This window comes from Theropithecus gelada, chromosome 2 (assembly GCF_003255815.1).
Source record: "Theropithecus gelada isolate Dixy chromosome 2, Tgel_1.0, whole genome shotgun sequence".
Lineage (NCBI taxonomy): Eukaryota > Metazoa > Chordata > Mammalia > Primates > Cercopithecidae > Theropithecus > Theropithecus gelada.
The window spans coordinates 182,137,716-182,426,073 of record NC_037669.1 but is presented as its reverse complement, the minus strand read 5'-3'; the positions used below and the strand labels follow the sequence as shown (position 1 = coordinate 182,426,073).

The 288,358-nt window shown below is 36.5% G+C and overlaps 2 protein-coding genes across 12 annotated transcripts; one reads left to right on the top strand and one right to left on the bottom strand.

The window, feature by feature from the left end:
• Positions 1-62,698: 62,698 nt before the first annotated feature.
• Positions 62,699-220,614, bottom strand: ARPP21 (cAMP regulated phosphoprotein 21). Of its 9 annotated transcripts, XM_025375233.1 has the most exons (22): positions 219,387-219,589; positions 178,800-178,973; positions 177,846-177,938; positions 176,904-177,070; positions 175,891-175,932; positions 175,024-175,113; positions 170,950-171,094; positions 169,459-169,537; positions 168,719-168,778; positions 167,868-168,008; positions 151,139-151,247; positions 149,136-149,237; positions 142,744-142,781; positions 140,876-140,935; positions 136,637-136,866; positions 127,690-127,923; positions 119,721-119,905; positions 118,766-118,870; positions 117,524-117,784; positions 113,125-113,251; positions 64,660-64,808; positions 62,699-63,495 (listed from the first exon to the last, which is right to left on the bottom strand). In XM_025375233.1, the coding sequence occupies exons 4-22, from the start codon at positions 177,030-177,032 to the stop codon at positions 63,238-63,240; spliced, it is 2,544 nt and encodes an 847-aa protein (XP_025231018.1). In that variant the 5' UTR covers positions 177,033-177,070; positions 177,846-177,938; positions 178,800-178,973; positions 219,387-219,589; the 3' UTR covers positions 62,699-63,237. The 9 variants fall into 9 exon arrangements, with proteins under 9 accessions (XP_025231018.1, XP_025231019.1, XP_025231023.1 ...); XM_025375234.1 differs by lacking the exons at positions 118,766-118,870; positions 177,846-177,938; positions 219,387-219,589 and adding an exon at positions 217,393-217,631; XM_025375238.1 differs by lacking the exons at positions 62,699-63,495; positions 64,660-64,808; positions 113,125-113,251; ... (12 more) ...; positions 170,950-171,094; positions 177,846-177,938 and adding an exon at positions 172,949-174,818 and having other exon boundaries at positions 219,387-220,614.
• LOC112618306 (heterogeneous nuclear ribonucleoprotein A3-like) lies at positions 131,944-133,208 on the top strand. Of its 3 annotated transcripts, none has more exons than XM_025375244.1 (2): positions 131,944-132,638; positions 132,693-133,208. In XM_025375244.1, the coding sequence occupies exons 1-2, from the start codon at positions 132,002-132,004 to the stop codon at positions 133,070-133,072; spliced, it is 1,017 nt and encodes a 338-aa protein (XP_025231029.1). In that variant the 5' UTR covers positions 131,944-132,001; the 3' UTR covers positions 133,073-133,208. The 3 variants fall into 3 exon arrangements, with proteins under 3 accessions (XP_025231029.1, XP_025231030.1, XP_025231028.1); XM_025375245.1 differs by having other exon boundaries at positions 131,944-132,755; positions 132,885-133,208; XM_025375243.1 differs by having other exon boundaries at positions 131,944-133,208.
• Positions 220,615-288,358: the final 67,744 nt, after the last annotated feature.

Below are 288,358 nucleotides of genomic sequence, written 5' to 3'. Positions count from 1 at the left end.
AATCTGTATATCAAAGGGATACCTGCACTTGCATGTTCATCTCTTCAAACTATTTATAATAACAAAGATATGAAATCAACTAAAGTGTTTATTGGATGGATGAACAGATAAAGAAAATGTGGTATATGTACACAATGAAATACTATTCAGCATGAAGAAAATAAAATCATGTCATTTGTAGCAACATGAATAGAACTGTAGGTCATTATGTTAAGGGAGATAAGCCAGGCACAGAAAAATAGATACTACATGTTCTCAATCACATGTGGGAGCTAAAATATTGATCTCATGGAGATAGAGAAGAGAATAATAGATATCAGAGGCCATGGAGGTTGTGTGGATGGGAGCAAAATATAAATATAAGTTTACTGGTGGATATAAAGAAATAGTTTGATAGAAGAGATAAGCCCCAATATTTCATAGCAGAGTAGGGTGATATAGTCACCAAAAATGTACTGCATATTTCAAAGCAGCTAGAAGAGAGTATTTGAAATATGATGTACACATAGAAAGAATAAATACTCAAAGTGATAGATTCCCCAAATACCCTGACTTGATCATTACACACTTTGTGCATGTAAAAAATATTAACTTATACCAATTAAGTATGAAAAATATGTTATATCAATTTAAAAAAACCAAAGTGGAAAGCTAGCAGAAGAAAGCAAGGAAAAGATAGAAAATAGAAAACAATTTTGTTTCTATAAAATATAGAGGGAAAACATAGAAAATAGAAAACAATTTTAAAAGATCAAAGAAACTGAACTGTTTTTCCAAAAATATTAACAAATTTGAAAAACATTTAGCTAGACTAGGAAAAGGAGAAGACTCAAAATCTAAAACGAAATAAAAATGATGTTACAATTGATGCCACAGAAATAATATTGATCATAAGAGACTACTGTGAACAATTATATGCCAACAAACAAAATAACCTTGGAGAAATGGATATGTTTCTAGAAACATTACAACAGACCAAGGCTGAATCAGAAATATAAATTCTTTTTTTTTTTTTTTTTTTTTTTCTGGGCCGGGTTCTCACTCCATTGTCCAGGCTGGAGTGCAGTGGTGCCATCTCCACTCACTACAACCTCTGCCTTCTGGGTTCAAGCTATTCTGCCTCAGCCTCCAAAGTAGCTGGGATTACAGGTGAACACCACCACATTCGGCTAAGTTTTGTATTTTTAGTAGAGACAATGTTTCACCATGTTGACCAGGCTGGTCAAACTCCTGACCCCAGGTGATCCACCCACCTTGGCCTCCCAAAGTGCTGGGATTACAGGCGTGAACCACTGTGCCTGACCAAGAAATAGTAATTCTAAACAGACCAATGATTAGTAATAAAATTGAATCTGTAAGCAAAACTTAGGAACAAAGTTAAGTCCAGGACCAGATGGTTTCATGAGTGAATGCTAGCAAACATTTAATGAAGGATTAACATCAATCCTTTTCACACTCTTCCAAAGAAATGAAAAAGAAACAGTTTCAAAATTATTTTATGAGGCCAGCATCACTTGACACTAAAGCCAGACAAAGGCAGTATAATAAAAGAATACTATAAAACAATATTTCTGGTGAACATAGATGTAAAAATTCTCAACAGAATTTTTAGTATTCCATACTAGTAAATGGAATCCAACAGCACATTAAAAAAATCATACATCATGACCAAGTAATTTTTCCCTGGAATGCAAGGATAGTTTAACATAAGAAAATCAATCAATGTGATGTACCACATTAACAGATGGAAGAATAAAAATCAAATGGTTATTTTAATAGATGCTGAAAAACATTTGACAAAATTTAATATCCTTTCACAATATAAATTCTAAATCAACTAGATATAGAAGAAATTATTAAAATAATAAAGTCCATATATGAACAGCTCACAACTGACACCATACTAAATGGAGAAAAACAAAGAACTTTTCCTCTAAGATCAGGAAGAGGGCAAGGATGCTCACACTCTCCATTTCTATTCAACATAATGTTGGCCTCCTAGTCAGATAAATTAGGCAAACTAACAATAGTAATATAAAATAAAATACATTCAAATTGCTAAGGAAGAAATAAAATTGTCTCTGTTTTCAGTGTGCATAATCTAATAATAGAAAACCCTAAAGACTAGTTTAAAAAAACTGTTAGAACTAAAAAATGAATTCAATCAATTTGCAGAATACAGAGCCTACATACAAAAATTTACTTTTTTTTCTTAGGAAAACAATGGACCATCTAAAAAAGAAATTAAGAAAAAATTCCCATTCATGAAACAAAAAAATATGTATATACTAAGGAATAAACTTAACCAAAGATAAAACTTAAATAAAATAATAAAAAGCTTGTACACTGCAAGTGAGAAAGCATTGATGAAGAAAATTAAAGAAGACAAAAATAAGTGGAAAGATATTCTATGTTCATAGATTGGAAGATATCATATTGTTAAAATGTTCATACTACCCAAAGCAATCTACAGATTCAATGCAATTTCTATAAAAATCCAAATGGCATTATTTATAGAAAAATAAAAAAAAATCTAAAATAAATATGGAACCACAAAAGACCCCAATAGCCTAAGAAATTTAAGCAATAGAACAAAGTTGAAGTCATTACACTACTTGATTTCAAAATATTCTACAAAGTTATAGTAATCAAAATCAGCATGGTATTAGTGTAAAAACTAACATATAGACCAATAAAACAGAATAGAGCCCAGAAATAAATTCTCACATAAATGGCCAATAGATCTTTGACAAAGATGCTAAGCACACATTCTGAGGAGATGATAATATTATTCATTTGTATGTGTAAATCAAACATTTTTAACACTAATAAATAATGTGAATAAATTGAATAAAATTAGACTCTTATCTCACACCATGTTAAGAAATCAACTGAAAATGGATTAAAGTAATAAACATAAGACCTGAAGCTGTAAAAGTACTTGAAGAAAGCATAAAGGAAAAGATTCTTGATGTTGGTCTGGGAAATGATTTTTTATGACACAAAAAATACAGACAAAAAAGTGAAATGAACAAATGGGATTACAACAAACTGTAAAGCTCTGTGAACAAAACACACACAAAAAATCCAACAAACAACAGCAAAAACCAAAACAACAAACAAACAAATGAAACCAATGAACAGAGTAAAGTGTTAACCTACAGAACAGAAGAAAATAGCTACAAACCACAAATTTGATATGCAGTTAATATTCTCAATATAGAAGAAACTCCTACAACTCAACAACAATGAAAGAAATAGCCTGATTAATAAATGGGCAAAGTTTTTAAATAGAATTTTCTCAAAAGAAGACAAGGGATAGTATATTTTTTTCTTAGTTATGGTTTTGGTTCTTCCCTTTACTTCTTTAAAACATACTATACAGATTTTGCTTATAAAACAAGTGTAAAATTTTTTTTGCATCGTATAATTTTAGTAGCTTTTTCACTTGTGTCTGTTTCTGTTGCTTGTTTCTTCTGCTGACTTTAATTCTTAGAGACTTTTTTCCTATTTCTTTTTTACTGTAATGTCACCTTTGTTGCAAGTTATTCTGTAGGGTTATTTTATGATTCATTGAATGTGCTATTTATTACAAAAAATTGTTATTTTTTATTGTGGTAAGAACACAACGTGAGATCTACTTTCTTGATGTATATTAAGTTCATAATAAATTACTGTTAATAATAGGTACACTGTTATACAGAAAATTTCTAGAGCTTATTTTTCTTGGATAACTGAAACTTTATACATGTTGAATACCAATTCCCCATTTCTCTCTTCCCACAGTCCCTGGTAATCATCATTTTATTCTCTGTTTCTGTGAGTTTTACTATTTTCAATTACTTATATAAATGGAATTGTGCAGTGTTAGTTCTGTAACTGTGTCATTTCAGTTAGCATAACATCCTTCAGGTTCAACTATGGTGGCAAATAAAGTTTTCTTCTTTTAAAGAAAGTAAAACTAAATAACATTTCATTGTAGTCTATATCCATTCTCTGTTGATGAACATTTGTTGTTTTCAAATTTTTACCATTGCTTATAATGCTGCATATAAGCAATAATGCTTCACATAAGAATGCAGATATGTCTTCAAGATCTTCATTTCAATTCTTTTGGATAAATAGCCAAAAGTTGGATTGCTGGATCATATGAAAATTCTGTTTTTTTTGAGGAAACTTCATACTGCTATTCGCAGTATAAAATGCACCATTTTATGCTCCCACCAATAGTAAACAGTATACAAGTGTTCCATTTCTCCACATCGTTGTCAATACTTGTTATCTTTTGGGTTTTGTTTTATAGTAATTATTTTAATAAGTGTAAGCTGATATCTCATGGTTTTAATTGACATTTCCCTGATGATTATGGTCATTGATCACATTTTATATACAGCTGTTGGCCATTCGTATGTCTTCTTTTGAGTAAAATCTATTTAAAAACTTTGCCCATTTATTAATCAGATTATTTATTTCATTGTTGTTGAGCTGTAGGAATTTCTTCTATGTTGAGGATGTTAACCCTGTGTCAGTTAAGTGGTTTGCAATTATTTTCTTCTATTCTGTAGGCTAACACCTTACTCTGTTTAACTCTTCCTTTGTATTACTTCAAAAAATACATTTTTAATCTCTGGAAGTACCATTTTTGGTCACATATACTTTGACAAGGGATATTTGACCAAAAATGCTACTTCCAGAGATTAGAGATACATTTTTTGAAGTAATGCAAAGGAGGAGTTAACAGATTGAACACAGTTTAAGGACAAAGAGAAAATGGGAAGAAGAATCTGAGGAAATTATACAGATTGCAATAGTTAGAAACTATAAACAAGAAAGAAGTTAAGAGATATTGGAGATAAACTAGAAGACCCAAAATATATCTCTAATCAGACTATTATGGAAATAATGGGCAAGGCATGATATAAAAAGAGAGTAGTAAAGATTGTTCAGGAATTTAAGTCATAAAACCTCAAATTTAAAAAGCACAAGAAATCTCCACCATGATGAAGAAAAATATATTAACAACAAAGCATATAATAGTAAAACTGCATGAAACCAAATAAAAAAATTCTCCATAGCAAGTGAAAAAGTTGATTGTCTAAAAATAGAAATAAGACAGCTGATTTCTCAGCAGTGACAAAAGAACTCCAAAAATGTCAGTAGTAACATAAAAGTGGCTGAAATAAACCTGAAGTTGTTTAAAGAGGATAAAGATATGCCAGAAAAACGAAAATGAATTTTCTATCCAGAGAGCTTCAAAATAAAATAAAAATAATCCCCAAACTACTCTGCAATGTAACAGGAATTGTGAACAAAGAAAATCATAGGTAAATGTTAGCAAGCACTGACAGCATAGGATAATGTTTTTAATGTCTAATTTACAGGGTTACAAAAATACCAAAAGTACATATCTTTTAACATCTAAATCATAGGTACCAAAAATGCCACAAGCTAAAAAAGTTGAAGGCAATGTATGGGGTCTAAACTGTGTAAGATTATTGTATTGTTTGAGAGGATTATAACCATTATTAATTTGATTTTTAAAAAGGTATGTACATTATAATTTCAAAAGTAACTACTAAAGAAATGTACGTAAATTTAAAATGTTTAAACCTGTGAAGAGGGAAGGAAAATAGAAGAAAAGAACCCACAATATATTAAAAGGAAGAAAAAATATGAAAAACTGAAGGAAAAAAGATAGAAAAATGCAAATGTTGCTATTGTTACAATAATAAAACTGCATTAAAATCGCCAATTAAGGGAACCCGGGAGGCGGAGCTTGCAGTGAGCTGAGATCTGGCCACTGCACTCCAGCCTGGGTGACAGAGCGAGACTCCGTCTCAAAAAAAAAAAAAAAAAAAAAAAAAAAAAAAAAATCGCTAATTAAAAGACATGTTTGTAAGATTAGATACCAAATAATTATTGCTATATGAAGTATATAGAGACATATGTAAAACATAAGGACAAACAGAAGGATCCATAGTAAAAGAAAGGAAAAAATGTGTATAGAAGTGTTAATGAGCTAAGTAATTTCTACACACCATCACAGAAAGAATGATTCAAAACCCTGTAGCACTTTGTGGGTTCTGACCTGTAGTACTTCTGACTTCTGGCATGATGAGGTGAAAAGTTTAAAAAGTCACTTCCCCAAAATACAGCTATGAAGCTGGACAAAATGGCCCAAAACAACTGTTTTAATGCTCCAGAATATATCCAAAAGCATACAACAAACTGATTAAGTGGTTACTCATAAAAACTACTGAACTTGGGTATAAAGAATATAGGTACATGCTATTATTTCCTGGGGCTGCCTCCATCTTCCACCAAGCAGTCAGTACGGTTTTTCTATTGTTGGGGGTGAACTATAAAACAATAAGCTTCGCTGTCATTGCCAGATGGAAATGCATTTGAATTGAAGCATTATCAGTCTAAGTGATCATCCCAGAGACAAGTGAGAAAGATGGTCAATTGCTGTTCCTTGGGGTAAAAAACACAGATCATCGGACTTGCCAGGGATTTAACAAAGAATTCCTGAATGTGAGACAGCCCTATGGGAGACCTAATACACTCACTATATCTCCTAAAATGACTGGAGAAAGTGTCAGAACCCAGGTCACTCATATTTTCCTGACTGACAGAGCCTGCACTTGTGCTTCTTAAACATAAAAGGCCAGCACAGACCAGAAGCCAGGGAAGGCTTGAAAATAATCTGAACTTTGAGTGCACTTCCCAACCTACAAACAAACCCATCAGTAGAGAATGGAAGCCTTAGTGACTTGAGATATTTGAGTGCAATTCCTGACCAACCTTTTGCAGAACACTAAGTCTTACTGTCACAAGGACAACCACTAGGAAAGCAGTCTTAAAGATAAAAACAAGGTGTTTTTAAAAAATGAGCAAGGACACTAGCAGCCAGATATCATAAGGTAGACAGTCATCACACATTCTGTTCACACAAGTTATTAAACAAACAACAACTTTAGCAAAAACAACATCAATCCTTGTGGGGGGTGGGAAGAAAGAATGCAGAATCTCTACAATATATTATCTAAAATGTCAAGTATTGGCAGGACACAGTGGCTCACACCTGTAATTCCAGCACTTTGGGAGGCCGAGATGGGCAGAACATTTGAGGTCAGAAGTTCGAGACCAACCTGACCAACATGCTGAAACCCTGTCTCTACTAAAAATAGACGAATTAGCTGGTTGTGGTGGTGTGCACCTGTAATCCCAGCTACTTGGGAGGCTGAGGCACGAGAGTTGCTTGAACCCGAGAGGTGGAGGTTGCACTGAGCCAAGATCGTACCACTGCACTCCAGCCTGGGCGAAAGAGTGAGACTGTATCTCAAAATAAAAAACAAAGAAACAAACAAACAAATAAATAAATATAAAATGTCAAGTAGTTAATAAAATACTGCAAGGCACTCAAAGAAATAAGCATAATCTATACTCAGTAAAAACCAAAAAACAAATCCAAGAGTCAACAGAAACCACCTCTGAGTGTTTTCAGATAGTGGGTTTTGCAGACAAATAATTCAAATCGGATATTATAAATATGGTAATGAAAAAAGGAAATCACTTGTAAAAGAAAGTATAGTGACAATGCATCAACAAATAGAAAATCTTAAAAAGAAGTTAAAATTAAAAGACAGAAACTAAGGACTTGAAAAAGGTAATAACTGAAAAGAAAAATTACTATAGTGGCTTAACAGCAGATTTGAAATATCAGGAGAATTAATATATTATAAAACAGATTAACAAAAACTATCCAATATGAAAAATACATAAGAAAAATATTGAAGAACAATAGAGACTCAAAGACTGGTGGGATACAATCAAGCATACCAACATATACGTAATATGAATACCAGAAATAAAGAGAGAGAAAAAGGAACAAAAAATAAATATATAAAAAAATTACTCAGAACCTTTCCAATTTTATGAAAATCAATAATCCATACTACTAAGAAGCTCGGTGAACTCCAAGAAGAATGAACTAAGTAATTACACTTAGACAGATCATAGTCAAACTGTCGAAAACCATGACCTTGAAAGCAGCAAGAGAAAAACGACTCAATGCAGTCATAAAAAGACTATTGAGGGCTGACTTTGTCAGAAAAAATGCAGTTCATAAAGCAGTTGAATGACATACTCGAAGTTCTGAAAGATTTAAAAAAAAAAACCACCAAAAATTCTATAAATAGCAAAACTATGCTTCAATAATGAAGACAAACTATAGATTTTTCCAGATAAACAAAGATGGAAACAATTGTTGCTAGTACACTTGTTTTAAAAATAATGGAAGGAAAAGCTCATTGGTTTAAAGGAAGTGACTCTAGATGATAACTTGTATCCACGGGAAATAATGAAGACAGATGAAAAACAAAAAATATGTAAATAACTTTTTAAAACTCTACAAATACATTTTCTTACATATTTATACCTTGTTTAAAATACATAAAATGATATAAAGCAATAATTATAACACTGCATTGTTGGTGCATAACATATAAATATTGAAGGCAGTGACAGTGAAAGCACAAAGTATAGGAAAGGAAAGGAGATATATTGGAGAAAAAATTCTCTATTTTATCTGATTTGTTGCTAGTATTCTGAAGTCAATTGTAATAAATTAAGATATATATTTTATTTTCTAGACCAACCAATAAGAAAATAGCTCAAAAACATGGTAAAACTCAACAGAAATAAAAGTGGTACACTAAAAAATGTATTTAATGCAAAACAGGAGATAAGTTAGAAAGAGAGAGACTCAAAAAAACAAGAGCTAAATAGAAATCACATACCAAAATGGCAGGTATAAATTCAACCACAGTAGTAAAATGAGCCTTAAACTGAACTTCATATCTTACACAAAAATGCACTCAAAATAGATCCCATTAAATGTAAAATGTAACTTTATACTAACTAAAACTTTTGGAAAAATACACAGGAGTAAATCTTCAGAGCCCAGGAAAGATTTCTTACATTTGACATGAAAAACAAGTTCTGAGAAAAAGAAAAATTGGTAACATTTTACTTTATCAAAATTTAAAACTTTTGTTCTGTAAAAGACTCCATGAAGAGGTTACAATGACAAGCTATTAACAATGAGAAAATACTTGCAAACCACATATCCAACAAAGAACTAATGTCTAGAATACATAAAGAATTATAAAAACTCAACCCGATAAGAAATGAACAAAATACAGTAACAGACATTTCACTGAACTATATACAGATGACAAGTAATCATGTGAAAAGATGTTCAATATTATTAGACATTCAAGAAATAAAAAATTAAAACCACAATATCTCGGCAAAATTACAAAATTAAACAGTGATAACATGGCATTTTGGTGAGTGTTTGGAGAAACCGGATCACTCAAACATTGCTATTTGACATGGAAAATGGTACAGACACTCTGGGAAAGAATATGACAGTTTCTTACCCATTAAATATGCTTCTTAAACCTGAACATGTGCTTACCACAAACACTCAGCAATTGCTCTTGGATATTGATCTCAGGAAAATAAAAACTTATATTCCTGCCAAAACATGCACTGAGTGTTTATAGCAGCTTTATTTGTAATAGCTCAAAACTATAAACGACCCAATGTCCTTTAAGAGGTGAATGGTCAAAAATATTGTGATATACGCATAGTGTGGATACTGTTCATCAATAAAAGGAACAAACTATTGATACACACACCTACTTGGATGGATCTCAATGTCATTGTGCTAAGTAAAAAAGCAGATCTCAAAAAGCTACTGTTATGGGCTGAACTGTGACCCTCCCATATGTATATGATAAAGTCCCAAGACCCAGTTCCTCAAAATGTGAGCCTGTTGGGAGATAAGGTCTTAAAGAGGTGATTAAGTTAAAATGTCACCATTAGGGTGGGACTCTAATCCCATATGACTAGTGTCTTTAGAAGAAAAGGAAGAGACATTAGGGGTGCACGTGCACAGAGGAATGACGAGATGAGAACGCAGTTAGAAGGTAGCAATCTTCAAGCAAAGAAGATAGGCTTCAGGAGAATTCAAACCTGCCAAGACTTTGGTCCTGGACTTGTAGCCTCCAGAACTGTCAGCTAATAAATTTATTTTGTTTAAGCTACCCAGTCTGGGGTATTTTGTCATGACAGCCCTGAAAACCTAATACAGTTACATACTATATGACCCCACCCACATCATCTTTTCAAATGACAAAATTATAGAGATGGAGAACAATTAATGGTTGCCAGGGAGTAAGGAGGAGTCAGGAAGTAAGGTGGTTGTGCCTATAGGAGGATGGTATGAGAAATCCTTTTGATGGAACTTTTCTGTATCTTGACTATGGCAGTGGTCACATGTAATTGCACATGTGATAATATTATAATGACACACATGATAAATGAACACATGCACAATGAGTGCATGTAAAACTGTTGATGTCTAAATAAGTGAGTGGATTGTAACATTGTCAATTTCCTGGTTATGATATTGTACTATAATCATACAAGATGTTACCATCGGGGGAAACCGTGAAGACTATATGGCATTCTCTGTATTATTTCTTAACACTGCATGCGAAAATAAATTATCTCAAAATAAGTCATTAAAAATATAGAAATACATTGTGATATTGCATCATATCTTCCTCTAGATATGATTTGAATTTATATCTGGAAAGTGCTTAGATTAACAATAATCATGATCACTTTAGTCTAATTTCAGGGATTGATATGAATTGAAGCTGAGATGTAGTCTGTGTAAAACCACTTCTATTTCCAGTTATCCCTTCCTAGGTTATACTTCTTTGTTGGGAAGAAGCCCTACGGCCTGGCATTGCAATAAAGTGTTATTGTGACACAGGCACACACGTTTATTAATCATCTGCAGCTAATTTCATGTTACGATAACAAAATTGAGTAGTTGCAACAGAAATGGTATGGCCTGCAAAGGCAAAAATTTTTGCTACCTGATTCTTTATAGACAAAGTTTGTCTACCTTTATTCTAGTCCAAAATGTGAAATGTTATGCTTGGCAAGTTGGTAATCCAATTTTTATTCCTGCCCCCACCTCCCCCCGAAACCCATGAGGTTGTCAGATGTACTGCTCACCTTCTCAGTTTCTCTGTCCTCTAAATTCTACAGAGGACTTTAGAAGAAAAGCAACCTTAAATGGCCATCTGACCTCTCTGGGCTTCATGTTTTTCTAGGTCTTTTTTTCCTGGGAATTCTTCATAGCCTTGCTATCAATCCGGTATCTTTAAACAGGCTTCATTTCCAGTGATTCTAATTGTCCTCAGCAATATGGTTGGTCTAATTTTCTTAGATTGCCATCACCAGAAGCAAAAGTCACTAATCTCCCCAGTTTCAGTCTCCATGGTATCTAATAAAAGAGCAATTTCCCCATTAACCATAGGAGCATGACTTTTCAAGCTTAAAGCATTCACATCAGATCCATCTAAAACATCCGAATTGTAACTCTCACCATTTATTTGAATTTTTAGTCATCTTCATGATGACTCCCCAAGGACCTCATGATACTGACTGCCCATGTGAATAATTTGAGAATCATTAAGCTAGATATAGTCATTGGAATATCTGTTATCTACAGGCGCCACTTTAGAGTAACCAGAATGACCAAGGTCAGGGACTTTTGGATTTAGAGGCTACTTAAGGGAAAGCCTAAAAAGACTGTGAGAGAAGTGGCTTTAATAAACTTCAAAGAGGTACTTGAAAGAAATGGGAAGCATGCTGAATGGATGGGTGAACAAAGGTTTCATGGTCATGAAGGGCAGCAGAGAGAAAATCAGGAATATGGAACTCCAGCAGAGAGGCATGAGTAAAAGGATAAAATACATCCAATGGGATACATAGAATATATTTTCTATATATATAACTTTTTTTCCATTGGCTGGTGGTGGTCAAACACTGACCCCTTTATAATGTCACCTCCAGATGTTTTGTACTATTTTGGTGCCTTTAGTCTCAGAATATGTTGCCATGAGAACATGAATTCAGACAGACTTAGGCACGCTTTTTTTTTTTTTTAACAATAAGATGAAATAATTTTTTTTTTTTTTTCATTCAGGGCATGATGTGATAAAGCCCTCACCATTCTCCCACTGTGAAGTTCCAAGCCATGATTCATTTATAGTCTCTAAATAGTAGCAAAGATATTAGAGATACACAGAGAACAGACTTAACAGTGTGACATTGTTGTTATTATTAATAATAATTAGGAGAAATGTGATGGGATGTAGAGTAACATGCTTCATTCAGCCTCTTTAATTCTATTTTTTTTTTCAGCCCTATCCATTTAGTTACACCTGAAAACTTGTAGATAGCCAAAAGGCAAATGTATTTTTATGCATACTTAGAATGTTTTCTTTTAAAAAGCTAATCTAGGGTAAACTGCAGTACTGACTGTACTCCTTCATTCAGAAACTGTAGTCAGGGTCCACAGGTAGGCACCCAAACCAGCTGTGGTCACCCCTAGCCTACAAGGCAATTTTGTGGGAATTTGGAATAACACTCCCTCCATTTGGTGGGACACAGCTGCATCGACGTGTGGCTTGAGGGAACAGACACTGAAAAAGGAACAATGAAACTGTAGAAAAGGAACTATGGACTTGGGGAAATTGGAGTAGATTTCAGCTGCAATTCGTCCTCTTTGCCAGATGTTCTTGTGAAGTTAACTAGGTCTGTGATATCCCTAAAAGTAATCTGGAATAGATTTTGGGAGTTGTGGATGTCGCTGATCTGGCATGCAGCTCTGGAGAAATCACGTCTTCACTGTTACAGAGCCTCATATTAGTGCCCAATATGGACTAGAAGATGATATTACAGAGGATTTATAGTTTTTACTATAAATGGGAAATATTAAATATGAGTATTACACTCAGGTTTGGATGTCTATTACTAATACACATGCTACTATTATTACTACCACATTGATTTGCAATAATTCATCAGAACAGAGTAGAAAGCACATTAATGAATGGATATTGCAGGCAAAATATGACAACTTAATAGAAGACTGTTTTCCCTAGTTAAAATAGTCTGAAAAAAGATGTTGTCTATATATTTTTGCTGTAATTATTGCTGAATAAATGAATTTTGCTGAATAAATGAATTAATTAATGAGCAGCAGTTAGAGCAGGACAAGTGCCTCTGCTACATACTCATAAAAATAACTCGTTATCACTGATGGAATTGCAGAAATCAAAACTGCTTTAAAATCAGACAAATTTGTATGTGAAACCTGTATATACAATATATTAACTGATGACTTCAGGGAAGTAATCAGTCTTGCTAAACTTTAGTTTAACTGTAAAATTGGGATATAATCCATCCCCCACAGGGATATTGTGAGGATTAAATGAAAGTAACTATGTAAAAGACTTTACCCATTGTCTGGCACCCAAAATCATTTGATATATGGTAACTATTATTTTTAGGTTTTTAAAAATAAACCAGTTCCTCTCTCTCTCTCTCTCTCTCTCTCTCTCTCTCTCTCTCTCTCCCCTCTTCTCTCTATTGGTGGTATAATTGTCCACTCATTATTACAGGCCAGAAATCTAGAATTCATTCTCATACTGCTCTTTTTGCCAACGATCCACAGTCAAATTCAAGTCAAACCCCTCGCCAAATATATATCCAATTCACCCTTCCATACCATCCCCAATGCCTCTGCCTTGGGTCAGACCTTCAACATCTCTTGGCTTGATTGTTGTCAGAGGCACGCATCTGATCTCCTGGCTTCCGCTTTCAATCCTTTCCAAGCAGGTATTTTATATGGAGCAACATAGTCATTTTTCTTAATTCTATCCTAACCATGCCACTGTTTTACTTTAGTTTTTAAGCTACTCTCCACCCATCCATTTGCTACAAATTAATTATAAACCTTTAAAACTAACATTCAAGGCCATTAGCAATCTGTTATTTCCTATTTCTTTAGACTAAGCTCTGCCTTTCTCTCATCCCTGTACCAGTCTTAAGCTAAGCTAGCTTTCGTCTAGCTTTAAATTTGTAGACTTCATTATGAAAAATAATGGCCACATTAAGTGAGATTTGGGGCATAATCCCTTAGTGATACCCCACATAACCTCGCTTTTATTGAGATTCTCTTTCAATAGGTTTTAATTTTCCAATATGCTTTCCCCTATGAATGCAACTAGTTAGATCATCATAAAGCATACTCATTACTATCATAGGATGTTATCTTAATCTGGACACCCACAGTAGAGTCTTGGTTCTAAGGACCTGGGAAATACATAATTTGGAAATTCAGATTGGTTAGCTTACCCTAGCTGCAATACAGTGCTTATGAGAGCAAGATTACTGTCCCTTTTATATGTGGGTTGAATCTGAACATCCGGTGCATCTGGTACCACTTAGACTGAATGGGATACCTACCCAAGACTGTACTGAGTCTCTTCAGACATTCCACAGCTATATTTGTAACTTTGCACTTCTAGAAAAAAAGTTTTTCAAAAGGAGTAGCATATTATACCTGTCAGAGGATGTGAACATTTAGACAGGTTTAACGAGCCAAGTCTGGGACGCCTCAGTCTATCATTCTGGCATTGCAGAGAAACTGTCAATAGCAAGGATATGTTTGAGTTCTGAGTTGCTTTAGTCCCACCCAACCCATGAACACCTTTCTAAATGTGTTAGCTCTGCATATTTCTCTGCCTCCTGGTCATACTGGATTCTGTTAGGTATAATGTCAATGTGGGGATAAAGAATAGATGTTGTGTAACTTCTTGGGCCTACAGAACACATTTCAGGACAATACTGATTAGTCTGTAACTCCTTCAAATAAAAAATATCTGGAAGAAAAAGAGTTGCACACATAGCAGCTGATCATCCTAACCTATGAATATGTTCCCTTCTCACATTCTTATTTGAACTCTCACCTCATCTGTATAGCCCATAAATTGAGAAAACTGCCTTTCCCACTGATCAAACTATAATGCGAAAACATACATTTATGGTGACTCTTGCCTGCCGGGAATCCCAATAAAGCTTTGTGTTAGGTGGTGAACAAATATTCTTGCATCATTATTTTTTCAATCACAACCCAGAGACCTGGAATTAGTGGCATCAGAAAGGCATCCATTAAAGTGCTGGTTTGGGCATCTGAATGTATTTCCTCTCTATACGAAGACCTGACTAAAATGTTAGTGAAGTATTTTATCTGCTCCATTGCGACAAGATGGACAACTCCAAAAACCTGGTTCAGATATTGACACTGACGGCACCACACACACACTAAGAGAGTATGAAAAGCCTTTTTACTTACATAATGAGACTTTCAGAGGAGATCAAGGTGGCTCCCAAGTGATCTGAAAGTGGCTTAAGAGATGAGAAAAAGGAGACTGGCTTGGAGTTTTTATTGTTTAAGAGTGAGAGTGAGGTTAGGGTACCTGCACATGGTTTGGACTTCACCTCAGTGGCAAAGAAGGGAACACCCAGGCTTTCTTACCATATTGTCCAGATGTGGGGCAGAAGGCAAAGAGAAATGAGGCTTAAAAGCTGTCCTCAAAAATTCAAACAAACAAACAAACAAACAAACAAACAAAACCCTTAGACTTTTTATTACATAAAGGAGTGTAAAAAGTATCAACCTGTAAATCTAAACTAATCTGAATTGGAACATCATGAATAAGAAATTTCAATAAGATGTGGAAAAATAAAAGCAGTGGAGGATTTGGCAAGGAGGATAAAAACACAAGCTAAAATGTATGCAAAATTGGACAAAGGTGTGAAGAGATTCAGTTCACCCTGCAGACTCTCAGAGTGTCAAGGCACCTAATACTATAATCTTTGAGTGTAAGTGTTCCGCAGGGAAGTTTCTCAGTGGAGAAATTTCTCAGTGGTCCCTTTTGCTTGGACCACTTCAAGTACTCTCATGACTTCCAGCATCACTGATATTCTTGATATTGACAGGATACGTTGATAACTCACCCATAGCTCCATTTACACCTTTCCCTTGACCTACAGACCTAAACACCTACCTGACTGCTGAAGATCCTTCTCTGTATAACCAAAAGCAACTTCAACTCCACTGCCCAAAGCAGAATTCATCATCTTTTACTTTAGCTTACTCAAGATTTGTATTTCTTACTCCCATGAATGACTTTGCAATACATCTAGTCATCTCTCAAGATTCATCTCATGTTGCCTCACCTGAGAAAGCTTTTCTTCCTCACCTGTCTCCAGCTTACTCCATAGCTCTTTGGACTGACCCCTGTTTTATTAGTGACCCAATAGGTCAATACTGCAATTGATGATTCATCTTCCACTACAATGTAAACTCCTTTAGTGAAGGGAACATCTAATTTATAGCATTACTCTCATAAATCTGCTTGGATGCAAAATAAATGCTGTAACTGCTATAAATTTTACTTCACATCTCAGTTGTGAAAAATGTCACAGTCCTTTATTTTATTAACTCACATAAAGCAGGTAAGATATCCCAAATGGATCAGTGAGTGGAAAATTCAATCACAGAAGTGAGCTATAGAATCTCTTCCCCTATTCAAGAATATTCAAATTTTATGGGCTCTGCATTCAAGAACGCACAAGGAAGGGGCATCCATCTTCATTCCATATTTGACAGCAATGATCTACTCAAAATTCCAGTATTTATAATTTCATATAGAGAGAAGTTCAGCTGTTTTTAGGCTGATCTCAACTATGGAGAATTTTTACCCCAGGTCCCAGGGACTTGGCCATTTCTGGTGACTCCACTTCTTCTCTCTATACTTGGGGTTACTTTGTCATCCCATAAATGGTCCTGTACCTTGAAGAAGCACTGCAGTGGACTTGGTCTTGTGCCTCCCATTCACAGAAAACCCATCAAACTTGTTTCTTTCTCAATCTTACAGAAACCATCAAAAATGTTCTCCTGCCATAGTTGGCTCACCTTTGTGTTCCATATCCGAGGATCTCTTTCTTCCCTTTCCCTTGCAACTAAAGCCTCCATGAATTGCTACATTTGGCATGCCTGGCAGTGACTGCTTTGGGTCTTAAATATACATTATGAGCTGCTTTTATAGTGAGAAGTCAAAAGCTCTTCCAGAAAGTTCAGAGGGATTTGAGAGAGATGATACTGTTATTTTTCACCTACTATAATAATGAAAACAAAATATAAATAAGTACCTCAATAGATTATCCTTCTGTTTATAGAGTAAATGATAGATTCTGATTATGATTCCCAAAGGAAAATGTTATTAAAGTCAACAAAATATTTACTAATATTATTTTACATTGTCTACAGATTTATATTGCCTGAGATAAGACAAATGCCTTTTAAATCTCTCGATCAACTGCCCTAAAGCTGACTCATTTTACTCAATGAGCATTAAGGAGCAGCAAACAACTTGATGCATTTGTTTTGTTGCAGTCTAGACCCTTTCAAATAAATCTCTTTCTGAGGCCTCAAAATCAGGCAGCTATTGTTACAAAAATGGTACGTATTTTCATGATATGAAATTCTCTTTAATGTGATTAATCTTCATCTTTTACCTCCCTGCACCTCTTTCTGTCTCTCTCCCATACACACACACACACACACACACATACACACACCCACACACACACACCCCACAGTTATCATTAAGGGCTGTTTTTATTTCCAAAATTATACCCTGTGCTACAGTGTTTTTCCCCTCGTTAAATAGCTGAATTTTTTTTTTTTTAATGACAGGAATTTGACAACATCTGGAAAAGAACAAGAGTTGACATTAATTCATGAAACATTTGTACTGTGCAAAGATCAAACTGGTAAATGTTCGTGTGGTATATTCTACCTTCTATGCGATGCTCACATTGAACAAACAAATGGCGATATTCTTGGATTAAATGTGTTGTGTTTTTTCACCCTGTGCCCCGGTAAAGGTAAAGAAAAAATGTTTCTTTGCAGAACATTTTCCTGCCATGTTGGTGTAATCATTGTTGGTTTTGGTTTTCTGCCACAGTGAAATTATAGGTGGGTATGTTTATGTGTATACACAACTAAACAGATATAAGCATAGGCACAAATATTGATCCTAAGCCTCTCCTTTCTATATTATTTCTTTGCTCTTTAATCTCTGTTTCTTTTTTTCTCTCCTCCCCATACATACACATACACACAGACACACACACACACAGACACACACACACAGATGTAAATAAATGTGTGTGTGTGTATATGTATATATAAAATAGGCGTATCTCCCTTTATTGTACTTTGCAGATATTGCAGTTTTTGTAAATTCAAGGTTTGTGGCAACCCCGAGTTAAGTCTATTGGTGCCATTTTTCCTGCAGCATGTGATCATTTAGTATCTCTCTGTCATATTTTGGTAATTCTCACAATATATCAAATGTGTTCATTATTATATCTGTGGTCATCTGTCATCAGTGATTTTGATGTTACTAGTGTAGCTGTCTTGGGGTGCCACAAACTGCACTCATTTAAGACAGGGACTTTAGTCAATTAATGTTGTGTGTATCCTAACTACTCCACCAGCCTGCCATTTTCTTGTCTGTCTTCCTCTCCTTGGGCCTCCCTATTCCCTGAGACACACAATTTTGACATCAGGCTAATAAATAATCCTACAGTGGTCTCTAGGTGTTCAGGTGAATACAAGAGTTACATGTCTCTTACTTTAAATCCAAAGCTGGAAATAATTAAGCATAGTGAGGAAAGCATGTCTAAAGCCAAGATGGGGTGAAAGCTAAGTGTTTTGTGCCAACCAGCTGGGTAAGTTGTGAATATAAATAAAAAATTCTTGAAGAACATTAAAAGTGCTACTCCAGTGAACACACAAGTAAGTAAAACAGCCTTATTACTGATATGGAGAAAATTTTAGTGTTCTGGATAGAAGCTCAAACCAGCTACAATATTCCTTTAAGCCCAAGCCTAATCCAGAGCAAGATCCCAACTCTTTTTAAATCTATGAAGGCTGTCAGGGGTGGGAAAGCTGCAGAAGAAAAGTTTGAAGCTAGCAGAGATTGGTTTACAAACTTTAAAGAAAGAAACCATAATATGAAAGTGCAAGATGAAGTAGCAAGCTGTGCAGCAAGCTATGTAAAAGATTTAGCTAAGATCATTGATGAGGGTGGCTACACTAAACAACATATTTTTAATAAAGACAAAGCAGTTTTATACTGTATTGGAAGAAGATGCCATCTAGGACTCTCCTAGCTAGAGAGACATCAATAACTGGTTTCACAGCTTCAAAAGACAGGCTGACTCTTGTTAGGGGATAAAGCAGCTGGGTGGCTTTAAGTTGAAGCTAATGCTTGCTTACCATTCTGAAAATCTAGAACGCTGGTAAATTACGTTAATTCTACTCTGCCTGTGCTCTATAAATGGAACAAAAAAGCTGGACGACAGCACATCTGTATAGAGCATAGTTTACTGAATATTTTAAGCCCACTATTGAGACCTTCTACTCAAAAAAGATTCCTTTCAAAATATTACTGCTCATAGTCACTCAAGAACTCTGATGGAGATTTACAAGGAGACTGATGTTATTTCCACACCTACTAACACAGCATCCATTCTGAAGCCCATGGATAAAAGTGCAATTTTGACTTTCAAATCTTCTTTTTTTAAAATTTTTTATTATACTTTATGTTCTAGGGTACATGTGCACAACGTGCAGGTTTGTTACATATGTATACATGTGCCATATTGATGTGCTGCACCCATTAACTCGTCATTTACATTAGGTATATCTCCTAATACTATCCCTCCCCTCTACCCCCACCCCATAACAGGCCCCGGTGTGTGATGTTCCCCTTCCTGTGTCCAAGTGTTCTCATTGTTTAATTCCCACCTGTGAGTTAGAACATGCAGTGTTTGGTTTTTTGTCCTTGTGATAGTTTGCTGAGAATGATGGTTTTCAGCAGCATCCATGTCCCTGCAAAAGACATTAACACATTCTTTTTTATGCCTGCAAAGTATTCCATGGTGGATATGTGCCACATTTTCTTAATCCAGTCTGTCATTGATGGACATTTGGGTTGGTTCCAAGTCTTTGCCATTGTGAATAGTGCCACAATAAACATACATGTGCATGTGTCTTTATAGCAGCATGATTTATAATCCTCTGGGTATATCCCCAGAAATGGGGTGGCTGGGTCAAATGGTATTTCTAGTTCTAGATCCTTGAAGAATTGCCACACTGTCTTCCACAATGGTTGAACTAGTTTACAGTCCCATCAACAGTGTAAAAATGTTCCTATTTCTCCATGTCCTCTCCAGCATTTGTTGTTTCCTGACTTTTTAATGATTGTCATTCTAACTGGTGTGAGATGCTATCTCATTGTGGTTTTGATTTGCATTTCTCTGATGGCCAGTGATGATGAGCATTTCTTCATGTGTCTGTTGGCTGCATAAATGTCTTCTTTTGAGAAGTGTCCATTCATATCCTTTGCCCACTTTTTGATGGGGTTGTTTGTTTTCTTCTTGTAAATTTGTTTGAGTTATTTGTAGTTTCTGGATATTAGCCCTTTGCCAGATGAGTAGATTGGAAAAATTTTCTCCCATTCTGTAGGTTGCCTGTTCACTCTGATGGTAGTTTCTTTTGCTGTGCAGAAGCTCTTTAGTTTAATTAGATCCCATTTGTCAATTTTGGCTTTTGTTGTGGTTGCTTTTGGTGTTTTAGACATGAAGTCCTTCCCCAGGCCTATGTCCTGAATGGTATTGCCTAGATTTTCTTCTAAGGTTTTTATGGTTTTAGGTCTAACATTTAAGTCTTTAATCCATCTTGAATTAATTTTTGTATAAAGTGTAAGGAAGGGATCCATTTTCCCACACCTGGCTTGGAGGGTCCCATGCCCACGGAATCTCCCTCATTGCTAGCATGGCAGTCTGAGATCTAACTTCAAGGCAGCAGTGAGGCTGGGGGAGGGGCACCCACCATTGCTGAGGTTTAAGTAGGTAAACAAAGAGGCCAGGAAGCTCAAGCTGGGTGGAGCCCACCGCAGCTCAAGGAGGCCTGCCTGCCTGCCTCTGTAGACTCCACCTCTGGGGACAGGGCACAGCCCAACAAAAGGCAGCAGAAACCTCTGCAGATGTAAAGGTCCCTGTCTGACAGCTTTGAAGAGAGCAGTGGTTCTCCCAGCATGGAGTTTGAGATCTGAGAATGGACAGACTGCCTGCTCAAGTGGGTCCCTGACCCCCGCCTAACCTAACTGGGAGACATCCCCCACTAGGGGCAGACTGACACCTCAAATCTTCTTATTTAATAAGTACATTTTCTAAGGCCAAAGCTGCCATAGTTGATGATTCCTCTAATGCATCTGAGTGAAGTAACTTGAAAATATTCTAGAAATGATTCATCATTCTAAATGCTGTTGACAATATCCATGATTCATGGAAGGAGAACAAAATATCAATATTGAAAGGAGTTTGGTGGAAACTGTTTTCAGTCTTCATAGATGACTGTGAGGCATTCAGTATTTCAGTGGAGTAAGTGCAGATGTGGCAGAAATAGCCTGAGAACTAAAATTAGAAGTGGAACTTGAAGATGTGACTGAACTGCTACAATATTATGATAAAGTTGAATGGAGGAGGAATTGTTTTATTGTGGGTGAACAAAGAAAGTGATTTCTTGAGATGGAAACTACTCCTGGTGAAGGTGCTGGAAACATGATTGAAATGAGAAGAAAGGATTGAGACTATTATATAGACTTAGTTTATAAAGCAGTGGCAGGGTTTTAAGGGATTTACTCCAATTTTGAAAGAAGTTCTACTATGGGTAAAATGCTTTCCAGCAGCAGCATGACATGCTACAAAGAAATCTTTTACGAAAGAGTAAATTGATGAGGTAAACTCCATTATTTTTTTATTTTAAAAATTTGCTATGACCATCTCAACATTTAGCATCCACCACTCTAATCAATCGGCAACTGTCAATATCAAGACAAAACCCTCCACCAGCAAGAAGATTACAATGATGCTCCAATGCTCATTAGAATTTTAGAAGTAATGTATTTTTAAATTAAGGTAAGTATATATTTTTAGACAGAATGATATTTCACACTTAATAGTGTACAATATAGTGTAAATATAACCTTTATATGCACTGGGAAACAAAAAAAATGTGTATGACTTGTGTTATTATGATGTTTGCTTTATTGGGGTGATCTAAAACCAAATATATCTGAGGTATGCCTGTTTGCACACATATGCACACAGACATACACACAGTCAAATGTATCAGACAAGTAAGCTAACTGGAGTGAGGTTGACACAGAATTCTTTGTTTCCAAGTCTAGGTAAACTTATACCTGGGTAGAATATTGTTACCTCACTTTGTGGTAGAGAACAATAAGGTTAAAAGAGAGTGTCCATGATGACTTAAGTGGTATTGAGGTCACAGCACTCAATGCATTCTATTATGTGATATGGAGGAAAACATTAGAAATAGCAAGAATTCTTGACTTTCAAAATAAAGCCATGGTATTAGACTATAATATATCTCAGAGATATTGGGGCAAAATGGGAATACTGTAGCTTCTATTTAATAGGAGAATAGTAAATTTCATCATTAGTCGCCCTCATAAAATGTAATGGAGCTGGATGGGTTAACATGCATTTTTTTTTTCTTGCCTGTAACTCACTGTCCTTTGTTCACCCTGAGAAGCAATAAGCCCAATGAAAATATTCTTTTCTCTTTGATCTGTCTTGACAAATCAATTCGGGATTTCTAAAGCACAGGAGGATATGAAACGAGAGAAGAGTCAAGTCTTAAAAGTACATTTAATTTTTACCGCTAAGACTGCAACAGTTAAAACTACCTTGCGTGTTTATATTTTTCAAGCTTTAAATGGACTTAAGATCCTCTTTGAAAAACCTTATTTCAGTTAAACCAGGCATCAGTATTAGAAGAAGGATAAATAAAGAGGAGGAGGCCAGGCGCGGTGGCTCAAGCCTGTAATCCCAGCACTTTGGGAGGCCGAGACGGGCGGATCACGAGGTCGGGAGATCGAGACCATCCTGGCTAACACGGTGAAACCCCATCTCTACTAAAAATTACAAAAAACTAGCCGGGCGAGGTGGCGGGCGCCTGTAGTCCCAGCTACTCGGGAGGCTGAGGCCGGAGAATGGCGTGAACCCGGGAGGCGGAGCTTGCAGTGAGCTGAGATCTGGCCACTGCACTCCAGCCTGGGCGACAGAGCGAGACTCCGTCTCAAAAAAAAAGATAAAAAAAAAAAATAAAAAAAAAAAAATAAAGAGGAGGAGGAGGAGGAAGAGGAGGAGGAGGAAAAGAAGGAGGAGGAGGATAATGAAAGAAAGCCACTGACATCTTGAAGAACCTGTTTTTATAAGATGCGCAGGTTGATTATTCTGCTAGCCTGTATCATCTAGGAATTGTTATTCTTTTTAGCAAAAAGGAAGGAGTAGGAAGATACAATGGGAGAGTTTCTCTCAAATGATCCAGTCCAGGATACAGACTGGAAAGAGTTGTTCTTCCCAGAACCCCACTTTTTTTTGGTCCACTCTTGGCTTCTGATTCCACCTCCAGAGAATGTTTGAGGGTAATGAACCAAATATATACAAAGATTCTCAGTTAAATATGTTAATGAAAACCAATACATTTGCCTCGCTTCCTCTAAACTCCACTAAAATGCTGGTACTATAAAGAGGTAGATACGGTAAAGGAAGAAAGCAGGAAATCTGAGAATTAGTGAGGAGATAACAGCCAATTTAAAATGTTAATTTAATTAATTTCAGATGCTGGAAACAATATGGGCAAGTGGTAACTGACCCAGTATATCTGACAAAGCTGAAAGTGTGCAATGAGATAACCTTTAAGGAGCAAGTTGATGCATGCCACAGAATCCAGGAAAGGATGAAAAAATGAACTGCTGCATTCCAGGGTTAATTCCAGCCCACTTTAGATAATCCTAGCCTTGAGTTCCTGTGACACTAGAATTCACAACTATAGAAGATTTGTGACTGCCTTAAGTACATAAAGAACACATGTGAAATTGAATATCAGAGCCAAATGCAGTGGCGGTACATGGTTCACTCTTCAATGGTCTTTAACCAAACAGGTGTGAACTCTTCAACCAAACAGGTGTGAACTCTTCAACCAAACAGGTGTGAACAGAGCTGAGACTCAATCGGCAGGTCTCATAGATAGGTCCCCAGGATCCCTGACACCAGAATGAAATGCAGACAAGATTCAGCAGCTGTTAGAGTTTCTGGTGCTTGAGGCTGCATTCCATGACTTTTCACTGCTTGGTAGGTCTCTTTGGGTCACCTTAGCATTTTGATACCCTGTGGCATTGTTCCATATCCCTTATCTTATGAGTGCTTTTTGATGATTAACTGGTTAAACTTTAGAAAAGTAGCATGGAGCAGACAAGAACAAGCAGCGGTAACTTCCTCTTAGCTAGAGATAAAGAAGTACTCAAGTATCGGGATGTTAGATGACTCATACAAGATTGCAATGCCACAGATTCTGATACCAGATCATATGTTCACTTATTAATTCACATTATTGAGCAATTTTATGTGCTAGCAACCAAGTTAAATACTGAGCTGAGAGGAATAAGAAAGACAAAGACTGCCATTGTGGTGTTCCAACACTTATAAGGAACACACATAGACACTTAAAAAACTGCAGGAATGAGGCATGTAAAAAGCACAATAAAAATAGCTGGGAGATTGCAAGAGAGGCTTCAAGGAGGCAACATCTGCCTTTAGTTTTCAAAGACGAGTGTGAATTTGCCTTAATGGTTGCCACATACGCTTGTATGGAATAGAAGGGGATGGGGAGAAGCAACTTCTAGTGTTTTGAATAATTAGGAAGCATTGTGCAAAGAAGCACAAACACACGAAATAGGACGTTGCTCAAGTCGGCATATTCTTTAGGCTAAAATGAGACTGTGTAGCTAGTGCAATATACCAGTTTAATGCATATTAATTCACTTTTATCATACCACAAGCTTTGATTCAATTATTATTATTATCCTTGTTTTGGAGAATGAGAAAACTGTGATTTGTTTGAGATAAGTGGTGGAATTAGGTGGGTTTGGCTTCCACCACACCCTTAACTGCTGCACTCTACTGTCATTTCAATCTGCCTAGCACAACCAGGTAATTGTGGACTGAGAGGGAAAACCATGGCATAAACAAGGGCGGCAACTGAATTTCCCTTTCTTGTGGGTCAGAGGGTATTTGGGGCTTTGCAGTCAATGAAGTGTAGCGCAGTTAAGGAACACTATCTCATATGTTGGCATCTGATTGTCTTGTCCTCTGAGAGTTGCTCCAGGAGATAATGAAGAAAGCCTGCCTTTCAAACCCCTTGCCCCCTGCCCTTGGAAGGTGATTGTGCTGATAACTGCTGTCTGGGTAGAGATTTAAGAAAGCCCCTTATCATAAAAGACATAGGAACATTAGCCTAGACATTGGGGTCTTTAGTTCTGTAATAACTTATGCACTTTTATGTATTAAATATCTTTGTTAAGGCACATTAAAATAATCTGGCCTTAACTGTTATTTATTTGAGCCTCTTTTCTTTTGGACTGTGCTTGAAGTCAAAGACTGGGTCAGATTCATTATCCTTTGTTTAGTGCATATCCATACCTTGCATTTAGTAGAAATCAATATTCGTTGATTGAATTTCATTTAGCAACTTCAGTGTGTCTTTTCCTCTCCACCTTACATGTGTTCTTGCTCCTTTATTCAGTGCAGAAAGTGCCATTGCAGTGGTCCCCTAAAGTTAGCCCCATTCTCATTCTTATATTGCCTACAAAAAATATATATAAAGACATATTCTATATATAAATACATATCTTATATTTACGCTATATAAACTATATATATATATATATATATATATATATATATATATATATATCTCCTAGTCTTAGCAGTAAGAACTTCTCCTTTTAAGGGTTCTGAGCGGTGGCATAGCAAGTCCTTAGGATAACAATTCAGTAGGCTTGGGATTGAATACAGGATCTGACATTTCCAAGTTGTGTGCTCTATGTAAACACCTGAAGTCCCTCATTGCCAAATAAAAATAATAATTGCTATTGCAGAGGATGACTGAAAAGATTAAATTGAATACTATATATCAAATGCTTAGCACCATGCTTGATACATAATAATTGCCAAATAAATGATATATAGTGTTACTACAATTACTACTACTACTATTTCAATATATGGAATACAGTTCTGAAGATTGAGTCTTGACCTACAATTGCTGCCTCAGTAACTTAAGGCATGTTAGAGGATGGTCTTGCTCATAAACAACGGCTATATGCCACTAGAAACAATAATGACAATGCACATTTCAGATTAGCTCTGACCGAAGGACAAGGGAAGTAGAAATCATAGTTTTACAAACATAAAGATATAAAGTTAGTTAACTCAGATTCCCAAAGAACCCTAGTGTTATTTTATTTGGTTTCAGGTGTGCAATTAGCTTGTCAAGGCACATCTTATTATCATTGTTCATTTTTATTTGGACTGAGAAAGTAGAGAGAGAGGGGTAGGGGGAAGAGGGGGAGGAGGGAACAAGGGAGGTGGGGAGAGAGGGATGGCTGGGGAGAGAGAAAGAGAGAGAGAGAGACAGAGAGAGAGAGAGAGAGAAAGCATGCCATACAGGCTGCAGATGTGCAAATACAGCAATAGCTACATTGCCTTGCATCTTGCTGTGCACCAAACACATCAGGATCATTGTAGACCTTTGGTAAATGCACATCCATGTACATGTGCACACTTGTGCACACACCACACACACACACACTCAAACACTTCATCTTATTTAACACAAGGGAGAAAAAAGAGAAGTGTCTTGAGATTCAGTGACATGGACAGCTTTATCTCAGAACTCAGGGATAAAATGAAAATTTCAATTTTTGGTGAGCGACTTATTTGTTCAGCCTCACAAAGTCCATTTTTCTCCCTGACTGATTCCATTTTCAGATAGAATCATCATATGTCCAAATGCAATTGCCTAAATTGAATATGTGGGACTCACAGCCATGTTTACATAGTATTCTTTCAACTCCAGAGATAAAGCTACTGATTTTGTCATCATCACACAGACTCAGTCTCTTCCATCAAACATCCAGAACTCATTTGTTCTCATTAAGTAATAAAATTACTGACCACCTGTGCCACTGACAGGTATGACATGTATGACTATGGAAAAAGTACAAAACCTGCAGAGAGTTGAGGAAAATAGCTTGCAGTCTAACAAAAGTAATGCTTTCTGAGCCTTACCAACCTGAACTATATTCCCTTTTACTTCTTTATCTTAAGCCTACTTTGCGTACCTATATCAGAGTAATTTTCCCAAAGCATAATTCAGATTCAACACTCCCCAGGCCAAAAGTCATCTCTAGTATTTTGATTCTCAATAAGTCATTTGTGGAGAAGATAATATTTGAACTGATTCCTATAGGAAGAGTAGGATTTCTGTAGGAGAGAGCGAGGGTGGATATAACCAAAGGGAAGGAAAACAGTATGAGCAGAGGAGGCAGAATTAGTTTGGAGAATAGCAAATAATTCTATATTGTTGAAGCATAAAGTTTCTCTAGTCAAGGTAATGTTGCAAAGCTAACAGATTTACCTTTGCAGATCCTTGAATTTGATCAGATTAGATTAGATTAAATAGATAAATGATGATAGATAGACAGAACAAGGTTTAAAGAAGGAGGGGAGAAAAAGAGGACAGAAGGAAGACAAAATAGAGACCAACAGAGAGTCAGGGAGAGAGACAAAGAAACTGCGTATAAACAAGTCCAAGAGCATGAAGAAATCTCAGATTACTTGGATGCATATTGCTTTGTAGTTTAATCTGCCCCTCTACAGGTGAGGGAGGTATTCAGGGTTATTAGAAAATCTGGTTTATGTTGGAAAGTAAGAAAATCTTTGAATTATTTTCTTTTTTTTTTTTTTTTTTTGAGACGGAGTCTCGCTCTGTCGCCCAGGCTGGAGTGCAGTGGCCGGATCTCAGCTCACTGCAAGCTCCGCCTCCCGGGTTCACGCCATTCTCCTGCCTCAGCCTCCCGAGTAGCTGGGACTACAGGCGCCCGCCACCTCGCCCGGCTAGTTTTTTTTTTGTGTGTGTATTTCTTAATAGAGACGGGGTTTCACCGTGTTAGCCAGGATAGTCTCGATCTCCTGACCTCGTGATCCGCCCGTCTCGGCCTCCCAAAGTGCTGGGATTACAGGCTTGAGCCACCGCGCCCGGCCTGAATTATTTTCTTTCATGTTTTCTAGCCTACTTTTACAATTACTGCAAAGAAAGAAAGAGTGGGAAACAATGTGAACACAGTAGCAAAAAATTATGTTGTATGTGAATTTCAACCACTATTAGGGTGCCTGCAGAGGTTCTGTCAAACAAGTGTCCAGGGTGACTCTGAGGCTACCTCTCTCTAAAACTCAGCCTACAATCCTTTCCCAACAGCATCTACATGTTCTAATCCCTGCCTAGTGATCAAACATCATCCAACTTCATCTCCTACAGCTTTAACCCAGCTTGCTCAGCAATAACCACATTGGTTTTCTTGGGATTACCAAAATAAAGCAAGCTCAACCCTGCTCAGAGCCCTTCACTCTTCAGTGTCTTCATTGGCAATCTATGTTCTTGAACTTGACAGCACTAGCTATTTCTCTTCATTCGGTTCTCCCACATGAAGCTCCTAAGGAAGTTTTCCATTATCACACTTGCAAAATTAGCCCCCATCACTCTTTATCACTATCCATTACCTCCACTATTTGAAATTGCCTTATTTATTATTTTATCTTATTTTATCTACTCGCTTATTTCTGTCTTGTTTTTTCCCTTACCCTGTTCCCCTGTATCACAGGCAAAGTTATTAAGATATCTTCACGTAAACTTACTACACTCTTGAAACTAAGGAATTCTACTGCTTATATTTTTAATATTTTTGTTATATTTTAAGTTCTGGGATACGTGTGCAGTACGTGCAGGTTTGTTACATAGGTATACATGTGCCATAATGGTTTGCTGCACCCATCAACCCATCATCTACATTAGGCATTTCTCCTAATGCTATCCCCAAGCCCCCCACACCCCCAGCAGGCCCTGGTGTGTGATGTTCCCTTCCCTGTGTCCATGTGTTCTCATTGTTCAACTTCTGCTTGTGAGTGAGAACACGCAGTGTTTGGTTTTCTGTTCCTGTGTTAGTTTGCTGAGAATGACAGTTTCCAGTTTCATTCATGTCCCTGCAAAGGACAAGAACTCATCCTTTTTTTGTGGCTGTATAGTAGTCCATGGTGTATATGTGCCTTTCTCAATGTAATGTAAGCTCATTGAGGCGTTAGTCACTGTGAAACCCTCAATACCTAAATAATACTTGGCAGATACTAACTACTTAATTAAAAAATTAAAAGAACTGAGACGTTTTCAGTTTAATTTCAGCACGGAAATAACTTGGAAGCTATCTCTCCTGTCCTTACAACAATGAAAACTGGACAAAGTGAAATCAATGATTTGTTTTTGATCCATCAAATAAATGAAGTTTCAGGGCAAATGGTCAACTGTACATCTAGAAAAACAGGCATACCCAGAGAGTCACAGCTGACGTCTGCTTATATGGAGCAGATGCTGTTAAAGCTGTAAACTGGTCAGAATATTTTTCAATATCCAACACCAATTCATGTTAAAGCTGTAAACTGGTCAGAATAGCCAAATGGTAAGTTTGATGAGTTTAATGATATGTGGTTGGGTTTGATAAAACAAGAGCAGTTTATACCTAAAACAAGCAAAGAAATGAAATAATAAAAATCAGACTACTTATAAAATAAAATTGAAACAGGAAAACAATAGGAAAATCCAAGAAACAAAAATCTAGGTTTTTTTTTTAACATAGATAAATAAAATTGATAAACTTCTAGATAGACTAACCAAGAAAAAGAGAGAAGATACAATTTACCAATGTAATAAAAGTGGTCATCACTACAAATTCCACTGACATTAAAACAATAATTCCTTTAGGAATACTGTTAATAAATATATGCCCACAATATAATAACTTAGGTGCAATGGATCAATTTCTCAAAAGACACATGGTTCAAAAACTTGCATAGGAGCATAATATAATTTTTATAGGCCTGTGTTAGTTTCCAATGGCCACCATAACAAATTACCACCAACTTGGTGGCTAACAACATAAAAATTCATTTTCTGTAATTTCTAGTCCAGATGTCTAAAATCAAGATGTTGGCAGGACCACCCACCCCAGGAATTTCTTGATTTGTGGACACATTAAGCTTCTTAATTTGTAGATACATCACTCCAGTCTCTGCCTCTGTCTTCATATCATTTTCTTTGTTTCTCACGTGTCCTTTTCTCATAAAGATACTCTCACGGGATTTAGGTCATATACTAATCTAATATGTCACTATCTTATTCTTTATATTAGTTACATATACAAAGATCCTATTTTCAAATATTAGTAAGGTCACATTTTGAGATTCTGGATGGACATGAATTTTGGAGGGGATCATTCAATTACTACAGACTTATATCTATTCAAAAGGTTAAAGCAGTACTTGACAACTTTCCAAAAAATAGAAAGAATCAAGCCCAATTATTTTAATTCTGAATTATACCAAATAATTACGAAAACAAGTATGCCAATTATTCACAATTTCTTTCAGAAAATAGAAGCAGAGATAATACTTCCTAACTGATTCTATGAGGTTAACATTACCTCAGTACCAAAACCAGATGAAGACATTAAAGAAAGAAAGCTACAGACCAGTAATCCTCATAAGCACACATGCAAATATTCTCAACAAAATATTAGCAAATGAAATACAACAATGTATAAAAATAATTATACACCACAACTGAATAGTATTTATTATAGGTATGCAAGACTGATTCAGCATTTGAAAATCAATCACTTTAATCCATCACATCAACAACCTGAAGAAGACAAATCATATGATCGTATTAACTGATGCAGAAAAATATTTTTCAATATTCAACACCAATTCATGATAAAAACTCTCAACAAACCAGGATTAGATAGAGCCTTCTTAAATTTTGAAAAGAACTTCTACAAAAGCACATATAGCTAACATTATTTTTAATGGTGAGAAACTCAAAACTGTCCCCCTAAGATCAGGAACAAGACAAGGACATACCTTTCTCCAGCCCCAGTCAAACAGTGTATGCAATATGCTAGTTACTGCAATATAATAAGAAAAGGAAATAAAAGGTATGTAGACTGGAAATTGTTATATAAAACCATTTCTATGTGCAGACAACATGATTGCTTATGTAGAAGATCCAAAAGAATCAATGAAAAGCATTCCCATTTCTAATATGCGAACATAGCAATATTATAGGATATAAGGTTAATGATCAGAATCCATTTGCTTTCTATATAATAGAATGAACAACTGAAATTTGAAATAAAAAAATGCTTTTTACAATGGCACCACAAAAATTGAAATATTAGATATTAATAAATATAATTCATACAGAATTTATGTGCTTTAAACTACAAAGCACTGTTAAAAGCAAGGAAGATCTATTAATAAATAAATGGAGAAATATTCTGTGTTAATTGATTGGAAGAATCAATAATGCTAAAATGTTAATTATTTCAAACTTGATGCACAGATTTAATGAAATTCCAATTAAAATTCAGTAAAATAATGTTTTGTAGATAATGACAACCTGATTCTAAAGTTAAATAGAAAGGCAAAGGACCTAAGCATCAAAACACTGAGGAACAAAGATGGAAGACTTATCACCAATAGTAAGACTTACTATAAGTTTATAGATATCAAGACAGCATAGCATTTTTAATAGAATATCTGTTCTATAGACCAATATAACAGAATACTGAGCCCAGAAATAGTCTCACACAAATATAATCAACTGTAGATACTCAGCCCTTAATGTGGAACATATAAGGTGGAACTTCCCCACTCATGGAGTATGAATGGTACCTAGTAACTTTCCTCCAAGAGTATAGAAATGTGGAAAAAAAAAAGAATAACTTTACAGTGGAGTAACATGACATAAAATATCAGCCAGGTGATTAAGGTTAATATTAATATCAACAGTCTTAAGTCATATTGACATGATGTACCCTTGATATGATGTGATGAAAATCGTACTTTACCTTGTCATGTCCCCCCGAGACCCACAACCCCAGCCTAATCACGAAGAAAACATCAGGTAAATCCTATTTGAAGGACATTCTACAAAATACCTGAGTATCAACCTTAAAAGCTATTAAAGTCTTCAACAGCAAGGAAAGTCTGAGAGACCGTCACAATTAAGAGAAGCCTCAGCAGACAACGCTACTAAATTTAATGTGGTATCCTTGATGAAACCCTAGAACAACAAAAAAAAAATGGATAGGTGAAAACTAATGAAATCTGAAAAACATACAGGCTTTGATTAATAAGAATGTAACAATACTACTTTACAAATTATGACAAATGTATCATGCTAATGTGAGATATTAACAATAGTGGAAACTGACTGTGGCATATATGAGAATTGTCTGTGTTATTTTCACAATAATTCTATAAATCTAAAACTGTTCTAAAAATGTATTTTTAAAAAATAGCAAACTCTGTAGTGTCTTCATTTTTGGAATCAATATGAGCATAAGAATGTTTATAGCTTTAAAACATTCTCTAAAAATTAATACATAAACCAATATACAGACAATTGAAAGCATTAGAACCAACTAGGGATTAGAGCTTTCCCACTTTTGCATTTTTGCCCTCCACTTATCTTTCACATTAGCCTGCTAATTTTCTCTCAGAGTTAATACATGCTCATTCTTCTCTGCCTCCACATCTTTATCCAGGTTGCTTTTTATACCTAGAAAAACCTTCCCATTAACAATAAAAAGTCAACCTCGACCAATCTCTTAAAACTGAGCAAGAAGGCTGGATCATCTTCTATCAACTGTTTCTTAATCTTCCCTTTCAATCTTCCCCAAAAGGAATAAAGCTCCTGGATTCACAATAACTGTAAACATTTTTCATAGTATCCTTCACATGACATCACTTTTTACCTCATTTTTGTCCATGTCTTATCCATCTATAAAATACTTTTTATAGTATTTATACTTAAACTAGGTTGCCCATGCCCAAGGCTTTCTTCTTTGTATTCTTTTACAGCCTTTTGCACTAAGCAGCGGATTGCTCAGTGGTAGGTATTTGATAAATTACCTGCTTCATTTATAAAGGAAAAAAATAGTTCAATTTTACTAGATTATATAGACATTCTCAATTGTGTCTTAATTTCTAATCATACAGGATAAATAGACTCTGTGATATTAATGTTACATGAACGAGGCAATTGATGTCAAAGGAGAAAAAAAATCAACATGGACTTCACTTCTGATTTTGACACATGTATTTTCTTGGGCCTCTGGGCATCAAAGCTTCCCTGCAAGCTTTGATGCATCACTTCATGACTAATGAAGATCTTCAAACTCTTCTTGTTCACACATCCAGCTTCCCTTGAAAGATCTGAACAAATGTCAATTGCTTTCTGTTCCAGTTCATCACTCAAGATGCCTGACAGCATTTGATTTTAATGAATGCCACCAGAATGCCTGGTCCCTGTAACGCAGCTCTCTTCCCTTCTTGGCTCATGGCCCACACTAACACTGCTATTATGATGTGGATACAACAAAATCTGTAGAAGAGATGTAATCACAAGCTACCCTCTATTTAGCAGTCAATCAATTTAACTGACACCGTGTCCTTTTGGCTAGGTGTTTATATACTTGTAACTGTTCTTGACTGCCTGTAAAATTCTTAATCAGATTGATCTGCTTTTCTAAACATATGCAGTGGTTATGTTCCTTTATCCACCACACAAGAATTTAAAAATGCCATATTAGGCTGTGCATTGTGGCTCATGCCTGTAATCCCAGTATTTGCGGGGGCTAAGGTTGGAGGATTGCTGAGACCAGAAGTTCAAGACCAGCCTGGGCAACACAGTGAAACCCTATCTACACACACACACACACACACACACACACACACACACACATTATGTAAATCAAAGTAAATTTAATTCTGAGTCTGTACTCGTCTGTGACAAAAAAATTCAAGCTCAATCTTGTTTGAGGACTCTCTTTTCTGGGGCAGCAGAAAATTATTGAGACTTAGGTGACATTAAGTGACACTCAAATGTGATGGGGGAATGGGGAGTATGGAGGTGTGGGGTAAGATGGTCTTAGAGATAAGATCATAATGATAACATTTTACGTATTTATTATCTGAACCCAGGAATCACCTCTCAAAGATGGATGACTTCCGTCTGCTTCTTTTCAAATGGGGATCTTTTGAGGTAACTTTCACTGGTACTCAGGAACAGCTACCTAATTTGTAGAGCTCAGGGCAAAATGAAAACGCAAGACTCTTTGTTCAAATTTATTAAGAATGTCTAGATGGCAACAGCAAATCTTTAAACCAAGTGCTGGGCCTTCTGAGCATAGGTTTCTGTGTTACTGCACAGGTCCTGTGTTCTTGAAGCCTGACCTGATACCACTATTCTTTATGGCAGAACCGGAGTCATCTTTAGTTAACTTACCAGCTTCTTGTTCCCTGTGTGGTTGGCTCTCAGTGGAAACAGATCCCTACTAATTACAGGAGCTCTTTTACAGGCCTAGGAATCTTGCCTTAATACTGGACAATTCTTCCTATGCACTGCCCAAACAGTAATCTACCGTCCTTCTGGACTATTTCTTGAACTTTAGGTTTTGAAAAAAAGCCTCTTAAATGTTGCCCTGGAGCTCAGGGAGTTTGCAGTTCTTTAGGATTTTGCAACTCAGTGTGGGATTTACACAGCAAAGACATCACCTGGGAGCTTGTTAGAAATGCAGAATCTCATCCTATTTACAATAGCAAAGATTTGGAACCCAAATGCCCATCAGTGATAGACCGGATAAAGAAAATGTGGCACATATACACCATGGAATACTATGCAGCCATGAAAAAGAATGAGTTCATGTCATTTGCTGGGACACGGATGAAGCTGGAAACCATCACTCTCAGCAAACTAACACAGGAACAGAAAAGCAAACACCCCATGTTCTCACTCATGAGTGGGAGTTGAACAATAGGATCTCATGGACACAGGGCGGGAACATCACATACCAAGGCCTATCGGGGGTGGGGAGCAAGGGGAGGGATAGCATTAGGATAAACACCTAATGCATGCAGGGATTAAAACCTAGATGACAGATTGATGGGTGCAGCAAACCACCATGGCACATGTATACCTATGTAACAAACCCCCATGTTTTGCACATGTATCCCAGAGCTTAAAGTATATAAACAAAAAAGGAAATGCAGAATCTCAAGTTCCAACCAGACCCACTGAGTCTGAATTAGCATTACTACAAGATCTTTAATGCAATGCATTGCTAATTCTTATTGAGATAGAGGGCAGAGAATGGGGAAAATATAACTTGTTCTCATGTTTCATTCTTCTACACTAAGAAAAATACATTAATTATCCTGCCTAATATTGATAATTAATAACTTAATTAACAAGAGATGTGAGTATATAGTATAGAGCAAGGGGTTACAAACTCAAATGCTTCTAAAGGCTAGGAAGGTAACCTTAAAAAGGGAAGCTGGTAACGTAAAGGAGGCATGCTGAGGCTGCGTAAAACATTATCTTATGTATTAATAGCTGATGAAGCAGCATGATCTCAATGCTCTGGAGCTTCTATTTCTCAAGAGAAGATTAGAATTTGGACTTTACTTGAAATCTTTAGCAACTAGTGCAAAACTGAAAATGTTCTAATAACCAAGTGAAGCATATGTTAAGACATGTGTGGCTAGAAGTGTGATCACACATCTAGAATTTTGTAATGAATGTTTTGAGACAGGCATTTGGAAGGCAGTGTATTATAAAAGATTGAAGTCTCTACCACTCCTTTTAATTTTAAATTTACATGACATTCTTTTCTGTTAATTTTTCTCATTTCATAAAACATAGCCCAAACTATTATCATGAAATAGAAGGAATGGCGTGTGTGTACAAAGAGCTCTGAGTTTCCTGGATTACATTAGTAAATTGTTCGCAAAATTGTCTGCAATTATTCCCCTCCCCTTATCCACACTCCTAAAAGTGTAGCTTTGCAGCTCATTCCATCAAGAACTAAGACTATTTTTCCACATTTTGAATGTAGTCTGGTCCTGTGTTTGGCTGTGGCTAATAGAATGTGGTGGAAGTGACATTGTGTTAATTGTCAGCCTTCTTCCTCTCTTGGAACCCTGCCTTGCTACCATAGGAATAAGCGAGATAGCTTACTGGAAGACAGACGACCATGTAGAGCAGATACAATCCGTCCTAGCTTAGGTCATGCTTGCACCATCCAGCCGTCAGTCAACTTGGCAGTTTATCATGAATGCAGATCCGTGAATGACCCCAGCCGGTATCAAATAAACTGCCTAACTGTGTTCCACCCAAATAGACTACGTAATTGTATAATTTTCTTTGTATTAATCTTGTTTAGTGGTTTTTTTTTTTTTTGAGCTTCTTGAATCTGTGTTTTGATAACTTTTAGCATGTTAGAAAACACCTTGACCATTTGCTCTTTAGTCATTGCTTTGTCCTCCTTTTCTGGGTCTACAATCACATGTATGTTAGACCATCTGCAGCCTACATATTTCCTATGCTGTTTTGCCCTTTCCATCATGTTTGTGCCTCTGTCTTTCAGTTTTGATATTTTCTCATCTGTTTTTGAGTTCACATTAATCCTACCTTCTGCTAAATGTCTCTTTTCATCCCTCCAGTAAGTCTCGGTTACAGTATTACATATATTTTTTTTTCAGTTCGAGAATGCCCATTTAATTTGTTTTTATAGATTCCAAATTTTAATTAAAATTGTTATTTCAACCATTTAAAAAATCTGTTTTCTTTAACTTATTTATTATGGTCGTGTAAAATGTGTTCACTAACTCCTGTATCTTATTTTATTTATTTGTTTATTTTTTGAGACAGTCTTACTCTGCTGCCCAGGCTGGAGTGCAGTGGCTCAATCTCGGCTCACTGCAACCTCTGCCTCCTGGGCTCAAGGGATTCTTGTGCCTCAGCCTCCCAAGCAGCTGGGACTACAAGTGCACACCACCATGCCTAGCTGTTTTTTGTATTTTTAGTAGAGACTGAGTTTTGCCATTTGGCTAGGCTGGTCTTGAACTCCTGTCCTCAAGTGATCTGCACACCTCAGCCTCAGAAAGTGCTGGGATTAGAGGTGTGAGTCACTGTGCTGGGCCACTCCTATGTCTTAGTTGTCTTTGAGTTTGCTTCTATTATTTGATTTTTTTTCTTTCTTGAGAATCTTATATGTATATATATATATAATTTTACTGGGGCATTGTGAATAAAAAATATAGAGACTAATGATAATGTGTTATTTTCCCTGTGAGAGGAGAATAATGGAGTAAATTCACTTCAGAATGAATGCATACTAAGACAGAAAGCAGGACATCTGAATTCTAATTCTGACACTTTCACTATGAGCTCTCAAGATTTACTCTAAGGGGCCTCAGCTAACATTAAATGCTGTCTACAGTTTTGTTAGTTGCAAAAGTTTACAGTTCAATAATTTCCTACTGCTACAGTGTGGTACAAAATTTTTTGTAAAGGAGAAAAATAAATTATGTTGAAGCTTAATAATAACCTTCTGAGATGAGAAAATCCAAGCCCGAAACGTTTACTGTTTTGCCTCAAATTGCAGAAGTTACTCAGGGCTCCCAAGCAGCTTCACTATTGGATATTGGTAGTTATTAAAAGAGTAATCAGGGCCCTGATGCATATGCATTTTCAAAAAATCCTAAATGTAGTTAATCCAATTGTCTTTGATCTGTAGCCTTTACTATGATCTGTTTCATTTAGACTGCGGTGTTGGTATTCAATATCTAGTAAATACTATTTGCAACAATAATAAAAATAGATATGAAGTGTTATTTCAAATCAACTAAACTTAAAAGTATCAATGATACCCAAATGCCCCAGGAAGTTATGATAAATATAATTTTACTCAGCAAATAAATGAGACCCTGAGGTGAACACACACACACACACACACACACACACACACTTCTTTCTTTCATAAATATTGCTTTCCCTCTACTTTCTCTGCTAAGAAAGTTTTATGCCTATCTAGCTAGTATTCAGATGACTACGTGAGGCGACATTTCTCCTAAGACGGGGGAAGGAATGCTGGCAGTGCTCCTGGACCAACTATCAAGTCTCCACACAGTTATCTCTTTAATAAGTTATAATGTTTATAAGAAGAAATGTAGGATATTTCTCAATAACGAAGATTCACCAGTACTTAAGTGAAGACTCAGAGGTGAAGAAATAAAACTAAAACAAACAACACAGCATACTTTGTTCTACGTATCTTAAAATAATGTTTATTTTGAAATGTCAAAGTTTCAGGGAAATATAGAGAATAAATTTTGCGAACAATCAGGTATTTAACCATCTATTTTTGTGAAATCATCTTTTTTTACATGAAATCATGTATTTCATATCTATTTGAAACTTCTTGTGTAAATATACCCATTCCATTCTTTACCCTTGTCTCCCCAGAATTAACTCCTAGCTTGAATATAGTGGTAATTATTAACATATATGTTTTATTACATGTTTTTAATTATGCTGTATTTACTCATATTTATAAATCATATATAGTATTATTTCTTCTTTCAAATTGATGTATCTTATTTATCTTCTATTTGTATATTTTATCACAAATATATGTTTTTGAGATTTTTCTGTACTATGTACAACTGTAGCTCACTCATATTACTGTTGTATCATATTTTATGTTATTAATGCAATAATTTGTCCGTTCTACTCTTTTTGGGTCATTTGAGTCATTTGGGTGACTCAAAGTTTCCTTTTTTAAAAACACTGGCCATTAAATATTCTCATGAACTAGAATATTATTTACCTGTGCAAGTAAAAACACTGCCCATTAAATATTCTCATGAATGAGAATATTATTTGCCTGTGCAAGGGGGTATTCTTAGGTGTCCTTCCATAAGTAAAATTTTAAGTGCTGAAGTATAGAATTTGCAAAGAATTAACAAAGCTGTTGCTCACACATAATAGGATTGCTTATGTAGAAGAACCAAATGACTATAAAGAAAAAAAATCATAATGTATACAATAAAAATGTTATACTACCAAAACATAACATGTAACGTAACATATAGTGCGATTAAGAGTAAAATAGTATAAGAATTTTAAAATTGTCATTTCCATGATCATTTGTGAGATTGAGTTTTTATTTCAATATTTATTCACCATCAAGTTTACTATTTTATAAATTGGTTGTTCAATTCTGTTCTGTATCTTTCTATTGGATTGTATGTCTTTTTCTTATTGATTTACAAGTGTTCTTTTTATATTTTGAATACACACCCACAATCTTTTGGAGTTAATAGTGTTTCTTTTCACCTTGCAATGGTAAAATTTTGTAGAGAAGTTTTACATTTTATGGTAATCAAAATGTATTAATAACTTTGCTTTATTGTGATTTTGTGTCCTCTCTAAACAAATCTGTAATAACCTGAGGCTATAAAGACATTTTGCTTTAGTTTCTCCTAACATTTTATGACTTTGCTATTTTTTAAAGAATTTTAATTTACCTCAAGGTTATTTGTGTGCCTCTTGTGAAATAAGAATCTAATTTTATTTTTATAGAGATTAAAAACTGTCTGCTTTGTGGTATTAGGTGAAATATTATTTTCCCACAGTTGGCATTGCATTATTTTCATATATAAATGTGTCTGTTTCTGGGTCCTTTATTTTATCCCTATGAATACATTAATTTATTGTTGTCTTAACATGTATATGAAATTGAGTTATCAGTGAAATATACATCTTGAACATAATGTATGCTTCATTTATTTAGGTCTTTTATATATGCTTCAAAACTTTTACTGTTTTTGATTGAAAAGTTCTTTTGTATCATTGATACAGATGTAATATATTTTAGTCTTGTAAGTTACATACACTTATTATTTACATCTTCTCTATTTTTACATGTTTGCTGCATATGTTTTACTCTAATTAATAAAGTACATATTTTAATCTGTTATATGTTGTGTTTTGGTTATATGAGATTTTTATTTTATAAATTATGATATTTTATCTTTATAGTTAGGTGGTTCTTCTATATATGCAATCTTATTATGTGGGAAGGACAGCTTTATTCAATCTTTGCAAATCTTTATATCCCTTATTGCTTCTCCATACTTTATTGCATTGGTTTACATCACCAGTATGATAATCCATAAATATGATTGTTAACAAGCATCCTTGAGAGTCCTTCGTTTTAAAAAGAATTCATCTAGTGTGTCATTTGTAATATGTTTTCTCTAAGTTTGGGTTAAATACATTTTTTTCTTCAATTAAAACATTTCCTGTTTTAACCTAGTGAGCTCGATAGAGATATTTTGTTGTTTTTAATCAATGGCATGTTGGACTCTATCAAATAGTTGTTTTTCAGCATCTATTGAAATAACTTTATATTTTAATCTGTTAATATAGCAAATTATATTAATTAATTTTACCAATTTTAAATCTTCCTACATTCCTGGGATAAAACCAACTTGGTTAGGATATACACATAAATGCATGTGATCTGCAATGCAATATATATAGACATAGTTGAGTTCCATTTGTTAATATTTTATTCTGAATTTTTGCAACTATTTTCATAAATGAACAGGCCTGTAATTTGACTTTTTTCTTTTTGTTTTGTTTTGATTTCATGGTTTTAGTAGATTCAGATATTTTTGCGGGGACTGCCTTTTAAAAACATCTCTGGAAGAATGTACGTAAGATTGCTTAGTAAAATTTTTGGGATGGTATTTGGAAGTTGGAATATCTTTAGTTAATTATAATATGTATTTTTAAAAATTTTCATGTTTTCCAGATTTTGTATTTACTTATCAGCAATTTGATAATTAATATTTTTCAAATACTTTTTCTCTTTTTCAATTGTATTGGCATAGAAATGTTCAGAGTATTGACTTATTTTTTATTTATACTGTATTCGTAGGTATGCTCCAGTTGTTTTTTGTAATATTTTTTCTCTTTTTTTGTTATCAATCCCATCAAAATTATAACATTTTATTAGACTTTTAATTTTAGCTTTATTGATTCTTAGTGATAGAAAAGACTCACTTTCCAGCAAAGGTTTGGGTTTCTATTTCCGTATTGTGGGGGTCTTGCTGTTAAGTGGCCCTCTAACCAGGATATTTCCCAGACTCTACTTTCAGTGAAGTGCAGCTATGAGACTGAGCAGACTGACTCTTAGAGTGCTGGAAAAATCGATGGTCAGCCCTGAAGAAGAAAGAAAGCCTAAGCTTTCCTGAGAGATGGTAGAGGGAAGAATAAGAAGGGTGAGGAAATGGGCTTGGTGGAATAGATATACCATAAAAAGTCAGAGAACCCACCAGTTATCTTTCACAGGAGGCCCCGAGGAGATCATGACAGCATGACAATTCATCAAGATCAACAGGGGCTGTGGTGGTGAGAAGGAAACTAGTATTTTTAAGATCAGTGGTGACCTTCTCTGCAGGTCAGGCTGATGCTAGGAGAGAGAGGAGGTTATAGAGCTAGGTGTGTTAATATCCACAGAAATGATGGTACCCCAGACTAATCGTGTCAGGTGGCTATACTTAGCTATTGGAAGCTACGGGCCACTGTTGCTGCAATGACAGATCAATTTGGAAAGGCAGCCCAGAATATTTGCCCTGAAGGGAGTTGTAGAGATGGTTGACACAGTATGCTGGTCCTTGGAACAAAATAGGCAGACAATATCTACCACCAAAAAAAGCAAAAGTGGAGGAGAAGAAGGTTGAAAGTGATTGATCCAACAAAAAGCTACAATCTCTTGCTCAGTTCCCACATTTGAACCAGTTTTCACATCCAGAACTTATTCACTGAATACACAGAAGGATCCTGCAGCACTGTGGCAAGCATATACTGTGATGACTTTTCTCAGGCCTTCCTCAAAGGGACTTATGGCCATTGCATTAGTCACGGTTTGCTGAAGAAACAGAATGAATAGGATATAAATACAGTTCACGTGTTGCTTAACGAAGAGGATACATTCTGAGAAATGTGTCATTAGGCAATTGCACCATTGTGAAAACATCGTAGAATGTACTTACACAAATCTACATGGTATAGCCTACTGCACACCTAGGCTGTATAATATAGTTTTTACAAACCTGTGCAGCATATTACTGTACTGAATGCTGTAGGCAACTGCAACACAGTGGTAAGTATTTGTGTATCTAAACATATGTAAACATAGAAAAGAAACAGTAGAAATAAGGTATTATAATGTTTGGGGACCACCATTACTTATGTAGTCTATTATTGACTGAAAGATTGCTATGTGGCACAGGACTGTATATATGTGTGTATATATATATATGATACAGTGTTGGCTTACATTATTATGGAGGCTGAAATGCTCCACAATATGCATTCTGTGAGCTGGAGACCCTGGAAAGCCAGTGTTATGGCTCAAAGTCCCAAGAGCCAGACAGCTAATGGTGTAGATGTCAGTCTGAGTCTGAAAACCTGATAACCAGGATCACCAAGGTCAAAAAGAGACTGATGTTCTAGGTCAAACAGTCAGGCAGAGACAGCGTGAAGCCTCCATTCCATCCCCTTTTTGATCTATTCAAGTCCTCAATGGATTGGATGATGTACACCCACATTAGGGAGGGAAGCACATTTTGCTAAGTCTATAGATTCAAATGCTAATCTCTTCCAAAAACACCTTCATAGTCACATCCTGAAATTATGTTTAACCGCGTATCTGGGCATCCTGTTATCCAGTCAAGTTGATACATGAAATTAACTATCACAGCCATTTACTAGACTATATTCTGGAGACGGAACATATCCAGACATCTCAAGGATTATTGGACACAGAGTCAACATTCATGTTGATAGGCATCTGGATGCCTAAAATGTCATCACAGGTCCTGTCAGAATAGGGTTTACATGGTCCAGGCAATAAAAAGAAACCTGGCTACTTTGGGCTCGTAGTGCACCTGCTGGGCATAGCATCCCCTGTTGTAGTGATTTCTCCAGTTCCTAAATGTGTAATGAAAATTGTCATACCTGGCAGTTGGAGTAGCCTCTACACAGAATCCTTGACCTGCACATGAGACCATCAGAGTGGGGAAGGCCAAGAGGAAACCTCTGAAACTGTCCCTCATCCCTGGTCAGGACAAAAAAAAAAAAAAATCAAAATAGTATCCTAATTGTGAGCCAGGTGGTTGGCAGAGTGTTGTATCACCATTAAAGACCCAAAGGGTGCAGGGATGATTGTCACCATCATAGGTCCTCTATTTTTTTTTTTTTTTTTGAGATGGAGTTTTGCTATTGTTTCCGAGGCTAGAGTGCAATGGCACAACCTCAGCTCACTGCAACTGTCAACTCCCGGGTCCAAGTTATTCTCCTTACTCAGCCTCTCAAGTAGCTGGGATTACAGGTTCTGGCCATCATGCCCAGTTAATTTGTTTGTTTGTTTTTTGTATTTTTAGTAGGGACGGAATTTCACCATGTTGGTCAGGCCGGTCTCGAACTCCTGACCTCAGGTGATCCACCCCCCCCCCACCTTGGCCTCCCAAAGTGCTGGGATTATAGGCATGAGCCACTGTACCTGGCCCATAGCTCCTTTTGTTCTCCAGTATGCCCTGCAGAAATGAAATAATGGATGAGTCTCAACAAACCAAGTTCAACCACGCTCAAACAAGGTCTGAGCACAACTACTGATCAGGCCATGATATGGGTCTTAATACCAACAACACAGAAGGTAGAATTAACTCCAACCTATGAGACACCTGTAACATAAGTGAGTAATAAATTCTGCTTTGTAGGCCTGTAAGTACTTGGGCTTTTTGTTGCTGCAGCATTATCCATGTAAAGCTGATTGATACAGAAGGGAAGAACTTCTTCTGAATGATAAAAAACAAATCCTTTCAAAATCTCTTCTCTTTCATACACCGATGTCATTGTTCTCAAATTTTAAAAGTTGAAAACATGATTCCTAGAACAAGATGTCAGAGAGAAGGCAGTGGGTCCTCCAATTTTCACACAGGGCTGGAGGGAGATGCTTCCATCTTTCAAGCGAAAGGATCCAATTGAGGGTGAGAGGGACCATCTCGTACACACTGAATACATTTTCTGTCACAACAGGGACTTATCACAACCCCAATTCTATTGGAACCAGGACTCCAGGCAGTTCTAAGAAATTCTAAAAAGTGGTGTGGATCTTCTATAATCAATGATTTCAAGAGACAGCCATGATCAATGTAGTTAAAATCACAACACTGGGTAATCCACAGAGATAATTACTAATTTCTAAGATTTCTTAAGTTTGCCTTCCATACTTGAACAAGAAACCAACCAACACATACAAAAACACCCTTAAAAAAGGTGAAAAGTAGAAAGTACTTTAAATCAACCCCCTTCTCATTAAAACATATTCTACCAGATGAAAATGTTATTTTAAAATACTTATATCCAGAACACTTCTTATCATTTTGTTAAGAAGATGAAAAAGTGAGAATATTTTATAATTGAAAGGGGTTGGTAGGGGTTATTTCCCAGAGAGAACAAATTAATCATTCAATAATTTGAAAGTACAACAGACATACAGAAACGTGAGCAAAAAAAGAAGGAGGGGGGAAGATTGATGAATTTCTATAAACTGAGCAAACCTGAATAACCAACACACAGATAAAAAATATATAAGACTATCAGCACCCTCTTGTCACCCTTGTATAGCTCTTGAAAGGTAAAAACTATACTGGTTTTCCAGCATAGATTACTTGAGCTTTATGTGAGAGAATCATACAATATGCTACAATATGCACTCTTTTTTTTTTTTTTTTTTGATGAGAATTCAATGTTTTATTTTTTATTTTTTTTAATTTATTTATTATTATTATACTTTAAGTTGTAGGGTACATGTGCTTAACGTGCAGGTTTGTTACATATGTATACTTGTGCCATGTTGGTCTACTGCACCCATCAACTCGTCATTTACATCAGGTATAACTCCCAATGCAATCCCTCCCCCCTCCCCCCTCCCCATGATAGGCCCCGGTGTGTGATGTTCCCCTTCCTGAGTCCAAGTGATCTCATTGTTCAGTTCCCACCTATGAGTGAGAACATGCGGTGTTTGGTTTTCTGTTCTTGTGATAGTTTGCTAAGAATGATGGTTTCCAGCTGCAACCATGTCCCTACAAAGGACGCAAACTCATCCTTTTTTATGGCTGCATAGTATTCCATGGTGTATATGTGCCACATTTTCTTAATCCAATCTGTCACTGATGGACATTTGGGTTGATTCCAAGTCTTTGCTATTGTGAATAGTGCTGCAATAAACATACGTGTGCATGTGTCTTTATAGCAGCATAATTTATAATCCTTTGGGTATATCCCCAGTAATGGGATGGCTGGGTCATATGGTACATCTAGTTCTAGATCCTTGAGGAATCGCCATACTGTTTTCCATAATGGTTGAACTAGTTTACAATCCCACCAACAGTGTAAAAGTGTTCCTATTTCTCCACATCCTCTCCAGCACCTGTTGTTTCCTGACTTTTTAATGATCGCCATTCTAACTGGTGTGAGATGGTATCTCATTGTGGTTTTGATTTGCATTTCTCTGATGGCCAGTGATGATGAGCATTTTTTCATATGTCTGTTGGCTGTATGAATGTCTTCTTTTGAGAAATGTCTGTTCATATCCTTTGCCCACTTTTTGATGGGGTTGTTTGTTTTTTTCTTGTAAATTTGTTGGAGTTCTTTGTAGGTTCTGGATATTAGCCCTTTGTCAGATGAGTAGATTGCAAAAATTTTCTCCCATTCTGTAGGTTGCCTGTTCACTCTGATGGTAGTTTCTTTTGCTGTGCAGAAGCTCTTTAGTTTAATGAGATCCCATTTGTCAATTTTGGCTTTTGCTGCCGTTGCTTTTGGTGTTTTAGACATGAAGTCTTTGCCCATGCCTATGTCCTGAATGGTACTACCTAGGTTTTCCTCTAGGATTTTTATGGTATTAGGTCTAACATTTAAGTCTCTAATCCATCTTGAATTAATTTTCGTATAAGGAGTAAGGAAAGGATCCAGTTTCAGCTTTCTACTTATGGCTAGCCAATTTTCCCAGCACCATTTATTAAATAGGGAATCCTTTCCCCATTTCTTGTTTTTCTCAGGTTTGTCAAAGATCAGATGGCTGTAGATGTGTGGTATTATTTCTGAGGACTCTGTTCTGTTCCATTGGTCTATATCTCTGTTTTGGTACCAGTACCATGCTGTTTTGGTTACTGTAGCCTTGTAGTATAGTTTGAAGTCAGGTAGCGTGATGCCTCCAGCTTTGTTCTTTTGACTTAGGATTGTCTTGGAGATGCGGGCTCTTTTTTGGTTCCATATGAACTTTAAAGCAGTTTTTTCCAATTCTGTGAAGAAACTCATTGGTAGCTTGATGGGGATGGCATTGAATCTATAAATTACCTTGGGCAGTATGGCCATTTTCACAATATTGATTCTTCCTATCCATGAGCATGGTATGTTCTTCCATTTGTTTGTGTCCTCTTTTATTTCACTGAGCAGTGGTTTGTAGTTCTCCTTGAAGAGGTCCTTTACATCCCTTGTAAGTTGGATTCCTAGGTATTTTATTCTCTTTGAAGCAATTGTGAATGGAAGTTCATTCATGATTTGGCTCTCTGTTTGTCTGTTATTGGTGTATAAGAATGCTTGTGATTTTTGCACATTAATTTTGTACCCTGAGACTTTGCTGAAGTTGCTTATCAGCTTAAGGAGATTTTGGGCTGAGACAATGGGGTTTTCTAAATATACAATCATGTCATCTGCAAACAGGGACAATTTGACTTCTTCTTTTTCTAACTGAATACCCCTGATTTCTTTCTCTTGCCTAATTGCCCTAGCCAGAACTTCCAACACTATGTTGAATAGGAGTGGTGAGAGAGGGCATCCCTGTCTTGTGCCAGTTTTCAAAGGGAATTTTTCCAGTTTTTGCCCATTCAGTATGATATTGGCTGTGGGTTTGTCATAAATAGCTCTTATGATTTTGAGGTACGTTCCATCAATACCGAATTTATTGAGCGTTTTTAGCATGAAGGGCTGTTGAATTTTGTCAAAAGCCTTTTCTGCATCTATTGAGATAATCATGTGGTTCTTGTCTTTGGTTCTGTTTATATGCTGGATTATGTTTATTGATTTGCGAATGTTGAACCAGCCTTGCATCCCAGGGATGAAGCCCACTTGATCATGGTGGATACGCTTTTTGATGTGTTGTTGAATCCGGTTTGCCAGTATTTTATTGAGGATTTTTGCATCGATGTTCATCAGGGATATTGGTCTAAAATTCTCTTTTTTTGTTGTGTCTCTGCCAGGCTTTGGTATCAGGATGATGTTGGCCTCATAAAATGAGTTAGGGAGGATTCCCTCTTTTTCTATTGATTGGAATAGTTTCAGAAGGAATGGTACCAACTCCTCCTTATACCTCTGGTAGAATTCAGCTGTGAATCCATCTGGTCCTGGACTTTTTTTGGTTGGTAGGCTATTAATTATTGCCTCAATTTCAGAGCCTACTATTGGTCTATTCAGGGATTCAACTTCTTCCTGGTTTAGTCTTGGAAGAGTGTAAGTGTCCAGGAAATTATCCATTTCTTCTAGGTTTTCCAGTTTATTTGCATAGAGGTGTGTATAGTATTCTCTGATGGTAGTTTGTATTTCTGTGGGGTCGGTGGTGATATCCCCTTTATCATTTTTAATTGCGTCGATTTGATTCTTCTCTCTTTTCTTCTTTATTAGTCTTGCTAGTGGTCTGTCAATTTTGTTGATCTTTTCAAAAAACCAACTCCTGGATTCATTGATTTTTTGGAGGGTTTTTTGTGTCTCTATCTCCTTCAGTTCTGCTCTGATCTTAGTTATTTCTTGCCTTCTGCTAGCTTTCGAATGTGTTTGCTCTTGCTTCTCTAGTTCTTTTAATTGCGATGTTAGAGTGTCAATTTTTGATCTTTCCTGCTTTCTCTTGTGGGCATTTAGTGCTATAAATTTCCCTCTACACACTGCTTTAAATGTGTCCCAGAGATTCTGGTATGTTGTATCTTTGTTCTCATTGGTTTCAAAGAACATCTTTATTTCTGCCTTCATTTCGTGATGTACCCAGTAGTCATTTAGGAGCAGATTGTTCAGTTTCCATGTAGTTGAGCGGTTTTGATTGAGTTTCTTAGTCCTGAGTTCTAGTTTGATTGCACTGTGGTCTGAGAGACAGTTTGTTATAATTTCTGTTCTTGTACATTTGCTGAGGAGTGCTTTACTTCCAATTATATGGTCAATTTTGGAGTAAGTACGATGTGGTGCTGAGAAGAATGTATATTCTGTTGATTTGGGGTGGAGAGTTCTATAGATGTCTATTAGGTCTGCTTGCTGCAGAGATGAGTTCAATTCCTGGATATCCTTGTTAACTTTCTGTCTTGTTGATCTGTCTAATGTTGACAGTGGAGTGTTGAAGTCTCCCATTATTATTGTATGGGAGTCTAAGTCTCTTTGTAAGTCTCTAAGGACTTGCTTTATGAATCTGGGTGCTCCTGTATTGGGTGCATATATATTTAGGATAGTTAGTTCTTCCTGTTGAATTGATCCCTTTACCATTATGTAATGGCCTTCTTTGTCTCTTTTGATCTTTGATGGTTTAAAGTCTGTTTTATCAGAGACTAGGATTGCAACCCCCGCTTTTTTTTGTTCTCCATTTGCTTGGTAAATCTTCCTCCATCCCTTTATTTTGAGCCTATGTATGTCTCTGCGTGTGAGATGGGTCTCCTGAATACAGCAGACTGATGGGTCTTGACTCTTTATCCAGTTTGCCAGTCTGTGTCTTTTCATTGGAGCATTTAGTCCATTTACATTTAAGGTTAAGATTGTTATGTGTGAACTTGATCCTGCCATTATGATATTAACTGGTTATTTTGCTCGTTAGTTGATGCAGTTTCTTCCTAGCCTCGATGGTCTTTACATTTTGGCATGTTTTTGCAGTGGCTGGTACCAGTTGTTCCTTTCCATGTTGAGTGCTTCCTTCAGGGTCTCTTGTAAGGCAGGCCTAGTGGTGACAAAATCTCTAAGCATTTGCTTATCTGTAAAGGATTTTATTTCTCCTTCACTTATGAAACTTAGTTTGGCTGGATATGAAATTCTGGGTTGAAAATTCTTTTCTTTAAGAATGTTGAATATTGGCCCCCACTCTCTTCTGGCTTGGAGAGTTTCTGCCGAGAGATCTGCTGTGAGTCTGATGGGCTTCCCTTTGTGGGTAACCCGACCTTTCTCTCTGGCTGCCCTTAAGATTTTTTCCTTCATTTCAACTTTGGTGAATCTGGCAATTATGTGTCTTGGAGTTGCTCTTCTCGAGGAGTATCTTTGTGGCGTTCTCTGTATTTCCTGGATTTGAATGTTGGCCTGCCCTACTAGGTGGGGAAGTTCTCCTGGATGATATCCTGAAGAGTGTTTTCCAACTTGGTTCCATTTTCCCCCTCACTTTCAGGCACCCCAATCAGACGTAGATTTGGTCTTTTTACATAATCCCATACTTCTTGCAGGCTTTGTTCATTTCTTTTTCTTCTTTTTTCTTTTGGTTTCTCTTCTCGCTTCATCTCATTCATTTGATCCTCAATCGCTGATACTCTTTCTTCCAGTTGATCGAGTCGGTTACTGAAGCTTGTGCATTTGTCACGTATTTCTCGTGTCATGGTTTTCATCTCTTTCATTTCGTTTATGACCTTCTCTGCATTAATTACTCTAGCCGTCAATTCTTCCACTTTTTTTTCAAGATTTTTAGTTTCTTTGCGCTGGGTACGTAATTCCTCCTTTAGCTCTGAGAAATTTGATGGACTGAAGCCTTCTTCTCTCATCTCGTCAAAGTCATTCTCCGTCCAGCTTTGATCCGTTGCTGGCGATGAGCTGCGCTCCTTTGCCGGGGGAGATGCGCTCTTGTTTTTTGAATTTCCAGCTTTTCTGCCCTGCTTTTTCCCCATCTTTGTGGTTTTATCTGCCTCTGGTCTTTGATGATGGTGATGTACTGATGGGGTTTTGGTGTAGGTATCCTTCCTGTTTGATAGTTTTCCTTCTAACAGTCAGGACCCTCAGCTGTAGGTCTGTTGGAGATTGCTTGAGGTCCACTCCAGACCCTGTTTGCCTGGGTATCAGCAGCAGAGGCTGCAGAAGATAGAATATTGCTGAACAGCGAGTGTACCTGTCTGATTCTTGCTTTGGAAGCTTCCTCTCAGGGGTGTACTCCACCCTGTGAGGTGTGGGGTGTCAGACTGCCCCTACTGGGGGATGTCTCCCAGTTAGGCTACTCAGGGGTCAGGGACCCACTTGAGCAGGCAGTCTGTCCCTTCTCAGATCTCAACCTCCGTGTTGGGAGATCCACTGCTCTCTTCAAAGCTGTCAGACAGAGTCGTTTGCGTCTGCAGAGCTTTCTGCTGCTTTTTTGTTGTTGTTGTGTAGCTGTGCCCTGTCCCCAGAGGTGGAGTCTACAGAGACAGGCAGGTTTCCTTGAGCTGCTGTGAGCTCCACCCAGTTGGAGCTTCCCAGCAGCTTTGTTTACCTACTTAAGCCTCAGCAATGGCGGGCGCCCCTCCCCCAGCCTCGCTGCTGCCTTGCCGGTAGATCACAGACTGCTGTGCTAGCAATGAGGGAGGCTCCGTGGGCGTGGGACCCTCCCGGCCAGGTGTGGGATATGATCTCCTGGTGTGCCTGTTTGCTTAAAGCGCAATATTGGGGTGGGAGTTACCCGATTTTCCAGGTGTTGTGTGTCTCAGTTCCCCTGGCTAGGAAAAGGGATTCCCTTCCCCCTTGCGCTTCCCAGGTGAGGCGATGCCTCGCCCTGCTTCAGCTCTCGCTGGTCGGGCTGCAGCAGCTGACCAGCACTGATCGTCCGGCACTCCCCAGTGAGATGAACCCAGTACCTCAGGTGAAAATGCAGAAATCACCGGTCTTCTGTGTCGCTCGCGCTGGGAGTTGGAGACTGGAGCTGTTCCTATTATCTATGCACTCTTTTATAACTTTATACTCTCTTGTTGTTGCAGGTAGTGCCAACTGATTTATCCTCATTGATATATAATTTTCTAGTGTATAATTTATGGAATTTGTGATATTTCAATAAATACCACAAGGTATGTATCCATTCTATTGTTAATGAACTTTTCAGTCATTTCTTTTTTTTTTTTTTTTTTTTTTGCTGTTAAACATGGTGCTGCTGTAAACATTCTTGGACACATATTTTATTTAGTGTATGCATTATTTTTGTTGACTATACAAAAAGGGGGTTATGCCTACATTTAATTTTAATGGATACTACCATACAGTTTTCCAAAATGACTACCAATTTTTACTCCCATCAGCAATGCACGAGAGTTTTCAGCGTTCCATCCCCTTCTCGCACTTGGTATTTTCTTTTTTTTTCAAGTTAGCTATTTTGGTGGCTAGATAGTAATATTTCATATGGTTTTAATTTGCATTTCCTTAATAGATAATTAAGTTGCACATCTTTTTCCATACGTATTGTAAAGTTTTATTTTTTTTGAAGTACATATTCAACTTTTATTGCTCATTATTTTATTGACTTTACTGCTTTATTCTTATGGGTTTTAGAAATATTTGTATTTTCTATATGTCATATACCAGTGACTTGCAATTTACTTGGATTATACATAGATTATCTTATTTTGTGCCTTCTTTATCAGTATTTTATTAGTGGACTTTTGATGACAAGAAATTCTTCATGTTAAAAAGTTTAAGTTTTCACCTTCTCCTTTATCATTAGCCTTTTTTTTCTCTTTAAGAAACCATTGATTACTTCAAGGCGATAAAAATAAGATTCTGTTTTATTCTAAAGGCTTTATAGCATCAACATTTACAAGTACATTTACAATACATCTATCATTTAATTCTGTGTATAGTATGAGATAAAGATTGATTGATTTAATAAATATCTTCACTTATACCTAAAAAGTTTATGAAGTATATCGTACTAAATAAAACTTCTTAGTAAGAATAGAAACAATATATACCATAAGGAAAAGATACCCTCATTAGCAACAGTGGAACAAAAGCTAAACTATGTTAACATTTTATTGATGAGGAAAGCTTTAATGAGCAAAAATTTGCTACAAGCTTCCTAGCAGCCAGGGTGAAAAGGTAAAAATAATGAATTTCAAAGATATTATTGTCTATTAGAGAAAATAATGCTATTTCCTAGGGGAAAATAAATTATTCCTGTGTTTTGCTCTGAGAGTAATTTTCTATGAAGACAGGCAGAAAGGCATTAATTGCAGAACCATTTGTTTAATTTCAGAAATAGGAAAGATGAATTACAGCCACAGGCAAACATTGAAACACAACTGTTTTCCTGCCTATTCAATAAATATAGAGATATTATATTTTTTCAGAGAAACAGAAAACACAGAAAAATTCAGATTTAGATTCTGAAACGTAAGAAAGGCTCCCTAGAGACCACAACAAAATTAATTTGTATAACATGAACACATATTTAATAAATACATCAAGAAGCCTTAATTTTAAAATAGCAAAATAATTCAGAAAAAAATAGAACATAAAAATTATTTCCCCTTATCTTCTGCCATTGACTTCATCTCCAAGGACGCAATGCCCAGGAAAAACATGCACTGGACAAGAAGGGCTGGTCACTGCTGGCAGCCTAGACCAAAGCAGGCTTTCTGCCTAGTTTGCCTTTAATTAAAACATCCATGCATATCACACTCACCTTTATGTTTGTTGCATCACCCTCTGAAGCACAATTACTACTATACAAATATGGTTATTCCTTGTAGTATAAGGCCTGGAAGTGGACAGTAATATTAATTTTTTAAATAAATTCTATAAAAGAGGACTAAATTTTTGCAGACCTCTCCAAATTCTGTCTGTCCCCAAAAACTTTGTACCTCTTAAAAGAAAAAAAAAAAATCCCCATAGCCTTGAGTATCCTTTATTACACTCAGAAAATTACCCTAAACACATTTATTGCCCTGAATAACCTAGATAAATTGGACTTTTCGTATAATGACATAGAAATATTCTATATAAGTCATTAGTGTCTCTTAGAGCTGTCATGGATCTCAAAGGTCATCTAGCCCTAATCTAACTGATCATCAGAGACACCTATAGGTCTTCCTAAATACATGAAATCATAAAGTCTCATTCCCTACCACCCATCCCATTTACTGGACATGAATCACCCAAATTTCACAATTGATCAGAGCATTTAGGGACATGGTACTGCACTGGAAACTCCAGGGATGGATGTTTAGACAGAGCTTCCTATCTGAAATCTCACTTTGTTCCTAAAGTTATTAAGTGATGGAGAAGTCATTCTCTCTACTTTGGAGATTAGTGAATAATGACTCAAAGACTGAATAACCTGTCTAAAGAAAGAAGATGGATGCCACAGTCAGGAAGATGGGGTTTTGAATGCAGTTAGGTGAAAAGGAAGTGGTGAGAACCGACGGAGGCTGAGTGAGGGTCAGGCATGCCCCTTCTCCTGAATGAGTTGGGTAACAGCCTGTTCTGGACAGAAGTCTCTAAACATGGATTCCTTTGTGAAAGCTCTTTAAGACAGCATAAGAGAAAACTCAAAATATTCACTAAAAATGTATAGGTTTCCAGGAAGTACATTAATAGTAAGAATTTCAGGGAATCTTTCAGGTCAGTATGTCAGCCTTTTGGTTCATTTAGAACAGTATAGCAAAGTATAATAAAAATCGACTTAACCTCTATAAATGAACACTCCTTAGCCAATACGGCATTTTTCTTTTCCCTTCACAAATGCAGAATGTGAAATTCCAGAAGTTTAAGGAGCTTGCACAAATTCCACAGTGTGTATATGGTGGTGGGGGGGTATGGTATTCAAATTCAGAACTTCTTACATCAGCTAAAGGATGCTTTTTATCTCCCATGTTGCAGGTACAGCAATATGGCAGTGTGGAGGAATCCACATCATATCCTTATTATGTATGCATCCCCAAGCCCAGGAATACAGACTGATGAAGAGCCACCAATTTGAAAAAAAACAAACCATCAATTAATTTCTTGAAGAAAGTTTCAATAAGATTTAATAAGATATAGATATATACTCAACAGAATTAGACATTAGATAGAAATACATGTGTGTTTGTGTGTATAGATGTGTCTGTGTGTGCATATGCATGTGTATGCAAAAAATAACCCTAGGGCACTAACGCAACGTAGATTTTTCACAACACTAGCTCCCTACATTCTACTTGCCTGTTTCACCAAATTCATTTAGAGCTTTACATTTTGCATAAAGAAAAATAGAATACAACATCCTAGTCCTCTGGTACAATATGAGTCTTGCTGGCATGTAAAGGAAGCTAACCGAGTCAGGTAAATCTCCAGTGAGAAAGACGTATAGGCACAGTAAGACAATAAATCATAAAATGATCTTTCAGCAGATTCAGCTGCAAGTGTTTTTTATCTATGTTCCTTTAAACAGCTCTTTTAATGGCATCTCACTGTTTCTCCCTTAGGAATTTATTTCATTGTACAATTGGCCCTGCTTTAAGTGAAATTTTCTTAATGTCCAATTTAAATTGCTGCTTTTTTCAGTCTCAGGCCATTGCTCTCTGTTACATTACTATTAAGCACCTTAACTAATTCCTTTCTCTTTGGAAAGGATGAAATTGGCTTGCACATTTCATTTGAAAATGTAGCTCTATTCTTCTGACTCAAAAATTTAAAACACTTGAAAATGACAGATGTGCATCCTGTTTTTTGAGAAAGCAGGTGATTTTCCTGTTTCTGAGATTTCCACAGATGGCAGCAGCAGCCCACCTGGAGTGGTAGCTGTGAAGATCCAAGCTGCAGCGGGGAAGGTGCCACCAGAGCTGCATACTCCCCAGACATTGTGGGATCACCACCTAAGCCTTCTGAGTTTGTGGAGTGAGTGCCCCATCCTCCTGGGCACAGCTGCAGCCACCCAGCCATGACTGCAAACACTGGCATTCCTGCCAGGCTGTCCTTCATATTCCCATGGAGTCCAGGGCTCCAAGTGAGAACTTATGGTGCTTTGACTGGGCTTGCCCATGGCCACCCATAGACCAATTAGCACAGACTTCCTCCCTTCTGAAGCCCATAAAAATCCCCGGAAATGTGCAAGTCAGACTCAGGTAGAGTCAGGCAGCCTGCCTGCAGACAGGAGCTACCCACTCTGGGTCTCCTCTCCACTGAGGGCTGCAGACATTGGGATGACCTGCCTGTGGAAAGGGGGTACCCACTCTGGGTCTCCTGAGGGCTGTACTGAGGTGCTCAATAAAACACCTCTTCACCTTGCTCAGCCTCTAGTTGTCTGCATACCTCATTCTTCCTAGACATGGGACAAGAACTCAGCACCTGCTAAATGGTGGAACTGAAAGACCTGTATGTAACACAAACAGGGCTGAAACATGCCCAACACTCCCCACCCCTGTTGCTTGTACTTGCCACGTTGCAAGGGACAAGAAGAGAAGAGCTCTGGCCTTTCAGGGAGGCCAGACCTAAGGGCTCCTTAAGCCGGGGTGTAACACCCTCTTTGGGGCTCTGTGGTTCCTGGTGTCTCCAAGCATCCAAGCACCAATGCATTCCACACTACCCACAGTGGAAGCTGTTTGTCACACCTGGTCCAACTGCAACCTTGTGCAGAGCTGGTGCTTGTGCTGGTGCCTAGAGCTTCCTACTCTCCCACAGCAACTGGTGTGTCCTGCTGTGCACAGTGACTGGACCCCATGCTGTCTCGTTCACACACCCCTTGCTGCTCTGCACCCTTGGCAGTGTGGCATCTGGGCTGGTAGCATGAGCCAAGTGCAGCCTGACAGGATGAGTGGGCAGAATGAGCCCAGCAGGCCCAAGCAAAACTTGGGCAAAAGCGGCAATAGCCACAGAAACTTCCAGCTGGAGAAGTGACACCCTAGGGATCCTATGACACCACTAGCTTAGAAATAATTAATGGGACTGAGACAAGTGACCAAGAATGTACTATGTACATAGAGTTTCTCTAAGTGATCCTGTAATGGAAAGGCAAACATACTGCTATTTCTTCAAAAAATGTGAACGTTATACTAGTTGAGGTTCACTAATCTTTTACACAAAGGGGAGAAACACATTTGCAGAGAGAGAGGTGCCTACTGACTGACTTTCTCAATAACGTGGGAGAAACAACTGCAAATATCATGTTAAAAAATAGAACTGCAAGGAGGTAGAGAGTCTTATGGTATCATCATGATAACACAAACTTTGGTGGTTTCAAACTATTAGTGCGGTAAAAACCTTGGGGATACAGGGTGAGTGATATGGCCATAAGTATCACCTACATTTAACCATCAGATCTATTTTATTAGGCTGTTCTGACAGAGGCTCTGGATCTTTTACCTAGAAACATGATTCAGTGCTTCACAATAAACTTCCCTACTTTTAATTCCAGGACCTTTATACATATATGCCTTACCTTCTTCCTCCCTGGCCTCCTCCCCATCCCTAATCCCTACATGCCCTCTCATCTCCTATATACACCAGACGCTAAAGTTGAGAAGCCTGGAGTATTTAAAAAGTTGAGCTCTTCCCCAGTGGGATGGTATCTAGACAAATTGAACTGGGCCTGTGGGTCATCTGCCCACACATCTTCAAGAATACTTGCTGAGTTTGTTCATTGACTATCGATCAAATTCAGATTGAGCCTCATTCCTATTCAGATTTATTCAGATGTCTCCTGTTTGCTCAGTATCTGACCTCTTCTCTCTCCCATTCAAACACTGAGGGTAAAATGGAATAAAGCACTAAAACAAAACAAATTAAATAACAAACACAAATGTCAAAGTATTCCCTGAGCTTCTGCTGTCAGGGAGATATTTAATATTGTCTTAGAGGAAGCATCATCATGCCCAATAGAAGAATCAGTTTTCTGTTAACATATCAATAAGGTATGATTTTCCTCTACAGAAGAAGAGTATCAGCTGCCTCTCATTCCTACGACGTACACATTATTGAGAGCAGCAGAGGACCCAGCTCAACGAATGAAAAGCTCTTGCCACTGATGACACAAAACAGTGGCAAATCTTTTTGTAGAAAATATTGGAGGTTGCAAAACCCTGCTGAAATCAGGTGATAAAGATTTGAACTTGAAACAAAAACTAAAGCAGAGAACTAGGAAATAATGCCAAAAACTCTAAAGAGAACAACCTTTCTTGGTAAAAGGTGAACAGAATAACATGGGAAGAAGCAAAGATTTCTAATCTTGTGTGGAAGAAGTGGTATTCAAAACAGTCCAGAAAAAAATATTCTGAGCCATAATGAGAAAACATTGTCACCATTTTTTTTATACAAGGGGGAATAGGGAGCTGACATCAGATTTCACTGCATATTGTGCATCGATACTGAATATATTGTGATGGAGACTTGGCAGCCCTCCCAATGCTGCTTCCAATTCCAGCTTAGTCTCTATTTGATTTTCCCTGACAGATTATAGTGACTGTGCCTTGTGATGCAGCTTAAGACAGGGCACTTATGTGCCCTGATGCAGAAGGTTATGTCCAAGAGGGAAAAATGAGACATATATCTCTCAAGCATTGCTGTGCATCCAGCAGAATTGCTCAGTGTTAAGAATTGAGAGCTAGAAATCATTTTTGAATTTTCCCAACCATGCTAATGGTAGCTGTAGCTCAGTGGCAAATTTTAATTATTGTTGCATTCATCTCCACTTTCTGAACGAAGAGTAATCTATCCTCTTTTTGAGACCTATACCTCTTTATAAACCATGCTGAGGTCATATCACCTTGCAATAAAAAATCTGCAGGAGTCGATGGGTGCCTGTTAACTCTGTGCCTGGCATTCAAAGTCATGCCAAACAGGTCCATTATGAATTTCCCTGTACTCCTCCTCTTTTTGTTCTAGCTGTTCACTTCCTACTCTAAGCAACCTAAATTATACTGCATACTTTCCCATGTTTCTTTCTTTTCCATGTAGGCATTTATCTTGGTTGGGGTTATAACTCACCCATCCTACCTCTGTGTTCACATTTCATCTAGAAATTTATCCAATAGAATCCAAGACAAAAGCTTCATAAAACCACAGCCAGAAGCCATCGTTTCTTTCTCTAAGACCTTTATACATCATTTTTCACATGAGTTCTATAGTTAATTTCCTATATTTTTATTTACTTTCATACTTATATAATGTCTTTCAAAAATTCATAATCTTCTTAAAGGTAGGAGCTCCATAGACTGTGGCTCGAGGTCTTGAAATTAGTAAGTGTGAAACAAAATCTTGCTGAATAAATGAATGTGTAATCACTCTTGTTCTCTTTTACAATCACATAAAGGTGTAAAGGATCAGTAGAGACAAGTATGTCTATATGACTATAATAATTATAGGAGTATAAATATAGATATCAAACCCTTCAACATTAAGAATTAAAAATAAAGATCCAGAAAGTCTGACATTATGGCATGACCTTCCAGATTCACATATTCACAGAAGAAATAGTTCAATAGTTCACACTACAGCAGTTACCAAAATATGTCATAATTGGAAGTAGGGTTACGATATTACATTTTGATGCAGAACACTGTTTCTACAGAATTAAAAGAGATCTATTCGTGCTCTTATTTTGGGATTCTATAACACAATTAAAAAAAACCAAATGGTTCTTGCAATATTAGTCTTTTGATATATTCCATGAACAAAAGATACTGCGTTCAAATATGTTGGAGAAACTATGCAAATTATGCCTTCTTCTTACAAGTTTGTAATATAAAGTGATATATTAAAGGTTTCCAAAAATTAGATAGCTTTTAGAAAGATTGTCTAACCTTGTTTTACCCTGTCTCTCAATTATGATCGTCCTTGCAACAGTCTGTTTCATAAAACTATATATATTCCAAGGAAAGAGTCTTCTATGGAATTTTTAAAAATTTCTTCATTTAATATTTATACAAAATACTTACTTTTATATGTAAGATATTACTTGACTTCAAAACCCAAAAGATCTGTTTTAATGCCACCATGAGGGTTAAGCATTTATAATACTTTACTTTTTGTTTATAAATGATCAAGCTGCTGTGACGTGAGTGCCAAGGCACAGGTAAGAGGTAGGCCTGCAGCTTTGCCCACTGTTTGTACCTGTATATATGTGATACGGTTAGGCTGTGTCCCCACCCAAATCTCATTTCTAATTGTAATCCCCATGTGTTGGGGAAACAACTGGTGGGAGGTGATTGGATCATGGGTTTGGTTTCTTCCATGCTGTTCTTGTGATAGTGAGTAAGTTCTCATGAGATCTGATGGTTTAAAAGTGTGGGACAGTTCCCCATCGCTCACTCTCTCCTGTCATCATGTGAGACATGCCTGGCTTTCTCTTCAACTTCTGCCATGATTGTAAGTTTCCTGAGGCCTACCTAGCCATGAAGAACTATGAGTCAATTAAATCTGTGTTCTTCATAAATTACCCAGTCTCTGATAGTTCTTTATAGCAGTGTAAGAATGCACTAATACAATGTGGAACACAAGTAATAGGAGAATGGGAGTATGAAAGTGTCCCCTTGCACTTTAGCTGTTAGCAAAAGTGGAAGCAGGGTCTAAATATGCATTTATTAAATCTCAAAATCCATTTCTGCTGCAGCATTTTTTCCCTTGATTATATTTGCTTCATTCTTCAATTCTTTCTTGAAAAACTGCTCTGGTTCATATATACTCCACTTGTTTTTTATGATGATTTACAATTCTGTTCTAAGTCTTCCAAATATATTTATTATAAATTACATAATTGCATTTCCATAATGTTGTATAACACACTTTGCTGCCTCATCTCATACCCTGTAGAACTATATTAAGTCAATAACATGATTATGGCTTAAATTTTTTAGTGTTCTAGTTACAACATTTAGTTACAACTATCAAACAATAACAAAATGTATGATAACATTTACAAGATAAATTTAAGTGCTTTAAATTTATATGTACTCTTGTTTTGAGTGGTGCCACATAATTAGAATATAATCCAATATGCAATAAAATTTTGCTGAAAAAAATGAATGCATAAGTCATTCTTGTTCTCTTTTACATTCACATAGAGGTATAGAGAATTATTAGGAATAACTATAGCAATATATCAATATATTTAAATATCCATGTTTTCCTATATGCTGATATATTTATAAACTGAATAATCTGTACTTACAAAATGTGATTGTAATAAGATTAATAACTAAAATGAAAAATGAAGGGTCCTCCTGATAATAAATTTTGAAAATTCTTCACTAATAAAACCATCTTTCTACACAGCCATCCCGAAAATTCTAATGCAACAAAATAGTAAGCATAGTCTAAGATTTGGAATACCATAATGCTGGTACTATGGTTTGGATGTGCTTTGCCCCCACAAAAACTCACGTTAAAATTTGATCCCCGGTTGGGTACAGTGGCTCATGCTTGTAATCCCAGCAGTTTGGGAGGCTGAGGTGGGCGGATCGTCTGAGATCGGGAGTTCGAGATCAGCCTGACCAACATGGAGAAACCACGTCTCTACTAAAAATACAAAAAATTAGTTGGGCATGGTGGTGTGTGCCTGCAATTCCAGCTACTCAGGAGGCCGAGGCAGGAGAATCGCTTGAACTCAGGAGGCAGAGGTTGCGATGATCTGAGATCATGCCACTGCACTCCAGTCATTGCACTCTTGTTCCAACAACAGTGAAACTCCATCTTGAAAAAAAAAATTTTTTTTTTGATCCCCAATGTATCAGGGTTGGGAGGTGGGGCCCAGTGAAAAGTGTCTGGGTCATGGGGGCAGATCCCTCATAAACAAGTTAATGCCCTTCTGTGGGGTTGAGTTCTCACTCTTCTTGGTTTCTCTTTCTTGCTTCCTTCCTCACCATGTAGTCTCGTTGCACATACCTGCTCTTCTGCTTCATGCCATGAGTTGAAGCAGCTTGAGGCTCTCACCAGATGCAGCTGCCCAGTCTTGGACTTTCCAGCCATCAGCACCTTGAGCCAAGTAAACTTTTTTTTTTTTTTTTTGTAAATTACCTAGCTTTGGGTATTCTGTTACAGATACAAAAATGGACTAAGACAGATATATAGGAATATGTTGTGAAAGTAGGAAAGAAGGTTTGGTCTGCAGCAATATCCAAATGGATTTATACAATAAATATCAAATGTCTAAACATGAAATACTGCTACACCTTTGGATAAAAGTGGCCAAATGAAATTTCTTTAGGTGTAAAGCCCTGTCTTTACCACTAACATACCATATATTTCAAATCCATAGAAAAGAAGGCTCAGTAATTCTGAAGATCTTGAAAGAAAATGTCAAAAGTTTGCAGAGTTTTATGGAAAAAATAAATAATCAGGCTCATATTTGGATTCTTAAATTTAGGGACACTCCCAACATCAGAAAGCTAAATGGAGAATATTTGCCAACCCCATCTTTCCATTAGGGGAAGGTATTAATTAAACAAACACATTGCTCTTTTTCAGAGTGGCTAATGGCTCAATAAGAAAAAAATGCAACATCCTCTTGTTATTACACTTTTCATGGTCAGGGCAGACCATGGAAATATTAGTAGACTGAAACTTGGAAAAATGGAACAGACTTCATAAGGAATAAAGCCAATTAGAGTATATGTAAGAGTTCCCTTTCAAAGGGAAAAGAAAACAATAGTATAGAATGAAGTGATGGTAATCTGCTAGATAAGAGTTTTTAACTGGCGCTTAACTCTACCCACAGCTGCACAACATAAAAACAGCAAATCTAACAGAGAATGTGATAATATAAAAACAATAGAAATGATCCAGATATACTCCTTATATTCCTCTCACTGGTAATAATGGTTTTTACGCTGAAAGTATAAAATACAAAACTATTAGTCATTGTACTATGATATTAAAGTGAAAACAAAGGGGTTTTATTTCCCCATTAATATCTTCCAGAAGGGCCGAACCTCAGAGTTCACAGTTGTTATTTCCCAAAGAGACATTAGGTAGACATAGGCTTCATCTAAATGGAATTGCCAATGTTCTAGATCTTTGCAATTAAATCGTTGCTATATTTACTTTGTTTTAAATTACTGGGACAAACATTAGCACTTTTGAATTACTGACTCACTGTCAATACTAGTGGCACTTTCTATTGTATGACCCAATATAACAGGCAGGATTAGACTATGCCTCTTTTGATTTTCCTCTAAACAAAGATACCTTGTTTTTGGGTACATAATGAAACTCGCATGAAGGTAGAACAGGGTTTGGTATAGGACTGTTGTTAACGAAGATACACAGGTTTTCCTAGTTAGTGAAGTGTAACTACATGCTTTTAATAGTCCTATAATTAATAGGAAGGTATGTACTTTAAAATTGCAAACCTCATGAATGAATGAAATGGATGCCATCTTATTTTCAGGACCCTTTAGTATTACGACAATAAACTACAGTTGGTTAAGTCTTTGCTATGGCATATCCCCATGTGATGGCAGTTTACTTATAAATACTTGAAAAACCTTTTCCATGCAGTATTCATGAGATAGTGTTTGAAAGGAATACAGTGACACATGAGAAAACACACATTGGAAGACATAGTGAACCAAACTGGTGGTAAAAACATGACCTTCCTCCATAAGGTCAAATAGTTTTATTATGATTAAACACTACAATACAGTATATATCCATTAAAAAAGAAAACTCTATAATGTATATAAATTATTCCTTCAATTCATCAGTTCTTCTTTTCTTTTCCATTACAGCTTTGGTACAATGTGATTTAGTATATAATTTTTAAATACTTTTAGCATCACAAACTCAACACAAAGTACAAAACTAATCCAAATTAGGGATATTATAATCTACACAGTGGTATTCAGTGGTAGGAGAAAATCTTACCTTGATGAATTCATGTCACTAGCTAAGCTATAAAGGCATACCTAGCAGACATGACAGAAATATGCACCATTAACCAGCTAACGTGTATATTAGTCTTTGTTTATTTTTTTACAGAATACCAGCAGCAATCATTTGAGTGTTGAGTGAATACTTAAGTCCTCAGCCAGTTTTCCCACCTTGTTCCTCTTCCATCAAAGGCCATGAGAAATAGCTGAAGAAATGTACCACAACCAGAGCTCTCAGAATTTGACCTGCCAACCGGCATTGCTCATACTCGCACAGTTTGTCCTGCAGCTAGCCGACATCACCGGGACAGTGCTGGAGGGGCAGTGTGGGCCAATCAACCTAAGGTTGTTCTGAGGGGTGGGCGGTGTGACATTACAGTAAACAGGCATTCCAGTGGCTGGGAGTGACCCTTGACCTGCCTGGTTAGGTAGCATGATTGGCTGTTGGTATGACTGCTGGGGCAGTCCTTGAGAACCCTGGGTCATTGGCACCTGTAAAAAGACACAAGCAAGAACCCTGTATGAAGAGGCTACTTTTGGTCTGTACAATAAACAACATGGTGTCATGAAAAATATTCAAGCTTTTGAGTTAGACCTAACAGGTCATCAATTCCAACTCTGCCATTTATCGGTTGTTTCACATTTGGAAAGTCACTTAGCCCCTCTGATTCCCTAGTCCATTGCGATAATGACATACATGCTTCAAAGTGCCATTGAAAGGATTGAAGGGATGGTGTACAGGGCCTGGCACACTGCCTGGAATGCAGCAGATGCTCAGAAGGTGTTAGTTCTGACTTCCCTTCTCTCTCCATGACCTCTAGAAACTATAGTCTAGACCTTCCACTCTGCGTTTCTCTCAGTTTGAAAAGCCATGCACCCTTTCCGATTTTATGCAAAGTGTCCTGGAGCCCTCCATAGTACAAAGGGCTTTTGTCCTGGGCACCCACTATACTCTCAACCTGCAACTTTAGAGAACACTTATTGTGGAACTACAGGTAGAAGTCGATGCAACATGAATCAGAATAGTAGGGTAGGGGTCCTAGGATAGGTCCTTTAGGGTCAGAAGCACCTGGTACAGTTAAATTTAATTATTATACCATTTCACTAACTCTTTATTTCTACTTCTGGGGTATTTCATAATATACAGCACAAAAGGATACATAACACTTTTAAAATGCTTAACTTGGGTTTAGTCCAGAGAATGCAGTTGTTAGGCTCCAAAAATGCCCTTTAAATGAATCTGAGATGCCATATTAAAATCTCTTATAACTTAAATTTATGGAAAAATGAAGTTTATTTGGATGTGTACAAAAATGAATGGGAATTTGTCATGAAGACTTTCTACCAATAAGCAAAATGCAATAAAATTTCCAAAGATCTTTATGAATAAAACTGTAGACTAATGCATTTTCTTCCATGAATATGAAGTTATATGGAAATAAATTTAGCAGAGCATTCAAAAGCCACAGTAGTGATAGAAGCGTATCTTTTGCATTTTCTACTTTTCTATTATAATCTTGATTCAAAGTAAATTATCAACAGTTATGGGCCAAGAACCCACTACCCAGCCAGCCACCCAAACCAGGGACATATCCACAGCTTCCACTTTGACAAATGCTACTTTATAACACAATTTTCCAAGCTGTTTATGAGCACCTGATAAGAAGACATGGTTGGGTAGGAAACCATCACGCTTTGCACCGGAGTTCCTTGTTGGTTATTCATCACGTTCTGACTCTGAGGTGGCTGCTGCACTCCTATTAGGCCTTGGAATCCCTGTTGACCAGACAAGACTGGCTGGTAACCTGTGAAGAAAAGAGATCTTTTGAACTGGTTGCGCCAGAAAGAACACAGAGGTGTTTCATGGGGTAAAAGTACTAGTTCAAAAGGCAGCCTTCAGACATCTCAATCTCCACATTCAGAATGTGTTATCAGATGTTTATTCCATAAGAATGCATTTTTTCTTTCTTTCTTTCTTTCTTTTTTTTTTTTTTTTTTTTACTTCTAAGAGTGAACAAGATTATGGCTTTAAAAATTAACTGAAATTTCTATTGTTATGCAGAATGGTCTATTAAACACATATGACAATGATAAATTTTTCATGACACAAAAACAGAAGACTCTACTTATACCAAATGACTACTATAAATTACACCTTTCATATTTGGCTTTTTCTTTGGTTTTGAGGATATTTGGAGAATTAACAGATTATCAAGTTATTTTAAAATTAAATTGACTCATTCCTTTACTATCCTCTTTTCCCAGACAATCGCATTTGACAAATAGAGACCATCAAACAGCCCATTAACTTTGGATGAATTCTACTTTTTCATGTCCTAGTGAACCAAATGATTCGCTACCCTGAGGAATTCACAATAACCACTGCCTTAGACAAAAAGGCAACAGCAAGCGGAACGCATGTCATACTTTTATTCTGTTTCGCCACTAGCTTCTGAGAGAATCTTTTGGTAAAACACTCCAATATGTGACCAAGTATTAATACATATAATAGATAATACAGAATACAATATTCAAAAATTTATCTGTTCGTGTCTTTCTGGGTGGGTCAGTTTGTTAGCTTTCATTTTTTTTTTTTTTAAGTAGGCCAGAATTGATTTATTCCGGTTATTTAAATCCTCACTTCAATGAGTGGTTTCAAATGCATCCTTATAAAGGAAGCCTGTGGATTGCTCTTGTAAATGCTGGGTAGAAAGTTATGATTTAGGTGAAAATGACACAATGGTGGAGAAATGAAAGAGATTCACTTTATGCTGTATAATAAGTTCCTTCCAGAGCTCACATTATTAACCCTGTAGAGTACCTGATAGTAAGTGGAACTGCTATCGTAATACAGTTCTCTGACAGAAAAGAATCTTTAAGATCCTAGATTTTCTTAACACAAATATGAACTAACTTTCACAATAGGATTTTGAAAATTGAAGCCGAAAGTTAAAAACTAGCTAATCAATATGCATTGTTAATAATCTATATATTGAGTGCCTCTGAGAGTCTTTATATTAAAGGACCACATTATATTATAGTCTTTATAGAAGACAACACTTAACTATCCTTGGATATACAAAATGTATCTTCATTCATTTCAGAAATATTATGAAAATTTGGCTTGCAAATAGTCACTGAATGAGGAGATTGGCTCAGTTCATCAAATGAGATAGAAGCAAGGCATCCTCGGTTTGGAGAACCGGAGAGCAAGCTTGGGAAAAGGCCAATTTGGGAGGTCTGACCTATGCCTACAATTGGCGAGCGGAACCAGTGTGTAATCTAAAAAGCTACCCTTTGACCTTCCTTATGTGTCCCATTGTTTTACATTCTTATTACTCACCGTAAATCATCTTCATAATGGTTTCAATTTACTGAATTATTTTAAATTATTGTAAATACACCACATATTATGAATATAATTAAGGGTAGTGACCACATTTCCTTGAGCTACATTCTGTCCACAGTAGACAGTCAGAACCTTCCTTTAATATGCTTGGCAGGTCCATTTAAGACTAATAAGATCAGCTCAGAGTTCTGCATAGCTACAGTGTTTGAAATCTATACAATAAGGAAAACCCATCAGATCTGGGAACAAGAAATGCGATTAATCCCACATTACAATTTTCACTACTTCTACTTCTCTGTTCTCATTTGCAGAGAGACGTGAGAGACAATTCTTTTGACATTAATTGTAGAAAATTGTTTTCGATTGTTTTCCATTGTCTAGGTCTCCCATTGTGATTCATACATCCAATTGCCCTGAACAATTCCAAGGCTATTTTACCATTTTATTATGACATTATTCCAAACCACATCAAGCTCTTTGTAGCATGAATTATTATATACATAAGAAAATAACTTGGGACGATCATAGAAAACTTATAACCAACAGACTTCCTTCTGATTTAGTTCTATAGCAAAGGGCAGGCAATGTACACTCATTCTCAAGTCCATATAATTGTGAATATAATAGGGCCTTACTTCTGGCTGAAGATTGAAAGCACAAGTTGAAAATGAGAGGAGTGCCATTTAGTACTTTGGATTATATTTGTTTATACACTGAAAAGCCAATTGGCCTCAATGGATCTTCACAGAATACAGTTACAATGTAAACAAACAACAACAACAACAACAACAACAAAATGGAGAGGAAGGGAGGGAAGGAGAAGAAGAAAGTGGGGGAAAGAGGAGAGGGCTGCTTAGTGTCTGAAGATTATTTATGTATTTCCTTATTGAATCCTTCCATCCTTTCACAGCAGCATTTGTTTCAAAATAAATTAGGTGGCCTATGAGATTCATTTAACACACCACCTTCTAAACCAAAACTGGGTGAAGGGAAAATAATAGAGCTGTTAAGACATTCAGAAAGCAGGATGTCTTGGTTGGAAGAGGAAGCAATCCTTAATATCAAATAATATTTAAGGAGAGAAAAAGAGTGGGCAGGTTGGGTGGCCCCAACCCAGTAAAGGTGCAGAGCCTGTGACAGCAGGATTCATCTTTGCTGCCAGCCCAGATGCAGCTGCCCTGCCGCAGCATCTCCTTCTCCAGGCCTCCTCTGCCTGATGATTTGTAAACTTTAATATTCAGTTATGCATAGCAATGGGCTACCAGCTCTACATTGGGGTTCCCATGGTAAACACACTTAAGGCAAATGCAGATTTATGTGGGGAGTGAATACTTTACCATTTCAAAATGAAAACTTGAGTGTAAGGAGAGCCCAATTTGTATTCATGAATCCCATTTATTTCTCAATTCTCTCTCCAGGCAAGAAATTTACACCTGCAATGGTTTAATTGGGATTACTCATTTCTTTAAATTATGTCACAGAAGGTAGATCGCAGAATGATCTTTAAGACAGGCAGCTGTCTGGATGAAAATCTGAGTTCTGGTCCAGAAACAGACAAATAGAAATAAAACAGCAGTGACCTACGAATGAACCGACAGTGCCTGCCTGGAACACAACACACCCGAAGGCAGAGATGGCAGCACTGGTGGGAACTGCTTATCTTGTCTATTCAAATGAGAAATGTGTTCCAGTTTGTCAATTCTTAGCTGTGAAATGATCACTTTTTCATATTTATTGAGGATTAGCAAGATATAATGCATCTTACAAAACTGAAGCAGCAACAGTATCTGCCCTGTAGGCTTGTTAGAGATGACAAAGACATTAGCTACTTTTATTATTTCTTTTTCAGTCAAGATCGATTCAATTTTCAAGTCACATGTGTCATCTATTTTCTGGAGGTAAAAAGGTTAGGAATGGACAAATGCCTCCTAGCAAATAAAACATCGCACTTGGCAAAGATCGAGGAGTTTATAAGATTTAAAATGTCTGCATTGTATCAATCTGAAAATGGAATAGGTTTTCTACTAAAATACAACAGTTGCATAATATTTGTAGTTTGAGGGCATTTTGTTAATATTCAGTCAAGAAAACATTTATCTTCATGTAGCACAATTATGAACAATTAGAATGTAAATTGATTAGGGATTGTAGATTGGCATGGTTGTGACTGATATGATTTTAACTCTTACTTGAGTAGTTTTTTACAGTTTCAATATTTTGGAAATGAATGAAATGACAGACACAATAGTAGTGTCTATCTCTGCATTTCTATTATGTCTACTGTTAGTTATGGAGGTTGAAACAGGAAAGGGAGTATAGTGAAGAGGGCAAATTTCTATACCAAGCACATTTCTTCAGAAGCTGGCCAATTCTCACAGCCTCTCCTAATCCACCCAAGAAGCGTGATATACATGTGTTTATTAAACGAAGTAATCTTAATATGGTAGAATGCCTTTTCAAATGATTCGACTTAGCAAGCTGCTTCATATAAAAATTACTTCTCTTGAAGACAAGATATGAATATTTCTCCAAATTTCAAAGGAACCAGCAAGAGCCTTGACTCTGAATCAAACTCTGCTCTTTGTACATGGTGTGAGGTAGAATTACAGTAGCTTAGCTTAATGGTATAGCTGGTGAAGAATATGAAGAAGAAAACTGCTTATCCAGAAAAGCCCTGTCCTTCAGCTGCGGTTTTACAGTTTGTGCATTTGGCCACTTTATAATATCTGCCTGGGGCTGTTTTCTTGGCTTCATGTCAATTCTTCCGCACTTCATCTTCTTTGAGGATTTTCCATTATAAACTAGCTATATTTGTTGATCACTTACTCTAAGCCAAACAGCGAATTAAGCCCTTATTACGACAATCCTAGAAGGCAGTCAATATTACTAAACTCCATTTGCAGAAGAGAAAACTGTGACTTAGGAGGATATAGTAACTTGCCAAGGTCACACAGCTATTACGAGGAATTGTAGCTAAAATTTAAATGGCGGTTTTCTGACTTTGGCATCCTTGCTTTTCTGTGCTAAATTGTAGTACCATTTATTTATACATTCTGCTAGTTCACATAGCCCTCACATCATCCCTTTTATGTGGTAAGTATTCACTGACTGCTTATTACATTGCTTTCTCAACATTTAAAACAATTAAGTAAAAAAGATAAGAATTATGCTCCACAGTTTGGTGAACAAGATTTTATTAATATCAAATAAAGAAAAACAAGATAAATTAAAGGTAAAACATGATTACCTGTCAGAATTAACTCATATCACTCAATAACAGGTTGAAGGCTTGTTACTTAGAGAGCGAAACACAAGGTAGACAGTTGAGGGGTGAGGTATGGGTGGGGCTATTCAAACAGACTCTTGTCCCTTCATTTACTTCATTTCCAGTCAGTGATACTATAGTTTTTAATTACTAGGACCATTTCAAATAATGGCTTTCCTCACAATCTTTGAAGAGACTATATTTATTCTGGCTTGTTTTCTTGAAATAATCTTAAAATCTTGAAATATGCAAATAGCTTAATTCCACATTAAATATATGATCAATTCAATGATTTGACTGTTCCAGGCTAGTGACTGCCTCTGGGAAAGTAACTTGGCCTTTAAAAACAAGAATAGTATTTATATTATTTGAAAGATAAAAACAGGTTAAAAAAAAGAAGATACACAGGGACTCTGCCTAACAACCTGGGATATCAGATGAAGGCTTGGAGAAATAAAGACCCCTCAGGCCACTTGGAGATGGCTGTACTTTTGGAATTCATAGACTACTATCAGTCTACTTTCTAATTCTGTGAACGCTATGGATTTTTTTCCTGTCTCATTTCATTACTGGGGCACATCACCTTTAAGACAGAAATATTTTCTAGCTTCATCTATTGATAACCTTGTGGTGTTCATGGTAGCCTTAGGTGGAGAAAACAGATACACAGCTTGATATTTTAGTATTGCTACAGTTTTGTGAAAGAGGAATCATTGCCTTGCCTCAGAAAGGTGAATTTTGGGGTTATGGGTGTTCCTGCCTGCAACTTCTCCCTCATGTAAAGCCGAAGAGAGCCTCCATAGTTTCACTCACAATGAAGCCTGTCAGAGCCAGGGGTCCTTGGGCACAAGGAAGGCATCAATTTTACTGGCCTTTATAGACTCTATCTTACTCTAATTCAAACCCCAGGAGATAAATCCAAGGAATTACAATGTAGACCAAGTGGTCTGGCAAAGCATTTGGTTTGTCACAGTTTGTTAATTTTGACAAATAAGGTGTGACTCTCTCTTTTGCCTATATGCCAAACTCCTCCCAATTTACGTAATCTAAAACCCTAAGTGGAACCTTTTTTTTTTTTTTTTTTTTTTTTTTTGAGATGGAGTCTCACTCTGTCGCACAGCTGGAGTGCAGTGGCACGATCTCAGTTCACTGCAACCTCTGCCTCCCGGGTTCGAATGATTTTCCTGCTTCTGCCTCAGCCTCCCAAGTAGCTGGGAAAACAGGCACGCACCACCACACCCAGCTAATTTTTGTATTTTTAGTAGAGACGGAGTTTCACCATGTTGGCCAGGATGGTCTCAATCTCTTGAATTCATGATCTGCCTGCCTTGGCCTCCCAAAGTGCTGGGATTATAGGTGTGAGCCACCGCAACTGGCCAAGTAAAACCTTTAAAATAAGAAAGCAATACAGACTAGACTGGAAGACATTATTTTTAAATATGTTTAAAAATTAAGATACGGTTAAAATATATACTCTTAAAATCATAATTAGGTACTGTTCTGTTCATATACATGAAGTAAAATAGCATAATGTGGTCCTGAAATATTTTTTAAAGACAATGTACAAGAAATTGCTTTTTTCTCTTTGTCTTTCTTTTTTGCTGAAGTTCATTATGACTTCTTTAATCTTTGACATAAATGTCTTTTTTTACCTTATTTATTGGCAGTTGCTGTATCCATCCTCTTTCTTTTCCTCACCATTTATTGTCCACTGGTTTTAATTCCTTAGGAACTTGGTACAGGATGACCTGCAGGGAGTGTGCATGGACATGGGGGTAATGCAGTAGCCATCCTAGTAATGACCAGTCTATCCAAATGAATTTGAGGGGAGCTGTGACAGGCCCTAAGTGGAACTATGCTTCCTGAAGCAGTAGTTTTTCTCCATACTTCCTCTTTTGCTCATTAGCTTTCATACTACACAGAATGTAATTCTTAAAAGCCTCTTTACTGTCCCCTGAGAACATTCATGCATGGGTCATTTTCTAATGGCAGTACACATCAGATGAACCATCCTATTACTGCAGGCTCGGGGGCCTCTTCACTGCAATTATACTATCCTGATCCATGTTATCACAAATACAAAGCTGGTTTTCTTTCTTTCTTTCTTTTTTATAAATCAGGGCAAACATGAGACACATTGTTAAATGACTAGAGGAATGGATCATGCACGGAATTTCAATGAATGCCTCCAAGGGAAGCCAGCATTGAATTCCATTTTAAATGGAAGAGGCTGTCATATTATTGAAGTAATTCTCTGAACTTTCGTGGCCCATAGTGCTGTGCTGACATCCAGAGAGCTTCAACAACCCAGAGGGAGAAAGACTGCATGAAAGACTCACAAACGTTTTACTTTCTTAATGAGGTTGCGTGGCTTAGAAGAAAATGTGGCATTCTTGCACCTCTACCCGTCGTGTTAATTATGGATATACTGAAAACCAGGCTGAGAGGCAGCAAACTACTGCTGAGGCAACATTAAGAAGCTTTTTCCCCAGACCAAGCTTGGGGCAAAGTCAAAATGGAGATGACTCTAATAATTGTCCCCATGATAATATTCCTCCTGGTAGATATTTTCATTGATGAAGTGCTGTTGGCCAGCTGACCATAGCAAGGTAATTATGAAGTCAAAAGTCATGAGGTCAACATCATTGTGATCAAATTACTGTCATTGTTGCATGGTTACAGGATGTAATCTAGCCTTGGCCAATTATCTTGAAGTAAGTACTATGGCCACAGATTCAATCTGTAGAAATCCACCTGTCATTACAACTGAAAAAAAAAAAAGAAATTATTTCATAAGCAACTGATGATAAATTAAAAATGCCCTCTTTATATAATAAAGCATTATACATTATTATTCCCAAGGAGTCAATGATAACTATCTTCTTCAATTACAGACTGGCAGGACTCTTGCTCAAAGATTGTTCTAGTGGTAGGTTTAATAATAATATTGTTCTAGTGGTAGCATCTACTGGGAGGCAACAGTAGTTTTCTAGGGCAAAGACAATGAAGACATGAACTAAGGGAGAGGGTATAGGAATGGAAAGAAGAGGTGCAGAGAGTTATTTAGGATATGAACTGTCAGAAACAGGAATCTATGATTTCTGGTGGTATCACATGGTTGATGGACATGAGCATGAATTAATTTACTGCATTGTAATCATGAATATCAGTAGTCTACTGGAAAACTGTGTCCCTGTAAAACAAAAGCCCTAATTTGCAGTGCTTGCTGATTTCCCTAGTGTAAATATTCCCATCATGCCTACTTTCAAGCCTCAAAGGGCTTAGCAACCAGTTGGCAAAATTCCTGATTTTTAAACAGTTGGCTCTTGTGAGCCAGCGTGAGATAGCTCTGGCATGCTAATGACCTAATATTCAATGTCAGGCAATCATATTTTCAGTTCACATAAATTTTTGTCCCTTTGATTCTTTTTTCCACAATGTTATTGACTATTTCCTCTTGCCATTTGGTGTAAGAATGACCATAAAAGCCATTTACAGAGCTTATACAAATGGTGGAGATAGGCCATAAACAGAATCTTGCAGTACACTTGGATAGGCACCTGTCTTCAACTCTAGAATCACTGAAGAAAGAGTATTTACTTCTATTGTGTGTAGGGATAAGAGAAGCATGCAGTAGAAAGCTTCCAAGAGGTCATATTGAACCTAGCATTAGAAGATGAGCAGATATATGCTAATGGGGTAGGGCAATGTGGAAATAATCAGCACAAAAGAGGCATAAACATAAGGACCAGCATGTGCAAAGAGCAAAGGTACAAAAAATATGTTCGAGAATTGTAAATATACAGGCATAGCAATAGGTTAGAAACAGGCAGAGGAAGTAGAGGATAGAAATGGAGCTAGGCTCAAATCCTAGAGTCTTGAAAAGCATGCTATAAAACTGGAATTTAATGCTGAAAGACTTAAGGTGCCATGTAAGGTTTACAAGCAGAGCAATGAAATGATGAACAGCCATTTCATAAAACTTCTCCATGAGACAACATGGGGTTGTATAACTGGCAGTAGAAAGTCTACTGGAAAGCAAAAGCAATAATCTAGGGCAAGGATGATGAACACATGAAGTTAAGACAAGGGTGGCAGCAACAGAGAAAAGAGACATATCAGAGAGAGAGAGAAAGAGAGAGAGATGTAGATGTGAAGTGTCAGAAACTGGCATCTATGAGCTGCAAGGAGGGGGTGACAGAAATTTAAAAAAAAAAAAAAAAAAAAAAAGAATAAATTCCAGGTTCTAGTTTGGGTAAGGAAGTGGAATGCAGTGCCTTAGCTATAAATACAGAAAGAACAAGTATATAGAGATGATCAGTAAACACATGAACAAAATGTCTGGGGTTTGGAGCTCAGGCAAGCAGCCTGTTTTAGAGGCATAGATTTGGAAGTCATCAGGACATAGTTGCTCTTAAGGACAATATATTTATGAGTGGGTACCAATTGAGAAGACTATCAAAATGGAGTTGTAAGGCACAATCATATTCAAATACTGGACTGAGAAAATAAAATCTGGATAGGGGAATGAGGAGTAGTAGGAAAATGAGAAGAACTAGAAGAGAATGGTATCAAGGAAGAAGAAGTAGGGGAGTGTTTCAGGAAAGAAAAATGTGACAATGACCACAGTTGCAGAACTGCCAAGGAAGAAAAGAAAACAGACCCTACTTAAAAACAAAACAAAACAACAACAACAACAAAAACAAACAAAAAAAACCAGTGACCTCAATAAAAGCAAGGCTAGCGATGGGTACATCAGCCAGACAGGAAGAAAAAGAATCCTTTGAGAAGCTTGAGAAGCCTGGCAGTGAAGCACCATCCTGGGCAGAGAAAGGAGCAGAGAGCCAGAGGGAGGCATAGGGTTGATGGGATTTTATAGTTTTGTTTTTCTTCCTCTTTTAACGTGTGATAGATGTCAGAATTAGTATATTTTAAAAGAAGAGATTAAAAAAATGAAAAACCTGGGAAAGAGTAGGAAAATCTATGAACATGTCATAATTCACAGCGCATTCAACATCAACGGTTGCATACAACCAAGAACGCTGGGATTTGGGTGACAGAGAGTTGAGCTTTCTCTTTGAATCATCTAGTAGCTCTCTATTTCACCTACTCCTACTATATACCCTATTTGATCCAGCAGCAAAGTGTCCTGGATTTTTTCCTCTTGAGGACACAAGACAGCTCAGAGAGCTTATTAGGAGTCATAACCAAATGCTATAACATAATTCTGGGAAGACAACAGAAGCTACCCAAGATAACTTCTGAGAAGAACCTGAAGGAAATATGTGCTTATTTATTTGATGAACATGATTAGTGTTTTTTAAACCACATGGAATTGCAATAACCCAGGGAAGATTTGGTTAAAGATCAATCAGAAGTCCATGGTCCCACAAACTCTCCACTGCAAATTAATTGACAGGATCAGTTGATAGGAATAACATGCTCTATATTATTTACTAAAATGGACAATCAGCTGAAATTTCCATGAAGAGAGTGAAACAGGCTTCAGTAAGATATTTTCTACCATACTATGGATACATACTATTTGAGCATATGTACGTACAAAATGCTAAGTGCTAATGTTTTCAGGATCAAGTTTCCTCTGATTTTTCCTTAAGGTTCAGGTAGATATAATCAGTCAGTTTTAAATTTCAGAATGCCATTAAAAAAAGGCCCACTTGTTTACATTTCATTACAACCCAACAGCAATTGATTAGTTCTAGGTTATCTAATGTATAGCTCATTGAAAACAACAACACAACTAAGTTTGATATAAATGTATGTATTTTACCTGTAACCAATGTTTTCCAAGGAGAATTTGGGACTAAACATTTTTAAAGTTTTCATTCTAGTTAGAGTTGGGGAACATGACCTCTGACTCTCCATTATTTTGTAATTTCATCAATATCACAGCAATAATTTACCCAAAGTAAAGAGTGTGGGCACCAGATGGGTCACAACCCCAAGCAATAGCCAAGAGATACTTTCTATTCATCTACATAATCAACTAGATCATGATTTTCCTTGGTAACAGCAAGAAGAAATATCTTTAATCTCACCTTATGAGGAACTGTTATTTAAAAGGGTTGTTTTATCTGGCTTGAGACAACAATCAGAAGTCTGCAGACTTGTCCACACAAATACAAATGTGCTTATCTTTTCGGCTGGCTGGAACTGGAGGCTATGGTCAACACTCAAATCAGATTTTATAATAATTAAAGTGAAAATAAAACTAAAGGACAAATGCCTGTCCTAAAGACTCTTTCAATCATCCCTCTGGGGCAGGCTGTTTCCATTTTGACTAGAAGTTTCATTCTTTTAATGGCTTGCTCCAGGGTAAGAAGAGAAATGATTCAAATCATTCACTCATTAACTTTCCCTTTCCACTCAAGGCATTCAAAGACAATACTTGCATTTCATCATGATTAAAAGTGCTTTACAAGCACCTAAATGAAGCCATGAGTATTTTTAAGTGGTCATAAACCTCTTTTCTCAAGTTCCCTTGAGGCTGCAGAGGAGCTCCCTCACAAGGGACAACCAGCTATCTAAATTCTCAGGCAGAGGGATCCCTGTCTTCGGAGTAATGAGATAGCAGGAACACTTGGTCTAAGAAAGCCTGGAATAGTCCTCACATTTTATCCTCAGCAGGACACCAGGCTACTCACTGAGGGGTGCTATAGCAGGCCCATTCACACCCAACCAGGTCTGCAGGCTGCCATTTCAGAGCTTTGGATTCTCACTGCTTGCCACTCAACCCAGCCTCACCATCTCACCTGTCTCTAATTGCCTGCTTCCCCATCCAGCTGAAATACACTGTTCCTGGGTCAATGGTTCTCAACTTTAACCTGCCTCCAAATAACCTCTGGGGCCTATTAAAACACGAATTGCTAAGCCTTAATGCCCAGATGCTTAGATTCTGATTGAGCAGGTTTGGGTTGGGGCTCAAACATATGCATTTCTGACAGGTTCCCAGGTGATGCTGATGCTGCTGGTCTGGGTACCACACTTTGAGAATCTCTGCTGGGCCCTGGCTCTCAAACACACTGACTTGAATTCCTATTGTTTAGCCCACTCATGATTTTTTTTCCCTCACACTGGATCTGGCAAATTACATTGTGTTGGGGGCCATCTCTACTCTCTTAGTTCATTGTTCTTATCTGTAAAATTGGCACAATATTTTCATCAAAAGCTGTGAGGATAGGCTAAGATCTCTCTTGTAGGACATACAAGAGGCTCACCAGTGGTTGAGCCTCTGTCAATAACCAATATATGCTACTGCCCATGCCTCATTCTTTGCACTCCCCACTTTATGACCTTGAATCACATTTTATTACTTACTTAGCTCCTGCTTCTTAGGTAGGTTGCAATCCTCTGGGAAAAGAAGCATATCTTATACATGTTTGCTTAGCCCTGTATTTCACATTCAGCGCCTCAAGAACATTCATTAATGATGCTAATTTAAAAAACTGTCCTATTCCAGCCACTCCACAAGTATCTTGCAATGGCACGTAAGTAGAAAATAAGCTAGCAAATAAAATCTTGAAGAAAATGAATGAAGAAGCGATGTATACAGAACACAGAGTCCAAAGCCTTGCCAGTGCAGAGGGAAATGATTTATCATTATCACAATAGTATTAAAAGAAATCTGGACAGACAGTAACTACTTTCTCTTATTCCCTTTGCCTCTGGGCAGGGGGATGGGAAAGAGGTTCCTTCTAACAGCACAGTTTTTAAATTCTACTTCTTGATGGTGGGATGGGGCAATGACAGGTCCAGAAAGGGAAAGGAGGAGGGAATACAGAAAGGGACTAAAAAGAGGAGTGAGAAAAGGGAGGGAAAAAGCCATCTGAAACAGATTATGTTTGGCATTCTCAAACTGGATGAGGCATTTGGAAAACAAGATGAGATTCTTGTAGCCTGATGTTTTTTAGGATGTAAATGTGAGTTTGCTCCTTTATGAATATGCCTTAACATTTCACCTAAAAGAAAAGCAAACAAGAGACTGCATCTCACCTACTCCTCCTTGAGGCGGTATTTCTTGCTTTTCTAACCACAGCACCCCATTTTCTTTTGACCCTCACTAAGCCTACATTCATTTATCTTGAGTATGAACAATGGATGTGGCGATACCCTGGCACAAGAAACTCTGGATGCTGCTGCTGAGGTTTACGGGACTAAGACAGCTACTTGTTCAGGATCATACACAGAATTTCTCATAATCAGGGACAAAATCCCAGTTTTTGGTAACTAACTTCCCCAACATACATGCCACGATGCTTCCTCCAAATGTCACTGACTAGGTTACAAGAAATAGCTTTGCTTCCTGACTGCTCACACTGAGGAACTGTATTCTGTTTTGTTGGTAATAGTCCACAAGTGCTTCATAATTGGGAGAAAAAGCCATTTTCTTCCCCTACATGTGCCAGTTCTGCTGCTATTGTGTCCTTACTAGGAACCTGGAGAATACATCTTTTATAAGTGAATTGGACTTACCTAATTTGCCCCCAGGAGCTACCAACAAACTTTTCTAAGATAACACAGAGTAAGCCATTAGGGAGAAAGACAATATAAGTTTTGGAGGTTCAAGTAATGTATGAGTTGCAAAAAATGGAATCAAACCATCTCTTTTAAAAATATCAGCTCAATTCTATCATTCTATCCCAAAATTTAGAAATACATATTAGTAGTTAATTACCAATAGGCGACATTTCAAGGAGGTCATATAGTGGATTAGTATAGACCACACTTACACTAACTCAAAGAGGAAAGCAAGCAGTCTCCTTTCTTTATTCAAACTAATATAGTCACACTTCCTGGTTCACCCTATTGTACTCACAGGGCGCAGTGCTTTGTGAAGTGGGTATCATTATTATTCTCACTTTACAGAAGATAAAAGTGAAGCTTGAGGAACTGTGTAGATCATTTAAGACCATACGGTTTAAAAGTGCCAGAATTAGGACACAGGTATTTTAGTGACTTTTCCCCCATCTCCTCAGAGTCCTGTCAAGCAATGGAATTCCATTGAAATGATTCAATTGATGAGGTTTTAACAAAGGGAGTACTGCCAAATGAGTAGGTAAGCTGAGGGATCAACAAGTGAGGAAGACATCAGAGCCTAATAACAGTAGGGAACTGTTTTCTCCCCTTGTCTGTAGGTCTTAGGGGAGAAACCAGTGTTAGGAGCAGTTAGCAAGAGCAGAGAGGAGGGGCTGCCTGCCAGAACCAGCTGCATCCCAAGGTGAAAAGGGAATGGTGAGAAGACTACTCGCTGGCTGTCCCTCTACCTGCTCTCTCTCCCTCTGACCTTTGATCTCTGGCAGCTGATGCTTTCCATTAGCAAAACCCAGGTGGAAGCCAGGGGGCAAAGGAACCTGACGGATGCAGCTTATGGGGTCAGGAGAGATGGATAGAGAATGGCTATGTGTTGGGAGGAAACAGAGAATAACCAGCACTCCCCTTCCCTTCAAAGATTACAGAAATATGTTTCTATGTCAGGGACCATTTCCCAAACTACTGAGGCAATCTATTTAACTGAAGATTTTTTAAAAGAGATGAATAATGCTTTTAGTGGAATACTGTCTCTTGGTTTTAGAGACTTTTTTCCCCTCAGAAATTACCCTTTTAAACACCTGGTAATATGTCAGACGATGCACTTAGCATGACTGCTTCAGCAATTAAAGTAAATGTTAACTCTCAAATTTATATGTCATTAGATATTAGGGTAGAGTGTTTGACTCATGGTCCTAATGCTTGCCTTTCCATTTGGAGGAAATGGCAACGTTTGTAGGGAATTGATAATAACTTAGAAAGTATTATTAAGCAATGTTACTGTTTAAATATCTTGTAGAGCCAAAAAAAAAAAAAAGTTAAATTATGATTCAACTCAAGCAGTACTACTCATTTTGTTGAATTTGACATTTTCCTTCTCTGGCTGCAGAACCAGATGACTGAGATCAAATAGATAACAATGGGTGAAGACTATTTCAGGGAAATGAAAAAGAAAAAAGGAGGATCTAGTTTATTTCTACAATGACCTTAACTGGTCCTTACAATTCTGACAACACATTTGGTTTAGAAAATTCTATACTAGAAATTAGTCTCAAGTTTAGTACATTTAGCCATAATTTGTTCAAATATTTAAAGCAATCACCTTCAAGGTGAATAGTATGAAGTGATATTTAAATGAGACTAAAAGTTTTCTGGTTTAAATCTAAGGAATTTTTGCTTTCTAATGGGAAACTCACAAGCTCCATGCTAGTTCTTCTGACCACTGACTCTGTGACTCTGGGAAGTTGCCTGATATCTTTGAGCTTCACTTTTCCTGCTTATTAACTGGGAGTAAGTTAATTGCCACCTTCCCAGGGCTTTTGTGAAGGTCAGGTAGATGTCACATAATGTGACTTGCTCAGCACATGGCATTTACTGTGTAGTAGTTAGCATTAGTTTCCACTAAATGGTGCTCAGTAAATAGGGGTATTTTCACTCTCTCCAGGATTATACCATAGATGTAGAACAAACTGGGTGTTGGTAGTACCAAGACAGATCTGTAAAAACAAACGCACACACACACTATTCCTGGAACTGCTCCTTCCAGGGCTTCCATACTCTAAATCTCCACAAGAGCCAAGGTACACTCATTATGTGCTAGCCACATGGAAGAGACCATGGGTCAGGCAATGAATGCTCTTTTCGGCCTTTGGATTATAGAGAAATTTTAATCCCTAGTAGCAAAAGTGGCAGAAGCAGCTGTGAAAATGATGGTAGGCCAACCTCTCCATACAGCAGAGAGTGGAAGGTCAAGCTGGTTGTAACTGGGGAGCAGATATCCAGACAGGAACCACCTAGAAAGGCACTTGGGCCCAGACTCCCATTCCTGGTAGAGCAGTGATTTCTGGGTTGTAATTTCAGGACAGCCAGGCTGCTGTATTCCTTAGTTAGAAGCTCTACTCCATGCGTGTCACCAAGTATTCAGAGAAAATTGAGGTCTCCTTCTTGTTCTCATATAAGGAATAAGCCCAGTTCCACTGTGTCTTTTGTCTCCTAATCAAAGCTATGCTTACACTTCCTACAATAGGCTACATTTTCTCGCCATCAAAGGAGAGCTCCCTTTCACCCAAAGCCATCCTAGAGCAAAAGGGTGCTGAGTGCAGTCTGGATTCATGCAGGTACCTTTCCATCTTTTTTCCGGTGACTTAATAAGTGCAGCTCCGCGTCATTGCATCAAAGATAAGAGACAAAATGTTGCCCACCCTTCCTCTGCTTTCCCTGGCCAGCTGTTCTCATGAAGGCTTGTCTTCTAACTTGTTAGACTATTACAGTGCTTCTCAATCCCTAACACATCTGAGTCCCTTGCAGAGGAATAGAGAAACTTCCACTTTCCCAGTGTTTCTAATGTAACCATTTTATAATTTTTTTGTGCAATAAAAGATTGAGCAAGTGATTTTTTAAAGAAAGCATAATATTTCAATTAACATATTATTAATAATATTCTAATATTCTTTAAAATGCAATGTTTAATAATATTCTCAACACACATGGAACAATTTTACTATTCCCTATTTAATAAATGATAAATGAGGTTTAATTTATTTTCTACTTATCTATGTAAAACTATGATTTATAAACAGACTTTTTTTGAAATGTTGGGCTTTAGGGACTGAATAAATAGTAAAATGGACATTAAATTAAAGACATGTTAAAGTACCAAAATAGACAAAACATCCAAACAATGTCTGAAAATATTACACTTTATGCATTTATAAAGTCAACTGGCTGGTTTTGATCTTTGTGTTTTGTTTCTAATTGATCAACAAGACAAAAGCACTTATGCTGCTCACTGCAAGCACTAACCATAGAAAAACAAATTACAGAATATAGATAGCCTTTATTCTTTCAAAAACAAGCAAATGAGATATAAATGTCACTATTTTCTCTCTATATATTTTGGAATTCATTTGCTTATTTATTTTTAATCAGTAGCTTATATTTAATATACATTGTAACATATATTGCATAAAATGAAGATTAAAATCCAATCCAACTTTCTGACGCCTATCTTTTTTTAATAAAAGGCAAATTTTCCAGTTTTATATGGGACGACCAGATATGTCTGTTAATGGTTGTAGCTCTAGTTTATTTTTTAATAGCCCTCTTTTTCCCTCTCAAATGTGTATGGGTTCAGATGGTAAATTGTACAGTAAATACATACATACACACACATATGTATTACACTCACATGCATATACATATTTACATTTACACACATATGCACATACACTGTATTTTCATGTGTATGTATATGATACACACTTTTATAAACATAGTGAAGGTTTTGTTGAAATGAACTTAGAAAAATGGGATTCATTCTGCGCTCTTGATAAATTGCATTGCAGCATTTGTTTCTTGTTTTCTTTGTCTTTAACCAATGGTTCACTATGCATGTAAGTTAAACAATGTAAAGCAAGGAATTAAAACTATTTAAAACAGCTTGGCATCTAATTAGGTTCAAAACAGTGCCTATAGAAATGAATGAATGTTGTGGCATGCTCCCTCATCAAATTTCCACCACCAGTCACTCAGAGAGCATCTCCAAAATTCTTTCTTTGGGGAGTGGGGTGGGTGGGATAGAATGGTTATATTAATTTGTATTAATCTTATTTAAATTGACATATTTTACTTACTATCTTTAACAGCAGAAATTCCCAGAAAACTTGAGTCCTCAGTTTAGGAACTACTGCTTAGTTTCCTCACTAGTCTTCGAAACGGGAAGAACGGGGCACTACTAAGAAAAATTATTGATCAAGGGTACTGACATCTAATATTTATAAAGAAATATGGATCACATCAAAGATTTAATAAAAGTATTGAGCTCCTTTTCTAGTTAACTGTACCCAGGCACATACAAAAGTTATTTTGCATAAAATTTCTCTTTTCTACTTAATTGTACCCAGGCACATACGAAAGCAATTTTCATAAAATTTCTCTGGTTTCTTCTGGAAGCCCAGAAACCCAGTCACAAAAATCCAGAATTGAAAACTCTTAATTCAGGAGGAGAGATGAGTAACTCTCATTCTTTATCATCCAAGTATAACACAATTCAAATGGAGCCTGGTTATCAATACACTCCTCCAGAAGGATTCTAAGTATTTAAAAGGTGGTAGAAGAGGGACGGAGGGCTTGAAGAATTCACAAGGAATGCATATCCATTGATAAAGAGCAATTCAATGTCACTTAGACAAGTTCAGGCATCTAAGACTGATCCAAGAGGGACAACCCACAGCTTGGAGGGGTCTTTGTAAATTTAATGTAGAAGCAAAGTTTTCCTGATATGACATCCCAAAGTACAAATTTTCTCTCACATGGTAATATTTTCAGCCATATTTTAAAAACATTTCTTATCACATAGGAAATTTTCTTACAAGCGTCTTGCTATATTCCCCAGGCTGGCATCAAACTTCTAGGCCCAAGCAATCCTCCTGTCTCAGCCTCCTGAGTAGCTGGGACTATAGGTGCACACCACTGCACCTGATAGGAAATCATTTTTAAGCTGTTATCAAGTCAGTAAGCACATTTTTGTAAATGATCTCTATCTTACCATAGCTACACTTTAAGGAACACTTAACTGAGCAGTGAAGCTTTAGTACCTCACCATCAATATGACTTGCAGCAAAAGCGGGACACAGACACTGCCTTACAAATGTGTCTGATTAAAATGTGTCCCCAATACCTCCTGATAGAAACATCAGCTTAGTTGATGTTGCCTTGGTAATGATGCCGGAGAACACAAAGCTACGAGTACTCATATTAAAATAGATGTAGCCTAAGATGCAGCACAATAATTAGTTTTATTATTAACTAACTAAAAAAACACATATGGCTGTTACTTTTGAGGATAAAATTTTAATTAAAGAAAGTTGGTACTTCAGCAGGTGAGGGCCCTTGGAAAGCTTACATGATGAAATTTCATGAACTATAACTCCTTAGCGGCCTGGCATTATTAACAAGATCATGATGAAGGACATAGTTGAGTAGCTTAAAAATAAATGATTACAACCACTTTACCTAGGGGTGAGAGAGCTGCCATTTGATACCTATTATCTATGACTACACATCTAATGATGTCTCAGTGGATGCAAACATTCTAGCACTGGTAAAAACCATTTTGAGGGAGGAAGTAAATATAATTATTGTTTGATTTTGTAGGCCTAATCATCAAGTCATGAGAGGCAATATATTATGGTAAAGACATGGTCTTTAAGACAGACTCCTTGTATATCCTAGGGTAGTTACTTCCCCTGCCAAATTTCTACTTCCAGCATCTGTAAAATAGGGAAGGTGACACAATTAATGATATCATTATCATTTGGTAAAGGAGAGGATTAAGTGATGTATACCCTTAAGCAAACTGGTAGACAGAAGGCACTCAAGTTGCTCATAATTATAATTCAAAAAACTATTTGAAGTTAGAAATTCACTTCCTGCTAACAGTACGCCACTTCCAGGGTTCACCAAAAAGGCATTATATTGTAACAATATGTTTTATTCTCAAGATGATACACTTTCTACTCATTTTCAAGGCCCTGCTTGAGTCCTATGAATGATAAGAAATTCCATGCTTATGCTCAAGATATGGCCAAAATAGCAGCTTTTCAAGCACAAAATCCTTTTTATCTCACTTTAATAAAAAGTAAAATGGCTATGAAGAATAGCCAGCTGTAGGCAAAAATAATTGCAACCTAATAATGCCAGGCTGTGTTACAGGAGTGCAATTCTGGAAGAGCAGCTGATCCAGACTCTGGCACACACCCTGAGCTCGGAGGCTGACATCAATGCATCAACCCCGGCAAGCCTGTGCAGCTGTTTTCAGGCATCCAAAGCTCTTTCATTTATTTGCAACTAATAAATCTGTGATTGCCACACAGATGACTGCCCAAAATAAAGTAGAATAAAAAGAGAGGAGGACTATATCTTGTAGAGTAAGCTCACTGAACCAGAAGAAAAACATGCTGGTGTTGAAAAAGGCATAATGGAAATGTGGTAGAGAATCTGATATTTTGAGGTCCACCAGGAGGATGCTGACTCATCTCTGAACGCAGAAAACATAGCTGACTGCTGAACCAAGGAGTGCTGAACTAATCACCAACCAATTGTTCAGCGAAATGAATATCAGCTCACAACGTCTTACTGAGTAGTAAGGCTCTGAAGAGATTATTTAACTTCTTTGGGCCGCAGTTTCCTTATCATGAATCTGACTGTAAAGCTAGGGGCCTGGGCTAAATTGGACCTGTTTTAAGATTTCTTCTGAGTCTAACATTCTAAAATGTAAACCAAACTGTTTTACTGGGACAATTTGGTAAATATTATTATGACACAACTTTTTTAAGCTCTGGAAGATGTTTCCCATTTAAATACTCTTTCTTTTCATTCCATTTCCAAGAATAACTGATACTGATACTTCATACTTCAGCAGATGCCCACAAATGCTTCAAATGAAACTTATCAAATTCATCAGTTTTACATTTCTGACTGGGTGCAATAACCAGCTGCAGTCAAATTTAGTATTTTAATGGCTTCAAATAACAGCTACATTTGCTACTTACAAAGATAATATGAAGCCTGAACCAAATCTGGTATTAAGTTGTTAAAAAAAAATAAATCTTGCCTGATGTGATTTAGATTTTCTTAGGGTCTTTAAAGTCAGTCTACATTAACATGATTAAGAATAAACAAACAAAAAACAAAAACAAAATAAAACTCTTGATCTGCACATAATATGGTCGAAAAGCCTTTAAAAATACTTTGAGTTACATGATTACGCCATGATTTTCAGTCACTTTTCCTCTCCTTCTTGACTATAATTCCCTTAAGAGACTACTTCTATATTATTTATCTTTGTCTCATTGTTCGTACTTTGCTTACGCTGCACATTCTATGCAGTGTGATGCCTGCACACAATAGATGCCTAATAAATGTATTGTATTATTGTTGAATAAATGTTGATAGATAAAATATCATTACCTCCTGTCCAGGTGCGGTGGCTCATGCCTGTAATCCCAGCACTTTAGGAGGCCAAGGCAGGCAGATCACCAGAGGTCAGGAATTGAAGACCACGCTGGCCAACATGCTGAAACCCCGCCTCTACTAAAAATACAAAAATTAGCCAGGGATGATGGTGGGCGCCTGTTCCCAGCTACCCAGGAAGCCGGGGCAGGAGAATCGCCTGAACCCAGGAGGTGGAGGTTGCAGTGAGCTGAGATCGCGCCACCGCACTCCAGCCTGGGCGACAGAGTGAGACTCCAGCTTAAAAAAAAAAAAAAGAGAAAAAATCATTATCTTCTGATGTTATGTAACACTTCACATCTCTAGAGAGTGGAACCTTGTCTGTAGAGAGTGGAACCTGCAGGCAACAAGTCTGAGGCAATGGTCACCAATGTGCCCAGAGGTTAGGAAACTGATGGAAACGCCAGCCTGGAAAGAACCGTGGCCATCAACACTCTGACTTCCCATGCTGGCCAAGTGGGACTCTAGGTCCTAGGGAGAGATAGTACTCGACAAAAGAGAAAGAAAAAATTATTTCTTTTTTTCTTTTTTTTGAGTCGGAGTCTCGCTGTGTCCCCCAGGCTGGAGTGCAGTGGTACGATCTCCGCTCACTGCAAGCTCCGCCTCCCGGGTTCACACCGTTCTCCTGCCTCAGCCTCCCAAGTAGCTGGGACTATAGGCGCCCGCCACCACGCCTGGCTAATTTTTTTTTTGTATTTTTAGTAGAGAAGGGGTTTCACTGTGTTAGCCAGGATAGTCTCCATCTCCTGACCTCACGATCTGCCCGCCTCGACCTCCCAAGAAATTATTTCTAAGTGGAGCCCCAGGGCACTAGCAGATGAGCTCTGTAGCTTTGAGCAAGGTGCATATCCAATTATACCTCAGTTTCTTCAGGTTAAAAATGAGAGTACTGGATGACCCTTCCAGCTCCATCAATTCATGTCCTTAATGTTTACCCAATATTGATGAGCATTGTCTTGCTTTACGTTGAAAATCCTGGATCCTCCTTATTGACTAGTAATTCATTCTGTTTGTCACACCAAACAGCCATCTACTAATCAAAATGATGTATTACTGCAGTGATTCTCAACATAGCCTCTCATTATAGAATAAATCATAAATGACACAAACTGTCCATTGGGGCATAAAGAATTGTGGCATAGGATACATTCAGCAGGCTACTGTTTACAATTTAAGCACTTTACGTTTAATTCTTCTGGCAGGCTATCTACCAAGCTCAAAAATAGTGCTCAGCAATTGTGAAATCCACACAAGGTGGCAAAATCACTGACCACCAATGAAAACTCATAGTCAAGTGCATTCACATTTCTAAAGGCTGGGTGTGTCTCCAGACCATTCTTAAAGAGTCTTCTAAATATGTGGCAGCAACTGTTTGACTACAAACAGTAAATTCTGCTTGTGGTGAAAAGAACCATATGTTATTCTAGAATGCTCAGTTTCCAGATCATTGAAATGAAAGGCCACATTTCGAAGATTACAGGCAGCCTGAGCTATAAAAGCATCAAACTGTTCCAAGGCTAAGAATGTTGAACCATTTTACTAATCTTGCCAATATATATCCTGAAAGAAACTACCTTTGGTAACACCAACCCACTCTTTCCTAGGACAAGTTGATGAAGAAAAAGAAATGAATAAAAGCAGGAATTTTAGACATCCAAGGAACTAAAATGTTCTTTCTATAAGATAATTTAGAAGCATAGTTTGGGGCTATGCTGGGAAGCAGAGCCTCATATAAAATAGATTTGGATTTCATCCCAGGGAATATAAAAAATTTTTTTTGAATGAGTATTTGGTACTAGTTTCTAGTTTAGGTTTCTTTTAGATTTGCGCTAATGCAGTGTATTCTGTTAACTGTACCAACATGGCAACTTTAAGTAGGGAGTCAGCTGGATTGTGAAACTTCTTCATGGGCTACATACTCCCACACTCCCACAAGAGTTGTACACTTCTTACTTTGGTAGTTAGCAATAAATTGTTTGTACATTATCACGCCAAACCACCATATGCCCTTCTAAGCAATGATTCTACTACCACTGTTTCCATATCAAATGGCCTTTTCTGTTTCTTAGCAAGATAGTATGGGTTTAGCTACTGGAATGTGTTTTTTTCTATGCAGGGAACAAAGAAAGTTTGTTCCAAATTATCATGAAGAGGGTTTGGAAGGATAGATAGAGATAGTGTTAGCCTAGTGAACCTAAGATAACCAAGATCAAAACTGTAGGCTGACAATTTATTATTCTTTGCAATGAGGCAGGCAGTAAAGCAGAGGAGCCACAGGGTATCTCAGCAACAAAAGATAGCAAACTCAGGGCCATTAAATGATTTTCAAATGAAGCAGTGTTTTGACAGACTTAAAGCAAAGCAAGACTGTGTCAAGCAATCATCATCCTGTCTAGACTGCATAGCAGACTCAGGATCCTATTTCCTTTGGAACCACAAATCTAAGATAGATGTGGAATCCTGTGAGCAGAAATGTCTGTCTGAAGCGCCGCCCTTGGGTTGTAAATTGAGGCAGCTACTTTATGTTATAATGGCATAGGTCTTCCAGGCAAGAGTGGAGAGGGCAGTAGTCACTCAAATAAAAGGGCTATTATGATACCCTACGACTGCAATGCCTCTTAGCAGGCATGTTGTTTCCTGTTAATTTTTCTCCTGGAAGAATCTGTGTCTGATATTGCAGCCTGATGAAAGGCTGTGCAGCTTTCTACTTTCTCGGTCTCAGATGATTTTTATTTTCTCAAGATATAGGTATATAATCATAGGGATATATAATCATATATATACACATACACATACAGATACACATATGTGTAGAGAGAGAGTGAGAAAGAGAGGAAGAGAGAGAAAAAAATTTCTTCAAGGATTATTGATAATCATTTCCCATTACCTCCCACTTAGGCTTAACATAGGTTGACATCCAAAGAAGAAATTCTCATATACTAGCCTTTTCTAATATCTGTAACATATAACATTTCTGATTCTTTAGTAAACTATGCCTGTAAAGTGAATTTAGGATTTAAAAATGCTATGCTAGTGTTTAAAGGATACTCTTCCAACATGACAATAAATAGCAAGCAGTTAATGATAAAATGATTATAGTAATAACACTATATTATGGTAATGATTTAGAAAAGGGTGCAGGTGGCCTTTCAGTGATAAGACAAATTAGAGTGAGTCATGCTTAATTAAGCACTTAAAAATGTAAAACTCAACATGCTAAAGTGGGATTTTTAGTAAATAGCAAATTTTTGAATGGGATTCCTTATAGAAGCAAACAATCACACATGAAGTAATGCTCTTTTTATTGTATCTTTCTTTTCTTGAAAGACACACTGCTATTGAAATTAGTGATGCTAAAATAAATCAAATATGTTATTTTTATTTTATTAAATGAATAATTATAAAATAGTGATAGTCTCATATAATTGGTTTTCTAGAAAAGAATTTAGACTCTGTATGTCAGTGTTAGCCAATGTTCCATATTTCTAAAAATGAGTAAATCTTCCAAATGATAGGCCTCCTTCCACTTACTGTTTGGAGTAGAATTTGCCAACTGAATCTATCCTGGAGAACAGGAAACCACTTCCCTTTCATGGATTAAAAGAGAAAAGGGAATGAGGTGAGGGTCTGGGGAAAAGAGGAAATGGGAAGGGGAAAGGCAAAATTCTATCTACTTAAAACAGTGGAGAATCTGAATCCTCATCTCAAGCCTATCCTCTCCATCCTTCATTCATCATGCAACACACAGACACACACACACACACACACAGAAAAGCATGGGGCACGGGCCATGGTATGAGCCTGGAGCTGGATGGGTTTATTGAGTTAGGCCTCAGACAAGCAAGGAAGTTGTTGATAGAGCCAGAAACTGTGTAAGTGTGAGTGATGAGGTGAAAATCATGGGTGCAGCTGAATGATGGGGATGAGGGCAGAGTTCACATGCTGATTTGAATAATAATGTTTAAGGACTGGTGGGCCGTGAGTTTTGTTTGTTCAAGGGTTTTATGATGGCACCACCACCTAGATGTTTGGAAACATTGGGTTAGAGATCCTGTAGTCAGGCATGAAGAGGAGGTTTATGAAGTTCTTAGTAATGGCTATCGAGTAGTGTAATACAAAAATAAACAACCATTGCAAACTGACAGAGCTACATGGAAAAGTCTGAAATTTCATGATGGGACATATAAGTCCCTTCTTGATAATAAATGTAGAAAGAATTAAAGCTAATTCAAATATTGCCATGTACATAGGAAAACACTTGGCTTTGAAACAAATAAATTAGTTTCTAATTATAAAACTTAGCATTTTTATAGACATTTTTTTCTCTGCTTGGAGTGAACTATTGAGGCAATCACAAACAAAATTATTTTCTTATGTAAGAACTGATGGCAAATTAATTTATAAATATCAAGCAGTTTTTCAGTCAAGCCAACAGAAAAGAGCACACTTTATTGTCCATCATGGTAAATAGAGTACTGAAACAGTATTAAAGTTAGATTATGTTTGCCTTATTAGAAACTTAAGATATGATATCTTCATATAATACATTTACATCCTCAGGAGTCTAAAGGATTTAAATCAGGTGCATTCTGACTTGTGGTTTGGTCATTGTGAAATAAAGAAGAAATTGAAAGTAAGTCCCAGAGATCACTATGGGCAAAAATTTGATTCTACAGCATGATTTATTGAAATGACTGTCTGCAGAGTTATCAATAGAGGAGGACAATATGTTAAAACATCAGGTTTCTCCATCTCATGCGTGGCAGGCCTAACAGGAATGATTTGTGCTTAGTTCTGTTTTTTTACAGAGTGGTTTCATTGAGACACTGGAGCAGTAAAGAGCTAAATGAAGTTTAACCCCAATTCCAAGCATTTAATGCTCACACCATTATAGTAACTGCTGTTATAAAATAAGCAGGATAAAAAGTGCCCCGTTTCTTGGTCAGCTCACACCATTTCCTTGGACTACTTCCTTGCACCTTAAAATATGTTTATATATACACACACACATATACACATACACACACACATACACACACATATATATGTATAATATGAGTTTCTTAATTGCATTTTAAGAAATAGGTGATGGTGTATTACAATTTACACAAATAAAAGTCTTGGAAAGCATTGCATCTATAAGGCAAGATGATAACTTATTGTTCTGGCAAATGATAAAACTGCTTACAGTGGCAGCTGTGATTTATTGAAGCAATTCAAATACACTTGGAAAGTATATTAGCTTTGCCTCTGCCCATAAAGGGCGCATTTGAGCAGGGTAGGACACTCCAGTGATAAATTACAGACTACAACCAAGTGAAGGCAATTGGCACATCAAATGCCTAAAGGCTCAAAATTCGAGAAAGAATGTATTTTCTATGATAATCCCTCACATACCGTGGCATCTAGGGCAGGCAAAGAAACAAATTAGTACCTGATTGTTTCATTCTGTGAGTTTTAAGTAGCAAAGCTTCTCTTGTTTACATGAATAAAGAGATTGGCACCTCCATACTGCATTCAACATTACCTTAAGTATGTGTGCCATTACTACTCTAACTTGTGAAGATTTACAAATAAGTTTCAGAATGGAACTTGGAAGAGCCATGTGCCTGTATTTAACCAAATGAATAGAATTCAAAATGCCCATTTTTTTTTCAAAGAATAAAAACCTGACTCTAGTTGCATGTGAGTAGCATTTAACATCCAGAGAGTTAAAGTTCCATGGAAAATCACTGAATGCATTGGTTACTGGATACTCCACATAAATAATAGAGGGGGGTACTTAGAATAGTCTTCAGAATCAGTGCTCATTTCTTGTACAGGCTCTATGTGGTACCCAGAGCTACATTATTAATCAGTCATTGCTCTCTATGTGTCAAACACTAAATACCCCTCACTTGCATTACCGTATTTAATCCTTGATGAACTAGTCCTCAGATCATCTTTATTTTACATATGAGAACGCTGAGGCACAAAGTGGTTACTTTGTTTAAAGTCATGCAGATATAAAAGGCAGAAATTTAAACTCAGGAAATCAAATTCCTTAGTTCTTATGCTTAACCATTCCATTATGTAGAATAAATTATTTATATGTAGTAGTTATTCTGGCTAATCTGTTTTAAAAGACTTATTTTTGTCTTTTCTATCTTTCTCATTTTATATCTCAGTAGGAAGAAACTACTTACATTTCAATTTATTTTAAGAAGCATTGAAAGCACTCTGTCTTCATTTACATTTACATGTCACCTCTTTGTTTGGAATGGTGGAGTTTTGTTCCTTGGCAAGATAGCGTATGCAAAATTATATCCCAGCTATCCTCAAGTGATAAGAAAGCTTGCTGACTGATTTCAGTATACTGATGCTTCACTTACGCAATAAACTGAAGGACTCAGTGTGAAAGAGGGGATCCAGTTAACGACACATCACAGCGTTTCCCTGCTACCCCACTCCCTTGGTTTCTGTTCTTAGCTAAGCTTCTTAACTATCTCTCAGAATCAATCTCAGACATGTTCTAACAAGCTTTGCTATCACTCTCTCAACCCAAATTACCATAGAAGAGAAAAGATGAGGGCAAGGCAATCCTGCTTAGAATTTGACATTTTGACAGATATAAACCTTGAAAAAGAAGGATAGGCTCAGGATATTTAAGGTAACAACAAACAATAATATAATCAGTGTATATATTGTTTAGTAATATGTGAAAAATGAAATAATTTCTGCAAAAATTCTATATAAATTTAAGTTCAATTACTTAAAAGATAATTTTGATTTAAAATACTTAACCTAAGTAGAATTTTCTTTGTCCTTTAGCAATAGTAGGTACATGAGAACATAACGTATTGCTTATGATTTTAGTTCTGATGTTGTAACTTCATATTTAATGAACAGAATATAGAGCATTAAATCAGATCCTGTGAAGTGAAAAGGCTTTAGGAATAATGAATGTTAAACTCCTTGCCACACTCAGTAAAAATTTAAAATTTCTCTGTATTCCTCTATGCATATGTATTTCTATGATATACAAATGACAGAACTATAATTTTTTAGTAAAAGTGGTGTCCTTACATTTACCTCTCCAGAACCAGTTAGAAAAACAAAATGTATACGTATATGCAAACAGAAAACTAAAACCCCACAAAACATTACCTAGGGTTCCCTTTTGGCTCTGTATTCTGAGTCCTTAGTAATCTCCTTTGTGACCAAAGACAACGATGCTTAAGAAGGTCACCTGAAGTATGGTATGCAGGTGTGTCACTTTCTGAGGTCAATCCCTGAATCTCCAGTCACTATCACAAATCAGTATCTCACCTCAGGGAAAGCACATAAGAATCCAAATTTAACTCAGAAGCCCAGGAGCATACATCAGCCATTGAAGAGAACAAAATAAAATACTCGGAGGAAAAAAACCTCATAAAATCTTTTGCCACACACTTTATGTAGTTGACAACTTTTAAATGTTTTAGTGCAAGCTGTCAGCATTTAAAATCAAAGCCATGATATAAAAGTAAACATTTCTAAAAATGCTACTATTTATCATGCAAAAGCATCCATATTATACTGTTATAATTCTTCTTGACCAAGATATGTGTCTCTAAGAGATTTCTTAGGGGTTAAAATTAAATGTTATTTTTCATCAACCTCATATTTTTAGGTTACCAAAAAAGTGAAAACTTCTGCCATAATCTTCTGTGAGGCAGGAACAGATACTAATATTTAATTTCATTTCATAAAGCAGATTATTCTTTCTAAATGTACTTTTTTTTCATTTATTATATTTCTTTTGTTTGTTTGTTCGTTTGTTTGGAGATATGGAGATTTCCCTATGTTGCCCAGGCGTCTCAAACTCCTGGGCTCAAGTGATCCTCCCACCTTGGCCTCCCAAAGTACTGGGATTACAGGCATGAGCTACCATGCCCGGCCTGAAAATCATATTTGAGTTACAAAGTAGTCATCAGCCAAATTTTACTGTTGATGAAGATTTTTCTGAATAGTTCTACAAATACTCAAAGGTGATGAAAACTTTGGAAATAATACAATTTAACACATGGTTTCTATACTGGTACTGTAGGAAGGGCCTACCCAGACATCTAAACTGCCACTAAAGTCAGTTATGCCTTCAAAGTCAAGATCAATGCACCAGATTCACTTCTGTAATATCTATTCAATTTTATGATAGCCGCTAAAGGATTCTCAGGGGTTTTGTTCCATTCTGGTGACTGTTCAAGCTCCATGTGGTTCCATGGGATTAGATAATAGCTCTTGTCCATAACAGTGTAACTGCATGGTGACAAGCATGGCAGAGGGTCAGCCTGTACTCAACTCCACACCTTGGTGATGCACGTCAATGAGAGACAGTTGAATGTTAGACACATATCAAGACTTTTAAATAACTTTATCAGATGCACAAACTGCAGTTCCAAGCAGTCTTCACAGGACTTCAATTCCCAATATGACATTAACTTTCTAATGTGTCACCTTAAGGCCATGTAAAAATTCCACCTTCTATCAACAGCCCAGTTGTAAGGGAGATACCCAAGAGAGGCAGAAATGAGGGAAGTGAGAGAACTATTAATCAAAACCAATGGTGTTTTAATGCACCCAAAGAGTGTCATTTAAATTACATCAGAGACTTCTGAAGGATTTTCTCAACCCTAGCTGTGTAATTAGATTTTTAAAAAGACACACAGAACTATTAATATTAGACCTCTGTCTAGGAGTTCCCCATGTTTAACTGTCAGATAGTATATTTATGTACCCCATTGTAGCCTCTGACTCAATTCTCCAGATGTTATTTTAAAAGTCCAAAATATTCTTCTAACACTCAGAAGACCTGGTGTGTCTGGGCATCAGAATCAGTAATGTTTAGTGAAAGAAGGCATTGAGGACAGCAGAGAAATGGACCCTCCTAACTAGAACTGAATAATCTCAGAGTGTGATCATGTCTTAACGTTTTCTTAGTTCTAGTGTCTGAGTCTGGTTTTAAACTTCTAGCCATTAAAACATTGCTAAATTAGGGTTTTATAAAACCTCAATATATGCCTGTCTTCAAATTAAGAATAAACTGGAACCATCCTCTTAGAACTCTCCTTTTAGAACCATTTTTACTAATAGTTAGTGTTATTTTAGGAAAGTGTGTCATTTGCTTGTTCAAGAAATATTGACTGCATGTCTGCTATGTGAGGTCTATATTGACACAACTGGTATCAAATGGTTGTAAGTAGTCACGAATGTTTTCCTTTCCCAGCCTTTTAGCCTCTATGAATCCAATATTTATCAGAAATAAGCAGATAATTATAATAAAAGAAAATATATGAGGACCTGAGAGTTTCATATTGAGGGGCCAATATACTAGTATCCTGAATAGTATCACACCTGCATATATAGGCAATGCTAGTTGTCAATTTTATTGATTCTATGTAGAAAGCAAATAAGTAAAAACTGAGAAATAATATCAGCACTTCTCTGATATTAATCACAAATATCATTTTAACATGTTCAATCTTGTTTACTAGCACAAAAGAGAATATTTTTACAACAGAATATCTCTGCAATTTTAATTGAAAATATTTGAAGAATAACAATTGACTCTTGATAAAAGAAAATTTTACGTGTAAGAATAATGATATATATTCCATATGCATATGTGTGTGTGTGTGTGTGTGTGTGTGTGTGTGTGTGAGAGAGAGAGAGAGAGAGAGAGGCTGTGTAGTTATTATAAAGTTTTTGACCTTGATGTTGAGGGATCTGTGTTTGGAAAAAACTCTTTGTTATTTAAACGTGTTGTAAAAATCACAGCAAGTCTGAATGGACTCATGGATGGATGACGTCAATGGTTTCAGTGTGGAATGACGCCAGGTCTGTGTCTTCAGATATCATTGAACGTCTGCTGTCCTAGTAGGGGCTCAATAAACACTTGCTGAAATGAATAAATAATTTGTCTGGCCACAAAGTTGGCATTTTGCTTTTACTTAGAAATTAAATCTGTAGAAACAAAACTCACGACATAAACTTTTTTGCTCACAGCTTTAAGATGACTGGTGGCTGAGGTGCTAATCCTTCCAGTCTCCATATACTGGGAACCCATCTTAGCTTTCATTTTTCACCATTGAATAATAAAGAATCTCACTGGAGCTTAATTCCACTCAGATCATTTTTCCCTCTGTGAATATTGAAATATGCCCTTTAAAACCAGAGGTTTTTGTTTTGTTTTGTTTTTGTTTGTTTGTTTTTTTAGCAACAGAGCAAAGCACAAACTTTGCTGACAACAGGTCACCTCCATAGACATTAAGGCACAAGACAGAGGTGGTGCAGGAGAACTGTTCCCAAATGAACAGCCCTGTCTTCCTGTGTGTGGGGTTACCGTATAAAGAAGATGCCCTCTTGAAGACACAGAGGTCTTATGAGGAGCTTTGTGTTAAAAGCAGCCAAAAACTGCTAGCCAGATGTCAAATTTTTCATATACCTTGCCTACATCTAAATTTTGCCTACCCACCCACCTTGTAGTTTTAATCATCTCCAAATGCATCTCTAAATATAGAGAAAGTAAACATGTGCTGTATCAGACAGTGTTCCTGACTACCTAGATGCCTTTGAAAATGTGGAAGAAAATTTGCCCTCAATTTGAACTCAGTGGCATACTTGCCAACTTGGATTCCTTTGAACATAGAGAAGAAAATAAAACTCAGAAGAATTCTCAAAGTAGATTAGCTTTAGGCCAGTGGTTCTTAAATATTAACGGCATATTAATTGCTTGAGAATGCATTTTAGAAAAGCGGATCTGCCTGAGCATTAGTATCTGTTACAGTCAGGGACAAAAAGTTTTTTTTGAAAGAGACTGGAGAAATGCACTCTTCCCACAAGAACTGAGTAGTCTTTTGGGGAAAGTGGTGCCCAGCCCTCAGAAATTCAGGAAGATTCATTTATCTGCATTTTTTATAAGACCCTCAACACCCTGCCAATCCTAATGTGGGTGGGACATCTCTCCAGAACCCATGATTTAGGAACCATGAAAATGCATTTTTTCCCATGGCAAATTTACATCACATTCACACATTTCCTTAGGAAAGTCTAGTATCCACAGTGCCATGATGGGCTGTTTAATTTCCAAATCTGTAAAGTTTCAGTTTGGTTTCACAATCCCTCCAAATTCTTCCATGTACATAATATAGTCCTGATCAATCAATGCAGTTCATCTTAAATTCTTTTAAGAGCAGCAGCTATCAAATTCTCAGCTGATTTTTTTTTTTTTTGCCTCCTCCTTCTACTTCTGTGCCTGTTAGCTTCCTCAAATAAAGCCATCTGTGGTGATTTCAAAGAGGTTCTTCCTTCCCTGGAGAATCTCGAATCCCCCAAACTCAACCGAAGCTTCTGCTACATATCTAGCAGAAAGAGCCAGATGGCAGTTGTCATCGTACAAGTGCTGGCTGTCACCACTAGGCAAATGGACAGAATTCAAGTATCCAATCTTCAAGACAATGCCACAGACCCTGAGGGCCACCAGTGTGAGCAGAGACAGGAAGACAGCTCCCTGGGATCCTGAGAGCCGGCATTACTGACTCACATCATTGACAGTCAGATGCTGTCTCCACAAACCAAAAACCACAACAAGGGGGAAAAAGGAAAGCTTTTGGATGTCATTTTAGCATTTTTACAGCCTCTTGAATAAACCCTGGCATGTCATTTTTAGGGTTTTAAGATTCATTTATAAATACACATGAAGATACAATGTAATGCTTTATATATGTCATCTAGTTCTTAAAGGTATACTGTAACTCTTACAACAGCCCAGTGGCTCCACACGGGAAGAACACAGGATCACTGTTTCTATTTTGGTTAATGATAGCTGGTGGTAAAATAATCCAAAGTATTATTCTTTATTGGCCACGTTATAAGAACACTTTGGCATAGCACATCGGTTTTCCACAATTAATATTTTTCTTAAATTCTTCAGTTTAAAAAGAATGGGCAGACATTGGCAAATCAATGAGAGAGACTTCAGAAGAAATCAAATCTGCCAATGCTTTAATTATGAACTTTTAGCCTCCACAACTGTGGGAAAATAAATTTCAGTTGTTTAAGTCATACACACACACACACACACACACACACACACACACACACACGGAAAAGGAAAAGAAAAAAATGTAAATAAAAAAAAGAAAGGAGAAAAATGGCAGATACTAATTCTTTTGTTTTTTTCTACTTATGTTGAAAACTTCTTCCTGAATAAGATACAGTAAATATATTGGCAAACTCATAGATTCCTAAAGTTCTAAGCTGAACAGGTGGCTCAATTACCCAGAAAAAAAAAAAAAAAAAAAAGTCTGCAACACACTAAACATTCTTCAATAGCTGACAAGCTCAGCAGTAGAATAATTTAGAAATCAACAACTATATATGCATGTTATGTCATTGTTCTGAGGAAGGAAAAGATACACGAAAGAGGGATAAATTGTATTGGGAAAAGGTTATGCTTTGGACCCCAAATGATGTGGGTTTATTGGCTTCCTAGGCATAGTGAGCATTTAGGACTTAAAATCGTATCTATTGATCTCCATATTGCTGAATGATGTCCCTGGATTTAGACCTCAGTTAGATTCTTCTGTCTGTAAGTTCATATACCTATGTTTGTCTTGCCAATTTTTAATATATAGAGAAAACCACATTAAGCTCATGGGGGCTTATTCAGAAGCACACTTAATAAGTGTGACATAAGTACTGCCAAATTAATACATTACTTTTCATAGAGGTCCCTAAACATGTCATTGCCTCCTGCCAGCTTTTAAAATACACCTTATATGCAAATTTGAGAGACTGGAAATAAATGTAAAAATAAATGCTGTCAGTCACTTAAAATCCACTATCTGGACAATCACATTCATACACCCACCCACCACACACACACATACACTTTTTAAAACCCAATTTCCCTTTCTCTACTTTACTTAAATATATAGAAAAGATCAGCTAAAGGCAGTAATGAGAAAATGACCATTCCACAGCTGAACTGGTTTCATTAATTAAAAAATAGAGCAAATGGTTTGTAAAGGGACTTATAGACAATCGTTAAACTAATCAGGAGCTGAATTCTTGTCAAAAGTGTAGTTTCTGTAATTTCTGAGCCTGGCAAACAGCACGGCTGAAGGGCGCTGGGGAAGAAGTCAGGGAGCAAATATTTCCATGTTTTTTTTTTTCCTCATCACATTCCTGTTGCTAAGGAAACCATCTCCTTTGTGTAGCATATTCAGAGAGGCACTTGAGGTAGACTCCAACTCAAAGAGTGTGAGCTCCTTGAATTGTGTCATTTTCAACAATGGGAAATTAAAAAGACAAAAGCCCTTGACAGAAGGTGGAAAAATACTCTGAAACGTCTATGGCATTGTCCTTGTTTGGGGAGGAAAGCAGCAAAACCAAAGTTTATTGTGAAATATTTGTTGAATATGGAAGCTAAAGAAGATACATGAGAGATTTGAAAGCTTTAGTTCCACGTCCCCTTCCCCGCCCAAGTATATGCTTCTTTATTGATGAGGGAATCAGGAAAGCAAGGACTGCATAGAGAAATACTTCAAGTTGTAATTGTTGTTTCTCTACAAGATACTGCTTTGTGTCTAGGGCTCAAGGAGTGGTTCTCAGATGAATGAGGCAATGATCTAATCCTCCCTGGGCCACAAGGTCAGGAATGTTGTGATTAATTATTATTACTATTAAAATTGTGTTGCTATTATAAATACAATTTTTAAATTTTCTATTTGTTTTCCAAAAGTATTTAAAAATACAGTTGATTCCTGTATATTATCTCTCTATTCTGCAACATTGTTAAATTAACTTATTAGTTCTACTAGTTGTTTTGTGGATTGCTCTGAATTTTTATGCAAAACATGTGAAATCTGAAAATACAGTTTTACTTCTTTAAAAAATTGTCACAGAAATCAGGATCAAGTGTAAAATAATGAATTTTGAATAAATATAATACCAAACAAATAAGAAATTGCGATACTGTATGATCACAATACATGTTTGTATCTTCAACATGCATATATACATAGGCTCAAAGTCAGAAAAAGAAGAGTCAAAACTAAAAATTCATTGTTGTGTTAGCATGAAGTTTTGATGTCTTTTTAAAAAGCCTTCTTTATGTGCTGCATTGTTTTCACAATTTTTAAAAGGTTCTATATATAAAAAGAAAATATAACAAACATAAAAAAACCACCACTTGGATTGTCTTCTCTTTCTCCTAATTCTTGCTACAATTTTCAGCTAGGCTGGAGTTTTTTCTCGGATTTATTTTTTTGTCATTGGATTGCTCTCTTTGACTCTTCTCAGTTCCACGGGTCCAGGTCAGCAAAAACTGAGCCTTTCCTAGCAGGTAGACCTAGTAGGTCTCAACTTGAGAAAATTGAATTATTCATCAAGATTCATTGAAGGGATCTGGGTGTGCTGGTTCACTCCTGTAACCCCAACATTCTGGCAGACCAGGGCCGAAGAGCAATTGAACTCAGGAGTTTGAGACCAGCCTGGGCAACATAACAAGACCGTATCTCTACATTTTTTTTTTTTTTTTTAATTAGCCAGATGTGGTGGCGGGTGCCTGTAATCCCAGCTAGTCAGGCTAAGGCAGGAGGCTCATTTGAGCCCAGCAGTTCAAGGCTGCAGTTCTCATGCCACTGCACTCTAGCCTGGGTGACAGAGAAAGACCCTGCCTGAAAAAAAAAAAAAATCACTAAAAGGCACTTCAAACCCTCTGAACTCTGTATCATAATACCACACCACTAGTCACTTAACACTGCCCATGCATCAATGGGTAATGAAAGTGATATTTGTTTATAAGTTGTTTTCCTTAGGAAACAAAAATTAATGCAAATCTACTTGGAGCTAGCTTGACAGATTTTACTGCATATTCCTGTAATACTCAAAATGTGTGTTCCACTGCAATATCCTGCATTCTGCAAGGTGTGCTTTTGGTTTTAATCTGGACCTTCTTTCTGCCATTTATTTTTTATTCTCAGAACAAATATGGCACACAGTGGCTTGTAAAGGGTGCAATTGCGCTGGACCTATTACAACAACAACAACAACAACAAAACAATCCCCAAGGCAGTAAGAGCTTCTGGGAGAATTGCAAGTCTCTAGGTACCTTCAGAAAACAGTGTGGGAATCATGATGTTGGCTGACATCTTCCCATGATTAAGCATCTTCCTCATGATTAGGGATTGGTGGGAGTCACTGAAGGGCCATCAAAATTATCACTGCCACCAGGAAGGATTGGCTGACAACTGTGAATAGCACCTAAATGAAAGCAGGGGGAAGGTCTCTAGTGGTTTGGTGGCTTTGGACAGGAGTGTAAATGTGAAGGCTACTGCACGTTGGTAACGTACTCTCCCAATGAACGGATGTGCAAATATGCCTTAGCCATGGAATCATACTATAACAACTGAACCAACTAGTGAACCCACTTATAAGAGTGTCACTCGCATAAACTCTAAACAGAGGGCCTACGCCACAGTCTTTCTTTTAGAATTATACTAATTCAATGAGTTATAGACAGTATTGTAGCCTTCTTGGGTCACAGTGACTGTTGCTGTGGGACCATTACATTTATGTGCCACTCATCTGGACAGAAGGGCTCATGGTATTTCAGAGCTGGAAGGGGTGATTAACACTGTGATCTTCTGCTGATGGTCTGGGGAATAGACAAACTCGGACGTAATGAGTTAAATGAGCCCATGCTGATTGGTTTTGCTGAATTTGCATTTGTGTCCCTGTAGTAAGCAGTCATGTCTAAAGACTGTAGAATGAAGAGAGTTTTAAAAAGCAGCATCTTTCAGGGGTACTTATTTCTGAGATAGTGTCTTATAAGTTCAGCAATTTGCAAACTGCTTTCTATTCAAAGTTGGAATACCACTAAAGTTTTTAAGCAAACGTGTAGTTCTTGGAAATGAAAAATTTAAACACCATCCAAAAGCCTTGCCATTTTCCCATGGGTACCACTGTATCTCTGAATTTGGAAAGCAAGATAAAAAGAACACTACTCAAGATGCTCTTCACTCTTTTATCACAACTAATTGCTAAGTGAAGTCACAAATCCTGTGGGCCAAATTTACATTGGTTCTAGGGATACCAAGGTGAACAAAAATAGCATGGTATTCTTTGTGGTCTCTTACTAGAAAAGGAGAAAAATCCCAGAAATTCTTGTTCATTGTTTGACTGTTAGATTGAGACTGTCTCTGGAATAATGAAGTGTCCTATTTCATAATGGAGAGACATGTGCAGAATCGAAAGAAAAAGAACTGATAAATAGAAAAATGCAGACAACTAAAACATAACATAAGCAGCATCCTGAGTTTGAAGTGCAAATTTTATTTAATATAAGAACAAAGAAAGAGTATAAAGAGAGTTGCAGAGAACTTGTGTAGAGTCAAGCGTTAAAGATAGAAAATACAATGAGAAAACAGACAGGGTTGGGAAGGTGGTGGAGACAATGAAAAAGGTCTGTTTGTTCGTTTGTTTTAAATGTGCTTCAGAATAAAAGTGGGACTGAAAAACAGGGTAGTTCACAGATCTAGGTGACAACTGAGAACAGAAACTTCTCTCAAAAAATTAACAAGAAACAAAAGGAGGAGAAAAGAAAAAGGGAGGGCCAAGATTTCATTCAGTTAAATAATCAGGTAAATCACATTCTTGGGAAAGTAGTTTGAAAATTTTAGGGTTATTTTGTTTTTTATTTAGTTTCTCTCCTAGAAAAACTGCAAAGAAATGCTAGAGCTTTCAATAACGTATATGTGTATGCTTTACTTGCCACCTTTCTTTTCTTACCATCTTTAATCCAAATATCCTTTTTCTTTCTGTTTTTGCCAAACGACTGCTTTCCATTTTCTTTTGTGCAGTAAAGAAAACAGATAATGCTATAATTTGACTTATTTTCCATCTTTACAGAAAAGCAGAAATTCTAATAATACTGGTGGTACTTAACTGCATAACAAATGTAAATTTAAAAACCAAAAATCACATAAAATACAAAGTGCTAACGCAATTACTGCAAATATGCATAACAAATTCCTTTTACTATAACTTTCTAAGGGACAGAGAGAACCTGACCATCTATACCATTTTGGGGAATGTGTAAGATTTTTAGGTCTAAAAATAGCACGATTCTTATTATTGCTCTTAATAATGTTAATTTTTCTCTTAATCCCAGTGTTATATTTCTCATTCTCATTTTTGTAAATGGAATAATTAGACCAATTAATGAAAGAAACACATAAACATTTCCATAGAAACCTTCTTCAAACTAATATTTTCAGAACAGCGTGTTCCACAAGGATTTATCCATGTGACTCCTCCCACTGATGTTAACAGACATCAATTAAATCCTTGTGTCACTCTTTAATAACTCACCTCTCTGCTTTTGGAAATATAATAATGCAGACACTCAAATTATAAATCATGTCCTTAGAGCTGTCAATTGTAACAACTTTTGCATTGCTTCTTAGTGTTATTAGTTATACCTATTTTCTCAAATAAAAAAATAAAATGATTAATGGACCCTAAATGTTAAAATATATGTAAATTTTTAGGAAAATACATCTTTTTTAAGAATAATCAACTCTTAGAGAAGGGAAATTAAGGTATAAAGACAAAATCCTACTGTTCATAAATTAATGTATCTATTGGTCATACCAGTATTCCACATTCTTTCTTTAGCTTTGATGCTCCTTCTCCCCATCTCCAGCCAACCTCAAGGAGCAAAAAATCAAGGTGAAGAATAGCAGAAGCACAAAGAATGAGAAAAGAGATATTTGGGGGGGAAAAAAAAACCCCTTCTCAATTGTATTGACAATTACATTAATCAGTCAAGCGAAAAATACTGGATTCACTGTCAAACTTACTCAACTGCTTTGGTTAAATAAATTTGTAGATTCCATTAAGGTACATTTTGCCCCATCCCAAATGTGCTTCAGAACAACATTAAAGAGGCAATAACCTTATTTCTTACTTAGAGTTGTTAATACTAACAGCTCGCTGTTATGTCAGAAACATTACTTCTGAAAGGAGAAACAAAAAAGCTAAACACGCTGCTATTTATTGAATTTCTATGGAGAACTATCAGAAAAGAAATTGTGGCTTTGGTCTCTTCTCAAATATACATGTTCCACAGATAATCATATCTTCCTGCCAGCCATGCCACTAAGTCCATTCCACTACTATTCATTCAAGAGTAAACTAAAATGATTGAAGGAAAGAGCTGCCAGGAGCAAAGGGTGATAGGGATACATTTTCACAGTCCAGTTATTTCCTGCCATGTGAACAATTGAAATGAGTTTTGATGGGAGTATTATTATTTTAAATTTGTTGAAATTCCCAAATCAATAGGCATACCAAAATTGAAACATACTATACCCTTGAAAGTGTCCTAAAAGATCTGAGACATATTCCTTGGGTATTTGAACTTTGAAACACAAAATGTGTATATTCATATGTTGACATGAATTGATTTGTCGGGCTGTCATTCTATTTGATTTCATAATATTTAACCATGGTTTTGCTCTTATTTATACTTGAATTAGATGGTTGAGAGATTTCTGTTTTAGACTTTTAAGTATTCACACAACTTTACCTGAAGCACCATATTTTCCACAAGGGAAAAATAAACCACCAAGAGATCTGGCTAAAATGAAAATTCTTTCTTTCTCTCTCTCTCTCTCTCTTACACACACACACATATTCACCTCCTGCCATACCAAAGTGAAAATAGGTACACACATTATTCATTCATTTATGAGTGTCCACTATGCCATGGAAGCACATTATATTCATATGGTTTCTTAAAATTTGGATTTGTAAACATTAGCATATTAATTCTAAATACTAGCTGTAATTCACAAGATTAGATATGTTGACTATGAAATATTAGAATTGTGCCTAATACAAATAATGTAAAATGAAATAATGAACTTAGGTAGGTCCCCTCCCTTTGCAACAGCTTGTATATGAACTGGCCATGAATAAAAATGTACTATGTATTGCATTGCTTTCAAAACAGTAGACCAGAAGCACCAGCATCACCTGGGAGTTTGCTAAAAATGTAGAATCTCAAGACACTCCAGAACTTCTGCATTGAAATGCATTTTAACAAGATCTGGGTTTCCATGCACATTAAAGTTTGAGGAGCCTGGTTGTAGTAACCTTCTTATCTCCCATGAGAGGGCTTGGGGATAGCATTTGCAAGATGTTTTTACAAATGTTCAGAGGCTTAGAGTTGATTTGTGTACAGAAGTGCTAGAGGGAATTGAATAACTATAACTAAAGAGTTGAAAGGCATTTTGAATTTTTGCTCCAGAGGGAAACAAAAACTGGCCTATTTTAAAGTTTGTATTTCTGACAGGCTGACCCCCTCCAACTTCACAATTCTTCACCAAAGAACTCTTTAAACACATATAGTTTCCTCAGATGTAGAACACAGGATTGATTCAATGGCATCTAGATCCAAAAGGTCAGAGTGCTGCCTGCAGATTCCTGATTGATACCGTTATCACAGTCAGTCAGCAAAATAAAACAAATAGGACCTGACCTGACCAGGTTTCCTCTTCCCTCACCATTCTTTCCTATGTCTTTTATTTGCATGTATTTTTAGTTCATTGCAACCTGATTTATCTGCATCCATCATTAGCTTCCCCGATTAGTTGAACAAACAAGAGGGCTGTTGTAAAGGCTCATTTCCACCTGCTCTCTCTGGGAAGAAAAAGATCATACTCTGAGAGTTGGAGAATCTCTACTTCTTTTCTTATGAGTGGGGATAGGTAATAACATATTTCCAAATTACTGAGTTATTGTTTTCTCTTGTTTGTGTGCTCTCTTTTCAAGTTGCAGGTATTAGATGCTTTTGAGTTCACATAGGCAGAGTAGACTCTGACAAGTCAGACTTTGTCAGACTGTGAATAAGCTTGCTGAGTTTCTGAAATCTGTATCTGTCATTAAATCTGTAAGTGCTAAAGTAGCAGAAGCCCCTCTCTGGCTCGGACAAGAGAGACTGCATTGGACAGGAGACTGGCCTTCTAGTGTCAATTTCCTCATTTAGAAAAATTAAGTATTTAAACTCCATTTATATTCATAGTAGTCATATCTCATTCTGGCTGTTGAGCAGACTGTAAGGGAAAGTCCACAGAGAGGTTTATCTTAAATGTAAGTGAAAAGAGTGAGTAAAGACATTCCAAAAAATTTCAAAGACTTCCACTATTGTCTTCCATGAGAAATTCCAACTCTACTACTGCAAGAATTGGAGCATCACTTACTTACTCACACAGAACAGAGGTACATTCAATCACCATAAGAAGGCCCCATAAGAGCTGCATGGGGTTTTGCAATACTATGCATTTTTAGGATTTCTTTTTTCATGGCTTCCTCCTGAACTGTAATTTCAAAAGTAAAACATTTTAATGGAAAATGCTCTATGAAACTGTTTTTTACCCAAAATGAATCATTCAGTAGATAGTTGGGAGTAGGGGAGGGTAGAAGAGAAAAGGCCTTTTCTAAAGCAGAGGTGAGACACATCTCTACAGTTTCAAAATTCATACCAAATGATTTGCTGCAGTTATAGTTTAATTTAACTTAAGGTTCCCTCATGATCTTTTTCACCCTTTTTACTCTGCTATGTAGCTGTCTTGATTTCGTACTGTTCTATCTTCACGGCATTCAAGAATAGAGACCCTCCTGGTTTCTTAGGAAGGCAGAATTGTTGAACTGTCCTTTGTAAACGGTCATCTTCATAACTCTTCTACCTAGACCTAAAGTAACATTACTGGCATTAAACCACAAGGCTGAAAGCCTGGCAAGCGAGAGATGCAGGCAGCAGCTTATAGGAGCAACTCAAACTCACCCAAAGCCCACTCACTGTTCACAGGACTTTTACCTTCCAGACTATTTTTACGAAATCTTAACATTTTTTTAGGTGATGAAATATTTCTTATTCAATTGCAAAAGGAACTAAAAGATAGCATCGTCTGAAAAACTAAATCCCTCCTCTGTCCTTGCATGTCAGGGACACTGGAGGCAACTTTTGCCTTGAAATTCATTCCAGGGCTTTAGAAAGTTTTATGGTGGGGTTGTGAATGTCCCCCTCTCAGCAACTGATGGAACTGTAAACATAAAAACAGAAAAAATATGGAAGACCTGAACAACAAAAGAAACCAACCTGATCTGGCTGATATATATAGAATATTCCACCCAACAACTACGGAATACCCAGTGTTTTCAAGTGCTTATGGAACATTCCCCTAAATAGGCTATTTCCTAGGTCATAAAACCACCTGAAAAATTTTATAAGAACTGAAATCATACAGAATATGTTATTTAACTGTAATAGAATCAATCAAGAATCAATAACAGGAAGACAAAAGGAAAATCCCTAAACACTGGGGCATTAAGCAACACACCTCTAAATAATCCACCGGTCAAAGATGAGGTTTCAAAGAAAATTTAAAAATATACAAATGAATGAAAATGAAAATACAGCATATCAAAATCTGTGGGACACAGCTAAAGCGAGACTGAAAGGGAAATTTATAGCATTAAATATTTACATTAAAAAAGAAAAAATCTCAAATAAAAAATCTTCTTATCTTAAGAAATCACCAAAAAAAGCAAAATAAACCTAAAATTAACAGAAGGAAGAAAATAATAAAATAATAAGGATAAGTCAGTAATCAGTGAAATTGAAGCTAAAACAATAGAGAAAAATCAATGAAACAGAGAGCTAGTTCTTGGAAAAGATCAATAAAATTGATAAATCTAGCAAGACTGACAAAAATGAAAAGAGAGAAGTTAAAAACTATCTGTATCAGGAATGAAACAGGATATCACAACATATCCTGAAGCTATGAAAAGATAGTAAAGAAATAAAACTATCAATTTTATACTCCTAAATTTAGCAACTTAGAAGAAATGGGCCAAGACCTTAATGATCACAAACTACCCAAACTAAACAAAGATGAAATACATAATCTGAATACTATAATCATAAAAAATTAACTCATAATTTAAAATCTCCAGAGACTATCTTAAAAAACAAGGTTAAAAAATGTTTCTGAAAATCTCCAGGGTCAAATGGTTTTATTGGAGAATTCTAACAAACATTTAAAGATTTAGCACCAATTTTATACAATCTCTTTCGAAAAGTAGAAAGGGAAGGAACACTTTCCTATTCATTTTATGAGGCTAGTGTTACTCTGATACGAAACCAAAATTCTTCCCCCAATTCCCATTTAAGAACACACACAGGACTTCATAAGTTCTTTTTTTTTTTTTTTTTTCCCTTTAGGAATGACCAAGATTTTGGAGAACTGAGAATGAAGCTAAGTATATTTCTTTTTAAGTCAAACTTCAAAGGAAATTTGGAGTTGGAAACCATCTAAGAGAAACTCTTTTTTGTTTTCTTTTCCTTTCTAATGTGTGATTTGAATGTAAATGTCTCAGCTGCTCTCTGCCATTTGTTGTTATTGACCAGCTCTGCAAAGTAATATGGAACCCCAAGCTCAGTAGGGAGGCAGAAGACAAAGGCTCTTACATTTTCTGCTTTTAGGTCAACCTGTGTACTTGAACAATTAACTTAATATTACCTGCCTCTATAACATGGGCATGCTGGTTTATTTCCCATATGCCAGTTTTTATACGATCATCCATGTTAGCATATAAAGGCAAAACTGGTAACTATGTTTAAGGTGTTCCAATAAAACGCTTACCACATGGGCTTAAAACCAGTCATGTCTGGGGGTGCTTTTCCCTACACAGTTAACCTTGAGACCCAGGATAATTTATTTTACTTCACTGAGGAATAGTTTCACCTATCTGTAAAGAAGGAACGCTATATTTCCCTTGTAAACTTGTGGTAGTGATTAAACTAGCCCATTAGACATCCCGAATCAATGGGAGATGTGATAATTGCCAATATTTTTTGGCCTTAAATATGTTTCTCAACAAGAATAAAACTATAGCAACACAGGTACTAACTAAAAAATGTCATGATAGCTAACTACTGAAATAAACTTAAAACATTAAGGAATGAAACATTTGTTCATCAGCACTTCATTTCAATATCTGAACATTGAGAAACTCTGTTTTCAGTTAAGATATTCTCACTTCCAAGTCTTTCAAAGATAGAATGATTTTAAAACTATAGTCCTTTTATAAACAAGTCATAACCTGATAACTGATTTTCTTTCCTCTTTCTTTCTTCCTTTCTCTCTCTCTCTTCCTTCCTTCCCTTTTTTCTTCCTTCCTTTCTCTTCCTTCCTTCCTTCCTTCTTTCTTTACTTTCTTTCTGTCTCTCTTCTTCCTCCCTCCTTCCCTTTCTTTCTTTCTTTCTTTCTCCTTCCTTCCTTCCTTCCTTCCTTCCTTCCTTCCTTCCTTCCTTCCTTCCTTCCTTCCTTCCTTCCTTCTTTCCCTCCCTCCCTTCCTCCTTCCCTCCTTCCCTCCCCCCTCTTTCTTTCATTCTTTCGTTCTTTTTCTTTTTTGATAGGACCTTGCTCTGTCATCTAGGCTGGGGTGCAATGGCATGATCATGGCTCACTGCAGTCTCAACCTCCAAGGCTCAAGCAATCCTCTCACCTCAGGACTTAAAACTCTACACAATGAATTTTTATAATGTGAACTGGACACTATACTATTGATTAAATAGGACATCTGAGTTCCCCTGAGGCAGAGGAGGGAGACATAAGTTCTTTATCCCGGTGATGTTGTAGTCCTCCAAGTTTCTGGGACTACTGGAAAGTACCACCATGCCTGGCTGATGAGGCAGTGCACCTGTCCTGATAACTGCTCTTCTACACAGACTTGGGCTATCAATAATTCCCTCAGAAAGAAAACTGTCTCCCCACTATTGGAGGTATCTGATAATGCCAGATTGGCAATAAACAAATTCTTCTGTTGGAGATGTTTATAAATGGAAGGTTTTTCTTTTTCTCACAAATACAGCTACGAATTCCAAATATCATTTTGCAACTCTACCATTTGATTTCTCTAAACTTTCTCAACATTAGTGTTCCTTTTTTTTTTTTTTTTTTTTGATGGAGTCTTGCTCTGTTGCCCAGGCTGGATTTGGAGTGCAACGGCGTGATCTCGGCTCACTGTCACCTCCGCCTCCCAGGTTCAAGCGATTCTCCTGCCTCAGCCTCCCCAAGTAGTTGGGATTATGGCACCCGCCACCACGCCCGGCTAATTTTTGTATTTTTTTTTTAGTAGAGATGGGGTTTCACCATGTTGGTCAGGCTGGTCTCGAGCTCCTGACCTCAGGTGTTCCACCTGTCTCAGCCTCCCAAAGTGCTGAGATTACAGGTGTAAGCCACTACACCTGGCCCCAACATTAGTACTCTTTATTTATAATCACCACCAACATAGGCTTCCTCTTCCACATGTTTAGAGCCTTTTACCATGTGCTGATCGGATGAAGAGTACAAAATCACCAGGATAAAGAACTTATGTCTCCCTACTGTGCCACAGGGGAACTCAGGGGTCCTATTTAATCAACAGTGTAGTGTCCAGTTCACTTTACAAAAATTCACTGTGTAGAGTTTTAAGTCCTAGGAAAGATGTAGTAACTGACAGAGATTGCAATTCTGGCAAGAATGTAGGAGAAGGAAGAGAGGCTTTTTACTGCAATTAAATAAGGGTTAAGAACAGTGCCAAGAAGCAAATTCAGATTAAAATCTCATTTAGCTTTAACTGACATAATTCTGTCTCACTCTAATATTTAACCACATGATACCTGAGGATGTTATGACACAATCTGGTGTCAGTATCAGATGAGATGGAAGAGGGTCAGATCCCAAGACACACAGCTGCAGGAGGCAGGAGGAAGAACAAGCCAAAACATCACTGTGGGAGGGTGACATGCTGATAGTAGCCCATAGTTTGACTTAAAGATGGAGAAGGCTTATCTTCTAGTTCCTCCAGAAAATATAACTTGTGTAGTTATCTGAAGAGGCTCTTTCCTCTATGAGATAGTCCATCCACGTAGAGTTGCTCTCACAAATGACTGCCATGTCCATTTGGAAAGTTTCTATTAGCCTCCCTAGGCTCAACAAAAGGCCTCCCAGCTGTAGGACTCAGAGTCTCTGGGCACTCTCAAAGAGCCACTGTGTGGACTGGTTACTTGGATTTTATTAGCAGAAGCGATTCTGTGTAAGGTCAGGGAACACCATCTGCTTTCCCAAATAGTGGGTACATTCATCACTGTGGTGGAAACTGTGTTGGGATTTTAGACCAGGTATCCAGTGTGGTGGTCACAAAAACTAAGAGCCCAAAGGTCTCAGTCTGCATGTGTATACTAATGCCATCATTTCTGGGGACAATACTGTATATGATCATTTCACTTTTCTCACCTCCTCACCCTGTACAGGCCACATTACCTGGCACTCACTTCCTTGACACCCTAGGCACTGCCTTGCTTCTCTATTGAGTTTGATGCTGCTCTAGAGTGCACTCTTCTCATTACAGTGTCATTATCTCGCCTTGGGGGTGCCATTTTTGTGGTGATGTGGGAGAATGTGACCAACCAAAGCCACCAGGTTGCCATGGAATGTAGTTGGAGCCAGTTAGGTCTCTAACTGAATGGGGGAGGGTGTTTCCACATCCCTAAATTCTCCCATCGTGTTTTATTAAAGAGTAAAAAATGTCTCATATATTGTCTCTTGTTTTGACATCGCTAATGAAGTTAGTGAAGAGGAGAAAAAGCAATGTAGAAGTCAGTAGGGGAGACCTAAACTCTTTTGAAATCTAACTCTGTTGCCCAGTTATCATATTCATCTAACTTTCTCATCCCCTCCCATAGATCTAGAGTTTATGGGTTTAGTGGATTCCAGCACATTTTGTAACTGCATTTCTTTGCATGATGACACTCTACCACAAGACTGAAATAATCTCTTTTAAAGTTGCCACACAATGACACCAAACTTAATAAAAATCATTATAATTAGATATCTGCATCTTTCTTCTTCTAAAGGCATTGGAAACCAAGAAGAAAACTTCCCCATAGCCTCTACACCAGGATACTCAAGATGGTAAATTAACTCTTTAATTAACATTAGCATAAAATAAGATAGTCCAGAATGCAAGCAGCACATTTCTACAGCAGGTATCTAAACTGATAGCACAGTTACCACCAAAATGATAAAGATAATAACATTTTCCCCAAATCAGAGAAAATATTGCCAAGTGATTTTCTTAAAATAAATAGTTATTTGAAACCCTTTAGTGTCCTCAAGACACTGTAAAAGTCTAAAATCAATTCAGAGGTCAAATATATTCTTCCCCAAACTAATACAGTGCTGAAACAAGACAAAATCTGGCTGGAAGATACAGGTTTCTCTAATTCTTCTCCCACAGACTTTAATTAGGCCATGAGATAAACCAAAGAACATGCAGCCATCCACAATACAGGGGAATTTAATTCTTTCTCCAATCAGACAGGCTGCTAGCAGTGTCAGCATTAGTATTCTTCGGGTGTCCGTGATTGGTGCTAATCCTTGGCAAGAACTGCACTTTTTTCATAGCTTATAAAAATGGTACACATTGTGTATATATTACATACATGGATCTGTATACATTCCATATGCATAACATAGATTCAGTGCAGAAATCAGATCACGGAGCAGGCATCTCTGAGCAGCAGCAAGGAGCACGTGCTCTTTACATGACCTACTTACGGAAGGCAGAGTCTCCCCATCAGGCGGTCTTCAGCATGACAATTAGCAGTTTTTCTTGCAGTTTGGCCAGCAGGAATGACACAAACCTCTCCCTAGCACAAGTCACTCAGCCCTGTCGGGTTCCTGCTGCTCTCTGGGTAACGGCATTCCATTAGGAGTGTGACACAGTAGGGAAAGAGACCGGTTCACTGTGAGACCTGCTACTCACTCTCGTACAGTGTATCGGCCCCCCTTCCCACTGCACAGTGGCTGCCGGGCTCTGGGCAGGAGGCATGTGGCCATCATGAAAGTGAACCATGGAGTCAGAGTTCCACTGAGACACGCTGCATTGTCAGTAGCCTTCTTCTATAAGGCAGTATCTTTTAGCACGATATTGAAACAACCTAATTTGGTTCCCTAGCCTTAAGAACAGGGGAAGCACTCTCTTCAAATTGAAAAGAAAAAAAAAATTAAAAGAAAGTATGAACTAGAAAGGTACGGATGTGGTTGACTTTCTGCTTTGACAGAAGAAGGATCAAAAAATAATTTATGGAGGCTGTTTAGCATGCATGCCAGGGATGCTAGTCTGACATATGCTTCACCTTCTTGCACCTACTACTTTTCCACATAGAGTCAATCAAATGCTTTGTTATCTTCTCTGGGTAGAGGAAATGTGCTGATTTAAATTGCCAAGTTTGGACACTCATCCAAAGAGTACAAGATTCACCAGCAAAAATAACTGGGTTGAGAAGAAAATGGAAACAGATTCCGAGTACCTGTTTGCTGTGCTGCCTGTGGCATCTGCTGACTCCTCTGAGCATTGTACTGAACCGAGGCCATGGGCCGGTACTGTTGCGTGGTTGAGGTAGGGTACTGACCAGATGGATAATAATATACAGGCATCTGTGGAAGAAAGGAGGAAGAAAGCAGAGAATGAGAATGTAGATAATGTAAATTTTTAAACATAAAATATGTTTTCATCTTATAATTGTGGTAGGTTGTGAAGATGGCCACCACAAACTTCTCCTATGCCTATGTGTATGGGCCTGCTACTTCTCCCGTAAAGAGGCAAAATCCATTTCCCAAACCTTAAATCTGAGCTGGTTCTGTGACTTTCTTTTACCAATGCCACGAGGCAGAAATGACGTCTGAGACTTTCAAGTCTGATCCTAAAGAAGACTTGCAGCTTCCACATCTGCAGGCAGGGACCCCAGCCAAAAGACAAAGAAGTTCAGACTATTCTGCTGCAGAAAGAGGCCATGTGGGGAACACAGGTACCCCCAATTGACTGGTTACCCTCCAGTTCCAGGCATATGAGTGTAGCCCTAGTCAAGTCACCCCAGCCATATGGAGCAGAGATGAGCCATCTGTGATAAATCCTGCTCAATTGCTGACCTAGTCGTGATCCTGCAATGGTTGTTTTAAAACAAGACTTTTGTGTTTTTTAGATGAAACAAGAGTGAAACAGTTATGATCAAAAACAAAAAACTACATTTAAAATATTATATCTAACTTGAGTTGCTTTTCTAATGGAAACAGGGGTGAAACATGAAAACTGCTGATCTGTAGCCTAAAAGGAGCAGGGAATGCAATTATGAAATATAGCAGTCTCTCAAAGCACATTGCAGAATGATTGGTACATACCACTATTCAAAAAAGTCTGTTCAATCTAAAAGGGGAAATATTATTTAAAAAATATGGTTTATGCTACTTTCTTAACTTTCTTATGACTGAGAAGGAATGAAAGTATTCTGACTATTTAATCATGATCCAAATGAAATGTTTCCTGATCTGATAGACTTCTTTGCCTGGCTCAGTTCATTTATATTAAGGTCACTTTCTTATTAATCTTGTTAATTATTTTCCATCTCTGCGCTTCCGAGATTTTGCCTATCATATTCTCTAAAACGACAACTGAGGTATCCCGGTAGACCGCCGACAAACGTAATATACATAGAATAAAATTACAAGCCAATTATTTGAGAACTGTGATTTTCACGGTTATTTTGTTTTCTGATTTGCTCAGATCAAATAGGAAACACTTTTCTATTTCAATATTGCTGTTGAAACGTATGTACCATATTTTACTGCCTGAGGATAAAGTGGGAACAAAATATAACTTAATCTGTATGAACCTGTAGCTCTGTAATTTCATGGAATCATGATGAATTATAACTGTGGCTACATAACATATGGATATTCAAGGGCAAGAGGCTGGATGATTCTAAAGTAATCTTGGGTCAGTATCTGGTAACTAAGTTATTGTACACATTGCTTATAGTGATTCGCTCTTACTACTTCTCTTTTTTTGTCAGGCAGCTTATAACAATAAAAAACAAATAATTCTGGAGTAATAATGGCATTTAGCTATGCTCCGGCAAATTCTGGTGCTGTTAAAGATGACTAGCAAAATACATCAGATGCCTACCCATATTAAAAATAAAAACAACTATCATCTAATTTATTTGTCAGCATTTATATTTATGTGTTTTTTAGGAAATAGCAATTTGCTCCTTTAGAAAAGACCGTGTCTTGATTAAATGTAAGCTCCTGAATGTGATAGCTATTCCTTGATCTCCTTTCTTATGTTCGATATGAAACATAAAATATCCTCAGGGATGAAGGAATTTATACTTACGCATGTTTGTGATGAGCACTAATGGTTACAATAAAAGTACAACTGCATGGAAAAAATTTTAAGCCCAACTTGTGTTGTTGTTTGTTTTGTTATTGTTCTTTTTCCAGACATAGCTTCTGTGATACCTTTGCTAGCTGTGCTAGAGATTTGGCTACTTGTATCCAGCACCACTCCAAGGTGGCACTTTGGTCAGCTCTTAGGAATGATGTTCCCCAACCGGATGAAGCAAATAAGCTCTTGGTTTATCCTTAACCTCTCTCAGAGAGGATGGAAAGAAAGCCAGGTTAATGGCAGTCTTTTAAAAGATCAGTATGAAAGGTTTGAAAGGAGAGAGGTGAAGGGAGAAAGGAGTAAGAATAGCCCCAAAGGATGAAAATGTGTATTTTCAACCAATCATGTTAAAATATGGAGAATCCAAAAATGAGTGGATTCGAAGAGAAAAGAAAGAAGAAACTATAAAAAATATGCACTTCTCCCATTTCCCTTCTTCAAATCCCTCTTTGTCTCGTCCATGTGCTTTTCACTTCACCTTTCCAGCGGGCATTTAGAAAGCATACATGATGAGTCAGATGAAATCGAACTTTACATTTATTAAATAGATTCATTTTCTGCAGAAATTTAACATATTTCCACATATTGTTGTGGGCTGAATCTGAAGTAAGTTATTTTCATTGTTCCATAGTTGGGTAATCAGATTTTAAAATCTTTACTAAATTGAAAGTTACAATGGGTTATAGCCTATACCTTTATCTGTGATTCTTCAAAAAGAATTTCCTAAATGTCTAGACTGATTATGAACCATGGACACCTGTTTTGTCTCCCTCTCTTTCTATCTTTCATAAAACTCATTAAAGAAGGAATGAAAGTATCTCTGTCACAGACACAACAGGGGTTATGAATTGCTTTTGTTTCTGCAGCGGATTAATATTGAAATCCCTTCCGTGAAGAAAGACTTTCCTATTAAAATATTTATTTATTTACTTATTTATTTATTTATTCATTTATTTCATTTCTTGAGATAGGGTCCTGCATTGTTTCGTAGGCTGGAGTGCGGAGACATCATCACGGCTCATTGCAGCCTTGACATCCCAGGCTCAAGCGATTCTCCCACCTCAGCCTCCTAAATAGGTGGGACCACAAGAATGTGCCACCACACCCAGCTATATTTTTAAAATTTTTTTGCAGAGATGAAGTCTCCCTGTACTGTCCAGGCTGGTCTCAAACTCCCAGGCTCAAGTAGTTCTTTTGCTTTAGCCCCCCAAAGTGCTGGAGTTAAAGGTCTGAGCCACCAAGCCTGGCTAAATTTTATTTATTTATTTATTTCTTTAAAGATCTTTAATTAAACATTCTGCTTACATTTTGTTTGACAGCAGAAATTAGTAAGGACACTTAAATACTTTTTAGGCCAAAAGAGCTAAATTATTTTTTCCCAATAATTAAGTTTGAAGTTATTAATTTATTGGTAAAAGTATGAATACGTTAATGAAGCCCTTCCTCCTGTAACTTAAACTTATTTTACACATCTTTTAAGATCCCACTTGTGAAGAAATATTACAGAGAAGGCAACTGAAGAGGAACTATTAATTAATCACTCAAAATAAAATGAACAATTTAGTGACAATTATTTCATGGTAGAGGGTTTTGTGTGGCTTGAAAAGAAAATAATTTATTCAAGATGTTAAGGCAGTGAAACAAATGATACGAAGGTGACACTGCACTTTAAACAGCTCTTCCCATGCAATACTTCATAATTAGGATGGAATTTTCTTGGGATCTGTGTGCCTTGAAAATGGACCAGAAAATGCCTCTGTGCATTTTATATCTTGACAGTAATCACTTCTAATATTCTGCAAGGGATACCCAAGAGAGCACCAGAGATGTTTGGTGGTGAACAGTAACACATAATCAGTCTTTGAGAAGACAGTAAAAATCAGTGATCTGTGGTGTCTTACATGCTCAAGTCAATTAAATATGATTAATGGCTACCTGTGAGAGACGTGTGAGCTGTGCTTCCCCTTAGGGAGAGAAAAGGACCATGGATATCAGCTTACCTTCCTCCTTTATATTCATAGAGGAGCTCCTGCCTGGAGCAGCAGATTAGCCCCAGAAAATGCTTGTGAATTGATAAGAAAGGAAAGCACACAGTTTTGGAGCAGCAGCAAGACAGTGTTGAAAGTCCCCCAGGTGCAGACCTTTCCCTTCCCCATGGCTTTTCCTTCCCGGGCAATCCCCTGAGCAGGATATCACATGGGAGAGAATGCTTTCTTATGGTCCCTGTACCAGCAGCCTGGAAAATGGGATATTCCCCTGTGGTTTTCATGGGCACTTGGATCAGTTTCATTCAACTCACTTTCTGAGCCCTATAACTTCAAACAACTGATGCATGAAAAAATACACTACTTCCTGTTGGTGAGGAATATTAATATAGACTAGAAAGGGAGGAGGGATTGAAACTGGTTATATTCTACATAGAAAGATAAAGGTCAAAATGCATGAGAAATCAGCTGTAGGTCACAGGCATGAGGAAGCACACCTACCTGTGCAGGCGGAGGCTGTTGCACAAATCCCTGTGGTGAGGCAGGGGGCTGGAGGACCTGCTGGGAGATGGGAGGGCCAGAGCCTGAAAATCCTCCTGTAGGAAGCTGCTGGCCTGTAGAAGCGATGACATAGCTGTGCTGCTGGGCCGGCTGTGGCATAAGGGAGGATGGGTAGACAGGACCTGATGGGGGTTCAGGAGTCTCCCCCGAGGACTGCCGGCTCAGGGTCATCTGGCCAAACTGTGTTGCCACGTCATCTCGCTGCAAGTCATGGAAACGAATGAGGGAATTTGCAGGATCAGCTTGGTAATAAAAGAGGCACTCTGAGGCAGACACACAGGACATATTCTTGGAGTTGTGGGAGAGACAGGAAGTACAATTTGGAAAAAATAAAATGAAATAATTCTTCAGCCAAAACATAACAAGAGAACTCAACATGACAAATCAGGTTTTAATCATCCCAAGAGTCAGAGATGGCAACAATTTTGATCCAAATATTTCTCTTGCAATGGAAACAAATTATTATTTTTCCACTGAAGGCACAGGCTCCACAGGATGGTGTTGCACACAAGGAGGGCTTGATGTTCTGTCCTGAAGGGTCAGCTTGTCTTCCCAGCAGAAACCACAGAATTTGCCTCTCCAGAACACCCCTAAGGCAGAACCAACCATACTCATCACCCCCAGTGCTGCTGCAAAGATGGAGCCAGGACCAGTATCGCCAATAGGCTGGGTGGGATTACATTTGTTCACCGGCCTGATCTGAAATTTAGGAGCAATGCTCATCCTTTAATCTGTTGTTCAAAGTGACCTAGTGACTTGAGGGAAACATGAAAGAAAATTGGGAGATTGGAATCCCAGGGACACCTACATCAGGAGCATAGGGTGATAATGGTTCCCATCCCAACACCAGCTTTGAGATCTTTCCCAAACCATCATGCAAAGTTCCTGTATCTTTCTGTTCCTGATTTCTAACTCTGAAGGCATTCAGTTCCTGCTTAGCTGGTATATTCTTAAGAGGGTACCAGACCACAGAAGCACCCAGCATGGGACAGAAAGATGACAGAAAGGAAACCATTGTTTTGCAGAGATGGGCTGTAATATTCAGAAATGAGACATTCACACATACCCCCTCACAGTCAGCCCAGGCACCCACTCAGTGTCAGCCAGTGGCACACAAAAAGGTACTAAAATCAGTGACTATGCTCTCCTAGGGGAAAATGTCATATACACATAATACAGTACCATGGGAAAGTGCTGCGTTGGAGACACAGGCAGGAGGTGCTGGGGAGGAAAAGAGACTGCCGGATATTGCACTGACTGGGAGGAAGCCTGCAGTCCCTGGACAGACTGGGGGAAAGAAAAAATCGATCAGGTGACAGAAAAGCACTGGGGTTGAAATCTCACAAGATGTACACCACTGTCCTTCAGAGGCTGTCGAGGTTCAGTGTGCTCCAGAGGGGACAACTAGCCACCAAAGAAAAGTCAAGGTTCTGAAAGACCAGAGCCAGACATACTTGAGAGAGGCTCATTTGCACTTAGTGATTATTTCTTTAAGAAATTACTGATGTACGTTTGATATTGTTGGTTAGATCCTCTGGGTCTGAAAATATTGCCCCAAAACAAATAAGTAACATCAAAAATTTAAAATGAATTTCACTCTAGCAGTCTACCTGAGATACTTTGGGTTTCTGTGGACACATCTATGTGTCTTCCTAGCAAAGGAGGGTGACTCCGCAACTCTCTAAGAGGAGTATGTAGGAACAGCCAGTCCTCCTTGAAATTGACTGATTTCTGTTCTTCCCATTGATGAAGAATTCAATATTGACTCTTTGCAGACATGAGCATTTGATTTGTGATGGGAATGGGGGAGGAAGATGATGCAAAGACCTAGAGTTCAGTCTCTGACAGAGGCTTCTCCATACATTTAAAAAAGGACATTTAGACCTAAGAAAAAATCATTTATTCTCCCTACTTTCCTGCCTTCAACTTGCAAGTTACTGGATGGGGCGCTCGCCTCTATCTAAACTTAAGGATCCAGATAAAATCCTGTCAATCTGCAAGGAACTCTGTGCTGTCAGGTTTTATTTGAGACTTGAGTGTAAAATATATCCTTCTCCCTGATTCAGTGCTGCTCTGAGGACTATGCAGCCTTCATCTCAGGGTGCTTCCCTTCCCGGCCTTCCAATCAGCCCCTTACCTGAGTGACCAGAGGGCCTGCCATCTGTGGCTGTGGTGGCTGGACCTGCTGCTGGGGCTGCGGGGAGGGCTGCTGCTGTGGCGGCTGCTGCTGGGACTGCCCCACCATGGTGCTTCGCAGGGGCTGCTGACTGCTGGGTGGGTTGTATATTGCAGGAGTTCCATCGGGATTCACAAAGGGCTGGCCTGCAATGGAATCAGAGCTTAGTCCAGGTAAGCTACTCAATCTCTCCTTTGACATAAAGAATCACTCTGTTAGACACTCAAAAAGTAACCTAAAGTAAAGGGGCAGGGCAGTGGACATGTAAGACCCTAAAACCTTCACCAGTGTGAAGGCCTTACTGTTTGTGACCCATAGCTTAAGCTAGGTGACAGTGGGAGCCCATAGCCATTTAAGAAGCGACAAATAAATCGACAACCTTCAGGGAGCTTTGCCAAAGCTAAATGTATCTGTGGATGGAGGTACCCAGTGGAGAGGCCTGTGGAGAAGCAATCTTTACAAAGCTAGATGTTTTGCTGCGCTGCACCTCACAGCCATTAGTGAGATAACATACACTGAAGGGTAACGACTGCTTTCTAGTTACACACCTCCGGCTGCATTCAGTCACAAGTTATTTACCAATACATTTATTTTGCCGCTACTAAGCCTTGTCACCAATTCAGAATCATTATCAGTTCTTCCAATAAATATACAATGTAACATAACACATCCATTCACTCATTTCTTGAAATAGACATAAGCAAGGATACCCGGGGTTTTAGATTCTAAACGTAGTACATCACAGAATCATCTTGTAATGGAAAAGCTAATATACATTCTTTTCCTTATAAAATGATGGCATGGTTTGCTATTATTAATACTGCTATTCATCATAGTATTGCTTTGTCTTTGAGGAGTATTTTGCAGTGTACAAAACAGCGTCATCTGAGCCTCATTACAATTCCTGTGAGGAAGAAAGGTATCATTTCTCTGCTTTTCAGAAGAGAAAATGAAGTCCCATTCCTGGAAAAATTATGGGAATACAAAGCTGAAAGGAGAAGAGTAAAGTGCAGTAAAGGAGGGGGTGTGGGAGTGTAAAGGAGAGAACAAACTGATTTTCCATGTGGCAAGCACAGTAACAGGCACCTTACGTGTATGATCTTAGCTCTCCTAACAACCTGCAGATGCGTATTCTCATTTCCACCTTAAAGAAAATTAGGACTCAGGGGGACCAAGCAACTTATTCAGAAATATAAAAAACAGTAAATGAGAGAACTAGAAAATGACCCTGGTCAGTAAGACTTCAAAGTCTATTCACTTTCCATTATGCCAAATAACTGAAGTGAATTATCCAATTTTACATAATGAGTACATGGAACAACTGGATAATGATGAAAAAAAAAACGTGTCGTAACTGAAAATTATTAATCAATGAATGAGAAGTCAGATGAGGTGAAGGATGTGTTTCAAGGTGAAGTAACACCCAGTACTGACAGATAAATAATGAGAAGCATCAGAACATGGGGAAATGGATTGGCAAACTGTTCATAGAACTACTTGTGAGTCTTCTCTTCCCTTTTCAGTAAATCCTGTAACCTTATTGGAAAAGGAACAGTAGGAATATTTGTTTACAAGTTGAAGTCACAGAAATATTCTCTAGGAACCTGAGCAAAATACCTAGAGAGAATGGGGCTCCCAGGATGGGGTCGATAGTTCAGTGGAAGGTCCTCCTTATCTTGGCATAAGGGAGATAGTGGAGGCAGCATGCTGAGCTCTGCCCTAGCACATATTCTAAAGCATCTCAATCCATGCATTGTTCTGATACACAAGGCTTGCATAAGTATTCTTATCCAGGGTAAGAAGCGTGTGATGGCAGAGAAAAGAACAACAGCCTTATTCGTCAACAATATAAATAAAGAACAACCAAGGATCTTCAGTCACATGAGAAAAATTTGCAACAAAAGGGAGCAAGGACCAGGCATGGTGGCTCATGCCTATGATCCCAGCACTTTGGGAGGCCAAAGTGGGTAGATTATTTGAGCTCAGGAGTTCAAGACTAGCCTGGGCAACAGGATGAAACTCTTGTCTCTAAAAAAAAATACAAAAAATTAGCTGGACATGCACACCTGTGGTTCCACAGGAGGCTGAGGTGGGAGGATCACTGGAGCCCAGGAGGGAGGTTGCAGTGAGCCAAGATCATGCCACTGCACTCCAGCCTGGGTGACAGAGTGAGACCCTGTCAAAAAAAAAAAAAAAAAAAAAAGGAAGACAGGTAAAGAATTTAAAAACTGACCCAGAGAAAATGAAATATTCTAGTGAAAAAAAGTACATATGATATTCATACAAGAGCAGACTGTTATAACATGGGAACTAAGCTAATTAACTAAGTGAATATTGTAAATAAAGGAAATCAGTCACAAAAGGGCATCTACTGTGAAATCTCATTTATTACCTACAAGATCAGGGAAAACTAATCAACAGTAACAGAAGTCAGAATAGTAGTACCTCTGGGAGAGACTGAGGAAACCGAAAGGAAGAATAGATATACTCTGGGTCTTATTCTGAGTGAAGTTTACACTAATTTTCACGTATGCAAAAATTTATTAAGGTCTGGACTTCAGATGTGTGCAGGTCATGCACTTCCCCTATATATTGTATAGTTCAATAAATTAAGAAAGTAAAATGGAGCAAGTTGGGGAGGAAAATGCTGAGATTGTGGTAAGGCCAAACAACATGCTCACTGGTAGAGAGCAAAAGCCTTGACTTCAGATCACTTAGGAACAGTAACCAGAGGTTAGTATTCCCCATTATTAGCACAAAATTTGAGTACAAATATATTTGTGTGTTTGTAACAAGAAAGTTTAAATGTTGCATATTCAGAAACATATCTAAATCCTGATCAGTTTCATAACCAACAATAATGTGCTGTGATGGGGAAGCAAACGTGCCGGAATTATATTTGCAAAACAGTGACAAAATCAACTGTTTGGTCTTGCTCTCTCTTTTTTTATGTTCTTCATTTTCCAGGCACTTGCTTTCCTATCACATAGATGCATTTTATTGTTTTAAATGAATATTCTTTTTGAAAACTAGCTCTCCTCTAGCTTCAAAACTGTAACCCATTTTTCCTCCCAAATCAGCAATTTGAAAAATGAATTTTAAAAGCTCAATATTACAAAATCTACCAGCCCATTTAGTGTTCTAATCTTTAATTTTCCTGTGTTTCATTTGTCCTATATTTTAAAAAGATAAGACAAAAATTCTAGGTACTTAACTTTAAAAAAAAAAATCACAAAGACAGGCATACAACTCCATCTGGAATTATTTCAAAATAAGTCTCATGCTGTGCACACACACACACACACACGCGCACACACACATACACATGTACATGCACAATGGAAAGGAAAAAGAAAGGATTTTTACTATTTTTTTTACTATATTTCTGTATGGTTTTGATTTACCCCAATGAAAACTAAGGAAGTATGAAAAACTGATCATAACTAGAATTTTCAAACATAATCCCAAAACATTCATGTGTCTTTTGATAAATTCTAGATGCTCCATTTGAAATATGATTAATATGCAGTGGGCTAGAAGAAGGAGCTGTTTCTAAATAATTGCACATAAAAAGCACTAAGGATTCACTTAAGTAGAGAGAGATGGCAGGTTCTTCTGGAAAGAGAAGGGAGTACAAAAGATCGATTTTTATGCTCACCAAGGAGAGATGGCAAGAACTGAGAAACATGAAAGAAGATGGATGCTAGAGAACAGAACAAAGCAATTTCCTAAGGGACTCGGGATAGGTGACGATTGGTTTTCAATTCAGGCAATGACAGCCTCTCTATATTCTAGGATTTCTACCAATCCAGATGCAATTACACTGAATACAAGCAATTAGTTTGAATGACAGCTGCTGAAGACTAAAGAGGAAAAAAGGACTGGCTGGCCCTCGGCCTAGTTAGCCTAGAGGAGGTTTTCACGTCAGAAACTGCACAAGCACGCTCAGCAGGCCTTGGCATGGGTGCTGGCATAGGTGAAGAGAGTGCAATGACAGAAATAAGCCAGGGCACAGAATGCAGAGCAGTCACAGAGAAAAGGATTAAATGCAGAATGCTCATTCCTCTTCAATATACGACATTAGGTGAAAAACTGCTCTACTATCCACATCAACATGAATAATGGGTAGTAGATATTATTTCAATAATAACGTAATTATTGATCACCTGCACTGTGCCTAAGACCTTGCTATCAATTTCAGGAAAGCAAAAAAAAAAAAAAAAAAAAAAAAAAAAAAAAAAAAAGCAAATAAAAAATAACTAAGCCTGGACCCTCCTCACACGAAGCTTCTACATGTATTGGTAACAAGAAAATGGACTAAGGGCAATTCACACAAGAAGTGAAGAAATCACATGCTCTTGGTTTTTAATACAAAAGTATTTCTGAATTTACCCTTCCGTCAAGAAGGGTAACTATTTAAAAAGAGAGAGAAGGCGTGAGAGAAAGAGATTTTCTTTTCCTAGTCTTTAGAAGGTGATAGTCAAATTACAAGGGAGCTACTGATTACGGGTAGACAAGGATTAACTTAGACCTTGCAAAGATACATTTATAGACAGAACACAAAATTCATGATTCATCTAATAAAAAAAGTGTAAGAAGTTTGGATTAATAGATGCTAGAAGTCCTGATAAAAATAAAAGTATAGAGTTATGGAAGTCCATCAGAAGCATTTGAAAGACAACAGCTCTAAAAGGCTCCCCAAAGTGAAGTCCCTGCAAATGACATGACCTTACATAACACAGTCTTGAACTTGCACCAGATAACGGCCAAGCAAAATATCAAAATAACATATATGAACATTAACAAGTTTTTGAGGGATGCCAATGCCTGTTGGCATTTCTGGATTGCACTGAGTTGAAGTAAAATAGCCCATAAAGCTGAGCTTTCTGCTAAAAATTTCCAAAAGGAGGCTGGGTCCAAGACAACCAGAGGAAGACCAAACCCAAGATTCCAGGCTTGCCTTGCAAGAATGAAAATGTTATACAGGGAAAATTTTGAAAAACAGCCTCTGTGACACCTCACTCATCCAGATGCCTGAAAAGCAAAGAAAGAACAGGCAAGAGGTCCTAAGTTAGAAATGAGCCTGTTGAAAGTTGAGTCTGAGGCCAGACAAAATGAAAAGTTATGGTTATATTGGGGAAACTGCAAGGGTATCTGTGAGGGGGTTGATTTCAGTGTGCCAACTATTTAGTACTTAGTAAGAGCCAAGTCAATTGTGCTGACAGAGGAAGTTTCATTTTCATTTCATTTAGTAGGCACATGATTGGCAGATACCTTAGTATTTTTAAATTATTACTTGTCTTATTCTTGTTTAAAACAGATGTTTTATCAATTATAATTTTGCACATGAACCACATTCCAAATATATGATATTAGCTGAAAACCTGCTCCGTTATCCATCCCACATATATAATGGGTAGGAGATATTCCTGCAATAATGATGTAATTATTGAGCACCGGCACAGTGTCTGAGACTTTTTTATCCATTCTGGGCAAGCGACAAATAAAATAAAATAACTAAGTATGGCTCCTCTGCACAGGAACTTGAAAGTGTGGTGGTAACAAGGAAATGAGCCCAAGAGCAGTTCAAATGAGAAGCAAAATAGTCGTATGATCTTGGTTCCTAACACCCAAGTGTTTCTGTTGTGTACTTGGCAGAAAGGTACTTTAAAAAGGGTGAGAGGTGTAGTTTCTAGATTCACAGCAATGACAGAAAAAGGAGATGAGTTCCCGCCCAGAGGAGGCTAACCTTTAGTTTCAACAGTAAAAGTCATATAAGAAATTGGATAGGTAGATACATGTACATACACACACATACATATACTACAGATACACCTATACATATAACATGCATTATATATAATACATATATGTACATACACATACATGTGCATATTTTCAATTTACAGAATAAATATATTCTAGAAAAGAGGAAATACAATTCACCTTGCATCTCACTACTCAAAAATAGTATACAATATATGCATACATTTCCTTTTGGTTTAGGATATTTTAAATCTAGCATTTGTTGGATCAGAAAAATATGTATGGAGAAGCTGTTCAACAGTGTTATTAAATCCTTTTGCTTAGTTGGGATCCTTTTACAAAAGAGATATTTTGATAACAGCTCTAAACGACTCGGTCCAATGAATAAGAATTGGGACTTGGCATCAAACAATATTCTGTTTCTTTTTTCTGTAAACAAGATTATAGATGATAATATACACATACACATGCACAACTATGCTATCATTAGAAATAATATTCCTGCATTGTACCCTAAAAATACTCTGTTGAGCTTTTACAAAACACTCTGTAATTTTGCTTAAAACAAACCACTCAAAACAAGTGGTTACACTGTTTTCTTTTCTGCAAGCCCTCTATCTCAATTAAAAGTGAAAGAATTTCAGCCAACAAAGTCAGACAGTACTTTGATTTGTGTCCAAAGTAAAGAATATGATCCTGGTTTTCTTTTAATTTTCTTTATAGTGCTTACAATAATCCAGATAAAATACAAGCAATCTAAAAATCCTCCTTAGAAGTATCTAATCTGAAGCTTTCAAACGGTTTTCAATGAAATGATTATGCCTTTCTTCCCTCAAGCTTATAGCATTTTCAATATGTCTCAATCAAACACCATGACTTGGGAATGTGCCATATGTTTTATGAAAATGTGGCAATTATTCAAGTAACTATTTTACTACAGTTCTCATGTTTCTCTGAATTTCCTAATTACTAGTAGCACTACATTTGTGAGAAGATTGAGTCAGATCATTTTTATGAGATACTTACCCAGTTTTGCATTTTCGAGTTTAGCTAATTGAAGAAATAGTCTGGAATGATCTAAACCAAACTTCAGATCTCTTTCAAGACAACTCCATTTATTGCCGGTCCCTAATAAAGACGTCCTAAGAAGTGACTAGTCAATGTCAAGCTTTGTAAGCCATGGATTTTCAGCCATGGTACCACCGACATTTTGTTCCAGATAATCTTCTGCTGTGGAAGTCTGTCCTAGGCGTTGGGGGCTGTTTAGCAGCATTTCTGTACTCTACCTACTGGGTGCCAATAGCAGCCCTGTCCTCCCCAGATCATGATAATCAAAATGTCTCCAGATAATGCCAAATGGCTTTGGCGACAGAGACAAAAATGCCCCAGGTTGAGAAGTTTTCCCCGCATATAAGCAGATGTTCCCGAGTTCTTTTGCTGATGTGAGAATCTCAAAGCCCTCAGTCTTTTGAAATCAATGTGGAAGTTAACTGACCCACTAGAAAAATGCAAAATTAAAGAACCAATGGCCATTCATCGTGGAAGAAACTATAATCATGAACAATTTTCTAAAACCCAACAAAATCAGTGTAAGCCTGACATTTCTAAAATACACAAGAATTTTCTCTCTGTATTCTCTTCACCACCACTGTTTCTTATTCCTTTCATAGGAGCTGGCTGAAGTTCTAAGGTTAAAAAGCAACTTCTAGAGTTAATGGTCACTATATATCTCAATTGATACTTCAATTCCAGAAATATCCTTGGATGCAAAAACCCTTTTGACATAATACAAGCTAATTGGGGATTTATACTGAGAAACACAAAGTTTTAATTACTATATCCCAACTCATCACACCATTCTCTCTCATCTTAGCTCTTAAGCATGCATGAGAGACATCGTAGTAAAAGAAAAAAGAAAAGTGGATGCTTCTGGAAGTATCTATATCTACAAATCAATATAAATATTGATAGGAAGATATAAATATGGAGGTATAGATACTGCTATAAATCTGCTCTTTCTAAACAAAAATGCTTCATAACAGTTCATGTAACTAGCTTTCCTGTTCAGGAATTTTCAGAATACCTGCTAGCAAATTCGTGAGATCAAACGTAAGAACAAACTTCTGAAAGCCTTGTATCCCTGATAAAGCAGGTAGTAACTCACCTGTGTGTGGATTAAGAAGGATGCTTCCAGGCGGGATGCCTGTTGCAGCTTCAAGTGGAAGGAGGATGTAGCTGGTGCTGCTGGGAGCAACCTGGCCCCCTATTCCATTCTCTGGATAAGGCACACAGCCTGGAGAGCCAGCTGCCACGCCTGAGACTAGAGGTGTGCTCTGGAGAGGTGGATGGGTGCGGGACAGCGATCCTGAGGAGCCTGCACTGCTGGAAGACTCAGAACCTGGCATAGGGATACAATCAAGAAATCATTCAACATACAGAGATGAGAGAAAGCACCAATCTGAGTCTAACTGCTCACTTTTCTGTGACGTATTATTAAAGAATTCGAGACTCATGCTGTAGGACGAGATTAACTAATGCCCCTCCCATATTTTGGCCTCATATTTTACTGAAATATTTGCTACATATTTTTCAGATGTGTCAATTTTCTGGGAAAAGAAGAATTAAGAATGAGAACTTTCTCTCTCAGCCTTTTCACAAACTACTAGGGTGATAAACTGGTAAAGGGTACCCTAAAGCTCTGAACTCAGTACCTGAAAACTCCGTCGTATATCCCCAAGTAATTAGTACCATGGAAATGTCTTACTAAGCTGAAATAATATGAATAGAATGACTGGGATGGAGGTTAAAGATACTGCACCTTAAGGAAGAGCCTTGAGATATGAAGTTTGTGTGCATGGTTCTGAAGTACTGGTTCTCTGACACCTACACAGCTGAAGTCTGAAGGGGCCTAGTCATAAATAATATGTTACCTTCATGTGTGAGTAGAAGACCTGGGAGCATAGTGTATAAGAGCAAACACATTTCAAAATCAAATAGGATCTCTTTTAAGGAGTGGCATGCTTTAGGAGAATGTGATTGAGTGTCAGGCAGAGACAGATGAATCAGGACTCTGACTTTTTCTAACCATCTGACCAGGGGCAACTTTAAACCATTGAATGTTATTGTTTTTGTGTGTAAAGCTGAAACTTCAGATATTAACGATTTAAACAAACAACCAAAAAAGACGGGCCAGGCGCGGTGGCTCACGCCTGTAATCCCAGCACTTTGGGAGGCTGAGGCGGGTGGATCACAAGGGCAGGAGATCGAGACCCGCCTGGCCAACATGGCGAAACCCCATCTCTACTAAAAACACAAAAAATTAGCCAGGCGTGGTAGCATGCGCCTGTAGTCCCAGCTACTCAGGAGGCTGAGGCAAGAGAGTCGCTTGAACCTGGGAGGCGGGGGTTGCAGTGAGCTGAGATGGTGCCACTTCACTCCAGCCTGGGTGACAGAGCAAGACTCCGTCAAAAAGAAAGAAAGAAAGAGAGAGAGAAAGAGAGAAAGTGAGAAGGAGAGAAGGAGAGAAAGAGAGAAAGAAAGAAAAGCAAGGAATCAAATAGATGGTGGGTATTATTATTAATGTAATATATTTAAGTGTTAATGATATTGTACTGAATTTTACGTATTTGAAGAAGTCTTATTAATATGGCTAAAAGGTGGACCAAAGAGGGCTTGGCCTTATAATGACTGAATATCCTTTAGATGACACAGAATAGTAAAATAATTGTGATGTTTATGGATTCCGAATTTTCAAATGCATGGGTAACAGGAACAGTGTGCAGAAGCCCCTAAGGTGAATCTAACAATCTCTTCTGTCTCACCATTATGGACAAAAGTAGAAACATATCCCAATATATCCACTGGGCACTCACTGGCATTTCACTACAGCAAGAGACAAGCAGCCCTAGTATCCTTAACCACAGCTCTCCTGGGCACTAGGTATTAACCAGAGCAGCCAAGAGAAAATGCACTAAGTAAAATTTATATTACTGCAAATTCAAACTAATAGATTACTTGGGTAATATCATAGGTTGCAAGAATGTAGTACACGAAGTTGATTAAATCATCAGCCTACACCATTAATTATGTTATTAAAAATATGTTCTTATGTATCGTTAAAGTCAAAATATATAATCCATCACTAACACACTTTTCAAGATTCTAAAATATGCCCTTAAATTAAACTGGAGTTCTTTTAAAATAAGTGATAGGAACATAATATGTAAGTGCAGAGAAGAGGGGCAGTTGGAGAGCATGATAATTTTTAGGAGAACGATAATATTTATTGACAACTTAGTATGTGTAAGCACTTGAATAAACACTTAAATAATAACTAATACTGTCTCTACAGATAAGGAAACTGACGCATAAGGAAGTTAGGTAACTCAGGTCAGCTCATATAGCTAGATAATGGCAGAGCTGGAATTTGATCTATGCAGACTGATCTGTAGCTCAAGCTTTAACCACGACCCCACATTACCTCTTGAAATTGTACATATGCATATACCATGACCTGTCACAAGTGTTCTCAGTTGGGCATCTTCTCTGCTTTCCCCATGACTTGCTTATTACTAACGATAGCTTTATGTCAATTCAGGATGCTCCATTGAAGTGGTTTAGAGTGCTGATGGGGCTCTGAATAAGGCATGGGGAGAAAAAGTAAAAAATGTAAAAACAATATTGAAAATGCTAATAATAGTTTTGAGGCTGTATCACTGAAATTATGACTCTGTGGTCATATTCCCAATGCAGACTGTAGTGTGTGTTTATGGACCTGCTATGTATAATTTGATGCTACATTACACATTTGACACTAGAGTCAACAGCAACAACATAAATAATTCAACAAAACCTCCTGTACCCAGGGATTTAATGTTATACAAACATGAGTCAGCTCATCTCCAGATTGAGGGGCTAGGCACCGAAAAATAGTTGGGGCCAAGGGAGCACGTCCTAACTCAGATTTGAACTGTAAGCTAGTGATGGCATGGGTGTGTGTGTTAGGAAGGATGGGTTGATGCAGACAGACTGAAGTGTCACAATCCAATCCAAAGAGTAATTTAATTTTGGCTTTAGAAGAATGGCCATTAATCACTGATTTACAATAGTATACCCTTCCCTTACCTGGGGGAAAAGAAACAGCGTCAACAGGAGAAATGAGAAGACTATGTAAATGATTTCACAGGTGAAAGGAAGGAAACCTAAATTTGGCTTAAATTCTCTGCATGTGCAAAGATGAAAATAAAGTCAAACGTCTTCAAAAGGATGACTCAGCAATCAACATACAGCCAGGATTTAGTAACTAGCCATTCTGATTGGCTTTGAATATCAATCACCAAGGCCAGGGAGAGTCATATTCCACACATAGCCGGTGTTGTTCTGTGATAAAACACAAATGCTAGTAAAAGGCACAGGATTAGAAGTGTTCAAAGATTTTTAAAAAAATGAAATTGACATTTGAGAACTTTTAAGATTTAGAATGCCTGAGAGTGAAAAGTATTTCTGGTTTCCTTTTTTCAGAGGTTTAATGATAACCATGATAAATATTTATACAGTATGCCTATGTGACAAGCACTGTGCTACTTTCTCTACATGAGTTGTCTAAGCTAATTTTTACAGCAGCCTCACTTTGAAGATGAGAACTGATCTTCAGATATGTTAAATAAATTTCCCAAAGCTCAGTGTGTGGTAGAATCTGCGCTCAAACCCAGGCAACTTGACTCCACAGATGGTTCTCTAAGCCTATAGGTCATGTTCATCTTCTTATCATTTAAGCAAGGCCCAGAGGGGGGCCAGGGCCCTGACCAAGCCTGTGCGAAGTTCTAGGAGATACTAGATGAAAATTCCATGCTACTCACAGTGGAAAGCTCAGAAACTGAAGCTGAACCCTAATGGGTAGACACAGGGAGGAGAAAAAAGAAGATATCCGAGTGGCTGGGTGAGAGACTCAGGTGAACTCTCAAGAGAAAAACAGAAACTGGGAAACATGACAAAAGATAGAAAAGGAGATCACAAGGCAAAACAAAATGAAAAACCAGGAAAGGACAGGGCAGAAGGGGAAGCACATAGGCAGATTCCCTTGGAGCAGAGGAAACATTCCCATGGAGGAAGGATACTGGGTTTTAATTCCAGTTCTGCCACTTACTAGCTGTGCTTTCTTCAGGAAGTGGCTAATTTAGACCTCAACATACCCTTTTGTAAAATATAAGGTACCAGACTAAATGGTGAGCAATGGTAAGGAAGATGACCTTAATGTTCCCCTCAGCTTGACCAAACTTTTCATTGGTTTCTTCTAGACTAGAGGCTCCTCACCTCCCTATCCTTACAGCATGTATGCCCCTTTGAGATGTAAATCTCCTAGCCTCTAGCCACTTTTACAATCCATGAAGGTCCTTCTTAAGTACCTGGGAGCCATCCGTTTGAAATCTAATCGTCGATATTGAACTCGAGTTGGAAGAGGCGAGTCCGGTCTCAAAATGGAGGGCCATGATCCAAAGGAACCAGAGCAGTTGAGAAAACTGTTTATTGGTGGTCTGAGCTTTGAAACTACAGATGATAGTTTAAGAGAACATTTTGAGAAATGGGGCACACTCACAGATTGTGTGGTAATGAGAGACCCCCAAACAAAACGTTCCAGGGGCTTTGGTTTTGTGACTTATTCTTGTGTTGAAGAGGTGGATGCAGCAATGTGTGCTCGACCACACAAGGTTGATGGGCGTGTAGTGGAACCAAAGAGAGCTGTTTCTAGAGAGGATTCTGTAAAGCCTGGTGCCCATCTAACAGTGAAGAAAATTTTTGTTGGTGGTATTAAAGAAGATACAGAAGAATATAATTTGAGAGACTACTTCGAAAAGTATGGCAAAATTGAAACCATAGAAGTTATGGAAGACAGGCAGAGTGGAAAAAAGAGAGGATTTGCTTTTGTAACTTTTGATGATCATGATACAGTTGATAAAATTGTTGTTCAGAAATACCACACTATTAATGGGCATAATTGTGAAGTGAAAAAGGCCCTTTCTAAACAAGAGATGCAGTCTGCTGGATCACAGAGAGGTCGTGGAGGTGGATCTGGCAATTTTATGGGTCGTGGAGGAAACTTTGGAGGTGGTGGAGGTAATTTTGGCCGTGGTGGAAACTTTGGTGGAAGAGGAGGCTATGGTGGTGGAGGTGGTGGTAGCAGAGGTAGTTATGGAGGAGGTGATGGTGGATATAATGGATTTGGAGGTGATGGTGGCAACTATGGCGGTGGTCCTGGTTATAGTAGTAGAGGGGGCTATGGTGGTGGTGGACCAGGATATGGAAACCAAGGTGGTGGATATGGTGGCGGTGGTGGAGGATATGATGGTTACAATGAAGGAGGAAATTTTGGCGGTAACTATGGTGGTGGTGGGAACTATAATGATTTTGGAAATTATAGTGGACAACAGCAGTCAAATTATGGACCCATGAAAGGGGGCAGTTTTGGTGGAAGAAGCTCGGGCAGTCCCTATGGTGGTGGTTATGGATCTGGTGGTGGAAGTGGTGGATATGGTAGCAGAAGGTTCTAAAAACAGCAGAAAAGGGTTGAATGAGAACCCTACTTGCCTAAATGAGGAATGTCTTTCCTACCATCTAAAATACGAAGGTTTCTGGCTGGGTAAGGTTTGTAGTTGACAGTAAAACCTGATGACACCAAAAAAAAAAAAAAAAAAAAAAAAAAGAAATCTAATCGTCATGAAAAATAGAGCCCCTATCTCTCAATTTCTGTGGGAGGATAGGAGCCTAACTTCCACAGCACCAATTAGCAAGCACATATAGCCTAATCACATCCCCCGATTTCCTCTATAATGTCCTCCAAAATTTTGCCACTAGCTCACCCCAGTGCTTGAAGACTCTCCTGCTTTTTGATTCAGTGGGGCTCAGTTCTCTCTCTAAAGAGAAAGATCATAGTCTTGATCCCTGTTGCAATAATAATGAATAAATTCTCTTTTGCCTGCAATATCTTCTGCATTTTTTCTTTTACGAGGACCACAAATCATACAAGTTTTATTTCTGAATTATATAATTCAAGAAAATATTTCCAGATTCAGGGGGTCAGTGTTCAGTAGAATAATCTAAAGCTTCCAAAATTACAAGAAGGAAGAGAATGTCCAGGATGTATTAATGTAGTAATAAAGATAAAGACAAAGAAAAGGAAGTGGTAGAAACACGGGGTGTCTTGCATTGGATCAAAAAATACTCCAGGATGTAGGCAAGGAATGTGACAATAGCAGGAATAGCCCTGCATCCAGAAAACAACAAGCCAGACCACCTAAAATCATTAAAACAAACAAAAAAAGAACATTTCATTTCTCTAGAGCAGTTGTTTTTGAAGTGTGGTTCCCAGGCAAGCAGCATTGGCATCAACTGGGAACTTGTTGGAAATGCAAATTCTCAGGCCCCATCCTAGACCTTCAGGCTCAGAAACTCTGTGGGTGAGTGTTGCAATCTGGGATTTAACCAATCCTTTGGGTGATTCTGATGGAGCTAAAGTTGAGAAACCCTGCTTTGAAGATCCAGATTGGGGAACAATAGTGACAGTATAGCTAGGCCAATGTGGTAAGCAACAGATGTCATACTCTTATTTCTCAACCACATTGCTGTTAACAAAAAACAGCTGAGGTTGCCGCGCAGGTATCATTCAAGTGCTTTCGGTAAGGAGGATACAATCACATCATCTGCCTCCAGAAATGTATGCTGGGCATCTGGTGGACAGCTCAGGCCTCAAGAGAATGTGCTTGTACATTCATACTTCGGTAATATGCTTCCTTCCAAAATGTAGGAAAACGTGTTTCCAACATGGAAAAAGTCTCATTATTTTCTATTTAAAGCTAGAATCTATGTTCTCAGAAGAGGAGAAGAGTAACTTAAATGTCACAACTCCAGACTTGGTTTCTAAAAGGTCATAAAAAAGTTTGCAATTCCACTGTGAACAATTAGGTAGAAAACTGAAAACTGGTGCTCTTCTGAAGCTCCATGACAGCAAAACTGACAGCTTTGCTTCATAAATCCATCTTGGGAAATTGTAAGTTTGTTTTGACATCCTACCTTGATCTTCTTTAAGTTTTTATTCCCTTTCCATGCCTGCACTTTGACAAGTTTTCAAATGGAGACACTTAGATTAAAAGAACAAAAAATCTGAAGCACTTACAATCTCTAATCATTCTTCAAAGAACATGGCATTTTAACATTTTTGAAGTGTTTTAAATGTTTCCAAAGAGCTTTGCTTTGGAAGTGATTGGGGGTTGGTGCATGGAGAATGACTATTAATTTAAAAATTTTAAGAGCTCTCTTGGTGTGCTGGAATTTTTAAGTGCACCATTTAAAGTACTTGGTTTTCGCATCTTAAGGAAATTTAAAACTATTAAACCTATCTTAGTTTACAAGAGCTCAAGTGTACCACAGTGGATTTTCTTTACTTCAGTTGCTACAATAGTGGAATATGAGAGCAATTAATTAGAGTAAGAAATCAAGAACTCACCAATTAGTGAATAAAAATTGCAGAGAGGCAGTGTGAACCCATCTGAATCTTTCTGAGAATCAGGGTGTGTGTATTATGTAGTGACTGTAACTAAATGCTGTTATCTTTCTCCTTATATAGAAAAATGTGCGATAATTTTTAGGAGGAATTTGTCAACAACCTAATTATGTCAAACCATCAGCAAATGAACCCAGATTTTGCATGGAGGTGGGGAACCCCTAGGACCTAACATAAGTGTAAAGTTTAATTGGGAAAATATCCACAGTCCAGGGCAGCCCGTGTCTAAACTCTAACTGGGGTTCTCCATTCTTCATCCCACTCCTGCCTTGGCCTCCCACTCACCTGTCACTTCAGGATCCTGAATGCTCCACCTGTACAATCTGTCACCCAGAGCATACGACGGAATCACAACTCTCAACCCCCCCACCCAAGAGAGTGTCAGGGTATTTGATTTTCTAGGACAGAACCAAAACAAAGCAAAAACAATTACATACTAAAATCACAAACTTCAGCTCATGGAGTGCCAGTGAACGGTCATTTGTCACCTTCCTGAGATTTTAGGAAGTATTTTAATTGTGAACATTTGAAAATAATTCAAAAACAATAGAGAATAATCTTTGGGAGACAGAAGAGCTAGAAGTGGCAGACCATGAGGGCATTTTGCAGACTCATGTAAGCATTGTGGTGTATGTTTCCATCAGTTTAAAGTTGTTTCAAGTTAATGGCTCTCCTAGATCTCTCATTATCACTCACCTTCCAAAGACTGTTCATGCAAACTTGAACAACCTACTTCAGAATCACGTTATTTGCTTCGCTTGGAAAAAAAGATACAAGCACCTGGTAACTTGGAAATTCTAAACCTTTCTGACACTCACCTGTCTTATCTGCAAAGCAGGGGTGCAAATATTAAATGGCAATAATAAAAATGAATAAGGATAGAGTTTATTGGGAGCTTATAACTTGTCAGACATTATTCAAGTTGCCTTGTGTATACTGACTCTTTTAGTCTTCATAATATTTCTACAATATAGGTACTATTATTATTTCTATTTATCAAGTGAAGAAAACAGAAGCACAGGATGGTTAAAAAAAATAGGCCCAGGATCGTACTAACAGCCTTCCAATGCAAGAACAAAAGCTATTAATATTATAATTATTGTACAGTGTGTTTTTAAGGAATAATTAATATTATTAAATTTAAAAGCAATAGCAAACTTTTGCTAGGTAGTTACTGTAATGCAGGTGCCACGGTAATCATTTTTATATAAATAATGCAATTTAAACTTAAGTTTACTGAGTAAATTTAAATTAGGTAAGTAAACTTAAGTACTTAAATACACAAACACTAAGTCTACTGAGCTGGGTTTGAATAGCATTACATAACCTACATTTTATAGATGAGAAAACTGAAGCTTGGAGAGGTTAATAACTTGACCTAGGCACATAACTGGAAAGAGGCAGTAGCCTATTTAAATTGTACCTTCTTTCCAGCTATCCCTGTGATTAATATCATCATTATCAGTCAACTGAAAGTCAGAGGGAATGGTGACCATATGGCTTGTGTAGAATCCAAAAAATACCACAGGACATAAACACATTCAGTACTAACTACCTGCTTTGGACAGCTTCCCGGTACTCCTGGTACTGGAAGTGCTGTCACCCCTGGTCAGCACCGTGATGCCCCCAAAACTCGCCGTCTTGGTCATGGCGGGCTTTAGATTGCGGTTGGAACTGTCGGAGTCTGTGCTGCTCCAGGCCCTTTGGTGGTCAGACCACTTGAGTTCATTTTCTGAGCTGCTCTGTCGACTCCCGGATGTTCTCCCCGAGCCATCTCTGTTGCCCCTGGAGTATGACCACCAGAAAGATGCACAGGGACAGGATTACCTTACGTGAATGGTGTGGGTAGGCACAGAGCAAGGCTTTCCTTGGAAGGTCATCCACACAAGACCCTTCCTACCAACCCTTTTCATTAAACCAGTTGCCTCCCAGTGTTACAAATACTTTGATGATGTATAGACAGATAACATCACACATAACACACAGGTTGCTAACAGAAAAACCAAACCTAGAAATGTCACATGATCCCTCTGTCGGTGAAGGAGAAACAACTAGAAAGACATGGTATAAAATGTAATTGTTAATTTTTCTTGCAAAGAGAGTAGGGGGATAAGTTCTCCTGACTCAAATCAATAATTAATTAATGTTCAGAAGTAATTGTGATCTTCAATGATTCTAAAAGTAACTCCCACCAAAGGAGACTTTTTCTCTCTCTTTAGCACAAAATAATTGTCAATGGAAAAATGCACACAGATCCAGAGAAGCTGTTAATTCATATTCCAGCTTTATGAGATACACACCTGAAATCACCAAGGCTTTGACAGATAGTGTAGAAATCACGGAAATTACTCTATTAACCTATGATACGAATTTTGCCCAGAGTTTAACCTTCATGGTCAGAGGAAAGAACCCTTTAATTCTTTTCATGTAGAAAAACTTTTGAAAATAACAACAGTGTAAACACTATACACTGACACAAAACTTTCCAAGGGGAACAATGGAAATAACAAAAAAAGCTCCTCAGGTGAAAGAACACAATTGTTCAAACTTCAAATAGAAAAAGGAAGAGATCCAATAGTCAGAAGTGAAGTTTGAAGACTTTAGAGTATCTCTCAGAAATATGCAAAATTACATGTGCTTTATAGAGAAAATTGATGAAATTTGCACTTTCATTGGTTTCCAATCTGTCTAAAGCATAACTTTGTTAATAAATTCAAAGATTTCTTTGAAGATAAAAATAATGCATCAGTAAAATACCTTAAGATTTTAATGGATTATAAATAAGTAAAGGGAATATAAATCTCGATCAGTAAATATAACACCTAATTCATATTCGCAATGTGGCATATTTAAGCCTTGATTCAAATCTCTCAGATGTCATTGGTAGCTTCATTGAAAAATATTTTAAAGACAATAATGTGCTGTTGAGATGTTTGAAGTGCACACATGTGATTGAAATACTCACTGACAAAATTGTACAGACTACAAAGAAAAATTTAAGGGTTGCTTTAAATTTACTCACTCAACTTTTTCTTTTATTTCAGCCAAACATAAGAAGGTAAATGGATCCAAGAAATAAAAATGAAATAATTGATTTGTGACAGGAACTTTGTAAAGCAAAGGGAGGAAGAGGTACAGAATTTTCACAAAACAAAAAGCACTTTCGAGTGGAAGGTTAGATGAAAATACTCAGTGCCCTGCCGTCCTCTATTAGTATTTTACAAACATTCTCTCTGTTCTCAGTACCACAGGGATGACTGGTTTTAGAAATAAGAACCACTTGATGAAAACCAAGTTGTAGGTATGAACGACCAGACCTTCACCAATGACCAGGTGGCTTTACCTCTTAAACTCCTTTGAAATTCAAGAAAGCCATGCGAGATAGAGCGGAGAAATGAATAGCCTTTTCAATGGCTTGGTGTTCCATTTCTGATTGTCTTCTCTTTAAATCTCCAAATTCAACTTCATTCTTCTCCCATAATCATGATTATGTCAAACTGTCTTTTACAAACTCTAGCAAAATCATTATTTAGCAACTGTGAATGCACCAGAAATGTGACAATAATCTCATTTGCAGCTAATTTAAAATATTTATTATAGGAAAACACTGGCTTGATGATTTGGGAGTGGTGCTTAGCCTCAGAGTACAAGATGCATGAGATGGAAGCTCTCCATATGAGGGTGATCCCTTGTTCTCATTACTAATTCTGCTTCAATTATCTCTTTAGCCATGAACTCTGCACTTCCATGGCAGGAATCCAGACTTCCTGTAAATACCCGTGTGATTGAGCCTTTTGGGTAAAGAAGGCAGTCACCACTATTTCTGGGTTCAAGTTAGTGTGTTTTAGTCTATACCCTTCTCCCTTGTAGAGCTTTTTTTTAGAGCTATGAGAAGCTCCTTTAGACTTATGCCACATAGCCTGCTCAATAAGGCAACCTAAGATTTCTTTAACTTCTCTGCCTGTACCTCACTAGCTCAAATCACTGTCCTAAGCCATAATCTGTGCATTTAAAAATGAAAATTTAAGTTGCTCCTTTAGGGAGTTAGCATTAATGAGATTCAAAAATAATGTTTAATTCTAATTTATGATTCCTAGGTATTTATACATTAAAATATATTTTGTACGTCTCTATTTTATACTGCACTTTCATCTTAACAGCGGTGAAGTGAGATCCCGTATTGAATTCCAAATCTGTTTGGGTGTGGGATCATAGGCATTGTAGAAAACCACATGCACAGGTGTCTTCCCTTCTCTCCTAAGCCCAGTCTTGGTCCTCGCCTACTGGAATCCAGGAAGACGGTAGTAATGAGATATCTGGTCATTGGAGCTGGCCCTCTTGTAAGTAACTAGAATTTCATCCCAAGGTAGTTATAAAGCATATCTTTTAAGCTCTGCTTCTGTGCTGATTAACACAACTGAAAATATTTATTTTTCATGTCTAAATGTATCTTTTTTGCACAGGTTAAGGATGATGTACATCTTGAATTGCTTTTACAATTGTGTGAATGACTTTGTGCTAAGTTACCTTTCTGAGTTTCTGTGCTTGGTGATTTGGATGAGTGATGAAATCCATATTTGGGATGGCTAACCTGAGTATATGGTAGATCTAGCTTGGGGACAGATTTGGGATTATGTAAAACTAATTGGCCTTTAGGGGACAAGAACCCATGTTTTATCTATATTGGCCTAAACAAACTAGGTCAAAGTGTGTGAGCACAGGAGTAATGGTAAATTTTAGCTTTTCTCTGAGTTTTCAAAAGAAGTGCAAAGTTATTTTCTTAAATCTTCAAGTGTGAAAAAGAAAATTCATTGTCTAATGATACATAAGGAAGATTTCATAAACTTCATAGTTCAATCTAGAAAAGTGAGGGAAGTCCAAAAAGAAGCTTCTGTTTTTTGTTTCAATCGAAGTATAGGATAAATTAACTTTACTCATAATGAGTTCTAAAGTCCAGACTTATTGCAAAAACGCACTCTTTCAACATTCATCTACTTTTCTTAGTATTTTCTTTCAAGCGGGTAAGAGTTTTTGTTGTTGTTGTTCTTGTAATAATTCCTACAATGGAGGTAAATCCTAACATTCGTAAACACATTAACACATTAAATATATATAGTGGATACTGAGTATACTTATAGTATTGTGTACACTTTGCTCTACAATGGATGTCAATGTCAGATATACATTGAATAGAGCAGTGAGAAAATGGGTATGGTCCCTCTGCTTTCATAGAGCTTCTAGTCTAGTATAGAACTTAAAAAAAATTATCATCCTTTCCCCTTAGCCCACAGAGATTTTAATTTAAGTAGATCATTATAATTGGAAGGAACCTCATATCTTTCTTTAGAAATAAAATTCACTCTTGAAAACATGCTGTTTGAAATATTATAACAGATAAAATTAAAAGTTAGTTACCCAAATAGGGCTATCATTGATTTATTTTCCAGTGTTGAGAATGTACGTACAATTGCAATCTGTTAGGGAAAATTTAACTCAGAGTAATTTACTAAAGTGAATTTGGGGAAATTAAAACAGTGTGCTACCAAAGTTAGCCCCGGAAAAGCAGAAAACTAGAAGAACCCTAATGAATTGCAGACAAAGTGATAGATTGCCAGTCGCATATCTCATACTACTCAGTATGACTTCCCTACTAGCTATGTAATAAGATTTACAAAGAAATAACTGGACTTTTAAAAATAAACAGATATATTTTACACAAGTACACTAATATTTAACATTGATTCTACCACATAATCTGAAAAAAACACAGTTTAAGAAAGTAAACCATACCAACCGAAAGAGCTGTCTTTTCTTATAGGTCTCATTGCATATGTTACTGTCTTCCAAGAGCCTACTGGAAATGAAAAACATGATTTTTATGATATAAAACCTAAGGGTACTAAATGCCTTGTGTTAAATGGATGTGTACTCTACTATAGCACAAATCAATCCCATACAAAGATTTATTTACACAATATTGAATTTTGCCATAATAAATTAATGGCAGTTTGATAGGATTAAGATCTCTACCCTAGGATTAAGACATTGATGCTAGGCAGGGGAAAGGAAGGAAAGAGGAAGTAGAGGGAATAGAAAAGGAGATAAGAGATTGATATAGATATTTAATTACATATATTAGTAGTGTTTTTTAGAGTAATATATTAAAACTATTCTTTATATTTTGGGATAATGAAATACTGGCATTCCAGAGGTCGGTATCCAAGAAATGTATTTATTTTTGGAGGGAAGTCACTTAATTCGATTTTTGGTTTCCAGGACCATCAAGACCTGTTAACATATGCAATACATATATATGTGACCAATTATTGTAACGTTGAATATAATCCAATATAATATAAGGGATACTCAAATGTAAATGGATAAGATTAGGGAGGAAGATAGTGAAAATCATTGGCTAGGAGACTAGAGGATAAGGTTTCCCATGAATCTGAATTGTAAATGCTCACTTAATCTTTTTGGCAAAGATAGAGTATTTTTGGAATCCTTTAGAATCACCGGCAAGATGTCAATGCTTATAGATGATTGGTTTTAATGTAAACAGGGAATATTTGTCTAAATATATATGGACTTTGAAGTTTTCTGTGAATCCCTTTTATGTGTTTCTCAATTTTATCTCCTCTTCTAAAAGAGATTATTCTATTAAGGGGTTTAGTCACCTTACTTGAAGATTTCCAACTGCAAATATGAATGATGGAATTTTTTAAGCCAATCATCTTTAATGCCCAGTTTAAATTTCTCTGAGTACTGGCATTTAATCAGTATCCATTTAATCAATGGTATAGGAATACCCATTAAGCAAACCCCTGAAATAAAATTAACCACCACTTTATTTATAGACACCATATTTTCCAATCAAGTTGCCCATTTTGATGCCTCTTAAATGTGATTAGTGCAGTTAATGTGGATTCCTTAATTTGCCCTGAGTATCTGCAATTAAATCAATGGGATATTTTAATATATATGTCAATTTAGAATGATTTTTGAAGCGTATATATTAAGTTTGAAAAATTTTGCTCTTATCTCCAAGATTTTCTTTAAATGTTATAACCCATTTATTTTACAACTACCTCCCCCTACTAACTCCTATGCCAGGTACACTGCTAAATCTAGGCCAGTTTAGATAAGATTTTCAAGGTCAAGTCTTTTATGAAGATGAATAGATTGTTTAGAATAAAAAAACTGGAAAGAATATTATTCCTATTGTTACTTGTATAGCTATAAATAGGGCACAGGAAGTGGCCAACAATACCAAATATATGCATGCTTCCAGTGGACTGCTAAATAAGCCAATGAAACTGCAAGTTCCTGTGATGTCTCAATATTTATTATTCTTAATGCCTGGTGAAGGTAATAGGAAGTTTACCTTTGCAAGGACCAGAAATTGAGACTTTAAATGAGAAAAATTTTTACAATTCTGTTTGGAATTAACTGAGGGAAAATTTTTTCCAAATTAGATAATTTTTAGATGTGTTAAATAACATACACGTGTGAATATATATGTGTGTACGCATAGATATATGTATTTGCTAATACATATATTCAAGCACACACTTATATATGGGATATATATTTATGAATATACAGAACACACATGACAGACGTTGTTCCTCTAAAGACATGGAAAAGTAAATTTTACTTTACCTGTTTTCCACAAAAAGGCTTTCCTGGGAGCAAACTGACTGAAAAATAAAAAAAGGCATTGGATCAGACGTTCTGGATATGCTGAGGGATCCCAAATACTTGCCTGATTTTAAAACTAATTTGCCCCTCATAGGGGAAAAGAATTAAGAAAAATAGGTACAAAAGATAGAAATAAAAAAGGAAAAAGGTAGGTTAGGATTAGAAAAGTAAGCAATTCTCATGCCGCATAGGGTATTTTTCCTTCAGGGCGTCTCCGGATTTTAGGTTTAGTCTGTTCGGCATGGAGGTCGGAAGAAGAGAGATGTGAATGAAACCGCTGGAGAAACGTGTGGCCGTCGGATTCTGAGCTAGTGGTTTCTTCTGGAGCTGCAGAGTTGCAGCCACCAACCAACAAAAGCCAAGGGAAAGGGTTCAAATCAAAGCAGAGCATGCAAACTCCATACGATCCACCTAAGAATGGGAGAGCCATAAAGCTACAATCCTGAAATTATTACCTGGTAATGATAAACTCTCACGAAATAAAGAGATTGACTGCAAGACTCTCATAATTGAAGAAATGCCATCAATTATTAATCTTAAGTAAGAGGGGAAGGCCAGAAGACAAGCTAATTAAAAAAAATCAAGCTCCATCTAATATTTCCCAGTTTTTCACATAGAAAATCAATGACTTTCTTCTTAGCTTCTATTCACCGAACATTCATTTCTCTTCTATTTTGTGTTTATGCACAATGTAGGGAGGATAAAATTCCATTACTATTACATGCTGAGGAAAGGTGGATCAAATTAAATTTAAACAAATAGAAAAGAGAAGTCTAGACAAGATATGGTGGTGTGATCCTATAATAGGGTGACTGTATTTAGGAAGTAACACAAAACCATTTCCAAAGTACTTGAGTTTCTAAACATAAATAAATACACATCCTGCTATATATGTAGATTTTCCAAATGATGAATAAATGACCTGTTAAAGGGATAAACAGAAACTTAACAGGTCAATTTTAAGATAAAATAAAGCTAAAGAAGTAATAATAACCTTTCAATAACCAATTATTGACTTAAAAGATTCTGCTAATGTAACCACTTCTGAGAGGCAAGCAGAATATTGGTTTCTATTTTCATTTTGCTAGAGAAATAATTTCCTTCCATTAAGTCAAAGGGCTAGATTTAGACATGGGGTTTCCTGAGTGTTATGAGCATTTCAGTGAAGGTGTCTCTAGAATAGTTTATGCTTTAACCTTTCTGCGCTTAACATGCATCCTGAATTTCAAGTGTGCAAAAACCTCATTTAAGAAAAAGCAAAAAGAGACAATTAAAAGATAAAGCTTTTTGGAAAATATCTTTTTAAAAATCTTGACGTTTATATATGAAAGGGAAACAAGGAAAAATGATGTGCCATTGGCATTCCTATGAAGGGCTCTTTACAGTACACTAAATGTCCTGACTTCTTTTATTTCCTTTAATTTGGTTTTACTATTGGCTGGAGTCAAGTAAGGTATGTAAAAGAAAGTGAGGTTAGCTCAGATATACATTATGAGTTTATACGTTGCCACTTTTCAGCTCTCATAATTGGAAACCAGTTGATTGTGTTTATAATGTTTTGTCTGGATATTGGAATTATTGAGACTCTATTTCTCTGAAGGAGTTAATTAAAGACATAGTGACCTCTTCAGACTCAATGTAATAGCATCAGGGGAAAAGTTAAGAACCCCAAACTCTGTATTAAAAAGTAAGATACAAGTAAGTCAAAGATACCTTGCCCATGCCAAAGTGGTGGCTCACACTTATAATCTCAGCACTTTGGGAGGCCAAGGCAGGCAGATCGCCTGAGCTCAGGCGTTCGAGACCAACCTGGGCAACATGGCGAAACCCTGTCTTTACAAAAAATACAAAAATTAGCAGGGCATGGTGGTGCACACCTGTGGTTCCAGCTATTGGTAGACTGAGGTGAGAGAATCACTTGAGCCCAGGAGCTAGAGGTTGCAGTGAGCCGAGATCATGCCACTGTACTCCAAGCAACAGAGACCCTGTCTCAAAATTTTTTTTTTTAAATAAAAAATACCTTGCCCAATAACATCTCCAGTATTTTTCTGATTTCTTTGGAAAGTTTCTTAAAAATTATCTCATTATCCCCTCAACTACATTTTCATAAATAAGATAGATATGGTTATGGGCTGTGATTCAGTAGCTGATGAAAATAAACTTTTTTAAAAGTAGTATTAATAACTTGCAAATTTTAATAGCAGAGAAAGATAAAATTGTCACAGTAATTAAGTGCAACATTCAAAGCTGTCACTTATATGCATTTTTGGATATAAAAGGCTTGCTTCTTTTTAAAAGAAGAAAAATGATTTTGCTTAATGGGTTATAGAGTTCTCTCCCACATCCCACCCTCAACTCTGGTGGCACCACATGCCCTTATCACCCATTCCCACTGAAGAGGAGTCCCAGCATATGCTAGGAGGACCACAGATGAACTCTTCACTGAATCCCTATTTATACACAAATATCCTTCAGAAATTAGCCTCCAGGCAAAACATACCTTCTCAAGTGTATTACTTTATCAATTTAACCTTTCCAAAGTCAGTTACATTGCATAGAATTAACCATAAAATAAGCCTAAATATAAAGTTTTGCCAAAGGAATAAAGAACATTTCAAATATACTGACTACAAAAAATACATTTATTATTTGGGTACTAAATTCTAAATTGTTGTTTTGACTTACAACTATTTAGTTCTCAAATAATGAAGAAATGTGTCTTATCTCAAGATGTCAAAATTCTCAAAGTGGATTTGAATTTGTTTCTGGAAAATCCCCAAAGCAACTCACATATTTTATGTGCCTGCATACAAAAGTACTCTCTCTCTCTCTCTGTCTCAATCACTCTCTGTCACACACATACACACACACCACGCACGCAAACACACGCCCCTTAGACACCAAGATATATTTGGACATTATTCAAGAATGTCTCTGATATTAGAATAAATTTGACTGTTGCTAAATTGTAAATACTAGGAAGTATTTCTGAACTCTCTACTTTTACTTCAAGTAGCAAAACAATACATTTAAGCAATATTTGAACCTGTTTGAATAACTCCACTACTTAAATAATAATTGCCAAGGAGAGCTGCTTTGTTAGCTCTGTTTTCAAATTATGAAGAAACTAAACTAAAGACCAGCTATGAAAAAGATTAGAGTTCTGTAACATAGTTTCCTTATGCTGGATTCTTTGCATTTGTTCTCTAATTGATTTAATATACTGTAATTATCATCTTATGAAAGAATGATCTTGTGCCTCAGCCATTTGGGCACTGGTAATGATCATTTGGGGATCTGGAAGTACTAGATGAAGGTCCCCTAAAGTGTGCTGGCTTTATGTTTGTGTCAATAGAGGATATAGTAATAGTTTCTTTAAACAGAGTCACCCCCAATGATCCCTGCCATTTGATATTCACAACCTTGTGTGGTACTTCCCACATTGTTCCAAGGTGGATCTGAGTGTCCAAGACAACATAGCTGGGGAGACATATCATTTCCAAGATTAGGTTATAAAAGGCTGTGGCTTCCATCTTGGGCTCTCTCTCTCTTTCTCTCTTAAATCACTTTCCTCAGGGGAAGCTAGTTGCCATGTCATGAAGACACCAAACAGCCTATCGAAGCCTACATTGTAAGGAACTGAGATCTCCAGCCTATAGCCAGTGAAGAATTGAGGCCTTCCAATAATCATGTAAGAGAGTTTGAAAGCAGATAACCACTTGATCAATCCTTCAGGTGACTGCAGCCTCAGTTGACAGCTTAACTGCAACCTCAGTAAGACTTTGAGCTAGAATCGCCCAGCTAAACCACTCCCAGACTCCTGACCCATAAAAACTGTGAGTGTTTTTTGTTTGTTTTCAGCTGCCAAATTTTGGAATTTTTTGTTATAAGACAATAAATCGCTAACACATAGAAAATACCAGTGGTATGAATACATATCTCTAGCAGAACTATACAGATAGAGAGAAAGACACTGGTTGTTTCTTGCCCTCTAAGAGAAAGGGTCTTAACCTTTTAAGGGTTATGGAAACTTGTAAGAATATGATATATAATAGGGACCATTTCTTTAAAAAATGCACACATGTTCATGAACATGATTTGCAAATGATGTCTGGGATTTCATTGAATCCTTCAAGCCCTTCTATAAGTATAGTCTGGGTATCTGATGCCAATTTAAACCCCTGCCCTACGATATCAAGTTAAAAGGCATGCTAGAAACAGGCTGGTCCTCCACTCAAATTAGTAAAGCCAGAAAAGCTGGCCACTAGAGAGGCTACCAAAGGGGCTCACACCTCCATTCCTACAGAGAGAAGAAGCCACAGCATTTTAAAGAAGGTTGCCAAATGATTTCATGGATTAAAAAAGCTATGGCAATAGCTTGACATTTAAGCTTTCTCACATTTACATGTGCTTTTATTTTTTAAAAACTGTTGATACAGCATGTGGGCACAGATGCTTCAAATAGCAACACTTGCCTAAAATGTTCAACCCAGATCCCCAGCTGTTAATCTCGTTAACAAGGTTGTAGGGAAATGCAATGTATAAAGAAAGTCATGCAGACCCTGTCTCCCTGTGACCTCTCTTTGGACCTGAGAGTTGGCAAATGAAATAAGCAGCACAGGCGTCATCTTCATCACAGACAGGCATCAGTGACAGACTTTCTGTCACCTAGCTGTCAAGTGTCTAGCAATGTGACACAACTTTAAAAAGAGCATAATATTGTTTGTGCATTTTAGGTGGGGTTTGTATTTTCTTTTCAACATAACTCATTCATAAATTACTTGACCTGCCAGGACCAGAGGGTGAGGGAAAATGTATGTGTGTGTGTGTGTGTGTGTGTGTGTGTGTGTGTTCGTGCGTGTGTGTGTGTGTTTGAGGAGAAAGAGCAGGAGAGAGAGAATAAGAATAAAAAATGAATTAGCTTTCAAAAAAAAATTATCTCTATGAAGCTCTATGAAGGTCTTCAGACAGGCAAATGCTACTTCCCAGGCCACTGTAGGCATCCTTATCCTATTATGACTGGAATAGATCCTCTCATAACTTCATTCTTGTATCCACCAAACACAATTAAAGGCCCACCATATGTCAGGCTGTGTTTTGCATTATCTAAAATTCTGACCATAATAAAAGTCTAAGTAGCCTACCCATATGCAGAGTCTTCCAAAATTGCATCCAGACCTCCAACTATGGTAACTTCCATCTCCCTCACTCTCTCACTCTCCTAATTTCAGAGCTCTTAGCTGGATTATCCAATCATCAAAATTCTATTTCAGTGTGTTCAGGAAAGGTGGCGGGGGTTGTGGCGGGGTGGGATATAAACGTGAAAGAAGTGCAGTGGTGGAGGAGGTTGAATCTCCCCTGCACTTTCATATTAAAGGAACCAGCACCAGCTGGAAGATCAGAGAAACTGGCTTTGGCCTGAAACTTTTCAGGACAACAGTCTTCCTCCAAGTCAAGCACTGAAGCCTACTTCTCTGGGCTGGCTTTGTGTGGCCTCCAGAAGCAGATCATAGCAGGAGATCAGATATTCCACCAGACTCAGCAAAGCTTGCAGCGTTGGCCACGGAGTCTTACCAAGGAGCTCACACTTCTACTTAGGCAGGGTGAAGAACCCACATCATTTGAGGAGGTTGCTAAATGATTGCATGGAATGAAAACGCTATGGCAGTTGCTTGCCCTTTTCCTTGCGTTTAAATCCAGCCTCTATTTTTTTTTTTTTTTACCTTTTAATGTTTAATTAATTGCATTTTATCTTGACCATAGCGGGTAAAGATAAAAAATTCCAACCTTTTTTATTGTTGTTGGGATTTGTTTTATGATTATTCCCTTGACAAACTGATCACAGATCTGATTTGGAATTGAGGAGAAACAATCTAACTTTAGTGTAATGAAATGTCCATATTTGCTAAGAACCCAGAAAACACTCGTTGTATATGGATGTGTGTGTGAGATCAACAGATTCTTTCTTCTTTGTAATTCTTTCCCCTGTACAATGTTGTTATTAAAAAGAAAACAACCCTAGGTAGGTAATCTGTTGGCTAATGTGGAGGTGAAGGCATTTCTTCAAATCTGACAACCGCTCTCTGTACTTAAGGTCTGTATCACTGACCAAAATCATACCTCTCTATGTGTCCCCACCAGTCATGTCCTAAGAACATGCCCAAACCCTTGGCTAGGTTTCTATCACTTCCCTGAACCAGATCCTTTTCCAAAATCACCTCTAGTTTTCTTCGGTTTGATTTGTTCTTTGGCTCCAGGCTTTTTATTCCTGCCACCTCGCTGTCTGGGGAATGAGGAAGCCTTACTGCTGATGGAAGGAGTGCACTAAAGAGGCAATTAAAACAACTACTCACATCGTGTGCAAATATTCTCTCCCTCACTCTCTGATATTCCTCTTCTCTCTCTTCAATTGATTTACTTCGTCTGTCATCTCTAAATGGATGCATTCTGTTTTGCTGAACAGAAAAAAGAAATCAGGAGGGTTATCCAAGTTGCGTTGTTAGAAATCTGTGGTTAAGCAACTGTCAGCTAAGAATAATAAATGTTCACTTAAACAAATGGAGCCTGAAAAGTCTCATTCTCTCTGTTCCCTGAGGAGGCTGTGTTGGGTGCATGTACCAAGTGTGTGCATGACATGCAGTAGTGAGAGGTGTTTGCTGCTGCTGGTTGGTTCTTCACTGGATGCAATAGCACAGGTGTTTCCAAAATGAGTTCACCTCACTGTGCCTCAGGTATTCAGCCAATTCACATACATGGTGGCTCATCACTGATGGACTCTGTCTCTCTTGCTTACCTGTGTGGTTCTGACACCTCAGAAGGAGGCAGAATGCCGGTGAAAAAAGAGGAAGTGGCTAGTTCAAAGTGGCTGAGGGAAGAAATCATTTTGAAAGCTTGGGGACTGGAGAAAAAGCAAGTGAGCAAAGAAAGTAATGAAGAGAAAGGAAGATGTGGACACTATCACTTCACATTCTATTTTGTGTTATTCATTCAGTGACTGATCCTACGAATTGCATTTAGCATAGAATGAATGACCCCAGGTTTACAGGCTAAAATTTAAAAACCTGTTTGTTGACAAGAGTCAATACCAAGAACTCTAAAGTAATGCTTCAAAGAACCCAGCATGAGGACTGTTCTTTATCCTATTTTCTGAACTACTTCCTGAATCTTAAGTCTCCTTCCATCTATTCTTTCCATTCCTCACAAACTGCTCTGCACTAACCACATCCATCCATCCACTCAACAGACACCCACTAAACATGACACAGGCACGTGTTTCATAGTCAACAGGAGCCATGGTGGAGCTTGGTGGTAGTGGGAGGAAACGAGATACAAATGATGAACAAGTTTTCAAAAAGTGCGTCAGAGATGCACATACTGGCTGAATGACTCACTGAGAGTGATTAAAATGGTAACTTGAGATGCACATTGTCTTACCTTTAAAAATTCTAAAGCAAAGTCATTTTCAAAAAAATCTATTTTGATTGTCAGAGACACAAAGTATAATTGTAATGGCATTTATATGACTTTCTATTGTTACTATCATTTAAAAATTTGTGGGATTTTTTTTTTTTTTTTTTTTTGCCATTTACTTAGCTTTCTTCTAGTCACCCTGGATCCCACAGCCCCCATCTAAAGAAGAGATTTAGTAAAGCCTCTTTACTCCTGTCCAGGTACCACAAATAAGGCTACTCTAGAACAACATAATGTTTTGTCACAAGCAAAATACACGAGGATCAAGTTCTGCTACACTTCATGCAAAACAAGCAGACAATTTACATGGACCATAAAACATGGGAAGGAGAGGGGATAAAAGACTAAAACATGAACTCAATTCTTTTCTGTGAAGACTTATTTTAGGATAGTTGCAAAATCCACCTGTCCTCACCATAACAAGGTTTGTTCTTTACAGCTACACCGGTTGATCATCGGTCCGTATTGATAATCCAGCTCAATTTGTGCACAACTGAAGGACAAAGCTGTAGGGAGTGGAACGACTGCCATAGTTACACAGACATCTGGAAATGCGACTGACAAAGCTTTACTCCACAGCTCGGAGCCTGTGGCATCCCGACCCCCCCAGACATGCAGCAGAAACTGCGCCAAGCACCACCCATGCAGCCCAACACAGAGCCATTGCTAAAGCAACCAGGACATTTTTTTTTTTTTTTTTTTTTTTGCTACCCATTGAATGCCAAAGGGGGAGGCAAGGAGGAGAAGGAGGTTGGAGATAGGACAGTGGTATCAGAGGCAGGGGAGGATTGCAGGGAAGGCAGGGACAACAGAGGGACGACAAGAACATCAGTCAGCCCACCTTCAAAAACAACAATGTCAGCCACTCTCAAACTTGAGAACCAACCTGATTGTCTTCTTTATCAATACTAGAGTTATCTCGCTTCAAGATAAACCGCTTCTGGGATTCTTCACCTTTTTCATCTTTTAAATGTTCACAAAACCTTTGCTCTGGTCTGCCAGCAAAGTAAAACATATCAATAAAAAAGTTTTTTCCCCTTGTTTAAAGTTATTTCTTAGTGTTGTTCTTCCCCCACAGTGTCATTTAACTTAAAAGTTTACAAGTGGTTTTGATATTAGAGTTGCTGGCAATATACAGGTAGGTAATGATATGTCACTTCACATGTTGTTAGAATACTTTTTGTTGTTTTGAATTTGGGGTCTTGTTTGCTACATGCTGCTCATCATGGCTGAAATTGAGAAAAAAATTTAAAGGCCTTCCTGTATATATTGTATAGATGTTTTCTTTAGTTCTTTTGACTTCTATTATTCCTGAATTCAAATAACTTCCTGACCATATTCTCAAACAAATATACATGTTTAGAACTTGACAGTAACACATTAATTCACCAATGTCTGGAAACCGACAGAATGTCTTCTATCACACCTTCCCTTTTAAGAGTCTTTGGACCGTACAGCAAGAGAGGATCACTTAAAAACTATTTTCTGTCTCCTCCAATAACAAACGCTCTGGAATCTGACTCCAGTAAACTCTGACACTCTTGACCATGTCTTGTAAATCAGTTCAGTAATTGGAGAAACTGGAGGTATTTAGTTTAAACAACTTAATGGCTGATTAGCATGGGGAAAATGCTTCAAGCAGTTACACACTATTGATTAGTCAATTGATTTTTTTTAGGTCCTCTTAATCATTTGGTATTATTAAAGGAAAGGGCTCCATTTCCTTGTTAATTTCCCACAGTTGTCATTGCAGACCACAGAACTCAGTGAATGATCTGGACTTGGGTTCATCCACAGAGGAAGTGCTAAAACGTTTGCTTCTGACTTAGACTGTTAAAATTTATGACTCTCATTAAAGGGTCTCTGTCATATCTGATGTATTACTTCTGAAGCCTAGAAGGTTTTCTGTCACTGCTGGGTTCATTATGCTTTGAGTCATTAGGAAGCCACTCACAGAGTCTGTTGTGTAATGTGAGTGACCAGTAATTAAGAGAAACTTATCATTTACTCCTAGCTCCAAAATAAGCAAATAGCACTTTGAAAATAAAGAAGTTTAAATGTATAATTCAAATCTTGATGAGAAGCATTCTTTCTTTCCTTAAATATGTGTACATAAATTGTAATAATATTGATGAGCAGACAATAGCAAAAAACTGGAATAGTATCCGTTAGAGTTTTGTAAACTGAGTATAATTTTTGGAACATGGTGTCAATATCTTATTCAATCCTTACAATAAAAGTTCGGTGCAGAAGCAAATATTTTTTGCCTCTTTTAAAGACAAGGAAACCATCCCTCCATGCTTCTTTTGATTTCACGTTTATGCATTTGCCCAGTAAGCCACAGGCATCACACAGCCTGGTCACATCCTTCCAGGGACTCAGTTTTGTTCCTCTGTATTGTACACAGTGGGCTGAAGACCCTCAAACTCAAAAATAAAGAACCAAAATCCTCCAACAAATTATCCTAGTTTTCAATGTAAATGTTTTCCACCAAACTTAAAATGTAACCAAAAACCTGAAAGTGCTAATACGACATATTGAAATTACTATTCTAGAGAAGTAAACTTGTACTTTACAATGAAAAGGCCATTTACAGTAGATAAATTAAACATGTTTCAGTGTAGCATAGTCAAAAGACACTTCAATTTCTTATTACACTGTAAAGATATTACAGTGTAGACTTGCAGGTCCCTGTAAACACTAGCAATTCTCTAGATTTTTTTAAAGCATTCCAACATTTTCAACCAATACTTATATGTTGTTACACATTTTTTTTCCCATAGTAAGTGAAATTAGGATGCTGACTTAAATACAGATGTTGATTGTATCAATACTATTTTGGTGTCTTCTAATATCCCTAAGCTCTGTAATCTGATAAACTCCAGCTAAGTGAAATGATTTACTAACTTCTAAATTTACAGAAATTTTGTTTGTATTTGTTTATAATAGTCTGTAATTGTCCATTTACAAATAAAATGATCTCAGAATGTGAACTTTCTGATTCATGAGCATAAAGTGAATTTGTTATAGATTGACTTATTGAGGTTGAAAAGCATTAAAGTGAGATTTCAGCATACTAACCAGAATCAGAATTTAAGTTTCATCTCAGTACAGACCTTGTCTTTTTTAAATACTTAAGTCTTAGTGCCTAGAACCATGCCTGGTACCTGAGAGGCATTTGGCTGAATAAATAAATTAACCAATGTATAAACAAATGAACATTTACCACAGCTATTCATAAATCACTATAATTCAGGGACAGACAAAAAAGTCACTTAATAAGATATAAAATTTTAAATCCTATAATTATACATCAGAAGAGAATTTGGTTAGTAGGAGTATACATTCAAATTTAGAACATTAGTAAGATCTTTAAAGATCAGATTTATGTTTCTATTTATATTGACCAAAATTAATCACGTTACAAAAACAAATGTTTTTGTTTGTTTTAAATCAGAGAGTGTCTCTTGGGAAGACATGAAAGTGAAAATGAAAATTTTGGCTTTCTTAGTTTGGGAACTTCTCAGTTTCAAGTGTCATTGTAACTTTAAAACAGCTATTTAAACATTATTTTAAAAATATCATTTCCATTTCTTTGTGGTAGTCATTTATTTGCTTTTTATATATTTAGAAAAAAATGCATCTACAACATAACTAAAAAGTAATCAAAAGGCTTATTCTAATTAATAATGTAAATATTATTTAGAGCAAAAATATTTCCCACTGACACAAATTATGCAAGATGCATCCTTAATAACTGCATTTCAAACCCCTTAGGATTTTTTCAAATATTGAAATGTAATAGTTCAAATTATTAATCCTTTTATATTTTTCCAGAAATATTTAATGATCATAGAGTAACTATTAGAAATTTGCTTAAAAAATCAAGTGAATCTAATAAAATTTTTCTAGGTTGATTTGATAGAGAATTGTTTATGATTATAGCACTAAAGAGCAAATTTGCAGTTTAAACTTATGCAAACTGAGGCATATACCTGAAGTATTGCAAGTGATTAGACTAAAAATTACTGGTAATGTACCATTATATTGTAGCTTTGAAAACTCAACTCCCTTTCACAGTTAATTTACCACCATAGCAATATTATTTCTAAGCAATAAAATGAATAGAACTAAAACAATGTATTGTAGACCTTTATTTAAAATGGTAATGGGTAACTTTTAATGTATTAATATGTGAATGTAATTAGATGAAAACATTCTCAAAACTGCAAAAGGTTGTGGTATTTATCAAATCAATGATGACTAGACTTTACTATATATTTTACAGCCCGGCATCATTCATGCCTAACTTCTTTTTCTGGTAGATTTTAGTACATATGGTATTATTTCTATCTTTCTCTATATTATCATCAAAAAAGCATGGAAAATAAATGTAATGCTCATTCTAGGTGAAAAATACTTTCTTCTACTGAAGGTAAAATATGTTTTTCCACAATTTGTAGCACATAACTACTGTGAAACTTATTGTTCATGTGTAGTGAATAGCACTGGCATTTCTGGTCAATTTCTTGGCAACTCCAATGAAACCTTTGAAAAGTCAGAATTAATTATTCATTGTTCCTTAATTAGGCACAGTTCATGAATTGAGAAACAGTGTGGCTGAGTGAAGATAATCAAACTCTTGTCTTCTAGTCATTCAGTTCCAATTTTAGTTTTTTTTCCCCTCGAAGCTTGAAATAGATGAGTACCTATTATTATTATTGTTTTTAATCTTTCTTATCTTGAAGTATTTTAATAATTTACCTTACTGCCAGGTTCTTAAGACCGGATTTATTACTTTTCTTCCAAATAGTTAACCTTAATCCTTCCCTTATTTTCCAAATATAAATGAAGAATTTAATTCTACTGAATATGTAGAGTCATAGAGAGAAGTCTTGAATTTCACCCTAAGTAACTGAAAGGTGGTTATCAGTATGCATGCATATCTCAACAAATAAAAGTTTCTATGCACAACAGTATAAACTATGTTTATGGTGTAAGACACCTATCAAAAGCATTTTAATAATCAAACAAATTAGAGAAATCTAATGACACTGTTCCCTTAATATTTCAAACATTTTCAATTAAAATATGTACATTTTGGATGTATTTTATTGAACATAGGAAAGTCTTATGCTCTTCTTTTTAAATAAGTGTATCTCACAATTTGCATTATCAGTTTGTCATTTCATACCACTTCGTTTTCTTTTAAATGAGACTATTATACCTTATAAACTTAATATGTGCAGTGCTAAGTAGCCAATGTTCTTTATTAGCATATTTCAAACTCTTGTTCCAAATTTTGTAACACCCTTGGAAAATTCATTTTATTCTTCTCTGCTTCTATAGTGTACTGTATATATAAGCAGAGGCATGCAAACCAACTCTTTAACTCTCCTTTAACATAAGACTTTTGACGAACAACAACATTAAGCACAACATTTAAAAACAACATGCATTTGTAAGACATCTCTTACACTGGCACCTCTGCTCTGACAAACAATTTGGCTATGTGGATTTGGAGACTTAAACATTTTTAAATATTTTGTCTTGACAAAGTGGTTCCATTTTAAATAATGAATCCAAAGAAAATAATAAATGAATGCAGAGTTCTATCATTCACAACAGCAAAATAGCGAAAATCTATAGTAGATTAGGTAAGCAATTTAAGGTATGTAATGTATGATATGTGACTCTTTAAAATTATATCCAATAATATTGAGTAACACAGAAAAGCAATTAAAAATGTAGATATGATTTGATCATATTTATGTTGAAACTATAATATATAAGAATAATAATGCTAGGAGTAAGTATGTCTCATGGTGGGATAACAAGAAATTTTACTTTAAACCTTTTATATACTTGTGATTATGAAAATAATAATTATTTTATAACAACAAAATGATGAAAATTATTAGCTTAAAAAGATAGAAAAACAATTCAACAACTTAGTAGTGGTTTGCGCCCAATTACTGGATAATAGATAATTAAAATATTCACATACTTTGGATATTTAGAAAATATTCTTTCATAGCACATATTATTACAATCACCTAAAATAGGCATTAGATATTTTGTTTTGTCAAACCAATTCTCAATTGTTCCACTGCACTGCTACTTTTAAAAATACCAGATTTTTTTTTTTTTTTTTTTTTTTTTTTTTTTTGAGACGGAGTCTCTCTCTATCGCCCAGGCTGGAGTGCAGTGGCGCAATCTCGGCTCACTGCAAGCTCCGCCTCCCGGGTTCACGCCATTCTCCTGCCTCAGCCTCCCGAGTAGCTGGGACTACAGGCACCCGCCACCGCGCCCGGCTAATTTTTTGTATTTTTAGTAGAGACGGGGTTTCACCGTGTTGACCAGGATGGTCTCGATCTCCTCACCTCGTGATCCTCCCACCTCGGCCTCCCAAAGTGCTGGGATTACAGGCGTGAGCCACAGCGCCCGGCCAAAAATACCAGATTTAATTACGCTTCCTGCTTCTAAGGCCTTCTAGTATATGTAAACCACTCCTACCCTGCCACTCACTCTTTTTATTACTATGTCCTTTTGGATCTGTACGTATAAAAACATCCATTTACTACTAATAATATAAGGATAATAACTAAATAATGCTGTCCACTCTGAAGATCTCTTTTTTCTTATCTATAGGAGAAGACTAAATAATGATATTATAGAAAAAGATTATAAGGATAAGAAAAAAAGGGGAAAACATGAAGTTTTAAAAAGGGAAAGTAATCACATGCAATTAAGACCTGGTATATTATATACTAGGTTTGTGAGCTTGATTATCTATATTAAGCGTGGTGTTGGCAACAGCACATAAGAGTCACACACGTCAGATAGATATACTTAGCTTAGCAAAACAGACTTATTTCTTCAAATTTACCTATACATTTAGAATTTCCACAAACGAAAAATTATGTCTACAATAGAAAAATTACTTTATAGAATGCCAATTCTTCTAAATGATATGTGGATGATCTTATATGAATTATCTATGAAATACTGTGCACATATATTTTAAAATATGAGGATAACATCAAATATATGCCTAGGTTCTTGAACTTATCAAAACATTTCAAGTTTTACATGGGGATCATTTTACAGATTGGCCACTATGTAAAACTTGAAATGTTGAAATGTTTTGGATTAGCCTAAAATTGATGATTCCACCAAATAGCAACCATTGATTGATTCATCATCAATCTCAATCATGATTAAGATTTAGGATTAGCCTAGGACAATTTTAGGCTACTTAAATTTTCAAAAACTCTAGGGTACATGTACACAGCATGCAGGTTTGTTACATAGGTATACATGTGCCATGTTGGCTTGCTGCACCCATCAACTCATCATTTATATTAGGTATTTTTCCTAATGCTCTTCCTCTCCCAGCCCTCCACCCCTAGACATGTACCCTAGAACTTAAAGTATAATAAAAAAATAAAATAAAATTTTCAAAAACTCCAGTGGTATCTTCTAAGTAAACCTATAAACAAATAATCTAATGTTAATCTACAAATGTGATATTTGGTTCAATATATTTGATCATGTACTTCTCTCTGGTGCTACTTTGACAGAAGAGCACAACACTTTGCATGCTGAATTCACTTCCAACACTGAATTGATGATGAGTGATTTCTTCTTCGGCTCCAGGATACTAATTTCTTGAAAGTTTTCTAATCTCAGGCTTTTCTTATCAGTGGTAATAAACTGAATAAAGTCAGGGCTAGATTATTGGTGTACCTTTTTTTTTCTTTAAATTCTCCACCCTTCCATTTCAGTGCTATAATAACACTGAATGATAGTAGCATTAACACATACAATGGCTCAAAGTTCCACTCCCTGAAAACAACCATTGAATTTTAATACATAACCTAATTTCTTTATATGAAATGGACATGAACTAGCATACTGTATTTGAAATAGCAATAGTTTCAATAACTAAAATAGTTTCAAGAATACAGACATAACACTGAGAAGCAAGCCTAAAAACGGTTATGTCTGTTCAGCTCTGCAGCTCACTGTGCGACTTTTCACAACATACTTAACCTCCCGGAGGGAGAGCACTGTTGTTTGGTTTCTTGTAAAAACAATAGAAAATATAACACTTAACTTGCTTGGGAGGATTACATAGATGCACAATAATGCAAGTAAGCTACCAAGCCCAGTGCTAGGCACTAGTAATGCACTTAATGAATTTTATAAACTATTGTTACACTGTTCATATTTTTTTGAGTAGAAAAAATCTAAAGGCAAAACAATGATTATTGATTCAAAATTTTCCTTAGCGTTAACCTTAAGTAGGATTGATATAATCTGTATTATAATACTCAAATAATGGATTGATCTGTGTTTTTCCAAATATGGTAGTCATATTTTTCTGGAAGTGATGTTTTCTTTGGAAACTGTTCAATATAATTGTTGTTGTTGTTTTTTGAGACAAAAGGCTTTTCGTTTATATGTTGTGATGTTGTATAAAAAAGTATTCCATTGAAGCCCATATGCAAATACAGTATTTCAATCCCAGTGAAGGCACAGTTACTAGTGTAGTTTACTTGATAGGGAATTGCCAAATATTTTTGGTATGTGTAAATAAAAGCTATATGTATATATTTTTCATTTTCCTGGCTTGAAGTCCAGAAGGCGGGAAGTAAAGATTGGGAAGTTAAAGGCTAAGCTCCTCTGAGAATTCTGTGGTACCTGAAGGACTGTACATTGGAAGAAGTCAGGTTGTGGGATAAAATGTGTTACATAAATGTGCTCTGCTCTTGATAGATTCCAATTTATTGTTTGAAGAGTTGTACTGAACATTAAAACATATTATTATTATTATTATATTCATTCTACGTAACCAGACTCTCACCTACAAGTATTCTCTAAGACTTCCAAAACTATAAGTGCAAAAATGACTGTCAGCCCTACAGGAGGATTTATAAGAAACAAGGAAACCCTCAGGTACTGGGCATAATTCTGCTGCCTATAGCAAGCAAAGATGCAGATTGAGGAAACTGAGTCACAATAATCTTGATTCTTCCAAAACTATTATACATTTAGGACAATACTATATGCAGTAGGTATGTATATGATGAACTTTTAACTTCTAAACTGTATGATACACAATATGTATTTACACACACAGACACTCTTGTAGTTACACACTATTGTATTCACACACATACACACACACAGTTTTGATCAAAATTGTCATGGCTCCTCAAATAAACCATGAAAAGAATTAACATGTGCTATAGCCTATACTTCTTATGTTCAAAGCACAGTACTGAACACTTGAGAAATTATTTTCATCTGACATAATTTAAGAACATGAAACAGAGTTTTGTGTCACTTCTAAGTATGCCAAGGCAATTATGAATCCAGTGTGTCTGGTGATTCTGGAGACTTTTTTTTTTTTTGGCATCATGATTTTGTCATCTGTCTTAGTACTGATGTTGTTTAATTTGGTTCTCTGCTCAATTTTAAAGGCAATAAAATGCAAATTTGAATTTTTATAAGTGAATCAATAGGTACGAGTTAAAGAACAGTACTTGGTTTACTTCTCTTTACTTTTCATCATTGTTTGAGAGTATTAAGCCTATTAATGCTAATTCCTCTTTCCCTAACTTTAGGACAGGAGTCATGGCTGAGTGACAGTAGCACTGAATTTTGATCTTGGTCTTCTGTGAATTGACTAGATAAGATCAGAGATGGATCTCAGTTTTCTCTCCTGTAAAATGGCTTAGCTTTATCTACCTAGGATGTCATGAGCAAAATAGATAAATAAATAAATAAAATTATTAAACATATCATGACTCCACAGATAATCTCTATAAAAATGTTATATGAAGTACACTATGTTATAGAATATATATACATGTTTCATTTCCAAAATAGTTAATTATACATTCACACACAAAGGCCCATAAATAATTTCAAATAGGGAAAGTAATACCACAAACTTATGTTCCTTCTTATGGTATATTTCTGGTATTTACCTATGTCATATACAGAATCTTATATTCTCTGAGGTATTTGAGAATAATAATTTGGAGAAAATATAATATTTGAAGAAAATGACATGGAGTTTGACCAGTGTGAACAAATAAGTCTCATTTTGAGCCTGAGTATAGATTAAAAAACGAAGTGTCTTGCTCAGCAAGTAGTTTCATAGTTTTCCTGAGAACAATGTGATTCTTAGGTTTTCTGATCTTTGGCAACTAGTCAGATGATTTTTCACTGTCATTCCTGTAAAAACTGCAGAGTAAATTTACCATGTTTAGAAATGACAGGATGCCAACCAACCACTCATAGATTTTTAAGAGGCACTTAAATAAATTGATGCTTGGTCTTCTTCAGGGATGATTAAGGGAGCATCCACATCAGGATGCTGCTCAGTTTATTCAGAGCCACGCACATTCCCAGCCAAAGGAAGATAAATATAATAAACATGGAAGGAAAAGCATGTTTTGCTTTATTTTGTTTTGTTATAAATGTACTTAATCACCTGCAGGGAGTGAAATGCTTAAGGGCCAAACACCAAGGGTTCTCATTTTCAGCTTTAGCCTCTTCAGAAAACTAAGCACAGTAGACGTTCTGTGACCTTGGCATACTGCTATCCACTGTTGTCTGGGTCTACCCACTGAGAAAGTGGAAAGTCCCATGATCCTTCTTGCTGATGTAGTAATAACTATCCATCACTTCAGGGGTTCTTAATAAAATCAATTGGTCTCCATTGCTCTATCTATAGAGAAGCTTTATTTAGTTCTAGAATGAGTTTCATGGCTTTTATGATTTACTAAACAGCCAACTCAGTTAGTCATCCTTTCTGGAACATACAACAAACGAACTGCCATGGTCACTACCCACCACTCACCACTCGAGGCAAAATACCCAGGCTCACACTTCTCAGGATCACTGGCTATGTCCTTGGGCACTTAAGGTATAGCCTCAAACCAATGCCTTTGGGTCACTATTTTTGTTTCATAGTTTCTAGGGCCTGTATCCACTCTCTTTCAGTGGATTTGCTGTTTCCTTTCTTTGCTCTGCACTGTCAGAGCAGGGGATTTGAGGCAATGACAGTGGGTGGATGTGAAAGACAAGAGAAAAAATGTTCAAGAGATGACAATCTTTTAACATGAAAATTATCTGGGATGAGTTAAACAGTTCCTCTGACATATGCAAAAACATTCAGATATACATGGGATTCTCATTGCCTGTGGCTGATCTTGGCTTTTTGGAAAACACTTGTGCAAGAGGATGGTTTCTAATCTCCAATGGCACTCTCTAAGTGTGCATCCTTTCTCTGGGATGAAGAGGAAGGTTAAAAATATATCTAACAGAACAACAATAAACTGCTTTTTGCCAAACACAGAAAATGAGTAAAAGAGAGAGAAACTGAAGATCAGAAAGTGAGAGAAAAAGAAGGGTAAAATTTCTTACATAGAAAGACACATATATTTGTGGCATTTAAAATATTTTGATAAGATCACTATTCATATTTTTAGCGTAAATCCTAAATATAAAAAATGTAACATTATGTGGAGTAAATACATTATAATTATAATTTATAATATCAAAATAACATGGACCCTAATACCTTCACCCTAGCAAGGGTCTCATTCATCATCATCACCTAACCTGACAGCTGACAAAAAATTCCATCAAAAAATAAAAAGTGTCAGGGCAAAACATATTTCTGGCAATCTACAATGGGATAGAAGACAGGAACTAACTAAAGGTGAAGGAACTAACTAAAGGTGAAGGAACACAACATGGAGGGCCTCTCAGCTCAGAGACTCCATATGTTAGAGGAGTCCCAGCTGTTAAGACCCAATTTGTAGACCAAAAGGTGTGGTTGGAGGCTACTGGTCACATACACAAATCTGTTCTTACTCTGGTTAGCTCTGAGCAACAACAAAAATGCAGTGCTGTGGAGGAAAGGTGACTTCCTTTACTAATTCTCTAAAGTGCATCAGTTTGCTCAGGTGACAGTACCACCTTGAACTGTTTCCCAAATGAACACAAATATTACTTCCTACTTCTCATAAATGTTATTCTTAACTCCAGCCCCATGCCTTGGTGACAGCAGCACTCACCCAAGTCTTTATACTCTTGGTCATTTCCTCTTGAATATATCCCATTAGTCAATACCAGACCTGCCTTTCGAAAGTATCATGTTATGCACATCAAGTCTCATGTTCTAAAGCTCTAAGAGCTGCCCGCCTTCAAGATTCTATTCAATCTTATGTAGCCTTCCACTGTCATTGACAATATCATTGTCTCCATATTTGCCTCCAGCCAGTACAGCAATATTTTAAAGTCTCCTGGATTTGAGGCCAAATATCCTGAATTAGCATCCTGCTGCCACTGTGCAGCAGTGTGACTTTAGACAATTCACTAATTTTCCTTCGGTACGTATTTCTTCAGTAAAGTTAGAAAAATAATTTTAAAAAATCCTTTTCATTAGGTGGCTGTGAGAACCTAACACAACCGTCTCAACAAAATGTCCAGCTCTTAGTAAATGCTCCAAAAATGTAGATATTATTATCTCATGTTCGTTTATAGCCCATACTCCAGTTTGCCATGTATCCCCCTCCTCACGACGTTTGTTTAAGTCTTACCCTTTCTAAAAGTCTTCCTAAATGCCTATTTGAACCATGAAATGGATGGGCAGGTAGTCCCCAGTGAATCTGCTATATACGTTCTGCTGGATATTTGATACAGTGTTCCTTCAATTGTGGAGCGATTCTCTAGATACCTGTTACGTGTCTACTTTGGATCTACAAAGAGTTGCACTACATGTTTCAAGTTTTAGGAAGACTGAGATTCTGAAGTTCTTCCTCCATCTATAACCATAGCGTAAAACGTTTGAGGACAAGAATCCTATCTCGTAATTTTTTGTGTGATCACCGACACTGAAGTCTGTTGTTGGTGAGTTGTAGTTGCTGGAAGTGTTTTCAGTATCTGGAAAGTTTTGTCTGTGTATATTACATGACTGCAAAAACATAACATCTCTGCTCTTATCAGGTAAGATTTACAGAAACCTGGAACGTATTAATGTAAAATCTCTATAGACAGTTGACTTTACTTCAACTATCTTTCCATCTTGTCTCATTGCTTCTCACTGCACCTAATGCTCTTGTAGATGTGGCACAAATCCATGGAGTTGAACAATCAGATTGCTGTGGCAGTAATTTTGTAATAACAAAATAAATAGGTTCACCCCCTTACGAACATAATTAATAAATGTAGCTTTTTCATTCTTAGAATAAAAGCGTGAAATGGAGTAAAGCTTAAATTTTTATATTTATTTAAACTTTATGTTTATTTAAACTTTATATATTACATAAATATATATCATATTATGCATATCTAAATATATATTTAGATATAATTAATATATATATGAATTCCTTCGAAAAATCACATCTTGTGGCAGTAATCAGCACAGCAAATCTAGCAAGACCTATCAAGTTGTAGGGAGGTTCCGTTACTTAATGATACCACTGAGTTAATCTTCAAAAATATCTTATCTATCAATCACTGTTTTCTATCAGACAACAAAGGACTTAAAAGGATTACAATTTTCAACCAATCCAGGGACTCTTCTTGAGGACTCTGCTCAATATTTTCTGGGTATTTTTGTTTTAAGAGAATAAGATTATTTAAAAACATCTTTTTGATATTAGACACATTGGTTTAGGTCCCAGTCATGCTAACCATTGCTTCTCTGTAAGCCCCAAACTAAAACCTAGTTTGTGCCTAATTTTCTTCTTCTGTAAAATGAAGTTTTAATTATTATATTGTAAAGGTTTTTTTTGTATTAAATGTAATAATATACATTTACCTCATGTAACGTATATTATTACAAGACGTAAAGTGGTGAAATGAATAAGCAGTAGGCAATGTTAGTATAAGTAAGGGATGATATTTAACAAACAGAAGTATATCCCGAGATAAGTTTTTTCATCGTAAAAGAGCAGATAGATTATATCTGGGTATATTATTGAAAATACTAGAAGTCAGTGCAGTACACACACATATGTAATCCTCACAGAGTATATTGTTATGATCTTAATATTTTGAACTTCATGTGAAATTCTTTCTTCTCCATGAAAAACCTAACCTTCTCAAGTCACATTCTATAGTTACTTCAACTGCCTATTACCTAGAAAATCAGAATTCTGGGAAATAAATTCTAACCAATAAGGAGCTGAAATAGTTACAATTATTTAAACATCAATGTCAGGGTAGTATTGAAGTGTCACTGAAGAAGAAAAACGTCAGAGTAGTATTGAAGTGTCACTAAAGAAGAAAAATATAAAAGGAAGTTTTTTTTACCTCTACCTTTTAGTAAACAAAAATACCCTCAATCCACATTTTTCTGCATTTCTCTCAGGCTACAGTGTCATTAAAATATGCATTTCATGTGTTTACATTGGAGTAGCATTAAAACTCTAGACATTGAGAAAGTATTCCCCAAACACAAAACTCACATGGAACTCTCATCTCAGTATTCTCTCCTTTAAATAAATGAAGACATTTCAATCCAGAAATAGTTTGAAATTAATATGGTTCTCCTGACCAACACATGTTGATTGCCCTGATAAGACAATTCTGAAATTTTTCACAACACCAAAAAACCAAGACACCTAGAACTTGAATAGAATGTTTTGGGTATAATGTCCGATTTTGAACTTCAACCCCAAAGAGCATGGCAACAGACTTTTAAAATCGAACATAATTTTCCACAAAACAACACTTCTTTTGACTAAAATTGATGACAATGACTCAGGTTCTGAAAACTGTGATTTGTTCCTATTTGGATACAGAAATTTAATTCATCCTCTTTTTCCGTGTGCTAAAATACATCAGTTATCCACCCCCGCCTCAAGAACTACTCAAATAGAGGATGAGCCACCACCATCCCTCAAGAGCCACTCAAATAGAGGATGGTCAGTGTAGTTAGAATAGAACAGTAGAACTTGACAGCTATGAATTGAACATTGTTGAGCTCAATACTTCAGTAAATACCTTAAAAGTCCATGACATACAGTTACTTGCGTTTTTTATTTAGGCATGATTTGCTTTGACTCATGAAGGGGTGTCTAAATGGTAGTGTATAAGAGTAAGGAGTTAGCCAGAGGCTGAGTCCTGGTCTTCCTGTTGTAGCAACTGTACCTTCAAGAGGGTGTTCTCTGCACACACTTATTTCTAACTCTTCCTAAAGGTGTAAACATATGGAGTCTATTTTTAAATGGCCATTAATAATAATAATAATAAAAAAGCTGGCACTCTTCCAGAAGTGAAAAATTCTAGTAATATGATACCTACTACCTAGAAAATAAAAGTTTTAAAGGAGAAATCGGCCGGGCGCGGTGGCTCAAGCCTGTAATCCCAGCACTTTGGGAGGCCGAGACGGGCGGATCACGAGGTCAGGAGATCGAGACCATCCTGGCTAACATGGTGAAATCCCGTCTCTACTAAAAAATACAAAAAACTAGCCGGGCGCAGTGGCGGGCGCTTGTAGTCCCAGCTACTCGGGAAGGCTGAGGCAGGAGAATGGCGTAAACCCGGGAGGCGGAGCTTGCAGTGAGCTGAGATCCGGCCACTGCACTCCAGCCTGGGCTACAGAGCGAGACTCCGTCTCAAAAAAAAAAAAAAAAAAAAAAAGGAGAAATTATGTTCTCCAGTGGTATTTGGAACTTGCAGGAAACACAAAGATTTAAAAAGAGCTGATCAATAGAAAGTTCTAAAATCATATCAGTGTTCCACATCTGCTCTATCCAATAGCTGCTTGAAATATGGCTCACCTGATAGAGGAACTGAATTTTAAAGTTTAAATTTTATATAAATTTAATAAATGTGAATCGAAATGTAAATAGCCATATTTGGCTACCATACTGGGCAGATCAGGTTTAGAACCAGCGCTCAAAGTTGACCAGGAGTCTTGATATAATGCTTTTTTCTCAAAGCCATTCTCCAAGGGAACATGTCTAAAACATATGGACTAGTATTTATGACTATGTGATTGCAAAATTGGTGTGAATTAAAAATAAATCTACTATCCACCAGTTGAAACTGTATCATATTGAATATACTTGAACTATGGAGTTTGCCGTGTTTGCTCTGACTTTATAGACAAAGAAGAAGGAAAAAATCAAAAGGAAGTAGTCAACTGCTTTTCTATTTTGCAATCAGCATGTCCCTGCATTATGATATCTAAAAGCCATTTAAAAAATGAAGAATAAGAAACAACAACACAACTATAACAACAACAAAGAGTATTTGATGGAGAGGGAAGATATAAAGGATTTTAAAAGTTATCTTTAATTTTTACTACTATTCAAATATGAGGCACATGTGTAAACAATCAGGTAAAATAGGAAGCTGATAACTTTTAAAATGTGTTTTGCTAACACAGTAGAATGCAACTACAGGACTGAATGGTTCTGAAACTTCAAGGACCCTTAAACATGATTCTGTTCAAACTATCCTGCAGATATATAAGTAATTTGAAGCCCACAGAAGTGGAGTGCTCACTGTCCCTGAGATAATAATAATAGCCATGCTTGGTCCCAGATCACCCAGTTTGTGCTCTCTTCACTATGACTTTCCCCTGACCTCTGCTGAGCACAAACTGATGCTTGAATTGAGAAAGAGCCTCATCTCCATCCCCACTTGTCCCAAACTCTGGTGAGCAGAAAATATAGAGTATTGTAACCATGATACTCTGCTTGACACAAAAGCTCCCTTCACTAACATTCCTAAAGAGCACGCAATTTACAGTTTACCAAGCACATTGTGAAAAAAGAAAATTATAAAAATGGATGCTTTCTGTGGGCCGTTTTTTTAGTTTAATATGCCTTTTGTTATAGAAGTGGCTTGTACTGTACTCAACAGATATATAGGTTCAAGAAAAACAGCTCCAAGCTTCAAAGCAAATGACTACTCATGTTATTATGCTTCTGGTGACTCAAAGAAACAATGAATAGGTATTAAGATAAAAACAAACAATTACTTTAAAGGGAAAAAACTTGTCATTCTCTTTTTAGAATTAAGTCTTAGATGTTTCATGTAGCTCAAAACTCTCATTTTACAGGTGAAAAAATGGAGATGGCAGATGTTAAATGACTTGCTCCAAGTCACACAACTAGTAAGTAGAATTGGGTTTTAGAGGCAGGACTTCTGCCTCTAGGTTAGATAGATGTCTAAAAAGCAGAAGAAAGAAGAAAGAAAATAACAATTATTCTGTGTATGTCATGGTCATTTAAAAATATCTGTTGTTTTTAATTTAAGTTATATTTTGACATAAAATTTTTCACAGCTTTGTTTGTAATTTCACAGAGTACTGATGGAAGAAAGAGAATTATGTTTCAGGAACTATGTAAAAGAGCAGGAAATAAATCCACTTTATTTTCTGAATTTTATAAACTTTCTTGGTTCTCAGATAATCATCTACAGATAAATGCCACACTACTTCTGATAAGAGCAAGAGATAAATAACATTGCACATTTTAAATGTCATGTACTGTGAATTTTATACTGTGATCTTATAAATGAATCCATAGGAGAAGAAGAAAACGCTAAATAAGTACAGTGATGGGGCTTACATTCTGGTGCTGCTGGTCTTGTTGATGATAACAGATTTTCCTGTTTGATCCACATTGTGATCCAATCCAAAATAAGCTGCCACTCGATGGACAAGCATCCTCTGATACGATGACATCTGAGGGAACTTTTTATAATGATTACTGGAATATAATTCAAGAAAAAGTGGAATCAGCATTTTCATTTTTTGCCCATAGTACATTTTACAAGTATACACACAAAACTATCTCTCTTCTATCTAAACCACTAAGCCTATTGCATTTCTGGCATCACTTAAGGTCCTAATTTCCAGAAAAAGTTTCTACTTATTACAGATTTATTGATTATGCTATAAGAAGCATCTTTGTTTCATTGTTGCACATTTCTCTTGCCAAATAGAATGTCATGTCTGTTGGACAGTATTGCATTTTAGTCCATGATACCTTATCACAGGACAAATGATGTGACATAATACATGATCGCAGATGTCTATATGGAGATGTGTCATTACACGGTTTACACTGAAGCAGCACAATTATTTTCAGGCATAACTGACTGCAGCCAGCTGGAGCCCATTAAAAAACTATAATAAAAATGAAAAGGGTCTCTTCTTGTTACAGCTACTCTATGCTAATCAGTGGCCCACTGTTTATAGCCATTTTGTCAGGAATTTAACAAGCAGAAGCACACAGGGTCCAAGCAACAATTCTCATCAGCATATAGTTCCTAACTCCAATAAAGTCTCCATTAACAAATCAAGGAACATATTAAACAATGTTTTATCTATCCCTACGTCTTTCCAGAGTGGATAATTTAACTCCAGTACCAAACTAGGATACATCATCAAATTAACCAGCATTGCAGTTTAACGTACTTGTTGTCAGCAATGAAATCGATAATTTCCTGCTCCATTTTCAAAAGTATCATCCTGTCCCTGCAAAATAAATGTTAAATGTAAAAGGTTTTATGTATGTCCGATTTCCAAAAACCTAAAGAATTCATTAAATGTATGGAAAAGATTAATGTATGATGCTACAAACTTATACCTAATTCTTCTTCGGAATATGCTGACCATTTACATATTATTCCATTTCATTCATTACAAATTATTTCATTATTTAAGAGTATTCCTTTGTGAAGTATATTGAAATATCTAAATTTTGTAGTCTTAATGTTAATTATGACATGCAAAGTACTAGGATCAAAAAACACATCAAATAAGTAGTATATTTCAAATAAATAGGAAACTGGAACAAATCAAAGCCCAAGTATTGACTGTAAATGAATACACAGCTGCATTAAAACATAATTGGCTTATTTGACAACAATAATTTTTTTTCACTATTTTTCCCCCAGCCAGTATCTCTTTGTGATCCCAAAAGCAGAACTGTTAAACTACAATTTATTAATTGGGTAACTACCCAGTTACTAAGACTCTCCATAAAAAGTAAACATGCAAACCATTAGCAGAAAAAAAATGCAGGACATAGTTTAAGACATCAGGGAAGGTATCTGCATTTTACAATGGCTTTCTTAGAAGTGTTGGATTAATAACTTTGATTGTAATATTCTATTTGATCCTTCTAAAAATAAGAGGCTTATTTAATAATTTACCTGGAATTATTCTTTAATGTGTTAATCAGAAACTCGTGTAAGTCTATGCCTGTAGAATCCGTGTATTCTTGGCTGCAATCTGAAACAAATAGCAGGACAGAGTTGTCGGGAATGATGGTGGAAAGGTGGGGTGGAAAAGGTTTCCCCAACCTATCCTGCTTCCCCCCTGCTCAGATAAATTTTAGGTGAAGCTGTTGGTATAAAAATACATGTTTCAAAACTAGCAACCTGGCAATATAACATCAGGATGAAAATTAGATTCAGGGATTGAAAACACCCAAATAAATCCTGACTATGGGAAGATCCAAAAGTCATACAAGGGGAAGTGGGCACAGTCTGGGTATGGGGGAGAGGTGGAGTCAAATATCATGTGTTCATCCTGCATTGTAAATTGCAAGGGCACAAACCCCACATGACAGAACTCCTACCTAAGAGAGAGCTCTCAAGATTTGAGATCCCATGGAACCCTTTTTCTCTTAAAGAAAGCGGAAAAAAAAAAAAAAAAAGAATGTTCTCTAATGAGACTACCTATTAATCAGTACAAAATACAGGACACTAAATATTCCCAAGACTTTTACATATCCTAATGCTGTCCAAAGCTTAATTTCTAAAACTGTTTTAGAAACCTGAACTTCTTGACTGTCATATACACCTTGGATTTTAGATATTCCTCAGCAGAAAAAACAATTATAAGTAGATGTATGGTTATAGAACACATAACTGTTAGAGGCGGTTGTCATTCCTCAGTTGACCAGATGTTCTATTATTTCCCAGCTGCCCAGTTTGTTTGTTTGTTTGTTTAAGTCTACGGCAAGACTGTTTACTCATGGTAATCTTCATTTCAACTTAGTTTTGTTTTTGTACAATGGTATGGCAAAAATTTGGACCGTTTGGATTGTAGGTTTTCAGTTTGTAAAGGTATGACTTTTTCGGACAGTGATTTATTGAAGTAGAAGTGCGTATTTCTTAAATAAACATTATGTGATAGTAGATGCGTGCAGAGACTAAATTCTGTGCCAGATAAAATGTGAATCATGTATTACACTGACGTATACTTCTGTACTTTGGGGACCATATCACTTATGAACTGAGAATTGCTAATCCACTCTCTGCCTTTTAAGATAAACATGAGAGTATCAAACTGGGTATCATTACTGTTCACCAATCCAAGTTAATCGATCCAAGAAACCTAAATTTAGGGAAGATTTATATTTATTCCTTGTACAAGCTTGTCACTGAAAACAGAAGATTAAAATGTGAATCCAAAGAAATATGTGATCCTAAAAATAACCTGTCTAGCAACACAAGTAATGACACTATAAACAGAAAGAAAATCAAGTTCACATTTTTTACACACACACAGATACGTACACGTATAGAATTATATGCAGGGTTTGGTGGGAGGTGAATATGCATTTGAAATCTAGAATATGTTCTGTGATTACGTGTGTGCCCAAATTGAGTAAGTTAAGGAAACATTTTCACATTCACCTTTTGATAACATTCTGATCTTGGGTTTTTCAGAGGTTTTATCTTTGTTTTTATCCTTTTCTTTTTCTCTTTCAGAGTCATCTTTCCTAGATTTATCCTCCTCTTGCAGGCTGGAAAAACTGGAAAGCTGTAAATGAATTGATTCCTGTTGGGGAAAAAATATAATAATTTAGGGCCAGGTTTAATAATCTCTGTCTGGCTCCCATTTTGCATAGAGGTTATGAAGTATAGAAAAATGAAAACCAGGTGCAGATTTTTTTTCTTAAATGGTAAAAATCAAACCTGTCAGAAAATTAATTGCCCTTTAAAATGACTTAATCTTCAGGAGTCAATGGGAGGTCATAAGGAACATCTAGTACTAAAACTTTGCCTCATGAATATTAACCTTAACCAAGCTGAATTCCTATAGATCACAATACTTATTTTTTTTCTACGGGTTTATTTTTAAACACCTAGAAAAAATTTCTTTATTGGTAAGCTCGCATCACAGCCATTGTATTTAAAAAAAAAAAAAAAAGAAGGACTCTGTAGTTCTATTCTATAATTCCTTATAAGGGGAAATTGGCACAAAGACAGACATATACTAGGAATCATAATTACAAATAGAACAGACATAAAGAAAGCCTCTATTACCGAATTTGCAATAAAAACTCGATTCTAGACCCAGGTCAACAATGATTTCTACTACAATGAAAAGCAGACTACATAATTGCAGGAATTCTAGGCATAAACTTATTATAATTGTTTATAAATACCATTAATAAATCATTATAATGTATAGTTACAATAAGCATTGCCTTTTAGAAAAGGTAGGAAGTAAAATCGTATTTTTCATAAATAATATATATTTAATATTATTTTATTTTAACATCAGTTAGTCCTTTCCAAAATATAATATTCTCTTGAAATGATGTTTGATATAAGATTGACCATTTATAGCATTGGGACTGGATCCATTTTTATTCTTATCTATTTTGCACTGAAAATAGATTATTTTGCATTAACTCACATGTATCAGCCATTTGATTGATAGTACGTTCACCGTTTTGAAGAAGAATGAGCCAAATCATGTTTTTCAGTTTTATGAAAAACCTATGCTATGATTAAAACTATGACAAATTAACCAACGTTAAGCCCACTTATTCTTATGTAAGAGATCATTTGATGGCAAAGCTTTCTTCCACTAGTGACATTAAAATTTATGATGTAGGAAAAAAATAATCCCAATGACTAATAATGTCTCTCACTGAAAATTAAACTAATGCTCACATGACATGTGACTAAATTGATGCTTGTACCCTCATAATTTGGGATTCTTAATGGTTCTCAGTAAACCTAGCCAAGCTAACAAACATAAAGAAAAGTTCTCCAAAGCTAAGATTCTTTTTTGGAAGGGGCTCCATTGTGAACTCCCTGTTTCACTATGCTTATAAAGTCACACAATATAAATGATGAAATAAAACATACTTTCATCATAGATATCTTAGCTGAGTTTTCCAACTTCAACATGTTTTCCCTGGGGATGTAAATATATAAATTTTGTAAAAACTGAGTGTAATTTGATTATAGAGTCATTTATTGCAGTTTGGGACAGAAATGTCTTCATATGCAAAGGTTCAGGAAGGTTCTAGGGATAGGATTTGCTTCTACTTGCTAAAGAAATCACTGGGACATTTCTGGTCCAGAAGACATGGCTGGGGTGGGGAAGATTCAGTTTGACAGTTAATCTTCAAGGGAAACTAAGGGCTCCCAGGCCATGAAGGTGATCTCATCGCTTCTTCAAAACTGACTGAAACATCCAGCCTCTGTATGTATGAATCTAAAATCATAGAGGGTTGGACATATATTATAAATGCATGAGCAGAGGCTAAAGAATATCCACCATAAAAAAATGTACAAATTGATGGCATGTGTTGACAAATGCTATACTCAGGAAAAAAATTATCTTTTCTATGCATATACGTTACGGTGTTGAAAGAACACACAAAAGTGCTATAGAGTTGGTAAAAAACAATCTGTTATTTTTTAATATTTTTATTGATATGCTCAATAATAAAATACAAGTGTTAATAAATACATTGGTACAGGATAAGTTTATATCCAACAACAGTAAAAGAGTGATTCAAGTTGCAGTAATACACTGATAGGTAAATAGTATAACATTAGAAAAGCAAAATTCCTTTAACTTAAGGACAGACTGAACCATCAGATATGGGTCTGAGATCAAGTAATACAGGTAGCAAGAGTTTTTCCCACACTGGAAAATGAAGGCAGTTTTCCAAATACTGTGGATTTACAAACATTGGGGAAGCGATACAATCCATACACTGTATACTTCTGCCAGTGTTCTCTGGGATTCAGTCCGCACATTTTGTAAGTGCCGGTGGTACCTAATGAAGGCATTGCATATAAACTCAAAAGTCTGTTTCTTTATTCTCTAAAAAGGTAGCACGGCCACTTGCTTATATGTGTGTGTCTGGATGTTTTCTATCAGCCCCCTGCTCCCACCACTCCTCAGCCAATCCAAAGAGAAGCTTGCAGGCTCTCATTCTCTCCTACAAAGCTAGTCTTGGTTTCTGAGCTTGGAACCAGCAGGAACAAAGCACCATTTACACCTTATTTCTCTGCACCAATTGTATGGAGACACTAGACTTAGGTCCAGAGTGGGCACTATGATACAGATGATCCCTTAAAAAATTTCCTCCTGGTACCTTTTCAAATGGGACAAAAAGCAGATTAAGTCTATAAAGGCTGTCCTTCTCTGCCTGGCATTAGGAGTGGGGGACAACTGGGGCATTACTTCTTACAGGGTCTGTCATTCTGCAGAGTTAACATATATTGTGTGCGGTACATTACAAGCCATCAATCAACATTTAATAATATAAGCCATGATATTCACATTATTCTCCCTTTTCAATCTCCATTAAAAATAGAAGCACAAATAAAATGCTGAAAGAAAGCCACACGTTTCTCAGAGCCCAAGTAAAATAAAGCATGTGTACGAAACACAGTAATGGCCACTGAAAGATAGCCTGTCCATGCCTTATGACATGAGTGGCGTGTTGAGAAAATGATGCTAGAAAAAAAAAAACACACATTCTTAGGACAAAATCTATTAGGAATTTATTTTTGGTCCTTTTAAAGAAAGTGCTCTCAATGCTCTCTGTTTCCATGAGGGGAATTCAGAGTATTTCAATTAAAGTAAAAAGAAAAAAGCAAAACCAAACCAAACAAAAATAATGATATCTTAATCAATTTTTCCCTCCCCTGGGCTCAGGTAAACCATTTTACTTTTGTCTTGACTGCTCCCAGCCTCTGATAAAATAAGTACAATTTCAGCAGCAAGACCATTTTTTATAAAAGCTAATATGATGCCTAAAAGGCAAACAAAAATAAGTGTGATGTGAAGTTTCCCATTTTGTCACGAAATAATTTTGTTGAAATTTAAATTTTTATAACCTACTAATCTTGCTGTAAGGAGCAAAAATAAGGGTAAAAATATGCAGTGATAGATTAATAATATTAAAGTCACCATCAGCTCAGATTCATTTCTGGACAACTTTTGCAGTATTGAGAAATCTCCACCAAAGGCCATAAAAGTATTTCTCCAAAGTTCAATGCACCTTATTCACTATTTCCTAAGTTTCATATGAACCAACAATTGTATTTCTTATAGGCAAGTGCATTTTGGGGAGCTGAGAGGTAAGACATCTCCAACAAGGAAGGAGAGAGGATACTTGGGATTATATTTGGTTCAGCCTTATCAAAAGAGAGCCTTTGAGGAAATTCAGCACTACTGTGCCTACTTTTTATTTAACTTTTAATCTAAATTCTTTTGAATTCCTTTCCATTTGCAGTTTTCAGAGAGTCTGGAAAAAAACAAATGTAATACTCTGTGACAAACCATTAAACTATTTTAGAATGTTGAATAAGCAAGGGATGAAGCCAAAAAATGAATTATTTTCTTCAATTATATTTTTCTCCCCCAAAACACTGTTTAACACCAAATTAAGAGTCATGCACACAAAGGTGGATCCCGTTCATGCAATTAATGATAATGACAAGGGGATATACCTGATCCTGAAGACTTTCACCTCCTGGTCTGGCAGAAGATTCCTCACAGACAGCAAGACTGCGAGTCAGTTTACCTTTTCCTGCTCCTGACTAGGAGGGGGGAAAGAAAAGGGAAGGAAAGGAAAATAAAGGAAACAAACAGGAAACATTCTCATACTGCCAAATCATCTCCACATTTACATGACTTCCCCAAATGAGATTTTTAAAACCAAACTTCAAGTCTGCCAATCAGTACTGTCTACACTGGCTCTAAGCATCATACCTCTATATTGATGGGGATGGAAGTAAAGAGGAATGTGAACAGATAAATTAAAAAAATACTTTTAGTAAATTGTGTGCGTCACATTGGGAACATATGAAGAATGAATTGCTGCCATTTCCTGAAAATATCAGGAGGAAAAAATGACAAAATTAATTTCTACTAAAACTAAGTTTGCAGGAGATTTGACTGAGAAGATAGTTAAAAGGATGAAGAGTATGTACTAAACAGCAGTATCTGTTTACTTCAAGGCAGAAATCAAGTAGTGAGAATAAAACATCTACTCTAAATTTTGTTTAAAATAAAAACAAAACAAGTGGTCGTTTGTTTTGTAAAGTACTGTCAAATCTCTACGTGCGAAAACAGGATCAAATACATACATTTACAGGTATTTGAACACTACATCCTCTAATTAAAATATACAGTGCCAGAAAGTAAGACATGCATAAACCCAATCCCATCAGAAACAGCCAGCACCAGTACAACCAGGATCCCCCACAATATCTGGACACAATCATCTGAACTGCTGGCAAATCTTTTAACTCTGATATAAAATATGCAATTTATACCCATGATATCAGGTCTACTTAGAATATTAAGGAGCCTACCTTGGATTTTCTTCTTTCTTGATTCTGAGCCTCCAGCCGCCTCTGTATGTTGTATGTTGGAAAGAAAATAAAACAAAATAAAATAAAACAAACAAAAACAAACAGTAAACCAACAACCAAGAGAGAGAGAAAGAAAGAGAGAAAAATGTCACTACTGGCTACAGTAGAGAAGTCAATAATAATAGCAACAGAACATCACAAACATTAGGGAGGACTCCTCCTTCCCTAGCTTTAAAAATCTTTTGACTAACTTTTAGCTCTTTTCTCTTTATAGCAACTATTGGAAAGGGGAAAAGGAAAAGCCAGTTTTGAAGTCTTTTGGCCATCATGCAGTTATCTGCCTTTGTTAACTGTTGGTATATAAAGAGTTAACACTTCTGTAGTTTAGTTAAAAGAAAATCAGTACTTACAAGCTTTTTGTAAGTGCAGTTTGCTTTCCTTCTACCAAATCTCTTTCCCTTGTAAACCATGATGTGTTTCACAACACTTTTTCATTTCCTTTAATCACTCCCAGTCTTTCTTCCTCCTTCTAGTATTCTCTCTTTGGCTGGGAATTCTAGGGTTTAGCTTGTTTGCTAATAAGATTTGAGCCTTAGCATGCCCACAAAAGTCAAAGGAACACCTGCCTTTGATTTTTCTTAGTTTACCATAAATTGAGTCTTCATCCTTCCAAAGAATAGCAAATTCATTTTTAAAACTCAGCTAGTCTAAAGCTGCCTTGGGAGAAGCCCTCCATGTACACCTTGAGGTGTTCTGGAAATTGGTAAGGGGATGCTGTGTGCAAATTCAGAAAATAAATACTTTCCTATGACTTTTTCCCCACAAAACACATTTTAGAGCATGGTTGGGTTAGGACAAAAAGTGACAAAAATCAAAAAAGTAGGAGACTAGCATTTCCTAATGATACAACTAGTGAAACTCTTTAAAAAATAAATCTTTAAAGTATTCTGAAAATAAAAGAAGGGATCTGCACACAGTTGTATGAGAGTCAGGGTCTCTTCATGCTCACTCACCTGAAGTTCCAGTTTCTCCTCTTCATCCAGACTTTCTGATTTAACAATGCCGTTCTCTGGAGTAGCCGTCTCCTGCTCAGTCCCTCCTTCCTCTGCTATCGCCTGATTCAGGTCTCCTTGCTCAGACATTCTCCCAGGTGCAAATTAAAATAACAAGATTTTATGCCCTAGAAGGTTAAGATATCAGAAAATAAAGTCAGTGTAAGGTATTTACTATCATTCTTTAGATATTTCATTTCTCCTTTCATATTCAAATCCAAATGAGCAATTTTGAGAATTTTATACAAAAGGGGGAAAAAATAAGGTGAAATCAAGTACCCAAGGCATGCACAAGAGGCAGATACAGTTGTCCCATCCACACCCCCTTTCTACACACTTGTGAATACACCTTGCCATCAAAATGGGTCAACAAATCTTAGAGACACCTAACTCCCACACAACTACCAGTCCCCGATTCTCCACTAGAATAGAAGCAACAAAAGAGGATATTTCTCCAACTTTTGAAAAAATGACCCTCGACTTCTGACTCAAGATGTGGTATTGATGTTCTGCAGCATCTCTAAGATGACTGAAAAATTATTTGCAGGTTCCAAACATAGACATGCTTCCCTAGATATAAGGAATACGGTAGTCTGCAAGGGCAAAAAATCTATTGAAAAGGTAACAATTCAACATAAATATGGTATCTAATTTTGGCAATAAACCTTTCAGGGTCAACATTTCCAGGTTTCGAACTGACAGCTACGTTATTAAAAACGTAAGCCCTCTCCCAAGCTCCTGTCCGTTGCTGGTGCGACAAGATCCTGTGGAAGGGAGTCTTTGGCAGGCAGCTCTAATGAAGCTATCCCAACTAAACTCTACTTCTCCATGCTCACAATAGACTACAGACACTGGAAATGGCTTTTCAGAGTTAAAATCTGTTATTATTTTGTTTCTCCCTACCTTTATAAAACCCCTGACACTTCCCCTTCTGATGTGCTGTCAAATGAGGCTCATGAATAATTTAGCATTTACTTCCTCCTCACTTTTTTTAAGCTGTGAGAAAAATAGAAAGAAAAAAAAAAGAAGAAAGAGAAGGAGGGAGGAGGAGGAGGAAGGAGGAGGAGGAAAGAGAGAAGAAGAAGAAAGAAAAGAGAAAGAAGGAGGAGAGAGAGGCGCTGTAGCTTAGAAAGTTAGTTTTTTAACAAAAAATTCCCAAGCAATGACTGTCCCATTCCCAGTCATTACAATGGTAATTATTATTGGACAAATAAGAGTTTTAATATGTTCCTTTGAGAGTGTTCAATTACCATTTACTAATTCAGTAACTTTATTTCCAACTAAAAATAGGAAGCGTGAGAAAAATCTAAACCACAGAAATTTCGCTAAAATCTACCATGACAAAACAGATGGTATCTAATGATATCTTTAAAATACACAGGCTTATTCGGCAAAGGATTGTGGGAATGTAAAAGGAAGTTTTCCAACAGGATGGTAGCTTGAGTCTGTAAAGTGACTAGTAAGCAATGCATTCAGGTTTTGGGAGGTTTTAGGATATTTCATCCAGTGCATTCTGACGGATTTCTTATATTTCAGTGACACTCAGTATGTGTGGTTAATGAAATAAAAAGTTCCATTTTCCACTGGCAAACAGCTTGTTTCTCAGTGCATTGGGTAGGGGACTTCTGTTGTCCTAACTCATTTTTCAGAGCATTTAAGTAAAAAACAGACCGTGACCAGATTTAAAATGGAGTGAACAAATTGAGCTCTAATTCTCCAAACTACAAGCCAAATGAGTCTCTGATACAGATCCTGTCATGGTCACATTCAGTGAACTGCTGGATACAAGCAGGCACATTTATATAATAATAAATCTAAAATACAGATGAGATGACAGCCAGACAACAAGACCTTTACCTTTCGTGCAGAATTCCTGCTGTAGGTCTTGGCGACTTACTAGCGGCTTCTGTCGTTCTACGCCAGGAAAATCCACACAAGTGATCAGAGACAACTGGAGTCCCATGTCCCCATTAACAGTTCGGAATGCCCATCTCCATGCGATTCCCTTACACAGTGTGACACATCGTCAACCTGAAAAAAGATGAAAAGTAAATAATAATAATTGCAATAATCATGGTAGGGTGAAGGATCAAATAAATAAGACGGTGTTTCTAACACTAATGACCAGCTTCCAGCAAATCACGTTCACAGCTTGATCCAGCTCCACCTGTCTCAAACTGCCTGCTTCTTCTCTAATGAAGGCTACAGCCGGCTGTTCAAGTCAGAACGGCACCCACGCAAGGAGCTAAAATTAACAATTGCATTATGCACCGAAGATTACTCACTTCAATTTTAACCTTTTTTAGTGAAATCTCGCACTTTGTATTAAAAAAAAATAATTAAAAAAAAAAAACAAGCTTGTGTGTTTGCCCCAATGAGAATCAGGATCACCTATGAGCAAAAGTTTTGCCTCCTTTTTCTAACCAAAGCCTTTATCTTAATTACAGATTATATTATATATTTTAATGCTGTAGTTTCTCTCTTTACGAAAGTTACCTGAATAAAGTGCACTGAAAGGTTTTGATTAAATGAAACATTCTCTATGAAAGTTAAAAAAAAAAAAAAAAGAAAGAAAGAAGAAAACTTTTATAATGGCATGGCTGAGAAAGCTCTTTTCTCTCCACTTATAGTTTGGGAAGAAGAATGCCTAATATTCTTGTTGCAGGGTGAACACAATCTATCCACAGCCCTCCCTCCCCATCGGGATTGCCACTGCCAGCTGGGCATTCTGTTTGACAGCGAAGAAACACTGACAGAGGGATTCAACAGATTTGCAAACTTCAAGCCTGTTGAAAACAATCCATGCTATAATGTGCACTTTCTCTTTCTCACAACTCCTACAGGAGCAGCGGCAAAGACAGCTTGAATGCAAACACAGAGACGGGCTCCTAATAATATTTGCCCAAATCAAGCTGCATCTCTTCCTTTTCCCTATAACTCTACTCTGGTGCACGACGGCTACATCCAACAGCATGCACACCTCTTCGAACATATGCCTGTCTATGAAAACACTAAATGCATCCCAGTTATTTAGTCTGAAGGTTAGAAACCCTCTCTCCCTCCTCCTTGCTACCCTCTTCTCCCAAGTTTAAATGAGCACAGCTGGTTCCTTACAGGATTTTACTGTGGCTATATTAATAACATATTGGGTTACAAAGCCATTTGTTGTGCAAAGGGAAAACAACTGTTGAAAATTCAATAACTTGTACAGTCAATAGTTTCTGGATTTATTCATGTTTTATGAAGATGGATGATCAGACTTTAAACTATGTTTCTTTCATTTTTGGAAATTATATGGCTTTTGAGAGCTAGACATGCATTTACGACAAAACTGGATTGCTAATCAATAGTAATTTTAATTTTTCAATTTTGATCAGTTTCACAATAGCTACTATAACTAATAATATTAAATAGAAATCATCATGTTTTAAAAATTAGAATCTATTTAACTAAGAAGCTTGTTATCTAATATGTCTTAGCATAAGTGTCAGTGATGGTTATGAAATGCATTCTGGATTCTGTTTTACTTTTCCCAAGTTGAATGAAGTTCCCAAGGATCACGGCAACTCTTTTGATTTCTCTTTAAGACCCTCATATTTGTACAGTTCACTCAGCAGGTGAACAGCAATGTAATTTCCAAAACTAAGTCTTAGATGCATTATTCCAGCCTCAGTAGGAGGATGCAAGATATAATTCTTTCCAGGAAGAGAGAAAGAACAAACTGATATTCACATAACTAACTCAAAGCGGGGACAGCCTGGATATATGTGTGTGCGTAATTACCAGGACACGTTTTGAAATAGCACCAAGCTCTAAAGTCAGTGAGGTATTATTCTTGCATGCCTGAATCATAAAGTCATCATCTACCAAGATAAAAGAGAATATGGGCATATGGGAATGAGCAGAGAGGAACATATGGATCACAAATATTTTTGTAACTGATTAAAATTGTTCTCTTTGCTGAGAAAGCAGTGCCAGGAAATCAACCTTACTTCAGCTTTCTGTTCACCAAACTAACCGGACTCTTCCACTGCCATTTAATCTTGATCTGTTTCAATTTCTTTCATTTCTGCAAATAATCCAAACTATTTTTAACAAATATCTTTTCTTCAACATTTAGCTAATAAATACTCTGGCCAAATTTCAACTGCCACAGTTTGAAGGATGGAAGGAGAAAGACGAGACTATATACAAATGCACAAAATAAAAGTTACTGTAGCTTTTTTTTTGTGGAAATACTATTTTAAACATAATTTTGTGGGTAGCATTTAGTAAATGCTGTCAATAGTTTGCAAATTAAGCTACAGAAAATTAATCAACAATGCTGTAAACTATTTACCATGAAGATAGTAAGTAAAATAATTGCTATCTCGCTTTATATTCATACTGTTTCTTATTTCTTTAGTTTACTTTAGAGTTGAACACTGTAATGATTTGGATTGTGGATTTGAGCAAGAAAGGAAGAGAGAAGAAAGGCAAAATGAAAGCACCAAATATGCTGTCTTTTATCATCACTGTCAAAATAGATATGTTCTCTGTGTGTGTGTGTGTGTGTGTGTGTTGTGTGTGTATTAATCACTGTGCTGCCAATTGGGAAAGAAAGGTCAGATTTGATTCAAATTTCAGCAATAATTTAGTTCACCAATGAAAGGGAAATTAAAGTTAAATTTTTATCAATAAGTTGAGAGTGTCACTGTATTAGTCACTTTCTTCACAATACTTATGCTAAAAAATTAACAAGAGAAAGACTAATATTAACCCAAATTAGCATGGGTACTTTATGATGAAACAACACAGTCAAGATTTACTTATTGAAATTGAAATGTTTTGCCAATATGCACTGCTACTTCTTCTTCTTTTTTTTTTTTTTTTTTTTTTTTTTTTGGAGACGGAGTCTTGCTCTGTCGCCCAGGCTAGAGTGCAGTGGCCGGATCTCAGCTCACTGCAAGCTCCGCCTCCCGGGTTCACGCCATTCTCCTGCCTCAGCTTCCTGAGTAGCTGGGACTATAGGCGCCCGCCACCACACCTGGCTAGGTTTTTGTATTTTTTAGTAGAGACAGGGTTTCACCGGGTTAGCCAGGATGATCTCGATCTCCTGACCTTGCGATCCGCACGTCTCGGCCTCCCAAAGTGCTGGGATTACAGGCTTGAGCCACCGCGCCCGGCCTGCTGCTTCTTTTTAAGCTGGGCATGGTTCTGTAAATGAAAGCCACTTGTATATTGGGGTGGTTATTGATTTATCAAATTGTCACATAAGACATATAAATATTGCAATACTATATAAGCCAAGCATATAACCCATTCTCAAAACAACTATTCTGTTAAAGTTTAAGAAAGATTTTGAACCTTTAAAATTAAGTTTAAAGCAAGAAAAAAAGTAATTGGGATGTAATCATTTCAAAAATAAGAACAACAATGCCATGAATAGAACATACATACTAATATCTTTAGCAAGTCTGAAATTTTCCCAAGGTGACCAAAAATATCAATGAGAAATTTTCACACTAATTACCCTCCCAAAATGTAATCGTTCAGCAGTGTATAAGAAACACCCAACCAGGAGCTTTACCCTTTAATTAAACTCTTTATGGTCAACCTCATGTGCAGGCATTCTGTAAGGTTCTTGAGCCATCATGAAAATGCCAAAATTGCCAGAAAACTATTTTATTGGAAGAACAGAGGGGGACATTTAAGAAAAAATGGTTAAGATTTTGGGGAATATAAATGTTTTAAGGAATATCCTTGCTTAAGCTTTAACCTAAGAGCCTGACACTTTATAAACATGTAGAAGGTTATATATAGGATCTCACATTTCCTTTTTTAACTGTGGTAACCTGGATCAAACATAACCAAGATCAACATTTAGCAGAATGCCAAAAGTGGAAGGAACTGATGCCAAAGCTCTGCACAGGAGTAGCACCATAATAATCATGAACGCCATAATGATCATGAACGCCATTAAAACTAAGGAAGGTCTGTTGTCAATAAAAACATCTGAAGAAAGGGCTTGTGCCAGTGTTTTATTTCTTTATTTGTATAACAAGTCTTTACTAATCTTCTACTCTGAGCAAGAATGTTCTACACTGTGACATGTTATTCAGGTGAACTAACACAATCTCACATTTAAAAATATTTTTTTCTTCCTGAATATAAATTAAAAAATAAGCAAATTAATATACACACATACAGATCAAAGGCAGAAAATCATACTATAAGATGGGAAATTGGAATTCTGCTTTACAAAATTTCCTCTGACATATTGATGAATTGATGACACATATGTATACAGACTAGTTCTTTGGATGTAACATTCCATGGTCAGTACTTGACTAACACCGGTACCTATTAAATGCTATCATCATCATCATCATCATCATCATCATCATCACCATCATCTTAGCAGTACCTGGTGACATACATTGCTATTTATGTATCCAGTGTGGACACAGCAAGAATAAAAAGGTTAGAGAAAATACAATGTTCAGAGAACACCTGCACCTCCACTAGAATCAATGCATGTACAGCCAATGTGCTTTCGCCAACAAAGGGTAACAGACATCATACTTCACTGAAAAAGACAACTCTATAATTTTTTTTCCCAAAGCTTACCCTGGATATGGTCCTGCTACAATACAAACATCAGGATGTCAATAATCTGAATGAGAGAGCTGGATGGAATGCAATAGCTGATGGGCAGCCTTGTCACAAGACTGGCCCAGTTTGTGCATATTTTTGCTACAGATAAGAAGGGATTTTTGACCAAAATCAATGTCACAGAGAATGAAGCCAACGGCTCTGCTTCCGTGTTAGAAAATAAGCCAAGAATCTGACAGCATCAAGGTTAGTTTTAGTTTGAGTGTGTGACCATTGAGACCAGTCCAAAGATTTTTAAATGGCCTAAACTTCCATAACCCATACAGACAAATCGCCACCTTACATTTCCAACATCATTCTATTAAGAGTCTGGCATAATTTATCCATATGCAAGGTGGTGTCATCAACCTCCAGCATGATGCAAACTTAAAAAAAAAAAAAAGTGCAAATACCCAGAAAACCACAGAGCTGCAAAGAAGCTTGAAATTAGTCTAACTGACATTAAATTCAATGACTCGGACAAGATCTAGAACCAGACTTATCTACAAGCAGAGTTGGTTCAGGAAACATAGTCATTTTGACTGGATGTCAGAGCTCTTTTCAATAACCTGTGTTCCTCTAGTGATGGTTCTATTAGAAATAAAGGGCAAGTTTACCTAATCTATGCAATTAATTCCCAGTACGTCGCAAGAGAGACCCACACATTGTTTTTCACTGTCTTTTCTCCTTGTGAACAAGCCTACAAATACTGCACAGAAATGACCTGAGCATATCATCTGATGATGGTATGTGTGTCTCTTTCTTGGATTTATCCCCCAAATCACATGGACACATTTGGGTTTCTAAATCTTACGCTCAGTTTCTCTTTTTGAAAATCCTTAACGCCCATTTTTCATAGCTATCAGAATGCCCAATTTCCTCCTTCCACACCTACAATTCATAGTGCCCAACTTTCCAAAAGCCGCACAGAAAATTACACGCCTGCATTATTCCCAGATAAAGTGTACCCAGGTTTTGTAGGTAGGAATGATAATTTTTTAATGTGGAACAACTAATTATAATCCATACTGGTGCTGAAACATGGGTAACATTTCAAAAAGACTGTCTCCTTAATCTTTAAGCAACAAGCCAGGATCTCGGACTTGAGCAATAGCCTCATCATTCCTAGTGTAACTGAAACAAATTTCCCAGGTACATAAATAATTCTGTTGGGATCTTGTGGATAATGATACCATATAACTTTGCTAAGGCAAAAATGTTCTTAAGTAGTCAGATCTTCCAGGAATTTCAGTGAGTTACACACTTACCCTAGATATTTCTCTCGGTATCACTGTTCTGTGATCTCCTATATCAAGCAGTACTATTTCAGGGATGAGAAGTGGAAATGATCCTCTGAAATGATGATACTCTTGTTTGGGCATTATTAATCTAACTGGTACTGGAAATTCTGCATTCTACATTCAGTTCAATTCAATTTAATAAAATATTTAAAAGTTTCTTCTTTATCTGGATGTCAAGAAAACAATTCATTATTTATTTTCAGTTATTTCTATTGGAGACACTCTCTAATGAAACAATAATTTTTCATAAAGTGCATATCTCCAATTCTGGCTTAAAGGATTCAAAAATATAAAATTCAACACAAAGAAAAAAGGCATTTTTAATAAGTGGGGAGAAATATTAATTTTAATAGTAATCATTATATCTGACATGAACTCTTTTCTTCTTCATTCCTACAAGATGTGAAAGAAGCATCTGTCATTTCAAAAACAATGAAATAACAAATGTGATGCAGTTAGAGGTGCCAAAATGGGAGCTAAGTGTTTGAGTTATTAAAACCTTTCTCAAAGAAAGTAAAAAGGAAGAGACATTTAGGTAAAATGAATAAAAGCAAATAAAAATTGCTAAGTTGTTATTTTGTCTGATTTTTGAAATGTCTATAAAAGTCATGTTTACTCCTATATGTACATTAGGGAAAATAAAATGTTTCCATTGCTATGACATCTTTGTTTTATGTCAATACTTTGTATTTGGTACCATAAATGACTATTTCATGCCTTAATATTACCTTTTCAGATTTATTATTATCAAAATCATCACTCCCAAACTTTTTAAAAAGGAATCAACATAGAAGTTTAAATTGCCCATCTATGACCTCAGCTCCCTCCCTAACAGCAAAATGAATGAAAGGATTTTCTAAGGGCACAAAAGAATGAAGGGGGGCAGGTCCCCAAAATTAAAAGCCAAAATGTGAGCATAAAGGATCTATGATCCCAGAAGCTATGGTCACAGGAGGTGTACTTCACTTCCAAGAGGGAGGGAGAGAGGGCAGAGAGAGATTAGCAGAAACGGATGTATGCTGCCATCCTAAGTATAGCTTGTGGAATTTCAGAAGACACAGGAACAAAGGGAGTTTCCAGTTATGTAGGGCAGCTCTGAGTTATAGTTTTGTGTTAACCTCTTAATAGCATTCTCTTTCTACAAGATTCAACCACCACACCAGTGAAACAACTACATTTTATTGAGTACTACACGGGTATTTTTTGACTGAGTTTTCTACATACATTATTACATCTATTAATAATTCTACACAGATAATTACATATATTATTACAACTGCCTTTTACTGAGTACTACAGGAGTAATTTTTGACTGAGTTTGCTGCACAGATTATTACATCTTATCCTCACATCATATACATTTATTCATTGCTAGCCTACAGCAGGGAAGACAGCAAGCTCTCTGCCTGTCCTATCTCTTTAGTGTTAAGTTGGCTGGCTGATGGCTTGTTCAATCACTGGATTCCCCAGGTCTTAGAAAAAGCAGATGAATCATTCCTTAACAAAGCTCAAAATTTGAACCAAGTAGTAAAAAGTTTATCTTCCCACTATTATGTAAACTCCACAATCATGGGGGTTTTGCCTATTTTGTGTACCTCTATATTAACCCCAATACTAAGAATAGTGCCTGGCACATAGTAGGATTTGTTGACTCAGTGAATGAAAAGAGGCTTAAAGCCCTACCTGGATTCTAATCAGTAATGGCTGTGTGACCTTGCTGTGCATCCTCCACCTGACGGCCAAGATATCTAATCATGCAAAGACCTATGAAAACTAATGTGGCAATAACGTTTTTTCTTAAACTAAACCAACAGTCACTAGAAGGTACCTGAAAGTAAAACCAGGACATGTTTCTGGATGTTTGGATCTCATGGAGGTTTTGGTCTGGCTAAGCTCTGTGATAGTGGGCCAATCCATTCAAAGAGAGCTAGGCATATTTACTGATCTCCTACTGTGCACAATATTTTGTGGCCTTCTGGATAGGATACCGGGGAAAGGAAAGAGATGGCGCTTGCTGGGAAGCAGCTATGAAATTAATTATAGAAGTCAGCAGACAAAGGGATTTGAGAGCAAAGCAACCCAGAGGACTGAAGCATATAATAAACACATATTCCACTGCTGACATTAAACTTAGGGGTTTCTCAATGTCTTCTTGAAAGCTAATTTTGAAAATCTATCTTAAGGAAACTAAAGAATGTAAGTAAGGAAAAATAGAGACAAACAAAAAGATATTCTCATTAAAGATAAAAGGAGAGTGTTGAAACTTTGAACTGATGATGCACATGCGGATGAGTTTCTTCAGGCTCTTGGTGCTTTCTGAGTTCTTCTGAGAAAATGATGGCATCATTAATTGCATGATTGATCATGATTAAACTGGCCAAACATCTAGGCCTCACTTATATTGCCAGGTGACAAAAAAACTAGATGAAAGCAATGTCTTTTCTTTCTTTCACACTTGACTTCTTTCAGTGTTGCATGAGGTTTCCTCCGAGTGGTTACTCTAACAGTTTCCTCATCGAAGTGTCATTTCTCCCCTTAAGAAGAAGTGCCACACAGGTGCAATGGTGTTCCTATTACAAAGTGGAAGATAATCTATTCTCATCACATGTGCCTGCTCTGCCTCTTCTTAAATGCTGAGGTCTTTTGTTTTTTCTCCCTGTTTTGTTTCTTCCTTTCTCTACACTTCCTAATATAGTGTTACATAACATTACATACTAACACCACTGAAAACAGTCATGAAAACAAAAAAGTGCCGTGTTGAGATCAACGTATTTGCTAGAAAAAATGTAAGTGTTCAAGAAATAATTCTGACTCTCCCCAGACTTTCTGAAAATAGGTGAACTTGAAATATAAAATAATTCATTTGACATTGGCATTTATTTTGGTAGCAACATTGTGTTGGAATTTTTCCTCACCACGGTTAAATATCTTTTGATGTGTTTAAATGGAAAATGCAAGAGATTAACAACCAAACTACCTGAGAATGGGTGTGAATGTAGTGCAGAAAAAGGGTCCATATTCAGGACCTCAAGTGCTGAAGAAAGTGTTGCAGAAGTGTTTCATCTGATGTCTCTTTCCCTAGGAGACAAGGAAAGCAGCCAGGAGAGTGAAAGGAGCTATGTGCCTTCGGAGAGAGGACTTACAGAGACTCTGGTACAACAAATGTACGGTATATGAAAATAAATATGCAAAAGAGTGTCTCAAAGCCTTTATTTCTAAGCCGTCAAGGGTGTGACTTGTGTTTGGGGCCATGCTTTAAACACTAGCATTTTGAATAAATGTTCCAGATGAAGAATGCCGTCCATAGACTCTAAGTTCCTTGGACAGAGACAGCCCTCAGGCCAGCGTGTCTTCCAACTGTTGTTTAGTGCAGAGCAGGAGCACTATTGATACCAGCTTGCTGAAAGGATAAATGAATACATTCCTGGGAGGAAAACATTTTCAGGAACCTTACAACACATTGATGCAGCAGAATCTGCGGTTCTTTTTTTTTTCAGTGTGTCCACGGCTTAGCCGGAAGGTACGTTCCCACTTAAACCATCTGAATTGGTGTGTGTTTGTTTGTGTCAGGCACAGGCAGCACTCAGGCTCTGGGGCCATCTGTGGCAATGCTGATTGGACTCCAGATGCCCTGTTTGACAATAACCGAAAGAGACCATGTGGTTGGTCATTTGTAAGAGAAGGGCTGCAGTTCGAGGTTGGCCTGCCTATCATCATTGAATGTGAGAATACGATCACATGAACATGCTCTACCCGAAAAGGCTGGCATGGCCCGATGATGTCAACCTCCCCGTAACCCCTGCCTGCTGTAAGCCTGACTTTATCTGATGGTCCTTTTTTTTTTTCTTTTTAAACAAAACATTCTTCTTTGAAGGAGAAGTGAAAGAGTCAGTTACATTCAAGACTAAAACCATTTTCAGGTGAACATCTTCTGCATGATGGAGTCTCCTACTTGGGCATTCCCTGCACAAACCTGACAATAAGACCCTTCAATCCTAGCAAACCAGAGTCAAAGAAATTGGGTGTTTGCTTTTTGTAATCTTCATATTTCAAAATATTTAATACTTTTCAATGATCTTATAAAAAATAAATGCTGATATAATCTCTGTGAATTATTAGAACCTGCTATCATTACCTGTTACTAAAGAAAGAGGAAAAAGCAGATTCTTAAACCATACCAAATGAAGGAACTGGCAGAAACTATTGATATTTGGGAGGGACACAGTCAATCTGAACTCATGAAGAAAAAGGGTTAAATTGTGCTCAGAAACTCCCTGGGGTCTCCTGATGATGAAGTTGAAGATTTGGGGATTTTATTCATGGATTCTACAATGCCTAAGCTAAGTGCCTGGAAGGGGTAATTAGTTTTGTACATGGTTGTTATGGGCACACAAAATAGTCTTAAAGTGTACTTTACAGACACTTCAGTAGAAGAAAACTGTTGGTGCACATAGTGCAAATTGACATTTCAGAAAGGAAGACGTGAAGTTAACCCACCCTCTTGGGTGTCTCTAATGTTTAACCTTGCACTTGAAAAAAAAGTGGGATGTGGCATTCCTATGACAAATGGAACAATCTGATTCCTGAAAGGGAGGCTGAAAATCTGGCATTACACAAAAGAATGGAAACATAACAAAGTGTGGTTTTGAATGTTTACAAGAGTGTACATCCAAACTACGGATGTGGAATTGCCAGGGTAAAATTTTCCAGCAAAGAATCAAAATTATGATTTGATATATCACAGAAATGAACTGTCTGTCTATCTCATGTAATATGAAATACTCAGCTTCTGAGCTGTGGGCTTATTTGTGAAACCTTCAAGATTTTAAACATAGGTAAGAAAGGAGAAGCCAGTAGTTGCATTTGTAACATATAGCAAGGTACTGGCAGAAGTGGAATCTATTTTTGTTGAGCGGTCTCCTTAATAAAGTCTAAGGCCTAAAATTTGGGAAAAATCTTATGCACTGGGAGAAATTATTACCTTTCTTTACTCATAATGATAATTAGGAAGGAAGGAAGGAGGGAAGGAAGGAAGGAAGGAAGGCCGGCCGGCCCAACTGTCAAAAACTCTCCTGCAAATATATGAAAGTGGAATATGAAATATTTGGAGGAATGTATTAATATGATGAACATTGCAGCAAAATTTAATTTTCACAAATAAATATAAAACTGTGAAAACAAAATGGGTCATTTATTCTTTATTGCAAGCACCTAGCAGAGAGGACTGTTCATAATTGTAGACAAGTATTACATTAAGAATAGCATTTCCCTGTATTTGATAAAGTCTGATAAATAGAAAAATGTGTTTTACACCTCAAAAATTACATATTTTCAGTGGACAAAGAGATATAAAGAAAGTAAAGAACACAATGAGATCCTGTTGCATCTCAAAACATATCTGCCTGATGACAAGAGAAGTAACTTGAATCTCCAAGTACCAAAGAAGTCTAAGCATATTTACATAAACGACTACTTTTAGTCAGTCTCACAGGCATTATTAGTATCCTAATTTTAAATGTTTATGTGTGTGCACATATAATTTGTGTAATTTGATTCTTGTCAATTTGCAAATGTAAAAATGGCAGATCCCAGGTATCTAAAATCCTGTGTGGTTCAAAACCATCCTTATATCCTGGTAGACTCTGTTTTCAGTTCTGGGAGCACTAGCTCTCTGCTGGCAACTCTGTGGCCTGACCACTCATATGGGGCTTGGGCATACCCACAGATGCCAATTCCAGATCAGGCCATGATTACTCTACCCTTCAGAGACTCCAGCAGGAGCAAGGAGAAGATAGCATGCCAGCCAGTGGAACACATTGACTATTTGCTCTAATGGCAATCCACTAGGCTCCCCAAGATGCCACACTTAAGGTGATGCTGCACAACTGAAAAGAAATGCTGCCCATCTAAGTACTAAAAATGCTCTGTTTTTTTAGGTTTCCATTTTTTTTAAATTTACTAAAAAATATATACTTCCAAAAATTTACATTTTTATATTTAGGACTACTATTTTCCCAAAATGGAGAAGAACAACGTCAGAGATGATACTTTACAATAAATAGTAGCAAGAAATTTCTGAGGGAGGGACATTGTCTCAGGACAAATTTCCTAAGAGGGAAATTTGTGTCCTCACTTACTTTATGAGTTTCTTTTTCTTTTTCTTCTTCTTCTTCTTCTTCTTCTTCTTCTTCTTCTTCTTCTTCTTCTTCTTCTTCTTCTTCTTCTTCTTCTTCTTCTTCTTCAAGAAAAAAAGCACTGCAGGTGATCTTCAAGACTTCCTGATTTCCAAAGTGCAGTATTTTGGAGTGATACTGCATCAATACCATTGCAAAATTTCATTATAAATTAACTTGTCATGCATTACGATCCAATTTAAGACTAGATTACATTTCCTTTTAATTAACTAGAAGGACTCTTATATATCTTTTTCTCTTTTTTAATCTAGCATCTCTCTCAAATATAGTAAGAAGTGATCAGAGCTACAAATAGAGTCCAACTTCCAAGGGTCAGTACAAAAAGATTGCTGCTTCTTTGAGAAGAATCCGTAAGTGACTTATCCCTCTCTCACCTAAGTTATTTTAAAATGAGGAATATTGTACTAAAACATCTAGTAGAATGCTTGAAATTCAATAATAACTTGATGAATTACTTATTTAAAGAATTAAAACATAAATTTAGCTAGTCATGAGATTATAACACCTAATCACAATGCAAAATGACTGTGGTTTCATTCTTAAATTAGTTCCCCATTATCATTATCACTGCCACAAATCACATTGCTAAATAAAACTAGTTTTACTATGACACAGCTTGAGATTTTGAATAAAAATTAAGTTAAATGTTAATATAAATAGTATCAATTTAAAACAATTTTAATATACTTATTGGAGACTCACTGTGTGCCTGACAGTATTTTGATTAAAGAATATAGGATAATAGGACTAGCCCTTAAAGAGTCACATTTTAGAGTGGAGGAGGCTGAGTCATAGATACATTAAGCATATCAAATATTTCACTCTAGGGGTGAGGCAGAGCCTAAATTCTGACAGATTGGTTCTGGGACTTCAATTTTATCCACAGGCTTTCGAAATGAGTGAGGATAATAGTTAACTACATGCCCGGCAATAAATACTAAAGGCATGCCATAGTGATGCCAGTGGTAATTCAGGCGGATAGAACCACAGAGGTTAGTTGAGGCTGCGTGTTTATTCTAACCTTTCCAAATCTCAAAAAAAAAACCTGTTTACTTTTATATTCAGAAAAGTAAACATAAAGACTGAGAAGAGACAGAAAATAATGAATTAATTTGGATGCCTGTTTGCAGTGTTAATCACACTGTAAAGCATGTTTGTGGTTGAAATATAATTACCCATTTAATCAAAAAATAGAAGAGCAAAGACAAGGGAAAAATTATTAATAAAGCTAAAATTAAGAAGAAGTACATTTAATAAAATGTGCAATAAAAGGAATTTAGTCTATACAAAGGCATGTTTGAAATTAATGTCAAAGACAAACTAAAATAAAAACCCTACACCTACACACAACCAAATAATTTAATAAAAATTTTAAAACTAGTTGAATAACACCAAAGAATGTCAAGATTTATTAAATAAACATTTAAATTATCATAAAATATACTTTGTACTTGGAATAAATATCAAAGTCAAAACAACTCGAAATCCTTATAAACAAAGTCAAGAATAATTTTGCAACATGACTTGGGCTAAAATTTCTTAAGAATTCAGGGATATTTTTGTGTGGAGCCACTGACTGGAATATTTTGTTCTAAGCCTGCTTCCTTCTACAAGAAACCAGTTAAAAAAAAAAAAAAAAATCAGAAAAAAATAACAGTTTGTGGGAATACCCTATAACTCCATTTAAAGAAATTAAATTCCCTTCTGCTTGGTCGGTTTAGATTCAGGGAAGGGTATATAAGTGACAACATAGATATTCATTGGTAGCAGTCTCAGCATATACTATTTATTAATCTCCTTGACTGAGTATCCCCCAAGTAGGTTTGCCACTTTTAATCAGCTCCTACTTCAACCACTATTGTTTGAACCGCAAGGTCGGAGTTGAGGTTCTGAGGAGACGGGCACAGACCAGTTGAGCCATCATACAGTGAGCAATGATCTGGGTGTTTTAGAAACCACAACAACACACACATCCTATCATGTTTCCTTTAGAAAACCATTAATGAGCAGGATACATTTTACTGCCTTCCACATATTGTGCATACACTAACTAAATACCTTGATAAGAACAAGCATTACAATGATGACTAGAGTGCAGCCCTGCCCTCTAGGAGACTCCAGGGGAAAGTTGTATTAACTCTTTAAAAAATGGGATGGGGTTCATTAAGTAGCTCTTCATCTGCAGCAGTGCTTTTGAAAATGAGGATGGTTTCATGAACGAATGCAATATTTACCCAGTGAATTCTTTTCTTATTTCTCAAATATAGGAAATGACTAAATCCTGAATGTTTGATATAACCTCTTGCCTCCTAATGAATGTTTACACTATACAAAACAACTCAGTGGTAAAGTCATTTGCAAAGACCTATTACCTACTGCAATGTAGAACTAGATACATGGCTGTATGTGTGTGTTATCTAAGTACACATTTTGATTCTGCAGATATTTTTAGAGTGTCCATGTATAGCACTTTGCTCAGAACTTTCCACTTACTTTAAATTTTTACTTCAAAAACAAGCTCTCATAATTTCATGAAAGTTTTATGATCTTGTTATCATATTAAAAAAAGCTTAGGCTGTTTATGATCTTGTTATCTTATTTAAAAAAAAAAAAAGGCTTAGGCCAAGGGCAATGGTGTTGTCCTTTATACTTATCTACATAAAGGCCACATAAAACCTAGGACTCGGTTCTTCTAGTCCTGTATTCTTTCCAAGTTGCTTTTGTGCATATGTAGACAGACATAAATATAAACCAAGGCACACTTATGTTAAACTTATGTATTCTGAGTTAGGGTGGTCCACTCAGCTTTAACTTTTAAAATCATTCCTTTAAGATCTGCAAATTCATTAGCCTCCAAAGGAGCGAAGTTTGTTTCTTTCAGTGACCTAAAATTTTTCATGTAATTTGAATGTTGGAGAAGTCTCACTTGAATTAGGTTAACACACACACAAAATAGCAGGTGGGCTAAGTCACTCAGAGTATGCAAGTGACACTCCTCTGAAGCCCCTCCCTGAATGCCAGATCAGGCCACATAGCAGCCTGGAGTTGGTTCCAGCTCAGAGAACAGAGCAGCAGCTGCTGGGAGTTGGCGGCAGCCCAAGTCTCAGCTGTATTCTTGGCCTTCTGCCTCCTCCAGGCACTTACCCGGGGCGCGTGACCAAGGAAACAGCTGAGCCCCCACCTCAAAGAGGAAACGCAACCGCCACAGCCCCCGCCGCCACCTGCTCCGGAGCCAAACAACCAACAAATTCCTGCTCAATTTGAAGGGGGGAGAGCGGACTGCTGATTCACTCCTAGGAATGCCGGGGCTCTTTCCACTGAGGATAGAGGCATAGCTGAACAGGAATGGAACGTCATCGTGAACGCTCAGGCAGAGCCACCTGGGGCCTTGAAGTTGCAGGGAATCAGAAATGGTAGAAGCAGTTACCAGAGTCCAGGGATCGTGGGAGGGATGATGGAGAGAGTCTGGTCAACAGGTACGAAGTTACACTCAGGAAGAAAAAGTTCTGTTCTAGAAGTTGCTCTATAGGATAACTATAGTTAACAATATTGTATTGCATATTTCCAAATAGCGAGAAGAGAGGATTTTTAATGTTCTCACCACAAAGAAATGACAAATATTTGAGGTGAAGGATATGCTAATTACTCTGATTTGATCATCACACAATACATGTGTCGAATACCACATTATACCCCATAAATATGTATGCGTCAATTAAAAACAAAATCAAACTTTAAAAAATAGTTTAGATGTTCAAGTCACAGGGTTCTATTAGATTTCAAACACTGCTTTAGATACTGTCTGCAAGATATTTTGAAGATACTCCTTTCTTAAACAGTAATTTTGATTTTCGTTTTATAGTGGGCTGAAAATTTGCCAAGAACGTGGACGACTGGACAGTTCACTTTCATGTGCAACAATTTCCAAGAGGATCCTAGGTTACACAGCATAATTACAAAACTAAAACAAATACGTTAAATGCCCTGCACCTTTTTTGAGACGCCGAGTATGGCCTTCTTGAGTGCCATGAAGCATTAAGATAGCCTCAGGCATCAGCACGCATTCCAGGTCCAAATCCAGTTCTCACGGCCCAGCAGGCAAGCTGGGACAGTGGAAATGCGAGTATATGGCCCAGCATTACACCGGAGGACTGTGGGGGTGAGCATGCCACTTCCCAGAACCGTGGCTCTGACAGCTTCAACTGCACTCACGTCAGTGCTATTAAGAGATGTTCCTAACTTCAAACATTGTGAAATCTCACCCCGCTCCGAGGACACATCCCTCCAGATCTGTCTCCCATCAACACGGGAGGCTGTGCTTTGTGCTATTAAAAATTTCTCTGGAACAAGAAAGGCAAAATGCTGACGTTCCATGATGCATACATGGGGGTTTGTTACACAATTATCTCCATTTTGTGCACATTTAAAAAATTTCCATGATAAAAAGTTCAAAGTATAAAAATTTGTCTGGGAATTAAATCATTGTCAGATGCAAGAACTATGCTCCCAAACTGGGCTTCTGTCCAGGTGGGAGAAACTCTGATTTGTAGGTGATTGCTTATTATTTCCAGGGAGAATGTGAGGGGTTTAAAAACCTTATAGATCATAGCTTTTTTTGAAAAAACTGACCCACATCGAGTGAAGCCTTTTCTCCCTAGCAGATATACACAATTTTAATTCAATTCTGGGGTGACCATTTAGATACATTTGCTCTGGGGCATCATGAAGTTTCTGTTGTTATTTTTTTTAATTTGTACAAATTTATAGGGTACATGAGAAATGCTGTTACATGTATACAATGCATAGTGATAGAGTCAGAGTATTTAGGGTGTCCATTGCCTGAGTACAATATCTTTTTGTTAAGTATAGTCACCCTACTCTGTTATCAAACATTGAATCCACTCCTTCTATCTTGCTGTATGTTTCTACCCTTTGATTTACTTCTCTTCATCCTTTCTCCCCCATCCCACTCACCCTTCCCAGTCTGTATTATCTACCTTTTTACTCTCTATCTCCATGTGATCAAAATTTTTAGCTCCCACATATAAGAGAGAATATGCAATCTTTGTTAATTTTTTTTACCCTTCTGGTAGATTTCACTTGGTGGACACAATTCTCCCTTCAAGTTCTTGTTACCTCTTGTAGAACTGTCTCTTCTGCAGAGAGCTGCACTACCTCATGCACACTCTTTCCTAGAATAATCCACATCCAATAATTCAATAGCTGATCAAGAGCGGACTGGAAGCCCTGAGATCTCAACCCTTTGTGGGACTTTCTGAAGGTCATTCGAGTGGCAGAGCTTTCTGCAGGATCAGCAGAGGCTGTCCTCTGTCCTCATCCTCCGGCCTGAACTGCAGCCCACCTTCCCTCTCTGCCCAGTCCTGCTCCTCTCTGTCCCTCTGCGGGGTTGGTCCTAAGAACTCTCCTTAGTAAACATCCTGCACACTTAACTCTATCTGGGAGTCTGCTTTCCAGGACCCTCCCTACAACATCACAGGACATCCTTTCGGAAGGGTTGAAAATGCTTTGCAGTAGTGATAAAACCTAGGTTAAGAATCACCACTTAGTTTTAAGCCATTGTTAGCTCTTCTTAATCACCTCTCTAATACCTGCCATCTCATCACTGCTCCAAATTTTGCAATATTTCTAAAAGTATTAAAACTGTACATAAGATACGCACATGTATGCCAATGGGTGCTGCTGAATTGGCTTATATGGGATCACATAATTAATTCTTAAAAATAAACCATACACACTATGATTCTCTCCAATGGTGTGATTTCTCTTCCACACCTGAAATCTCATCTTATTTTGACCTTTAACTCTCAGAGGCCACTATAATGCTACATAATTCTCTAATCTCAAATCCAAAGTATGTCTACTGTGAACACCTCCAAAAATTATATCCTCAAACTTAATTTTAAAACCACCAATAGCTAACACCAGGCCTGACACATAATAGGCATTCAAGGTATTATGATTACCTATTGGTAGTGCCCATAAAGTGTTCCAAAACTTATACAAATTATCTCATTTCTTACTTCACAAATAGCTATGTCACTGTCTCCTTTATACACATGGGACAACTAAAATTCAGTAAGGTCAAGGAACTTGCCCAAGGTAACACAATAAGTACAAAGGCATCCACTGTGTCTCACTCTCTCTCCAGCAAATACGTATTATTGTTGCTTACAAAAGTACTCTTTTGGGAGATGAGGCAGGACATAAAAAGGTCAATGAGAATTGAATACTGTTGATTTTTTGAATTTTATAGATGGTCATAAGAAATTTATAAGTGTTCTGATTTCTTTATGCTGTATATTTTTCAAGTTTCTATATTCCATGCAGAGAATGTATACTAGCAGTTCAAAGATTCTAATAAGGGAGCTGCCTAAATAATTATAATAGCAACTAACACTTACAGCATGTTTCTATATGCTGAGCAGTATTCTATTCCATGACTTTTACTGGAAGACACAGAGTCATTTTATCTCTTTTCCTCTTTGTATCTCATTGTTCGCCATTTCTCCTTGTGGATATGCCTGGAGGAGGTGAAGTTTTAACAGCACAAATACACCATTCTCACGAGTACAACTCAATAACTGATTTTTATACTATGACAATGAATCAATGAGAGAATATTAAATTATATTCTGTATTTGATGTTTTACAAGACTGAGATTTTTATTTAAATTGGTCAAAGTAAAGCACTTGGTCTCCTGGAGGATCCAGTTTTAATTGTACAGATAATCTACGTGTATGTGATCCGTGTGTGTAATTAGGCCTTGATATGCCAGTGAAGTGGATAAACTATTATTGACCCAGCTCCTACTAGGTGTAAAAAATTCTGCTAAAAATTGTGAGATGCAAAGATAGATGTAGCCCTGTACCTGCCTTTAAGAAATTTATAATCTGCTAAAAACAAGGAGTTACTCAATTTAGCTTTCCAACTACGTATTTTCTTTGTTTTTCAGTAAGTATGCTAGGCAGCGAATTCCAAATGAGTCCTTATAGGATTGTTCACTAATTTTCAAGATAAAGGGATACTTTAGACTAATTCATTATTTGGGGGAAAAAACCCACAACTATCTCTCATCCAGTAAGATAAAGAGAGTAGTATCCCACAAAAAAGAATAGAAGCATTTACTCAAAATCCTCTGTCAAAAGTCAGTAATTCTCCTTACTGATAATTACCTATCAATAATCTGATAATTATCCCCCAAGAAGTGAACTTTGAGAATGAAGTTAGTCATTATCTTAACCTCTTGTTACACACACTTGAGAGTTAGAAGCAACATTCCTCTGTCTTTCCATGAGAGTTCAAGTATTGCTCTCCTTTTCCAGAACTTTCTCCAAGGATGACACAGAAGAGATTTCGAGGACACAGACTATAGCCAATAGCAAGGATGGTTTGAAAGAGCATAAAGTGAGGTGCACTTTTATGGTGTATGTGCGGGTAAGGGGGTGGAAGCAGAGTAAGAATTTGGCCTGCTCACATCTGGAAGGATGGGGCCAGAGGCAGAAGCTGAAGCTAAGAACAAATTCAAAGAAATGTAGGAGAGCAGGAGGTCCTCTGGTGGCTGAACCAATCATTTATAGATACTGTCTTGTGTTTTATTCAGAATTGGGAATAGACCAGCCCCCTGTGTTCTCCTGGAGGAAATGGAAAGAACTATGTAAATGCAGATATTTAAAAGATTTTTCAGTAATTTAGAAGTGATACCTCATGATTATTTATTAAACTACCTCTTGCATTGCTCTAGGTCAAAAAGGGGAAAAAGTCAAGGTCCAAAAGCTGAAAATCCCTGAGAAGGATGCCAGGAAGGCTTGTCAGGGCTAGAACATTGATCTGTCCCTTGGCAAAGCCTCTCATGCTCTCCCTATGCCAGCAGATGGTGCAATGCACACCTGTGACTCTTGTCATAAAACAGCTCTCTGATGTTTTTATTACAAGAACTTATATGACTCTTTACATACCCAGGTGTCATTGTGGACCAATGTCTTTTGACTGAGCTGCTCCTGAACTAATATAGTGATTTGGTATAAAACAGGAAGCCCCTCCATCAGTCAGAACAAAACCCCAGCCACCTTTATTCTCTAAATGTTTCCTCCTTTTGAGAAACTCATCTTACAACATGTGATGAATTACTGCTTCAAACGTGTATATTAACCAACAAAATGAGATTCACCCCTTTATTAACAAATCTCCTAGCTCTCTACCACCCACTTTTCATGATCTGTTCCTCCTCTGTGTTCACCTTGATGTCTCTATCAGGCTACATACCTGCACTTCAGCACTTATCCCAGGGCCTCGAAATTATCTGAGAGTCAGGCTGTAAGTTCCCCAAGGGCAGGGATTGTGCTTTGCTTATCTCTGGGTCTCCAGGACCCGCCAAGATGTCTGGAATACAATAGGAAATGAATACATGTTTCTAAAAATGTAAATGTCTTCTACAAATGTCTTCTAATCATCTAAACCCAGAAAGGTCTATTAATTTTTCAATTGCTTAAAACATTAACTATTTATGTTATATTCATATCATATTTTAAAATGTGTTTTTAAGGCATAAATTTAACCAAAAAAATCTGAACTTGTGTGTTGTGTGCTGTGTCTACCTGAAGAACACAAGTGTTTGTGGAGTCTGTGTGCATTCACAAGCATGTATGTATGTGTGCTGGGACTTAACGTAAAAAGTATTTCTTGAAATGGGTCTGTGTAAAAAATGTTGCGAGAATAGATGACATCATGTTTTCATATCTATTTGAAGAAAAACTTGCAATATACATAGCTCGTGTCTTGATTATCAAAGTCAGCAAGAGAGAATATGGGCTGTGTGGGGTTCCTGCTGTGAAATGCAAACATTATCTGTGAAATTCAAAGACTTTATCATTTAAATATGAGGATTGATGCCTCTGATGAAGATAGAGCATCTTGGTTAAAACAAACAAATGATTATCTTGGACAACAGTGTAAACAAGACCCTAATTCATGAAGCTGCTAATTGCTCTTCCCAGCTGCAGAAGATTGGCCTGCACTCCATCTCTCACTGCTCACCCTGTGAGTAACATTTGTGCACTCTCTCCTGAAATTCAGCACAGCACAGATCCAGCCTCACACATCAGAGCCTGGGGGCCAAAAAGGGGTCAGTTCAGAAGAGAGCCTAAAAGGCAGATACTTAAAGGAATCAAGGGCTTCATTTTATAGATGTATATTTACTTCTATGGCTGTGCTGGAATTAAGCTCATATTTATATTACTTTATCTCCTCACAAGGCTTATGGGTATGTCATCAGGAGAAAAACTTTAGCAACAGTCTTTGTAACCAAGAGAAATTGCTATTGCATGTCACTTTTTGAAAGTAAATCTAAAAATTGGTACCTGGATAATGATCATCACAAACTCCCAGAGTTGTTCATATTTAATTCAACTTAAATACAGATATCTTAACTCATGGTAAACAAACAATAGCTGTCGTGTTTTCATACGTTATTTCATAACAAAATGCCAAAAGGAACACTTTATACATAGTGTGTTTAATCCTCACTGTAATGAATCATTCACTCATGGAAGGAAGAAGAAAGAAAGAGAAAGAAAGAAAACAGGTTCAGAAAGGATAAAATTCCCTGCCCAAGGTCAAACGGTATAAAAATTATTCAAACACAGTTCCCAAAAACCCATGCTCTTGCCACTGCCTGCCATCACAGTGCCCAGTCTATGAGTCTGGAGTGTGTTCACCAAGCAGGGAATGCAACACTCACCCATATAATCATGGGTACTGATTAAAGAAAGATGCCGAACCATATAAAAACTGTATCTTCTATCACAAGACAGTACTATTCCAGTTATCACTATCCAGAAATGTGCAATTACTTTTTATCAGTAATGTTGCTTCAGATATCCCACTAACATACAAAAGTGCACACTCAACACTTGATTCTCTAGTAATCTTAAAACTGAGAACCAAATTAACTATAGAAGCCCCTGTTACTGTAGAGTGAATGCATGACCACTGGTCTAAGGCCCAAATGTTGTCATATCTGGGAGAGCTATTTCTAAGGTTTATGGAGCCTCACCTCGACCACCATGCTAGGGTTCAGGCTTGGAGATTACTTTGAGGAATGGAGCAGACCCTAGGCTGTTGCAGCCTCAACCCACAGTTGCCTTTTAGGACTAAGTCAACTGAGATTATCTTTGAAAAAAAAGAATGCCTGTGGGGAACATAATCAGAGTTTAACATAAGAATGATCAGCGTGACACGGAATGGAAGGAAAACCTCCTGTTTCTAAGATTTGGATTGGAGTTTTGTAAAACTCTGTCTGTTCCACAAATTGAATCAGAGAAAAAGTGAGGTGAAGGGTTCCTCAGCCAATTCTTCTCTGCTCAACCAAGGAAGTTGGAAAAGCAGATTCATCAGGCTGGTAGTAGGCTTCTCAGACAAACTTCCTCTTGGAAAAGCATCTTATTTAACCAGGCAGCACTCAAGTCTGACTGACATGAGAGCAGTTTTCTGGTTCTGCAAGGGGAAAGTGTCCACAGGATAGGAGACACCGTACTGTCAAGCTTGCCAACATGTCTGCCCCCACAACAGCACCACAACGCTTCAGGTATCACCAGGCATTTCAGCTGCCCTCTCCCTCTGCCCATGACTACAACTCTATCCACACTTGTTTCTACACCAGCAGATCCACGTATCCATTGGCATCCTGTCTAGCTCAGCTCAAACACTGGAATCTGAATGCATTCCCCAGTTGGTGCAACCAAGTCATTTCTGTACAAAGATTTATGAATTATCTAAGGCTGGTGGGTCACATGTAAACTGTATATATCTGTAATATCTGTATATATGTAAACTGATATGCATTAACAAATATATCAGTCTGTTGTAAAAGGAGGAAATATAGACAAAAACAAAACAAAAAACAAAACAAAACAAAAAGCAGAGAAGTGTTATGGAACGGTTAACTACGTGGACTCTGAAGCTGGACATCAAGGGCTTGAAGACTGACTCCACCATTGACTCTGAGCAAGTTACCAAATGTGTTTGTGCCTCAGTTTTCTCATCTGAAGATGGAAATAATAAGGGTCCCTAACTCAAAAGTGGTTTGTAGGATTAAGCACATTAATATACATAAAGTACTCAGAAGAGTACTTCACACAGAGTTGCCATTATAAATATATTAGCTATTAACTCGTTCACTGAGAGAAACATATGCATCTATTCAACAGATGTTTATTGATATCACCTGATCAGAGCCCTGGCTAGAATTAAACTGCCAGTACTTCTGGAGACCTGATCTTCCAGACATTTCTAGAGACCTTAGTGTCTTTAAAAATTATAGCTACTTCAGAATGGTATGGGCATCCAGCCCTGAGGTAGCCACCACTGGGCTCTTCAAGTTGTGAATGGATGGTAATTTCTGAGGGCGTGTACATATATGTGGGAGGTAACTGGATGAAAGTTCTAGGGCTGTCAGTTTTTCACAGTAAGTCTGAATGAGAGAAATAAACGTGTCCATGAAAATCGTTTTTAAAGCAGAAAAGTTTACAGGAAAGGATTCTAAGAAAAACACCGAACGAGGAAATAGGGGAAGGGTACCAGGGGTAACACAGTTAAGGACTATGTCAGCCAGATTTTTCCAGACTCCAAAATTTGCCTAGGATCTCTGCCTGGAAAAAATGGAATTAGTACTTGTTTTGAAAAATGCTTCTCATAGAGATCATATCTTTTTTTATGTCTTTTGTTTGAAATAAAGCATATTTTATTTATATAAATTGATACTTTTACCTCATATAACTGTGCAGATTCAGTTACTTGATGTAGCTAAATGGTAGTATAATTCTGCCTTTTTTAATTTTAAAATTATTATACAGTAAATTTGACTTGTTTAGGTGCTGTATGGTTTTATTAATTTTGACACTTGCATACATTTATATAACCACCATCACTATCAGGCTACAGAATAGTCCTAGTTTTTTAACTTCCTTATACAACCCCTTTACAGTGACACCCCTCCCTTTGTCATATCTCCTAGCAGTCACCAATATGTCCTTTGTCATGATAGTTTTATCATTTTGACATGTGGTATAAATGGAATCACACAGTCTGCAATGTCTAGAGATTGGCTTCTTTCACTCAGAATAATTCCCTTGAGATCCATCCAAATTATTGTGTCAATTAGTAATTAACTCCTGTTTATTGCTGAGCAATACTCCATTCGATGAATGTGCTGCAGTTTATCCATCCACTTTGTAAAGGATATTTGAGTTGTTCCTAGTGTGGGGCAGTTGAAATGAAAGCTGTTATAAATCTTTGTCTTCACATTTTTGTGTTGACAGTTTTAATCTCTAATGCTCACCAATTTTTATTTTAAAATTTTCCTTGATTTTTAGAATATCCAGTCTTGTGGATTAGGGGATTATAATTATATCTCAGTGGATTTTATAATCCTACACTGGAAACTCTTAGTACACACAATCTTAGAGAGAAATTTGTATTCAATGATCATTCAAAGCAGAAGCTGCTTAACTCTGTCGAGTGGAGTCTGCTATCCTCATCACCTCCTTTAAAATTATGTTTTAAAAATAATTTTTAAATGAAAGTAAATTCAAAGTTATTCTAAGATTAGTTTGTTTTGAAATTTTATAGTATTCCTTTGTTTTTAGATTATAAAATGTCAATCATATACAAATTCTACATTCTGGCAAAAAGTTTTATGTTTTAGATCAGTGGTTGTCAAATTCTGGTTCATGTACTGGCAACATCCAGATCACTAAGAACCTGTTAGAAATGCATATACTTGGGCCCCACCACAGACCTGCTGAATCCAAAAATTCTGTATTTCAATAAACCTTCAGGTGATTCTCATGTATGTGATGTTTTGAGAACTACTGCTTCAGAAATAACTCTCCTATGTGATATAGAAGGAGTGCCACCATCTGAGATTTCCCCTTGAGATGACATAAGAAAACTCACATTTACTTCCTTCTGTAATAGTATTCATTTAAGGAATAGGATGGCTCATTTGTGTTAAAATATGGGCCCTGAATCACCAATTGGCATTTAAAAGACATACAGTATAGCTCATTTTGGTCACTGGGGCAGAGCTATGAAATCAAAATCTAAAGTGTACAGAAATCACTGAGTCCTCATTTGAAACAATACATTCATCATCTTACTCTCTAGTACTATCTTGCCATTTCATCAGCGGTGATGCGCAGAGAAGAGGGGTACAGGCAAGTTTCCTCTCTTCATTGATTCTCTTCTATAATCTTAGCCTTAATGGGATATTGTTTATTAGCAATGAAAAAAGTGAATTCAGAAAGAAAAAAAGTAGAAAATAAGCTAGACTGAAGCACCCCATCAGTCATAATAATAAAGATTATTCTTTTTATAATAAGAAAGCTCAAATATATACACATATAAATGTATATATCAATATACACACATATATATTTATCAAAGAGTATGCATATTTATTTTCTGTTACCTCTGCAGAAATATTTCTCAACAGTAAAATAAAGCTTATACCCTTGTCGTAGGTTAAAACCTACCCGAGTAAAGCTAGCTAATGCATATGACGAATTAGGTTAAGAAATTTGTAGCAATATGTTTTATGTACATAATGTAAAATATATTGATAACAAATAAATCTTTATATTTACCTGTAAATATTATTTCTAAGATTTTGCCATTTCTTCAAGTTAGGTAAATGGGAAAACAAAGAAAATTATTTTGATTTTTTAGTTTACTTTAGGTCATAAAATAAGATTTAACATTTAATAAAAATTAAACATTGCCTTTAAATTTCTCTTTCCAAATATTTTAACAAATGCACTACCTTTGACAAATAATTAATAAACATGTTTATGATACCTACTATGCTTCACTTTTATTTCAGGGTAGGGCTGAAACATCTGTTAACCTCACCACTTCCTTTATCTGAGAAACTGACTTCTTGAGGGTAGAAAGATAAAAAGGCCGCTCTGACCCTGCACATCTGCTAAAAGCAACCGTCACCCTCTGCCAACAAACACAGAAAGCACAGTCAAGGAATGATCGTGTGCATTCCAGGTGTTTGGTTCGCTTGGCAGAAAACAAATTGAGGACAAACAGTCTGCGAAGAAAGCTCACACGGGCTCATTCTTATCTAAGTTTTTCAGAAGATAATTGCAGGAGAAATGTATTAGTGAGAACGGATAATTTCATCCTCAATATCGGTAAATTCCATACCTTTATCCATCTGGTATTACTTCTCCCCCATGGGGCAGAAGACAGGTTGTAAATAAATAATATAGCGCCTTTCCCTGAGTTTACAGAGGAATATCTTGAGAACACATATTTGAAGAGCAAGGTAATGTGCCTTAACTGTGAAGAATCACAAAAGAGTAACTTAAAGCATGCACTTAAAAGCTCAAACCGTGTGAACCCATTAGCGAAAAAAATGAAAATGGAATTCTCCTTTAAGATTCACTAATCACTTAATATGCATCTTTAAAACCGTTTTTCATCTCTTTGATCACCATTTATTTTCTGAAAAAATATTTTCCATTAATCACTTATTACTGGGCATCTATTTGTTCTTAAGTGTGAACCATTAGGTCCCCTAAATAAACCTCATTGCTTCAAATTAAGATGGGTGGTGAGTGCAAATATGGATTTAGATATGCTGTATTTTTTTTCCTTTTTTTTTTTTTACTTAATTATATATCTTGTTGATACTTTATAAAAGCCAAAGATACAGAATCTGACAACCCTCCAAATTTATTTTACTTTTCCAGTTATTCATGGACTGATACAATATTTGTGACACAAACCACAACTTTATAGTATTTTCAAAACAAATACTGATATACATACAATTTCAGTATACATATTCTTAGAAGTTTCAGTGTTTTAATGGATAGTCAGGACATGTAGAGAAAGCCAGAACCAGCTATCATTTCTATTATTTGGCAAGTATTTTACACGTAACTCAGGAAGAAAATATTAAACTCACAATGGTTCATTAACTTGGCTAGGTGAGTAAGAAGCAGGATGGAATTCACATTTAGATCACCGTGATGTCAAACCTACCCACTTCCTTTGACACCGGGGGAAAGTGTGTCCCAAAGATATGTAAAATCAGGAGCTGATAGTCCATGGCATCATTCATGCCATAAACAGCAGCCACAAATAGATCTGTGAAGCATGCAGACAAATTTCCATGCGCTTTGCAGCAATTTCAAAAATTAATTTCCATGGCCTTCTTTGTCATGGCTTCACTATACCTACTTCCCTTAGCTCCTAATTCTTAGTTAGATGATACCCAGATGAGATAATCGAATTCTCTGTTCTGTGTGGCCGTTACATATTACAGGGTAATTCATATTACAAAGAAAAAATTAAGGATGAAATATATATCTTTCATGCTTCCTTAAACAAGAATCCCTAAATATATCATAACAGAGATAATGTCACTGCTATGACCACAGCTAAAAAGCAGGTAAGTATGGACACTACATAGGCACACAAAGTCCCTTTCACACAGGAGGGGGTTTATAAATAGCAGGTAACATTCACAGTGCAAGAAAATAAAACAAATTATTTCTTTGAAATCACAATGCCACATGTAGCTTTTGATCGAGCACGATCCAATGGTAAACTCAAAATCAGTAGAAGAATACGACTTTTCACTTATCACTCTCCCTGTGCCTTCAGCAAATAATATTCACAAGGCTACAGAAATCTTGGATTTCTATACTGGTAAGAATTTTTGCCTGGAGAAACAAGGTAATTCAGAGTGCAGGAAGAGCAAGCCAAGTGAAGTAATTCCTGCAGAGCAGAACAAATGGCACAAATGACCTAATCGATACAGAAATAAGTACAGATTTCCTCCACAAATGGCCACATGGTAGCTTCTCTAACAAGTTCAGAAAAACATCACACTCCTTTCATGAAGATCTTCTTTACCCTTTATCGATGTGCCTCATCAGGAATACCTAAATTTTGGCTTTCTGTCAATTCAATATATTAGGTAAGTTTACCCAGACTTGCAGTAAAATGTATCAGTTCATTTAAGTTTATAGGTCTGCTTCTGTCTCAATGCTGTAAATTCTTTGGCTAACAGTGCTAACCGTTTGATCCCTGCTTAAGCCTAAGGATCCAATCAATAAATGATGAAACAAGTGATATCTCCTCATCCTTTCTTAAAACATAAAAAACAATCTATTTTCACAGCTAGATCAAAACAATGAGGTAATGTTTTCAGTGATTTTAGAAAAATTGATTTTAGAGCTCTCTTCTCTTGCTATATCCTTTGGGCAAATCTTTTATTATACAAATGGCCTTCTGCTGGATATAACCATTGGTTTTATCTGCAAAGTGAACAAGTCACAAGTTTACTGTAATTTTATTTGAAATCATTCTTAGTTCTTAGATGACAGTCCCAAATTGCTCCTGGAAGGATGCTAAGACTAAACTCTCCACAGTATTACTAGACAAATCTAGGAGGCCTAGTTAACTTCCTCTGTAAATCACCACCAGAGCCACAATCTTACCCAAAGCTGAGTCACATTAGTAGATTATAAAATACTGCATGGAATTTTGCGTACACATAGAATTCTGAATCACCCGTGAATACCCAAATCTCTTTTTCAAAGTCTCTACCGCCCATCCAAGCTTATAAAAGGTCAAATCCTGCTGTCTATGCAAGGAGTGCCTTCTAGAAACAATGGCCTGCACTCTATGTGTTCACAGATGGCCTCTCCTCACTGAACCGTTGACATGGAAGCATTCATCATATAGAGTATAGCTGTGTTGAAAACAGATTCCAATCATGCCTGAAGAAAATACCCAAGACAACTGCCACATCATGAAAACATTCTCAATCCGACTGGGAGGGATTTTATGGGGATGCTTTATTTATGTGAGGCCTATGCAATCAATAAAACATAGTGATAAGGACATAAGAAACTCTGAAACTATGATCACCAGAAAAAAATGAATACCAAGAAATGAGGTAAGAAGTTTATATTTAGTTCTTAGAACAATCCCCTTTTAGAAATGAAACAGCTGAGATTTAGAAAGCTTAAGAAACTTACTAGTAAGTTGCAGAGTTGGATCTGAGCCCAGGCCTGGGAACCCAGATTCTCTTTTCTTAACCAACTATTCTTGATAAGAGCACCTTCTAATAATTTCGCTCCTGTTGGGTAGCATTAGTGCTTACTTCCAGGACTAAAGAATAAAAACATAGTTAACATTTATGAACAAGCCAATAAAAATGGATCTGTGAATATTATACAAAAAAGTGTCATTAAATAATGGAAATTATAAACTGGAAGAGATCTTAGATATCATCTGGAATAATCCTGTTGCTTACAGGTAATTTCAAAAATAGGTTCTTTCTCAGTATTTCAGAGCAAGGTATTTGAACAAGAGGCAGGTCAGAGGCAATACATATTTCTCCAGACATCTCTCTGCCTCCAAATATCTAACTTGTTTTTGCTGCCAATGAAAAAATAATGCATCTTAAAAAAAAAAAAAAAAAAAAAGAGACTATCCTTCAGATGGACTACAGATCAAATCGTTTGTTCCTCTGTGGCTTTCCTACAGAACCATTTAAATTTCATCTTACTCTGATCACAGGCACTATTTTTAATTTATTAAGGATTAATAGATTTTATAACATTTTATACTTTTTATTTCTGAAATGATTTTCCTGTTTCCTCTCTCAAACACACAAATGTGGAATCTCACAACAAATTCAAAGAATAACTTGTCTTTTGATAAACCTAATTTTTAATTCTAAATAAGTAGGCTGGTTCATATATTTTCTATATTTTACTCTGATCAGGTACCTTGAACTTCGTTCCTGTTCATAATCCCAATGTAATTTTAATCATTTGCTTGCAGCCCTAGTAACTAATATAGTAAATGTATGATGTAATGGGATTGAAAAAGAGAATATGACTGGTTCATACTAACTTCATATACATCTGTCTTGGTTGATGGTGTTTTTTCTTGCTGGAGAGCAACCTAACTGATGGTTTTACTTTGTGGCCTATTACCACCAACAGAACTTTCCTGCCCACCAAAGCTTCTCAGTGGTGCTCACTCTTCCATGTTTGTTTTCTGGAAACCAGTATTTTTCTACCCTCAAAGTGTACTCCCTAGGGATTTCCTACTTAACTTTATTGGTGAAGAAAGATTTTTCTAATTTGTTGGAATTAATTCACATTGCTTTATCATCCAAAATATTGTCTACCTATAACTTTGGATTTTTGACAAACCCTCAATTACTCAATTCATTGTTTAGAAACGTTAAAATGCATTCATCTCATCCAAATGCCTATAAAATCCTACACATCAAGTTTTCCCAAGTATTTAGCCTGAGACACGATACATAGAAAACTTCAATAAATACTTGAAAAATAAGAATGAATAAATGAGTGAATGGTAATGATATCTGATGCAAAGACAAGCCTTGTTAGCCATCACCCAAGAACTCAGCTGGCTACTCAATTTGGCTTCCATGGACGTTCCCTTACTTTGATACAATGTGTTCTCGAATATATTTTGCTGGCTTCCTGATAATAATATCAATGGTGTCAAAATCTATTGCTTTCTATATGTTTCTAAAGCCTGCCACAGTCTCAGAGAAGTAAGATAAGGTATTCCTCTTCTAAGTTAAGGTATAAGGTTTTATTTATTTATTTATTTATTTATTTTATTGTGTGTGTGTGTGTGTGTGTGTGTGTGTGTGTGTGTTTAAACATTACACTTAGCCTTTCTTAAAATGTTGGAAACAAATTAAGAAAGCAAACTCATTTCATTTGTAATCAGCTGGACCCCTTCCTTTCAAACAAGATTATTTTTATAGATCGGGTAAAACATGAATTCAGTTCTCTATGGTCCAGTTGGATTAAATGATTTTCTATTTAACTGCGGTTAATCCTATCATCTTTCCAAAGTAGCAGGAAGAGAAGAGCTTCCTATAGCTTGGTGGCACCTGTTCTGCTTAAAGCAGGAAGGGGGTCTGAAAGTCTCCAATTTGTTAATATTCTCTTCTCCCTTTGTCCCTCATCCCTGCCTTCTAATTCAGCACTGTCTACTTGCTTGTTCTTTGGAGGAGTGAATTCCTTCCTCACATGCTGGGTGTCCTTCACCATGGTTAATCCCTCCAAAGGCACACATCCAATAAAGATGGGTTGCCTCTAGCTCTGTGTAACAATGATTTGGAAATATTTTGTAAACGTGCTTTTGCCTCATTCTTTCTTCCAAGACCATATTAACTGAGTGTTAATGAATTCCCTTCCACTTAGATTGAAAGGTAATGTTTGTAGTCAGCTTAAGCAGATTGAACTCTTACGAGCCTTGCTATTCCCATCAAATCCCTAGTCATTGTCTGAGATCTGAAGAAGAAACTATTTGTGAGAACCAAAATCATAGCTAGTGTAGTTACAATTCTACATATAAGGGCAGGTTTTTGTTCTCTCAAAAAAAATGAATATCAAATCGGCTTAAGCTGAAACTTCAGGGAAAAATACAATTAAAACCTTACTTAGAGTAGGTTTTAATTTCTGAGTATCAGTAGAAAGGTCAATTTTTAATTCAACAAACTTTGATTAAATATCTGCCACATGCAAGCACTATACTAGCCAACAACTGCTAAGGACAATGAAAAATGGACTGAGAAATAGGCCTTTCTTTGTGTGTATTTAATGTAAGTTAGTTAAATGACTTGTGCATAAGCATGTTGACTCTAACAATACATATGTATACATATATGAACAAAATATGTCTACACTTTCCTTGTTTTTGTTTGTTTTCCAAAAAAATATTTGGATAGCAAAGAAATATACATTTATTCTCTGACACCTTCTGATAAATTTTGTTGGATAAATAGTTGATTAGGCTATTCCCCAGAAGAATGCTGACATCCATTTTATAATAGGAGATAAAATGCAATTATCGGATGCATTTACTGCTTTGTATAGCTCACCTTCTCCTGTGTTGAACACTATCTGTGGCTCTCCATTTTTTGATAGGGGAACCAATTGTTTAAACCTCAGTTACGAAAGAAGTCTTTCCCTCCTCTGGCCATGTTCATAGAGGCAGAGTGCTGACTCATTTCAGCAAAATTAATGCAGATAATTTAGGATCAGAGGCCAGATCAGTGGCCCTGTCCAAACAGCTCACTCAGTGCTTGGAGACAGGAAGCTGGAGTCTTCTATGGGAGTGCCAAGGACCCCTCAATGAGGCCAAAGCTCCATTTGCTTTGTTGCAGAATAGAAAAATGTTTCTCTCATGTTACCTCAAATATGTTGTTAGTCCCAGCTCCCATCCACTAGTGCAGGATTTTAGGATTTTCCTTCATGGATTCATTCCAATTGTTTCCTATTCAATGATTTGGTTCTTTATTCACCTCATTTAAATGGTAGAAATTACACAACTAAAATGTTCCAGAGAGATAATACCCATATGTTAACTTTTTAGACAACTGAATTAGACCATTTCTTCCCTTACAAACTGGCAGAAGATTATGCCCTTATTAAGCATCATGTTCTTTACACAATGAACACCTCTGAGATTAGTTACTACCTTGGCTTGGCCTTCAATATTTCATAGCATAGAAAGAGTCAAGCATAACCAATTTTAGCCATCAGAAATATTATGGGATAGCAATGAAGGAGAGCTGTATTCCAAATTACCAAAAGATTTTTTTTTTCTTAAATGGAGGTGGGGATCCTTAAATGTAAGAAGAGTAAATCTCTCTCTGAATGTTTTATGTGAAAGGAAAGTGGTTTCTTTTAAGTGAATAATATCCATGTGTCAGGGGCTTTGTTTCTGCTTTGATCATGAAAGGTAGATATTATTCCCGCCTTATAAATGAGAAAGTTGAAGCAATCAGGAATTAACTAAATTGCCAAAGTCACACAACTAGCAAGTTGTTGAGTCGGGATCAATGTCACTACACAACTTTCACTGTAGAAACTGTGAAGCACAGAGAGGTTTAGAACTTTGGCCATCGTCACACTGTTTACTCAGACCCAAAAACCAAACACCAGTACCACACACCAATTCAGGTGGCGAACTGCATATTTATGAAGGTAAGTCACAGAAAATGAGATTCAGATACACCACTTTTAGCACTTATTTCCCTGGACCTTTCATTTTAATCCTAATTGTGTGCATTTCTCTAACCTGCAGAATCTCATGGAGGGCCTTGCGTCTCCTTGGTAAAGCCTTCCTTCATCACTTACAGCTCATTTATCTGCTCCTGCTCAGATAAGCTCCTAGACTACCTTTGGTATACAACCTCTCTATTACTTCTCATCTGAATTTCAATCAGAAGCTCCACTGAATTCAAAACATCTGTGTCTGCGGCTTCCCACATTATATCAGACAAATAACACAGACATTACAATTATTTTTGGAATAAAATAATTTCCCTATTGGAGGGATATTTGCGTTCTTATCCTGGAAGATGTATAAGCTTGTTGCAATATACACATTCTATCACATTAGCTACGTATACTCTCCTACCTCTCGATGATGAAGAAACACTAAAACACTGAGTCATCCATAGTTCTGGCTGAAGACAACAATGATAACGATAATTAAAGATTAAGGCATTCAGTTGTTAGAGTGTTTAACAATGCTAAGGGTAAGCAGATAGCTGTAGCATATGTATGCAACATGATTATATGCTAGATTATCTTATCATTCCAGAACGCTGTTAGTGATTATGTGAAAATTTCTGCGTTGGAGAGAAATTTGAATCTTCACACAAAAAAGTGTTGTGACCAAAGTTAAATGACATGAGAATGAAAAAAATGATGAATCATTAATACTAGCTAGTTCCTTGCTGTGAAGTTTTTGAATTTAGTGCAATGCCAGTTGTTTGACAATTTCCAAAAATGCTTACAACATCAGCATATCTAAGTAAATTTAAAATAAACAAAATATAAACAAAGCCATCAAAGAGTGTTATCTTGATCATTCCTCTAGGCCAGTTACAAGAAGTAGTCAAATATGACTGCAGAATCCTAATGATTAATTAATTTGGCAGAATTTAATAGCAATTTTAATACAGCTATGGGCCACATTGGCTTAAAGAATCATGACTTGACTAAAAACCTTAATCTTCTTTTTCTAAACAAAGAAAATAAAGTCCCATATTTTTAACCAAAAGCCTCTTTACACCCATTTAAAAATTATTTTAAAGAAGCATTGAGTAGTTAAAGCTTGCAAATGCTGCAGAATTCTTGATTCTGTCACATACTCACATCGAATCTACTTGTTCTCTGTCCAAAAGCTCTTTGATGATTAAATCAAATCTGATGCCAGCAACACTGGGATTTCCACCAAAGTTACATAGATATCAACAAGCAAAATGCTAAGAAAAACATGTAAATGCAGAGTATAGATTTTTTTTTTTTTTTTTAATCTCTCTATGTTAGAACTTTTTGTGAGGACTTTAGCTTGCGGTTTTAGAAACATACAAAAAGCTGAAAAATAAGTTTGTTATCTTTCCATTTTCCATTGAATTTATGGGCAAATAAAATTTAAACAATTACGAGGAGTCATTGAATTTCGGTGAGTTGACATGCTCTTCCTTCACCCTCTATTGACCAGTGGCTCGATTTTTATAGGTCTATGTAACAGTAGTGAGATAATCTGAAAGCAACTTGAATCACTGAACAATTAGATGATAGCTGGGCCTTCTGATTTACGTGTCAAAGGATATTTTATCAGAATTCATAGGACCATAAAACTTTTAGAAATTGATGTTCAATTTTGTTCTTTAAAGATGTTGAAATATTTTACCTCGCTTGTTGTTTCTCAATTTCAACTAGACCAAAATATATCAACACGGATAAACTATCTTTTTTTTTTTTAGTGTATGATCCAATGGACTAGACTGTTCTGAATGAGTATTGTATCTCAGCAATTAAAAGGAAATCTGCTAAGTATATGAAAACCACTTCTCTGGTTTTTGTTTCTCTAGAGAGAGTTCTTGTTCTTATCTCAAGTATTTAGTGTATAATAAAGAAGCAACCAAGGATGACACAAATGTAAAAGAATGCTTATCAATTATTAAGAGTTCCAGCACTAAATTTGGCCATGGAACCACTTAGTTCTTTTAAATGTCCCTATCACAAGGAATTATTTCCTAACTTGTGTGGGTATCAGTGAGAGATGACTGGGCTTATCTAGGTAGATATGCTTTGTGAATTTGTTTCAATGAAAAAGCTGCAGAAAAAAAGATCATATATTACACTTTACAATTCTTCATAGAAACATTACCCATAATATACCAAAAAACTCTAGAAAATTCGCTAGAATATTTGAAATAAAAAGTGACGTAATTGTTTTCTTGTTAAAAATCTTGAATCCTTCCCTTAAACTAAAAGCAAATTTTATTAGCAATTATCTTAAAACCAATGTTTACAGAAGGGATTTTGTTAACAAAATCTTAATATTTTGTGTGTTATTCAAAACAGATTTCTAATTTAAGAATTGTATTATCTTGAAGTAGTGTGAAATGTGAGAATGTAGTAAAAGGCCTGTTTTTAAAGGGGATAATTACTAGTGGACACTTGCCCTCTTTACCTGGATAAAAAGAAATGATTTTCTTTTGCTAGATAACAGGAACAATTGTAATGTATATTACTTTTAAAATGTATGAATTTATGACTAATAAATAATTAGGAATATATTCCTTGAATGAGACAATTTTGAACTAATGCTTCAACATTTTAATGTCGCAATTACAATTGTATCCTAATATATATATCACTTTATTACAAAACGTATACAAAAATCTTCTAAACCTGTCGCATTGAAAGGTATACTAAACAGGGGTTATACAACTGCCAAAAGACATTTCTCTGGGCAAAGTGTGTAAAAAAATTAAAAAATATTGATCTACTGTGACCATGGACAGTGATTAACATTCTCTCCACCTGGAAATGCCAGGAGCTATACTGGTGACTGAAAAACAGGAGCATAATATGATGCTAAGGATTCAATCTGAAAGTAGAGAGCAATTCGATGCATTCAAACAAACCCCTTTGTTTTTCAATATCCCCTCCATTGTCTTGATGTAATTATTTCAATTCACTTTTTTGGTTTGCTGCATAGCTATTTCTCAGAGCACAGATATGTCTCAGTAAGTTTAGAGAAAGGTGCATTCAAAATGTTATATGAGCATTTCATGCCAAAAGAAAATATCTTTAGACCACAGATAACAATGTTACCAGGCATTTAAAAACTGCTGAATGAACCAGATATTCTTTCTCATGCACTTTATTCTTTATGTAACATATTATGTATATAATTTAAATACTTCATATCTCAGCTCATATCTAATCCTCATAGATCCTTGGTTATGATATAAATACAAGTAATATGTACTTCAATATCTAGGGTCAAAATTAATCGAAGATGAGCAAAATTAATTAAATAAGACTAAGGCACTACAAATAATCAATTTATTAGAACTTGGCATAAAGCCACCTAAAGGAAACTAACACTCAGATGCAAAGACACCCTAAGAAAAACAAATCTAGTTACAGATACGTCTTGTTAATATTTTCTTTCCCCTTCAACAGTCCTTCAGCATTTGCTTACATCCTTGCTTGAAATTCATTTATCATATTTAACATAAAATGCTAGAATAAAAAATAAAAGAAGGCAAAGTCCACAGAAATGTAGAGCTTCTGGAATCATAAAGATCCTTTGTCTAAAGAGAGGAAGTATATGTTTTATGAATGCATCATCGCTGACTTAAAATATATTCAGAACTTTCCAGGTGATATAATATATTTTTAAGGAAGTCAATTCTTTTTGTGATTAGAGATTCACAAATTTCTAAATAGGCTACTACCATGTGATACCAGTTAGAATGATGCCAGTACTTACCATATGAAGAAATGGCTTTCATTGTCGACATCACCTTTAAGCCCCACATTCTCTCCTAACCTTGTCACAAAGCAGATCTGAATTAAACTGACTTGTATACAAATGATTAATTTGCAATTTCCAACCTTATGGACTTCAAACTGTCTCCTCATACTAATGAGAATTCTCAATCATATTCACTTCTGGCTGCGTTGTATATTGTGCCTTCAGTGGCTGACTCATTCTACACTCTACTTATGTAGCTTATCATTATCTTGTCCACAGACAAAATAGACATTGAATTCCGATGAGAATGCCCACTCATCTGAGAAGCTTGAGAAAGGTATCAGCATTGTGGTCCAAAAGGCATGACCACTAAGGGAAATATTTTAGGCAGTGTGAATTGTTTTTCTCCTCTAGAACTAAGTCAAAAAGACAAACAAACAAACAAAAAATCACAGTAACTCATTGTGATGTGTTTTCCTTAGTAGTTTATTTTTGGGGGTCATTTTTCATTAGAATTGGCAAAAATTCAGATCAACTTTGCACATTGTTCTAACAGCTTCATTCAAAAATTGTATGACTAACCTTCGCATTTAATAGAAACTGCTTACTTTCTCTTATGTTTATTAACCTTGAAACTACTTAAGTATTTTGTCTAATTAGCTTTACTCTGAACAAAAGAATAACCTGATTATAGTATGTTGTTAATGTGAAAATCAACACAAGACCTTTCTGACTGAACATTCTCACTTTCTACCTCAAGACAGGTGTTCTGCATATATGCAAATGTTGCAGACAGATGGCTTCTTCCATTGTACACTCTATAACGTTAAGATATTTTGCCCTTTATTGTAACATTCCAAAACATATCAGTGCTGCCTCTGCTATTTATGTTTTTAAAATATTTAGCCTTCAGTAAGATAATCTGTAGTGCTTATCTTAATTCTAAGGAGAGAAGCACCCCAAATATCCTATCAAGTTCAATCAAAACTTCCTGCTTCTCTTAGTTGTCACAATTCTGGACCTGGACTCCAAGTTCATAAAAGAAAATGAAGCAATTCACAAGGCAGAGCTTCAGGTTATTGTAGTATCTTAGAAGCATGTTAGTTATTTTATTCGCAGAATGTTTTACAAGCTCCCAACCTTTCAGCAGAACAATATTTTAGGAATTTGAAATTATTTCTGTACTTCCCACCACCCAAGAATATGACAGCTTGTATTAAAAATAGTATGCATGCAGGAACTCCCTGGTTAGTATCTCCCTCAAGTTTTAAAAACTCAAATTATTGAGTCTTCTTTCTAAGAACTAGTGAAGATGTTTACGAAAACACCTATTGAACTATTCATGTATAATTCTCAAACAAAAATCAGTATTTCCATTCATACAATACATTAGGACTTAATTAAAATTACCATATCCAATGGTCAGCCTTTACCTTTCCAAATATCCTTGTCCAGTATCCATAACCATGCACTGCTCTGTCTTCCCTCATGCTTCTTTTATTGCTGAGTGAGGCGCTCGCTCCTTCATTAAATAGCATTAAAAATAGACTGCACAGAACTCCCCAGTGGAGCATGCTCTAACACGGCTAATACCACAGTTCTCAAGGTAACCATACTCAACTGGGATCTAAGAGGGAAAGTCACTGGGAGATCAGCAATTTGCAAATCTAATAGCACACACAATTCTGTCTTGGTCTGAGCTAAATACTGCAAAGGACAAATCATCATGTAGTGAAATTAAGTCACTGAGGAGATGAAAGTCAATTTCTTTAGCTGTATAAGTTTCTTTAAATATGCTTCCTCTAAACAAAGTACTCTGTTTAACAGGCATGTCTTCTAAAGTAACTTAGTTAATTATCCAATGGCATAAATCATGCCCAGAGAGGATAAATTTAAAACATGAATGCATAGCAATCCACATATCTTAAACATTTCATTTAAACAAAATCAAAATACTATTGATAAGCAAGTGTAGTAATCAATTATGTTTCCATATCTTTTGTAATGAGGAAGCATATTCCTCAAAGTGTATACCCAAACTCACTCTCCAGAAAATTTACAAATATTAGTCAAAGTGATGAAAAGCAGGAGAATGTTATAACAAAGGAAATATAGGATCAAACACAAATACATACCTTGAAAACCCACATACACTTGAAAAGAGTGTATTCATAACCTCTCACATGCAATTCACATTAGAAATGCAGCAGAGGTAATTACTGTCAAGATAGTAGATTACTCGGCTATTTGAACGAAAACATAGATAGAGCTCTTGGCTTCCAAATGACTCTTTCATGAAAATGACATTAACTAAAATCCTATTAAGATATTTAAGCCCTGTGGTAATACATACACAGAGGATCAAAGGAGTAGGTGTATTTATTTTAAAGTGTGTCAAAGGTTTTCTGATTTCTAACAAATTAGAAATGATTTCCTGTCATCTCCACTTCTCTGTTTACTTAAAACAATCATAGCAGTTGTTATCTCCAAAGTAGATGAGGAGGGGTTAGGAATCATTTGAATTTATTCTGTATTTGAATGAAATCTTATACAGATTCATTTCAACTTCGGAGAATATCCTTCGTGATTTGAGAGGCTGTCATACTGGTAGAAAATCAAAAATTAAAAAATTTAAAGAAATCAAAAATTAAAATGAATATCTGTACTCTGAACACATTCTAATGAAAATGATTTCTACCAGCCTTTTATATTTCTTAGCTGCCCACCCCTATAACTTTCCATTCTCTCTTTGATTTTTATTTTAGGCTTGGACTCTGTCCTGATCCTACATCTTCAGGAGGTGATCAGGTAACTAACCTGAATAGCTGACAGCAACCACATCCACCCCAGCTATATTTCTATGCATAAACATTGAGTGAATTAATTCCTATTCCTAAGAAACTTTCTAAACACCTGTCTAATTCAACTCAATTCTACCACCATATCTACAACTTGAGACAGAAATGTGATTCGCAATGAAGCACAGATTTCATACATGTCAAAATAAAACTGAACATCTTTTCTGTTCTTCCCCTTGAGCCCTTTGGGACCTAGGACCCCAATCCTTCCATAGAACAACAGAGTATAACTTTCTACCTCTTCAATGGGTCTCTTTCAAAAAGAGCATCGCAAACTTTCTACCATAAAGCCTATACAAATCACTGTAGACTTCTCTGATGAAAAACATTGCCAGCTTCCAGCTTTCCACATCTGTCTTTCTTGGGGGAAGGAGAGTCCATCCCTCCTTGACGAAACATAAAAAGCACAATACATGTATAACAACATCAGCTTTCTACAAACACAAAGAAGAAATACAGACAAGAAATAATTCAAAAGAAACAGACAGATATATGGCAGAAAGAAAGAAGGAATTCTAAAAATCCACAAAAGGCGTGCAATGTTCACGTCGGAAGACCTTGATTATTACCTTGATCGACCAGTGGATATCCCCCCTGCGTCTTGGTGCCTTGACTGGTTTGATTTAGTTTTGGATTTTATTAATATTATTGTTTCTCAATGATTGATTTGGCTGGATTAGTTTGTTTTGGCTTTTGGCTTGGCTTTTGTTGTTGTTGTTGTTGTTGGGTTTGTTTGTTTGTTTTGTTTTTTTGGTCGATTTATTTAACTGCTAGTAAAAGGAGCTTTCTGCAGTGTCGGCTGGGATCCCGCACAGCTGTGGCAGCCGGGGCTGCGGCGGCGGCTCGGTCGCGGCTTGCGTCCCCGATGCCCCTGCTGCTGCTGCTGGTCTCTGCTCCAGACGCGCTCAGAAGGTGCCACCGCCGCCTTCTCTGCCCGGCTGGCCGCCGGGAGTGAATGCGCCCCCGCCTCCTGTCTGCTCTTCTGTCCGTCTGCACGTCTGTCAGTCCGACCGTCTGTCGGTCCCACTAGCAGCTCAGCGCGGGATTCTCGCTTTCCTGCACTCTGCTCTCAGAGCTGCCACTCTCGCAGGCTGCCAGTCTGTGCGCTGGTCTGTCCGTCCGTCCGAATCTCTCCGTCCCACCAGCAATGCAGCGTCCCTCTTCCGGTCTTCTGTGCCCACAGTCCTCTCCCACTCTGTGCCCCTGGCCGCTCCGCTCGGTAAGAGGAGGGCGTGTGGAGGGAGGGAGCACGCGAGTGTTGCTGTCTATCTCTGTGTGCCTCTCCCTGCCTACTTAATGCTCTAGCTCTCTTTGCGTTCTGGTCTCTCTCTCTCAGGCTGTCTGACTGCTCCCACCTGTCCGTAGCTCTGCCAGTCCCACCCCTAGCCCGCCAGCCTCGGTCGATCCCTCGGTCCCGTTCCTCCCGCTTGGCCGCCTCCGTCGTCTGCCCCTCCGCCGGTCCGTGCCCTCCCACGCGGCTGGCACTGCCGCCGGGGGCGGCGCCCGGCTCCTCCCCGCAGCCCCGGATGCGTCCGGTCCCCGCCCGGGCTGAGGGCAACGCGCGTGTTGCACGTGGCTCCGCAGCTGCTCTGGCCGGAGACCCCGGGCCCCAGACCCGCCACACCCGGGAGGTGGCCGCAGCCGGGCGCCTGCCGATGTCGCCGCGTCTGTGCCACTGGGAGCATCCAGAACTGGCCCATCCAGAGTGATGGCACCTGCTGGGTGCGCCGGGCGCCCGCGGTACCACTCATTCCCTGGGCCGTTCTCCGCCAGCCCTAAGGCTGGAGACAAAGCGCATGAGCCACGCGCAGCAGCGTGAGCATTATTAATCAGAGAGAAAACTGGCACGTTGCCCCCTGCCCCGCCACACCGCCTCCCTGCTCCCAGCCAGCGGGCATGTATTCTCTCTTGTCCCCCGTGCCCAGGCCCTCCAGCGTACCCGTCTGGGGGGCGCCCCTGGACTCCTGGGGACTCTTGACGATGCCTTGCTCCACTCCCTCCACCGCTCACTCTCCAGGCCAACTCTGCAGAGACAATCCCACAATAATAACACCTCGCCCCACCCGAATCAATCTGTAGCCTCAGAGCTCTTGGAGATTCTCTGCTTTGAGCAAGACTGAAAGTCCGAGCGTGCAGCAGCAAGTGTACTCCCTGTGGGTGACTGCCCAGACCGCTGCCCGCCTGATCGCTGATTTGGAATCACAGAGGTGACACAGAAACCTGGGCAGGGTAGGACCTGGGGAAGGAACAGAGTTGACACCTGAAGAAATAAAAGCCTTGATTTTACCGCTTGTTCTAGAGATGCACTATTTTTATTATCTGTAATTCATTTTTTTTTTTCATTGTCTCGGAGCACTCACTAACACACTACAAGGAAGGAAAAAAAAAAAAAAAAAAAAAAGGAAAAGGCGTAGTGAAGGAGAGTGAATAAATTTCCGGAATTCCACCTACTCCTTCTGAGTGAATGTAGAGCTACTTTTCCAACATTATAGGTCACCAACCAAGATATACCACTCTAGTTTTCTGCTCCCAGCTGAGAGCAAGGCATTTGATTCTGGGCTTCTTTGCAAGGTTGTTATTAATGTGCAGCAAAATTGTAGTTGTACACTCACACATGGAATTGCCAAAGCTCATTCTGACTGTATCCAGCAATTCAGCTTCTGAAATGTAGACACTGAATAACTATGTATCTGGTGAAATGAAAGCCCCATCCCACAATAAACCTAAGAGGAGAAAATCAACTTTTACCAGCTGTAATTAGTAACCCCATGAATAGACAACAAACAAATAACTAGCATAAAACATGTCATGAAATTGTCCACATCCTTTTAGTTTCACTTATTGACACCCAACCATAATGACAGAGATTACAAACAGATTTATTAACATAAATGCCTTTGCATTATTATAGAAATGTGATTTCTACAGCTGTAGCCATGTTCATATATGCTAAGATATTGATTATAAATCTCAAATAAATGATATGTCTACTTCTAGAAACTACTATAAAAATAGAATAAGGTTGTACCGACCCTTGATGAGTAGGTAATTATTTTCCAGCTATTTGAAATTGTCTCCCTTGGTGTTCAGCTCTCACCAGAATAAGAATGAATCTGCTGTATGAGGTTTCAGGCAAACCGAACCCAAAGAATTCAAAACTGTTACTTTGATCGACATCCTGATCATTTCCACATAGTCATTTCCAGAAGTGCTTTTTTTTTACAGGTATTTTCTCCTTCCTTCCAAACATATAAAATTTAAAGGAAAATTATGAAAGCATTTCTAATTTACTACCCTTTCCTTCATCTCAAGTCATTCTGAAAAACCTATTTTTCTTTGGGGGAAATTGAGACTGTATAGGAAGAAAGTTGGTGTATTTGATTTCTCTTCTGGACAGAACTACATCTCGGCAAATGGTTAGACAGGTAATCTATTAACAGGAAACCCTGGCAGATTGATCATAACACAAAGCCTCTACAAAAAAAAAAAAAATCAGAATTCACTCTGATAGTTTATTTTTTTAAAATGGAACCCAGTCCTATAAACTGGATTAGAAATTATAGCTGGGAAGAAGTCAGTATTCTTAGTACAAACTCCAGTGATTACTTAAAAGAACAAAACAGTGATTTCATAGCTTAACTGTGTATTAACAAACTTGATGACAATATTTTTTGTAGTATCTCATGGATTTTAAGCTTTATTTTTAAAAGAAAGCATCCCAAAGAAGAATAATTTAATTTGCTTCAACTAAACTTTCTAACTTTTCTCATAATATTTTGTCAACATAGTGGGAACTGTAGAAGGCTCAAGTTTATTTGAGGCTATGTAGATAATTAGCATTCAACTACTCAACTTTAAAATTTTTGTCCCAATGTGGGACTGAAATATACCCCTGGGAGTATTAGGCAGGCAGTGAGCAGTAAGTGATTCTTCTAGGTGTTCAGAAAGTGTTTCTATTTTTTTAAACAATTTAAAACAGTTGTCATGCTTTACGGCTCTTAGACTGTCATATATTAATTATCACTAAACTAACTAAAACCTTTGTCCTCCTTATTAGACCTCTAGGTGACAGACTGACTATGTCAATTGCAGATGTGTTTATGCACCAAGAGCACCCTATGTTGAGGAATGGGAGGTGGTACTTGGGAAAGAGGGAGTGGTGCTGTTCCTCTCTCGGTTTGAGGGCTTTTGAATTTATTTTGTATTATGTTTGAAATTGAGGAGCATGCATGTAACCAGGTAACACCAGCTTGGGGAAATGAGCTCACCTATACTCTGGCAAACATCGAAGATTGTTGACAAGCTCCTTTAAACATATATTCCCCTAAGACACTAAATTAGTGCCCTTTAATAAAGCTACCAAATTGGATTTTCAAAATAACGCAAATTGCTAAAATAGCCCAGCTACCTTAATAAGCACCTTTTTAGCTGAAGCGCAAAGTAGAGTTTCCATGCTGTTGAACTTCCATCACTCGTCAACAATTAGGCTGCGAGGAGCTCCCCTTTAGGGCATACTCCCGCACCACAATAAGGGCCCACAAATCCCCTAGAGAGACTTCTTATTTGCCCTGTTTCCAACAAAACAGTCTAGGGTCCATTAAATACCATTCTTAGGTGTAAAGCTTTACAAATATGCATAGTACTGAAAAGCAGGAGAAAAAGAAAAGAAAAAGCCCCAAAGATTAGCATTTCGACCAGAAAGTTTTGAGCCCCATTCTTATTTTGTGTGAAGCCAAAATAACTCTAAAACACATTTCAGAACATCAACAAAGAATGTTACATCACGTATGCATCTGAGCATGAAGAAATGTCACGATCAAAAACAAAGAGGATTTGGGAGACTAGAAACCAAATGTTCTGATGGCACAGATCCCTTGATGACAGCCATGTCTCTTCTGTAGTAGGCTGTATATAGGATGAGAAAATTATCTCCACGAGCCCTTGGAGTTCTCACAGGCAGACCACAAATGAACACTGGCCTGCACATGCACAAAGATGCTTTGCTGAAAATCCAAATCAAGAAATTTTCTCAAAAATGAATGTCTGTGGTACTTTCATGGAGATGCATGAATCAGAGGAAGGACAATAAGAATAAATAGGAGAAACAGCTAAAGAGAGGGTTAGGAAACCTGTCACTAAAAGAGCTGAGCATCAAGAGACAAGAAAGTTTGCTGACTAAATTTCGTATTTCTTTTCAGCATCTCTTAGGATAGATATACCATTTTTTTTTTCCAGACATATCCTTAATATTTAGAGGTTTTCTCTTCCTGGCCCACAGAGCACTGCGTTTCTTCCTCTGCCCTCCCTGCCCAGAGGGATCTGTGGCTTTGGTGTGGCTGAGACAGTCCAGGCAGGCAACAGAGCACAGATGCATGGACTTTTTCTGATGTAGAACAGGGCTGGAGGCAGGATGCCCAGCAGCAGGCCCTCTCTACCCAGCCTATGTAATCACCCCCTCCAGGATCTGCTTCGACACAAAGTGTTTGCAATCTCCTATGGAACCCACAAAACGTGTTTTTGATTTTTCAAAACCTAGCCTAGAATTGAAAGCAGGAGCATGAGAAGCATATGTGGGAAAAACAGAGGTAAATGTTATCCCTCTGAAACACAAGAAGTGATGACACAGAGCATAACCTAACATTTGCCAAACCACTGTCTGTGATCCTGCCTCTCTTACATTGCTGTTCCAGAGATCACACTTTCTTCCACACGCAGTTCTCTTTTTCATACAAAGAAAGACAAAGGTTACCAAGCGATTCAGAACTTGGAATAATATATTTGGCTTCTTGACCCTGAGATGATATTAAAAGGTCTATCAATTAGCCCCTAGAATAAAAGAGCTTCAATCCATCTCCAATGAGGTACAGGATATTTACATTTTTAAACTGTTCTTCATACCTTAAAATAGTGTGTGTGTGTGCGTGTGTGCGTGTGTGTGTGTGTGTGTGTGTGTGTAGTTAAGAGGTAAAACATATTCATAGTGTTAATATGCCAAAAGATAACTTAGGTCTTTCCTGGAAACCCAATTGTAGTTCAATACCCAGCATCTGTAGAAAAACAATATACAGATATTGTACAACTTGTTCTCCAAACCTACTCTTTAAGATTTTTTGTCTTTTCAAAATAAATGTACATTTGCAAAATGTATAGAGATTTGTAAAAAAAAAAAAAAAAAGTGAGTGTATAAAATCAAAAAGGAACAAAATTAAAGTCTCCCAGTATGCCACCATCCAAACTGCCATCATTTTTGTGCTTAGCTAATCTCTCTGCATATATAACCATGAAAATATAGCTATAGTTTTCATATATGGATTACAGAATGCATGTTACTTTATAATCTACTTTCCTATTTTATAATCTGCTCTCTACTTTTGAATAACTGATGGGGGTTTTCCCATGACATTGACTATATCAATGAATTTATAACAGCATAGTAGTCTATTAAATACAGGACATGTGTATGTTATACATAAATCAAAGCTATTGATGGGCATAGTTTCCAAGTTGGGGAATTTTTTTCTTTAGGGCAAATCTTTAAAATTTGAATTCCTCATTCTCAAAGTATCTATATTTTACATTTCGGCACCACAGTGGAGTTGATGATGCTATATCAGTTTCAGAATCGCTTTTGATTACTAACCTTTATCAAGGAGTTGACTGACCTTTGACTTCCTGGTATAAATTGTATAGATTTAAAAAATAAATATAATAGTAAAAATGTTTAAAACATTTTTTCTATGTATATTTTGAATGAATTGTACTAAATTCAGGCAAAAAACTTTTCTTATGAAAAGAGAATTCTTAAAATTCTATGAGTTCACAATTTTCTTTTTGCTTCAGACTTTTTCCTGAAATAAGCTCTAGTTTCTGTAAAAAGGGTAAATATTGGGGGAAGCTGAGGGAACATTTTCAGGCCAAGAAGTTAGAATTTGGTGAACTAAGGACCTGCCTTTTTCCCTTCCATAAGTAAAGCAGACCCTTGGGAACCATGGGCAAACCTCCAAACCATGGTTTTCATCCTCCTTCTTTGCTTATCATTTTAAACATTTTAACCACAGAGTCAAAAGCACTCATTTGATTTACATTGTCATATGTTTATTCTCCAAATCCTAGGATAAGGATACAGATATTCAGGAATACATTAAAAAACTAGAAACCTCAATGGGATAGAAAGAATTTGATATGAATCATCAGCTGAACAATTCAGAGTTACTTTCACTTTACTACACGTAATTGTAATCCAAGGTCCATCAGTATATACCTGTTCTTACCTGCCTGAACTTACAGCTCAATATACTGCCTAGCCATCCTGGAATCAGGAAGGGCCATGTGACAAGTTGTCGTCAGTGAAATGTGGATGGAACTGACATATAATACTTTTGGACTAAGGCAATGAAAAATCTCTGCGGAGTCCTCTAGGTTCTCCTTGGCCCTCACACAGTGACGGAAAAGGTCAAATGACAGAAGAGGTTGAGACAGTTCAGTTGTAAGATGACAGCGACTCCATCAGCCTAAGTTGCTAAATGACTATGAGGAGCTGACTTCAACACTGACCCAGTCAGATATGTAATTAAGCAAGAAAAATATACTGTGTTTTAAGCTACAAAGATTTGGAATTGCTTATTACTATAGCAGACCCAGACTGTTCTAATTTATAAACTCTCTACTTGTCTAACAGCATGTGAGAGAGTAACATGCACTGTAGGAAACAGAGTCCAGGCCTGGGATTAAGGAGACAAGAATTTTGGTCCTGAATCTGCCACCATAGCTATGAGACTTAAGTCATTTCTACCTTCGTGCCTCATTTATTTATATTTCTAAGTTTCTAAAATTAGGTGATAAGAATTAGTTTTCACCTAACCAATGCCACGATGTTTTAATTACTGCCATTTTGTAATAAAGCTTCATGTCTTCCAGGCAAGACCCCATTCTTCTTCTTTTCAGTATTATTTTGACTTTTTTTTTTTTTTTTTACTTTTTGTCTTACATTTGATTTCTAGAAATAGTTTACAAATTTTATAAAATGTCTTATTGATATTTTCATTGTTATTGCACTGACTTTATAGTTCGATTTGGGGAGAACTGGCATCTTTTGCTGTTGTCTTCCCAAAGATCAATTGATTAATTTCTCCTTCTTTTTTTTCAGTTTTTAAAGTGTCTTTTGCTATATATTCATGGTACTTCCAATGATAATGTTATTAATTTCTTAGAATTTTTAAATTGTGCCAGCTCTTGACTATGTTTATCAATATATTCAGATTTTTATTCTTTCTTCCAAAAAACAGATTTAAATATCTACGTTCTCTATTTTAGTACTCTTTATAATTTTATCTTTTAAATCTTTCTAATATTTTAGGTAGGGTTTGTTTCATTATTATTATTTTATGCACTCTCTCTCTCTCTCTGTCTCTCTCTCTCTCTTTAGAGAAGATATGATGTTTTTGTTATGTTGTCCAGGCTAGAGTTGAACTGCTGGGCTCAAGTGATCCTTCTACCTCAGTCTTCCTAGTAGCTGAGACTACAAGTTTGTGCCACCACAACCAGCTTGAAAAAGAAAGCTTAGCTCATTAAATTATATTATTTCTTATTTCCTATTATACCCACTTAAGTATATTTTCATCTTTGTACATTTTAGCTACATAACAAAACTTTTACCATTGGAGTTTTCTCATTGTTTTGTTCAACATTGTGATTCTCATTTTCATCCCATGGACTATTTACAAGAATTTTTTACTTTTACTTTATAAAGGTCTTTTTGAAGGAGTGTTCACTATTTATTATGAGGTTTCAATTAATTTAATTTTAGTCAACAATTTCATTTGTTTAGAAATCATGTAGCATCTGGATATGAACAATTTCTGTTAATAGTCTGCATGTCCTTGAAAACAATGCATGTTCTTTATTTAGTACAAAGTTCTATATAAATCTATATGCTCAGATATATAAAATTAAACTGCTTATATTATTTAAAATATTTTCATTTTATTAGTATAAAATGTTAAATATAATAATGTATTATTTATTATCCTATCAATTCTATCTGTTTTGATCTATCTATCTCTGAGAGAACTGTGGATTTTTAAATTTTTTCTTGCAATCATTTCAATTTCCTTTTTCTGTATTTTTTTATGTTTTGTTAAACAGGGACAAAGTTATAAATAATATGACTTCTTCTTAGATTATTGTTTCTTTCAATGCCTATTATCTCTATCAATGCTTTTACTTTATATTCTATTTTGCCTGCTATTTAAAAGTGGTCCCCCAGTGGTCCCCAACCTTTTTGGCACTGGTGACCAGTTACATGGAAGACAATTTTTCCACAGGTGATAGGGACATGGTTTCAGGATGAGGCTTTCACCTCAGATCATCAGGCATTAGATTCTCATAAAGAGCACACAACCTAGATCCCTCACATGTGTAATTCACAATAGAGTTAGTGCTCCTATGAGACTCTAATGTTTCTGCTGATCTGACAGGGGGAGCAGCTCAGGGAGTAATGCTGCTGCAGGCCGCTCACCTCCTGCTGTGTGGCCCTGTTCTTAACAGTCCAGGAATCCATATGGGTCTGAGGCTTGGGGGTTGGGAGCCTTGATATTCACTCTAGAAGTTTACTTTGGCTAGCAGATGCTAATATACATTACAGTCCTTCAAATTTTCTGTATTGTACATGGGTATTTTCTGTACTCTAATCATGCTTTACTTAAAATCATACAGCTGAATGTCTTTTTAAAAATATAATCTCAGGCCAGGCACAGTGGCTCACACCTGTAATTCCAGCAGTTTGGGAGGCCAAAGTGGGCGGATCACCTGAGGTCAGGGGTTCAAGACCAGCCTGGCCAACGTGGTGAAATCCTGTCTCTAATAAAAAATACAAAAATTAGCTGGATGTGGTGGCACATGCCTTCTACTTGCGGGGCTGAGGCAGGATTGTTTGAACCCTGAAAGTAGAGGTTGCAGTGAGCCAAGATCACACCATTGCACTCCTGCCTGGGCAACAACAACACAACATATATGTGTATATGTGTGTGTGTGTGTGTGTGTGTGTGTGTGTATACATATATATATAAATCTCAGAGTTGGGTTTAGGTTAGGTTTATAGATTTGTTTTCATTTATCTTACTAGGGACTTCTTGTACTTTTTTTGTTTCATTTGAAGAGTCTTGCTTTTTTATTTCTAAATAATTTCCCCATATGATTATTGCCTTTTTAAAATTCTTTTTGTCACACATATTAGATATGAGCTGTAGGTTTTCCTTCACACTATTTTCTTATCTCTCTGCATGGATTTCTATATGATTTCCTCATATCTAGCTTTGTCACTTTTCAGTATGTTTAGTATTCTTCTTAAACCATCAATTGGTTTTTAATGTTATTTCAGTGACTATATATTTAGAATTTTTTGTTTTGTTTTCCAATGTTTTATTACACGTTCCTAATTTAGGTTTGTCTATACCTTTCCATCTTGGGTTGTCCTTATCTATTTCAGGTATTAGAGAACTCAATAAAATAATTTTGTGCTAACTCTCCATGATTCTCTGTCTTCCAGAAAAGTATAAATAAAAAGGAGAATTATCTGGATCTTGAAAGTCTGAGTTTGGTAGCTTTTTAAAACATAGAATTAAAGATGCATTTCAGTTTCAACCATGATTTCCAACATATTCCAGTTGTTTAGTTATTCTTATAGTAACTTTTTAACTTTATATTTATTGGGAAAAACTGTACTTGCCATCCACATACTCAGATTATTCCTATACTGTATGTTTTATTCTTTCATACATAAAAAAACAAATGAAAAAACTACTGCTGCTGTTATAGTCATGTACCTTTTTATTACCTTTCTTATGTTGCCTGACAAAAATAGGAGTGAATGAATGAATGTGTCAGTATCAAACCATGGATAACAATTGTGGTTTTGCAAACTGCTATCTTTTCAATTGCCACCAAACTGCCTCTGCTTTTTAGAAAGCTACCACTTTTGGGACAGAAACTCCTCTGAAGCGCTCTCTATTTTTAAAGCAAAGGCCTTGGATTACTTCCTCAATGTAATTTACTCTTCAATATATGTTTTCCTTTCTATAATTACTAATGCCCTGATAAGACAGCTTCTAATTTTCCCTGTTCTGTTTTGTCATTTTTATGGACTTAGACTAGGAGGAAGAGTCTTCAGAATGTATTTAGTATGGCATGGTAAAATGAAGTAAATATTTTTTTGAATTCTTGCTTTTTTTTTTCCATGGCTCATAGCAGCCTCAATCTCCTGGGCTCAAGGTATCCTCCCACCTCAGCCTACTGAGCAGCAGGGACCACAGGTGCACACCACCATGCCTGGATAATTTTTAAAATGTTTTTGTAGATAAATGGTTTCACTATGTTGTCTAGGCTGGTCCTGAACTCTGGGTTTCAAGTGATCCCACCTTGGCCTCCCAGAGTGCTGGGATTACAGGTGTAAGCCACCATGCCCAGCCTAAAGTTTTTAGTAGGAAGAAACAAGAACTTCACCCTTTCTCCAAAATATCTATAACACTATAACCTAGATTTACATAATAAAACATATTACCATATTACTTTCTACATAACTTGTCATTGGCAAGCAATATTTGCTTGGTTGGTTTATATTAACCAGGCTAAAGGCAAGAATTTCACATATATTGCGTGTATGTGTGTATTTTTACACGTACATGTAATGGCCTAACATATTACATGCTACTATATGACATAAATACATGGTATGATATATATTATATGTATTATATATACATGGCATAATACATATTATAGATATGTTTTATACATATCATATGAAAAGTTTTTAGATTTCTTTGACAGCTGTGTGGTATTATATCTAGCTCCACTTATTTTTTCAGTTGTTCTAGTTTGTTTATTTTTTTTTTTTAATTTATTTATTATTATTATACTTTAAGTTGTAGGGTACATGTGCATAACGTGCAGGTTTGTTACATATGTATACTTGTGCCATGTTGGTCTGCTGCACCCATCAACTCGTCATTTACATCAGGTATAACTCCCAATGCAATCCCTCCCCCCTCCCCCCTCCCCATGATAGGCCCCGGTGTGTGATGTTCCCCTTCCGGAGTCCAAGTGATCTCATTGTTCAGTTCCCACCTATGAGTGAGAACATGCGGTGTTTGGTTTTCAGTTCTTGTGATAGTTTGCTAAGAATGATGGTTTCCAGCTGCATCCATGTCCCTACAAAGGACACAAACTCATCCTTTTTTATGGCTGCATAGTATTCCATGGTGTATATGTGCCACATTTTCTTAATCCAATCTGTCACTGATGGACATTTGGGTTGATTCCAAGTCTTTGCTATTGTGAATAGTGCTGCAATAAACATACGTGTGCATGTGTCTTTATAGCAGCATAATTTAAAAAATGTAACTCTCAGATATAATTATCTGCAAGTAAGAAAATCATAAACTGTGATTTTCATCAATGGATAAAAAGACATGATTTATAGAATTGACTTTTTCATTGCATTTTAATTTCAAAAATCAAATATTTGATTACACAAAATAAGTTTTGAACTACATATGAAATTTTAATACAAAATAAACATCTCTAAATTTTCTAACCAGATATTATCCAGAATATTGTCTAAAATAGCATCAATACTGTTGAAATCTACCTGTGACATCATCCAAAATTCCATCCCACAGCTTTACTGCCAAATTTCATCACTATCTTGGTTTTTGTTTAATCATGCCCCATTTTAATGACTTGACCCTATATATGTATATATTTCATGTCAATGTGTTCAGATTTGTTTCTCTTTGAGATTTTATAGACTCAAATATTTAATATATACATACTTCATAAAGTTTTAGGGATATGCTCTTTTTTACTCAATATGATAGTCCTAAGATTTACCCATATTTATATATATATATAAATAGTTCATTCTTTCTCATTGCGATAGAATACTCCATGATATAAGTAACCATTTTTTTTCTGTAATTGGTCATTTGGGTGGCTTCGGATTTTCATTATCATAGAATACATTCATATTTAACTTTTAAAGACTAAGTCTGCTATTTACCCAGAAACAAAAGTATGTTTATTATTCTTTTAATAAGTGTTTTATGTATTTCTACTGATTATTAAGTGGATGTATTTATTTAAATATTGAAACCCAACAAAAATTGATGAATGGGACATAATTAAACTGAAGAGCTTCTGCACTATCAATAGAGTGAACAGACAACCTACAGAACGGGAGAAAATTTTTGCAAACTATGCATCAGACAAAAGTATAATATCCAACATCTATAAGGAACTTAAGTAAATTTACAAGAAAAAAAAAATTAAAAAGTGAGAAACCGACATGAACAAACACATTTCAAAAGAAAATGTGGCCAACAATCATATGAAAAGAAGCTTGACATCACTGATCCTTGAAGAAATGCAAATCAAAATCACAATGAGATACCATCTCACACCAGTCAGAATGGCTATTATTAAAACGTCAAAAAATAATGGATGCTGGTGAAGTTGTGGAGAAAAAGGAATGCCTATGCACTGCTGGTAAAAATGTAAACTAGTTTAGCCACTGTGGAAAGCAGATCGGTGATTTCCCAAAAGAACTTAAAACAGAATTATAATTTGACCCTGCAATCCCATTATTGGATATATACCCAAAGGAATAGAAATAATTCTACCATAAAGACAAATGCAGGCATATGTTCACTGTAATACCATTCATAATAGCAAACACATGGAATCGAGCTAAATGCCCATCGATGGTACACTGGATAAATAGAATTTGGTACATATATACTACGGAATTCTACACGGCCATAAAAAGAATGAGATGATGTCCACTGCAGCAACATGGATGGAGCTGGAGGCCATTGTCCTAAGTAAACTAACACAGGGAAAGAAAACTAAATACCAGATGTTCTCATTTAAAAGTGGAAGCGACACATTGCATACCTATGAACACAAAGAAAGGAAGAACAAAACCAGGGCCTACTTGAAGGTGGAGGGTAGAAGAAGGAAGAGGGTAAAAAACTCTCAGGTACTATGCTTATTACCTGGGTGATGAAATAATTTGTACAACAAACCCCTGTGACACACCATTTACCTGTATAGCAAACCTGCACATGTACCCCTGAACCTGACATAAAAGTTAAGAAATCAAATGAAATAAAATAAATATTTAAATCCCAAATAAAAGCTTCATGCTATACATTTTAAAGCATTTTATTTTAAATACTCAATACCATGAATATTTGCTATAGAAATTATTGGATTTAAATTCCGATTTTGTTCATGGTGGCCAGGCTACAGATGATAAATCAAATTTATCTAAGTCAATCATAAAAATATTTTTGCCTTGTGTAATGTATTTTCTAAATGTCTCTTATAGCCGAAGGTGAGGAGGGTCATATTAGACACAGGAGAAGCTTGTTGGAGTGCATAGTAGGACATAATAAGACGTAGGAGAAGCTTGTTGGAGAACTTCTGAAAAGGCTTTTCTGTCTGGATGAACACAGAGCAGAAATAGTTAAGACAGAAAAATCACAAGGCACATCAAATGTTTCATTAGTTGTAACAAATACAAAAAGATGCAAAATATCAGAAAAAAGTAATATATTGCAAGAAACTTTAGTTATATATTAATTTTTTATAATTTTTCATCTCTGTAGAAGTATTATATTTCAGTGACCACAATCCATGTGGTCTAGTACAAAAATAATTTTTAAATAATTGAAGTATTTTATTTCCATTTATTAACAGAATATATAATTAATAGAAACACTGCTTAAAATTCTTTCTTCTCAATCCTGTCTTCATTATTCCTAACCAGCTGCTCCATTATTCTCCCGTCCCAGACTTTTCCCCAAATTTTCTTTCCTTAGCCTAACATGTTTTTTCATCTTTTATCCATTGCTTTATTCTTCCCATACTCGAATTCTGTACCCCAAAGTCAAAAAGTGATGGTATAGTTTGGTTAAACCTAGTCTAGAATATAAGGGATGGGATGCTTTTACACTTAGGGAGATTTGTTTTGTGACCTGGAATATGGTCTGTCTTGGTCAATCTTCCATGTGCACTTAAAATGAATGTATATTTTGCCACTGTTGAGTGCAGTATTCAAGTAGTCACGTGTGTTGATAGCGTTTTTCAAGTTTTCCACTTTCTTACTGATTTTTCTGTCCACTTGTTCTATGATGTATTGAGTGTGGGGCATCGAAATTTTGCTATAATCATTGGTTTGTCTATTTCCCCTTGCAGTTCTCTGTTTTGCTTTGCGTATTATAAAGCTCTGTTTTAAAGGCACATATATGTTTGAACTTCTATGGCCTCTTGATGAATTGGCTATTATGGAATAACTTTGTTTTTAACTTTTCAAGTTCATCAGTACATCTGCAGGTTTGTTATATAGGTAAACTTGTGTCATAGAAGTTTATTGTACAGATTATTTCATCACCCAGATATTAAGCCTAGTACCCATTATTTTTCCTGATCCTCTCCTTCCTCCCATCCTCCACTCCCCAAAAGGCCCCAGTGTGTGTTGTTTTCCTCTATGTGTCTCCATACGTTCTTACCATTTAGCTCCCAGTAATAAGTGAGAACATGTGGCATTTGGTTTTCTGTTCCTGTGTTAGTTTGGCAAGAATAATGACCTCCATCTGCATATATGTTCCTGGAAAGGACATAATCTTGTTGTTTTGTGGCTGCATAGTATTCCATGGTATATATGTGTCACGTTTTCTTTATCCATCTACCATTGATGGGCCTATAGGTTGATTTCATGCTTTTGCTATTGTTCATAGTGTTTCAAACATATACATGCATGTGTCTTTATAATACAATAGTAACAGAATTACAGAATTAATGGGTCCATTGTAATTCTCTTTTCAGGACATCAAGGAATCATCATACTGTCTTCCACAGTGGTTGAACTAATTTACATTCCTACCAGCAGTATATAAGCATTCCTTTTTCTTCACAATCTTGCCAACATCTGTTATTTTTGACTTTTTAGTAATAGTCATTCTGATTGGTGTGAGACGCTATCTCATTGCGGTTTTGATTTGCATTTCTCCAGTGATCAGTGATGTTGAGCTTCTTTTCATATGATTGTTGGCCACATTTTTTTGACACGTGTCTGTTCATGTCCTTTGCCCACTTCTTAATAGTTTTTTTTTTTTCTTGTAAATTTGTTTAAGTCCTTTATAGATGCTGGATATTATACCTTTGTCTGATGGATAGTTTGCAAAGTTTTTCTCCCATTCTGTAGGCTGTCTGTTTACTGTATTCGTAGTTTCCTTTGCTGTGCAGCAGCTCTTTAGTTTAAGTAGATCCCATTTGTCAATTTTTACTTTTGCTGCATTTGATTTTGGTGTCTTCCTCAGGAAATCTTTGCCCAATCCTATGCCCTGAATTGTATTGCCTATGTTTTTATTTTTATTGTATTGCCTATGTTTATCCAAGGTTTTTATTATTTTGATTTTTTATATTTAAGTGTTTAACCATTTTGAGTTAATTTTTTATACAGTTGTATTAGGGTTCTCTAAAGGGACAGAACTAATAGGATACATGAATACGTGAAGGGGAGTTTATTAGGAGAACCAACTCACACAATCACAAGGTGAAGCCCTGCAATAGGCCATCTGCAGGCTGAGGAGCCAGGAAGCCAGTCCGAATCCCAAAACCTGGAAAGTAGGAAAGCTGATAGTGCAGCGTTGAGTCTGTGACTGAAGGCCTGAGAGCCCCTGGCAAATCACTGGTGTAAACTCAGGAGCTCAAAAGCTGAAGAACTTGGATTCTGATGTTCAAGGCCAGGTAGCATCCAGCACGGGAGAAAGACAGAGGTCAGAAGACTCAGCCAGTTTAGTCCTTCCACATTCCTCTTTCTGATTTTATCCTAGCTGTGTTGGACAGCTGATTAGATGGTACCCCCAGACTGAGGGTGGGTCTGCCTCTCCCAGTAAACTGACTCAACTGTTAATCTCCTTTGGCAACACCCACATAGACGCTCCCAGGAACAATACTTTGCATCCTTCAATCCAATCAAGTTGACACTCAATATTAACCATCACAATGATGTAAGGAAAAAGTCCAGTTTCAATCTTCTGTGTATGGCTAGCCAGTTATCCCAGTACCATTTATTGAATAGGTAATTCTTTCCCCATTGCTTGTTTTTGTCAGGTTTATCAAAGATAAGACAGTTGTAGGCATGTGGCCTTATTTCTGGTTTCCCTATTCTGTTCCATTGGTCTACATGTCTGGGAATGACTTTCTTTATTTCTCACAATTTTGTGTTTATGTGTGCTTTGAATCGTTTTGTATACCATTCCAGGTTTTTAAATCCAGTATTAACATAGCATACCTTTTTCTATTATTTTATTTTTCTTATTTGTATCTTTATATTATATTTAAGGTGCATTTCTTATACTCAGTTATATATCCTGTCTGTTATTGTTTGATTTTCCCTACTTTTTCTGCAAATTTTGCATCCATTGAATATTTTATGCTACCATTTTATTTCTTTGATTGACCTATAACCTAAAACTCTTTAAAAAAAATTTAAATTGTTTTTCTTACTATATAAAATACATATTTTAAATTACTGCAGTTTGCATATGAGTGATAATCATACCACTTCATATAGAGACTATGAAGTTTACAATATACTTTCTTTTCTTGATCTCTACTTTAAATTTTGCATTCTTATCAAGTATTTACATATACAAGTAACTAGTTAACTAACTAGATACATACATACATAGATGTCCATTGTAGTATTATTTAAAGAGTAAAATATGAGAAAGAACGTTTCTAAATCTCCAGAAATATTTATGCACCATGTACAGAGCTATTAGTCATAATGACGTATACCTATATATGTTGATATGTTAAGATACACACGCAAACACACACACAATGTCAACAGATAAAAGCAGACTAAGCATTAACATGTTTGATTCTCTTTTTTACACGTTTTATAAAAACAATCCATATGATTATGCCTGCTTAATTTGATATTTGAAATAAGTGCATACATTCACAAAAAGGTAAATTATAGAGAATAAAATGTTGTGTAAAATCTTAATTAAAGATATTTTATGACAGAATGTATCAAAAGCACTAAAATAAACAAAAGGCATAAAGAATGAAGCATATTGTTTATTCTTCTTATAATAGTAAACTAGGTAATTTGTACCAACTCTCCTGTTGAGTACAACTACTATCATTATTATTTTAACATTGTTCTGTCCTAGCTAATGCAATAAAATAGCCAAACTGGAGGTAGCAGGCTGAAAAATGCCCTCATTCACCACTACTAAACAAAAAAAGATATTCACATCCTAATATCTGGAGTCTGTAAAAGTTACCTTATTTGAGAAAAAAGGGTGTCTGCAGATATGATTTAATTAAGAGACTTGAAATAAAGAGATCATTCTGAATTACTTATGTAGGTCCTAAATCTAATGACAAATGTCATCATTAATAAGTGTAAGGCATCAGATTACACAGACAGAAGAAGAGAAAGCAACATGAAGATGTAGGCTGGATTGGAGTGCTGCAGCTAGAAACCAAGGGAGACTGACAACCAACAGGAGCTGGTAGAAATAAGGAACAGATTCTTCAGTAGAGTCTTTGGAGGAAATGTGCCCTGGTTAACACCTTGGTTTCAGCTCAGTGATAATGATTTCAGGTTTCTGACCTCCAGAACTATGAAAGAATAAGTTTCTGTTGACTTAAGCCACCAAATTTATGATGATTTATTACAGTAGCAATGGGAAACTTAGATGCTCATAAAATAGGTGTAAATATTGGAAAAGAAAAACTGATTTTTTTACAAAATTTGAAATTTTCAAAATTACTTGCAAATCATTATATATGTCCAACACATCTAATAAAGCAAGCAGTTCACTAAGATAGTTAATTTATAAATAAAAAAGAAAAATTAAATAGCTTCCTCACATGAAAGTGATTGCTTTCCAATTTTCACATAAGTTTAGCTCTATTAACCTTCAACAGGGAATGGATGAAATTGTAGTTTTGCTTAAGGGTATATGTGCATGTGATTGTATGCATTCACCCCAGCCTCCTCCCATTAGTAATGATTTTTGCTTTTTTATTTCTTTTCATTAAAAATTTAACTCCTCTTTGCTACATGTCTAATGTGGGTTGGTGAGGGTTTCTTCTCCTCTTGGTCACAAATGGAGGCTCTACCATCTTGCAGTGCTGTCATCTCAACAGCTCAGTGGCAAGAAACAGTTGAAGGGTGTCAGCCATATCTGAAATGCTTTGAGACAGGATATGCCACACAGCACTTCTGTGCACAGTCCATTGGCCAGAACTAATTACAAGGACAAAAGGGAAACTACAAGGGGGACTGGAAAACATGTTGGAGCGTGGATATTTGGAGAGAACTATATCTCCAGTCTATTTTATTGGTCTTACTGTCTTCACATGGGCATAACGAATGTCTATTCTGGGACCCAAGCTTTAGAGAGTTCAGGATTTTGTAAGAACACACATCCACACACCATAAACATACACTTATTAAAGGATATATGTGCCCTGATGTTATTCAGGATCAAGGACTTAGCACGGATAGAGTCTGAGTCATGACTCCAAATGTTCACTGTCATAACCAACAACATTCCAGAACCCGGGGGAAAAATCCTTCTCTAGGACTTTTGCCCTGTGGCCTAGAAATAAAGGACAACTGTGTTTCCATAGCATGAAAATGTTTTGCATTTCTAAATATGAAGATGAAGATCACTTCAGAATACAAGCAGAATTTGAACAGTGGAAACACATAGGTAAGAGAAAAGACAAATTAACATGTCAAATCTTTCCTCTGGGTGTGAATTCAATGGTTTTTTTAATATATTGAAAAATGTTTGCTGTATTGCAAAGTGTCTGTTTTATTGCTACTCACTTTTTTTTTTCAATTAATGAATCCTCAGGTATTTATCTATGTCTATCATCAGAAACATGTTGCAATATTAAGAAAATTCCATTACTCTTAAATTTGTTATCTATATCAGTGTTGTTAGATAAGGGTTAAATTTGAATTTTAGATAAAAAATTGATAACTTTTTATAATAAATATGTCTCATGCAATATTTGCGACATGCTTATACTAAAACATTATTGCTGTTTATCTGAAATTCAAATTTAATTGGGTTTACAGTATTTTTATTCAAGAAAATTGGCACTATGCCTGAAGCAGAATGCTGACTGTTTACATTGGCAACCAGAAGGACATTAAAAGCTGGAATTGTGAATAGCTTTATGTTTTAAAAGCACTGGATATAACTTAAGTAAGTTTCAAAGTATAAAAGTCAATAATAGTTTTACTAAAATTTCATCAGTATTTGTGATTTTCTAATAGCAAATGACAAATACTTCAGGAGAAAAATAACATTCCTGAAAACATACACTCTACAGGTTTGGATTGTTTAGATTTGTTTTATATTAAAATTTTCTGCGGTTAATATTTCTACTTCATGTTTTAATATTTTATATCATTATTGTCACTTGAACACAAATTAGAGGACAAACTTCATAACAACATAATTATTGATTTTATCCGAAGTAAAGGCAAGTAAAGCACATTTTTCCATTGATTTTTAAAAATCTTTATAATATTACTCTTCCAAACATGGTTGTCATTAATAACACTCCTAGACATGAGCAATAATTATTAAATTCAGATATTCTTGACATCTTTTGACTTTCAGTAATATATAAATACTATAGCTTTACTTACTACTGGTCACCACATATCTCTTTGTTTCTTTCTTCCCACTTAAAAAAGACATTCCCTCCCTTATCACAGGAGACAACCCCAAATACTAACTAAATATCACATTTCTTTGTCTTTTTTTTTTTTTTTTTTTCTGAGACAGAATCTCACTCTGTCCCCCAGGCTGGAGTGCAGTGGTGTGATCTCGGCCCACTGCAACCTCTACCTCCTGGGTTCAAGTGATTCTCCTGCCTCAGTCTCCCGAGTAGCTGGGACTACAGGTGCCCACCACCATGACTGGCAATTTTTTTTTTTTTTTTTTTTGTATTTTTAGTAGAGACAGGCCTTCACCATGTTGGGCAGGATGGTCTCAATCTCCTGACCTGATGATCCGCCTACCTCAGCATCCCAAAGTGCTGGGATTGTAGGCGTGAGCCACCACACCTGGCCAACAACACATTTATTTCAAAGTCTAGGACCTTTCAGTGATGTATAGTAACTACTATATTAAATCTAGAAAAGGGTCTAGCTAAAGTTACAGAAATCAGTGAATTAAAAGAAATTACCTGTCCCACTGGCCCCAGCACAACCAGCACTAATAGGCAGTGGTTGAACAACAAGAGGATAACCACAATAAACATGTCCATTTCCAAAGTGGAAAAATGGGAGACAACAGGAGTCACAGGTTTGCAGCAATTCTGAAATCCTTCTGGGTAGACATTCTAAAGGTCTTCTATGCTTCAAGTCTTGATTTGACTGTCTTGTCGCTGCTCTAGAAATCTCTAGATAATGTCCTCTAGGAGATTCCTCTTTTTTTATTATCTACCTAGTTTATATGAGCTGGTTGTGTAGCTTTCTTTTTTTTTCTTTTTTTTTATTATTATACTTTAAGTTCTAGGGTACATGTGCATAACGTGCAGGTTTGTTACATATGTATACTTGTGCCATGTTGCTGTGCTGCACCCATCAACTTGTCAGCACCCAACAACTCGTCATTTACATCAGGTATAACTCCCAATGCAATCCCTCCCCCTCCCCCCTCCCCATGATAGGCCCCGGTGTGTGATGTCCCCCTTCCCGAGTCCAAGTGATCTCATTGTTCAGTTCCCACCTATGAGTGAGAACATGCGATGTTTGGTTTTCTGTTCTTGTGATACTTTGCTAAGAATGATGGTTTCCAGCTGCATCCATGTCCCTACAAAGGACACAAACTCATCCTTTTTTATGGCTGCATAGTATTCCATGGTGTATATGTGCCACATTTTCTTAATCCAGTCTGTCACTGATGGACATTTGGGTTGATTCCAAGTCTTTGCTATTGTGAATAGTGCCGCAATGAACATACGTGTGCATGTGTCTTTATAGCAGCATGATTTATAATCCTTTGGGTATATACCCAGTAATGGGATGGCTGGGTCATATGGTTCATCTAGTTCTAGATCCTTGAGGAATCACCATACTGTTTTCCATAATGATTGAACTAGTTTACAATCCCACCAACAGTGTAAAAGTGTTCCTATTTCTCCACATCCTTTCCAGCACCTGTTGTTTCCTGACTTTTTAATGATCGCCATTCTAACTGGTGTGAGATGGTATCTCATTGTGGTTTTGATTTGCATTTCTCTGATGGCCAGTGACGATGAGCATTTTTTCATGTGTCTGTTGGCTGTATGAATGTCTTCTTTTGAGAAATGTCTGTTCATATCCTTTGCCCACTTTTGGATGGGGTTGTTTGTTTTTTTCTTGTAAATTTGTTTGAATTCTTTGTAGGTTCTGGATATTAGCCCTTTGTCAGATGAGTGGATTGCAAAAATTTTCTCCCATTCTGTAGGTTGCCTGTTCACTCTGATGGTAGTTTCTTTTGCTGTGCAGAAGCTTTTTAGTTTAATGAGATCCCATTTGTCAATTTTGGCTTTTGCTGCCATTGCTTTTGGTGTTTTAGACATGAAGTCTTTGCCCATGCCTATGTCCTGAATGGTACTACCTAGGTTTTCCTCTAGGGTTTTTATGGTATTAGGTCTAACATTTAAGTGTCTAATCCATCTTGAATTAATTTTCGTATAAGGAGTAAGGAAAGGATCCAGATTCAGCTTTCTACTTATGGCTAGCCAATTTTCCCAGCACCATTTATTAAATAGGGAATCTTTTCCCCATTTCTTGTTTCTCTCAGGTTTGTCAAAGATCAGATGGCTGTAGATGTGTGGTATTATTTCTGAGGACTCTGTTGTGTTCCATTGGTCTATATCTCTGTTTTGGTACCAGTACCATGCTGTTTTAGTTACTGTAGCCTTGTAGTATAGTTTGAAGTCAGGTAGCGTGATGCCTCCAGCTTTGTTCTTTTGACTTAGGATTGTCTTGGAGATGCGGGCTCTTTTTTGGTTCCATATGAACTTTAAAGCAGTTTTTTCCAATTCTGTGAAGAAACTCATTGGTAGCTTGATGGGGATGGCATTGAATCTATAAATAACCTTAGGCAGTATGGCCATTTCCATGATATTGATTCTTCCTATCCATGAGCATGGTATGTTCTTCCATTTGTTTGTGTCCTCTTTGATTTCACTGAGCAGTGGTTTGTAGTTCTCCTTGAAGAGGTCCTTTACATCCCTTGTAAGTTGGATTCCTAGGTATTTTATTCTCTTTGAAGCAATTGTGAATGGAAGTTCATTCATGATTTGGCTCTCTGTTTGTCTGTTACTGGTGTATAAGAATGCTTGTGATTTTTGCACATTAATTTTGTATCCTGAGACTTTGCTGAAGTTTCTTATCAGCTTAAGGAGATTTTGGGCTGAGACAATAGGGTTTTCTAAATATACAATCATGTCATCTGCAAAGAGGGACAATTTGACTTCTTCTTTTCCTAACTGAATACCCTTGATTTCTTTCTCTTGCCTGATTGCTCTAGCCAGAACTTCCAACACTATGTTGAATAGGAGTGGTGAGAGAGGGCATCCCTGTCTTATGCCAGTTTTCAAAGGGAATCTGCCTGCAGAACTTTGCGAGCCAAAGGGTCATTTTAAATCTTGAGCTCTTGATTTCTTTCATTTTTTTTAAAAAATTAATAGTAGCTATCTTTCAAAAGTTACTAGGCTTATTTTCAGCAAATTTCATGTGCTAATAGCTACACTCACAGTGGTTTTCTTAACTGTTTTCTTTCTTTTTTTTTTTTTTCCAGAACCCTTCCTTACCCACCATCTCACTTTCTTCTCCCATAGTTCTCTCTTTCGGCTGCTTCTAAGAGGATATCTGCAACAATAGGTATGAAGGTTATACCTTTCTAATATTTTCCCTTATTACATTTATTCACTGAAAAACTTTAACAAAAAGTATTTAGGCTGCGCTCTTATTTAGATGCTTACATGCATTCTTTTAATCAAATGTTTATGGTTATTGGATATGTTTCCATTCAAAACCTCTCTATAAGCCATCTTAACCAGGGTTAGAAGCATTCTGCTTCTCTAACATAATGTTTTCAACATTTCTATTTAAACACCAGCCAATTCTATCTGGAGTTTATCTCCATCTTTTAACACTTTGCCAAAGGCACAACATAATATTCTACACATACACATACTACTGACATATCTGTCTCCAGCTTTTTGTACAACCTCACATTTGTAAGACATGTGATTTGCTTTCTAGACTACTGTAGGTAACAATTCTACCAAACATTTTTTCATCTTTACAACCTTTAATATCAGTTTTCTTACCACTTCCTGATTGCTAAACCAATGCCTCATAGTTTGGATTTTAGTTACATAGGTCTTCCTCTTGTGTTATAAATTTCTTAATTATTATTTATAATTTTACATTATTATGGTATTATTATGATAACACCAGGCTATGTTTCAGATTCCTGTGTCCAAAAGGTATTGGGTAATACTATTTAACACCACTTCCTATATGATGAAGAAAATGAAACCCAAAGAGTTTATGTCACTTCACAAATTCACATTCCTTACAACAGTTTAGTGTTGAAATCAGGATTATAATGTAATTTCTCTGTTTGTTAACTACTGTTCTTTGATTTTTGTTATGTAACTGCCTAAGAAATGGTTGTTCTATTTCATGGCTATGTCGGGCAGTTGTGAAGTTGTATTTTGCATCCCATTCAAGGTGTTATTTTGAAAAACAGAACGTCAAATTCTTAAAAATGCCAAATATATGATAAAGTAGATGTCCTTAATGTATACACTAAATCCCTTTTTATGGAAACTTTTCTTAGCTGCCTGAGCCATTTATTGTTTCCACCTTCCAGGTCGCCATAGGACTTTATACAGAGCTTAATACCCTTCACAATAAACCACACTGATTTAACTATCCACCTTTTACTCTGAGCTGTAAGCACCTTGAGGGAAGATTCTCTTCTGTCAACCCTTAACACAATGCTTTGGACATAGTAAGCATATAATAAATACAGAAATAATGAAGGATAATTATGCTAAGAATTTGTACAAAGTATCAGGTGGGAGACAAAATGTTAGGGTTGGGAATTTGGTTACCATATTTTCATCCTTTTCCTCCCCATTATCTAGGATTTCCAAAATATCTTATGCTTGTCAAATTAATCCCTAGTTAGGAGCTGGCTGGTCATTTTGAAATAAATAATGATAAATCATTTATTGTTTTAAAATTGCTCATACCCTTTATGAAGAATTCAAGAAATAAATAATCTTTCTAGTGTGTGTGCGTTCTCCTAAAAATAAAGAAAAATCAGTAGTTACATAAAGAAATTATTTTTAAAAAGATTTATGATATGTGCTACTGTTAGTAACAAATTACTTGAATATAGAGGGAGAAGAAATGGAAATGAAACAAAGGAATTTTCTGCTAGTTTGAAGTCAGGTAGCGTGATGCCCCCAGCTTTGTTCTTCTGGCTTAGGATTGTCTTGGCAATGTGGGCTCTTTTTTGGTTCCATATGAACTTTAAAGCAGTTTTTCCAAGTCTGTGAAGAAAGTCATTGGTAGCTTAATGGGGATGGCACTGAATCTATAAATTACCTCGGGCAGTATGTGCATTTTCATGATACTGATTCTTCCTATCCATGAGCATGGAATGTTCTTCCATTTGTTTATGTCCTCTTTTATTTCGTTGAACAGTTGTTTATAGTTCTCCTTGAAGAGATCCTTCACATCCCTTGTAAGTTGGATTCCTAGGTATTTTATTCTATTTGAAGCAATTGTGAATGGGAGTGCACTCATGACTTGGCTCTGTTTGTTATTTGTGTATAAAAATGCTTGTGATTTTTGCACATTGATTGTGTATCCTGAGACTTTGCTGAAGTTGCTTATCACCTTAAGGAGATTTTGGGCTGAGACGATGGGGTTTTCTAAATATACAATCATGTCATCTGCAAACAGGGACAATTTGACTTCCTCTTTTCCTAATTGAATACCCTTTATTTCTTTCTCTTGCTTGATTGCCCTGGCCAGAAATTCCAACACTATGTTGAATAGGAGTGGTGAGAGAGGGCATCCCTGTCTTGTGCCAGTTTTCAAGGGGAATGCTTCCAGTTTTTGCCCATTCAGTATGATATTGGCTGTGGGTTTTTCACAAATAGCTCTTATTATTTTGAGATACATTCCATCGATACCGAATTTATTGAGAGTTTTTAGCATGAAGGGCTGTTGAATTTTGTCAAAGGCCTTTTCTCCATCTATTGAGATAATCATGTGGTTTTTGCCTTTGGTTCTGTTTATATGCTGGATTATGTTTACTGATTTGCATATATTGAACCAGCCTTGCATCCCAGGGATGAAGCCCACTTGATCATGGTGGATAAGCTTTTTGATGCGCTGCTGGATTCAGTTTGCCAGTATTTTATTGAGGATTTTTGCATTGGTGTTCATCAGGGATATTGGTCTAAAATTCTCTTTTTATGTTGTGTCTCTGCCAGGCTTTGGTATCAGGATGATGTTGGCCTCATAAAATGAGTTAGGGAGGATTCCCTCTTTTTCTATTCATTGGAATAGTTTCAGAAGAAATGGTACCAACTCCTTCTTGTACCTCTGGTAGAATTCCACTGTGAATTCGTCTGGTCCTGGACTTTTTCTGGTTGGTAGGCTATTAATTATTGCCTCAATTTCAGAGCCTGTTATTGGTCTATTCAGGGATTCAACTTCTTCCTGGTTTAGTCTTAGGAGTGTGTATATGTCCAGGACTCTATCTATTTCTTCTAGATTTTCTAGTTTATTTGCGTACAGGTATTTATAGTATTCCATCTGATGGTAATTTGTATTTCTGTGGGGTCGGTGGTGATATCCCCTTTAACATTTTTTATTGTGTCTGTTTGATTTTTCTCTCTTTTCTTCTTTATTAGTCCTGCTAGCAGTCTATCAATTTTGTTGATCTTTTCAAAAAAAAAGAAAAAGAAAAAGAAAAAGAAAAAACTCCTGGATTCATTGATTTTTTGAAGGGTTATTTGTATCTCTATCCCCCTCAGTTCTGCTCTGATCTTAGTTATTTCTTGCCTTCTGCTAGCTTTTGAATGTATTTGCTCTTGCTTCTCTAGTTCTTTTAATTGTGATGTTAGGGTGTCAATTTTAGATCTTTCCTGCTTTCTCTTGTTGGCATTTAGTGCTATAAATTTCTCTCTACACATTGCTTTAAATGTGTCCCAGAGACTCTGGTATGTTGTGTCTTTGTTCTCATTGGTTTCAAAGAACATCTTTATTCAAGGCTGCAGTAACCAAAGCAGCATGGTACTGGTACCAAAACAGAGCTATAGACCAATGGAACAGAACAGAGCCCTCAGAAATAATACCACACATCTACAACCATGTGATCTTTGACAAACCAGACAAAAACAAGAAAGGATTCCCTATTTAATGAAGGGTGCTGGGAAAACTGGCTAGCCATAATTAGAAAGCTGAAACTGGATCCCTTCCTTACACCTTATACAAAAATTAATTCTAGATGGATTAGAGACTCAAATGTTAGACCTAAAACCATAAAAACCTCAGAAGAAAACCTAGTCAATACCATTCAGGACATAGGCATGGGCAAGCACTTCATGTCTAAAACACCAAAAGCAATGGCAACAAAAGCCAAAATTGACAAATGGGATCTAATTAAACTAAGGAGCTTCTGCACAGCAAAAGAAACTACTATCAGAGTGAACAGGCAACCTACAGAATGGGAGAAAATTATTGTAATCTACTCATCTGACAAAGGGCTAATATCCAGAGCCTACAAAGAACTCAAACAAATTTACAAGAAAAAAACAACCCCATCAAAAAGTGGGCAAAGGATATGAACGGACATTTCTCAAAAGAAGACATTTATGCAGCCAACAGACCCATGAAGAAATGCTCATCTTCACCGGCCATCAGAGAAATGCAAATCAAAACCAAAAAGAGATACCATCTCACACCAGTTAGAATGGTGATCATTAAAAAATCAGGAAACAACAGGTGCTGGAGAGGATGTGGAGAAATAGGAACTCTTTTATACTGTTGGTGGGACTGTAAACTAGTTCAACCATTGTGGAAGATAGTGTGGCGATTCCTCAAGGATCTAGAGCTAGAAACACCATTTGACCCAGCCATTCCATTACTGGGTATATACCCAAAGGATTACAGATCATGCTGCTATAAAGACACATGCACAAGTATGTTTATTGTGGCACTATTCACAAGAGCAAAGACTTGGAACCAACCCAAATGTCCATCAAAGACAGGCTGGACTAAGAAAACGTGGCACATATACACCATGGAATACTATGCAGCCATAAAAAAAAGGATGAGTTCATGTCCTTTGTAGGGACATGAATGCAGGTGGAGACCATCATTCTCAGTAAACTATCGCAAGAACAGAAAACCAAACACTGCATGTTGTCACTTATAGGTGGGAATTGAACAATGAGAACACTTGGACACAGGAAGGGGAACATCACACACCGGGGCCTGTTGTGGGGTGGGGGGAGGGGGGAGGGATAGCATTAGGAGATATACCTAATATAAATGATGAGTCAATGGGTGCAGCACACCAATATGACGCATGTATACATATATAACAAACCTGCACGTTGTGCACGTGTACCCTAGAACATAAAGCATAATTTTTTAAAAAAGGAATTTGTTGAACAGTAGATATCATAAAACATTGAAACACTGAGATTAAAACATTTTAAATAACTCCGTGTTTTAATTTTGAGCAGTATTACTGGGCTCCATGCTAAGAAACAAGAAGAAATAGACATTTTTGCACTTCTTCCTAATCATCTCCCAAGTTGTGCTACTCAGCAAAAATAAATAGTTGTTTGTCAAATCTGGGTCACACAAAGGATCATACTCAATCTCAATCTTGATGCATAATTTTAATATACAAGAACCGAGAGGCCTAAGCAAAGCAAACGGAGGTCCTGGAGACTCTGCACAGCTCCTTGGGTTCTTCCTTCTTCTATGGGACAAAAGGTCCTTGTATCTGAGTAATATATGAGACCTCTAATGAAAATATGCCAGAGTCTTACAGAGTGAATAATGTCATGAAACATTTTCATTTGAAACTTCAGATAGTTATATAGCTTCTATGATATTCTTTGAGAATTATGCTTCATAAATCAATTTATACTAATCTTATCCATCATAAGCAACCTAACCTAGGGATATTTAGTTAACAGTATTTCATAGATAATAGCCCATACTCCTAGAAATTATCATTAAACCATTTACCAAGAGGTTCATTTATCAATATGTTTACAAGAAGGCTAGGCTGAGTCAACAACAGCCTTTTTCCTGTCTCAATAACATTCTTTCACTAATTACTAGATATATGGATTATGGGTCAGCTGTTTTATCTTCTTTCTCCCCAGTAACATATTTCGTTTCTATTATCACAGTACAAATTATTGACATACTGTACTGTAAGTCCCTGTAACTATAATTGCTTAATCATATTTTGATGGATTCCACTTATTATAGCTTCTCTAATGCAAGGTTGTTTAATTTTGATTCACTTCTTTGTTATCTAGCTTTTGTCAGGTAGTTATTTCAAGAAGGTCTCATGGAAACTTTGCACCTTGAGATCGCCAATGTTTAACAGTGTTGGCCTATTTCCTTGAATAATAGTTTGACTGAGAAAATATTAATTTGATGTTTTTCTCTGAACCTGGTAGATATTGCTCAATTTTATTTTTTAATTTTAACTTGACAATGTTTTAAGGAGGAAGAGGAAATAGGTTTTATTGACTGAAGGGCAAACTGTTATCAGTTGGTAGCAACTGACTTGAGTGATATGTTCCAAAGTAGCATCTGGTCTCTGCAGGAAGGAAGATCTTGATCAATTAGCCAAAGCTGGTGAAAGCCCAGGAGGGTAGAAGCATGGTAGAAGTCCTTGTGGTTGCCAGTGTAGCTGGAAGTATCAACTTTTCCAAGACTGATGGCATTCCAATAGATATTTTTGGATAATGAAATCTATTTCGATACAAAGAAATTTGTTTCTAATGATGGAATTTTGAAAATGCAAAGACATTTTGCAATAGCTACAAATATGTATAAAGCTGAAATAGGAGAATTCATAGAAGGAACTGACAAATTTTAAAAAATGGAAAAATAGTAAAAATATTAGAGCTACATGACACAATTAACAAGTTTGATCCAGCTTTCTATAGTATGTTATACCTTCCAAAGAAAACTATGCAATATTTTCAAACACATGAAACATTATAAATACTTAGCTTATAAGCCACGAGAAATCATCACCGATTTTATAAAAAAGAAATGTAGGGAGGGATTGCATTGGGAGTTATACCTGATGTAAATGACGAGTTGATGGGTGCTGACGAGTTGATGGGTGCAGCACACCAACATGGCACAAGTATACATATGTAACAAACCTGCACATTATGCACATGTACCCTAGAACTTAAAGTATAATAATAATAAAAAAATAAATTAAAAAAAAGCAAAAACAAAAAAAAAAGAAAAGAAATGTAAAGTATTTTCTAACCTTATGAAATAAAATTAGAAATCAACAATAGTTTAATGGTTAATGTCCCTCAAAACATATTGGGAAATTAAGTTGCACACTCTTAAAATAATAAATTGTTTAAAAATGTAATCATGAAAAAATTTTTTTTAAAAAACTGTTTAAAATAGAAGACCTTTGTATGTCAGTGGGAAGGAGCTAAAGCTGTGCTCAGAGGGGATTTCATAGCCCTGTAAATGATAGATGGAGAAGTAGATAGACAGAAGATAGATAGGTAGATAGAATAATTGAAACGTGATTATTTAAATATTCAACTGAAAAAGAAAAATACAGACTTAAACCAAAAAAGATAGACTCATTATAATTTTAACAAAGATTTTTTTTTTCCCCAAAATAGCTTATACTTTGCAAATCAGACAATTTTCTAAGAAAAAAGAAAGGAGATACAAATAAGCCTTCGGGAAGTAGAGGAGGAATATTGCTACAAATGTGATGTTCTTTTTTTTAAAAAAATTAAACAATATAAACAAATTTCTACAAATAATCGTGTTTGAAGGAACAAATATTTTTTAAAAGTACAAATTAAAACAAGTAGACAAAAACATAATTAAAAATTCTAAAAACAAATCAGTAAAAACATTACCCGCTAGTACAAAAGAACGTCTAGCCCAGCAATCTTCTCTATTTAAGGCAAACTTCTAGGCTGAGCAGGATGTGTTGAACATTATTAGATTTTTAAAGCGCTAAGGTATTTTCTTCTTTTTAATTATGAGATTATATTCAGATACTACTCATGAAATGTAAAATACATAAAAATGTAATTAAAAAACAAGTAAGCAAAATTAAGCCAAGTTCTAGCTTCTGCGTGTTCTTCCTCAGCCCGTTTTACCTAAGTCCAGGTTTTGGTCTCTTTTATTAAGTGTTGCAAGTGAGGCTTCGTAAATCAAGGTGCACTGAAGGTTGTTCTGGTTGTTCTCTACATAGCCTTCTCAGTCCAAATGTTGCCCTTTTATGACTCTCTTTTCCTTCCTCCTGATGTTGTTGCTGTTCATTTTAAACATAATTTTTTTCTACATCAAAACGCATATACGGGGATGGGGTGCGGTGGCTCATGCCTGTAATCCCAGCACTTTGGGAGGCCGAGGCAGGCGGATCACTTGAGGTCAGGAGTTTGAGACCAACTTAGCTAACATGGCGAAAACCTGTCTCTACCAAAAATACAAAAAATTAGGCGGGAGTAGTGGCGCATGCCTATAATCCCAGCTACTCGGGAGGCTGAGATAGGAGAATCGCTTGAACATGGGACCTGGAGGTTGCAGTGAGCCGAGATGGCTCCCCTGCACTCCAGCCTGGGTGAGAGAGTGAAACTCCATCTCAAAAAATAAAATAATAATAATAAGAAGAAAAGCATAAACTGGGGGAAGTTCCGCACAGTACAGAGGTGCACAGATAATGTCCTTTGGCTTCTGGCATGCTCCTTAGGCATGATCCTGAATGTGGGATGGCATCTCGTCAGGGTGGGATGGAAATATTGACTAAACTTCTTCAGCCCCCTGAATGGTCCTGCTCAGTGTGGATATCATGAATTCACTTAGGTTGTTATCATACCACTTCCCTTAGCAGATTCAATTCTCTTACCACTTGGGGTCCCCAGGAATCAGATTCTGAGTCATTTTAGAGTGTATAATGTTTACTTAAAAGAGCACTTAGGGTGCACTCCTGTGAAGGGAGAGAAAGCAGTGTGGGATTGGATATAGAAGTTGAGTCATGATGCAGGTCCAGTGACAGCTGTAGCCAATACCCCTTTCTCCCAAACACACCAATGAGGAGTTCTAATGGCCCTTTAGAATTGTTCATACTGCGTTGGGATGTCTAAGTCTTTATATGCCCATAGCCTTCAGTCATCAGATATGGACTGTATCAAGCGCAGCCTCGACCTCGTATCAAGTGATTCTTGACAAACAAAGCAATCCTGAAGGGAAAACAGCAGAAGACTGTCTACTAAGTCTTCCCAGCAGCCCAGACTAGTCTTTCCTTGAAAGGAATATGCCATACCTACACGTGCACTACAAAAACCATACTTCTAAAGGACTACTGCAGAGATTTCCACCCAATTTTCTGGTTGCAGTCCTCAAAGTCTTACTCTTTATTTATTTATTTATTTATTTATTTATTTACTTACTTATTTAATTTCAATAACTCTAGGGGTACAAATGTTTTTTGTTGTCGTTGTTACATAGATGAATTATATAGTAGTGATTTCTGAGATTTTAGTACGTTGTGCTTAATGTGTCTTTTTTTTCAAATCTCTGCCGCCCTCCTACCCTCCCCCTTCTGAGTCTCTAAAGTCCGTGATATCACTCTGTATGCCCTTCATAGGAATAGATCCCAAGCGTCTTCATGGCCTTCACTATAGAATGTCCATTTGTGAGCTGTAGATTGTTCCTGGTGAGTCAAGTAAGAGGCAGCTTGATGCCATTGAAATAAAAAAGAAAGGGATTGAAACTTGGATTCTTCCAGTAGTTACTGGTGTGACTTTGAGCATGACAATCATGAGAGCTAATGTTCATTGAGCACTTATTATGTGCTGGCAACTGTTTTACTGCTTTACATGCATTGAACTATCCGATCCTTTGTCTCCTCAGTTGTAGTCAATAACACCTACTGAGCAGCTTTGCAATAGATAATATGAGCTAACTGATTAGCTAAATCTCTTTGCATGCAGTAGGCTTGACACAGATGTCAGTTTATCCCTCCCTCTTCCCCATCATGCATAAATAATTTTAGATTCCCAAATATATGGATTGCTCCACCAGCCCTGATATGCAATAACAATAACACTTATAATAATAGTGATTATAGCTCCCATTTATTCAGGACTTATCATTTGTCAGTCAGTGTACCAAGCCTTTTACATATATAGACCTATTGAGTCCTCATGATACCCTTGTGTATCAGGAATATGATCCTGTTGAGTCCGCACTACCCTGAAAAGAAATCCCAGAGAGGAACATTTTTCTTCCCAAACCATCACCAGCATTTATCGCTCCTTTACTTTGAACACACACACACACAAACACACACACACACACACACACAAACACACACACACACAAACACACACACACACACACAAACACACACACACAAACACACACACACACACACAAACACAGACACACAGACACACACACACACACAAACACACACACACACAAACACACACACACACACGTGCGCGCGTGCACACACACACAAACACACACACACAAACACACACACACACGCAAACACACACACACAAACACACACACACACACACGTGCGCGCGTGCACACACACACACACTTTTCTTCATCTTAATTCTTTTTTTTACAACTGCCTCCTTTTTATTTCTCTGTGCTTCCATTTCTACATATATTTAATTTTTTCTTTTGTTTTATATGCTGAATTATTTCCTGCTCAAAAATTACAGTCTTGGAGAGAAAGCAAAAAAAAAAAAAAAAAAAAAGATCTTCCCCTTTGCAAAGCTCAGCACGAGTGGGAATCCTGCCATTGAACAGCCTGTCCATGTTCAATTTTAGCATCATATAATTTCCTGCATAATTGTTTAAATGTCCTCATTCTCATCCCTGTCGCTCCCCCCACACTTTGCTATTTTTTAAAGAAAGCATCCAAACTCCAAACTGGTTCAACAGGGAATTTCACAGAGGAAAAATGCCAGACTGCATCATATGCCTTGAGGTATCGCAACAACTAAGGAAAAAAAGTTGTGCCTCTGAGATGGAAGTCCTCCAGTCTGCCGCTGCCTTCAGTGACCTCTCTTCTCTGCCAGCCTCTTCAAGGCCAGGCATGTGAAAATTCCTCATGTGTTTGTGTCATTTGATTCCCAAATATCACATAACCAAAAATATTAAAATAAAACTGCTCATAACATTTTCCTGAATGCCATCTGGGCCCCACTGGAAGCTGACACTATCTGTCAAACCCAAGATAACCACATTTCCCCCCTCCTTTGTATGTGTTAATGTTTGTCATAATGGATTTCACTTGAATGTCCCAAGTACATTTATGACATTCTTTCAAACCAAGTGGCACTAATGACTTTCATTATTATTTATGCTCCTCCTTAATTATAAGACTCTCACCTCTCTCTTTACACACACTCCTTCATAACCCCCTCACTTGGATACATGCTCTCTGGTATGAGGCTAATGTGCCTTGGCTTCCAATTTCAGAAAACACAATGATTAATTACTCCTGTTAAATCACCCTACCCTAGGGTGATCAGATTGGCAAAATGATAAGAAGGGCCAGATTGCCGCTCCAGAAGGATTTCCCAGGACACCTGTCAGAAAGAAATAAAAGGAGAAGCCCCCAACTCCCAAATAAATAAATGCATGGCATGCATGCTTGTCTTAGCTCTGGGATGAATCACAAGGAGATGCAATTTTAAATTAAAATAATAGAGCATTTGGTACAAATGCTCTGTACTGTGGATGATAATAGTCAGATCCAGTGAAGTGACTAGGAACCAAGCATTCTGCCATGTAGTACCATGATTCTTCCATCAATTAAAATACTCTTTAGAAAAAGCTTACCTGCTTTTCCTTGCATTTCAAAAATTGCATCAATTTTTTTAGCTTCTCCATCAAGAGATGGAATTTCTTGTGCAACCCATAAATCTGGGCTGGGTTTATGATTGGATTTATCCAACACAAACTCACAGAAGTGATATTGTATTTATTCCAAGCCTGGACTTCAAGAGATCTTACAGATCCCACTCTGCTTTCTTGCAGTTTCCACTCTGATCTGCTTTCTTGGTGCCTCCACTATTTTCATGGAAACCAGCCCCAGATCTCCACATGATGTGAGGGCTCCTGTGTCTCAGACAGCCCTGATTCACTTACTAGCTGAATGAAGAGGCATGAGAAAGGCCCGCCAAGATTAGCCAAATCCATAACACACCATCCACAGAAGTCCAATTGAAATTGTCAATCTGCAGAACCATGAGCTCAGGAAATGTTTGTTGTTTCAAATCTTTTGGGTTGGTTCATTATACAATACAAGGTAACTGATATACCTGTCAAAGGAAAGACATTTGGACATGGAGGCTATGATGAAGATAGAAGAGGAAACCAATTATTATGAAAAACTTACTTTGCTTCAGGAACAAAAATAAACAAATTCAGCAAATATGAGACAGAGCTAGTATTCTCATCTTTATCCTTTTGTAAATGAAAAAACTGAGGCCCAGAGATGGCACAAAATCAGACTAAAGAAATAATTTGCACAAGATCTTGGGAAGAAAGCAAAGTTCAAAGCTATTGCACTATTTGGTTGTGGAGACAATATGTGTCTAAGTACCACACTTGATGCCTTGGCACACAGACTGAGACCACCTCAACATCCAAAGCAGCATTTCTGGTACCCCCTGTTCCTTTCCCACTGCTCCAGCCAGGGCTGACAAAAAGAGGTAGCTGTGAGTGGGAAGGCAGTGAGGTTAGCACAGTCTTCTTGATTTGCTTCTCCTCAGGAAGTAGAACTGCCCCTTTCACATGCCTTTCACAGGAACTGTTTAAGCCATAGCCAAAGTCACATCCAAGTAGACCCATGAATATTGTCCAAAACTGCATTTCATGTATAAAATTCATTTATTAAGCGGAAGTTGAACAATGAGAACACATGGACAAAGGGAGGGGAACATCACACACTGGAGCCTGTCAAGGGGTGAGGTGCAGGGGGAGGGAGAACATTAGGACAAATACCTAATGCATGCAGGGCTTAAAACCTCGATGACGGGTTTATAGGTGCAGCAAACCACCATGACACAGGTATACCTATGTAACAAACCTGCACATTCTGCACATGTATCCCAGAAGTTAAAGTAAAATTAAAAAACAAAAAAATATGAGTAAAAGGGTCTGCATATCTGCTTAAAAGACTGAGCACTTTTTGTTGTTGTTTGTTGCGGGAAATCAGGGATCCCGAACGGAGGAACTGACTGCAGCTGAGGCAGAAGAACATAAATTGTGAAGATTTCATGGACATTTATCACTTTCCCAGTCAATACTCATAATTTCTTATACCTGTCTTTACTTTAATCTCTTAATCCTGTTATCTTCATAGGCTGAGAATGTACATCACCTAAGGACCACTATTGTACAAATTGATTGTAAAATATGTGTGTTTGAACAATACGAAATCAGTGCACCCTGTAAAAGAACAGAATAACAGTGATTTTCAGGGAATGAGGGAGGATAATCAAAAGGTCTCACTGCCTGTGGGGTCGGGCAGAAGAGAACCATATTTTCCTTCTTGCAGAGAGTCTATGAACAGATGTGTGAGTAGGAGAAATATCACTGAATTCTTTTCCCAGCAAGGAATATTAATAATTGATACCCTGGGGGAAGGAATGCATTCCTGGGGGTAGGTCTATAGACAGCTGCTCTGGGAGTGTCTGTCTTATGTGTTTGAGATAAGGACTGGAATGCGCCCTGGTCTCCTGCAGTACCCTCAGGTTTATGAGGATTGGGAAATTGCAGCCTGGTAAATTCTAGTCAGACTGGTTGTCTGCTCTTGAACCCTGTTTCCTGTTAAGATGTTTATCAAGACAATGCATGCATAGTGGGACATAGGTCCTCATCAGTAATTCTAATTTTGCCTTGCCTTGTGAACTTTATTGCCCTTTGAAGCATGTGATTTTTGTGACTTACTCCCTGTTCACACACCCCCTCTTATTTTAAAATCTCTAATAAAAACTTGCTGGTTTTGCGGCTCGGTCCTACCAATATGTGATGACACCCCCGGAGGCCCAGCTGTAAAATATCTCTCTCTGTACTCTTTCTCTTTATTTCTCAGACTGGCCAACACTTAGGGAAAATAGAAAGAATCTACGTTAAAATATTGGGAGCTGGTTCCCCGATAATTATTGTTGTTGTTGTTGTTTTTTATAGCTGTTACAATATTTTTCATTATTATGCTGGCCTTTCACTTTTCTTTTGTAGAAAATTTTTTATCTAAAATCACAGCATCTTAAGAATGGAGTTCAGGCTTGCTTCTTTTCTTCCCCTTTGCTGAGGAACTAAAGAGAATGAATTGCTTCTTTTTATACTACTGTGTATCCAAATTTTATTTAAAATAAACACAAATTGAAAAACAATAGTGATTATTTCCAAAGTTTCCAAGTAATCTGTTTACTAATTTGAATTTAATTTCCTATTTATCCCATTTGGTTTTTACTTATTCTGACCTCATTCAAATTTCATGTATACATCATTCTGGGGGAACTTTGTTTTATATACTATTTAGCAATTCATTCAAAATCTTTACTCTCCTGGCCTTTGATTCAAATCTTAACCCTGCTACTAATGAGATGTTTAGGTATGGACCTCAGTCCTGATCCTTCTCTGTAAAAATATTGGGATAAATTGTTGATCTCTAAGATCTCTTCAATTTCTGTAAAACTAATTATTTTATAAAGGAAAGCATCTCTGCTTTATCTTCTATGGATGAATTTAAATTTTCCAATGTAAACGTTATGAAGTTAGAATACACATGTTGAGTTTTCCCCAAGAGACCTTTGTCAGTCTTAATTTTGGAGGCTAAAATCTTACTGTAGCAGATTCTCACTGTCAGATGCTTACAAATAGAGGGACTACTGAAGGAAGCTATTAATATGACTTCCATAGCCTTTCCCATTGGACTTTGTGATTATGTGATAAAGTACAAGCAATGAGTTTTAAGCAGAAATATGTAAAATGTGACAAGTGGGAAGATAACTGCTTATGCAAACTACAGTTGTTAATAAACTCAATATGTAATTTTTCCCCAGCTGAGATCACCCTGTCTTTCTGATAAGTTAAATACCACTAATGTATTATAACTTCCAAAGTTTTATAAGTCACAACGTCCCTAGAACAATCATTCCAGTGACAAAACCTGAGCCATTTCCTGGTGGACTGCCTCAGAATCATCTGAAAAATCTTATACAATTTCTGATCTCTCCTTCTGACCCAGGAAATTTTAGTTCATTAATTCTGGAATCAGGTGAGGGAACTCACATTGTATTGTGTTGTTAACAAGCTCTTGAGGTTTTGAGAGTAACTGTTTAGCAGTTTGTTTCATGTGAGGAGATGGGATAAAATGAGCTTCATTCTAAGTGGCCAAACTGTTATTCTTAACTATGTGCCCAATCCATGATATTTATTTCTAAAGGGACATAGGATATTAACTATGGTAGAGTAGAAGGTGACATGAATCTTAGGTAGCGATGACAACTCTTTTCTGTGTGACCTCAAGTAATCAGTTAACTTTTCTGGGGATCAGTTTCCTTCCCTGTGAAAACAGGTTTTACATAAGACAGTGATTTTCACTATCTTTGAAAACGTGACAAGATGCCCTTGGGGTTCTTTTTGGGGTCACTGCAACTATGAATCTGGGCAGTGGTTGCACAGGTCAGACCACACAAGGCTCCTCAATTCGAGCACTCCTCTTTGATTTGTTTACAATGTTAAATAGGATTATGTCTGGAGAAAGAGCTCTGACGATAGAATTCTGCACAATATGTCTCCCAGGGCCATTCTGGCTCTGCTGTTCTTTGGTTCTGTACAAATAGCTATTAAAAGGAGAATTACACCAGAAAAGGATCACTTGAAAAGTAAGGTTGATAACAGTCAGACCTGCAGTTGAGGAGCAATTAGTAGAATCACTGTGTGAAAGACTTACAGCAAAGCATGGTATCTCCTCGATTTCTGTAGCTATTAACATTAACTCCCAAAGCTAAGGAAACAGCCCTGGAAATCACAATTAGAATTCCATAATTGTTACACTTTACTTGTCATGCTGTGCCTCTGTTGTTACACAAGGCAGAGCACAAGCCATGGTTGCTAAACAATCACATTTCATAGCACACAACTCCTTCAGTATTTAGAGATAGGTAGCACAGAATCTGAGGCATAGTTCCACTCACTCTTTAAGACCTTGCTCAAATATCACCTCATCAGTAAAACCACTTCTGATACTGCACATCTCCACTCAGGAAATTGCAAATCTGAGTTGTCTCAACATCTAATAATAATAGTAAATAAAAATGACAACAATGAATATAGTTTATTCACAGGGCTAGGTTTTCTTTCCTATCTCAGGAAATCTCTTAAGTTTTACCCAAATAATAACTTGGAACATGATCATTTTCACTTTAATCTGTCTATCTCTGCCATCAGACTAAGTGCTATTCCAATCTTAGCAATCTTTTTGGTTGATGAATACATAAATACATTTTTTTATCCCTTCCATGTTTTCACCATTCTTTCAATTCCCATAAACTCTCTTGGCTCCATTTCAAGTATGCTACTCCTGATTCAGTTAATCAGCTAGGCTGTGATCTAATTAAAACAAAAGACACTTAAGTAGGCATGACTATTTGACCAACTGATTGGATATTTTCCTCCTCAAAGAGAAGCTTCCTTAATCTTTAATGCAAGTATAGATGAAATGTTTTGAAGCTGGACTTTCTTTCTTTCTAGATCCACTGTAGGATTCCTTTTCCTCTAAAATCCAAGGCAGAAAGCTTGAGTTTCACATTTGTTTTTATTCTAAATTGCTCAGCTATTTCAGTGCTCAATGAGTTTAGGCCACAAAGACTGTCAACTCTGTGATGATATGGACTTTGCACTCTTGATCCATAGAGCACCTTGCAAAGTAACCGTAATCATCATTGCTAGAAAATATGAGTTGTTTCTGCAAGATTTTGAATGGTGAATGGACAGAAGGAAATTGGAAATGTATAGAGATGCCCTTTTATTGAAGTGGTGACCATTATCAAGAGGTTTTGTGTTTACAACTTAAAAATGACTTAAGCTTGTAAGCAGTGTTTCAGTCCCTGTTCCTTATAATGTCTAAGACTCAATTTTCTTTTCTGTAAATTATGAGTAATAATAGCATTTATCTCCTAGTATTTTTGTTACTATTTAAATAAGTTAATGGATGCAACACTCACCATTGTACCAGAGATTGTTGTGAGAATGACAAAAGTAAATGTTCTAAGTATACAAAATTACCCTTTATCTGTTAATGCACTAAACTATAAAAATAGATTGTTAATGTTAAGGCCTCTTTTTATTTCTGGGCTAAATCCTGATATTCAAAATAGATTTATAATTTGTCTTGGATTCAACATGTAATGATGAAGGACCCTAAAGGAAATACAAAAATACATAGTTAAAAGGATACCATAGATCATTTATAAAAATAGTTGAAATTATTTGACTGCTTGTATCAAAGATGCCTTTCAATATGACTTTTCTCTTCTTCCCATCAAGAGGTAGAGTTATTGAATACAGTTTGGGGCTATCGCACATTAGAATGTAGCAGACATGAGTAAGTGTGGGTTTCAAACTTAGGCCTTAAAGAGGCTTTCCATGCTTATGTTCACTCTCTCAGAAGCCTGCCTAGGCATTTTGAGACCCACAATAGTTTGGCTGCTGAGGATAAGAGACACATTGTCCTACTGCTTCCATATCACCCCAGCTAATAGGTGGCCTACTCCCAGAAGCAGAATTATTCTGTGGAAGTGCAGCTAACAACAGATTCAACAAGGAGTTCAGCTGAGAACAGAAGAACCGCTTAGCTGACTTAGGCTAAATTGTCAACCTAAAGAACTGTGAACTAAATGATTTTTGTTTTAAGCTACTGAGTTAGGGGTGATTTGTTATGCAGCAGTAGCTAACTAATAGAAAAGGCATGGATTTTGAAATCTGCCAGTGAAGATTTCACAGAAACCCCATGAACTAGTGGTTTCTGCTCTGTAGGAATGTAACTGATGGAATATTGTTGGACGCTTTCATACATATATTGAACTGGATTTTTCTGTTGTGAGATAATCACATATTATCTCTGACTCAGAAAGGACTGACAATTAAGTACAGCAGTCAGATAGTTTTGGTTTGATTACATAGCTCAAATTGTGTTACTATGTAAAAACTAAACCTCCAGATTACTATAAAAGATGGGGAGATCCTCACAATTATTGCACACATGCATGCACATGCACACACACACACAATTGCACATATGCAAAAGCAGTTTCATTTTTTATTCCTTCATAAAATCCTTGAGCCCTTCCTAGATACATCTATAGAGTTGCAAAGTGAGGGTTTTTAATTACAATATGTAATAGCAAAATAAAAGCTGGAGGGTAAGGAAAATATGATTTAAGCCTTGCTGTCGTTCTGTGAATCACAATTCTATCATATCACAAACTTTCTTATTGTCTTCAGCTTGTTGAATGTCACCATGTTTAATAAGATAATGCCCACAAGAAACAGTTTCTTCCCCAGAGAAAGTTTCTCTTTTTAGATATTTTATACAAGAAATGTTACATGTTTTTCAACCCCCATTGTCCTCTCTTTCCCTTCCTCCCTTCTTCTCATCCTGCCTCCTTTCCTTCATTTTTCTTTTCTTTTTCTTTTTAATGCAAACTGTCCATTGTGATTATAAAGGAACAGCTTTGTTGATTGCCTGTGTTCTTCTGTTTTGAATAAGGTTGCACTTTTGATGAAGCATAATTTTTTTAAATTAGTCCAGAAAGGTATAACAAGAAAGTCATGGGCAATATCTTCCAGTCAGCAATTCTACATCTAATCAAAGAAACGCTGAGTAGGAGGCAGGTCATGAAGGAAAAAAAAAAAAGGCCAAAAGATTTAGAGGAGAGATAAAAATCAAGTCCACTTTCTGGCACAATCTAGGAAATAATAAACATTCCAAAGGTTATAAAATTTATATGAAAGATAATCTTAGCAATGTAAATGAGAAGAATATCATAACAAAGCTTAATAACTATAAAACACATTTTATTTTTACTATGAAAGAAAACTATTTGCAAAGTTTCTCTGCCATTTCTGCTTTTAAATAAAATTAAAAATAAAGTACTGCAAATATTTTGTAATTCAATGTGTACTGATAAAATTAAATAAGATTTTAAAACTTGTCTCCCTTCTCTCCCAATCTATGTTTACTCCCTAAGAGTAAACAATCATTTCAGGTGATCAGTGCCATAACTGAGTGTGGAATTTGTTTTCATTGCCCTTCTTGGTTGATCTGTTGGATCTCTGAGTTGGATTCTTCATATTATCTACTCTCTTTCCTTCATCTTCATTTTTCTTTGCTTTGTTTCACTGTAGTCTACTTAAGTATTTCTTTCCAAGAAAGCTAATTAAAATTAAACGTATGAGCCCCTATCTGAGTAAGTTTTTATTTTGTTCTTACACTTTTTTTTTTTAGTTTGGCTGCATATAGAAATCTTACCTAACAATATTTTTCCCCTAAGGAGTTCAAAGACATTGCTCCATTTTTGTCTAGCTCAAGCAGTCTTACTATTGGTGAATCTAATATAAGATCACTTAATTTGAATTTCTGAAATTTCATGAGGATATATTTAGGCATGAATCACTTTCATTTTTGTTCATTGCTTTATGTGTCTTCTGTAATCTAAGGCCTCATGTCTTTCTTAGCCTTTGGGAAATTTTCTTATATTATTATTTGATTATTTTCTCTCTTCTATTTTCTGGGATATTTTTTGGAGGTCCTATATTGAATTTTAATTTCCATTAATTTTCCTCACATATTTTTCACTCTTTGCTCTCTATGTTCAATAATTTTCTGAATTTTTTCTGCTACTGGTTATCTTTTGTTAGTTAGGTGCTTATATTTTTCATTTTCAACAGCTATTTCTTCTGTGATTCTTCCATTTTCATGGCAATCTAATCTTGTTTTATTGATATAATACTTTCCTTGATAATTTCAGTCTACTAATTAGAATGTAGTTTTTAAAAACCTTTGATTTCAAAAGTTGTTGCTGGTAGGTTGTACCAACGTCTATCTTTGTTTTACTCTGTGTTCTTTGTTTTCTTTAACTATTTCATGCAACAAGAGCATATGTTGTGGACATATTTAGTATCCCCACATGATCCTTTCACTGGAATGCAAGAACTGGTTATAAATTCTATGTATGCTAGTTCATTGTTTGGGATTGGGGTAAGAAACAGGCAGGCTACCTTCTTCCAAAACTAAGCAAAGTGTGTCTTCTTCTAAGTTGTTGTGGAAGTCTATTGCTTTGATTCATGGGATGCCAGTAAACTTGAAGTGAGCAAGACTTGTTCAGGGCTTGAAATCAGGGTTTGTGCATGAGAAATGATCTCCCTGAGAAGCCAGATGTGAAAGATTTTGGGATAAACTACTGAATGATAGCAGACACTAAAGAAAGAGAGGAAAAGAGACAAAGAGACACCACATGGAGGAGCACTATAAAGCCTTACAGCTCAGACCAACTGCCAGCTGAATGAAGCTGAGTGAGCCACCTCAGCTGGTGTCATGTGTAGGAGAACCACACAGTTGAGCCCTGCCCTAATTCCTGATGTACAGACTCAAGAGAAATAATAACAAATAAATCACTGTTTTCAGTCTTTACAATATGGGGGAATTTGTTCCAGGGACAATTTTCTATCGTCAGTTTGGCAGCCTTCATTTCCCACAGGAAGATTATCTTATTTGTTTGTAGAGAGCTCCCTCGATTTCATTCTGGGGGTGAAATGAGCTGCATCAGTGACTCTTCATACACAAGATTAGAAAAAGAAAGGGATATGGTGACACATATTTGTTCCATAAATGGTTTTAAAATTAACCATTTCCGCTTCTGTCCCTCATGTTTCCACTCTCTCAATCTCAGTTCTCCAAATTTGAACCTCTGCGTTCAGAGAGAAACATTTCTCATCTTCAGCCTTTTCCCAAGGACACTACTGCCTGTTTCTGCTTCAGTTTGTCCATTAATCCATTTCTATTCACTTGTTATCTTTAGAAATATGTCTCAATTCTCAGTGCTGACAAGGACATAAACCTTTTCTCTCTTCTCAGTGTGGTTTTTCATTCTATCATCTTAAATAGAAGACATTCTTTGACTACAAATATATGATCATTGTTAACTACCATATCTTTAACATTGAAATTGCATGAGATGATAGATATATCAAAAATAGTGCCCGATCCTAGCACATTTTATTGTTCTAACAGACAGTTACATCTAGAATAACAAATATATAGCTGTGGTATCTTCCCATGCCATGCACTATGATTTGTCCCTTTGTTTATTGCATGACTGCATGAGCATGCTAAGAATTTTAAAAAGTCTACCAGAGATGTCTTTTTTCATTACCCACCATAAAATTTTATAAGTTGATTCAGGATCCAGTGCTCTTCTCCTTCTCCTTCTCCTCCTTCTCCTTCTCTTGATCCAGTGCTCTTCTCCTTCTCCTTCTCCTCCTTCTCCTTCTCTTCTCCTTCTCCTTCTCTTCCTTCTCTTCTCCTTCTCCTCCTCCTCCTCCTCCTTCTTCACACAGTAATAGAAGTTTTTCTTTCTTTTTGCTTCTGCAATAATTGGATTAAGAGCCCTCTGGATGACAAGACTAGGTGCTAAATTTTATTTAGGATTTGGATTAGAGAAGTTGTTAGATTTTGGGATAGAAAAGTGGTAATAATAATGTCTATTCAATCTTTGTGGGGCCTCACATTTAAACTTTCCTCACCAACCTCAGTTTTAGCTCTCCTTCTCATATATTCCATTTACCAAAATGGACTAGGCTTCATCTTTAAAAGACATATAATGCCCTTGTGCCCTCATGTCTTTACTCAGGAGATTTTTTCCATCTGAAAAGCACTTTCTATTCTATCCTTCCCTGTAAAAACCCTCCTTGACCAACTCAAATGCTGCCATATTCAGCAAGCCTATACCATTGTCAACTTAATTGTATTTATTTCTCTTTTGAATAATCAGTTATAACAGAGCATTGATCACCTTTTATAGTTTATTGCTTACAGACATTTTTGGCTTGTATTTTTTCACTAAAATATGTGTGATAATTCCCATTTCTAATGTCTTTTCTGGTCTGTTTCCATCGCCTTTTAACATAGGAACTTCTTCCTTTCTTTGCTTTGATGTTTTCATGGTGTGATGCTTATTATATTTTGTAGAATTATATTTATAAATAATATCAGGTCATGGATGAATAGGTACTCCTCTGCAGACTATTTGTATTTGATTTTCTCACATTCCTAGAGTCATTATTTGTCTTAAATCACCTTAAACAAAATTCAAATAATGAGATTCCTTAGACTACTGAGTCCACATGAAACTAGGCAACAACAATTCCCAAGATAATCTGATCCAACCTTATCATGAAGATGTAGAACTTTAGGAAACTAGACAATGTGGGGTTATGTTTCCTACATCGTGTAAGTCTTGCTCTTTAACTTCTTTTCTGTTACCCATGAGAGAATGCAAAAAAGAACATACAAATTTTCAGGATGACTTAATATCTTGAAGGAAAAACTACTTTGTTCATCCCTGAGTTTCCATTTTCCCTTCAGGTTTTGTAGAAATAATACTGTATTAGCTTGTCAGGTTTTGGATGCTGTCAATTTTTTATTTGAGAATAATATGCTATCTAGAATTTTTTGGTTTTCTTCAGTTGGTTTGAAAAAATTATGGAAAATTGGAAGTGCTCAAAATACGATATCTACATGTCTTCGATTCTCTATTATATTCTCCATCTTGTGAGTCAATTACTCCACTAGATTACATGCTCTTTGCAACCAAATAAATATTTTGTTTGCTTTTGTATCCTTCCTCTTTTATTCCAATAGATCTTTAAAAAGTCAGATTTTAAATTTCTGTGTTTGTCACTTTTTGTGGCCTTTTCAGATAAGTTGCCTATTTTGTATAAAAATTTTATGTATTATTAACATAAAGTTGTCTAGAATAACCTATTACTATTTTTATGAACATAGAATCTGTAGTGAATACCCCATTTTCCTTATTTGTATTTCTAATAAAATCTGTTTTATTGCTCTTTGATTGTTCTTGCCAAAATTTCTCAATTTGGATAGCCTTTTCAAAAAATGTTCTTTTTGACTTTATTGATACTCTCTATTGTGTGTTTTAAAGATTTTATTATATCCTAAGCTTATATTTATTATTCTTTCTCTATATTCCTTTAATCAAATTCTTTTCTTTCTCTACTTTCTTTTAATTAAATTTATTATTTTTCCAATTTCCAATTTCTCAGAATGATTTATATCTGCAACCTCTCAGTTTATTGATTTATATTTGAGCATTCTTCTTTTCTAATGTATACATCAAAGGCTATAAAGTAATGACATCTAATTTCCATTATATCATGTTTGTCCTCTGTGTTACTTAGGAGTGTATTTTAAACTTTCCGTATAGGAAAAAAAAAAAAAAAAAAACAACAAAAACCCAGATTTCCATTAGCACTAGAATGGATAGATTATGGAATATGCACAGAATGAAATGCTACTGACAATTACAATGAAAGAACATTTTTTTTCCATACAGTGGTATGCATTAATATATGTATTGCTAGTCAGAAGAAAAAATAATAAACACTCTTATCTGTGTATTTATATTATACATAGTTATACATGATTAAAACACAGACAAAACTAAACTACTGTAGGCTGTTAGATGTCAGGATAGTGATTATTAGTGTGGGAGGTGGGAGCATTGATTGGCAGAGTTGAAGAGGAGGTTTCTGGAGTGCTGGTGATATGCTAGTAATATCTATTATTTTACCTTAGTGGTGGTTTATGTGGGTTTGTTCATTTACATCTCATTATCATCCTGTACACCTACAATTTAACAACTAAATATTTGTATGTTATGCTTCTATAAAAGGCTTGAAAGTGTGTGGACGTTGTTCAATACATGTTTTTGAGTGATTAATATTAACAAGTTACAACACTGAATATCAATGGGCATAAGTGGTAAATAAGATAAGGATTTTACCTTTACAGCATTATAATGTAAGATATGGAAAAATGAATGACACAACTTTCTATGACATATTTGAATAGGTATTATAATTGTATAAGAATAATTATACTGCACAACTATTTATTTGACATGTATTGAAATATGGGACTAATAAACACATGGGAGATGCAAAGAAAATATCTCTATTAAGAATTTAAGGTTTGATGGTGGAAATAACAGTAGAGTTGTGTGTCCAGGGTTGGGTAGATTTAAAAACAGACATAATCATAACAAGGATCCTTTACTGAACATATGTATTTACAAGGCATTAACTCATTTAACTGTTACAACAATTTTATACAAGTATTACTATCTTGATTTTACACATAAGAAAGCCATAGCTCTCATAAATGAAATAAGTTGCACACAAGTAGCATTTAAGAGCAGACGAATCAAACCTAAGTTTGTTTGACTGTAGAGTCTAGATTTATAAACCCTAGTCTGTACTGTCTCTTGTAAGAAGCGCATGACAATAACGAGAAGGAGAAAGAGTAAGTACAGAGTTGCATAACACAGCAAGTACAGGGCATAGTTGGGGGAAATGATATTTTAGCTTCTTACTTTGTATTTACAAAGAAAAAGCTCCTCTTCCTTTGCCCATTCTATTCCATGCAGTGATGTTTAAGGAAAAGCTACTCTAGAGCTTTGTGGTGGAGGAAATAGCAAGAGCCATCTCTATGTCTTTGAATCTCAATGTTTGAATTCTTAAGTTTAGAGGGCAGAAATTCCACCAATGAAGTGAATACTTGAGGCTTTCTTTTTTTCCAGGACACATCTGCACCTGGAAGGTGTGAGAACAAAGGACAAAGAGATAGGGCAAGATTTGTAAACGTTGTCAATCATTGATTTTTTTCATAGTTGATGCATGTGTTAATTGGAAATTATCCACTTATTTCTCAGAAGAAAAAAGTAGTAAGACTGATTGGGTTTGACTTTTCACAAAGTTCATGGACTTCATCCCATCTTTGTGAGGTTGCTAATTGGCAAACTGTGCTGAAATTTTCTTTAGCCAGTAGATGCTGTTAAATTTAGACAATGATAAAACAGGCCCCGGTGTGTGATGTTTCCCTCCCTGTGTCCATGTATTCTCATTATTCAACTCCCACTTGTGAGTGCGAACATGAGAGTTTGGTTTTCTTTTTCTGTGTTAGTTTGCTGAGGATGATGATTTCTAACTTCATCCATGTCTCTGCAAAGGACATGAACTCATTCTTTTTTATGGCTGCATAGTATTCCATGGTGTATATGTGCCACATTTTCCTTATCCAGTCTATTATTGATGGGCTTTTGGGTTGGTTCCAAGTCTTTGCTATTGTGAATAGTGTTGCAATAAACATATGTGTGCATGTGTCATTATAGTAGAATGATTTATAATCTTTTGGGTATATACCCAGTAATGAGATTGCTGGGTCAAATGGTATTTCTGGTTCTATATTCTTGAGGAATCGCCACACTGTCTTCCACAATGGTTGAACTAATTTATACTCCCACCAACAGTGTAAAAGTGTTCCTATTTCTCTGCATCTTCACCAGCATGTTGTTTCCAGACTTTTTAATGATTGCCATTCTAAGTGGCATGAGATGGTATCTCATTGTGGTTTTGATTTGCATTTCTTTAATGACCAGTGATGATGAGCTTTTTTCCATTTGTTTGTTCGCTGCATAAATGTCTTCTTTTGGGAAATGTCTGTTCATATCCTTCATCCACTTTTTGATGGAGTTTTTTTTTTTCTTGTAAAGTTGTTTAAGTTCCTTGTAGGTTCTGGATATAAGACCTTTCTCAGATGAATACATTGCAAAAATTTTCTCCCATTCTGTAGGTTGCCTGTTCACTACAACCTACAGATGATAGTTTCTTTTGCTGAGCAGAGGCTTTTTGGTTTAATTAGATCCCATTTGTCAATTTTGGCTTTTGTTGCAATTGCTTTTGATGTTTTAGTCATGAAGTCTTTGCCCATGCCTATGTTCTGAACGGTATTACCTAGGTTTTCTTCTAGGGTTTTTATGATTTTATGTTTTATGTTTAAGTCTTTAATATATCTTGAGTGGGGGGAAAAGGGAGGGAGAGCATTAGGACAAATATCTAATGCATGTGGGGCTTAAAACCGAGATGACAGTTTGAGAGGTACAGCAAACCACCATGGCACATGTATACCTATGCAACAAATGTGCAAGTTCAGTACATGTATCCCAGAAGTTAAAGTAAAATTTAAAAAGAATAAAAAGAAAATAACAAGACAAAGAACATTAAAATAAAACATTTATACGGAATAAGCATGAGGTTGTCTGTTTTCCATAAGGCCCCATCATTCCTGATTGTTTTTCATTCAATTTGCATCACTAGCTCACAACATCTCCTGGCTAAAGTGGAATTTGAGTTTCCCATTTCTAATCGTAAGGTGCCATTAAAGTGCCTCAACTTTGGAACCAGAGTGCATGAGATTAAATCCTGGCTATCTGTGACCTTAGGTAAGTTATATGTGTTAATCAGTTTTCCCATCTGTAGAATGGAATAACATGTTTTCTTTGAGTTACTATATATAAAATTCTTAGCAGAGTATCTAGCAGAAACTCCTATAAAGGTTACTATATATTGCTTTGCTTACTGCCATAATTATCGATATGAAGTCAGGGCCTGGTATATCAAAACCTACCCTTCCATGATGTCACAACGCCTGGAAGATTTCCATCCGGCTTGCTTCTGCCTACTTATACTTGGCTGATATAGTCTATCAAAGCTAACTACCTCTCACATTCGAGGTCTGGCCCATGACAATTTTCAGTGTGACAATTTTGCTGCTCTAATAAACTTACTCTTGCTAACTGGGGAAAGGTAGAAGTTATGTCAGGGTCCACTCATTCTCATTTTACCTGATAGTCTCATAATACTGCTAAAAACGAAAAACAAAACAAAACAAAAAAACAGCTTACTCAAAACAATGGCTCATGTTTCAAAGTCCCAAACTTAGTAACATTAATCCTTCAGTTAAAATATTACTACATGATTGCCAGACTACCAGAATCTTGCCTAGTTTTCATCTGGCTATTTAGATAATGTAAACCAGTTCTGATTTTTTAAATTAGAATTTCAGAGAGCCATACAATTCAAAGGCATTTTCTCTATTAAAATGCAGTAACAAACTCTCAGGTCTTTGAAATTATAGGGTTTCAAGTGAAAAAAATCTTCTTGGTAAAAAATGGGAATGGAGATCTTCAGGTCTTTCAGCTCTTTTATAAATATCTTAGTTTAACCCCTTATTAAAAACATATTAATAAGCCTTGTCATCAGGTAACTAGGTGTATAGTATTTAATATTGCCTTTGTAGTGATGATTTTCAGAGGAATTTCTGATTTGTCATACTGTGCCTAAAGTTAAATGTTATGCACACAAAATCTTCCATTTACTCAAAAAGGGGGTAAAACATAGTGAATTAACTTGCTGTTGCATGGTTGCCAAGTTATGCTAGATTGCTTGATAAATAAGATAAATGTAATTAAACTTTACCTAGGAATGCCAGAATAACTCATAATTTTGCCAAATCATTGCAATGCTAAGTATTCCAGAATATAATGAACAGTGGTTCTGAATATGACTTAAAGTGATTTCTTGAATCAGGGTTAATAATAACATTTATTTCACTTTTCTTCATACAACAAAAATGTATTACAAGCAGAGTATTCCAGAATTATAGGTTGACGTTTCACTCCTGAGTCACTATTCAAGGCATATCTTGGGATCTATCATTCAGCTGCATGGTAGGCCTCCCTCCATTCATCAACTACATCTCATCTGCGCTTGTCTTTGTTATACAGGGGCTGAAGAAAAGTATCTACCTGCACAGAGTGGTTTTATTTCAAATTTATTGCCTTAAAATTCAAGTAACTTTTATAAACATATGGTAGCATAGTGATATGATTGCCTATGAAGAAAATTTAAAAAAAAAAAAAAAACCCAAAGAAACTTCTGGAACTAACAGGCAATCGTAGCAAGCTGGCAGGATACAAGGTTAATATACAAAAATCACTTGATTTTCTATATATCAGCAATGAACAAGTGAAATTTGAAATTAAATGCAATACCATTTATATTAGCACCTTTTGGTGCTAATAAAATACTTTGGTATACATCTAGTAAAATATATACATTTCCTTATATATGTATAAGACATATATGAGGAAAACTGCCAAGCTCCGAGGAAGGAAATCAAATAACTAAACAAATAGAGATATATTCCATTTTTATTGGATAGGAAGATTCATTATCTTAAAGGTGTCAGCTCTTTCCCAATTGGTCTATAGTTCCAATGCAGTACCAATAAAAATCTCAGTAAGATATTTTGTGGTTTATTCGGAGATGTAAAAGACTCAGAATAGCCAATAATATTGAAGGAGAATGACTAAGTCAAAGGACAGGCACTATCCTACTTCAAGACTTCCAAGGATCTATGGTAATCAAGATAGTATGGCAAAAGAATAGATACATTCCAGAACAGAATAAAAAGCCTAGGAACAGATTCACCTAAATATAGTTAACTGATCTTTGATAAATGAACAGAGGAAATAGAATAGAGAAAAAATAGCCTTTTAAACAAATGGTGCTGGAACAACTGAACATTCATATGCAAAACAATGAATCTAGTTAGACCTTCACTAAAATTAACTAAAAATGAATCACGGACATAAATGTAAAACACAAAACCATAAAAGTCATAGAAGATGGCATAGGAGAAAACCTAGATGACCCCAGGAGAGGCAGTAACTTTTTAGATACAGCACCATAGGCATAATCTATGAAAGAAATAATCATTAAGCTGGATTTCATTAATAAGTGAAAACAAACAAAAAACACTCCGTTCTGCAAAAGGCAACAGTAAAATGAAAATACACAAAAATGAAGAGGTGATATCAACAAGAGGGTATCACCATCAGCAGATGGTGAAATAGGAGGTCTCAGGCTTTATTCCTTCTACACAAAGAAAATTTAAAAAGCATCTATCTATAACCTAGAAGAACTTTCTGAAAATGCCAATACTTGAGAACAAACCCAAGACACTTGTGTGATCTGCCCAAATTAATGAAAACAGAATTAGAAGGGGAAGAGGATGGTCTCAGGATGACATAACACCCCTCACTCTTCCAAGTAGGCACGGGGCCAGAAAAAGCAGGTGTTTCTGGGTCTACAGTTTGTAAAGGCTGAGAAAAGAACTGGAGGCATTTGTATAGCTTCCCTAGCGTTCTGAGATGCTTCCCAGGAAGCCTATGACAGTCTCACTTCACAGGGAACACTAGCAGTAAAGCCACACCTAGCCTGCCCAGGTCTGGTAGAAATAGAGAAGGCAAAGGGCATATTTGCTGGTTTGTAGACCTTGGTGGTACCTCTGTATTCTTGCAAACTGTGGCACAAGATCAGAGATAACAGCCAACTTCATAATTCACCTGCAATGACAAGCTGATTGCTTTCACAAGTAAGGTGAGAAGTTAAAACTAACTGCAATTTCTTTTTTTATTTAACTCTTAATTTTTTGCGAGTACATTGTTGGCATGTGTATTTATGGGGTACATGAGATGTCTTGATATGCATGCAATGTGTAATAATCACATCATAGAGAATGGGATATCCATCCCCTCAAACATTTATCTTTTGTGTTATAGACAATTTAATTATACTCTTTATTTTAAAATGTACAATTAAATTATTATTGACTAGAGTTACCCTGTTGTGCTATCAAATAGTAGGTCTTATTCATTCTTTCTAGCTAATTTTTCTACCCATTAATCATCCCCACCTCTCTCCACTCTCTTAGAAACCTTCCCAGCCACTGGTAAGTATCCTTCTACTCTCTATTTCCATTAGTTCAGTTGTTTTGATTTTTAGTTTCCACAAATAAGTGAGAACATGCAATGTTTGTCTTTCTGTGATTGATTTATTTCATTTAACATAATGATCTCCAGTTCCACCCATGTTGTTGCAAATGACAGGATCTCATTCTTTTTATGGCTGAATGGTACTCCATTGTTTATATGTACCACATTTTCTTTATCCATTCATCTGTTGATAGACACTCTAGTTGTTGTTTCCAAATCCTGGCTATTGTGAACAGTGCTACAACAAACATGGGAGTGCAGATATATCTTCAATATACTCATTTGCTTTATTTTGGGAATATACCCAGCAGTGGGATTGCTGGACCATACAGTAGCTCTATTTTAGTTTTCTGAGTAACCTCCAAAGTGTTCTCCATAGTGGTCATACTAATTTACATTCCCACCAACAACGTATGAGGGTTCCCTTCTCTCCACATCCTAGCCAGGATTTGTTACTGTCTGTCTTTTGGATATAAGCCATTTTAACTAGGATGAGATGATGTCTCAATGTAGTTATCGTTTGCATTTCTCTGAGAATCAGTGATGTTGAGAACCTTTTCATATGCCTATTTGCTAGTTGTATTTCTTCTTTTGAGAAATGCCTATTCAAACCTTTTGCCCCCATTTTTTGATCAGATTATTATATTTTTTCCTACAGAGTTGCTTGAGCTCCTTATATATTCCAGTTACTAATCCCTTGTCAGATTGGTAGTTTGCAAATTTCTTTTCATTCTGAGGGTTTTCTCTTCACTTTCTTGATTGTTTCCTTTGCAGTGAAGAAGGTTTTTAACTTGATGTGATGTCATTTGTCCATTTTGGCTTTGGTTGCCTGTGCTTATGCAGCATTGCTCAAGGAATTTTTGCCCAGAGCAATGTCCTGGAGAGTTTTTCCAATGTTTTCTTGCAGCAATTTCATAGCATGACATCTTAGATTTAAGTCATTGGCAAGAGATTGTATGTTTGCTTTGGCTATTCTGGATCTTCTGTGGTTCCATATACATTTTAGGATTGTTTCTTCTATCTCTGTCAAGAATAGCGTTGGTATGTTCATAGGGCTTCCATTGCATCTGCAAACTGCTTCCATCACAGCATAATGCTTTCAAGTTTCATCCATGTTGTAATACGTCTCAACAATTCACTTCTTTTTATAGTGATACACTATATCCATTGTATGGATACACCATACTCTATTAATTTTTCACTTAATGGGCATTTGAATTGTTTTCTCCTTATGGCTAGTATGAATCACGATGTCTTGAACATTCATGTGCAAGTATTTGGTTGGCTATTTGCTTTCAGTTGTCGTGGGTATACACCTAGGAATGGAAAGTTATAATAAGATGCAGTCATCATATGATAACTCAATGTTTTATTTCTTTGAAGAAATGCCAAACTGTTTTCCAAAGCACTATTTTACATTCCTATCAGCAGTCCATAGGGGATGATATGATATATTGCATTAATTAATTTCAGATGTTAAGCCCACCTTTCACTGGTGGAATTAATCACAATTAGTCATAGTGCATAATCTGTTTTATGTGTTGCTATATTTGGTTTGTTGGTATTTTTGAGGACTTTTACATCTGTATTTATAAGAAATATTAGTCTGTAAGTTTATTTTTTTGTATGATGTCCTTATTTAGTTTTGGTATCAAGGTAATACCAGCTTCATAGCATAAACTGGGAAGTGTTTTTTTCCTCCTATTAATTTTTGAGTTTGTGAAGACTTGGTATTAATTCTTCAAAGTTTGTATCTTTCTAGGAATTTGTGTATTTTGTCCAAGCTATCTAATTTTCTGGCATAGAGTTACATTTCTTTACTTATGATCTTTCTCTTTCTGTCAGGTCAATATTAATCTTCCTTCTTTACTTCCTGATTTTAGTAATTATCCTCTTTTTTCTCAGCCAGTCTAGCTAAATGTTTTCTTGAATTATGTTAACCTTTCCAAAGAAACAAGTGTTTTTCTATTGCTTTTTAAAATGTTTATTTTATTGTTATCACTCTAATCTTTAGTGGTTCTTTTCTTCTTTTTGCTCTAGATGTACCTTTTCTTTTTTCCTATGTAATAAGGTAGAAGGTTAGGTTATTTGTGATCTTTTAACTTTTTTAATACAGGTGTTTAAAACTATACTCTAAGCAGTGCTTTAGCTACATCTCATAAATTTTGTTTTGGTGTTTCTTTACTTTCATTCATCCCAAGGTATTTTCTAATCTCTGTTGTGATATCTTTCTTACATAATCTGTGACTTAGAAAGTATTATTTTATTTCCACTTGTGAATTTTCCCAGTTTTTCCTGTTGTTTATTTTTATTTCATTCCATGATGATCAGAGAAGATATTTTTCATATTTTAAATATTTTAAAATGTATTGAGGCTCGTTTTGTGGCCTAGCACATGCTATCTTCTGGAGAAAGTTAAATGTGCACTCGAGAAAACTGTGTATTCTGCCGTTGTCGGGTGGAGCGCTCTTTAAGATGTCTGTCAGGTCCCGTTGGTTTACACTGTTTTTGAAGTCTAATATTTTCCCATTAATTTTCTGTCTTGTTGCTCTATCCACTACTGAAAGTGACTGTTTAAGTATCCAAACATTACTGTTGAATTGTCTATTTTTTCTTTCAATTATGTTCATTTTTGCTTCATGTATTTTGGGACTGTCTGTGTACAAGCATACCTTTGTGATATTGTGGGTTCGTTTCCAGACCACTGCAATAAAGCAAATACTGCAATAAAGCCAGTCACATAAAATTTTCTGTTTCATAAGAATTAAAGTATAAAAGTCATGTTTACACTATACTGTAGTCTATTAAGTGTGCAATAGTAGTATGCCTAAAAAACAATGTTCATATCATAATTTGAAAATACTTTATTGCTAAACAATGCTAACAATCATCTGAGCCTCCAGCAAATCAAACTCTTTTTGTTAGAAGGATGTCTTGCTTCAGTCTTGATGGCTGCTGATTAAACAGGGTGATACTTACTGAAGGTTGGGGTGGCTGTGGTAATTTCTTAAAATAAGACCACACAATGAAGTTTGCCAAATTTTTTGACTTTTCTTTTCAGGAAAGATTTCCCTGAAGCATGTGATGCTATTTAAAAGCATTTTAACTTCTTTCAAAATTGGAGTCAATCTTATAAAACCCTGCCACTGCTTTATCAACTAGGTTTATATAATATTCTCAATTATTTATTGTCATTTCAACAATATTCATAGCAACTTCACTAGGAGTGGATTCCATTTCATGAAGCTCCCTTTTTCCTCCTTTATAAAAAGCAACTGCTCATTCAGTAAAATTGTATTATGAGGTTTCAGCAAATCAGTCACATCTTGAGGCTCTACTTCTACTTCTAATTGTCTTGCTACCTCCACCAAATCTTTAGCTACTGTCTTCACTGAAGTCTTGAACTCCTCAAAGTTATTCATGAAAGTTGGAATCAACTTCTTTCAAACTCTGTTAATGTTGATATTTTGACCTCCCTTTCATGAATTAGGAATGTTCTTAAGTGTATCTAGAATGGTGAATTCTTTCAAAAGTTTTCAATTTACTTACTCAAATCCATCAGTAGAATCAGTATCTATGGCAGCTACAGCTGTATTTCTAAAGAAGACTTGAAAGTTGAAATGTCTTGATCCATGGGCTGCAAAAGAGATGTGTTAGCAGGCATGAAAACAATGTTAACCTCCTTGCACATCTCCATCAGACCTCTTGGGTGAGCAGGTGCATTGTCAATGAGAAGTAACATTTTGAAAGGAATCATTTTTTCTGAGCAATAGGTCTCAATAGTGGACTTAAAATATTCAATAAACCATGCTGTAAATAGATGTGTTCACTGAAGTAGCACTTTTAATTTTCTTCAGTAATTTTTCCTTTGCATTTACAACTTAGCAAACTCTCTGACACAAGAGGCCTAGCTTTTGGCCTACCTTGGTTTTTGACTATCTTTTTCGCTAAGCTAAACCATTTCTAACTTTTGATTTAAATTGGTAGATGTCATCTTTTCCTTTCACTTGAACACTTAGAAGCCTCATATGGTTATCTATTGGCCTGATTTCAATATTATATCTCAATGAATAGGGATGCCTGAGGAAAGGAAGAGAGACAGAGAGTGACTGGCTGGTTTAGTAGTCAGAACACAATTTATCAATTACTTTCAACATCTTATATGAGCGCTATTTGTCGAGCCCTAGACAATTGCAATAGTAACAACAATGACCAGTGGTCATAAATCACCATAACAGATATAATAATAAAGACTTGAAATATTGTGAGAATTACCAAAATATGATAGAGATGCAAAATGAGCAAATGCTGTTGGGAAAATGGTACTGATAGACTTGTTCTTTGCAGGGTTGCCACAAATCTTCAATTTATATAAAAAAAAGAAAAGAAAAAAAGCAATATCTGCAAAATTTAATCAAATGAAGTATGTCTGTGTATATTTAAAATTGTTATAGCTGCCTAATGGATTGACTATTTTATCATTATAAAATGTTCCTTTTTATGTCTAGCAATAATTGCTTAAAATTTTCAAGTCTATTTTGTCTGGTATTAGTATAGCCTTTCCTGCTTTTTGTGGCTTCTATTTGCATTATATATATTTTTCATTTTTTTATTTTCAACCTATTTTTATCTATTAATCTTAAGTGTATTTATTTTAGACATCACATATTTTGGTATTTTCTAATCCAGTCTGACAATCCTTGACTTTTAGGTTGTTCAGTCCAACCACGTTTAATATTATTATTGATGTAATTTTATTTATGTCTGTCATTTAACTTCTTTGAAAAAAGAAGTTGTATCTTTTTTGTTCCTCTATGTCTCCTTTATTGCTTTTTTGTACTAAGTGAATTAGTTCCAGTGTAACATTTTAATTCCTTTAATAATTTTGTTACTATAATTATGCATTATTTGGGGCTTATTCTGATAACTTCTTGAGAAACGTTTCAACTCTTGTTCTGTGATTCCTTAACTGCATCTCTGTGCTAACACCTGCTTTTCTTGCAATTATGCTGATATTGAGAGGTAGTGGAATTTTGGTGCCTGTAAAACAACAGTATTCATGTTTATACATCCATGTGTCCAGTTCCTCATAAGTAAACATATTAACATGGTAAAACCTGGTGAAAAGGTCTGTGCTCAGAAGCCTTTTAATTTGCTCTCATTTACTATGGCTGCTTGACATGGACCCAGTCTGAACCTGCTGTGATCTCTACTCATGTACAGTTAATTCCCCAATAGCCAGTGGAACTTACCGGGTATAACAAGCAATCTGTGAAAAGCAAACTACTATAGATCTTTGTTTTGCCTTGTTCTCCCTGCAAAGCATGAACAAATTAATGGAAGGCTTTATCTTTATCATAAAACAATAATCTCTGTAGCTTTGAAAATGTAGGCAGTAACAAAACAGAAATATGCTGCAAAGATTAGTGCAAGAGAAAAGAAATGAATAATGTAACAAGATCTTAAACTGGATTATCACACCAAGCTAGCTTGTTAGAGCACTGGGTAGCTTATTTGACAATCCATCTTCTTCAGCAGTCACGGAGTATGTGTTGGTTATCCTCATTAGAACACCTCAGTGCACTCCTGTCCGGCATTCTTATATATTACGTTCATGCCAACAGACAAAATGGTAATTGGCCAATGTTTGAAGCCACAAATAACATAGCATGCTGTACCCATATCCAAATTAGCCAAAAGATACTGGCTTGGAGGTCATAAAAAATCAAAAACTCTTCCATTATAATCATTTATTTCACCCGAAGATAGCATCTTAAGTACTCATAGAAATTCCACTGAATACTCAAATAGCAGCAAACTCTTTTAAAGTAATTAAAACAATATCTTTCTAGACCCATGCCAAAGTAGTAAAAACAAATAAAACTATGTAGTTACACTGGCCCATTACATTAGCTGGGTCTAAAACTTAGGGTATGCAGTATCATGGCATACAAATGCTTTCTGAAATATTTATGTACTCAGTGATATTTTCAGATTAAACACCACCTAGTTATCCCAAAGCCCTCTGCTAGACATGCTAAGTCCTTTGCAGGAAAAAGAGTGGAGGGTAATAAAATTTACATAGAAAAGCATGATCTGAATAGAGTTCATGTCAAAGTCAAGAGGCCCTAATTGTATTTGTTTAACTCTATTTAAACCAGAATTTATAAGTCTGATTCACAAAGCAAAATATCATCTTCCTTGAACATGACTAGGTTATCCCGTTCTATCTTGCTGAGCTCTGTGTGATTCCTGGATTAGACATAGGTGCCCAGATAACAGAACCTCAGGACAGTAGTTTATCCAAGATATGCCCCAAGCCTTCTGTGACCTATGCTTGGGGAGCAATAGTATAGATTTTTTGTTAGTTTGTTGGAAACAAATTAACTTAGTCAAAAAAAGAAAAATAAAGGGCATTTGTGTTTACCACATCTAGGCCTATGCTTACTGCCCAGGGTGAATTACAGGGCAGATTTGGTATGACCCATCTAAGACATTGTAGAAATACCAACATCTCTCACCAATCAAGTATCTGATTTCTCTTCTCTAGGCTGTGACTCCCTGATGTGGGTTTTATAGAATCTAGAACACTCATCGTCCTGAATTTGTTAATGGCATTCATGATACTATTTCCAACAAATTAATTAAAGTTAAAAAAACTACTTCAGGAGTTATGTGTTTATAACTGTCAGCCTTTGCTAACAAATTTATTGTAATGAACACTGTTGAGATGGGTTAATGTGAATTTTACCTCATAACATTTGGAAAATTAGAGACGTCTCGATTTGCTAAATATCCTTGCAAAACTTGACCTCAACTGTTTAGGACTGGAGTCTTTGATTAATATCTTTCTTACATAGAGTAACAATGAAGATTTGATCAAAGAAGCAGAACTACTAGGATCTATGTCTACATCTATGTCTATGTTTAGATCTATGTCTATATCTTTGTACCATCCATAAAATCTCAGGAATAGGGGATTTGTTATAGGGATTTGACCTTACACAATGGGCTTCTGCCCTGGTGCTGGGCAGGGCAGGCAATACCAATTAATAAATATTCAGAAATTTGTTAAACTATTAGTAGCCAGATACCATAACTCCACTGGGAAGATGGATGTGATGCGAATGAGAGCAAGAACAAACTGGAAGCCTGCAAAGATGTGCTAAAATCCACGTGGACAATCTGGAGCTCACATCAGGCTTTCACTTCCTAAAAGTGCACAAATTCAATGATGCAGGTGACATACACCATGGTGTTAAACACATACCTGGAGCAGGAGTGAAGAAACTGAAGGAGAAAAATTGGTGGTAACTGGAGGAAACATGGATCTGACTGCTATCTCACTTAGCCAACAAGTCCAGCAAGCAAATCTGTGACAAATGCAGCAGCATCAACAGTGTCTGACCCTACACTGACTTTCCTAGTGTCAACTGCCAATCGGAAGCTATATCTATATGGTTAAGAGAGGGAGGCTCAACTTCGGGATTCCCCAAATAGAGACATTTTGCTATGTCCTTAACTGTGGAGGTATACGCCTACCTGCCTTATTTCAGGCAGCCACAATTTGTAGTTTAGCCCCCTATTTGCCTTCTTCAGATTCCCTCTTTAAGAAGCTGTGTTGGGCCTGCTTATGTGGGATTTGAAAGGGAGCTAGGGATTGGACATTCTTTTCATGCAAGCTTTAAAACATTTCTCCAGGTAGAGTTTCACCAACTACTAATTCATCAATACTCACTGTACCATTTTGCATCTTACAACAGTTAGCTGCTATCTCTCATCCACTGTCTGCTCTCAGTTTGTCTTGTAATCACTTTGGTAAAAAAAGATAAATATGTGTGTTGAATCTGTAAATTTTACCTCCTAGTGCCCTGACGGGGCTTTTTCACTGCCACATATTGTAGGGGAAATGTCTAGGAAGAAAATGATTATTAACTTCAATCAAATGCTTTATGCTTTTGGGAGTCAAGGTACAGGAGAATCAGATGATACTTTCTCATCTTTCCTCCTTTATTGCATATGGCAAGATTGAAATTATTATTTCATTCTCATCAATATATAATATATACTAGTTGGGACAATTAAACTTTACTGTGACATGTGGCCTTCACAAATGAGAGAGTTAGATAATTTTTCAAAAATCTTGAAGCTAGTGAGTGAGACAGACAAGAAAATTCAGTAAACTAGGACTGAGTTTACTATGGTTAGAATGATGTTTGAAAGAAGTAGAGGTCATGGAATCACAGTGAGGTGCCATCTAGCCCACGTTGGGACAATCCTTAGAGCCACATAAACAATGCTGTATTAGTTATCTATTAATGCATAACAAATTACTCCAAATCTTAGTACTTAAAAAGAAGAGGTACTCTTTCACCATTTTGGTGGGTCAGGAATTTAGGAACAGTGTGGTTGGACACTGTTGGCTCTGGGTTTAATGTGAGATGCAGCTAGATGTTGATTAGGGCTACAATCATCTGAAGGCTGGACTATGGCTGGAGGTTTGGCTTTCAGGGTGGATCACTCACATGGCTGCCAAGTTGATAATGGCTCAGATCTTCTCCATGTGGTTCTCTTGAGTTTTCCTGCAACATGGTATGTATTTAGTCCCACAGCAAGCAATACAAGAGAACAAAGCTGAAGCCGCAGTGGTTTGTGACTTCTCTTGGAAGTCATACCTTGTCAGTCATGACCATTCCTGATCAAGTCTGAGAGGAGACTAATTAAGGTGTAAACACCAGGAGATGTGAATCTGTGGAAGGCATCTTGGAGGCTGGTTATTACAGAAGTGAACCCCATCTCTGGATGTAGAAAAGCCATACAGAACTAGTGAGAGAAATGGAAGGGGTTAGGGGTTGCTGATAAGTAGTATTAAGTAAGGAAAGGGGAACAATGTGTACAAAGACTTAGTGGTAAGAAGATGGTAGAAAGTGGGAAAACATCAGAAAGCGTTTGCACTTTTCTATGTTATTTTGATTTTTGCTTTCTTTTAAGTTGATGAACATTCTGAAGTTATAGGATTTTGAAGAATTATTAAATAATACAAGAATCACTTAAACCTTAGGAAATAAATCTATAGGAATGTCATGATGCTGTTTAACAGGTGTGAGCTCATTTTATTAACTGTAAATATGATATCTCTAATCCTCTAGCAGAGTCAGCATTTTTTACTTGTTAGTTATCTCAGGTACTGTTCTGCAAAATGAAAAAACCATCTAACTTGGAATAGGCAGTGGAATGTGAAAAGTTCTAAAGTCCACAGGATCAGCTTTTAATACCCTAATGAGGTTTAGAATGATGATAATATCCACACAGAGGGATTTTGTTTGTTTGTTTGTTTTTTGCCTTGGCAAATCAAATGTTTGTGCCACAGCCTTTCTGTTTCTCAAATCTCTTTGTCTCTCGGTCTCTTTTCTCAGTCTGTCTCTCTGTTTCTCTCTGCTTGTTTATCTCTCTATAATTCTTTGTCTGTCTCCCTCCCTCTGTCCTTTTTAAATTTTGAGACAGAGTGTCACTCTCGCACAGGCCGGAGTGCTATGGCACGATCTAGGCTCACTGCGACCTCTGCCTCCTGGGTTCAAGCGATTCTCCCGCCTCAGCCTCCCGAGTAGCTGGGATTACAGGTGTGCACCACCACACCTGGCTAATGTTGTATTTTTAGTGGAGATGGGATTTCACCATGTTGGCCAGGCAGGTCTCAAACTCCTGACCTCAGGTAATCCACCCACCTTAGCCTCCCAAAGTGTTGGGAATAGAGGTGTGACCACCATGCCTGGCCCCTCTCTCTCACAAGACATCTTGTAAAACTCACCTTAAAAGATATTTTCCAAGTTGATGGATGTGAGGTTAAATAGAAGTGAGTTAAGAAATGCCCTGGTACATTCTAGTCAGTTGTGTGAACTAGGCAGAAGAATCTTTGCTACTTCCAAAGCTTTCAGTCCTCGCATACCTTAACATTCTCATTCATTCCTATGAGATCTTAATTTTTGTAAATTGAATGGAGTAGAAAGAAAAAGCAGTTAACTAAGAGTTTTAACTCATCCTGCCACTATCTAATGACTCATGTCATATAACCTCCCTATTATTGTTTGTTCATCTCTAAATTCCTTTTCAGTTGGTGTGCAATCTGTGTTTCTGTAATTTGAGCACCTTCTCAGGCATTTGGGAATGGAGTAGCGATATTTTCCTATATAAGAAAATATATCTATAAAGGCATACCATAATCATGAAATCATGTAACATAGAAGGTCATTGTCTGTTTACAGATGATTCAATTATCTGATAGAAAGTTTTAAGAATAAATGACTAAATTAGACAGTTAGCATAGTTTATCTTGTGAAGTGACAGTTTGTAGTAAAGGAAAGGGCTTCTGTTTTCAACTCAGATCTCATGACTTAAGTTTTACGGAGATATAGATAGATAAAGACCTTCCCCTCCTACACTGGAGAAGCATTGAGACTCAATAGGAAACCATCTTTTCCACATTTGTCTTTCAGTCGTTTTTTTTCCCCACTTTGTTTATTGGAATTTCCATTACTAGACTAAAGCTTTTGAGTAAGCATGCTGTCTATATTAAAACAGCCACTGAAGTTTTTATATATATGCAGAAGAAAAAAGATATTGAAATAGCTGCTTTCTTTTTAATAACAGCCTGAATTGGTTCATCTACTTAGCTCTCCAGCACCATGGAATGGAGAGATCATGGTTCCTCAGAATTTATAGAACAGGTAATTTTGACAGCAGACGGAGGAAGTATTATATGATATAGCTTTTGAGATATTGTCTAAGGAGTAAAGCTGAAGGGTGGTTGCCTGATTAAAGGAATTCTGAGGCTCTCAAGACAAAAGGATGCTATTGGGTGAAAGAGTGGAGGAGCACTAATGATCACATTTGATTCCTTTACTACTTTGCCTTGAACAGACTAATAATTTGAATGAGTAAGGATGGCTGAAGCAAGTAAATGATAGCCCAACTACTTTTTCTGACCCTGCCTGAAATCACTTCATAGCTATGCTTTCAAGAGACAAAATTTTCTCACGTATGTTACATTTGGAAATGCTGTTTATGATGAGACTAATGAAGTTAATAAAACAACAAGAAAATTTTAAATAAACTAATAATGTTTTGAAAAAATCATGTCCAGAATATAGATTATTTTAAATTTAATTAAAGAGGTAATCAATCATTCCATAAGGGGATTTTCAAATTTATGGCTGTCTATTTATACCCTTTGAGTTAACCAAAGAATCTACCTAAGCCTTCAAAAAGAAGATTCTAGAGAGCCAGTCCCAATAGAATATTAACTGGACAAGTCAGGAATGCACAGCTGAATGTTAAAAATAAAGATCTCTTTGTTACTGCATAAACCAAAAGACATAGCCATCTGGAATGATTTATAGCAAAATCACAAATAAAATCTCTATAAGAAGAGGTAACTTTCTGGAAATCTAGCCAAAGTTGATTTTAATAGATATTTTTCCTCTAGTTACATGAGACATTAATATACACTGTTTAAAATCATAGAAAGTTCAAGTATTATAGAGAAGAAAATAAAAATCACTCCTTACTACTGTCATTTGTATTATGTTGTCTTTTTCCTACAAAACAATACATTTAATTATGATAGATACTGGGGTTTAACCCATTTGCATTTTCTAATTTTTTAATATCTTTTTCTTAATCATATACTCCTCTTTGGATTACAGCATTTAAAGCTGTGACTGACTATGATATCTGTGATTCTTCTGTAATCCTTTGTCACGAACGCCAGTAGCAAACTCTTGTTTAAAGTATTTAAAATACCCCAGACCCTGTCATCAGGACCTCCAATATATGGCACAATTAGTATAACCTAAAAGATTTCTGCTACTTATGATGTGTTTCTGAGAAAATAATTATATGACTAATATATTTATATTAGCTGGTATTTTCATCACTTTTCTGTTGCAATAGCTGAATACCTGAGGCCATATAATTTATAAATAAAGTGCCTTTATTTATTATCATTCTAGAGGCTGAGAAGTCCAAGGTTGGGTGGCTGTACCTGGTTGGCTTCTGTGAGGGCCTCATGCTTTGTCATAACTTGGTGAAAGGCATCACAAGGCAAGAGGGTTGAATGTCTCTGCTCAGATATCTCTTCTTTTTCTTGTAAAGCCACCAATTCCATTCTTGTGATAACCAATTAATCCATTAACCCATTAATTCATGAATTAGTTACTTTATTCATGTGGTCAGAGCTTTCATGACGCAATGACTTCTTAAAGGCCCCATCTTTCAATACTGCCACATTGGGGATTAAATTTCAACATGAGTTTTAGAGAAGACAAACATTTAAGACATGGAATCCCATCCCGGCCCCTCAAAACTCACATCCTTCTTATATAAAAAATATATATTTATTTCATCTCTCTAGGCCCAAAGTCTTAACTTATTCCAGCACCAACTCAAAAGTCCAAAATCCAGATCTCATCAGGGAGTCTGTAAAATCAAAACAAGTTATCTACTTCCAAGACAGAATTGGTGAAACAGGCATAGGTTATACATTCCCATTCCCAAATTGAGAAATAGGACAGAAGAGAAGAGTAACCAGCCCCAAGCAAGTTTAAAAACCCCCAAGGACACTATTAATCCTAAGGCTGGAGAATAATCTCTTTTGACTCTACGTGCCTCCTCTGGGAGACACTGGGGCAATGGATGGGCCCTCAAGGCCTCATTTTTTCCTCTCACAACTCAATGTAAGTAGTTACAAGGATGCAGCACTTGAATCCTTTACTGCTTAGATATTTCTTCTGCCAAATGTTCTATTTTTTTGCTTTTGAGCTCTGTATTACATAAAGCCCTTGAGCATGAAACAATCCAACCAAGTTTTTTGCCAGTTGATAACATGGATAGCCTTTACTCCAATTTCTAATGCCTTGTTTCTTAGTGTTCTATCTGAAACTTTGTCAGAATATTCTTTATTCTCCATATTTCTATTATCATTCTTGTCATGACAATTTATTAAACTCTAAGGAGTTCTAAGCTTTCCCTAATCTTCTAAGATCTCACCAGAATAAACTCTTGCAACCTCTGCCCATTACCCAATTCCATCACTTTTACAAGTATCTTTATAGTGACAACACCACTCCTGTTATGAATTTTCTATTTTAGTCTGTTTTCTGTTGCTATAACTGAATACCTGAGGTGGAATCATTTATTTTTTTTAAAAGAATTTATTTCTTACAGTTCTGGAGTCTGAGATATGCAAGATTGGGTGGCTATACCTGGTCACTTCTTGTGAGGGCCTTGTGTTGTGTCATAACATGATGGAAGGCATCACAGGGCAAGGCAGCTGAGTGGGTTAGCTCAAGTCTTTCTCTTCTTAAAAAGTCACTAGTCTCATTTCCATGATAACCTATTAATCCATTAACCCATTAATACATGAAAGGATTACTCCATTCATGAAAGCAGAGCCCTCATGACCCAATGACCTCTTAAAGTTCCCACCATTCTGTACTGTCATATTGGGGATTAAGTTTCAACATGAGCTTTAGAGGGATCAAACACCCAGATCATAACAGCTGGGAAGTTTGGTAGTAATGCGATGACTTGTTTTTAAGGCTATTTAGTTCCCCAGTGTTAGTGATTTTCTCACTCTTCTGTCAAGTCAAAAAACAAGCAACTCTAGAATCGTAGCAAAACATGAACTAAAGTGCAACTTGAAAATATAAACACAGAATTTTAGGTATTGAAATGCCTCCTTTCTAGCCATGGTTCATTCTTAGAATCTCATCTATCAACTTCGAATTTCAGAGATTTTGGCCTAGATTGCTTTGTGTCATATGGACATTTAAATAAATATTAATTATTTTGATCAAACAACATGAAATGTCATTTTATTTATTTCTGCCTATTTCAGTGTATTTCACCACTGTTTCCTGATTTTTCAGTATATAGTTCTTTTACCTCCTCAGCTAAATTTATTCCTCAGGGTTTACTGATGCTATTTTAAATTGGATTGTTTTCTTAATTTCTTTGTTGGGTAGTTTGTTGTTAGTGTAGAGAAGCACAACTGATGCCTAGTGTACCTGGCAATTTTACTGATCTTATTTAGAGCTAATGATTTCTAGTGAAATCTTAAGGATTATACATATATAAAATATTATCTGAAATAGACAGTTGTACTTTTCTTTGCAAGTCAGATATCTTTTATTTTTTATTTTTTCTTGTTTGTTTATTTTTTGCCTAATTGCTCTGTGTAGGACTATAAACACTGTATTGAATAGAAATGATCAGGGTGGGCATCCTGATTTCAGACAAAAACCTTTCAGCTTTTTACTGTTGAGTATGAAGTTACCTGTGGGCTTGTCATATGTGGCCTTTTTATGTTGAGATACAATTCCTCTATGCTAATTTGTCGAGAGTTTTAATTATGAATGGATATTGAATGTTGTCAAATGCTTTTTGTTCATGTATTGAGGTGGTCATAGTATTTTTAGCCTTCATTCTGTTACTGTGGTTTATCACATTCATTTGTGTATGTTGAAACATCCTTGCATCCCATAGATAAATTCCACATGATCTTGGTTTATGATCCTTTTAATTTGCCATTAAATTCGATTGCTAGAATTTTATTGAAGGTTTCTGCATCTGTGTTCAACAGGGATATTGGCCTACATAATTTTCTTTTCTTGCGGTATCATTGTCTGTAATTCATATCAGGGTAATTCTAACTTCATAAAATTAGTTTGGAATTGTTTCCTCCTCATCAATGTTTTGGTAGTGTGTGAGGTTTTGTGTTGATTCCTCTTTAAATGTCTTGTAGAATTCACTTGTAAAATCATCAGGTTTTGAGATTTTTTTTGTTGGAAAGTTTTTGATTACTGATGCAATTTTCTTATTGGTTATTGGTCTATTCACATTTTCTATTTCTTCTGATTCAGTCTTCATAGGTTGTGGGTTTGTAGGAATTCATACTGTGTTCTAGATTATACAATTTGTTAGCATATATATGTTTATGGTTGTCTCTTAAACACATTTATATTTCTGTGGTATCAGTTGTAATGTCTCTTCTTTCATTTATAATTTTATATTATTTGAGCATTATTTTCTTTTTCTCTTAGTCTAACTGAAGACTTTTCAGTATTGTTTTAAAAAAGTTGTTTTGAAAACAGTTTTTAAGTGTTTGACATTTTCAAAATTGTTATTTTCAATTGCTTTTCTAGTCAGTGTTTCATTTATTTCTGCTGTGATTTTTATTTCATTCCTTCTGCTGATTTTGAATTTATTTTATTATTCTTTCACCAGTTCCTTGAGATATTTACTTAGGTTGCTTACTTGAGATCTTTTTTTCTTAGTATATGAATTTATTGCTATAAACTGTCCTCTTAGAACTGTGTTTGCTACAACACGTAAGTTTTTCTATGTTGTGATTCCCGTTTTATTTGTTTCAAGATACTTTTTATTTCTCTTCTGACTTTTTCAAACTCATTGGTTGCTCAAAAGTGTGTTGTTTAATTTTCATATATATGTAAAATTTGCATTATTTAGTTATTATTTCTGGTTTCATACCATGGTTGTTGGAAAAAAAAACTTGAAATGATTTCAATCTTTTTACATTTGTTAGGGTTTGTTTTGTGGTCTCACACATTATTTATCCTGTAGAATGTTTCATGTGCACCTGAGAAGAATATGTGTTCTTCTGTTGTGTATTTATAATGTATATATCTTTTAGGTTCATTTATTCTACAGTGTTGTTCAAGTCTACTCTTATTTTTTAAAATAAATTTTCTGTCTGGATATTTATTGTTAAAAGTAAAGTATGGAAGTCCTCTACATTTTTGTACTGCCATCAATTTCTCCCTCCAATTCTATTAACATTTGTTTTATATATTTAGGTGCTTTGATGTTGGGTGTATATATATTTATGATTCTTAAATTCTGTTGATGAATTGACCCCTTTATAATTACACAATAAATTTGTTTCTTATTAAATTTTTGATGATTAAAAAACTACTCTGTCTTATGTAAACATAGCCATCTCCGATCTATTGGTTTTTTTGTTGGCATGGTATGTCTTTTTCTATCCCACCACTTTTAGCTTATCTGTGTTCTTAAAGCTAAAGTGAGGATTTTGTAGGCAGCATATAGTTCATATAGT

What these genes read in the sequence shown, in the direction of transcription:
- LOC112618306 (XM_025375243.1), top strand. Translation starts at nt 132,002, where the DNA reads ATGGAGGGCCATGATCCAAAGGAACCAGAGCAGTTGAGAAAACTGTTT.
- ARPP21 (XM_025375233.1), bottom strand. Translation starts at nt 177,032, where the DNA reads ATGTCTGAGCAAGGAGACCTGAATCAGGCGATAGCAGAGGAAGGAGGG. An exon ending in AGGAGAAACTGGAACTTCAG is followed by an intron (nt 175,933 to 176,903) that starts GTGAGTGAGCAT and finishes TACAACATACAG; the next exon opens with AGGCGGCTGGAGGCTCAGAA. An exon ending in CGGGAAGCTGTCCAAAGCAG is followed by an intron (nt 127,924 to 136,636) that starts GTAGTTAGTACT and finishes TCCCTATGCCAG; the next exon opens with GTTCTGAGTCTTCCAGCAGT.